The 265,854-nt window shown below is 42.9% G+C and overlaps 2 protein-coding genes and 2 long non-coding RNA genes across 5 annotated transcripts; 3 read left to right on the top strand and 1 right to left on the bottom strand.

The window, feature by feature from the left end:
- Window positions 1-8,476: 8,476 nt before the first annotated feature.
- On the top strand, window positions 8,477-11,697 carry LOC147642377 (uncharacterized). The gene is made up of 3 exons (XR_015262698.1): window positions 8,477-10,873; window positions 11,293-11,417; window positions 11,516-11,697. It is a non-coding gene; the product is annotated as an uncharacterized LOC147642377 (long non-coding RNA).
- Window positions 11,698-46,133: 34,436 nt separating this feature from the next.
- LOC147642376 (uncharacterized) lies at window positions 46,134-202,541 on the top strand. Of its 2 annotated transcripts, XM_086805707.1 has the most exons (8): window positions 46,134-46,522; window positions 101,203-101,254; window positions 101,377-101,585; window positions 110,026-110,113; window positions 156,081-156,142; window positions 157,095-157,263; window positions 190,167-190,307; window positions 202,391-202,541. In XM_086805707.1, the coding sequence occupies exons 1-7, from the start codon at window positions 46,272-46,274 to the stop codon at window positions 190,278-190,280; spliced, it is 945 nt and encodes a 314-aa protein (XP_086661833.1). In that variant the 5' UTR covers window positions 46,134-46,271; the 3' UTR covers window positions 190,281-190,307; window positions 202,391-202,541. The 2 variants fall into 2 exon arrangements, with proteins under 2 accessions (XP_086661833.1, XP_086661832.1); XM_086805706.1 differs by lacking the exon at window positions 202,391-202,541 and having other exon boundaries at window positions 190,167-190,524.
- An 11,019-nt stretch (window positions 202,542-213,560) lies between these two features.
- LOC147642375 (uncharacterized) lies at window positions 213,561-215,974 on the top strand. Its single transcript, XR_015262691.1, has 2 exons — window positions 213,561-213,774; window positions 215,856-215,974. It is a non-coding gene; the product is annotated as an uncharacterized LOC147642375 (long non-coding RNA).
- An 18,636-nt stretch (window positions 215,975-234,610) lies between these two features.
- LOC147642374 (brassinosteroid-responsive RING protein 1-like) lies at window positions 234,611-236,189 on the bottom strand. Its single transcript, XM_086778681.1, has one exon. The coding sequence runs from the start codon at window positions 235,241-235,243 to the stop codon at window positions 234,740-234,742; it is 504 nt and encodes a 167-aa protein (XP_086634807.1). The 5' UTR covers window positions 235,244-236,189; the 3' UTR covers window positions 234,611-234,739.
- Between the last annotated feature and the right edge of the window lie 29,665 nt (window positions 236,190-265,854).

Below are 265,854 nucleotides of genomic sequence, written 5' to 3'. Positions count from 1 at the left end.
GGTGGGGCTAAACTAAGATTGGTTACACACATCTATATACTACTCTCCTGCACGTGTCATAGCAGCATGGGCGTATGTTGCCATCCAGACTTGTGAAGTTATATTTCAACTAGTTTGTTGAGATATAAGCTTAACTAGTGTTACGGACATTGATGACTTGTTTGGGTGATAGTTTACGCCACTGGCATGATTGGCAAGATTATGGGTGATATGTCGTCAGTGGTTTACAAGTTGTGTGAGAGCCACTTTAGTGTACTAGAGTTGTGGCAAGTTATAGGGTCAGCTCATGTAGTCGATTGGTTCACACTATGGACTAACCATTGTATGTTCTCTTCTCTGCAACCACAACATAAAGAGAAAAGAGCACATACTATAAGGAAAAGTACTCTCCTACTAGAGAATAGAAGAAAATTCAACCATCCATCTCTCTTATATGCTTATCTACTCTTGTGTATGTGTGTTTGCTTGCAAGGAGCTCAAGCTCTCTCTCTTCCCCGCATTCTTCTCGCGGTATCAAAGCGTCGGTTTATGTGAAGAGCTCAAGAGGGAAGTAAAGGAAGTGGTATACGGGTAAGGGTAATTTCATCTCTCTCTCTCTCTCATTTTTGGAGCAACACCTTTGGATAGCTGTGAGAGCTACAAGCAGATTGGGAAGTCACTATCTCAGACTGAGGCATTATCTTATGTTAATTGAAATTTTACACGATTCGGGTGTGTTTCACATCTCATTTTAGCCTCGTAAGTTTTTAGCGAGCACTTTAAGAAAGTGTCGATTTTGATTGTGTATGTCTATTTTTTTATTTGGAGCAAAGTTACGCATAAATTTGGTTTTGCAGAATAGTTTATATAGAGAATGTGATATTTGCGGGTTGTTAGTGATTGTATGTTTGTGTGATTGTTCTATATACAGTTACAGTATAACAGGTGTACGATATCTCGCTTTGTTGGAGATTGCAAGTTTGTTATAAGTACAGGAGTATTTTCAAGCACTATTTAGTTAAGTTCTTACAGGTAATTATGTTTGATGGTTTGAGCGAGAAGTTTCACAAGAATAACTTTCAAGCATGAAAGTTAAGGATGACCAATTTCCTTATGGAAAAAGGAGCCAGAGATTGTTGAAGAAAAATCCAACCCACAGCAGTGCGAGCATTAAAGCATGCCATGAAAGAGCCAAAAAGGTATTGTACTGGTTATCTGTCAGTTTGACAGACTCTTATGATTGTACATATACAGGATGCGCAAACGTCTAAGGAGGTTTAGGATATCTTGGTGAATTGTACAGTACAAATACTCGAGCTCAAAAGATGTAACTAAAGCAAGAGCTGCATAATGTGACCAAAGGGGAGATGAATATAAATGATTACTCGTTGAAGGTTTATGTCCTTGCTTCTATTAGATCACCAGTAGATGATGATGATATGGTATCGGTGACGTTGCATGATCTTGACAAGGAATACAGTCAGTTTCACATCTCTATTGGAGTCCGTGAGAACTTTTCAAATTTTCAGGAATTGATTTCTCCTCATCCATGAGGAGATGAATATTATAGGAGATTCATCCTCTGAAAATTCACATGAGCAGTAGTAACAATACAAATCTAATATAGTAAGAGATGGGAGAGGCTACTTCAGAGGTAAATGAAGCCAGAAAGACCGAGATGGTTGGTAAAGAAATCAAATGTGAATAGAATGGAGTGTTATTACTTCGGCAAACCAAGGTACATTGCAAAGGATTGCTAAAAAAGTAGAATGATATCAAAAGTGGAAAGTTACATAGAGCAAGGCAACTATGTATCATCAAGTAAACAGAGTGATAATAGATGTAAGCAGTTGTTTGTGATGCAGCACATGCTCAGTTCAACAACATGAGATGCATAAGATTTGAGAGATATTTAGGATGTGGATTATAGCACCTCAAGCCACATGACTAGTTATGGTGAGTAGTTTAGATATATGTAGAGAATAAAAAAAATAGGATATGTGAAAACAAGTGATAATAATGTGCAAAGTGTCATTATCTATGCAGCATGGCAAAACGAAGTAGCTAGCAGATATACTTCATGTTCCTAATATTATAAAAAACATGGTTTTTATTGGACAAATGGTTACGCAAGGTCTACAAGTGAGGTTTGATCCTCAAGAATGTTTTGTGGAAGACTTCAAAAATCAGTGCTGCTAAGGGTAACAGAAATAGCAAGATATTTACTTTAGAAGTTAACATGCCTGAGGTAAAGATAGTCATGTTTGCACATGGGATGTGTGTATTTGCAGATATTAACATTTGGACAAGCGTATTGGTTATGTGAATATATAGTGGCTAAAGTCTGTACAAGTCCAAAATGTTGTAAGTTTTTCGAAGTTTAAGAATGATGCTATGCATGAAGTATGTGAAGCATGTCAACTTGGTAAGTAAGCTAAACATACTTTTCTATATGAAAAGCACGTCATTGTATATTATACATTACGATGTATGGGAACTGACTAAGACTGCAAGAATTGCAGGTTGTAGGTCGCAGGTACTATGTTACATTCATTGATGATCACATAAAAAAGTGTGGGTTTACTTCATGAAGGAGAAAAACGAGGTGTTTTCTTACTTTCAAAAATTTCAAGCTTTAGTTGAGAAGAAAAAAGGCCCAAGATCAAATGCTGGGAGAGAATATTTCTCCAATGGTCAATGATTTCTTAAGAAAGTTATGAATTAAGAGGCAATTCACATACATGTATACTCCACAACAGAATGGTGTTGCATAAAGGAAAAAAATGCACTTTGTAAAAGTTGTTCATACCTTGATGTCTGAAAATAATATGCCAGATTATTTTTGGGCAATAGGGCGACTATTGTTTACATTATGAACAAGACCCACACTGTAGCTGTTCATGATATAACACTTAAACATAAGTTAATAGACATAAAACCAGATGTGTTTCACTTGAAAGTATTTGGATATATTACATATGTGCATGTTCTTGATGAAGTGAAAACCAAGTTGTATCCAAAGGCAGAGAAATGCATCTTCATTGGTCAGCTATGGAACTGAAAGGTTGTAGATATTATAACCCCACTACTCGTAAGATACGAGTAAGCGGAGATGGTATTTTATGAAATAAGTAGTTGATATGTACTAGTGAAGACATTGAAGATTCAGATGCAAGAAGTAAGTACGAGTAAGCGGAGATGGTATTTTATGAAATAAGTAGTTGGTATGTACTAGTGAAGACAATTGAAGATTCAGATGCAAGAAGTAATGATGATGTCTCATATAAAGTAGCTATCAATGGAGGTAGAGAGTCCTCTAGCAGTGGATCCAGTGTTAGTTCATGGTCAAGCAGGTTGAGGACAAATACAACGAATATAGAAGTATCATCTTGAGGTACTACATGTATTGGTACACATGTATCACGTAAAGAAAAGAAAAATGTAGATCAATCTTTTATGCATGATCTGTCAACAGTTCACTCTTTTATGGATGGTGACACTTGTGGCCCTAAGAAAAGCCTTGATGGAGGAGCTTGGCATTCCGTCTGCACAGAAACAATGGCTATTTTGAGGACACCTGATAGTGATCCACATGTATGCAAATCTATGCGGGATAGATATCCTGTTAATAGGTTGGGATATGATGGATATAAATCCCATCATAATGCTTATATACAGAAGACAGAGCCTATTTGTTTTGAGCAAACACTTGGAAATCGAAAATGTAAAGATGCCATGGATGAGGAGCTGACAACATTGGATACAACTGCGCCGTGGAAATTAGTGTATTTTCTTAAAGGATAAGAAGGCAATTGTATGTAAGTGGGTGTACAAGGTCAAGTGTAACTCAAATGGAACTATGAATATGCTTAAGACAAGACTGGTTGCCAAGGATTATGTGCAGACATATGGCATTGACTATGAGGAAACATTTAAGACAAGACTGGTTGCCAAGGATTATGTGCAGACATATGGCATTGACTATGAGGAAACATTTAACCTAGTTGTGAGAATGGAAACCGTGAGAGTTGTCACTGCTATGGCTGCAACGAAGGGTTGGTCTTTACATCACATGGATGTAAAGAATGCGATCTTGCATGGTCATTTGCAAGAAGAAGTTTACATGATGGAGCCACCACCAAGTTATGAGAGCAATCCACATCTAGATTTTATGTGCAAGTTATGCAAAGCCTTGTATGGTTTGAAGTAGGCACCCATAGCATGGTCAAATAAGATTGGAGAGTACCTTATTACCATTGGATTTCAGATATTCATTACGGATTTTTTACTTTATGTGAAAAAGACAAATAGAGGGATCATGTTGTTAGTCATTTATGTAGATGACTTAATTTTCACTGGTGATAGTGATGCTGAAATACATGATGTCAGAATGCTTTTCAAGTAGAAGTTCAAGATGAAAGACGTAGGTGAGCCGTGGTATTTTCTTAGTATAGAGGTGGTGAGATCACCTAATGGCATTTTACTCTTACAGAGGAAATATGGCTTGGATATGTTATGTTTTTCTTTTGGAAGTGCTAGTGTGAGTTGGAGAAGCAAGAAACAACCAACAATTGCCTTGTTAAGTACAGAGCTAGAGTACAAGAGCGTTGCTATGGTAGCTTGGTTTCAGAAGCTACTTGGTGATATGGGTGAGCCCGTGTAGATAGGTCCGTTGTCATTTATTGTGTCAACATCAGTAGCATACAATTGGCCAATAATGTAGCATATCATGCTACAAGGCCAAGCACATTGAAGTGCATTATCACTTTATGAGGGAGAAGGTTCTAGCAAGTGATATAGATCTAGTATATATCAGCATAGAGGATCATATGCTTCATGAAGGCCCGTGGATAGGTTCGTTGTCATTTATTGTGACAACATCAGTAAGCATACAACTAGCCAATAACCCAAACCATTATACTAGGATGAAGAATATTAAGGTGTATTATCACTTTGTGAAGGAGATTCTAGCAAGTCTATCAGCATAACAAAGAGGATCAGGTGGCTGACATCTTCACAAAGGCACTGGGTACAGAGAAGTTCCACAAGTTTAGGAGCTTACTCTTTGAGTGCAGTGTGTGGAGTTGAGCTCGAAGAGAAGTGTAAGATATCGAGCTCAACTAGTATTATGGACATTGATGATCCGCTTGAATGATAGCTTCCACACTTACATCACTAGCATGGTTGTTTAGATTATGGGCACTATGCTACTAATGGTGTACAGGTTATGTGATAGCCACTTTGTTTATGGTTATGACATAACGATAACCAAAGTTATAGTTACGTACAGCTAAAGTTATGACATAGTTATAGCATTAACTCATGTAGCCGGGTTTACACTATAGAATGACCATTGTATATTATAGTAGGAGAGTACTTTCCCTTATAGTATATACTCTTATTTCTATTGTGGTTTTAGAGAAGAGGATAACGAAAGATAATTCATCCATACATCTCTCTTATGTGCTTGTCTACTCTTATGTGTGTGTTGGCTTTCAAGGAGCTCAAGCTCTCGCTCTCTCCCACATTCTTTTCATGGGCATCCTTAATACATAACAAAATTCTCTCATGAAAAAGTGGACACGGGCCCTCGTTGATTGGTTCTTGTTTAGTCTCCTTTGGCCGACGATGAAGCTTTTCCTATTTATGGACAATAGGCGGCATCCTTGCCATTAGGTGGGGATTTTGAAATTGAATATTTTGGTTGCTTGTTCAAAATGAAAAGTTGGGTAGACCTAACTATGTGCAACTACTCCGAGCAAAGGAACTCTAAACAAGGTATTTTTTCTTCCGACCTTATGTAGCATGACCTATTTTTACAAGTGCACAATTTTTTACATGCATGTGTGAAGGTCCTATAGAATCTTCAACACAATAATTATTAGTGGACGTCTAAGATGATGCAATGATTCTTCACTCATAGGTGTATAAAGCTTGGCCTCCCTAAGAGAGATCATGAGTCATTAGGGAGTGATATCTACAAGTCAATTCCAAATAAAGTTTCACTTGAATAATAAGAGATGGTTTCTCATCAACCTTTTTTACACGTATGTGTGTGTGCATAAGTCGAGCAAGTATAGTTTGCAACACACCATATGACATCATACTTTAAAAATATAAATCTACATATATCATACTTTAAAGATATAAATCTACATGTATATATATATATATATATATAATTAAGCTACCTTTTTTGGCCGTGTGTGCGGGTACATAAGTCAAGCAAGTATAATCTATAACATGTCATATGACATCATAGTTTAAAATATTATATATATATATATATATATATATATATATATATATATATATATATATATATATCAGGCTACCTCATACACGATTGTTGCAACACAATGTGTTTTGTAGTGTCGCTTAGAAGAGACACTAGTGTTTGCCATGGATTATCTGCATCGTTTCTTGTGCTAAACTTTACCTATGCAAGATCTCATAGTAATATTCACCTAAGGGTAGCACCTCGCTTGCATCCATCCCAATAGAAATTAATGATTAGGACTAACTAGTATGAGTTGTTGGGTTACCCAATTGTTATCCATGGCAAGGTGAATTATCAAAGTCTTCTACATGCTTTGAGTAAAATTTCATGGATATGTGGATTGTTGCAAGATTAGGGTGTCCAGTTTTGTCCATTATGCTGGACTGGGACAATATGCTTGGAGAGAAACTTTTGGGAGGCAAGGTACTTCAAATGAGATCAAGAAACTAATAGAAAATACACATGCATTAAAATTAGCCCAATATAATTTAAATTAATACAAAATAGTCTAATTAATCAAAATTAATCAAAAATATGATGAAAAGATTAAAAATGATATTTTCATACTTAGAGTGATCCAATTTTTTTATTCCATAGATGCACCATTACATGTATACTAGTCCCTATAGGTTGTAGATGATTTACATCATAAATGTAATTTTACTAATTAGATTATTAATATTTGCAGGCCTTCTAATAGCTTGGAAGAAATTTGGAAAAGAGATCATTAAAAATCCAACCATTGGATTTGCAATTTTGACTAACTACCACATTCTACTAATGTCTCACTATCACTCTTTTGATCTACAAGATTGAGCATTTTAAGTGGTAGCTATCACGGGTACAGAAAGTGGCGTATATTATAACACTTTAAAGACCTGGAAATATTTAAAGAAAATAGGCAAATAACGTAAAATTTTATCAAAAAATCAAGTTAAGCTCTATATTACGTGAAGATTTAAGGTACAAAGTAGGAATCATATATGAGTTTATATGTTAAAGATATTAACATTTTATGGAATACGTCCAAATTTGGGACGACAGGGTGTATACATTGACTTTATACCTAAGGAAATGAGGACTTTTGACTATCTAATACTTAATCAGATTATGCAACTATATTCCTAACTTTTCATGTGATGTTCCAACAAAAGAACTTGAAAGGAAATTCTTTCGTTAGCTAGGAGAGATTAGACACTAAAGATAAACAAATGCCTGTTTTTTTACTATTTACAGTGGACAAAACTGGGCACCCATCCTGCAACCACCCATGTGTTGATAGGTTGTCTCAAAGCCTGCCTAAAATAATTTGGCAACATAAAGCAAAGATGTGTTTGTGCATTATTAACTACTAGTACTCAACCCGCACATTAGGAATGGAAGCCGGAATACAAAGAGTCAATTGAAGGGACTTTTCTCTCTTATTTTTTAGAAATCCATGATTTCTCTTTTCTCTCCTCTCCTTGTGCCTTGGTTGTCCATAGTTAATATGTAATAGATTTTCTTGTCTAACGAGTGTAGTTTATGGCAAGTATCCATGTGCAATCTCATGCAAGAAGTGCTGTAAGCTTGAAAAAAGTTATACCATATCCATGAGTGTTTCCGAACTCGTGGCCAATGTTGCATCCATAGCACTTCCAGTGTGTACAAAATTATGCATGCTCTAAGAGTACTATATGAATGTTAAGCCATCAGAAACTATTTTCTGAAGGCGTCGCGACTAGTACCGGCCGTTGAGTAATGTTGCTGTCTTCACAGCACCGTGTGTGTCAGATACATAGATTGAACTTTGCAAATGCGGTGGGGATCGAGTTGAAAATTAGTGATCGTGTTTGCTATGGAAATAATTGTAGATAGAGTGGGACCATGGACAATATCTTTCACATTTATAAAATTAGCCCCACCGATGTAACTCAAAGTAATAAAAAATACGAAAGTCATTTGTATGGTCTCAATATACATATACTTGCCTAAGAAATATACTATATATGATTTTATGGTATGCAGGGCATCTCTATCTCTATATATCTTATAAGGCTAACACCCCCCTCCACTTGGTAACCTTTTTAGACCTATTTTCTTTTCTAGGTATTCCAGGTGACAAAGACAGTAAATAATACATGTCTTAGGCCGGGGTAGAGAGCCGTTAGCAAGGTTTGAATGCCGTCTTCTTCTTCCCGCACACCTCCCCACGTCTTCTTCTTCTCGCCACTTTCGAACCCTTGGCCCTCCCTATCATTCGGATGCCATAGCCATTAGCCATCGTGGTCTTCATAAATCTTTTTCTTTCCTACACACCTCCCCACCTTCGCACAGAGCTCCAATCCGTGGCCCTTCCTCTCATTCGAACGCCATAGCCATTAGCCATCGTGGTCTTCATAAATCTTTTTCTCCCCGCACACCTCCCCACCTTCCCACAGAGCTCAACAACGTTGCAACTCTTTCTGAAGTCCGATGGACAAAAGCTTTCCGTTGCTCTACTATAGTCTGCCCACAACCCTATGGCTCAGGCTAGCGAGCAGCAACAACAGTGGCCCCCGATGCAGCAGCAGTTCGCCCCCAACAACAGCAGTACGTGCCGCCCAACTAACTAATCGGCTGCCCAAACAAGGTGGGCTGTGGGAAGAAAATATGTTGTCATGATGGCTTCTAGAAGGTCATTCGGGTTGCCTATTCTTGGGCTGCCGGATGAAGCTCTTTTTTCGTTGCTCTAGTGGTATCATCATTGCATTCCGTTGCTCTACCGCAATCTGCCCGCAGCCCTATGGCTCAAGCTCGCGCGCGAGCTACAGTAGCAGGCGGGCCCCGATGCAATAGCTGTTCGCCCCCCAGCCATAGTAGCAGCATTACGTGCCACCCAACTATCTAATCAACTAGTACCCAAACGAAGTGGGCTGTCGGAAGAAACTCTGTTGTCATGATGGCTTCCGGAGGGTCATCTATCGTGATTCGGGTTGCCTGCTCCTGGGCTGCCGGACGAAGCTCTTTTTCCGCTGCTCCAGTGCTAGCATCATTGCATGTTTGAGAACTGGACGAAATCAGTGCCGGTGGTTCTTCCGATGGCAAAGCGTATGGGAACTCGGTTGAATTTTCGTTCGGATCTTGAGTCCACAACAGAGAGCCCATGATCAGTAGCACATTGTGGTGTTGGCGCGGCCTGATTGATGCCGCGTTAATCTCCTTGCTTCTCCACCTCCTTTCATGGCCTCTAATTCCACTTGCATTAGCTCTAATCTCACCGGCATTACTTTCTCAGACTTTTATTATCGTGCGGTTTCCACGAAAAAATGCTTTGCGGTTGTTACTTGGATGATTCAATTTAAGCTTGAATTTACTTCGATGATTCAAATTTGTTTGTTAAGTTTGTAGTTTTTTTATTTCAAATTTTGTTTGATGATTCACTGGGCATGCGGACCTCTCTCCAGTTATAATGTGCATGCGGACCTCTCTCCAGTGGATTCCAGCTCAGGGAAAGGTGCGAAACCACACTATGTGTACTCTGAAAGGTGGCAGAGTTTCGTGACTGCAAATTATCTTTCTCTCACGAGTCTTACGGTTCACTTCTTTGAGTTCGCACTTCAGTACATGCACGTTGATCTGAAGGCAATGTTGCAAATGACGTCAAAGGTATGAAAGTTGAGTGATTCTTGCATCTTTTTGCTTTTGCAACTCATTGACAAATGTTCAGATGTGATTTTGCTTAGAGCCTTAAAAAATAATTAGTTCTTTGTGTCTGCACCTTAGATTTGAATGGCTAATGAATCGTGCACATGGACACATATTGTGCTCTACAATGCTTTCACATGGATATGTATGCAGGTGCTATGCTCATGGATATGTATGTAGGTGAAGTGCTCTAATGTACAGTATGCCAAGTGCAATTCTCCTGAAATGTGCTCATGTATGTATAAAAGGGACTTTTGGGATATGTTAAGATGGATATGTATGCCAAATTTAATTCTCTTGCAATAGCTTGAGTTCCACTAATTGCAATATATGCCTAGCATGGCTACTGAAACACTCCAAACTTTCAATTCATATGTATGCCAAGTGTGGCGCACTTTGAAAAAGAATAACAAGAGCCTCGGGAACTCCCTTCTCAAGACGTCTCTAGGAGTGCATTTACTGTAGCTTATGCATAAGAGGACCAAGGTGGACATGTAGGCAAGGGTTGATGGGGGATGATATTGTGCTCTGCAATGATTTCACATGGATATGTATGCAAGTGCTAGATAGGGGTCGGTGCAAAATTGTAGTTATGGCTAACAAATCACCACAAAAAAAGCATGGAACTATTTTGAATTGATGCATTTTATTGGGCCTCTCTATGAATGCAATGACCTTCACTGGCATGTTGAAAATTTGTTGCAGCATAGGAGTAAGTAAATGACAAGGTGAAAATAGTTATGATGTGCATGTATGTATGATGTATTGCCTGCAAGCAGTGATACACGAGCAGCCGTGGCTTGCTTTCTGTTTGTGAGAGCAGCTGTGCGGAGGCGGGAAGTCACGACCGCCGGATCTTCGTGGGAGGGGACGAGCATCGGCGCTTCGACTACAACTACAGCACTTGGGCAGACAAAACTTAGCCCTTCTTCGTTGGTGATACACTTGGTAAAAGCCTACACCTTCCTTGAGTTATCATCCATCCCTCTTTGGTGGATGAAGCTGGCTGTGCCTGGCGATGTCCTACCGGACGAAACATTGGGAACTTGAAGGGGCTGCTGGTACGAACGCCCCGTAACCTCTCTGGCTGGAAGGCCAGTCAGTTGGACCCCCATATGTCCTCCATGCGCCCCATAGCATAACGGTGGTAGGTCACTTGGGTGCTCGCACACACTTTGCCTGGGCAAGGACATGGCCAGGCAGCTGGTCTCATCCAACGATTCACATTCTCCGTGCAAGAAGAAGGTTTCACACCCCACTATAGCCTCTCCTTCACCTTGAAAATGTAAAATGGGCTCCCTGTCCACGTTCACCCTCGCCACCCATCTTGCTTATGTGTTAACCCACGTCTTATTTTCATTGGGCAGAGCTTTAAGGAGCGCTCTCTTTAGTGTCAACAGAGGGGTTGCAGTGCTGTTTGCAGGCTCGAATTTTGAGGAGTTCAATATATTCCCTTCCAAATCTTATCTTCGAGGCAGCTCATTAAAGCCAGGTAATTCTGCATTAGTGACTACTTATCATAATCATTTAAAGAAGCTTGAAGAAGAGCAACAAGCCTCACTCTCTGTGGAGGACCTAATTTTTTTGCAGGTGGTGGTGGTTGTCTTGAAGCAGCGTGAACGGGCAAGAAGGGGAGGTGTCTTACGTTGCATAGCACAAAATAATGGAAGAAATGTTGTAAACAAGGAAAGAAGAGGCGGCATTGTGTGGCGAAGCTTAGAAAGTAGGAGGCGGAATCGTGGGCAACGAGTTTTGGTTTTTTATTTTTTATTTTTTATTTAACCTTAGTAATAAAGTAACTAATGTGTTTTTTTATGGGGAAGAGAGAGAGAGAGAGAGAATATTGTAAGGCGGTATTTTTTAATTTATTATTTTTTATGCTTTTGTTAGTAACTAATGTTTTTTTCTTTTGGAAACTGGAGGCTAGCTGCAAAAATGGGGAAGAGAGAGAGAGAGAGAGAGAGAGAGAGAGAGAGGGGTGGGAGAGAGAAGGAGAAGGAGAAGGAGGAGGAGTGGAGAGAGAGAACGGCAGGGAGGCAACGAATTTTTAATATATTATTATTTTTTAATGTTTTATTTAACCTTAGTAAAGTAACTAATGTCTTTTTTTGGAAGCTTTAGGGTTGCAAAAACAATGAAGAGAGAGGGAGAGTGAGAGGGTGGGAGAGAGAGAAAGAGAGAGAAAGAGGAGGGGGGAGAGAGAGAACGGCAAGGTGGTAATTTTTGTTTAACCTATTTAAGTGTCCTGACCAAACACATGGTACGAAATTGTGGCGAGGGCTAGACACGATCCTTCTAAATGTCTAATGTTTATTTCTTCTACTCAGTAGTAGACATGTTTTAGCCACTTTTAATTACATGCATTCAAATTTAGCTAAATTTTTGGAAAGTTTGTGGCATCATTTCAGTAGTTGACTAGGGAAAATAAGTGTGCTTAAAACTACATGTAATGTGTATGCATGCCAAGTGTGGCACTATTTACAGGTTGTTTAAATTAGTTCACTGAATTTAATAAATGCTAAGTAGTAGGACTAAATGTGTTTGTGTGTGAGAGAGAGATATACATATATTATATATATATATCGGTGATGCAAGTGTTTTTGTGTGTTTTGTGCATGCAAGAATGCCTCCTTGGGCTAACCTTTATAGTGGTGTGCCTTACTCTACTTGTCGGAGACGGGACACGCTACTAGGCAGCTCCTATAGCCTACCTGAGGGGTCAGACTATTGCCGTCATAGCCTGATTGTCATAGGAGGTGTCAGACTGTAGTAGTAGCAGGCGTCAGAGTGTTTCAAATTTTAAACTCTGTGCCAGCTCATTTTCTCAGAGAGAGCCATTATTACTTCGAGGCTTTTCACCACACAAACGGATGGGGGCTTTTGCTAGCTGCTTCTTGTGCTTACATGACCTAGAGCAAGCGTGGACTACCCGGAGCACCCTCACACACCTCACACTTCTCAATCTGCCTGTGGAGGGAGTAATTATGGTGGTATGGAGGGAGCCATTATGGTGGTATGGAGAGAGAGAGAGAGAGAGAGAGAGAGAGAGAGAGAGAGAGAGAGAGAGAGAGAGGGGGGGGGGGAGCTACCCTATTCTATAGTATCTACACCTCTACAGCATGCTCTTCTCAAACCTCAGCATGGGACACGGGAGGCCCGCAGTCGCTATTCCACAAAAAATTTAGGAGTCTGGAGCTCACATGCCCGGCTTTGAATTGGAGGTAGCTTCTGGTAACCCTGGTCTTCTTCCAGCTCCCTCTCTCAGAAACAACCCCATTTCCTCTCTTTGCCAGGCAAGCAAGTACCGTGAACCTTCTCAGCTGTTTTTGCATGGCATGAATGGTCTTTGGAGCACATAGCTGATTTACCTTCCTGTAGACGTCCATCATGTTGTGCTGATTGAGTGGGAAAAAGCCTCCACTCTCCTCACATCATACAGTGCCTTGGTGAAGATTACTCCCTTCAAAATGGATTGCTCTCCCTCAATGTCTTCTTGGAGTACATGGAGGGAGGCAGCATCGCTTTCTTATCATCGTTTGCAGTATAAGCATCAAATGTCACAGTAGTGTCAGGAGAGAGAAAAAGTAAGCAATGGTTGCCTCAAGTGTAGCAGAGAGAAAAAGCAAGCAATGGTTGCCTGAATCATAGTAGAGAGTAGCAACCACGAGGTTGCATAGAGCAGAAGTGGGAGACCAGAAGTGGGTTGGTCACCAACGTTCCTATACATGTATGCACATATAATCATATGTGAATACATGTGTGTGTGTGTGTGTGTGTGTGTGTGTTCGAATCTATGTATGCATCATATATTCCTATATATATGTAGACATGTGTAGATGTGGGTGTGCATGTGCATGTGTGTGTCATATAGGGGTACATCTATGTACATTGTTGTTATGTGTGCACTGGTGCATGTGAGTGCACACTCACACCTACATTTAACCATGTGTCATACACCCACCAACTAGTAACCTAGTTATGCACACACACACTAAAATACTTCTATCTATATACATAGATACGTAATATATATGCATGTATATAAGATAGAAAGTGTATGTGTGTGTGTGTGTGTGTGTGTGTGTGTGTTGGTATATATATAATAAACTCATAAATATTCATATATATACGTACATACACACACACATACACATATATAATAAACTCATAAATATAATAATGTATACATACATGTATGTGTGTGAACAATATCTATGGATATCATGGGTGCTCACATACATAAATTGTGTGTGTGTGTGTGTGCTACATGTCGTAGATGAGTAAGCCCACTTTATATTCAAAAGAGGAAAGGAAGGGTGACTATACACATATTTCTTGTGCCTGTAACTACATGCAAAGATGCTTCCTTGAAAAAGTTATCTTTTTTAATGGTGTGTCTAGCTCCTACCTGTCTCGGAGACGGGTCGCGACACTAGTACTATACAATTTATGATAGCATATATCTATTTGTTCCAAAGTAGCCCACATATAAGATCAAAAATATACCATGTAATATATATATTGAATAATAATTGATGAATATATTTATGTATCATGATAATTTATCGCATCTTGTTGGTGAATCCAAGAGGCATGAAGTTTATAAAAGGGACAAAACTCTACAATTGGGGAAACGGGGAGCACAAGGGCCCTCAATTTTGGGTGTGTCCCTTATGTCTGTGTATTTGCTAATATATGGAGGTATGTGGTGAACTATTTGTTTTAGGCCATCACCAGAGTAGTGTTTTCTAGCATTAAAAAAGTATATGCTATTTATGAAGACCAAGGAAGATGGCCTCAAGTCATAGTGGCATTTTGGAATTAGTAAGCTTGTTCACTTTACTTGTGCTATAACGTTAGAAATAGAGCTTCTACCACGGTGTTAGTTGAACAAGTATAATCTAGAACACGTTGTATGACATCATATTTTTTAAAAACAAATAAAACATTAATCAAGTTACCTCATACACAACACAACATGTTTTCTCTATGGGTTACCCACTCGTACAGTCGAGATAAATCATCAGAGGACTTACGCAAGATCTCAAAGCTTCCAAAAGATTTGAGCAATAGTCACGTTAAGGGTAGCACCTCATCTGCATCCATTCAGCATAAATTATTAGGACCATAATGAGTTGCTGGATATGCAAGCTTCTTAAGCGCAAGCCAGTTGTTATCCATGTCAAGGTGGATTATCAAAGTGTTTTACATGCTTTGAGTAGAAAAATCATGGACATATGTTAATAGGAACTTGCCCCATACAATTGTAAACATATGCAAAAAAAGTATAGCATAGATGTATTTGTACAGTATAATTCAAACTTTTGTTTAACTGAAAATGGGTGCCAAACATTTTTTCGGTATTAATTTGTTATGTAACAATAGAACCTTAGGTTAATTATTGGGTCCAAAAGATTTATAAGTGCAAAAGTACACGTTTTTTAAAACGTTATCTTTGAAGTCGATATGTGTTTGAGAGATTTTTTTTTTTGAATTATCTCGACTGTACGAGTGTTCAAGCACTGCGTCAAGATTCTCTAGAGACTTTTGATTAAGATGGTTGGTAAGGTTATATAAGGAGAGCGAGAAATAGCTTGTCTGGAGGCCTCTACCTCCATGAGAGAGAGAGAGAGAGAGAGAGAGAGAGAGAGAGAGAGAGAGAGAGAGAGAGAGAGAGAGAGCATAAGAGGCTTCCTCCTCTGATGATTTAGAAAGAAAAAATTGTACATTTTTAGTTTTTTGATAACGTTGATAAGAGAGAGAGAGACAAAGAGATGACGTGCTTTTTAAACTCCGAATTTATAATACGAAGAGAGAGATAAAGAAGCATATATGTTTTTTAAACTTCAATGGAGACATAGTGAGATAAAGAAGCAATGCAAACAAAAATTCGATGCTTATAATTAATTAGATCACTAAGGTTCAACCTTACATTTCTAACGTTGAACCTTAGACCATATTAATTAATTAGTACCCACTTGTGAGCACTAATTAATAAATGTAGGTCTAGCCTGAATATGTATTGAGAGTATGTATTCATGTGTAATCTTATACAAAAAGAAATGCAGGCTTGATTAACCATATCAAGGTCTTTAGGCTTATTTTCTCTTTGTGTAATTAGAATCATTTTTTGGTTTGTATTGGCGCTTAGATTTAAGCAATTGCAAAAAATTAGTAGAAAGGAAAATATTCTTAACTCATCTCTCAATGCTTACAACATAGCACTTAAGAACTTAAGAACGCTCACTTCCACTACTGAGTTGGGCCGAAAGTTTGCGTAAATGACACGTGCTTCATTCGCGGAAGACATCGGGCGGTGCAAGATACCCATCCTACACATCTTTAGGTATCCCTTAATACAAAATTATGTTATAAAATCAACCCGCAACACGTAGCCCCCAAACGCACGAGTATGTAAAATATTCGATTTAAAAAAAACTACGGTGCTTCGTATTTTGTAAGATAAAAATTGAAACTAAATTAACCAAAATAAAAATATATAGCGCTCATAAAAACATTGCAAAAGAAAAACACTTATTGTACTACGAGAGTAGGTTGTCATGTAACAATAGCTCAACTTTTTTTGCAAAGACTAGCACGCAACCACTTTGCATCCTACTTTTAAATTGTATGAAATGTATTCCCCTTGCAAATTTGACATTTGAATCTTAATTTGATATTTATTTTGTCAAACAATTATGTTCTACTAGTCTTGTTTTTAATAATGTGTGAACTTATTGTTATATTTGGTTTTTATATATATATATATATTTATTTATTTATTTATTTTGATATATAACAATCTTAATTTGATATTTATTTTGTCAAACAATTATGTTCTACTAGTCTTGTTTTTAATAATGTGTGAACTTATTGTTATATTTGGTTTATATATATATATATATATATATATATAATACTTTTCTCAAAATAGATAAATTTTTAGTATGGTCACTTATAATATCTAATTTTACTCACTGGCCTCTTCCTAGCTTCATAGCCCTCACACTTTCACGTCCTTCAAAGCCACACCATCCACTATGGACACATGTCACGCATTTGATGAGTTCATCGCTAGGACCAATTATGGGATGACATACCCAATGAACTATTCCAGATCTTTGGATTATGCTTAGGATTGACTAAGAGAAATAGGGATGTAGCTGGCCTAATTGAATTCATAGCCACACATGCTAGCCCACAAGTTGTTCATTTTAATGATTCTGGAAAGGGATGGGTTCCATTTGACTTCCTAATTCATCTTTATGGAATGATGTCACCTTTGAAAAGCGCTTAGGTATTTTATCAAAGCATTTTGACTTAGGTATTGTGCGATGGAGAGCCGGTTCTTAGAAGCCAAAGGGATTAAGGATGTGGGGGTTAAGTTTCTCTTGTGGGAAGCAAGCTTCATCCTATTTCTACAAAAGATAGAAGTTGAGTACCACATCGAAAGCACAACAACATCAAGTGCTAAAACCTTACCAATGCCTGCATCCAATCCAATGAATGTGTTTAAACCAGACGATGTAGAAGAGGCCTTGCTACCATTTGTTGGCATGGAGCCCCAGCCGCTAAAGGTCCAACAACCTTCAAAACACGAGGAAAGCAAATGATCAATCAACCACCTCCTTGAAACCCTTATCAAGGTAGATGATGAAAGATTGGTAATAAATTTAGGTCATACTTAATACTTGTTCATATGGTTATTCTAAATTTTCCTATCATATGTCATTTTGATTTATATGGTGTATATATATGCAAGGAGCGATTGAGATTGGTGAATTTAGAGGACGAGGAGGAGGAAGAAGGAATACATTTGAAAGAGATGCTTTCCTTGTGCACTAATAGGGCTTCTTTCTCCCTTGGTGATCACCATATTCCATGCAAAGATGATGCCAAATAGTACAAAGTTAGCTCTTGAAGTCCAAGGCTTTATCTCGCATCTTGGCGATGCTGCGGGTTAGAAACAGGGTTGCACATACACACAGAATGGAGAAGCTCATGGGAGCACACAATGAGATAATAGATAGATAATGAATATGTACTACACAAAGATGATAAATATATCCCAAGATGGGTGTATACTAGCATGGGGAAAAAACCTCTTAAAGCGGGAAAAAGTGCCCTGGCTGGTCCTAGTGTATTTACATACGTCACTACAAAATATAGCTACAAATCCCCCTTGGGAGTGATGATGTGAACAAGGGGTAAGATAGCACTAAAAGTACAGAGATGTGTCAGAAGGCCCTTTGGATTGTGAGAGGGAGCCCAGACTAATCCCCAAAGAGACTTAATTAAGTTCAAAGCTTTGCAAAAAGCTTCAAACTTCTCTCGTGAGAGAGCCTTCGTGAATAAATTTGCCATGTTGTCAAGTGTTGGCATATAAGCCAAGCTGATTATCCCTACGAAGCATCTCTCCCTAACATAATGATAATGCACCTCATTGTGCATTGTGCAAGCATGAAAAACTGGATTCCTAGCACAATGATAATGCACCTCAATGTGCTTTGTGCAAGCACGAAAAGTTGGATTTCTCACAACTTCCAAAGCGCTCTAACAATCAGTAAAGATGGTAGTGGCTAATGACTCAATAAGGCGTTTGATCCAAACACACTCAACTGTAGTAGCTATAAACATTGCCCTATACTCAACTTCATAGTTAGAAGTGGCCACAGTGGGTTGCTTCTTGATATACATGAATCACCAAGATGAAAGTAAAAACCACTTGTGAAGACTCATGTCTCATAATATCCAACCCAGACTGAGTCTATAAATGCATGCAACTATGATTTATCTCCCTTGGAATAAAACAACCCAAAGTGCTTGGTGCTCTTTAGGTAACAAAACACTCGTTTGATAGACTGTCAATGCTTTATGCTTGGGCTATGCATAAATTTGCTCAATACTAAGACCCCATACTGAATGTCAATTATAGTGTTACATAAGAAGATAAGGCATCCAACAGCTTCTTGATACAGGCCAGCATCAAAAGGGTCACTTGTATCTTCAAGACTAAGTCACAAACTAGGTTTCATAGGTGTAGCAACAGGTTTGCAGTCTCCAAGATTGAACCTCTTCAACAATGCCTCTATGTATTGTGTCTACAACATAATGATGCCATCATTATGTTGCCTAAACTCAATGCCCAAATAATAGTGCAACAGGCCAAGATCTGACATTTCAAAAGACCTCTCTAAATCAACTATAAAAGCTAAAATATGATCATCAAGGCCTATGAGTAGTATGTCATCAATGTATAGCATGATGACCAAAAATTCATCTTCAATTCTCTTAATGTAGAGGGTACTGTCAATAGGATTAATGCCAAAACCTTGTACAACCAAGTATGCATGTTATCTTCTCATACCATGCTCTAGGAGCTTGCTTAAGACCATAGACTACTTAATATCTTAGTCGTTTTTTTCTTAATTATGACCACTGCAAATACACTAGAATGCCATTTTTTTCGAGCATGTTATGTCAGTTTTGATATCCAATTAGCGTACATTCCAATCTTTATGTGCTGCAAATGTAATGATACTCTGCATGGTATTCAAACAACATGTGGGGTAAAAGGTCTCACCATAGTTAGTGCCTTTTTTCTGTGCGTAACCCTTTGTAACAAGCCTTTCCTTGAATCTCTTGACACTACCGTCAACTTTACGTTTAAGCTTGTAAACCCATTTCATGCCAATGGTCCTGCCACATGAGGTAAATCAGACAACTCCCAAGTACCGTTTTTTAGTAAAGCATTACATAGCACTCATCCATTATTCTGATTCCTTTGCTCTATCAAAGGAGACAAGTTCCTCTTTATTACATAAATTGGCAATAAGAGCATAATCTCTATCAATATGAGATGCATTTTGAGAACCTATACGTGTTCTGCTAGGCAAAGGAGTGGCCAATCTACTATCACGTAGTGTTTGCACCAACCATTTTGGCATAATTTTGGACTCCTCAACTTTCCTTCTTTCTTCATCAACTACATCATCCACATTTGCCTTATCAATAGATTGATCTGTGGGCTGAAAAACATGCTGATTTTGAGCCTGTGGATTAATTTTCAACATTTCTTTGAGTACTCAAATGCTCTGATACCAAATGTTCTACATCAACTGAACAATTGAAGGAAGGTGTCGAATATATCCTGTAAACATACATTTTGCTATATTTTACACGAAAGCAAGAGCTGAATTGTATCTTCCACAAATACAACATATCTATTTACAAGAATCTGCTTAGTAGTAGGATGATAGAGACAATAACCTTTACTTTCTGAGCTATACTCCACATTTAATAGCCTTATCATCAAGCTTGGCGAATTTTCTCTGACACAAGTACATAAGCAAGACAACCAAAAAATGTGTAAGTGAGCCACGGAGGGCTTTCTACCATTCCAAGCTTCAAAAGGTGTAATTATATGTAAAGTCTTTATAGGACACCTGTTCAAAACATATGTTGCATACACATGACTACTTCTAGTTAAAAACTATGAGGTAACTCCTGACTTTTGACCATATAACGTGCCATCTCCTTGAGAGACCTGTTTTCGCATTCAACTACACCATTTTGTTAAGGTATATAGGACATAGTACATTGGTGTTTTATCCCATGATCAGCCATGTATGCATGAAACCCCTTAGACATATACTTCCCCCCTCGATCAGTACGTAGGGAACCAATCTTACATGGAGAAACATTTTCAGCCGCCGTAGCAGCAAAATGCTTAAAGCACAAAAAAACCTCTGATTTCTGTTTCAATGGATATACCCAAGTATGTCTGGAATAATCATCAATAAATGTGACAAAAAAGAGGTATCCCCCAATAGATAGTGTCCTCATAGGACCACATACATCATTGTGTATAAGCTGTAATTTTTGGATAGCTCTAGTTGAACCATTTTCTGGATAGCTCTAGTTGAAGCATCTTTGGAAAATGATGCCCATTGCATTTTTCTAAGAATATAGCCCTCATAAATGTAGCAAACTGCCAAAGTTCAAATGACCAATGCGTGCATGCTACAACTTAGCATCACCCATTGCCTTTGTGGCAAAAACTGTACATACGGCAGGCATTTGTCTTTCATAACCATCTGATATGTAAAGGCCATGAGATAAAGTACTAGATACAATAATTTTATTGTCATCATCACTGTGATCATGAACAATACATCTGTCATTCACAAACTGAACCGCTAAGCCAGCCTCAATAATGGTAGAGACAGATAGCAAGTTCTTCTTGATCCCTGGTACATATAATATATCTTAGAGAATGATTGTTCCACCATTTGTAATAGTGAGAACAATTCTACAACCTCCTTTTACATGATATGAGGAGTTGTTTGCACATGCAACATTGTTTCCCTATGGAGAAAATTCAAGTGATGAGAAAAAATTATGATGTGAAGTAATGTGCTTAGATAACAAATTATGACGAGAAGTAATGTGCTTACTAGCACCATTGTCAAAATACCGAACATGTACATCTGTAAGCCATGCATACATCCTTATACAAAGGGTCAAAACTGCATTTCACAATGAAATCCCAATCATCATGTCTGTACTTTGTAGATTCTTTGTTTTTTTCATTAGATATTGACGCATCAACTACATCCATACCTGAGGCTTTCTTTTTCCTTTTCTGGCATCTTCCTGCACTCATTGATGTAGTTTCCTGCAATAGTTGCATTTTTCCTTTGTCTTTGGCTTGTCGAGTTCCTTGTCTGCAAGCTTACCGAAGGACTCTCATTTCGGCTTATAACTACCCTAAGGAAAGGATTTACCTTTGCCTCTTTTTTGATTGGTAGCAAAAGCTTGATCTCTTGTACACATGACAGATCTATTTTAGATTTCTCTTCTTATAAGAGCACAGAAAACCACTCCTCAAAGTTCACGGCATTTGGATTACTTTTTCATCATGAGTAGAAGAAAAACTTTGATACGAGTCCGGCAATGCATTCAAGACAATAGGCACCAATGAACTGTGCCATGATATACTTCATCAACACTGGCCAACTGCTCCTTAAAATCCTTGATTTTTGTAAAGAAACTATCCATGAAGTCTCTCCCTCATTCATATGCTCTGACTTTAATTGCTTGCGTAGATAAGCAACATGTGCTTCATTACGTATGGGGTACAATGACGCAAGTGCATGTTTAGCAGCCCTACTGACCGAATGTGAGCAATGATACTCCTATTGACTAACAAAGCAAGCAATGCATGTGCATGTAATACTTCTATTAACTAAACAAAGCAAGCAACGCATGTGCCTATGCATCTCTTTCATCCCACTTTGTTTGTTCTTATATAAGAGGTATGCTATCTTGTGGGAGTGCATCATGTGAAATTGAGTTCGTGTCTAGAGATGTACCTTTTACATCATGTTTCTCATCAAAGGAACCAGTATGTTTCTCAATACCAACCATGACATTCCATAGCCCTTTACTTACCAATACATGCCACATCATGTAGGACTATAATGAGTAGTTGGTCCCGTCAAGCTTATCCTCACTAGATAACATCTAAAATACATCACTGTCTACCATATCAGATAATACCCAAGCAAGTAATCATGCAACCTGGAAAGTGCCTTTGATGCAACAACAAAAGTGGTTTCTAATAAGGCCACTGACAATGGAGACTTGCAAGGTGTATGAAAAAAATGTAGAGTAAAGTGAGTAAAGATTTTACTCGTAACGTGTAGACATTGATATCATTGAAGTATAGCTCATAGACAAGATCCGCTGTGGTAAGTGTCTGATAATGCTTTCACGTGTATCTGCATACCCATCTATAATGGATCTAACAATACTAATCCCAGAAACTGATGAGGAACAATGCAAATCTGGTCCCTAAAGATGTGTGTAGAAAACCAAAAATCACGCGAACGGCTCTTAAAACGTACCCAGAATGAAAATCTGCCCGCAAAACACAAAGTATAGCCCAGGGGCTCTATGCCTATATATGCTCATAATCAGAGGTAGCCCAACAACTGGATGTTGGGCTCCGTTTGTATATGGGACATCAAGATTTGGCGTAGCACTGTGATTGGTCATGTCAGTATCCCCTCCCCCCCAAACACAAATATGCCCAAATATGAGAGAGAGGCGACCTTTCATGTCCTTTGGCTGGCCACATAGTAAAAAGGCCCAACTTCTTTCATAAAATACCCGTTCACTTTGTTTAAATCAACTTGTGAAAGCTTTAATCAACTTGCATACTGCAAAATCATAAATTAACTTGCATAAGAACAACGTAATCAACTAAAATACAACAGTAAGTTTAATAATATGCTTGGTCATGTATTATTATGTCAATTAGAGTCTTAACATCCTTGTGCCATTTTAAGGTGTGTAAGGAACAAATTAACGTCAACTACAACCTAGGTATTTTTACTAAAATTGCAACGATAAATTGTTATTGCAAAAAGTTATTTAAAAAAAACAAAGGTTACTATAAATCGAAGGACACAAATACATGAAACTATTATTTGAATGTATAACTCCCAATCAATCATTTGGGTATCTTACTTTTGATTTGGGTATAGCATAACATGCAAGGGTAGTGAAAGATACTTTTAAAAAACATTCTTAAACATTGGGTGGCCATTTGAGGTATGAACCATTGGAAGACACATTGGGGTTGTTTTGCTCCAATGGGTGGCCATTTGAGGTATGAACCATTGGAAGACGCATTGGGGTTGTTTTGCTCCAAGAATATGGAGTGACCGCTTTTGAGAGTCGAAGATGAGAAGGAAATGGTTATGCATGTCTATGATCAAGAGATGTTGGCAATACTTCATGCAATAAAGAAGTGGCATCATTACTGGTATGGGAGACATTTCTTTGTAAAGAGTGATCATATAGAGTACTTCAATACTTCTTGTCTCAACCTACACTCTCCTCCCAAGCAAAGAAGGTGGGTGGCTACATTGCAAAATTATGACTTTGAGATCTCTTACATGAAGGGAAAAAAGAATGTTGTGGTGGATGCATTGTCACACATTCGGACATGTATATCCATGGCGATTTCAGAGATACATAAAGATTGGATTTTGGATATCCAAGAAGAGTACCTATTGGATGAGGAAGTGGCACCATTGTGGCAGAAATTACAGCAAGAATCCCATAATGATTTGCTACATTTTGAACTTCGTAATGGACTCATCTACTACAAAGGCAAAGTCTATCTTGTGCCTACACCAAGCTATAAGAAGAGGGTCTACGAAAATATGCATTCTTCTCCATTGTCGGGCATATGGGACTGTTTAAGACCTTTGAGAAGGTGCGAAAGAGTTTTTATTGGAAGGGAATGTGGAAATATGTGTAAACTTTTGTGACAAGTTGCTTGCCTTGTTAACAAAACAAGGATCCCATGCATAAGTCCGATGGTTTTCTTCAGCCTTTGCCTATTCCCGATGGCAAATGAACACACATTTCCATGGATTTCATTACGAGGCTTCCTCATACAAGGAGAGGATGGGATAGTATATATGTGGTGGTAGACCGCTTGACACAAAAGTGGCATATTTTATTCCTTCCAAGATCAAATTTTCAGCATCTATGGTTGCAAAACATTTGATCATGTGTTCCAGCTGCACAGAGATCATGGGGACCTTATTCTATGGACTGCCTAAACAATGTAAGTAATTTTTTACATTCTTTGTAAGCTAATAGAAAAATCTTTGAAGTACTAAAACTTATCTACTTTTGTTTGTCATGCAAGGTGACAAGGTAAGTTTTGTGTGTCAGATTGTGAAAGGCAATGGGTTAGAACAAATGAGTATCACACTTATGAATGAGGCAATGGCATATGCAAAGAGTGAGATCAACATGACTGAGGAGACTGAGTTACCTTTGGAAGGTTCTAATGAAAACCGAGACAATCAGACGAGCAATAGGGAGAGGGTTTGCAAGTCAAGTTTTCCCTCTTTTAGTGTCCAATCTGAGAGAGAGATATGGTGGCTTGGGGAGTTTGAAGTACCAAAGGAGACACATGAAGTGCTGGCTTGGATGTTTGATAGGATACCATGGATTACAAATATTATTAAAGCACAGATTTAGGGGAAAAATTAGAAGTGGAGGGTAAGGGCACTTATACAATAGACTGGCATTTAGGAGGTGACTTGAAGACAATAAAGTGCCTTCTTGGGTGTCCACAAGGTGCTAACACCCCAAATCCTTGTCCATGGTGCATGAGAATGGTGAGAGAAAAGAAACAGAAGAAGGCAAGAAGGAAGAGGAAGCTAGAGAATCAAGATGATGAGAATGACAGTGTGGATGATAATGCTAACAATTGGGTTAGTGGTGTCTTGTCTGCTAACATGCTAGTTGAACCAAACAGGCATTTCAGAGACCCCGAGTGGAATCTTGTAATTCCATTCAAACTCAAGAATGTCCACTTTTGCACTTTGCATGCATTCCATGCGTGTGTTTGATCGTCTGCTCAAGTGTCACATTGATTATGCATTTATTATGCAAGGCAAGGAAAGATAACATGAAGCTCTTCAAAAAGCAGAGGAACTACTCAACTCAATTGGGTGCCATGGCGGCAATGTACAAATTACTGTTAATAAGAAGACCTCTGGCATAAATCATGAAGTGGCCCAGCAGAGGTGTCAATGAGTGAATATAAGGCAAGACATTTTCTAGAGAGGCCAGAAAAAGTAAAGAACTCAAAGTCCTGGGACTTGTGGAAGGATTTGTGTAAATGTACAACGTTTGACTACACCAATCTAAGCCTTGTAGTTCTACGTACGTAGGTTTGGTCAGACTTCAATAAGATGGTTAAATTAATAAAGCAAAAGCAGGAGGCCTGTAGAGGAGCACCAAAAATTTCAAGAAGAGCTTCAAAATTTTACAAAAGCCATGGTCGATACATGGGGTGATACCAACATTATGCATTACATGGTAAACATGAGTTTCTTTCTACTCATCAATTTGAAATGATTATGAAGTATAGCTTCTGAATTGGTCTTGTTTTCTTTTGCAGCACATTTTGTATGCACATGGTGCATACTTCATGAATGAATACGGTTCTCTTGATATGTGGAGCACCCAAGGAATGTAAAAATCTCACTACCGAGCTAGAGGAGTATATTTCAAAAACACCCGATATGGAGGAGGAAAGACTCGTATAAATTACCTCAAAGAAATGTTCAATTGGTTCTTTAGATATACTTTTGGCCGAAAACTATCAATGGAAAAGGTCCACATGAGTGATTTAGCAAAGGCAGCACGAAATCAAGCCAAAATGAGATCACTGAAGTGGAAAGCTGGCACAGGACCAACACGTCATGCGGCATGGAGATAATCAAGAAGACGAGAAGAAAGAATTTGGATTTAGTGTAACGAAATTTTGTATGCGAAATTTATAACATTTTGAAGTGTTGTAAACATTTTTGCTTAATATAGACTTGTAACTAAAACTTAATCGCATGATTTCATTACATAAAAGATATAACAAAATATTTACAATGACAAGATAATTAATTACTCTCGAGTCTCTTCTCTACTTGCTCTTCCTCTTCACTAGGCATTTTCCCTCTATAACGCAAAAACTTCTTGTAACTATAACCCTTGAGTGCATTTACATCTTCTAGCATAATAGAGGAAGTATCCGATTCTGGAAGGCCAAAATCTTGTACCGTATCCAAAGATACGGATAACAGCACACTTCTCTATCAGCATGACCTTATGTGTATTGTAAGGGATAAAAGAATAGCCCGTACATCTAGATAGTCTTGAGTGTGAGAAGTGGAATTTTAGCATCACTAGAATATTTGCTGTGGTAGACAATAAATATTTCTTTGTCAATAGATGGGATACATGTAGTGTGCAAGAGCAACATCTTGGCCAACTCTTGCACGGGCAGCACCTCCACGTCCAAGGAAACCATCGGCATCATCAAGCTCAATCTGCATTAAACAAAGAATTTGGCTTTCACATAAATTCAGTCAATACCATAAATCACATAAATTCACTCACTCAAGAACAGATAAATTACCTTCTGGTTCTCATCCTCTTCCAACTTGGATACATCCCAAAGGTTGATGGAGCCTTCTTCATTTCCTTGATCAAGGGCGGGCAAGGGCTATCTTCCGATTTAGAAAGAAGAGCAACCCAGGGATGATGAAGTTTGATTTCAAGTGTTCTCCATGCACAGATGATCCCTTCATCATCACCAATAACAGTGGATGCTTTAAACTCTACCACATCAAACCCTGTGCTTAGAAGGCACTCCTCATCACCAGAAACTAGGTCCATAACCTCATCACTCATCAAATTCAATCTCTATGACAAGTGAAGCTTGTGAAACCTTTTGACCCTTCTGAACTTTCAGTTTAGCCTTTGTGTAGTCCTCTTTTTCTGCATGAAGAAATAGATAAGCAATAAATCCAAAGTAGTACTCAAGAACTTTGCACCTTTTCTTGTGCATAGGACAATTGTCAAGACAAATGTTTATCCTCTTATCTTCTAAATAGGCATCCCACCTTCCTGACATGCTCTTTTTTTCAGATGAGGAAAGGACAAAGCTAACATGTGAACATATTGTGATGGTCCCTCATTTATAATTTCTGTACTAACCAAATTACTATATGCCTCCCATTCTTTCCCTAACATAGAGCTTGCCATGTCCTTAACAATTTGTTCTAAATTAAAGGGCACATTGAATATAGGCTCAACATCTGGAAGACATTCATCGTGCCGAGCTCTCCTTAACAATTGAATAGGTTTTCATTGGCACTAGGCTCATCTGTTACCTCTTCAAGTATCTCTACATATTCCAAAGGATCATAGCACTGAACCACATGCTCCATGCTCGAATTGCTGGCCACGACACGAGGACGAACAACTAACAAAAGCATTTTTGATTTCATGACCATAACCGTCCAAGCATCAGGAGTTGGCCATTCAACGAAAGAGAGGAGAGGAGATGTGATGATCTCTAGCTTACCAAACCCACCGTCATGCATTGATACTACATAGGAGTGCCGGTAAAAGAAGATCTTTTTCATAAGAAGGTTTGCACTGGTTTTACAAGAAAACAATGCCTCACTAATGTCTGCATGGAGTGCTTGAAATGTTCCGGTAAGGCTTCGTAATGGTTGCTCCTTTGCCAAATTGGAAGGAAAAATATTTGCAACCCAAAAATAGTATCACATGCCTCCTTCCTTCCCTATGATACTTACAATTGCATGGGAATCGAGTTTGTTCACGAAGATGTATGTCTCATGTTGTGTACACATGTACAATGGCCACCAGGTATCCATTGCTCGATTTTTTGAATCCCTCTAAATGACCCTTTCAATGAAGCTCGATCACATCTCATCGTCGAACTCGGTGTGGAACAATAGCAGTAGGTTGCAGGAAAACCCAAGCACCCTTGCAAAATGCCTCTATCACCCAAGCACCATCATCACCCCTCTTGTTGTACAGTGAGATCTCCTCAATCTCATCTTTTGGTCTTCTTCGTGGTGCAGCCATATCAATTGTGAAGCTATAGTAGTGAGATTAGGGTTGGGCAAATGAGATAGAGAAAGAAAACGCAAAGATATTATGCAGATTAGGGTTTCGGGCTTGATGGATATTGAAGAGATGGAAGAGGAAGGAAGAAAGGTTAACGAGAGTTTAATTTGGACGTTCAAGATGGAAAGCAGACTTGAAAATAAAATGTTTGACTACAATGAAATTTGAGATGGGTTTTTGGGGAGAAAAGTGACTTTTGGGAGAATCTCAAAAATTTCAAAATTTTTAGGATTTTTTGAGCCACGAAAATGGAAGGAAAATGGTGGGGACCATACCTATCCTAACCCTCCTACTTTTTGAAAGGGATAAGTGTAATTATTAGTATTGAAAACCTAGTCCCCCTCCTTATATTCAAAGGAGACCAAATGTGCACAATCCTCTATTCCTATTGGTCCGTTGCTAATTACTTTCATTAGCAAAAAGCCCAAAATATGTTCAAATTCTCCCTAATGGGTTCTCTTTGTCCACAAAGATATTATCCGATTAATCCACAAGAGATTTGGTTGCCTTAATGCATCGCCCATGATTTTCTTGCCTTTGTAAAATGCATTCCCACTATGTATAGATTTCTTCCCTTTATGTGCATCATCGCTAGGCATAGAAGTACCTAAATCCTTATTCCTTATTCACCTTCATGTGGGTATCATGCATTGATGAAGCATTAAGTCTTTCCCCAAGTGCGATGAATTCTCCTTTGAGTTCTTGAACCATCTCGCTTCATCTATTACATATTAACCATGGACAACCAAGGCATAAGGAGAGAAGAGAAAAGAGAAATCCTGGATTTCTAAAAAATAAGAGGAAAAAATCACTTTGATTGCTATTATCTATCAGCACGTGCTATTGCCATTTTTGACCCTTTGTATTCCGGCTTCCATTCTTGCATTTCGCTTCTTAATGTATTGTACATACTGCAACAACGCGCGGGTTGAGTACTAGTTCACTCTTAAGCTCTTGCACAAAGCCATCCATCATGGTTTGATCATCATCATTTGCATGTCATTGTTTAATTATGGACCATCATTGTTGGCATCATATGCATTCATCAACCATTTGCACCACACTAGCACTCCAATCTTGTAACCTTTGTTGCATTTGAAGCAAGTCCACCAAGGCTCTGATGTTGTCGGCTCCTAGAGTGCATATGAGCGAAAACACCAAAAGTTCCCTTGAGCAGCTTAATGAAGAAAATACGTCACCGTAATAGCCGATTATATTCTTAAAATTTCCAATCAATCCCCAACTGCACGGACTTTTATGTTTGCTGCTGCACTAACAGCATTGGCATAGTCTGTTGCCGTTACCACACACAGTCGCTCTCAACTAGAGCATGAGAAGAGCAACTACAACCACTACTGGGCGCTCTCATTTGAATCCAAGTGACTAGAGCTATGACGTAGAAACTGAACTCTCAAGAGACAAGCTAGTGTAAAATTATTGCATGAGTTTGCTAACTCATTTGCTACCAACAACGACAACAAGCTATAGAGCATCCTGGATATAACACGTGTGCCCCCTAGGGCCTTGGACCACGAGAGAGAGAGAGATATGGCCGCTTACTTGCTCACTCATTGCAGAGGAGTGTAGCCTCTGACGTTCGTGTAGCGGCCTTTTCACTTCGAAGTCCTCAGAGGAAGTACTGGGTTAATGGGATATTTCGATGCTTTTGCTATTGCGCCGCCAACCTTGGGAAAGGCAAGATTCACGAATCACGCCTGCATCCGCCCCGCCCAGTGTCCCACAATATGCATGCACCAACATGCCTACGTGAAGAGGAGGGACGGGCGATGTTGGGAGTGTAGTAGGCTTTTGCTCTCTCTGTTGCTTAGTACACGGGATAGTTGCGGCCGTGTTCTTGAATTCCAAGACAGGCTTGGAGGAAAAAAAAAAAGCTTGACGAGGGGCAGCTCCGTGTCCTCCCAGTTGCTTGATTAGTACAAGGGACAGTTGCCATGTTTTTAAATTTGAAGATCAACTGGGATGGTATTCTGTAAATAGGGCTTGGATTTTTTTAAAAAACTAGCGGCAGCTCCTTGGCAGTGTGACGATGACGGACAAATCTACAGAATGTGAGGCCTTTGGTTTGCTTTTTAGTAAGGTCTTGGGTGGTACTCCCCCACCATGCTTCCATTTCCTTTTTAATTAAATGAAATTCATTTATTTATTTTCTCCTTGCCATAAAGTTTTTGGCCAACAGTTTTTCTAAGGGCCTCATCTGACATAAAAATGTTTTTCCAAGGATAAACCACCTTAAATACTCATTTTCTCTTCATTGACAAGGTTTAAGCTTAAACCTCTTCATAATGATACTTTAAAATCTTCATCTAGCTCGGGCTTAAGCTATGATAATTGAATGCCTTGAATACTTACACAAGTTAAGAAACCTTTTAAAATGGATCCCTACACACACCCTCAATTTCCTAGCTCACTAAGTTTAGATAAACTGCCATCATGGGTCTAAAGAAGGATCCCAACCCCCATGGGGGTTCAATCTTCAACAAGATATCCTCTATTAATTAATCAAGTCCTTTCCATTATCAAGTGTTCATATTGCATTGAACTTACATATTTTATCTAAGGCTTCTACATTGCCATGTGTTGGATATTTCAGAGTTAGTCTGGAGTCTAGTCATGTGTCCTTAGTAGTGTGAACACACTAGGTGTTTTTACCCTCTTATTTAGGGTCAAAAGATAAAGGCCTTAGTGCCTATAAATACTTATACATGGTGTAAGTATTGTGTGCTTCATAATTCAATCATTGTGTTCTCGTGCAAATCTTACTCTCTTATACTCAAGTCTCTCTCTCTCTCCCCCCTTCTCCATATGCATTCACCCAACATGGCATCAGAGCAATTTTGTCCACCTTCATCCTTTAGAAGACCTTTAAGCCTCCATAGCCTTGCATTTTCCCCCTTTTTCATGTCAAGCTTTTGCGTCATCTCTTTGTTTTCTCAGTCTGCAACACTGTATATGAGATTGGCAGCACAATGGCACCCATCTTTTCTACTTCTTTAACAACTTGGGCATCTTTAATGAAGTTACTCACACGGGGTCTTGAGAAGTCTGCGCCTTGATGTATATTCCAAAGCATATGTGCTCTGCACAACAACTTCTTCATCGATGAGAAGTGCATCATTGATCATTACTTCTTTATCAAAGTCATATGATACCTAGGGAAACCATGCTTAGACATTAAGTCTCATTAGTATGGAAATGACGCCAAAAAAGGATCTTCATGTATCGAGGGGGAAATCTTCCTCAATCTCTAGTATTTTATGTTGAGTCTAGGGTTCTCTGCTCGAGTAATCTCCCAAAATTTGAGTGATATATTTTAGATCCTTTTGGATTTTGTAACGCCTTGTTTCTATAAAAGGCTCCTCTCCATCATTCCCTTTTTCCCCCTTCTTTAGGCGAGGGAAGGTTTTTTGGTATGTCGATGTAGGCTGTCTTTGTCTCCCCCCAGACAGGACGTGACCTCTATGTCTTTCACAAAGACCATGCTTGTTGAGCCTCTAAGCCATGTTTGTAACGTACAAGTGAGCAAATTGAGGTCTACGATTGCATGTTTCATCAGGGAGCAAGGATCCAACCTGATGATACACAGTGTCATGCACCTTAAAAGTATAAACACTACTATTGGCAACAAAAGATTGATCAATTTTTGCGCCCAAAGATGCAAAAACCAAAACATTGTTATAGGCACAAATGTTGGTACGGAATTTTTTACTAATGTTATCTTGTCCATTCAAAAGAGAACTCAAGGACTCATGAGGTAGAGGAAATGGAGGAAGAGAAATGCGTCCACGTCTACAGCAAAACTTCCCAATATCTTGTCTATTGGTTCTCTCTTTTCTTTCGTACTTCCAAATATAAGCACTGTAGAAGTCACACTCATGAGTTGTTGCACCCAAAAGATGTAAGGAAGCATTCGAATAGAGTAGAGACCACATTGAAGCATATATCCCTTGTCAAGGAGGAAGGTCATGGAGAATTGACAATATACCTCCCTTACTTTGATCAAAAACATACCGTGGAAGGTTTCTAACATCTACATTAGCATAGGCATCACATTGGAATACTGCATTTTGTCTACCATGATCTAGAAATGTGTAGCCACAATCAACAGCAACTCTTTGAGGATGCAAGCCACTTGCTTTAGCAATGACTTTATTCCTAGTAAGGAAACATTGGTATCTTCTATAGTGACTCTCAAACTTTTACCAAGGGACATTCCTGAATGGATACCATGGGCCATTTCCCTCACAAATGATTTCAACAAAGTCCTGTTTCTAGCACTCCTAGTATCTTCCAGGTCCCTAGAGAGTGATCTTTCAAAGTAATGAGAAACACAATCTACATTGGAGACCACCTTAGATCTCTTAGAGGTCCACCCTTGAAGTATCATACTTTCATCATTGCAAGAGTCATGAATTTCTCTATTATGTTGTAAACACATACCATTTTCTATTTGCATGGAGGTGCAACCATGTGAGTGGAACCTTGGTGTAGGTGGACGATAGTCAGGTAATATAGTACGAATGGTATGTTGTATTACACATACCATTTTCTATTTGCATGGAGGTGCAATCATTTGAATGGAACCTTGGTGTAGGTGGACGATAGTCAGGTAATACAGTACGAATGTGTGAGTCAAACACATACCTATCTCTTTTCAAAAGTGTTCTATTCCTAGCATTCTCACGGTGAATAGATTGTGTATTCTCTAAGAGTGATAACAATTGCTGAACTTGTCTCCAACCATTCTGAATAGTAAATCTTTTAGAAACAACTCAATCTCCAGGATTATCAACATGAATTTGTCAATTCTCTTTCATACACACATCACTTCTACCAAAGGTACCCCTTCCCACATTTCTGTCAGATCTTTCCCTTGAAACATTAAGGGATATGGCACGTAGTGGAGCCCTCAAACTATGGGTGTCATCCATATTCCTAGATAAGAGCCACGATTAATTAAAGAAGAGAAAGAAAATATATATATCTCCCTCAAAATTCTAAAGACACATCAAGAATTTAAAAAAATGTGAAGATTGTGCTTGTATGTAGGCAAGTATATGTCATAAACCTATTTGATCTTTACCAAGGTTCATCTCTTCTCAGCATAAAAATCCTTATGTTTTTATCAAACTATAACGAACTATTCATATTTAAAATTTATAAAGTCCAAAAATAAACATATAATTAAGAAGAAAAAATAAATAAAGCAAAGTTTTGGTACCTTACCTCAAAAGACCAAGGAAGACCCAAGCTATGCGACAAATCAACAATATGCCAACCCTATGAAAAGCTAAAGTACCTACATCGGTCCACAAAGTAGAACAAATGAGAGCTCTTTCCAACTTCATTTCATTTTTCCATTTGTCAAAATCTATGGTTCCTAATCCTTAAAACTTACATATATAAAAATAACACACAAAATCGATAATCCTAAAATATTACATATATACTTATAAAAAGATAATAACAGTGTCACACATATTACAAAAACATTATAAGTCAGCATCCAATGTTCTTTCAATATACATATATAACCAAACCAAGCTTAGAAATCTCTCTCTCTCTCTCTCTCTCTCTCTCTCTCCATGTACATATAAGAGACAAAAAACCATAAAAAGAGAAATTTCTATAAAAACCATTAAAAGAGAAATTCTCTCTATAATCTCCATATAAATACTAAGAGGTTATATCCACATATATAAATCTCTCTCTCTCTCTCTCTCTCTCTCTCTCTCTCTCTCTCTCAACATAGTATCTAAGAGACAAAGAGAACCATCATTATCATTCCAGTACTTAGAGCCTAAAGTTACAAAAAGATAATAGTGTTATAAGCATTACAAAAGGATCATAAGATCAACACCCAATCGACAAACCAAATGAATAATTACATTCCACGTGTTTGCAATCTACGACTCATTTTAGTAAGTAAAGCCCCAAACCTATTCAATGTTACTTTAAATCTTGATACTTCCATTCCAAGCCTATCAACATCATGGGCGCTTAACTTGTCTTGTTGCTCTTTTATAACATCACTTGTCATTCAATAGCCGACATCACAAAGGTGTGCTTCTCCAAAAGCACCACATGTATCGGAGGTAGGTAGCTTCGACAATATCCTTGATCTCATGATTGCCACTTACAATTGAAAAGATGCAGGGGAGAAGAGAGCTTGAGCTCTTGCAAGCACACACACACTAACACAAACCCTAGAAGAGAACACACAAGGTGAGAGGCTGAAAATTCTTCTTCTTCACACAACAAAAGAGGTCTACAAAGAAGATAAAGTGACTAACACACATAATAGAGTATATACAAGTATGGTCCATAATGTGAACACGCTAAGAGGAGTGGGTAGATGTGGACTAGTCGATGTAGTCCAGTTTTGTAGAATCTTTGGCAAAGGTATGTTGGTGCCAGCTTCCAAACCCGCTAGTGATATAAATATCGAACGGTCATGCAGGTGCCAAGTGAGTGTCAGCTCATGTTGAGCTTAACATCTCAACACTCCCCCTTAAGCTCAACTCAAGCTCATGAACTCCAAGTATATCTCGAAATCTGCGAAGCTTCTCAACTCCCAAGGCCTTCGTGAAGATGTCAGCAACCTGATCCTGTGTGCTAACACCAAGTCGATGTTGCCCGCCAAGACTCTCACCCTGATGAAATGGTAATGTACCTCAATGTGTTTCATCTGCGCATGGAAAACTGGGTTCCTAGCCGATTGTATACTACTAACATTGTCACAACATATAACAACCTTTCTCTCCACATGTAACCCCAAATTAGCAAGTAGCTTGCATAACCAAGTTACCTCACATACTACCATCGCAGCTCCTCTGTACTCAACAAGGCAACAGTGGGCTGCTTCTTACTGCTCCATGTCACAGCAGCACTCCCCAATGAGAACATAAATCCACTGGTAGATCTCTTGTCTGAGATACTACCTACCCAATCTACATCTGTGTACCCATATAGCTCCGATGGTACACCTACTACTACTGCTGCATAAAACAATGTATAATCAACAGTGACCCTCAAATACCAAAGTGTGCGCCACACACTGTCAAGATGTGGTTTGCACACGGAGCTTGCATAAACAGGCTCTCTAAGCCAACATTGTAGCTCAAATCTGGCGTGCTAATCGTGACATAGATCAAACTCCCCACAATCTTCTTGTCCATAGGTGGGATCCTCTAACACATAACCTGCATCCACAAACTAAGCTTGCCATTTTAATCTAATGGCACTAAGATTGGCTTACAATCAGCCATCCCATACTTGGACAACATGTCCAATGCATAGTGTCTCTGTGAGACAGCCAAATACCCTCAGGTGTGCGAATGACCTCAATTCCCAAAAAATAGCGCAGATCTCTCAAATCCTTAATCTCAAACTTCCTTTTGAGAAGACTTTTCACATGCTCAATCTCTTCCAAGTTGTCACCCCCAACAATAAGATCATCTACATAAATGGTGATGATCACAATATCCTTATCACTCCTTGCGCACATACAAAGAGTGATTTACATCTGCCATATGAAAACCAATAATGACAAGATACTTAGCAATCTTGTCATGCCATGCTCGTGGAGCTTGCTTTAGTTCATATAAGGCCTTACGAAGCTTACACACATACTCTGGGTGACCTATATCCTCAAAACCTGGTGGTTGATCCATATGCACCTCTTCTTGCAAGTCACCATGCAAGAATGCATTTTTGATATCCATCTGATGTAAAAACCAGCCTTTAGCTGCAGCCACTGCAATCACAACTCTCACAGTTGCCATCTTTGTAACTGGGGCAAATGTCTTCTCATAATCAATCCCATGTGTTTGCACATATTCTTTGCCTACCAATCTAGCCTTGTACCTACTTATGCTACCATCACTGTTATGTTTCACCTTATACACCAACTTACAGCCAAGAGCCGTCTTACCTTCAGGCAATGGCACCAAATCCTAAGTCTCATTTTCATACAATGCAACCATCTCCTTATCCATAGCTTTCTTCCAACACACATTTCCAATAGCCTTATCAAAACACGTGGGTTCTACAACCTACACAACTTTTGCCATATACGCATTGTGATGTGCTACATAACCATCATAAGTCAACCTCTACACGGGATTTTTGACTCTTCCAGATATTTGTAACTTTGTATTCATGGCTTCCATAGCCTTCTTCACCCCAGGTTACTGGAATCCCAAGCTCCTCCATCAAGGCTCATCTCTGAGCCACTAGAATCTTCATCAACAAGAGAATGCCCTATAGAAATATCAGGCATACCAAGGGGCTCAACCACTTTCTCTTTGCCTTTATGTGATGTATCAACTACATTTTCAGGGCTGGTATCATGACGCAGCCTGTCACTCCATGGTCTATCACTAGAACCACTGGATAAGGACTCTCCTGGTCCACTCGCGGTTGTTGTAGACACAGCCTCAGCTCAATAGCTATGTGGCATATTTTTCTCAGCCATCAATGCTCGTACTATCTCTGTAATGTGCCTATTTTTCTGCTCCACAACTCCATTTTACTGCGGAGTGTATCTACATGTAAATTGTCTCGTTGCCTTGTAGCTCTCCTCCCGCAGAAAGCTCCTCAATCGGATTTCGTTTTCCAGTGTCTCCTGTAGTAGCCAACACAAAGGGGGAAGAGTATATGAAGCTCTTCCTTCATACCGCTTCCTGTGCTTCTCTTGCTTGCCGCTCAGCCCTTAGCATGAACCAGGCTCTGATACCATGAAAAGATGCAAAGGAGAAGAGAGCTTGAGCTCTTGCAAGCACACACACACTCACACAAGTCCTAGAAAAGAACACACAAGGTGAGAGGCTGAAAATTCTTCTTCTTCTTCACACAACAAAAAAGGTCTACAAAGAAGGTAAAGTGACTAACACACAATAGAGTATATACAAGCGGTCCATAATGTGAACACGCTAAGAGGAGTAGGTAGATGTGGACTAGTCAGTGTAGTCCAGCTTGATCTCACATTCTTTAATGTCCTAAGTGGTAACCTAAGCAGTAGGCTCAAAAGTTCTACTAGGTCTATATCAAAAGGCTCAAAAGTTCTACTAGGTCTATATCAAAAGGCAAGCGAAATCACCATCGGCAAAGCTAATCATCTTAGCAGGCCCTCATCGACCCATTGATTCTTCTATCGATGTTAATAAAATCTCTCTCTCTCTCTCTCTCTCTCTCTCTCTCTCTCTCTCTCTCTTCCCACACACACAAAGAAATTCTTTTTAAATAAATATATATTAACATATATAATAACACATCAAGATATTATATAGTTTATTATATATAATCATCAATCATGAAATCTCCTAGGCTGTGGAGACGTCATCATGTTCATGCAGGCGCAGCTACTCTTGCTCAGCCCGACACCCATATGGCCAATTGTTGCCAAGAGAGAGGCACCCCCCCACCTCCATCTCCTCACCACCTCCTTTGTCAAGACCTTCACTAGGCCGGAGACATGGGCCGAAGAATTTTTCATCGTGGTTGCCATAGGAGAGCTCTACATAGGTTCCACAAGGGGTATGGGGCACATGTGACCAACAAAACGATAGAAGATGGCATGAGCACACGGGAGAGGTTGCTCTTCACCCAACTCAACACGACCAGCTTTCTACCATCTAGAGAGAGGCACTCCTCACTGCCATCTCCTCACCACCTCCTTTGCCCAAGACCCTCACTGGATGCCAGAGACGTCATCATGTTCATGCAGGATGTTGTAGGAGAGGGATATGGGGCACATCAACAAACAAGTGTCTGGCAAAAGTGTCGAAGTCGAGGAGAGTATACTCTTAAACGTGCGATTATGGAGGCTGCATATAAGGGTTGCTCCGTTGAAGGTTTGTAGAAGAGAACCCTACAAGGCCCATCGCCAATAGCTGATGCTCCCTGACAGAAAGACACTACGTTTCAAGGTGCGCACTACCATGCACTTGGCACTTGCCAACCACACTAATCTTATCTATTAAAAAAAGTAAGAAAAGTACCTGTACTGCTTCAGAGTTCGAACCGTACAGCGCACAACAGCGCAGAACATGAAAGTGAGAACGTGCATAATGAGCTAAGCGTGGAGAAGGTTACATCCAAAGATTATGACATAGATACAATTCTAGGAAAATAGAGTAAAAAGAAACTTGCAAGAAATTGATTAAATCAAACCAAATAACTCATCAAAAACCACAAGTTCAACATATTCAATATTTGAGTGAATACCAAATAATACTAAGCTCACAAATCACGACTCCAATATTGAGTGTAATCATCTCCCTCACGTGTGTGGCCTCTCCCCACACATGAGTATTTACATAATACTTTATTCCAAATTAGGCCATAGCCTCTCCAAAAATACAAAAAGGTGCTTTTCTTACACAACACTCTCTTATACTCAAAATAGAGTGTCCATAAATTGAGGCTAGGGTTTAAAGCATATCACACTTTACAAAATATTAAAGTTCAAGTCTATGCTTGATAAACTAAGGCTTTCCAAAATAAATCAAAATGTGCACAAGATAGCACATGTATATACAAATCTTATTTACAAAGATGTGTGCCAAGTAATAATTATGTGCGAATTCTCCTCAATCTTCAAAATCCTCTTCACCTATAAAATAACTAACAATAAATTGGTAAAAAATATTTCATAAGTATACATACAAACCATACCCACGCACATGTTTGCCAAGCATAAGTAACCTAGGAATTACCCTTCCATACAAACCAACTAAAAAAAAACATTGGAGGCCCCAACCATATGTCAATATACACCAAACGTATTAATATTTATAATGGCATCACCCATGATATTAACATGATTTGGCTTGACGCGCAAAGATAATCCAAGCATCCCCGAATTATCTAAGAGGGTAGAAAAATATTTTTAAGAGGGCTTAAAATATAGTCCCATAATATTCCCTCTTGCTTGAGTTTGCAGTTGTCCTCAAACTGCGGGTTTGTTGAAAAGAATGAAGGATCTCAAGAAAGGCACAAAAATATTTCTCAAGCACCCATCTTGCATCTTCGTGAGGATGATTTTGAAAAGTCACTAAATATTTGATATATTAATTTCTAGTATGAGTTGATATAATCTGATGATCAATGATATTATCTGGAAGTAAAACTTCTTTCTCGACTCCAATAAGAGGTGGTTCCTTATACACAGGATGAGTGGGAAGTGATCCCTTGAAAGGTTTTAACAAACTCACATGAAATGAGTTATGAATCTGTCAATGAGAAGGTAATTCAAGTTTATATGCAACATCATTAATTTTGTGAATCACCTTAAAGGTTCTATAAAATCTTGGGGCAATCTTAATAGTAGCTGGAAATTTTTCAACACTCTTAAGTCGACGCTTTTCAATTCTCAAAGTACATAATCTCCAATTTCAAAAGATATTACTTTACGTTTACGGTTTGCTTTCTTAACATATTATTCTTGGGCATGAGCAATAGAATGTTTTACATCATTCAAAATGCTATTAAAATCAATAGTGAATCGATCAACAGCTTCGATTTTGTGGGAAAGTCTAGTTGCCAAAATAGGCAAAGGTTTTCCTTACACAGTTTCGAAAGGTGCTCGACCATGGAAAAAACTACCTTAGTGCCTAAGTTGGAGAAAAGAGTGATCCAAAAGTTACTACAAAACCTTGAGTAATCAAAAGTTACTACAAAATCTTGAGTCTATGTCAGAAACAATGACTTTTGGCAATCCGTGTGATGTACAAAGATTTGTAAACATAATTGCGGTTTGCTGAGAAGTTAAAGTTTTCTTACAAGGTAAGAAATATGCTTGCTTACTTAAATGGTCAACTATAGTCAAAGTTTTATTACAAAAGGTAAGAAATATGCTTGCTTACTTAAACAGTCAACTATAGTCAAAGTTTATCATTTTGACTCAATGTAGTAGGTAAACCTGTAATGAAGTCCATAGATATTTGTTCCCAAGTATCATTAGGGATTGGTACATGAGTAAGAAGTCATTGGGTCTTACCTTTGTAGCTTTTAATTTTTTGACAAATAGAACATTCAGCCACAAATTTTGCTACATCTTGTTTAAGATAAGGCCAAAAGAATTCTCTAGAGAGACTAATTGTAGAGTAGCTGAAACACCCTGATGACTCATATATGGTGGTTGATGCATTTCCTCCAATATGAATTGTTTGAAAGGTTGTGTAATACACAATCTCTTCTGTTTGAAAGGTTGTGTAATACACAATCTCTTCCGGAAGAAAGGGTAACCATCATGACATGAATAATCACCAATAGGATTTCAATTATTGTCTCTAAGTTTAGTCCAAACGTCAATAAAATTTAGGTCCATCATAGGATTCTCTCATAGGACTCAATGGTTCACTTTGAATAATAGAAATCTTGTGAACACTAGGACGTCTGCTTAAAGTATCTGCCACGATATTTTCTTTGCCTGGTTGATATTGAATTATAGGTTGAAAACTTTGGATAAATGAAGCCCATTTGATATGTCGATCAGAGATCAATGGCTAGGTCAACAAATGATGAATGCTTTGCTGATCTGTCTTGATTAAGAATTCAGATCCCATTAAATAATGTTTCCAAAGTCTTAAAGCATGAATAACAACAGCTAATTCCTTGTCATATGTACTATAATTTTTTTTGTGTTGGTTTAAGCTTGCGACTTATAAAGCAATGGGATGTCTATCTTGGGTTGCAAAGGAACAACACCAAAGCCTTGTCCACTTGCATCAATAACTACAACAAAGAATCATCGTTGAAAATGTGGTAGTGTAAGAACTGATGCATGAGTCAATGCTTTCTTAAGTTCAAAGAAGAAATGATCGTGGCTACTAGCTTTCTTAAGAAGTTTGGTTAAAGGAAGTGCAATGTATGCAAAATTTCTAATGAACTTCATATAATAGTTACATAATCTAAGAAAAGATCAGAGTTTGTGCCCTAGATATTTAGTTTCCTCTTGAAAAAAATTTCTCTTTTCAGAATTGACATAAAGCTTATTCTATTGAAAAGTGAATACTTTTTTGTTGAAAGTGAATTCTATTGAAAAGTGAATACTTTTTTGTTGAAAGTAGCTGGAGCATTAGTTAAATCGAATGGCATAAGTAAAAACTCATAATGACCAATTTGGGTTCTAAAGGCAATCTTGAAGATATCCCCTTCGTCCATTCGAATTTGATGATAACCGGACTTCAGGTCAATCTTGCTAAAGACTTGGGCTCCATTAAGCTTATCTAGCAAGTCATTCACTTGAGGTATTGGATATCGATTCTTGATAGTAATCTTGTTTAGTGTACGATAATCGATACATAATCGATATATTCCATTCTTCTTTTTAATGAGAAGAACTGGAGCACCACATGGAGAACTGCTGGGTCTAATCAATTTTTTCTCTAATAGTTCTTCAACTTGCCTTTGAATCTCTTTTTGCTTAAGCATGTTGACTCGATAAGGAGCTTTACATGGTGGTGATTTGGAGTCATCTTATTCACTAAGTTGGTTGACAAGAATAAAAAATGTCTTCTCTTTTTTTCGTACAATTCTTTTTGCTTGGGTTTGAGTAAAAAATGGACCTAAGTCACCCTTGGTCTGACATTGGAGACAAATTTCTTTGAGACCTTTTATTAACCACATGGTATGAGTTTCATAGTCAACCTGGGGATTATGCTCATATCTCCATGGCATACCTAAGATAACATCCACTCCTTGCAAAGGAGCCACTAGGAATGTTCTCTCTTCTTTTAGTGAACCCATTTCCAATTTTAAATTCTTAACCTCTTTTGTGCAGTTGTACTTAGTATCTTGACATGTAGCTTTTACTTTGTAACTAGAGTACGATGCATCTACGTTAAGTGCTTTTAATGCTTTTTCAGAAATGAAATCCGCAATGCGAGCTACCGTTATCATATAATATAGAAATTGATTTTCCTTTTATTTTGCCTTGAATTTTCAATAAAGCATGAATTGAAAACTTACCTTCATCGAATAATCAGGAATCATCATCATCTTCTTCAATAAAGTTGAGTTGAGCCATAGATGCAAAATTCTTCTTCTTCTCAGGGCAATCTGGCGTAGGACACCTTGTGACATCTAAAATACTTGACGACTCGATTCTTCGACTGACCATTTGAGGGTTTGCTGTCATTCTTTCGAGCATCTACTTTAATCACATCTTTACCCTTTGCATCATGGATTTATCAAAAGTACTAGAAGGGAAAGAAGGTTTAGTAGACTTTGTAAAAGATTTATCCTGCATCCTGAAATCTCTAGAAATAGATGTTTTACGTTCAGAATTTAAAGCGAGATCCACAGTAAAACTAAGATCATGCGGATGAAACATATTAATGTCAGCCCTAATAGTAGGCTTAAGTCCAGCATTGAACTTCCTTTGTTGCTCTTTTTCCTTGACTTTTTCAATCACTTGAACCTGTAATAGAATGTCCCAATATTTGTCAATGTAGGCTTGGACATGCTCTTTCTCGACCTGGCACAAAGTGTCCCATCGTTGAACGTTTTAGCCTTGCACTGAGAAGGTAGAAAGTGCTTCTTTAAGAGTTTCTAGAACTCTTTTAATGTTGAAGGTCAATGTTTACCCTGCTTGATCACATTCCACCATAAAGCAACACTTTCAATCAAGTGATTTACAAGCACATATAATTTTATCATTTTTTGAGAACTTTTTGCCTAAAAAATAGTTATCCAATTAGGTAAGCCATGCAATAAGAACTCGTGCATCCTTCTTGCCATCATAGTTCTGGAAAGTGAATGCCTTTTGACTAATTCGTGAATCTTTCTGAGAACTATGAGCATGTAAGGTAGCTTTGACAGTGCACGTAATATGATTACTTTCCTCCTTGTCAGAGTCGGAAGAGTCATGCTTATGCTTGGAACACTTCACTTAACTCTCTAATTTGCATTGGAGTTCACGCTCACTAGCAATTTGCTCTTTTAGTGCTAAGATTTGCTCTTGCATAGTGGGTTGTGCAGGTAGAGTGGCCATTGCAATTAAATAGATAAAGAAAGTGTGATTTAATAATGTAGATAAATGAATAAAGACAAAAAACTTAGCTCTTGAGCTGTCTTGAATTCGGGTTAAAGTCGTCAAATAGTTGATCTTGACACCATCCTTTTACTCCAATTCCGAATAAAATCCAAGCATGGACAAGAAGCTTGAGTTTTGATCGATTTTGGTAAAATTTTTAAAGCCACTTGAAAGATTTTGATGCTTGATGCAGTGAAGAAATCAGAGCTAAAATAGCATCTCCAAGAATTGTCAATGTTTCTTTGATGACCTTTGATGCCAAAATCTTTATTGTAAGAGGCTTCCAATTTTTTAAAAAAGCGTTTCTAAAATTTTTCTGCACCTCTGAAAAATCTATTTTTTCTTCTTCTGAATTTTCCCTTTGTGGAGAGTCCCTTCTTCTTCTTTAAGTTCTCTTGAATGTAATGAAGATAGGCTTTTTAAAGCTTATATAAGCTTATAAAGCTTTAGCTTTAGGCTTAAACATTAAGCTTTCTTTTGCAAGGCTTACAAAGCTTTAAAAAAAAGAAAATGGCTCTTCTTCTCTTCTTCACAGCAGGTCGCCCCGGTCGTCGTCGCGCGAACAGAAGAAGAGAAGCGATTTTGCAATTTTTGCCTATTGTCGCACGATTGGAGAGAAGATAGAGATGGAAAATCACGCTGCCGCCCGTCGCCATGGAGAAGAAGAGAAAATTTGAAGCTTCTCTCTTTTTAAAAAAAAATGTCCAAAAAAAATTTCCCCTTCTAGGCTACATTTTCAACGATTTTCAAAAGAGTTAATTTGTAGAATCATAAGAACCCTTTAATATGGATTTTTCTTTGCAACAGTGGTTTAGCAATTCAATTATGAGACTCAAACCTCCTTCAAGAGCTGATTCAGTCCATATAGTTAGATCATAAAGAGGTTATGAATTTGGGAAAACCATTTTTCAAGAAGAAAGTGGTTTTGTTGTCCTTTGGATAATAGAGTGCAACTCTTCAAACCTTTGAATCATGCTTTCAAGCTTTCAATTCTTGCCTCCATCTTCATAGACCCAAGCTGTAATACCACTGAAACGGATCCAATTCTAGGAAAATAGAGTAAAAGAAACTTGCAAGAAATTAATCAAACCAAATAACTCATCAAAAACCACAAGTTCATCATATTCAATATTTAAGTGAATAGCAAATAATACTTAGCTCAAAAATCACAACTCCAATATTGGGTGTGGTCTCTTCCTACACATGAAGTATTTATGCAACATTTTATTCCAAATTAGGCCATAGACTCCAAAAATAAAAAAGGTGCTTTTCTTGCACAACACTCTCCTATGCTCAAAATAGAGTGTCCATAAATTGAGGCTAGGGTTTAAGCATATCACGCTTTACAAAATATTAAAGTTCAAGTCTCTGCTTGATAAACTAAGGCTTTCCAAAATAAATTAAAACGTGCACAAGCGAGCACATGCATATACAAAGCTTGTTTACAAAAATATGTGCCAAGTAATAATTATGTGCGAATTCTCCTCAATCTTCGGAATTCTCTTCACTTATAAAATAACCAACAATTAATTGGTAAACAAATATTTCATAAGTATACAAACCATACCCACACACATGTTTGCTAGGCGTAAGTAACCTAGGAATCACCCTTCCATACAAACCAACTAAAACAAACATTAGAGGCCCCAACCATACGTTAATATACACCAAACGTATTAATATTTATAATGGCATCACCTATGATATTAACATGATTTAGCTTGACACAAAGATAATCCAAGTGTCCCCAAATTATCTAAGAGGGTAGAATAATATTTTGAAGAGGGCTTAAAATATATTCCCATAACAGATTGCATCGAAACACGCGAGATTTTAAATTCAAAATTATATTGAAAAATGTGAGATGAGATGAGATGTGAGATTCAAATCCTCCTTTTCTCAAACTCCCCTTTCTCCTTTTCTCAAACTCTCCCTTTCCTTTAGCCACGTGGATCCCCTAGCATTTGTGCTTTATAGACAGAATACATATATGCGCGTGTGTGTGTATGTGTGTATGTCTGTGTGTGTAGTATATCCATCTATATATTTAAAAGTGAGCACACCTTACCATGCATCTCCACACATTAAAATTTAATCAAAATTATGTCTGTGTGTGTATTTATATTTTAAAATACACATATGTATGTATGTATATATGTCTATGTATCTAAAACATAATATTGTATATACTAATATTTACATGTGCATGTGTGTGTGAGAGAGAGAGAGAGAGAGAGAGAGAGAGAGAGAGAGAGAGCGAGCTTTTATGTGTGGGAAAGTGTGAGGGCGTGTGTCTGTGTGTGCATACGTGTGTAAGAGAGAGGGAGTGTGGGGTGTGTGTGTGAGAGAGAGAGAGAGAGGGAGTGTGGGGTGTGTGTGTGAGAGAGAGAGCAGGTGTGTACATGTGTGTGTGTGTGTGTGAGAGAGAGAGAGAGAGTTTCAACATTTGAGAGAGTGTACGAGAGAGAGAGAGAGAGAGAGAGAGAGAGAGAGAGAGAGAGAGGGGGTCATGTGCATGTGTCTTTTTTGTGGCCGTGGGCAATGTGCGGGTCCAACACACTAGTTCTTTATTATAAATCAACACACTAGTTCTTTATTAATTTATAGGGTCCCCCAAAAAAAGGAAGCTCGTTTAGGAAAGGTTTGCAAGGTAGCCGGGGACCTTGTTTCAAAGCTTTTGAACGTCCTAGGCTGCGCCACTGCAGGCTGGGGGGCCAGTTAGTCTTTAAAAGTAGCTTACCAGCTTGGTATGTTCCCATGGATTCCAGCATTTTCTCTTCTTTTGCCTTCAAAGCAACAAGCACCACGAGTATCTTCCCTAGTCCAAAAGTAGACGAAGAGAATGAAGGGAATCTTGTTGCACGCGTTTCCGATTCTACCGATAATGCAACTATGGCAGAGTTCGATATGGAGGACTTCAACAACTCACACTGTGAAACTTCTGTTGTTAAAGCAGACGAGAACAATGGGGCTCCTCCAAACTGGCAGATAATTATCGATGCAATAAGGTAAGGACTTGTCCAATTTTCCATGCATGTATGGGTATATTCATAGGCAAGTCATAGATTGTTATGTGTAAGTCATGCATGCATGAGTATATTCGTATGCATGTCTTAGATTGTTATGTGTAAGTCATGCATATGGATTTATGTAAGTCAGACATTGCAACGTGCATGTAAAGTACATTCCACATATGCATGTATGCTACATTCTTGTATCACAAATTTAAGCCATATATATTCTGTGTGTTTTTTAGGCACGTCTCTTGTTGCAACATGAAAAATTCTATTTTTCTTTTACAGATATGTTCAATTCGCATGTATTTCTGTAAGTTCTTGTACTTCATATTCGTGTCTGAATGAATGACTTTTGGCATTTGTTAACATTTGTTTTCATTACTCTAAACATAAATAAAAACTCATTTTGGAAATAAATTCCTTAGTGCCAAAAATTCAAATAAAATCCCTGTAAAGTCCTCGTCCACTTGCAGCATATTTTTAAGATAATATTTGCCATTCTTATAATTTTTGGAAGAACTTCATTCCTTTTTTGTAAAAGCTTTATATTTGTCATCCCTTGGTGTCCAAAGTAAAAAAAAACCCCATGTCAACTCCACAAAGACTATGGCATACATTCCAAATGATGTATTTTGATAACACGTGAACATCTTTGAACTCTAAAGCATGGTGGCTCAGAAAATGCTTGTCCAAGTGGAAGGAACCCATATTCCTATGCCATGCAGATCTAGTGTTGTTCTGTTTGACATAAATTTTTCTCTTTGCCAAGAGTCCAGTACTAAATGAAGTTTAAGTGTATTACCGTCATTTCGTCTCCTCCTTGTTTTCCTCTGTGTCCTTCTTATTTTCCTCTGTGTTATTATTTCATGTTTTTTTTTGGGTTTTTTCCTATGTTTAAGCGATGTCCATGTAGACCGTTGTGTAAGGTAAGTTCTATCACTTGTTTACAAAACCTAGACTACAAGTGAAACCGTACACCTCAATAGACCCGTATGTGCATCTGCCCCCCCTTCTTTTGCGCTGCCCTGCCTCCCGAGTCCCTCCCTCCTATGCGTTTCCGCCAACCGTCGTCCTCTCCCTTCCTCCCCCATCTTGTGCGCTGCCCCTTTTGGTCACCCTTCGTCGCCTGCCAGCGCCTCCTATGCGCCCTGTCTCCTGCCCTCCTGCCTACGCCCTTTGCGTGTTCTGCCTCTTGTGCACCTACTTTCACTCCACCTCTTGCTTCTTTTCCCTCCAGCTTCCCACCTTTGCCCGCCTCCCTCGCCCTCCGCCTCCCTTTCTTCCTTCGCGCCAGCTTGCCCTTTGCACCTCTTTTCACTCTTTCCCCTGCACCTCCTGCCGCTCCTTTATGCCTCTTCCCGGCTGTCCTCCTTTCCGCCTGCCGCTTCCACCTGCCTCGATTCTTCCCCTTTTGTTTTCGCCAACCCCGTTCTGCCCACCCTTGATTTCTTCGCCAGGCTACTCCTGTCGTCCCGATCCTCTTTGTCTCCTTGAGTCCTATCATCTTCACCCCTTCGTCAAGTATTTTTAGCTTTCGGGCAGGTTCTTTCTTCGACAAGTGTCGGTGTTTTTGGTCGTCTCACATCCAAGAGCACTCCATGGCAGCCGCTCCGTCATTCCCGACCGAGGCTGCCGTCCCTTGCCTTTCCTTTTCTGAAGCGGATCTCTAGCTCCTCGCTTCGACAGTTGCCTCCTTGGAGGTCTCCAACCTGGTCTGCAGATTGTGGGTAGCCACCCAGCGCACGGACAATTTAGGGATCTTTGTAGGCTAGCCTCATCAACGAGCTTAGTAAGATTTCTGACATTCATCCTTTGGGGCGTGGTTACTACCAAGTTGAGTTTGATTTGCAGGCAACATCGGATAGAGTCATGCAATTGAGCCCTCTCACATTGCGTATGACGCAAGCCTTCTTTGTGAGATGGCAGCACGGCTTCGACGCAGCATATGACCCTCTGGTTGGCATCTCAAGCTTTCCTGTAACAGTTTGCTTTCCTGGTCTCAAGAAGTAATATCTTCCCCTCCTCCCGGTGATAGGTGGTGTTATCGGGAGACCGGTGGAATCCCCCCCACTGCTGCCTTGGTTCTAGCTCGGACGGGGTTCCCTCTCTTTGCATGTGCATAGCCTCTCCTGAGACAAATTCACATGCCATATCGCTTCTGTGCCTCTGTGGGGCTCCTATTTTGCAGAGAGTTGAGTACTCTGGCCTCCTCGGGCAATGCTTCATTTGCTGTCAGATGGGATACCTTGCTAGAGCTTGTCCTTGCCGATTGTTACAGTCACAAGAAACATTTTGTCTATTTTATCGTTTTGTCTTTTAAGAAAATTGAGATGGAGAGGAGAAGAAAGTGATGGGGAAGAAGAAAAAAAGGAGAACAGAAAGCTTGATTTTTTAAAAGTCAAATTTGGAAAAAATCTTAAATTTGGGCGAAATGGTGTTTCGATTAGGAATGTTTTGTTTTGAAATGTTTTGTCTGTTTTGTGGTTTGTAGGGAAAGATGTGACTATGATTGAGGATGAAAGGTGTTAGATTGGACGATTTCTCGCAGGATTAAGCAGCTTTGTTCTTTTTTGGGGTTCACTGTCTTTCTTCGAAAGTTAGTACAATACTATTCTAAGCTAACCTTGCTACTAATGATCTCCTCAAAGGATGTGGACGAAAGTCCAATAGTCATATTGAATGGAATGGAAAGTTGGAAGAGGTTTTAGAAACCTTAAGCTAAAGGTGAAGGATTCACTTTGTTTAGTCCTACTGGACCTTGGCAAACTACTCGTGGTTGAGACCAATGCCAGTGATTATGCAATAGGGCAGCTTTGTTCCAAGAGAGTGGGCCTATCTCTTTTGAGAGCACGAAGCTCACTTACACGCATATGAGATACCCTACTTAGGATAAAGAGCTTTATGCTATGATTTATGCTTTGAAGATTCGAGACATTATTTGTATTTCTCGTGATTTGTAGTCGTGATTGACCATGAATATTTAAAGTATGTGTGTGACCAGAGTGAGTTGAGGGGAAGGAAGTCAAGGTGGGCTGAACTTATGCAAAATTTTGATTTTGAAATCAAGTACAAAAATTGCCGATGTCTTGAGTAGGATTGGTTGGGTGAATGAGTGGAGTTTCATTGAGATTGGGGCTGACTTATATAATTCTTTGAGGAGACTATGTAAGACCGACCGGTATTTGTTGAGATATTGAGCTCAACTAGTGTTGCGGACGTTGATGACCCGGTTGGGTGAGAGCTTCCGCACTTGTGTCACTGAGAGTTTATCAAGAGTGCTCACAAGCTAGGGCTTGATGCTGATAGGCAACATTCTACTGAAAGTTTTCTTTGAGGGAATGCTGGTGTATTTGAGAGTACCCAAGAGTTTTGAGGCTTTGAGGACATACAATTATTTGAGCCAAGCTTGTCGCTTTGTTGTGGAAACGACCTGGAGTGGTCGTTGTAGGTGTGAGCGCCCAAGTACGAGAGGCAGCCTACACAAGAACTCTTGCACAACCCTTAGGTGATGGGCAGCATGGGCATGATGGTGGGCAGCTTGGTGAGCTGAAACGCAGCAGCATGGTTGGCTCTGCAGTGCCCAAAGTCCAACGGGCAGCGATTAGGCAGCAAACAACCTTCAGCAAGTACACGGAGGGGTGGACATGGTGGGCAGCAGGTGCGCAGAGGGAGAGAGAGAGAGAGAGAAAGAAAGAAAGAAAGATACATTAAGCGTCTACTAAAGACCCAATGGGCATATGAGACCAAAGTGATACAATAATGTCCATGGCATATCTCATCATAGGAGAGAGAGAGAGAGAGAGAGAGAGAGAGAGAGATGTTAACGTGTGGAGAAAGAAAGAAACAAAGTTATATTAAATGTCTGCTAAAGACCCAATGGGTCTATAAGACCAATGATACAATGCTATCCATGGTATGTCTCATCACGGAAAAGAGAAAAAAAAAAGTACAAATAACATGGCTCTAGTAGAGGCTAATAGGATGATCATCATGGGGAAGTACATGGGGTGTAAGTGCTAGTACAAGAGACTCTCATCATGGAGTACATGAGAATATGAAGCATGTGGTGCACATCATCCTCCAGTAGAGGGTACACCTCTCTCAAGTATGTCGAGCACAGGGTTACTGAGTATGGCCGAGAGATTCCCTTCTCTCATGGTACGTGGGAAGGTGCACATCATCCTCCTGAAGAGGGTACACCTCTCTCAAGTATGTCGAGCACGGGGTTACTGAGTATGGCCGAGAGATTCCCTTCTGTCATGGTATGTGGGAAGGTGGTGTGATGGTGGTGGAGCATGTCTTGGATTTGGGGCTGATGGGACGTGGTTGGTGTCACATGGGCTGGGGACATCGGGTGCGTCAGAGCACGCAAGCCCATTCCAAAGTGACTCCTTGAGATGAGGTTGAGACGAGGTGGAGTTGAGGTATTGTGTGGTGGACCCGTGGGGTCCACTACGCCGATATCCTTGGCCTTGGTCGAAAGAAACTGGTGATGGTCGGCTGGTGAGGACAGAGGGGTGGTGGGTCATCCGTCACTCTCTTAGGAGTGTATCTCTGTGTTTGCAAAGCTTAAGTAGGAAGAGTCCTAGGTAGCACTGGTCCAGGAAGTCTATGATCCTGGATAATGGGCCAAAACCCTCACCGAAGAGAGTGTGGTACCTCATGCAGATCTCATAGCACACTGTGCAGTGACAGGTATAGTTCTCCTCTGTCTCGATCCCTGTGTTGCATAATCAACAGATCCTCTCCTCCCGAGGTCTCCGTATGAGCTCTCTGTCTTTGAAAATGCGCTTTGCCCGCCCTTTCTCCACTTGTAGGGGGTAGGAGGATACTTGCAGGTGGCCAATCACGAGGTCGAACCGGATAGTTTGGTTGACATTCTCATAGGGGGAGCTGGAGAAAAGGGGAGCCCAAGCTATACTGAAGAGGTGGGAGGCGGTCCATCTAGAGCCCGTGTCCTAACAACCAGGTGGAAACTCGGGCGTACCATGCTCCAGTGTCACTGTGGGGGCTTATCATGCTGATGCAATTGAGGTAGGTGAGTGTTTGAAAAAGTGCGTCCAACCACCATTGGGACTGCAACGAACTTTGCCTGAATGATCTCATGTGGGACCGATGGTTTGTTGCAAATCTTGCAATAGAATATCATGACTTGGGGCCTCTCCACATGTTACCAATCTTGCTTTGATAGATCTGGTCCCCAGAAAGCTTTTATACATCAAGGTTGGTGTGACAAGGGTGTCAAAGAGCCAACCCTTCATCATGGGCTCTTGGAAATGGGCCTGGAAGCACTGCCTCTCAAGTAGGACTAAAGCTGCATATCCCTATGTGTTGCTGTGGTCATGGTAAAGCGGGGGCCACTAAAAGTAGCTCCGAGGTACACATATGATGAGACAATCTCCACCGGGGCTCCCCTATACGTGAAGTGCATCTGGATGTGTATGGGCGGGAGGTGTCAAAAACCATGACCTTGGTTTTACCTGTTGGAAGAGCTGTCTCCTCTTGTTGCCACATGGACTGGGTATTATCCCACATGTATAAGGGTTGGAAATGTTAGCAGTCATCTCCTGTCTATATATTACACCAAGGCCTCTGTTGTGGGTGTGCCCGCCCGTTTTTGGTGGTTCTCCATTTTTCCTCACTTTCATGTATTTTTCCCATTTTTTTCTGAAGTGTGGAGGGCTGTTGGTTGTCTTCTTTTGCTAGCTGATTGAGGCTAACTTATATCTCTTTCGATAATGCGGCATGATCACGTTGATCATCCTTTATGTGGATGACCTCATTCTCACTGGCAGTCATGTGGAGCACATTGCAGTGACGAAGGCTGCCTTGTCAAAGGAGTTTGAGATGACCGATTTAGGCATACTCCACTTCTTCTTGGGATTGGAGATCTGGCAGACCCAGAGGGGGTTCTTTGTCTCTTAGCAGCGGTATGTCCATGAGTTGCTTGAGGTCTTTGGGATGGAGAACTGCAAGCCTATCATGTCACCGATACTCGAACATGAAGCTTACAGTGAATGATCCTTGTGAGCCGGTTGATGCCTTACTGTATCGGAAGCTGGTTGGTTCATTGATTTGGTTGCTGAACACCAGATTGGACTTGAGCTTTCTTGTGGGGCTATTGAGCTCGTTCATGCAGACGCCTTTGAAGTCTCATTGGGACGCAGGATTGCGGATCTTGCGGTATCTGCAGGTTACGAAGGATCTTGGACTCTTCTACGACACTGGAGGTGAAACGAAGGACCGAGTCTGACTCCAAGGCTGGAGTGACTCAGATTGGGGAGGAGATCCAGACACAAGGAGATCTACATCAGGCTACGGTTTCACTCGGCTCAGGAGCTGTTTCATGGAGGAGCAAGAGGCAGCCGATTATTGCCTTGTCATCTACAACGGTAGCGTATTGGGCTGCTTGTGGTGCTGCTTGTGAGGTTGTGTGGCTGCGGAGGTTGCTTGGCGAGATTGGATTTCCACAGAAGGAGCCCACGGTCATCCAGTGTGATAACTTGAGCTGTATCGCTATTGCTCGGAACCTGGTCTTCCATGCCCGGACCAAGCACATAGAGATACAATATCACTTTGTTCGTGAGAAGATCTTGGTTGGTGACATCTTGCTTCTTTATTGTTCGACGGAGGACAATGCGGCGGACCTCTTCACGAAGTCTCTACCTTAGGCTATGCTCGTGTCACGTGCATCCCGCACTTGTATGCCATGTAGACATATCTGAACAAGAAGGTGCAGGACCTAGAGTGGAAAATTGGTCCCATGTGAGCCCAGTCCGGGACGAGTCAGCCAGGGTTCTACTCCATGCGTCCGAGGTCAGGTGTGCATTGTCCTGCACATGCGTCCAAGGTCAGGTGTGCATTGTCCTGCACATGAAGCAGTGCCAGTCCGCGCTGTGAGTCTCCATCAGGAATGATGTCAATTGCTCTATGTGTTTGGTCTGCGACGACCAGATGTCAGACGACTATGTAGACGTGTAGGTTTGCATGTAGAATAGGGGCCAGCCCATAGGGCTACCCCAAAGCGAAGCTTGAGTGGGCATGGGGAGGTTTAGAACCACCCCAAAGGGGCCAGGAGGGCCCCATGATGTGCCACTTGCCCTAGCTTTGGGCTGGGCAGGCTGTTGGCCAGCCCAAGCGGCCTGGCCAGGCAGCCGACAGGGCCTATGGGCCAGCCCAGCCAGGCGGCCAGGCCAAAGGGCTGCCCAGCAGCCAGTCGGCCAGTGCCCAGGGGCTGCCCAGTAGCCTGCGCAGGCCTGGACAGCAGCCCACAGGGCAACCAGGCCAGATCAGAAGGGGCCGGCCAGGGTATAGTGTAGAACGTTGGGTTTTTAGGAAGGGGGTATATAAACCCAAGGCATAAATTTAGTCCAATGTATCTCATAATTCACAAGGTGCTGCAGCTACTCAAGGGCCAGGACAGCCAAGGGAGGAGCTAACGCAAGGGTGAAGGATTGAAAGCCAAGGGCAGAGATCTATCTCAGCCAAGAAGGTTCAGGTTCAGTCTTTTATTTCAGATTTCACATCATTCTAATAAAAGCAAATACACCATTCGTGGTGGGGGCCCTACAGAGGGTATTCGGGACCCAGTATTGTGTCCTCTTCTCCCTCTCTCTTTCTCTCTCTTTTTTCTGCACATCTATATTCAGTTTTGTGCATTATTCTTGTCGTGAAACGTGTGCGGATTTCTAAGCATTGAAGTTACCGATCTCCCCCGAAGCTTCCGCATGTTACAGTGGTATTAGAGCCTACTTCAAGTGTAATGATTCAGCAAGAAACCATAAATTTTTTCTCGCTCGTGTGGTTGGTTTTCAGACTCCGGTGGACCACCCCTTTCAGAGTGACTCCTGTCCCTCGAAGGACGGTTGGTTTCAGCCTCCGGAAGTCTCCCACACATAGTGGATGGTCAGATTGCTATGGCGAGCTATGACGGCGAGAGAGACCAAGAACCTTGGGACCGAAGTGCACCAGGCAGTCCAGCTAGAGCATCAGGCATGAGTGTACAAGAGATGTTCCAACAGGTGATGCGAGCAATCGCAGACTAGAGTACCAAGTTGGAAGAGCAAAAGGCGCAAATATTGGCTCTGGAAGAGCGCACCCGTTCTCCAGCTCCGCGTTTTCCGTCTCCTCCTCCCTTACCTTCTGTTTCCTAGATTCCGTCTCCAATGCACGCATCTGCAACTCAAGCATCGAACTCGGCGAATGCGAGCAATTCAGACCAGAGTACCAAGTTGGAAGAGCAGAAGGCGCAGATATTGGTTCTCGAAGAGCGCACCTGTTCTCCAGCTCCGCGTTTTCCGTCTCCTCCTCCCTCTTCTTCCATTTCCTAGATTCCAGATCCTCTACACAGGGACCCCTTCGAAGGGTCACAACCGCAGTCGAGTTCAATGCTTGAGTTGCAGATGCGTGCATTGGAGATTCGACAACGTGAAGATGACGCCATGCGACGCGTGGAACATGAGCGATACCTTGCAGCTTTGGACGCAAGACTGACACCAGCGGCTTCCTCAAATCGACATGGTAAACTCGACCCCACAACTCTTTATTCATGGTTGCATCAATTTGAAGCTTACTTTGCCGCAGTTCGAAAAAGTGATATTGACAGGGTGATCTTAGCTAGTTGGTACTTGGAAGGTGAGACCATTCCTTGGTGAACCCAGTGGGCTCATGCCCACACCAGATTAGGTATGGCAGCTTATGTTTGGGACGAGTTCGTCCGCGACCTTAAGTAGCGGTTTCTACCGCCCCATTACCTTCAGCGACTTGAAGACGAGTTTAGGGGAGCGCATCAGAACGTGCAACCAGTCCTTCAGCTTGCCAATAAAATTTAAAACTTACGTTTGCAATTGGGCTTATCTGATACGGACAAGAAAGGGCGATTCCTTTATGGCCTTGACATGCAAATCTAGTGGGAGGTGCGTATGTTTAGGCTAGTCATCTTCGAAGACGCACTCTTGCTTGCACAGAGTGTTGAAATGAAGTACAATGGCGGAAAGCCCAAGACTTCCCAGCCGGCTACTCCCAAGGCTAACATCTCGAGGGAAAAAGTCCAAAACCAGACGGGATCTTTCTTAGGACAAAGCATTGGAGTCTTTGGCTCCAAGAACTCGAGAAATGCGCACAAGCTTACTCCAGACTAGAAAGCGGAGGCAGGCAAGACTGGTGGCAAGTAGGTGTTTCTTTTGTCATACAAAAGGACATACTTCTCGGGAGTGTCCTAAGAAGACTACTGCTCCAAAGACCGCTGCGGCGCTGCCTCAGCCTCCACGGCTTCAGTGGTGAGCCCAGCTCCCACACAGACCCCAGTGGTTGTCCCTAGTTCTTCGGTTCCCAATGCTTCGGTTGGAAGCAATCATTAGTCGGGAGCTCGAAGATAAGCAAAAGGGTGCCCATGACCAGGAGTATGAGTGCAACGAATTGCCCAAGACCTTTGGCTACATAGGTGGCCAGAGAGTCGTCGTCTTGTTTGACTGCGGCAGCACGGAGGACGTGGTCACGGAACAGAGCGCTCGGTGTGCCTGTTTCGTCTTGACTTCGGTGGACAAGCAAGTTGAGGGTTTTAGCACAAGCATGATGACGAGCGTCAAGTACGAAGCTGTAGGTGCTAAATTAATTATTCAGGGCATAGAGTTTGTGCGTGATTTTATGGTTGCCCCTCTTGTAGGAGCAGACATGGGCATTCAGTGGTTTCACAAGTTCCTTCCTGATGTCAAGTGGGACAAGCACACTTTCCAGATTAGCCGGAATGTGTTCAATGCCCTAGTGACCATTAAATGTGAGCCAGGTATCCCAAACTTTCCACTCATCGGCCACTTGTAGGCTAAACGAGCAATCAGGAAAGGCGCACATTGTGCGATGATTTACATCCAGATTGCCCAGACGGTGGCCAGTGCTTCTGAGAAGTATTTGGCCCTCCATGAAAAGTTCCAGAAGATTTTTCTTCGGGACAATCTTCCTCCCGAGCTCTCCCCGTCCATACCGGAGGACCACAAGATCGACCTCCTTCCAGGCTCGAAACCCCCGAGCAAGTTTCCATATCGCCTTAGTTGGACTGCTAACTCCAAGAATTGTTGCAATCTGGCTTCATCTGTCCCAACGTGTCGCCATTTGCAGCACCGATCCGGTTTGTCAAGAAGAAAGATGGGTCTTCTCGATTGTGTGTCGATTAATCGTGCACTCAATAAGTTGACTATCAAAAGTAGATTCTTGATGCCTTGAATAGACTATATTCTCGAGAGGCTGAATGGGGCTAAGGTGTTCTTGAAACTCGATTTGAAGAGTGGGTACCACTAGGTGAGGATTGTTGAGGGGACATCCCTAAGACAGCCTTCCATACGGAACGTGTCCACTATGAATTTGTGGTCATGCCTTTTGGCTTGACGAACGCCCCAGCCACATTCAACCGCATGATGATGTGGGTGTTCTGGGAATTGATTGGAAAGTGTGTGTTGATATTTCTGGACGATATACTGGTATTTTCAGCTACGGTTGAGCAGCATGACATTGATGTGGAGAAAGTCTTGAAGTTGCTGGAAAGCAACGAGCTCTACGTCAATAAGTAGAAGTCGGAATTTTATTTGTTCGAGGTTCATTACCTTGGATATATAATTAGTGTGGAAGGCATTCGACTTGATCCGGCCAAGGTGGCCGAGATTGTTAATTGGGAATTACCACAGACTGCTTATGACATCAGATCCTTTATGGGTATATGCCAGGCATACTCTACCCACATAGACAAGTTTTCTGACCTCTCGGTGGATCTCACCAATCTGTCAAAAGGTGTCAAGACTAAAAGGCAATAGATTTGAATGACTCCACGAGCGCTGGAGACATTCAAGAACCTCAAGGTGGCTTTGTTAGAAGCGCCTTGTCTAGCGCTTGCCTCATGGGACTAGCCGTTCCAAGTGATCACCGATTCGAGTAACATCGCAATTGGAGGTGTATTACAACAGAATGGCCATTCAATAGCTTACATGTCTCGTAAGTTACTACCTACGGAAAAGAATTACTCAGTCTACGATCGGGAACTCCTCGCAGTGATTCATGCCTTGAAACATTGGAAACATTTTCTTAATGGCCGTGACTTCGAGGTTCCCACAGACCATCAGGCATTACGCTGGATTTAGACAATGCCAAGTGCACAGTGGAGTGACTAACAGCATTGCTGGAGCGAGATATTCCAGCAATTTGGTGGTATGATTGAGTATCTTCCAAGAAAGGCCAACTCAGTGGTTGATACTTTGAGCCGGAAGGGACAGGGGACTTTGATTCAGACCACTAGACTTGACCTTGTTGGTACGGGACTAGACGACATGAAGCACACATACGCGGATTCCGAGGAATTCGGTACACGGTGGGAATAGGCATTGGATGCCACAAGACTATGCCACTTTTTGATACGCGATGGTTGGCTTTTCTACAAAGACTGACTATGTGAAGTCGTTCAGGACAATTCTTCTCCATGACGCCCATGACGCCATTACTTGTGGTCATAAGGGCATGAATTCAACTTTGGAGAAGTTAGAATGGCAATATTATTGGCCAAAGATGAGGCGAGATGTGTTTGCATATGTGCAACAATGTGATATTTGTCAAAAGGTGAAAGCTCCTTGTGGGAAGAAGATAGGGTTGTTACAGCCCTTACCACTTTCTAAGGGACCTTTCCAAGATATATTGATGGATTTTGTCACGAATCTATCTCCCAGTCCGGGTAAGCGTAATACTCAGTGCTTGACTATAGTTGATGGATTTAGCAAATTTGTTATGCTTATTCCATGTAGGGCCAATGTGATCGTCGAAGATGTTGCCCATTTGTTCATTCGGCATTGGCACCCGATTGGCGGGATCCCTAGGACCATAGTGTCAGATCGAGATGCCAAATTTACCAGTCATTTTTGGAGGGCATTGTTTGATAACTTCGGTACTAAATTGATTTTTTCCAATGCATTTCTCTCACAGATGGACGGCCAGATAGAAATCTACAACTAGTTGGCCTTTGATGTGTTGAAGTGTTATGTCCACGATCAACAAGGTAAAGTGGGAATCATATTTGCCTTTAGTTCAAGCTATTTTGAATGATTCTTTTTCTTCAGCTATTGGCAGGACTCCATATGAAGCAGCGTTTGGAAGACCACTCCAGTCGCTGTTGACCAGAACCTTGTCTTTAGTACCTGAAGCGAACAAATCGACGGAGTCTTACTAGGAGATTTTGGAGTCGGCAAAAGACAGGTTGGCTAAGGCGCAGGAGGCCGACACTCGATAGGCCAACAAAGACCGAAGAATATGAAGTTTTTGGAAGGTGATTGGGTTTATCTTCGGATCATGAAGCAAAGGTTGAAACAGGTGGGCAAGTGATGCCCAAAGTTGTCATTCAAGAGCTTCGGACCTTTTACCATCCAGAGAAAGATTAACGAGGTTTCAATGAAGTTGAAGCTACCTCCGAGCTGGACTATGCACGATGTGCTCCATGTTAGTTGGTTAAAACCATATGCAGGTCCGATTCCTTTAGAAGTGAGACGAAGCGGAACCAGATATCATTGATGAAGTTAAAGTGATGGTTATAGAACAGATCCTTTTGCACCGCTTCAAGCATGGCTCAGGCCGAAGACAAAGACAGTTCCTCACAAAGTTTCAGAACCGAGGGACCCACGAAGCGGTATGGCTTGACAAAGACTTCTTCGACGACTATCCGGCTTTATTGACGGACTATTTGGAGGCTATGCAGCTTCCGTCAAGTTAAGCAGAAGGGGATGTCACATGCATCCTGCAGTTGGATGCCACGTAGACATATATGAACAAGAAGGTGTAGGACCTGGAGTGGAAAACTCGTCCCATGTGAGCCTAGTCCGGGAGGAGTCAGCCAGGGTTCTACTCCATGCGTCCGAGGTCAGGTGTGCATTGTCCTGCACATGCGTCCAAGGTCAGGTGTGCATTGTTCTGCACATGAAGCAGTGACAGTCCGTGCTGCGAGTCTCCCTCTGGAATGATGTTAGTTGCTCTGTGTGTTTGGTCTGTGACCAAATGTCAGATGACTGTGTAGACTCGTGGGTTTGCGTGTAGAATAGGGGCCAGCCCATAGGGCTGCCCCTCAGAGCCAAGCCTAAGTGGGCATGGGGAGGTTTAGAACCACCCCAAGGGGCCAGGAGGGCCCCATGATGTGCCACTTGCCCTAGCTTTGGGCTGGGCAGGCTGTTGGCCAGCCCAAGGGGCCTGGCCAGGCAGCGGACAGGGCCTATGGGCCAGCCCAGCCAGGCGGCCACCAGCCAGGCGGCCAGGCCAAAGGGCTGCCCAGCAACCAGTCGGCCAGTGCCCAGGGGCTGCCAAGTAGCCTGTGCAGGCCTGGACAGCAGCCCACAGGGCAGCCAGGCCAGATCAGAAGGGGCTGGCCAGGGTATAGTGTGAAACGTTGGGTTTTTTTTAGCATTAAATGCTAATTTTGCTGGTCGTGAGTGTCTTCAGCAAACCGACTCCAATGTGGCCAGCCGACTAGGTCTAGGAAGGGGGTATATAAACCCAAGGCATAAATCTAGTCCAATCTATCTCATAATTCACAAGGTGCTGCAGCTACTCAAGGGCCAGGACAGCCAAGGGAGGAGCTAACGCAAGGGTGAAGGATTGAAGGTCAAGGGCAGAGATCTGTCTCAGCCAAGAAGGTTCAGGTTCAGTCTTTTATTTCAGATTTTGCATCATTCTAATAAAAGCAAGTACACCATTCGTGGTGGGGGCCCTATAGAGGGTATTCGGGACCCAATACTATGTCCTCTTCTCCCTCTCTCTCTCTCTCTCTCTCTCTCCCCCTCTCGCTTTTTTCTGCACATCTATATTCAGTTTTGTGCGTTATTCTCGTCGTGAAATGTTTACTGATTTTTGAGCATTGAAGTTATCGATCCCCCCCGAAGCTTCCGTATGTTACAGCTCCGGCGGCACTCTAGCTCACTGGGGTTGGTTCCACATCCAGGAGCTGAGAGGGGGTGTTAGCAGTCATCTCCTGTTTGTATACTACACGAGGGCCTCTGTTGTGGGTGTGCCCGCCCGTTTTTGGTGTTTCCCCATTTTTTCTCACTTCCATGTATTTTTCCCATTTTTTTCTGAGGTGTGGAGGGCTGTCGGCTGTCTTCTTTTGCTGGTCGACTGAGAGTTGCTACCCGATTGGTCTTCAACAGATCTGGCCGACTGCAGGCACCTGGCCGACCAGGGCTTTTGCTGGTCGTGAGCATTCCAGGTGCTGGTCGTGATTGCATGCTGCTGTCGGCCTGTTTTAGACTGGCCGACCAGCAGCTTGGGGCCATATAAAGTGGCCCCTTGGCCCCCCCACTCTCCAGTTGTACTCCGGGATTTTCTTATGTGTATATAGCAGAGTTACATAGCTTCTCTCTCTCTTTCATCTACGTTTGCTCTCTACAGCAGGTGTCTTCATTTTCGCTATGCATTCTAACAAGGAAAACCCTTAGTATAAGGACCCTTAGGCCTCACTTATCCCTCCACAACCCTTTACGGGTGAGTGGGTTGAGGGATGGTGGGCCTTGTGGGAGGCTGGCCGGCTGGCCATTTCGTGCACACTCTCGCTCTCTCAACATGGTGTTAGAGCGGGTCCCTCTCCTCGCCTTGCTCTGCTCATCGCCTGCTCCTGCCTTGTGTGTACACGCTGCTGGGCTGAGCCAAGCGAAGCTCTTCCTAAAGCCTCTGTGCCCAAGCTCGCCATGGCCTTTGACCAAGTCGCCATGGCCTTTGACCAAGTTGCTGCCATGAGCCAAGCCATTGTCGCCTCTGAGTCTAAGCCGTTGCTGTGCCTCTGAGTCAAGCCATCGTACATTGTTGTGTAGCCTTTGTCGTGATTGCCGTGTAGCCGAGTTCGAGGCCAGGGGAGGTGTTGGAAGAGCCGTCTCCTCTTGCTGCCATGTGGACTGGGTATTATCCTGCATGTTGTATAAGGGTTGGAAAACCCTTAGTATAAGGGTCAAAAGACCCTTAGGCCTCCCACATCCCTCCACAACCCTTTACAGGTGAGTGGGTTCAGGGATGGATGGGCCCTGTGGGAAGCTGGCCAGCTGGACCATTTTGTGCGCACTCTCGCTCTCTCAACATTACCAAGGTTAACAGTGAGATCTCGCTGTGTACAGAAAACGTGTAGAGCATCTATGTGTTTCTAAAGCCCCTCGGCTGAATTTCATATGAGCTCAATGTCATCCGGTAGAGTAGGAGGGGAATGAGTGTGAGAGAAAGAAAGAAAGAAAAATATATTAAGCATCGACTAAAGACCCAATGGGCCTATGAGCCAAAGTGATACAATAATGTGCATGGCATATCTCATCATGGAACAAAAAATAAAATAGAACAAATCAAAACTATCTCACTAGAGTGATACGGAACTGTCCATGGAGATCTCATCATGGTATACCAGGTTTCATGAAACATGAAACATGAGAGGAGCATCAGCCCTGAATAGATGGTACACCACTCTCCAAAATATCAAGCATGGGGCTAATGAGTATGGCTGAGAGGTCTCCCTCAGCTATGTCACGTGGAAAGGTAGCTCGATGGTGATGGAGCATGTCCTGGGACCTGGATCTGGAGCTGATGATGATGAGGGTGTCAAAAAGCCAACCCTTCTTGGGCTCTTGGAAATGTGCTTGGAGGCTCGAAGCATTGCCTCTAAGCTCAAGGCTGCATATCCCTGTGTCACTCTGGCATAACCATGGTGAAGGGTGGGCCACTGAAAGTGACACCAAGGTAGACATAGGATGAGACAGTCTCCACATGATCCTCTTTGTATTGAAGCTCAATTTGGATGTGAAGGGGCTGGAGGTATTGAAGACCATTACCTTGGTTTTACCAAGGTTAATGGTGAGGTTCCGTTGAGTGCAAAGATCTTGCAAGGCATCCAAATGTCTCTGAAGCCCCTCGGCTGAATCTGAAAGCAGGACGATGTCATCTGCATAAAGTAGTAGGCGGACCAATATGCCTGCCATTGTGGGACCAGCCCCGCCTGATTTGGCAATGAAGTTCGAGATCTTATCAATGTAGATGCCAAAAAGAGTGGGTGATAGAGGGCAGCCTTGTTTCACCCCAATAGTGCTGGAAATCTCTTGTGATGTACCTCTTGGAGCTCTCACTCGTTTGGTGACTGACTCATAGAGGGCAATGATGCTTCAAACCATGTCAGATGGTATTCCTATCTGTGTATACACTGCAGGAGGAAGGCTCGGGGTACAGTATCAAAAGCTTTGCGGAAATCCACAAAGCAGCAGTAAACACTCTGATGTCGTGCTCTGCCTCTAGCACCGATCCATAGAGTTTGGCCAATGTGTGGCCAATCATGATTGTCCTGTGTTATTAGGATCAAGTGGATCTGTGGCTTTGACGGGGGCGATGGTGTTAGCAGACCAAGAGGGGAACATGTATGCTAGTAGGGGTGCTAGAGTATCATCGATAGTGAGTCCCTTGGGATCTTGGGCCCGCCGCCTATTACATAGTGTACGGATGGCCTTGAGGACCATGCCCTTTGTGATGAAGGTGGACGTGGTGGGGCGGGGATCTCGTGGCGGGGGTAGAGATAGCTGATGGGGGATATGATAAGAGGGAGTGTGCATAGAGGGGGGTGATGTTCTCGGAGTTTCATGATGTCACGTGTACGCCTGTGCCATGGCTAATCCTCATCATGAACGGCATTAATCCTTGATTTAAGTCAGCATTTAGGGGATCATTTGAAACTGGCCTTTAGAAATCTAACGGGTGGTGGAACAAACACTCGCACACAAAACCACTTTATCACCCATGGGAACCTGGAAAAGGAAAACAAACAGGGGAGCTAGAGTGCTCCTGCAAATAGTACAAGGACACCGATTGGCCCCAAAACGCAGTGGCGCCCCTTGCGGTATTTCTTTACTTGAACAAAATTTGAGTACAAAGTACAACTTGTAGAATCCTCCATCAATAGGATTCCTTATAGCTTTCACCCAGGACTTCCACATAAGAACTCTCGCTAATACGGCAAAGCATTCCATAGAGAAGGCACACCTGTATGGCACCTCCGTGCTTGAAAAGGTCTTCTCCATCTCTACCATGGATCCCACAACCCTTTCCCAAACAGCAGTAGGGCTGTACCAAACCACATGTCCTTTCTATAGTCACAGCTTGCATATAACCTCGAGAAAACTAGAACTTGTTCACATGAATCCAGAGACATGTTTTGCCATCTGAAACCAAAGACCTGTATCTGATAAACCATAGACCTGTATCCATAAACCATAGGCCTGTTTCCTCGATACCATAGTCATGTTTCCTCTCGAAAACCAATGTCCTGTTTCCATGACAGATAAACCATCCAAGCACGGTTGCCAAGACCTAGAGAGAGAAAGATAGAGGACGTGTCAAGCAATCCCTAAATACACATAAGTCCAAGATGAAGAGCAATAACACATCTCTTCCAAGAACATCATCCTGTGCATCTGTAGCCTGATCCTCTGTATCCCAATCTCGTGAACAAGGCCTGCAATCCATGATGAGAGAGAGAACAATATCCACGCACCAGGGCGTGTAATCCATATATATATATATATATATATATATATATATATATAGAGAGAGAGAGAGAGAGAGAGAGAGAGAGAGAGAGAGAGAGAGAGAGAGAGAGAGAGAGAGAGAGAGAGAGAGAGAGAGAGAGAGAAACTGATCTCTCTATATTTTCCCTCTAAAAATTAGAACCGATGGAAGAATTCGAACATCCGGAAGAGCGATGGCGTCTCCCCCTTCCTCCGACCTGAGGCTCGCCCTGGCGCTCGCTCTTGTCAAAGCTCGCTCCAAACAGTGCGCGTCTCTCAAACACTGGAAGAAGAAGAGAAGACAACACACCGCCTTTCGTTATCAGTGGAGCTGCTTGCAACAAGAGGTATTACTGTAAATACAGCAGGTACACTAGGGTTTCTAGCAAGTACTGCAGGTTCAGTAGGGTTTCCACCAGGTGCTGCAGTACAGTAGGGGTTCTTCGAGGTGCAATAGTTTCCGCAAGTACTGCAGGTACAGAAGAGTTTCCAGTTGCCGGTACTGTAGGTACAGTAGGGTTTCTAGCAGGTGACTTGCAGGTACAGTAGGGTTTCAGCAGGTGGTACAGAAGAGTTTCCAGCTAGTACTGCAAGTACAGTAGGGTTTCAGCAGGTACTGCAGGTACAGAAGAGTTTCCAGCGAGCACTGCAGCAGGTGCTGAATTTGGGTTTGAGAGAACGAGTTTTCTTTGCTTTTGTACATGGATTTGGATGACCCGGCTGCTGCTGTTGGCGACATGGCTGCCAATAGCCTTAACATGGATCTTATTGAGGAGATGATCGAGAAGGATGTGGGTTATGCTTCAGATGCCTCAGAGCAACAAAAACGTCAAAGGCTTGATGTTGATGTAAGCTATACTCCGGTGAATGTTGGAGCACCTTCTCCGGAGTTTGCACGTTTGCTGCAGATCACTGGTGAGCTTCTGCAAGAATATGTGAAGGCAAATAGCGTGCAAATGGCTGTAGTGGATAATAGTGGTGTGGCTGATGTATGCATGGAGACTCCTTTGTTGCTACAACAGCTAGCAGATTTTCATGATCGTGCTGCTATCTTTTTCTTTACTGGGCGTATTCCATTGCTGCCTCGTCTTAGAGCATGGCTGGGCCGCTTGGTGTCGCCTGAGGCACTTGAGGAGATTTACGATGGTCCGAGAGGCTTTTATGAAATACTTTTTCGCACTTCGGAAGCCCGTAGGGCAGTCTTGGAGCAGGTGCCACTTTTTTTGGATGGGCAGTTGGTTCATGTGGTTCCGTGGAAGCCTATGGCAGAGTACCAAGATATGTTGCGCCAGGCTTGCCCAGTTTGGGTTGAAGTGAAACAATTCCCACCAATGTTTTGGCGTGTTTTACCAAGTCTCATGCGAGGTATCGGTGATGTCTTGGTGGTGCCTCGAATGACATCTAGAAACCGAAATCGTCTATGCATGTTGTGGAATACTGGGAGACCTAGGCCGACACATTTGCGTGTCAATATGGCTGGGCTGCAACCTTTAATGTATGAATTGAGGTGGAATACATTTGCTGGCCACTGTTTCAAATGTGGTGAGATGGGCCACTTTGTCTCCGAATGTCCTAAGAAAGAACAAGTTGCTGCTACAAAGGATATCCTTGATGGGCAGTTGCCCGTGGAAGATGAGCATGATGCTCCTTCACATGATGCCCAACACATGGATGTACATGTGGATGTTCAGAATGAGGTTGAGCAGCCATGGGTGGAAGTACGTGGTAAAAAGACACGATTTGTTGCCCCGCGGGGGGATTTCTCAGATGCTGTTTGGCGGGGGCCTTTGCGTACTCATCAGGGGCCCTTACATACATATGCTCGTCGCCCTTTGGGTTCAAGTGCCCAGCAACAGACCAGGATTGAGAGGCCGGGAGGCCAACTTTCTCAGGGTACAGGGCCTCTTGGGGTGGATAGAGTAGAACGCTATCCTATTAGAAATCGCCTAACAAAAGAAGCACAACAACAATTGCCTCTTGTGTTTGGTTCGAAGGGTGAGGTCATCTCGCCATGGGATGGTCATTACCCTTTGACACGTGCTCGGGAACTCCAAGGGCAATCTGAGATCACAAATACCATGTCTAAAAATGCAATGCTTCAAAAGGTTCGTGATTTGGCAGATTGTCCTGGGCCTAGTACACGGCCTTGTTGATTCCTTTTTTGGGAAGGCTTATGAAAATTGTACAATGGAATGTAAAGGGTATTTCTTCGCGCCAAAAGCAGTTCAGGCTTTGGCGTACAACTTTTTGTCATGGTTGGGATGTTTTGTGTGCAGTTGAACATAAGCAGCATAAGTTGGCTGGCAAAGCCTATGTATATAAGGGATTTCATGTTTTCTACAGCGGACATCCTGCTTCGCAGTCAGGTGTTATGTTTGCTGTTCGTTCGCAGTTTCAGCCTTCTCTTGTGATTCAAGATGTTCATGGAAGATTTCTGGTGATACAGATTGTTTGGGATGATACGCCTTTATGGTTGTTAGGGGTGTATGCTCCAAATAATGCTCGTGCACGCCGTTTGCTGTGGAATGACTTGTGTGCTCTTTCAATCTCTCATCCTGGCTTTGTGATGGGGGACTTTAATATGTGTGTCTCCAGGGAGCAAGCCACGTCGTCTCATTCTGTAATGGATGGCCCGGAGAGAAAGGCGTGGGAAGCTTTTGCAGCAAGGTCGCTAAAACAAGACATGTGGTCTTGGTTGCATTCAGATGAAAGGGGTTACACTTATGCCTCACAACAGTTTCGGGGCACTTATGCTAGATTGGATAGGATGTATATTTTACATCAAGATCTCTTTTTGCCAGAGGTTCTTACTATGATGGTTGATCAGCAACAGGTTTTGTCAGATCATTGGCCGCTTTTGTTTGAAATGGTCTATCATCCTGTGGATGCATATAAAGGCCTGTTGGGACGCTTGCCTTTGCACTTAAATCACACTTTTTTGGAGCATGAAGTTTTTGATGTTTATATGCGTCAGTTGATACGACATTTCTCCACAAGAGTGTCCATGGCTGATTATCATGCTTGGCCAGTGTTCCTTACTAACACTCGGAAATTAGCACGGCATTATGGTCTTGCTAATGCCTCTATACAAAAACAGCATGTGGCCCTCCTTGAGTCGCTTTTAAAGGGCTTGCAGGCGTTCATGTTTACTGACTCTATGGATGCTGAAGTTACGGATGCCATAGAATGGCTGAAAAAGGAGCTATCTAGGGTGCAGGAAGCACAATATGTTCGCTTTAAACTACTTGCACGTCTTGATGCTTTGCGGGATGCTAACTGTCAATCTCATCGCTTCTATGATAAGTTGCATCAAAAACATATGCGTGAGAATATTGTTAGGCTGATGGATGCCAAAGGCAACCTTGTTACTCAACCTTCTGAGGTTATTCAGCATTGCATCAGGTTTTATGAAGATTTGCTTGCCCCTCGAGAGGATGTCTCACCGGCTGTCCTGGCTGCAAGGGAGTCATTGTTTGCTGAAGTACGATATCAAGTTGACCCTGATGTGGCGGTTCAGCTTGATGCTCCTGTTACTCAAGGGGAAGTGGAAGCTGTTCTCTCCAAACTTCCCATGGGAAAGAGCCCTGGTTGGGATGGTTTGACAAATGAGTTTTTCCGAAAACATGCTGATCAGCTTGCAGAGCCTTTGACGCTTATTTGTCAAAGGGTTTGGGATGAGGGATATATGCCTGCCGATTGGAAGTTGGGCATACTTCGTTTGTTGCCCAAAGTCCCTTCGCCTACTTCTTTGGCTCAATGGCGCCCGATCTCACTTATGGGTATTATGTATAAAATCTTTACAAAGATTTTTGCCAATCGCTTGCAGAAGGTGCTTCCTACTCTTGTTCATCCATATCAATATGGATTTGTGCATGGCAGGAATATTTTGCATAATATTCTTAATGTTCAAATTGGAGTGGATTATGCCAAGGCAAAGAAGCAAGAGATTGTGATGGTGCAGCTGGATCTTGAAAAAGCTTTTGATCATGTCAGCTGGTCTTTCCTTTCTCAGTTAATGACAGCCATGGGCTTTGGTCCCAAAATGGCTAATTTGGTGCATTTACTTGGCTCTGGCTCTATCACGCGGATTATGCTCAATGGAGGACTTTCGGACGGTATTTCTCTCACCCGTTCTCTCCGGCAGGGCTGTCCTCTTAGCCCTCTTTTCTTTGCCATTGCCACTCATCCTATGTTATCTCGCCTAGATGCTATGGCATCGCATGGTGAAGTTGTAGGCATATGCTCACTTATGGTAGTGCTATGTGTGAACAGGGCTTAACCAAGGGCACTTTTTCCCATGTGGTTTTTCCCCTTGGACATCAAGTGTGAAAGGACACATATAATATTTTGTAGTTCTATATTATATGGATGTGGCACACATGCAAGGGTTGACTTGCATTTTGTGGATACCACACTTTTGGCTCTCTCTCTCTCTCTCTCATTTCTGTGTGTGAGCTTCTCTACCCTGCACCTAACCCTAATGTGCAGGTTTGTGTGTGTGAGTGTGTGAGTCCAACTCCCAACATTTGGTATCAGAGCTGGGAGCTGGCCCTGGAGTGGTGGCTGTGCAGAAACTGCAGAAAAAACTGCAAAATTCCGTCGACGCTGTGTTTTTTCGTCGACTGCGAATTTCCGTCGCCGTCCGTCAGAGGTTTCCGTCCACGCTCCTCCCTCCAGCCGCCAGAGACGGGCGGCACTAGTGGGGAGCCCACCACCTCCGCCCAGCCTTGCGGCGGCGCTTCCTCTGCAGCCGGCTACCCAGCGCCGACGCCGCCCAGTTCCGTCAACGCCCAGGTGCGCCCCGCCGTTCCGTCCAGGCTCCCGCTCTCGCTCCGGCCTGTCGCCGTCCGTTCTGCTCCGTCACGGTCTGGCTCCGGCGCCACGTCCGTCCGTCTACGCAGTGTTCGCCGTATGCTCCATCCTCCACCCGCGCTAGCCCACGACTGACTCGTGGCCTTCGTTCCCCGACAGCGACGGCTCCCGCCTGTTCCGACACCAGCGACTCCGGCTCCGCTTGCCCGTCGCTAGTCCATGGCCACCGTCTGTGCGCCGTCAGCCGTCTATGCTCCGTCTCGACTGGCGTGACTCCAGGCGCCCGCACTGGTCCAAGGCCGCCGGCGCACCTTCCCAATGCCGCTTGTGTCTCCCGCTTCTGGCTCGCCCGTCCAACTCCAGCGACTAGCTCATTACCTGCTTGGTGCAGCTCGCCTTCGCCACTGCCATCAGCTCCGTACGCTTCAACCAAAGCTCCCCGTCGGCTGCCCACAGCCATCTGCCTTCTCCACCTGCAACGACTCCCTCCAAAGTCTGCATCTGCAATGACTCTCAACATTTGCAGCTTTGAGTTTTCCTCATCGTTGAAGTCTCCAGCTCTGCTGGCTCCCCCTACTCAACTGTCTGCTCCAAGCCTCCTCAACTTGCACAAAGGTTTACACTTGCTTTGATTTGCAGGCATACATTTGCTCAGGACATTTGGTTGCCTGGCAGTGCACATTGGTGCTTGGTTTGCTTGCAGATATATTTTGTTGACATGGCACAGAATGCTACAGATGTATTTGGTGTGCTCACCCAGGAGGACAAGCTGGATGGATCTAATTACTCCCTCTGGAGTTTTATGATCTGTAATTTGCTGGTAGCCAAAGGGCTTTGGGGCATCGTGTGTGGTGATGACACACGCCCACATACCATTCAGCCAGCCACGCCTCAAAGGGGAGGTGCTCAAAGAGCTCCTGATGTAGATCCTGCTCCCACACAAGAGCAGAAGAGATGGGACTCTAGTGAAAAGGACTATTATTCCGCACATTCGTTCATGCAAGACATCGAAGCTTGCATGGGACACATTGGAAGCAATGTATCAGGTACGCAAAAGGGCAAGAGTTGCCTACTTGAAGAGGCAATTGGATCTTCTTTCTATGGATGAGGGTGACTGTCATGGCCAAAATGGAGCAGGACAAGTGTGGGCATGGTGGTTGCAGAGTCAGAATATTTTATGATTCACATGGGGGGTGCCCGGACAGTGTTTAAGATGTGTGGACAACCCTAGGTGTGAAGGGGGGAACTAGAAACATTAATTTTTAATGTTTATTGGAGTTTGCCCCTAGGCCTTAGTGGCCCTAGGAACTTATTAAAGTTGGGGCCCTAGGGATTAAATTGGGGAGGAGTTTTCTCTCTCTTCTCTCTCTCTCTTCCCTTTTTGGGGAATCGTGTAGCAAAAGAGGAGCTTCTTTCATGCGCATGTTATCCTAGCGTGGAAAAGCACAGGAAGAAGGAGGCGGCTGTTTTGCTGTGTGCAGTTGCTGTTTTTCTGAGTAGAATCAGCCGTACAGCACTGTACGGCCAGAACTGGGCAAACACTCTCTCTCTCTTTCTCCTCTGTTGCTGGCTGCGCACAGAATCTGCTGCTGGAAATCCTGCGCACAGGCCAGTACAGGCTGTACCAGCAAGTACACAGGCCGTACAGCCCTGTACGATAGCCGTACAGTGTACGGACAGGGCTGACGCATGCTTTTCTGAATTCTGTAGCTTCAGGCGGCGCTTGTCAGGTGGCTGGACAGACCTGAATACACAGGTTCAGGTGGGCACAGGAGTGGACAGCAGGCTGTTTATGCAAGTACAACTCCTGGCACGTATCCCGAGGCGGTACAGACGGGTACTGTGCTGATTTTCAGATCTGTATTTTCAAGGACAGCATAGGAGTGAGCATCAGGAGGAGGATACAGGCAAGTGCAAGCACACGTGTGAAGCAGGGTTGTGGATACAAGTGCCTGCAAGTACAAATTGGTGCTGTTGCTTCCTCCAGTACTGTTTCACGAGCTGAATTTGGTAAGCTCCGTTTTTGTTCATCTATCACTCTTTCTACTGCTTGATGTCTGTTGCAGATATGAGTTATCTGGCCCCTTGTGAGAGGAGGGGTATGGCAGATTGACAAGGGTTGAGACAGAGTTTGGACAGCATATGTATGTTTGAGTTGAGATGATGTATCATGCACTTGAGTTATGCCAGATGTATGCCCATGGCTGGCCTGCTTTGTGATCTTGGCTGATCAGAGGGAGGCACAGTGTGTTGCTTGAGGACACAGATCTGTGTGCATAGATCCTCTGTGCTGAGAAGGATTTGTGGGCCGTCAGATTGGACTTACAGGTGTAAACTCTTGGCTGGTCTTTGTGTTGTACTCAGCCATACATATTATTTTTAATTGAATAAAGAAATACCGCAAGGGGCGCCAAGCTTTGGGGCCAACAGGTGTCGTTGTGTTTTCAGATTTGGGCACTCTAGCTCCAATCTGTGTTTTGTTTCTCATCTAGACTACAAGTGGACGGGTGATTGCTCCTACCGCACTCTGGTTTTCTATCACAGGCCGGTTTCAAGGTTCCGTTGCCGGGACCAATCATCAACTTTCTGAAGGGGGTGAGCTCGTGGTTGCTTTGAAGAAAGCCATCGCTGAAAATTCAGCAATCATGTCTGATACAGAGGATGAGTACTTCTATCATGAAGGAGAAGAGCAAGAGACTTCTCCTGAGAGAGATGTATCTGAGGATATTTTTTCAGGAGAACAGGCTGCAGATGTTGAGCCTTATGAGGATGTAACACAGTCAGAAGATGTGCATAGTAAAGAGGATGATGATGTTCGCTTCAAAGATCGCTTGGCTGGTGTTATGGATACTTTTATGCAGCTCACACAGAGCGAGAGATTTGCTGAATTTATGAGATCTCGCACAGAGCCCCAGAAAAAGAAGAAGGTTCGTTCGAAGAATCTTCCTCAGGGTCATAGTGGTGCCATCCCACAGGAACCATCTTTTGGCCAGTTTCCGAATATGCAGCATGCTTATGGTGCAAACTCTCAGAGTTCCTTCTATGGACAGCCACCTATTCCTCAGCAGAACATGCATCCAGGTTATTTTGGTGGTGGCTCGGTGTTCCAATCCATGACTGGGGGTTATCCTCAGGGAGGCATGGGTATGTATGGGCCTTTTGGAGCCAATTTTCAGCCTGGCATGCAAGGGAATATGTATGGTGGTATGCAGTCCGGTATGGCTGGAAATATGTTTGCAGGCATGCAACCTGGAATGCAAGGCAATATGTTTGGTGGCATGCAGCCAGGTATGCATAATGGAATGTATGGAAACATGGCTGGAATGTATGGTATGCCTGGCATGGGAACGGGAAATGTTGACCCAATGATGGGTATGAATGTTGGGGGCAGCAATCTCACGAAACCACTTCCATATGATAATCTAACGCCTATGGGAAAGGCGAAGGATTACAAGGAAGGGGGAGCTGCAGTGAAGTTTGACACTTTCAGTGGGGCCAAGGATAAATTGAAGGCACTTACCTTTTTACAGCAGTTTGATGCTGCTTTTTCTGGTGGGAATTACACAGAGTCCTCTAAGGTGAGGAAAGCTGCCACTTTTCTCAAGGGCAATGCTTTGCAGTGGTGGTCTACTCTTCTTTTGCAGGGCATAGCACCCACCACATGGGTCCAATTCAAACAAGTTTTCTCTTCCGTATGGCTCACATCTACATTTGAGGTGGATGTTATGACCGCATGGCACAAGCTGGATGCTTCAAAGTGTGATAGTTTGGAGGATTATAACAAGAAGTTTTGGGAAGCTCTACTCCCAGTGACTTCTTATCGTGCCGTGCCATTATCTGAGTAGGTTGAGAAGTATTGTTGTGGGCTGCCCAAGGAGGTACGAGATTACTGTATAAAGACAAGAGTAACGAACATGTCACAGATGATTGAAAATGCTATGACAGCTAATGCGTTACTCACAGGTGGTTCATCTGGATTTAAAGGCAGTAAGAAATTGGGCAAGAAAGCTGAAAAATTTGGGCATGCTTCTCGTGATGCTAAATGGTCTACAGAGACAAAGTATAAGAAGTTGCCAATGCCCAAAAGGACTTCTGAGGAAAGACAGGCTTTGAGAGATGCTCAAAAGTGTTTTTACTGTACTGAAGAGGCGCATATGTCATTCAATTGTCCCAAAAGAACGTCCAAAAAGGACCCTGACAATAAAGGAGAGCCCAAGCCAAAGAAACCAAAGCCTTCTGCAGGCTTAGTTCCTGATCTTGTGGGAGAGCAGCTAGGTGGTGAAGCTACAGAGTTGTGCAGGGCATGGGGCAAAGTGAGAGATCAGAATGCTTTGATCTTCTTTGACACAGGTGCTAGAGCCAACTTCATTTCACCAGATTTGGCTAGCCGATTGGGGATTCGCGCAGAGGAGATGGGGCCGTTACATGAGGCAAATATGGCTTGTCCAAGGTATGCAGAACCCGTTACTCCTATTATTGGGAAGCTTCGGCTTCATTTGCAGGGTTATGTGGACAGCAAAGAGTTCTTCATCATGCCTTTGGATGGCTGTGATGTTTTGTTGGGGATGCCATGGTGCCACAGGGTACATGCGGTGGTGGATACTTTCAATAGGAAAATTACTCTGACTCATAGAGGGAAAGAGCATGTATTGGATGTAAAACTCAAAGGGGAATCTGTTCCTATTGTATCCGCTTCGGCGATTTCATCAGTAATGAAAAGGCATCTTTCCGTGTATTTGATTTATGTAAAGGATGCACAGGATGATGAGTCTAAGTCTAATTTGTCAATGTTAGATAAGGACAGGGCTGATTTCTTAAGTGAGTTTCAAGACTGTTTTTCCGAGTCATTGCCAGGAGAATTACCTCCTGAGAGGCCAGAAGATCATGCCATAGATCTGATTCCTGGTAGTACTCCACCGAATAGACCGCCTTACCGTGTTAGTGCAGCCCAACAGGAAGAGATTATGAGTCAGGTGCAGGAGCTATTGAATAAGGGGTTGATTCAGCCTAGCTCATCACCCTTTTGCTCACCTGTGCTCTTAGTGCAGAAGAAGGATGGTTCTTGGCGCATGTGTATAGATTACAGGGCGCTGAATAAGAATACCATCAAGAATCGATTCCCCATACCGAGGATCGATGACATCTTGGACCGCTTACAGGGCTCCACAGTTTTTAGTCGTATTGACTTGAAAAGCGGGTATCATCAGATACGCATTAGACCCGAGGATGTGCATAAGACAGCATTCCGAACCACGTTTGGGTTGTATGAGTTCTTGGTTATGCCCTTTGGTTTGACGAATGCGCCTGCCACATTTAACAGAATGATGGACAGGATTTTCAGGTCTCATAGAGAGTTTGTGGGCACATTCTTTGATGATATGATTGTGCATTCACGAACTGAGGAAGAGCATAGAAGGCATTTGGCCATTGTGTTTGCAGAACTCAGAAACCATAGGTTGGTGGTTAATGGCAAGAAGAGTGAGTTTTTCTTGCAGGAGATACATTTCTTGGGGCATATTGTGTCTGGTCATGGAGTCCGTATGGATCCAGCAAAGGTGGAAGCAATACTTAATTGGCCAGCTTTGAGGACCGTGCATGATGTACGCAGTTTTCTAGGATTGTGTTCCTATTACAGGCGTTACATACGGCACTTTGCTGAAATTGCTTCGCCTCTTCACGCTTTGACGAAGAAAGCAACGCCGTTTAGATGGGCTGATCGGGAAATTACAGCATTCAAAAAGCTCAAAGAAAAGCTTACTTCGGACCCAGTATTGGTGTTACCGGACCTCCGAAAGGCTTTTGTTGTCCAGTGTGATGCATGTGGAAGTAGCATTGGTGCGGTTCTCATGCAAGAAGGACATGTGATAGCCTATGAGAGTAGAGTTTTGCAAGATGCTGAGAAGCATTTACAGGTGTATGAGAAAGAGATGTTGGCTGTAATTCACACTCTTTCTACATGGAAACACTACTTGCTTGGGGCTGATTTCACTGTGCAGACAGATCATCAGACCTTGCGATACTTTCTCACGCAGACTAAGCTTTCAGAGAAGCATATGCGTTGGGCAAACTTTTTGTCAATGTTTCACTTCCAGATTGTGCACGTGGAAGGCAAAAAGAATGTAGTGGCAGATGCTTTGTCACGCAAGCCACAGGTCTCTGCAGTTTCACTTGCTTATCATCATGAGCTTGATGAAATGAAAGAGCAATATGCCCATGATGAGGACTTTGAAAGGTTGTATGATCAGATGTCTGAGGGTCAGCGGCATGAGCATTATACTCTCAGAGATGGGTTTTTATTGATGCATGGCAGACTGTGTGTTGCCAGGCCATTGCGACTCAAGGTTATGATTGAAAGTCATGCTCCACCGTATGCAGGTCATAGAGGTATTGACGCCACGGTCAAAGCAGTGGAGACTTTCTTTTATTGGCCAACCTTGAGAAGAGATGTTGATGCCTTTGTGAGGCAATGCATCGTATGTCAGAAGGTAAAGTTTGACCGTCAGAAGACCCCAGGGTTATTACAGCCTTTACCTATTCCGGATAGACCTTGGGAGAGCATTGCCATGGATTTTGTATTTGATCTTCCACGGACACAAACGGGAAATGATGGCATCTGGACTATCATATGCAGGTTCAGTAAGCAGGCTCATTTCATTCCCGTGCGGAAGACAATTAAAGTGGATCATATGGTGAAGTTGTTCATGGCGAACATCTTCAAGTATCATGGCTTGCCTACGTCTATCATTAGTGACCGTGATCCACGAATGACGAGTTTGTTTTGGAGAGGGTTATTTGACAACATGGGTACAACTCTCAAGTTTTCATCGTCATTTCATCCACAGACAGATGGTCAGTCAGAAGAGGCTAACTCTACAGTGTTGGATCTTCTCAAGTGTTATGTGTCAGAGCACAAGCAACAATGGGAAAAGTATCTTCCTTTGGTGGAGTTTGCATATAACAACACTGTACATAGCTCGACAGGCAAGGCGCCTTTTGAGATTGTAGAAGGAGGGAAGAAGGTTCCGCCCATTTTGCATACAAAGGATAAGATCTTTGAGGCTGATCAGTATGTGGAGAGCTTGGATGAAGCTTATCGGAGAGTTAAGTTGGCCCTCCAGAAAACTCAGCAGAAGCAAAAGAAAGCCGCAGACCGTCACAGACGTGAATTACAGTTTGCATTGGGTGATTGGGTTCTTTTGCGCTTTGAATAGGCTAGACTCAAGAAGATGAAGGGTAAAGAGCGCTTATTCCCTAAGTTGAGCATGCGATATTATGGGCCTTTTCAGGTTTTGGAAAAGATTGGTGAGGTAACCTATCGATTGAAGTTACAGGATCACTGGAGGATTCACAATGCTTTTCACGTGAGTCTTCTTAGACCTTTCCGTGGGGATGTGCCTGAGGATGTATCAGATGAGGCTCAGCCGGAAGTTGAGGAACTTGATGAGGTTCTGATTCCAGAGCAGATAGTGGCACATAAAGAAAGGAAGGTACGAGGTAAAGTTTCCCGTCGTTATCTTGTGAAGTTTAAGAACTATTCACCGATGGATGCGAAGTGGATGGAGGAAGGTGACTTAACATATTCACCTCAGGTTTTGCAGCTTTATCTCGATGCCTTTGAGTTAGAGCCGACTCTTATTGTGGCTCATTCAGGTTCAGCAGAGCATGGGTCTGGAGCATTACCTGATGCTCAAGAGGGGGGTAGCACCTCCACTCCCTTGATACAGACAGGCTCAGATGACATCTAGAGGTCGCTTGGTGCAGATTTTATCTCATCCGAAGGTACTGAGGCTGACAGTACATCTGTTTATGGGACTTCTATGATATATGTGTACTAGTCACATGGAGATTGTTGTGGATATGTATGGTTCACAGTGGTATACAACTTGGACTATTACTATGCCATTGGTTTGCAGTGAATGTTGATACATGTGTATGGCTCAGAGAGATTGGGACGCTGATCTTGCCATATTGTATATTTCACTTTGGATATTTTGATGCATCACCAGAATGCAATCGAGGACGCTTGCCATCTTTCAAGAGGGGGGTATGTCATGGCCCTGTGAAAATGGAGCAGGACAAGTGTGGGCATGGTGGTTGCAGAGTCAGAATATTTTATGATTCACATGGGGGGTGCCCGGACAGTGTTTAAGATGTGTGGACAACCCTAGGTGTGAAGGGGGGAACTAGAAACATTAATTTTTAATGTTTATTGGAGTTTGCCCCTAGGCCTTAGTGGCCCTAGGAACTTATTAAAGTTGGGGCCCTAGGGATTAAATTGGGGAGGAGTTTTCTCTCTCTTCTCTCTCTCTCTTCCCTTTTTGGGGAATCGTGTAGCAAAAGAGGAGCTTCTTTCATGCGCATGTTATCCTAGTGTGGAAAAGCACAGGAAGAAGGAGGCGGCTGTTTTGCTGTGTGCAGTTGCTGTTTTTCTGAGTAGAATCAGCCGTACAGCACTGTACGGCCAGAACTGGGCAAACACTCTCTCTCTCTTTCTCCTCTGTTGCTGGCTGCGCACAGAATCTGCTGCTGGAAATCTTGCGCACAGGCCAGTACAGGCTGTACCAGCAAGTACACAGGCCGTACAGCCCTGTACGACAGCCGTACAGTGTACGGACATGGCTGACGCATGCTTTTCTGAATTCTGTAGCTTCAGGCGGCGCTTGTCAGGTGGCTGGACAGACCTGAATACACAGGTTCAGGTGGGCACAGGAGTGGACAGCAGGCTGTTTATGCAAGTACAACTCCTGGCACGTATCCCGAGGCGGTACAGACGGGTACTGTGCTGATTTTCAGATCTGTATTTTCAAGGACAGCATAGGAGTGAGCATCAGGAGGAGGATACAGGCAAGTGCAAGCACACGTGTGAAGCAGGGTTGTGGATACAAGTGCCTGCAAGTACAAATTGGTGCTGTTGCTTCCTCCAGTACTGTTTCACGAGCTGAATTTGGTAAGCTCCGTTTTTGTTCATCTATCACTCTTTCTACTGCTTGATGTCTGTTGCAGATATGAGTTATCTGGCCCCTTGTGAGAGGAGGGGTATGGCAGATTGACAAGGGTTGAGACAGAGTTTGGACAGCATATGTATGTTTGAGCTGAGATGATGTATCATGCACTTGAGTTATGCCAGATGTATGCCCATGGCTGGCCTGCTTTGTGATCTTGGCTGATCAGAGGGAGGCACAGTGTGTTGCTTGAGGACACAGATCTGTGTGCATAGATCCTCTGTGCTGAGAAGGATTTGTGGGCCGTCAGATTGGACTTACAGGTGTAAACTCTTGGCTGGTCTTTGTGTTGTACTCAGCCATACATATTATTTTTAATTGAATAAAGAAATACCGCAAGGGGCGCCAAGCTTTGGGGCCAACAGGTGTCGTTGTGTTTTCAGATTTGGGCACTCTAGCTCCAATCTGTGTTTTGTTTCTCATCTAGACTACAAGTGGACGGGTGATTGCTCCTACCGCACTCTGGTTTTCTATCAGAGGCCGGTTTCAGTGACTCGATGGCAGATCATCTCACCAAAGTGAAAGATTTGCAGGAACAATTGCTCAACATTGATGAGGTTATCCCAGACAGACAGATGGTCACCAACACTCTACATTCTTTACCGCCTTCCTACTTGGGTTTTCACACCTCTCTCAACCTCTCAATGAGAGGAGGTGGTGATCCCGTTACTTTTGAAGAGCTCGTGGGTTTACTCTTACAGGAAGAACAAACAAGAGCAAACATATCGAGCAACCGTGGTGGAGAAAAGGCATTTACAGCCAAGGATAAGGGTAAAGCAAAGAACTTTAAGCATGGGGGACAACAGTCTAGCAAGGCTGGTCATGGACAGCCCTCTTCTAGTGGTGAAAAGTCTGACAAAGGGGATGCAAACAAGCCCAAAAAGAAGGGAAAATGTCACTACTGCCATAAGCCTGGACACTACATTAGTGAATGTAGGAAAAGGATTGCAAAAGAGAAAAAGAAAGAAGCAGGCAATGCAGTAGCAGACTCTTCGGATGACAAAGCACAGCAATCAGCTAATGTAATCCAAGAAGAGTACACTTTTTTGGTCACATGCACTAGTGACACACCAGGTGCTTCAAACACTGATATGTCTTGCATTGCATCTGACAGACAGAATGCATCATGGTATTTTGATAGTGGTGCTTCGAGCCACATCACTTCATGCAAAGATGTATTTCAACACTTGGTTTATGCTTCAAATGGCCGCACTGTATCATGTGCAGATCATACCACATATCCAGTAAAGGGAATTGGTAATGTCATACTTATTGCAGCAAATGGTGCCAATATATGTATGAAAAATGTATTGTATGTTCCAGGGATAAAGAAAAATCTGCTCTCCGTCTCAGCCATAAACGACCAAGGTTTAAAGGTTGAATTTGAAGATGGGAAGTGTTTGGTAAAAGACCCATCAAAGGGTTATGAAATAGTCACTTCTGGAACACGATACAAAGGCTTGTATAAGCTGGACAGCTATGACAAGTGCACTTATAATGCAAATACAGTGGCTGCCCACACTCCTGCTATGCATGATGCAGAGCTATGGCATGCTCGTTTTGGGCATGTAAATTTTCAGAGTTTGATGCTTTTGCAGAAGCATCATATGGTTGATAATATGCCGCCTCTTGAGTCTCCGCCAAGACATGTATGTGAGGGGTGTATTTTGGGAAAGATGCATCGGAAACCATTCCCCAAAGATGGAGCTGTTAGAGCTGAAAGTAAATTACAGCTCATACATAGTGATGTATGTGGTCCAATGCGGACACCATCCATAGGGGGGCATCTTTACTTGGTCACATTCATTGATGACTACTCCAGGTTTGCTTGGGCTTACCCTTTGAAAGCGAAAGAAGATGTGTTTACATGCTTTCGACACTTTGTAGCAATGGCTGAAAATATGTGTGCATGTAAAGTCCAAACACTCCGCTCCGATAGAGGTGGAGAATACATGTCAAATGCATTCAAGGATTATATGCTTCAAAAGGGCATCAAACACCAATGTACTGTGCCTTATACACCGCAGCAGAATGGTGTAGCTGAAAGGAAAAATAGATCTCTCATGGAGATGGCAAGATGCATGGTGAAAGCACAAAAGTTGCCTCACAAATTTTGGATGGAAGCTATAATGTGTGCAACTCATGTGTTGAACAAGTGTCCAACAAAAGCTTTGAAAACCATAACACCATTTGAGGCTTGGTATAGCCGAAAGCCAACAGTGGATTATATGCGTACATTTGGGTGTTTGGCATATGCACATGTGCCAGAACAACTCCGAACAAAGCTTGATGACAAAGCAATTAAATGCATTTTTGTGGGCTACAGCAATGAAAGCAAAGGATACCGTCTTTATAATCCAACTACACGAAGGATTTTTGTGAGTAGAGATGTCGTATTTGCTGAAAATTCAGAACAGCCCATGGTCAGCTTGTATAAAAGCAATGATACAGGCATACAGGACATGTTTGATGGACTTTTACCCATTGCAATTAGGGGGGATTCAGATCAGCCAGCCCCTACACAAGAAAATCCACATGTAGAACATGTGGAACAGCCAGCCATTCAGCCCCCTTCTGTCGAAGAAGTGGAAGATCTTGTCAGGGAAGAGCAAACAGCCATAGACACAGCCAAGTCAGTGCCAAGATGGTTGCTGAAAACTTTGCAAGAAAGCAAACTTGCAGCTCCACTCACAGGTAGAACAAGGGCTAGTTCCAGCCATGCCTTGAATGTACATCGTGGGGAGTCTGCATTCGCAATGGGTGGTCTCTTTGATTCAGAAGAGCCTTCTTCTTATGAAGAAGCACATGAGAATGAGCATTGGTTGCAAGCTGAAATTTCTTCTATCATGAAGAATAATACATGGGATCTTGTGGAATTGCCTAAAGGCAAGCATGTAATTGGCACAAAGTGGGTGTACAAAGTCAAAAGAAAGTCTGATGGTACTATTGACAGGTACAAAGCAAGACTTGTGGCTAAAGGCTACTCCCAGAAAAAGGGAATAGATTATGAAGAAAGTCTGATGGTACTATTGACAGGTACAAAGCAAGACTTGTGGCTAAAGGCTACTCCCAGAAAAAGGGAATAGATTATGAAGAGACTTTTGCTCCTACTTCGAGAATGACCGCATTGGCTGCCCATAAAGGATGGAAAGTGCATCAGTTGGATATCAAAATTGCATTCTTGAATGGGGATTTACAGGAGGAAGTATATGTAAATCAGCCCATTGGTTTTGTAGTTCCTGGTGAGGAACATAAAGTATGCAGGTTGCACAAAGCATTGTATGGGTTAAAACAAGCTCCAAGAGCTTGGTATGATAAGATACATGCTCATCTAACCAGCCAAGGTTTTGAGAATAGTTCAGCTGAAAGCACATTGTATGTGAAGAAAACCGATGCCGATATTCTCATAGTCATCTTGTATGTAGATGACATGCTCATTACAGGTACAAGCAAAGCACAAATTTCAGATTTCAAAGCTGATTTGAAAGCTGAATTTGATATGTCAGATTTGGGGCCTTTACACTACTATCTCGGCATACAGTTTATGCATACAGATGATGGCATTGTTATGCAGCAAACTAAGTACATAAAAAGTTTGCTAAAAAGGTTTCACATGGATGAATGTAAGCCCATTTCTACTCCAGTAGAATCAGGTGTACGGCTTACTATGCATGATATTGGAGAGCCTTTTGAGGCCGGCCTTTATAGCCAGGCAGTGGGATGCCTCATTTACTTGTGTAACACGAGGCCAGACATATCTTTTGGGGTGTCTTTGTTGAGCAAATTCATGCACAGCCCAGGCACAAAGCATTGGCAAGCAGTCAAACGCATTTTTCGATATCTTAAGGGTACCCTGGATCTTGGTTTGTTCTATCCCAGGGGGGGCAGCTTGCAGCTTTATGCATACAGTGATTCAGATTGGGCTGGTGATTACGATACCAGGCAATCCACCAGTGGGAATTGTTTTTTTCTTGGCAGCTCATGCATATCTTGGTTGAGTAAAAAGCAACCCACTGTTGCTACATCTACTTGTGAGGCTGAATATAGGGCAGTCTTTACAGCTACAGTAGATTGTGTATGGTTGAGGAGACTATTGGCTGATCTTCGTGAGTGTCAGCAGACACCCACCACCATTCTCACTGATAGCCAGAGTGCTATGGCCGTGGCACGAAATCCAGTATTTCATGCACGTACCAAGCACATAGAGATTCATTATCACTATGTCAGAGAGAGGCTACATGCAGGGGAGATCAGTTTATCTTATTGCCCTACACAGGATAATGTTGCAGATCTATTCACAAAGGCTTTACCTCGAGAAAAGTTTGAAGCTTTCCGCAAAGCTTTGGGCTTACTCTCATACAGAGAGTGATCTGCTTCCTTGTACAGGTTCACACTTCCACTACAGGGGGGATTTGTAGGCATATGCTCACTTATGGTAGTGCTATGTGTGAACAGGGCTTAACCAAGGGCACTTTTTCCCATGTGGTTTTTCCCCTTGGACATCAAGTGTGAAAGGACACATATAATATTTTGTAGTTCTATATTATATGGATGTGGCACACATGCAAGGGTTGACTTGCATTTTGTGGATACCACACTTTTGGCTCTCTCTCTCTCTCTCTCATTTCTGTGTGTGAGCTTCTCTACCCTGCACCTAACCCTAATGTGCAGGTTTGTGTGTGTGAGTGTGTGAGTCCAACTCCCAACAGAAGTGGTTGGTTTGCATCTCCCTCATGGCAAGCAATTGGTTGCTCAAGCCCTTGCGGATGATACTTTTATGTTTCTCAGGGCCGAAAAAGCCAATATAGATCGAGCAATGGAAGCTTGGAATAATTTCGATTGGCTTCTGGGCTGAAAATAAATTCATCAAAATCAGCCCTCATTGTATGCACGGAATTTGATCTTGAGGCATTAGGGTGGCAAGGCCGTGTGGTGCATACAGGAGACATTGTTCGTCATCTTGGATATCCGGTGGGTGTGGATGTGGACCCCCAAGCGCTTCTAGCTTGGATTTCTGCTCGGATCTCATATAAATTTGTGTATTGGAAAGCTCAAGGGTGGCCTATGCATGTGAGGGTTAAGGTAGCTCAGGTTATTATGTTTGGCATGATTTCCTATTTTTTACCTTTGCTACCTTGGACGCACAAATCTCTCATCCGTTTGGTTGCTCCCATTCGGTTTATGCTGTGGAAGAGGCAAGGAAATATTATGGGTCAAACATGGATAGCTTGGAATCACATTATGACGCCCAAAAGAATGGGTGGGGCTGCTTTACTGGATGTCCGCTTGCATATGGTGGCGCGTAGGTGGGCGCTTTTTCAGGATATGTGTTTGCAAGAGCAGCCTTGGGTTTTCATGGCTCGTGACTTGATTGAGTTGGAGGGATTGTCACATGGGCGGACACGTGTGCAGGCTTCATGGTGGGACATTGTGAATGCGGCTCATCCTGTCCGTATTCGCTCATCACACATTTTATCGCATATTCTCCTTTCTTGGCATGAAGTTCTATTGTTGGCTCGGTGGGATCTTGGTCATGAAAGACTACTTTTGAACTCTTTGCAGTTCGAAACATTTGTGGAGTCGCGTGTCATTGTTTGGCCAGACAGAGATGCTTCACGCATACGACTCAACCGCATGGTCAGGCTAGGCTTGGTTAGAATCCGAGATGCTGTGATACCTGGTCGTGACAGGCCATATTCATTTCGTCGTATTCGGCAGCACTTTAGGGTTCCTCGGACATTTCAGCCACTATGGGTTGACATCATGCATGCAGTTGAGCCTTTTACTCCATTGCCTCGGCCATCTGCAGATCAGCCTTGGCTTGATTGGGCACTATGTAAATCTGGTGACTTGATATCACTCTCAGCTAACCAGGTCTATCATAAGCTTGTATCAGAGAAAGATTGGGTTTCAGCCAAGGCCAATAAGGTGTGGGGATTGCACAAGTCTAAATCATGGTGGCAGAAAACTCTTATGCGTGGTTGGCAGTCTAAACTCCCTTACCAAGGTAAGGTTTTCATTTGGAGGATGTTGGTGGGAGGGTTACCTACACGGGATCAGCTGAGCCGTCGTAAAATTACACTGGCCTCTTGCTTCTTCTGCACGACATGCACTGAAACAGTTATGCATCTGTTCATGAGTTGTCCAGTGGCCCGTCAGATTTGGTCTTTTGTCTCTCGCGTTTGGGAGGCAGTAGAGAGGTCTACTGTTTCGGCTCATCAGTGGATATTTGGGATTTGTCCTCAAGTCATTACTTCAGACAGCCACCTTGTGATATTCCATTTCCTTAGATGGACAGGACTTTGGCATATTTGGACTACACGGAATGGGTTCATTTTTGATTCCTTGTCTGGAATACATGGGCACATTCTATGTATCCGCGGTTTGCTGCTTTGGCAGTTTTCTTCTCTTCTCTCAGCTCAGCTACTGGATGCAGATGTTATTTCCTTATGGTCTACGGCGGCTCGGCTGGCTCATCTTTGATGCTTCTATCTGGGATGCTTATTTGGCTAGGAGGCTTTCTTATTAGTGTACAGGTTTGCATGGTCATGATCCTTTAGAGGATCTTTTGTGGGGGTTTTGTTTGGGGCCATAGGTTCTGTGTGAGCCATGTGGCTGATGTACATTTTACATATAATATAAAACACCATTTCACGAAAAAAAAAAAAAAAGAGAAACTGATCTCTAGTCTCCACCCCTGCTTCCGTCTTCGGCCGTGCACTCCTCTACTCGCGAAGAGAAGATGAGAGAGAGGACTGTTCTCTGAATTTTGGTCCATGCTGTAGAACACTGCCCGCCTGGCTACTTCCACATGTGCAACCACCTGGCGTAGAGAGCCTCCCACCTGACACCCGCCTGGCTGCAGAGAATCTCCTGCCTGACGCCTGTCCGTTGCTGCCCGTTGCTGGCTGCCCGACTGGCTGCCCCCGTTGCTGCCCGTCTGTAGCCCCTTTGCTGGCTGCAGCCTGCCTTTACAACCCTTGCGTCGTGCAGCATCGCCCACCAGTACCACATACGCGCAGCCTGTACCACACTTATGCACAGCCTGTACCACACGTACAGCAGCCCGGTAGCCATATGCACAGCAGCACCCGCAGCCTGTACCTTCTCACGCACGGCTGCCGGTACCATACGTATGCGCAGCTGTGGCAACTCCACATGGCGACCTTAATTCAAGGTGATGTGCCTGAATATTCCACGTGCCAGCGCGATTGCTCAAGGAATATCATACGCCATGTGCCACCCTTAACCTTACAAAGATACGATTCGCTTTTTCTCAAAAACGCCAAAAGCAGATGGCAAAAACGCATACCTCAAAAATAATAATGCTTTTAAATCATCAAAGGTTTAAAAACCTTATAAATTTTAAAGTCCTTTTTGTCCCCTTTCACACTTGGGCTGGCCACCATCAACGAGTTTCCTTTTCATATCCAACTGAGGCCTGTTCACACTGTCCGTGCTCGTGCTCGTGCCCGTGCCCACCTGCTTGTTGTCCAGAGGGAAAAACACAGGGTTGTAACATACCCCCCTCTTGAAAAACAGTAAGCGTCCTCGATTGCACTCAATAACACAGTAAGCATCCAATGAAGAAGGATTCCCCATATGACCAAAGCAATGCCCCTCCAGTGCATCTGGGTGATGAAACAATCATCCTGTACAATAAGGCCATACCGTCACATCGAAGTGACAAACAACTCTTGCTTGTTCCTTCAGAACCTGCAGCAAAAGTCTAAAACCAAGTGGAAACACGTAACCTGTGTTAGCCAAAAACAAAACCATGCATCATTCTACATATAACAAACATATGCATAACACATATATGCATTCGCAAACAATATGCTCTTACTACTCCAAAATAACAGTCTAAGGGTTGCTCGCAAGCCTTACACCCATGGATATCCTGCAGGAACCACGACTGATGGTACAACATGAGCATATGAAAGCACTCAATGCATCCAAATAGTACATCCACTAAGTACTTCCCACATACGTCTCATGGCTATCCTGCAGGAATCACACCCAATGATGAACATAATAAAGTACTTGATGTATCATATCAACATACATGCATCTCATCTTGACACATCCAGAGTATTACCCCATGTATTCCCAAGGGTACGAGGATCCAATGGCACTAGAATACCATAATATCTCGGAAAGTGTATAAATACATGCATAGATAGAGTTCGATCCATATATCCAGGAACCAAACCAACTCTAGGACTGCTCGCAAGACTTATGCCCTTCATAGAGTCTCGAATGTGTTAGCTCATGTTGCTTTCTGCAGACTTTAAGCTAAACCAAACCATGCCATTCCAAAGGAAACCAACTCCAGAAATAGCATTATCTCATGTGACTAGTACACAATATCATAGAAGTCCCATAAGCAGATGTACTGTCAGCCTCAGTACCTTTGGGTGAATTCAAAGATATCACCAAGCGACTTCTAGATGAAAAACTGAGCCTGTCTATAACTAGGGAGTGGAGGTGCTACCCCCCTCTTGAGCATTAGGCGATGCTCCAGACCCATGCTCTGCTGAACCTGAATGAGCCGTCGCAACAGTCGGCTCCAACTCAAAGGCATCAAGATAAAGTTGCAATACCTAAGGTGAATTTGCTAAGTCACCCTCCTCCATCCTCTTCGCATCCATTAGTGAATAGTTCTTTAAACTTCACAAGATAGCGACGGGAAACTTTACCTTGTACCTTTCTTTCCTTATGTGCCAGTATCTGCTCGGGAATAAGAACCTCATTAAGTCCCTCTACTTCCATCTAAGCCTCATCTGATACATCCATAGGCACCCAAAAACCTGTTTACACTCCACCCAAGTGGTAAGCACAAGTTCCAATGAAGCATAGTAGATCACCACTGCTAAACATAGAAAGAAGCTGCCTTCCGAACCCATGAAGCTTTCGTGAAGATTCCACTGGTGTCAAACTGTTGAAAGCCATAGCCTTCAACCCATCTTTTGCACCATAACTCTTCAACTGCTTCTTGTTCCTGGCTGACTACTTCCTGTCCTTGGTGTCTTTTCTCCTGAGCCTCATCTTAAACTTTTGCTCTTCACCTCATATAGGCAAAGACACACAATCCTGCACTGCCTCTCGCACTTCCTTTTCACTTTCCTCATGTAGAAGCTTTTGATGTGACAACCACGGGCTCGCCTTCTTGAGAAAGTCGACGATATCCCGGCGATGGAACCATGAAACCGGCCTTTAGAAATCTGACGGGCGGTGGAACAAACACTCGCACACAAAACCACTTCATCACCCATGGGAACTTGGAAAAGGAAAACAAACTGGGGAGCTAGAGTGCTCTTGCAAATAGTACAAGGACACCGATTGGTCCCAAAACGCAGTGGCGCCCCTTGCGGTATTTCTTTACTTGAACAAAATTTGAGTACAAAGTACAACTTGTAGAATCCTCCATCAATAGGATCCCTTATAGCTTTCACCCAAGACTTCCACATAAGAACTCTCGCTAATACAGCAAAGCATTCCATAGAGAAGGCACACCTGTATGGCACCTCCCTGCTTGAAAAGGTCTTCTCCATATCTACCATGGATCCCACAACCCTTTCCCAAACAGCAGTAGGGCTGTACCAAACCACATGTCCTTCCTATAGTCACAGCTTGCATATAACCTCGAGAAAACTAGAACCTGTTCACATGAATCCAGAGACATGTTTTCCATCTGAAACCAAAGACCTGTATCTGATAAACCATAGACCTGTATCCATAAACCATAGGCCTGTTTCCTCGATAACATAGTCATGTTTCCTCTCGAAAACCAATGTCCTGTTTCCATGACAGATAAACCATCCAAGCATGGTTGCCAAGACCTAGAGAGAGAAAGATAGAGGACGTGTCAAGCAATCCCTGAATACACATAAGTCCAAGACGAAGAGCAACAACACATCTCTTCCAAGAACATCATCTTGCGCATCTGTAGCTTGATCCTCTGTATCCCAATCTCGTGAACAAGGCCTGCAATCCATGATGAGAGAGAGAACAATATCCACGCACCAGGGCTTGTAATCGAGAGAGAGAGAGAGAGAGAGAGAGAGAGAGAGAGAGAGAGAGAGAGAAAGAAATTGATCTCTAGTCTCCACCCCTGCTTCCATCTTCCGCCGTACACTCCTCTACTCGCGAAGAGAAGATGAGAGAGGATTGTTCTCTGAATTTTGGTCCATGCTGCAGAACATTGCCCGCGTGGCTATTTCCACACGTGCAGCCACCTGGCGTAGAGAGCCTCCCACCTGACACCCACCTGGCTGCAGAGAATCTCCTGCCTGACGCCTGTCCGTTGCTGGCTGCCCGACTGGTGGCCCCCGTTGCTGCCCGTCTGTAGCCCCTTTGCTGGCTGGAGCCTGCCTGTAACCCTTGCGTGTAGTATCGCCCACCAGTACCACACTTATGCGCAGCCTGTACCACACTTATGCGCAGCCTGTACCACACGTACAGCAGCATGGTAGCCATATGCACAGCAGCACCCGCTGCCTGTACTTCCTCACGCACGGCCGCCGGTACCATACGTACGCGCAGCTGCGGCAACTCCACATGGCGACCTGAATCCAAGGTGATGCGCCTGAATATTCCACGTGCCAATGCGATTGCTCAAGGAATATCATATGCCATGCGCCACCCTTCACCTTATAAAGATACAATTCGCTTTTTCTCAAAAACGCCAAAAGCAGATGGCAAAAACGCATGCCTCAAAAATAATAATGCTTTTAAATCATCAAAGGTTTAAAAACCTTATAAATTTTAAAGTCCTTTTTGTCCCCTTTCACACTTGGGCTGGCCACCATCTATGAGTTTCCTTTTCATATCCAACTCAGGCCTGTTCACACTGTCCGAGCCCGTGCCCACCTGCTTGCTGTCCAGAGGGAAAAACATAGGGTCGTAACATCATTAGCAGTAGGAGAATCACCATCAGCATGAGAATCAGCAATACCCTCACCATCAGCATCATTACCATCATGAGCATCAGTGTCATCAGCCTGAGCATCAACATCATCATGATCAACAGCATCGCCATTATTTACAGCATTGGAGGGTGTAGGGTACAGTGTACTAGGTGGCAGCCATACAGGCCTTTGGGTAGTAGTCGGCAGCCAGCCCTGGGCTACTAGGTGAATATTTGTCCACAGCAACTGGCCGACAGCACTTCTGCTTGCCGACCTCCTGTATCTGAGCATACTATATAAGCATCAAGTCATAATTCAACAATTAAGTCAGTCATTCACTCATTCATTTAGCATAGAAGTCAATAGACATCATGTAGGGGCTAGAGGTCAACCCCTTTGAGGCCGACCAAGGGCCTAATCATGCACATACATTCAGTAATCATGTACATGCATTCAGCAACCTTTTTGTACCATATGAAATACAGAAAACCCTGACACCAATCTCTCTCTTCTTCTCTCTCTCCTCTGTCTTAATCATGTTTAATCAACATCTTGTTCTTAATTAGGCTTAGGGCTGTGGATGAGTATAGCAAAGGCTTCCGCGCATGCAACATTGGTATCAGAGCTTCAGGCTTAGCCCACTAAGCATAGCAGATGGAGTGGTCTGCAAACAACAGGTGAAGCCAGAGGAAGCATTCCCTGAGGGTATGTAGAAGTCTATCATTCACTCATTCATTTAGCATATAGAAGTCTGTCATTCACTCATTCATTTAGCATAGAAGTCAATAGACATCATGTAGGGGCCAGAGGTCAACCCCTTTGGGGCTGACCAAGGGCCTAATCACGCACAAACATTCAGCAATCATGTACATACATTCAGTAACCTTTTTGTACCATATGAAATATAGAAAACCCTGACACCAATCTCTCTTCTTTTCTCTCTTGTCTTAATCATGTTTAGTCAGCATCTTGTTCTTAATCAAGCTTAGGGCTGTGGATCAATACAGCAAAGGCTTCCGCAATGCAACATCCAAGCCTCTTTGCAATTCAGCCCTAAGAAGAGTTAGTATAACTCATCCTCTTTTAAGCCCAATGGAGCGTACAGTGACAGGTGCAACCACGTGTACGAGAGATAAAGATAGAGAAAGAGAAGGGGGACAGAGATGGGAATAGGGGTTTCACATAGTACACCACGCTGAGCGGGGAACATGCCCCGCCCAGTGCTGATGTCGAGGTCGGGCCGAGTTTATGTCGAGGCACAAGATAACTAATGCCGAGCTCACCACGAGGATGACCCATAGGAGACTTACACCAGGCTAGTACCGAAATCCAATGAATCAAAACTGATGTCCCCAAATATCCACAAGGCTCTTTGTACTCAATCTGGACGAAGGCAATCTCGAGATACGCCCACACCGAGGAGATGATAAGATGTAAACGGAGTTTTGAAGGTGACAGCACAGTAGAGATCAGGGCGGTGCTTCTGACGTAAAATTGTGTTCTCATGGACAACAGTAGGAGGTGGCGCTGCACTGTAGCAGAAGGTGGCACATAGGGTGGCGAAGTTGCTGCAGGGCAGAGGCAACACACAGATGACGGCGCTGCTACCACACAGAGGAGGCGACGTGTAGGAGGCGCTGCTAGGCAGAGCGCTATTTGCAAGCAGCGGTGCTCTTGGCAGAGGCGGTGATGGTGCTGGCGACAACAAGGCAGCGCATCAGAGGAAGGCGGCGTTGCTACCACAGAGGTTGCGGATTGTTGCACAGAGGAGGTAGATGGAGGCGTAGGCAGCACAGCTCACGGAGAGGGCGCAATTAAACCGAGGTGGCGCAACTTGGATGTGCAGAAGCGACGGCAGGAGGCAGAGTTGCCAGAAAAATGGGCGTTGCAGATATGCTGCCGGCGGGGTGGAAGAGTTGGGTGGCGTGAGGAAGAGGGAGAAGTTGATGATGATGAAACTTCACAAAATCTTCTTCAAAAATCCCCACGAGTACTTTTCTATGCCTCTCCAAGAGGATACTGGCTTCCTGATATACTTGATGGGGGACCATGCTTTTGCCACACTTTGCTTTTGCTTTATCTTCTTGCTTTTGCTTTTCTTTTAAATATTATTTTAATAATAGCCAAAGTTCTCGATTTGCTTTTGCTTTTTGCTGTAGGGAAGCTTTTTGAAAAAGCGGCTTTCAGCTTTTTGACCCAGTTCGATGTCCTCTTTCCAACGGTGCTCTAAGCTTTTTGGTCAACAAAGTTTGATTTTTGCTTTTTCCTACTTTTTGACCAAGACTGATGCTTTTTTTCCAATTCTAGCTTTTAGGAACCTTGTTCCCATGTGTCCATTATCCTGTCCATGTGTCCAGGCATGAGTTCTATCATGTGAAAAGAGCTTGGAGGACCAAATAGTTACATTCCCTCCCTCTTACATCACAGTTGTCCTCAATTGTGGCATGCATATGATCTTGATACTAGCCCCATTTGGTGCTCTTGTGCATTTGGTCTTTCCCCATATAAGTGGTGCCTTTTGCTCCTCTAGCAACATCTTTATGCCTTTCTTTGACGGATGTCCTTGTTCTTGATGGTACATGTTCTTCATAGCCTGTAACATGGGTTAGATATAATAAATGCATACTCACCTTCTGCAAAAACTAGACACAAGCTAGTCAAAAAACAAGTATGCATCATTCGCATCTACTGGGTATTCCAGGTACTGGCCAAGTAGTCTAGAGCCCAGTGGACTATCACATGCCATAAATCCAAGCATTGTCCATGCATCAAAAATAGCACACAAAGTCAAAGAAATTCAAACATACATCAGTATGGAATGCACAAGTAATGATCCTCCTGTTCATGGATTGTCCTGTCTGGTTTCATCGAAACCGTGCGGAGCCTTCTGGTCACTAGGACGGCTCAGTCTACCCTCAAGGCCATCTTGTCACTATGACCGCCCGAGAGGTCATCAATAGTCATTTGGGCCATCTGGTCGCAATGATCGCCTGACTGCAAAGTCCAATATAGTCATCTGGGCCATCTGGTCTCAATGACCGCTTGACTGCAAAGTCCAATATATTTGGCATCGTTGCCGTCCAATGGGTCTTCGGGTATCGTTGCCTCCCATTTATCAATCGTGCTCCTTGGGCTTTCGGACATCGTTGCCACCCAAACTAGAGCATATCCAATCAAGACCATTACATAAGCAAGATAATGATCAATTCCATTTCAGTATAAATATATACAATGAAGAGGGCTAGAGGTACAATCCCTCTCTCTTAAATCAGTCTTGATCACAAGACGTTTCAAGCTTCCTCAAATACTTCTGGACCAACTGCTTCCTTCCTCATAAGCTTGAAGAATATCTGGGTAGTCCTTGAAGTACTCTTCTGGTATCCATTTCGCATCCATAGGCGAATAGTTCTTAAACTTCAAGAGGAATTTCGTGACCAGTGTCCTTCCTCTTTTTCTCACAGAATGGAATACAATCTGTTCCAGCTGTAAGATTTCTTCTTGTTCTTCCACTTTTGGTGGATCCTCCAATACAGGCTCCTCTGGGGGCAGTCATATATATGGCTTCAATAAGCTGACATGGAAGGCATTATGTATCCTCCAATGGTCTGGAAGGTCCAAACGATAACATACATCCTTGATCTTCTTGGTAACTTGGAAAGATCCATAATATCTGGGGGCAAACTTGGGTTTCTTGAGCTCCTTAGCTTTTACTTTCTAAGTCTTGCTTTTTCAAATTGCAATAACACCCAATCCCCTTCTTCAAAAGTGACCTTCCTTCTGTGCTTATCTGCAACTTTCTTTTGCTTGGCTTGAGATGTCTCAATAGCCTTCCGAACCTGTGCAAAGGCCGTATCCAAACTCGTCTGCATGGAAGATCTCTTCCTTGGTCTTCAAAATAGGCAACAACAATGGTTTGCCATACATAAATAATCTCAAAAGGAGCTTTGTCTGTCGAAGAGTGAACAATGTTGTTATAGGCAAACTCAACCAATGACAAGTACTTCTCCCATTGATCCTTTGCTTCAAGAGCATAACACTTTAGCACATCCAAAATAGTGAGGTTGGCAATCTCACTTTGCCCATTTGTTGAGGATGATAAGCCGAAGAAAAATTCAGCTTTGTCTCCATGTTGTCAAAAAGTGCTCTCCAAAAGAAACTAGTAGTCCAAGGATCTCTATCCCCTACAATGGATTTGGGTAATCCATGATGCTTGAAAATCTGCTGAATAAACAACCTTGCCATATGATTTGCGCGGATGTTCTTCTTCACTGGAATGAAGTGGGCTTCCTTACTGAACCTGTCAATAATAGTCCATATTCCATGATTCCTAAATCTTGACTTTGGCCATCCAAAGATGAAGTCCATAGCAATACTTTCCCATGGAATATTGGGAATTGGCAAAGGTTGTAAAAATCTTACGGGTTTTTGTCGATCAAACTTGACCTCCTGACAAACCAAACATTCTCGAATATATTGCTTAATATCCCTTCTCATGCTAGGCCAAAAGAAATAACTCTCCAAAGCTTGAGTTGTTGTCATGATACTCCTATGTCCCATATAAGGGGGGGCATGGCATTCTTCCATTACTTTTGGTCTCAAATCCTTGGTCACACATAAACGGGTTTGCATCATAAGAAACCCTAAGTGTCCATTTTGCAACTGGGTCCTGTCCCAAATGTCCTTGAAATCTTCATGTGTAGCATAAAGATCTTTCATCATAGTGAAGTCCAAATGATATCCCATAGAAACTGCATGGGTCATGGGTCTTCGAGATAGGGCATCTGCTACTTTGTTGTCTTTCCCATGGGTATGCATAATCTGAAGATGAAATTGGGCGAAATAGCTAGCCCATCTTCTATGCTTTCCTGATATCTTAGGTTGAGACATAAAATATCTAAGACTTTGATGATCTGTCTTGATAACAAATTCAACACCTATAAGGTAGTGCTTCCAAATCTTTAAAGCGTGAATGATAGCCATCAATTCTTTCTCGTATGTGGGTGCGGTCTTTTCGGCTCCTTGAAGTCTCTGACTCTCATAGGCCACGGCATGGCTCTCTTGGTTCAAGATTGCTCCAATGCAATCTCCTAAAGCATCACACTCTACTATATGAATGGCTTTGACAAATACAACAAATCATCCATGTGACATTGGGAATTAGGGGATATGGTTCATATGGTCACTTAACCTTATAACTTTTTGGTAGACTATGGTTTATGACACACATTAGAATATATGGAGCATATTCTAAGCGCCTAGAGCAAGTGGGAGGAGATCTCCTTTGCACTCCAATCTAGGTTTTTGGGTGCTCTCTTCTAGATATAATTAGGGTTTTGTTTAGGGGCTAATCACTCCCTAATCCTTTGTACTCCAGCCTATATAAAGAGCCTCCAATCTAATGCAAATATATGACTCTACTTTATCCCAACTCTTGCCTCATTATGATGTCCATTTAGTTAATGAGATGATTAATGTTAATCATCATACTATCTCTTTGCCTTGTAGCATTATCATGTTTTAATCATGCCTTCTCTCCATCCATCCTGATTTAAAACAATCAAGTAGATCCATGTATGCTGATCAGTTGAAGTGCTGCCCTCTCCTTAGATCAAATATCTCCGCCATGGGACTGTCTAGAATGGAGAGGTCGTAGAAGCAAGGTAGGTGCCTCTGATGCCAAGCAATAATGGCTCTGATTTGGCGATGGTGAGGAGCAAGGTAGGTGCCTCTGATGCCAAGCAATAATGGCTCTGATTTGGCGATGGTAAGGATGCCATGGTCGGGATCCTGGTGGGCGTGACCGACGAGCACGACATAAGATGACTGCTCTATCAATGGTGACTCTCTAGGAGCGTGGTTGGTGTCCTGATGGTCCGATGGAGGAGGTATCAGGAGGTGTGTGGGTTGGGCTGCTGGTTTTGGTGCTGGTGTTGAAGAAATTTGTCAGGATCCTCTATCTAGGTACATCATGGCCATCATGAGGTACTAGAGAAAGAAAGAAAGAAAGATATATTAAGCGTCTACTAAAGACCCAATGGGCCTATGAGACCAAAGTGATACAATAATGTCCATGGCGTATCTTATCATGGAATGGAAAATAAGAGAGAGAGAGAGAGAGAGAGAGAGAGAGAGAGAGAGAGAGAGAGAGAGAGAGAGAGAGAGAGAGAGAGAGAGAGAGAGAGAGAGAGAGAGAGAGAGATTAAGCGTCTACTAAAGACCCAATGGGCCTATGAGACTAAAGTCATACAATAATGTCCAAGGTATATCTCATCATGGAATGGAAAATAAAACAGAAACAAAACATAAACATGACTATCTGAGAGAGAGAGAGAAAGAAATGTTATATTAACGTCTTCAAAAGGCCATAATGACCTATGAGACCAAAAAGTTACATCATGGTGGATCTGATAGAATGTATGGATAAAAAACCAGAAAATGAAAAAATAAAGATGATACTACTGGCACCTAGAAAATGAAACTGGAACTGATGGAGGTGAGTGGAGTACAGTGAGAGAGAGAGAGAGAGAGAGAGAAATGAAATGATATATTAACGTCTCTAAGAGGCCATAGTGGCCTATGAGACCAAAACTGAGAGTACATCTGAAGTTGGTGTCTCATCAAAGAGAACAACTAAATGAGACTAAAAAGTACAATAAACTAATTGTCCTACTGCTATAAGAACAGAACTGTAAGACTCCGAGATGATATTGAGTAGAAAATACTAAAAAATGTATAGCAGGTAGATCCTGTATGCTGATCAGTTGAAGTGTTTCCCTCTCCTTAGATCAAGTATCTCCGCCATGGAGCTGTCTAGAATGGAGAGGTCGTAGAAGCGAGCTAGGCGCCTCCGATGCCCAGCAATAATGGCTCTGATCTGGCGATGGTGAGGATGCCATGGTCGGGATCCTGGTGGGCGTGGCCGACGAGCACGACATAAGATAACTGCTCTATCAGTGGTGACTCCCTGGGAGCATGGTCGGTGCCCTGATGGCCCAATGGAGGAGGTATCAGGAGGTGTGTGGGCTGGGTTGTTGGCGCTGGTGCCGAAGAAATCTGTCAGGGTCCTCTGTCTAGGTACATCATGGCTCGGCCTCTTGTCTGCCAAGAGGGTCTCTCTGTGTCTCCTGACCTCAAGTAGAAACAATCCAAGGCATCTCTGATGCTCAAACTCCATGATCCTGCGTAACGGCCCAAAACCCTCTCGGAAGAGGCAGTGATATCTCCCTCGGATCTCATAAGACTGTACATCGGCAAATGTAGTGTTCCTCTGTCTCTACCTCCTGGTAGCATAGCTGAAAAATGCGGCCATCCACGATCTGATGCACATATCGCCCTGTCTCAATCCGCAGCTGGTGTGATGAGGTCCGGATCTGTCCAATTGCACAACGTATCCCATGTGATAGGTGTACATCCATGTACGCCGGGCGGGTGATAAAATCATTCGTTGAGAGGTGTAGAAAATGGCTCTTGTAATGAGCCATTTTCGTGCCCAAGGGCTCAAGGGGGCTAGTCCATGTCCTCTCTGTGTCCACTCTGATGATATCCATCCTGATCACGCGGTTTTGCTCTGAGCGGGTGAGATCCAAAAATGGACAATCCAGACTGTACTGAAAGGGTGGTAGTGCCTCTATCCGCAAACCATGTAGGTCAAACCATGATCTCATCTGAGCGTACCAACAATGAGTATCTCCATCCTCTGGCAACTGTATGGATGAGGTCAATGCCAATCGGGAGTACCTCTGCTGAGGGAGCTCCCATAGCCGCTGTAAAAAGGTAACTGCCTGGAATAGGGCCTCGGTTACTATTGGTGGGGCACCTAGCTCAGCCCGAACAATCTCGTGTGGTACTGATGATTTGCTCCGAATCATGCGGGCAATCATCATAATCAGTGGTCTCTCCATTTGCCTCCATCCCTCATCTGTCCCTCTCTGAGATCTGTGATGTATACTGGGCCCCCAAATTGGAGCTCCGTACAGGAGGGTCGGTGTGACAAGCGTATCAAATAGCCACAATTTCGTGCGTGGCTCCTCAAACTGTATGTGTGCCCACTGCCTCTCAAGTGCCCCCAAGGCTGCATGCCCTCGAGCTAATCTAGCTGCTGCTGCCTCCTTCAGGGAGAAACGCGGTCCTGTGAAAGTAACTCCCAAGTAGACATATGACCTGACGTACTCTATCGGCTCCCCTCGGAAAGTGAACTAAGGCTCTGATCTCGTCACCCATGCTTGTGTGGTGTTAAACACCATAACCTTGGTTTTCCCAAGGTTCACTATCAGATCTCTATCCACAGAGAAAGCCTGTAATGCATCCAGGTGTCTCTGTAATCCTTCCGGAGAGTCTGAGATTAGAACAATATCATCAGCATATAACGAGATGGGTATCAACACCCCTGCCAGGCATGCCCCTGGGCCTCCCAATCTGTCTACATAATCAGCGACCGCATCAATGTACAGTCCAAAGAGGGTGGGCGATAGCGGGCATCCGTGCTTCACCCCTATCGTGCTGGTCACCCTATCAGATAGTCCGCCTCGAGCTCGGACTTTGCCTGTCACAGACTCACACAAAGCATATATATCCTTCTCTTCTGTGCCCTGCCCTCTTCAATAAGTGCCGGAAGTGTTAGTATGTGATGTAAGGTAGTAAATCCTCTCCTGAAGCCAGCCTATCCATGTGCTCGATGACCATGTCTCTTTGCCCATCGGCTCAGCTCCGACTCCAATATAGAGCCATATAATTTGGCCAAGTAATGACCAATCATGATCGTCCTGTAGTTGCCTGGTACCATGGGGTCCCCACTCTTAAAGAGTGGTACAATGATATGCTCTGTCCAGCTTGTCGGGAAACCCTCACAAATGGCACGATTAAACACATGTACGATGAGCGGAGCCAAAGTGTCTCGTTCATATGAGAAGTGCTCTCCAACTAGCCCATCATGATCGTGTGCCTTTCCATTCTTGAGGATCTACCTACTAGTGTGAAACTTAGGTATGCATGATCGGCTGCTATGCCAATGGGCCTAGTGGAAATCGTGAAACCCCGCACATCAGGTATCAATGAAGGAGATCCCATCAAGTAGTCCACTGTGCTCGCTCCCCCTCTAGAGTTCCAGTGTGTGAGAGCATATGATCCTTGCCATCTCGATAAGCCATTGTATATGACCAACCCATGTGCACTCCCGAGTGTGAGAAAATGCCTACCATAATCTGTAATCTCGCCCTCATCATGTGTTGATCTCTGCAACCCTACATCCTCTGCCGTGATCTCCTGGTACATAGCCTCTTGAGTGTCATACAACTTTGTCTGCTCTGTGCCTGTACATGCATTAAAGTCTCCCAATAGTAATATGTCTCCCATGCTGGCAAACCTCATGATATCATCATATAGTGGTATATAGGGCGACTCTCCTAATGGTGCAAACCTAGCGTGGGCTGGGGGAAAGTAGCATACCGCCACATATAGCTCGCGGAGCCCCCCTCTGCATATTCGGACCCACATGTACCTTGCATCTGCATCTTTATGTACCACATGTATTTTGTCACGAAGCTCCTCTCTGTAAAGTATTGCCACTCCTCCAGATCCTCTGGTACCTCCCACTGTGCGTGGCTGAGGGCGGAAAACTGATTCCCATCTATAACCCCGGACGTGAGAGAGAGAGAACTAGAACCTAATTGGGATGAAGAGCCAGCAACACAACTGAAGCTAGCAAAATCAGTGATTCACTCAATCATGCTCCACATCTCCCTTGACACAACACTTGCCTACATCCATGATAAAGTAAAGATGCCCAAAGTGTCAAAGAAAAGCCACATGCCCAAGGTTGGAAATTGCTGAGAAATCCAAAATTTCATCTAAAGTCATCAAATCTCTGTAATTCTTTCATTCTTCCCACCGCCAACCTCACCACGCTTCAAGAAAGTAGGCCAAAGAGCCACCAGCACTTCAAAAAGAGACTCAAAAACCACCCAGATCCATTTAGCCATGTCTGGCAAGCCACCCATTGTTCACCAGTTGACCATTATCCCTACTATCCTCTTCCATTGCATAGGGGAGTGGATGATTGTCGAGAGACTCACCTTGTCTACTGCTAGTGAAAGTGTCTTTGCGATGCTGGAAGATCTCCCTGATCTGGAGGTGAGAGTCATGCTTGGTTTTATATACACAAAGAAAGGTAGATTGAACTGCTTTTATGGGCTTTCTTGCGTTGCTTTTCTCCATGGCATTTTTACTTAACGGCTTTTCTCATTGTGTTTCTCTTTGACATGCTTTTCTTGCTTATTTTTTCAATAGTTTCTACCTTAGTGTTTTTGTAGTTAAGGTGAAGACATGAAATAAAGTAATGGTTTCACACCTTTTTTTGCACATACAAAGAAAAACACCCAATTTATAAATGTGACTAATCAAGCAAGCATTCACATGGCTATAGTTGGATGTCAAGGCGTCCTCGCAACGTTGGGTTTTTCGGGTGTCCCCGAAGCCCATGGTCACACATATGAGCAATGTCCTTGTGTGTAACATGTGAAACTTCATTCATGAAAAAATAATTTATCAAAGAATTTCCATGGAGCCTCTCACAGGAGAAAGTAAACCGGTGGTTGTTGTTTCACTCTCCCTTTAGTAGATCGGTGAGATATGCCGACGAGAGGTCAGAAAACTTGTCTATGTGGGTGGAGTATACCTGGCATATACTCACAAAGGATCTGATGTCATAGGTTGTCTGAGGTATTTCCCAATTGACAATCTCGGCCACTTTAGCCTGACTCCACGAGCGTTGGAGTCATTCAAGAACCTCAAGGTGGCTTTATCTGAAGCGCCTTGTTTAGCACTTGCCTCGTGGGACGAGCCATTTCAGGTGATCATCGATGCGAGTAACATCACAATTGGCGGTGTGTTACAACAGAATGGTCATCTAGTAGCTTACATGTCTCGTAAGTTACTGCCCGTAGAGAAAAATTATTGTTTACAATCGTGAACTCCTAGTAGTTATATAGGCCTTGAAACATTGGAAACATTTTCTTTATGGCCGTGACTTTGAGGTTTGCACTGACCATCATGCATTACGCTGGATTCAGACAATGCAAAGTGCACAGTGGAGTGATCGACAACACCGCTGGAGTCAGATATTCCAGCAATTCGGTGGTATGATTGAGTACCTTCCAGGAAAGGCCAATCTAGTGGCCGTACAGCTACTTATTTTGCATCTTGCAAGGTGTTGCGGCTTAAATGAATTCTAGAGGACATGGGAGCAGAGTAGTGGCCAACTATGATGCATTGCGACCCAACCAGAGTTGCGTGGTTATTGCAAAGAACCAAGTTTTTGCGCAATGGAAGAGAAATGTAATGATATGTTTATCAAGGCTCTTAGGGAGGATCGGTTGGAGTGGCATCTTTATCTGCACAGTATTGAGCCACATTGACAACGATCACAGTCAAGTGGCAATCGAGGGGGGTGCCAGAAATCAATGCTCCACCCTCTTATCATTTGTTGTAATGAGGTCCCTGATGCACTCTAGTTTGTAGGGTCCCCCTTATAAAGAGCAGCCATATTTGAGCAATCACGCTTGACATTTCGGTTTGGACACCGGATGGGGTTAATGTGATTGGTATAGTAGTGACGGCTTTTGTATAAATAAGGGTAGCCGCCATATAGGTACCATAGATTGTTGGACCGGTGTTCACACCGGGGACATGTTAAGGACTAGAGGGATGCAACCCTGGACACTTTATCCGTGGGGGCCCTAATGGTTGGTGATTGGGTCATAAGGCCCACCGCAGCTGTGATACAGTGGCCAAAGCTAGTTGTATGAGTCTACTCCACCATTTGGAGGTCTAAGTGGACCACCCATGGATTTATATAAAGGCATAGGCATGCATGAAGAAGGTTAGTGACTGGCACTAGTCCTATGGGCTTACTCCTCCATCTGGAGGAGGGCGGATATTCTGACTGGACCAACTGGGGTTCTATATAAAGTTCCCATTTTCCCTCATTCATTCATTCATTATGTCATTCAATAATCTCCTCTTTCTTGACGCAGTATCCAGCGTTCCTCATGTTCTTCTTTACAGGATTAAAATTCCAGTCTAAGGATTGCATCTCTGAAGGAAGGGGCCATCTTTTTTAATCAGTTACATCAGGCCATCTTTTGTAATCAGTTACCCCAACACAGAAAGATTTGTTCTTCTCATCTCTCGTGTAAGCTGTGCATTGATGTGCTTTTGATCCTCATTGCGTAAGCGAATTATGCACTCATCGTGTTTTGTTACAAATTGTTCAATAGTTTCTGTTCTTGTGGGATTCATTGTTAAATGTCATACTTTATAGACGTACGCTCACTGGCATTTGAAAAAAATGCATGTGATTTCTGTTTAGCAAACCCATGAAACTAATGTCTTTTGTTCACAATATTTCACAGATCCATGAGAGCTAATCAAGATGCTCCTGTTGACCAAATGGGAACGCATCAGGTATCTTATGAGTGTAAGCTCAATGGTGGTTGGTTACAAAGATAGTTTGTTGCCTCTTTGGTTTGGTTGTATATGCTGTTAGTTGTGTGGAGGTGACACAGTTTAACTGGTTTGAGTTGCAGTTGGCTGATGAAACTGCAGATAAGCAAACTCAACAATTTCATATACTTGTAGCAGCTATGATAAGCTCTCAAACAAGAGACTCAGTAACTGCAGCTGCAATGATGCGGCTACGTGCCTTGCCTGGTGGTCTTAATATCCATAGCCTTTGTAAACAGGAACTCTCAATCAACCAGCTCGCGGAAACCTTGAAGCCAGTCGGTTTCTACAGGTTTATTCCTTGGCCTTTCTCTTAGTTGAAGCATTACTGTTTATAGAATGTTCTCTAATAGGGAACCTCAAGCCAGCTCTTATAAAGTTTGGTTCTCCTTCTCTTGTAGCCACCGAAGTGATATATATGAATTAGATAGTCTCTTTCCTAATGGGTCAATATTTGAGATTTTATTGACTAACTTAGCAAGAGCTCATCAAACAAGCTCAGTTACATGCCATTTAAGTAGGGCACAGCGTGGTATATTTTGGCAGGTAATTCATTCTCCTACCTCTATCAACAGCACTCCAATGCTATGGCTGTACCATGGGAGACCTTTCTTACTCTTAGAGTGGGGTCCATGATAATGGGATTAAAGAGAAAAAGGGATACTCTTGCTCCCTCTTGTTTAACATATAGTGGAGAAACTTCCTTGTGCATAAAGTACCCAGCATGGCAGACCATTGGTCTCATGTGCTATTTTAGCTGATAGAGCGATGTTTATGTTACCACTTTTTGAGAAAGCACCGGACAGAATCATCACCTTAATGTTGAATTTGCAGATGTTAAATGCCATGTTCGTGAGAGAGAACATGATAAACAGATTGTACTTACTGGATCTTTAACCAGGGATGGAAGCAAACACCGGCAGCGAAGGTGACGACAGCAGTACGATGACATTTGTTCCGCACGAATCTGAAAAGATTCTTGGATTTCGTGAAAGAAGATTGCGTAATACGCTTATCACGGAATACAAGATCAAGTGGAAGGATCGTGTTGAGGAGGACGCTACATGGGAGACATTGACTACTCTTCAGAGAGATTACCCTGGCTTTTTAGTGAGCTCTTGAGTCCTGACTTATAAATAACTGATACAAATCCCTCTCTAACTGAGCAAGATAAGCCCTCTTCTTCCGTCGCACTAGGTGCCAGAAGGTAATCCGTGACTGTCTGTGAGTGGTAACACCCATGAGCACCTCTCTCTGTAATCTTATCCTCATCTCTCCGCACTCCTCATCATACCAACTGTTCTAGGGCATGTTCCCAGATCGTCTCCGTGTAGGCTGACTATGGGAATATGCCTCTGATGCTGCAGCATGAAGCGTCTCTATCAATATCTGAGTGAGCTCATCTTATGGCCGTCCCGGCTCCTCGGCACATAAGCGTCTGTATATCTCATCCGTGTACACGGTGTCAGTCTCCCTCGTAAAGGTATAACGAGTGTGTGTGGAGACCTGTCCCAATGGAGCGGTGCTGAACTGAAATGTGAGAGTGAAGGACAAGATAGCATGATCCACTGCTATTCCAACCGGCCTAGTGCCTCCTAAAAAATCCTGAAAAGAGGGAATGAGACTGGGCTGAGCCATAACATAGTCCACTGTACTAGCACCATGCCGATGTGGAAAGCTAGTGAAACCGCCCGATGTCGGGAATCTTTGTAGGCCATTCAGGATGGCCAATCCATGTGCAGTCCCCATGTCTATCAAATACCCCCCATACACTGTATGTTCCTCATCCTGTGAGAGTCTAGATAGGCCCATATCCCTAACATCAAACTCAACATCTCCTCTGAGGTATCATAAAATACTGTCTGGTTATGGGCGGTCCTGGCATTGAAGTCTCCCAAGAGAATGATGTCACCATCCCTAGAGAACTCCCAAATGTCATCATCCAAAATAGAAAAGGGAGACTCCCCGCTAGGTGATGCATACACTGATGTACTAGGAGCAAAATAGCATATAGCAATGTAGAGATATCTGCCCGTCTTTGCCCTCTGTCTAACCCACATGTACCTAGCCTGCTCATCTCTGCGGACTATATGTATCAATGGCTGTAGCTCCTCTCTAAACAATACTGCCACTCCTCTTGAGCTTCGTCCTCTATGCTCTGAACGAGTCTCCTGTCTACAAGCTCTCCCCCATCGGTATCCACTAACATGTGGCATGGACTGTCCAGGAGCCTGATGCGTCTCACAGTAGAAGATGATGTCCCTCCTAGTGAAACTATCCTCAATAGCCCCTACATCAAGGCGCAGAGATCCATTACAATTCCAAGTAGCAACTTTGAGTGTAGTCCCATAGGTCTCGCGCCGTCATGAAGAGCGCCTCTCCATAATCACCACTCTACCATCTCTATAGAAGGCCACTTTCCCTTTCTCTCGGGCTGCCCTTATCTCGGGCATAACTTCTTTCATGTGGGCAAGTTGCGAGAGTGTGAGGTCATCTCCAAGAAATATTCCCGTCTTCTTGAGTGTAGGACGTCTCTTCAAGAAGTCCTTCTTCGCTTCCATGGAGGGGAAACGAATGATAAGTGCTCTCTCCTTAGAAGATTCGCCACTACCTTCTCTCTTCTTTCCCACTCTCCATGCCTTTGTGTGCGTGGCTTCAATGCCCATCATAGAGAAGAGCTCCTTGGTTTCCCCTTCCGCATCATTACAGTCTTTTAGACCGGACACTCGTACATGTAAGGCCCAGGTCTTCCTCCTTTGCTCCTCTTCAAGGGTCATGTTGTTGATGGTGGGAGTGGGGATGGGTGGCGATTCTTTACCTTTCCCTTTCTTGGCGACCTCGATCCATTTCTCCGCCTCGTCCATCTTCTTTTGTGTCTTTGTGATCACCTCCACCCATGAAGATGCCTTCTCTTTATGTTGCTCCCCCTCCTCTTGAATGATCCTCATTTGTTCCTTGATGGTATTCAGCTCTTCAATAAAGGAGGGCTGAAATTTTCCATCCTCAAGCTTGCTTTTTGAAGTGGCTTCCAACTCCTTTTTGAGGGCTGAGATTTCAGCCGCTTGACTTTTAGCATGCAATTTGGCCTCCACTAAGGCTGAAATCTCAGCCTCTTGCTTGGATGTTCTCAATTCGAGCTCTTGGATTTTGTCAAATCCCTTCTCGAGTTTGGAGAGGCGGTTTATGATTGCGGTAACGGAAGAGTCGACCATCTTCTTGTTTTCTTTGATAATTGTGCCGAGCTTGTCCTCCACCTTCACGAGCTCCTCTTTAAACCCGGTCTTGGCCATGACTTTTTGCAGAACTTCCCACAGCCAATGGATTGGAAATTAATCCATGACACCAGCACGAAACAGCTGCACAGCAGGGAGAGAGGGGGGGGGTCAAGCCATGTAGGGGAAAGAGAGAAGAGAGAAGAGATTCAGCACAGAGAGAGTTATGTTGCTGCCTTGGGGGCCTGAGGAGGGAAAAGAGAGAGAGAGAGAGAGAGAGAGAGAGAGAGAGGGGGGGGGCGAGAGTAGACGGCGAGTAGGTTCGAAGAGAGAGAGAGAGAGGGAGGCGACAGCAGACGGCGAGCAGGGGAGAGCGGGGTGAGCGAACGGGCGGGCGGCGAGCAGCGGCGAGCGAAGGAGAGAGAGAGAGAGAGAGAGAGAGAGATGATATTAATTAATGTCTACTAAAGACCCGAAGGGTCTGAGATCAAAAAGATGCGACATATGATCCATGTGTAGAGTGGATGTGAGAACACCCAAAAAAAGACAGGGTCTACGTACTACGCAGGTCCTTGTGTGTACAAAGTAATATTAGACATGAAGAGCTCCAATGTCTATGGCAGAGTAGATATCCAGTGCCTCCCTATGGCAGGATGTCTCGAATCTGGAGCTGACGGGTTGAAGGTCTAAATCTTTGATGGCAAGGGCATCTGGCTGTCCAGAGAGAAGCTGCTTGATCTTTGATGATTCCGTGGGTGTGTGTGAATAGACAAGGCTTCCTGGTGCAATTGATCACAGAGACTGGTCTGTTGAGAGAGAGAGATGCTATTAATGCCTACAAAAGACTTGAAGGGTCTATGAGGCCAAAAGAAATGCTATATGTTTGTTATTCATGAGTAAATTGGATGTCGAAAAAACAGGGCCAACATACTAAGATTCGGAATGTACATTATAGTAGGCAGCAAAAGAACTCCATGTGGCCGGACTCTTAATGTGTCATAATTGTCATGGACTGAGCACATAACCTCAATATCCACTACCTGTGGTGGGGCCTCTTTGTGTCGCTAAAGTAAGTTCCGGATCTAGAGCTGGGGGTAGAAGGTACGGGTTTGGACAGTGGGGTGGGGAGTTGAAAAGGGGAAGAAGGGGTCCTGGTATAGGGCAAAGGGGAGGAGGGGGTTCAGGGTGACAGGATTAGGTTGCGTTGAAGTTTCCTGCTTGATTGCAGCTATCCCCCTTGTTAAAGTTTCCTACTTGACCAAGATAACATCAAACTCTTCTCTGCTTTGCCTTATTCAAAAACAACAATGAAACTCTAGGTTTGCAAGACAGATTTGAACAAGAACCAAATACCCTAAAATCATGGGGAAGTGGTATTTATCCCCAATTCCCTTCATTGTAATCCTAGATGCATGATAGATAAACCTTGTTGTCATGTTCACCCTGCATTTGGGTGCCATATGGACAGACAAACAAATTTTATGTGCAGGTTTTGGGTTAGTGATATGCACTATGCCCCATGGGGGTCCTAGTCCAGGAACATATTGTCAATGGCCATCAGGGTAGGCTTGGGTTAAGTCGTTCTCCGTGCGTGAATCCCACATAGTTTTGTAATATCAATTGAGGTGGAGGTGTGTACATATGTCTGGCAGTTTGCTAGGCCAAGTGCCGGGTATCTAGATCATGCAGGAGGCGGCGGGATGCCCATGTTATGATGTTAGGCAGTGGGGCAGCCTGTCAGGACAGCGGAGGACCATTTTTAACAGTCTGGGCAGCTGGTACGGCAGGCCGGACAGCAATTGGGTAGCATGGAAAGGGGTTGTGGGCTGGTCGTAAGCAGGTTGAGTCGGCAGAGCCATAAAAGGGGGCACAAATTGCCTTATAAAAGGGGGCCTCCCTCTCCCCACTTTCTAATTTGCTTCCTAGGGACAGGCCAGAAGAGCATTGAAGGGGCTTCCAAGATGGCATCGTGTCAAAAACATTGGCACTCTACTTTAGCTGAGGAGCAAGGCAAGTGTTCTGCCATAGAGAAATGCTTCAAAGTTCATCTAAGCAAGGAAGGAGATATCTTCAAGTCAAGGATTCAGATATGTAATGTACTCATTTCAACTTCATAATAAAGCAAGCACACCGCAAGGTGGGTAAACTTTATTACTGGGTCCCAATCAGGTGTCTCGTGCATCTCTCTCTCTCTCTCCTCTCTCTTCTCTGAGTTTGCATCACAGTAATTGCACAACTTAATATTTTATGCTTAAGGATTTTGCATGTGACACCTCGTGGGACTTGACTAGACCTTAGGGATTTGTGATGAGGGGATGATCACCAGCAGCCTTAAAGCCCGCAAATATAGCATGAGCGGTTTAGAGAGATGATGTAGAGAAGGTTCATCCAACCCGCAAGCGGAGTTTTCTTTTTTGAAGAAAATAAATTTCTATCAACCATGATCAAATCACAGAAAACCCTGTATCAATTCTTGTAAATGCCTCATACATAAATATTGTATGAGGCTGTTGTACCGGAGAGTGGAAATGCCATGAAAGCCTGTGGCTGTTTACGTGAAGAAAAGACCATGGTTCCACTCTCTCATGAAGGTAGCTCTCTTGGCCACCACTATGCAAGCAGCCCTGACTCCTGCCCCACTAGCCATGAGGGTTTGTACAATATCCTTCCAGATTACTGAGAGTGACTGAGAGGCATAGGTCAGAGTCCCATGCAAAGCCTCTGCACCTCCAAATCTGCTATGCAATAAGACTGTTAATTATCTCCCAAATAGTTCACAGAAGGAGAATGAGGTCTATAAATCGATACCAGTACTGCAACTAGGGTGATAGGTTGAGGGACTCCTATGTGGATCGAAATGGCCGTGTCCAAATTTCTCTCTTGTATAGAACCTGAGGACCTAACTGTGTGAGCTAGGCCATAGATCCCCAAGTGACGTAGCAAGTCACTCTCCCCATCCTGCCAATTATGTGTGCAATGCCTTGCTAGATCCTTTGGGCCTCTCTACAGCCTTATCTATAATGCTGAATGGACTTCAGAGCTGTGAAGCATTGCTGGCATTTGGGGTTTGCACTAAAGGTATGTCACTAAGTGTTGCTCAGGAGCCCACCACGCTAGAAGAGTGGGCTCGTCTAGTGTTCTTGACTATGTAGTCAAAGAGGGGAAATGTCCTGTGGGGAGAGACTGCATCAATATATCACGATTCACCACTCTTGGATCCATGGTTGTTGGAGAGAATAACTCCCATAAAGCCAAAGATGCCACGGATTACCCATGACAAGAGGGGGGGTGATATGTACCAATGGGCAGCACTAGAGCCAACCACTTTTATCGTATGAAGGATAGCATCCTTATCCGCTCTTGCTGTGTCAGTGTGACTAGTCTTTATCATTTGCCACCTTGAAGGACTACCTCTACACATGCCAAATAATACAAATCACCTATGAGGGAAATGTGTAGTCCTTCACAAATGAATACAAAACAAACAAATATGCCGATGTAGGATATCCAAGTCGATGTCGATGTCGATGTCGACGCACAAGATCTCTGATGCCGAGCACATCACGGGGATGACCCACAAGTATCTCTCATCGCGCTAGTACCAGATCCAATATCCAAATCCAATGGATCCCAAGTCCAATTAATCCAAATTCAAGTCCAAATCCGAGTCATAAAATCCAAGCTCCATGTCTAAGCTCTGTGTTCCATGTTCATGTCCAAGCTTCATGCCCAAGCTCTATGTCCAAGTTCTTCATGTCTATGCTCAAGTTCAAACTTCCATGTCCAAGCTTCATATTCCATGTCCAAGCTCTATGCCCAAGTTCCATGTCCAAGCTCTAAATCCACTCCCTCATCCCATAAATAATCTCCACAATTCCTATAGCCTTGTCGATGATGAAAACCCTAGAGAAGCTCTTTCTGGCAAGAAAATTGATATAAAACCAGTTTTAATGGTTTCTGGGCGATAAAAAACCTCCAAAAAGCGGCTTTTAGCTTTTTGGTTCGGCTCAATCTCCTCTTTCAGTTGTTTTAAGTGCTTGTGTTTGGTGAAGTTTTTGTCTACCTGACATCTATGTCTAGACATGCATACCTCTTCAGCCTTTGTGTTAGGGTGGCTCTGATACCAACTGTAAAGTCCTCCACAAGATGCATATTTGAAATCAAGGTACAAAACCTAATTCTTAGGTAGCAGGCTAGGTTACCTCCCAAGCATGATTGGCATCCATTGATCTCGCTTGAGCCAAGGCCGAGAGTTGTTATAAACTTGAATTCTGTGAGTGCCCCTCCTTTCTAGAAAAAATTGTTCTATTTCTCAAAGAAAAGAATATCCACTCATGAGTAGAGTACATCCCTACAAGGAGTAGTTCACAATTTTATTTATTTATTTATATTTTTTTTTGGGGGGGGGGGGGGGGGACAATGGGAGCCTTTAATGCCATGTGACGCTGCTATTTCCTTGAGTGAGGAATGGTCATAGGCTCCAAGTATAGAGGAAGTCTACACGGTGCTGCTTCATGCTCTCTAAGTCACCCGTCAAGCACCTCGGATAGAGCAGATCTGAAACTAGCCTTCAATAAAACTGAGAGCAGGCGGCCACACACAAGCACTTAAAACTACTGAAACTTGAAGAGAGAGAAAATAGAGAGAAAATATAGACAAGGGGAGCTAGATTGCTCCTACACAAGAGAAGTGGTGGCCCCAAACCGCTCTGGCGCCCCCATAGGTTTTCTTTACTCTTCACGAAGTGGGGATACAACTTCACCGGTCTCATTCCAAGTATCCTCGGCTAGGAGCGCTCCCGCACACGTACAAGGGCCCGAGACCCGCTAGTGAAGGCTTCTTTGGCCTCCTCCTCTCAAACCCATGCTGTGGTTATGAGTAGAGCCCTCCCCCATGCCTAACTTATATATAGCCAGCTTAGGCTTGCTTCTTTAAACGGCAAGGGGCATCAGAGCTGTTTGGGGCCACCACTTCTCATGTGTAAGAGAAATCTAGCTCCCTCTCTCTCTTCAAGTTTCGGTTGTTTTAAGTGCTTGTGTGTGGTGAAGTTTTTGTCTACCGCTCGTTAGTTTTATTGAAGGCCGGTTTCAAGTTCCCTCGAGTAGAATTTGTCAGTCTCATTGACACGCTTTGCAACTGTTTGGGGAACACCTTCAAGGCAACTCTACTGCCATGCAGGAATGGAGAGGAGTTTTCTTAAGCATCTGGAGTGTGGGTCAAGAACCCCTCCTGTCTAGAGGTCCAGTGGGGATCAAGTTGTGCTACAGTCCTGAGTCTCTTTTCCCACCATCCCCTTATATGTCATCTACCTCCCAAAGCAGCCAGGCATGGAGGAACCCTTCTTTCAGGCCACTATTTAGGTTTATATCAGTTTTTTTGATTACTAGTAGAAGTTTTTAGATTGTGTGGAAAAGATTTTTAAAAAGTGTGCAGCCTACATTTTTTGTTTGTTTACAGCACTCTTTTTTTGGCAGTGGAATATTTATGCTTGGCTTCTAACTTGGCTGATTACTTTCGTAGGCAAAAGGCGAAACATTTGAAGGCCATTGCAGAAAAGCTAACAGCTGCCCCATATGATGGTTGTGTTCCTTGCACTATGGATGAACTTGTATGCTTTCGAACACATTATATGATACCATTGTTTTAATCTTTGAGTCTTACAATAGAGGGAATTTTCAGTTCAGCAAATGATGTAACCTTCATAACCATCAAATGCAGACAAAATTGAGACAGTTCTACAGTTCTGCCCGACTAGTATATTTGATAGACTTTGCAAAAGATAACTAGTGTGCTACCCATATTTGACCATCTTCTGACTAATGTCGGGTCTATTTTTGGCTGAAAACCACAATCTTCAAATAGTTGGGGGCAGAAGAATCATAAGCAATTTATCTTGGGTTATTTCAAAAAGGAAAGAGAATTTAAGATGACGTTTTCCTTGAAAAAAGTACGAGATCCTCTTCATGGAACAAGTTTTATATTTGCTTCACTGATCGATTTGACTATTAATCTATATGGTGGTGATGCTGCAGATTCTTTACCTGGTATGTTTGATGCAAAAGATACTTAAAGAGGGGGAAGGGTGTTGGTGGGTCAGCAGCCCGGTTTTGATTGCTGGACTCTCTTAAGAATGCAAATGCCTTAACGCCACATGCTATGCCCTAGGAAATGAATAGCAGTGCCTATCTTACATGATTGTGTGTGGATGCATAAAGATCCTGAGGTACCTGGAGGATCATCAGAAGCTTTCTGGGTTTGCCATGGCATAGAGAAAGCATTTCATGTGCTAGCATCACACACACGTGCTTCATGCATGAGAATTTGGGTTTTCAACTTTTTTCAAAAACAAACTCAAGTTGAAAAAGTTTTAGACCTTGTCCTTTTACTTGGACTTTGATTTTGAAAATCCCCCCAGACGGGGTTTAGCACAATCTTGTCACACACTTAAAACTTTTAATACACTTAATCAATATTAAATGCGACAACACAAACAAAGTAGTAATGCTTAAATTGATTGACACAAGACACTAGGAATGAAAAGAGCTGACCCCCCTTGTAATATATTGTATTAGCAAGGATTTTCCAAGATACAAGCTTCATAGGCATTGAATGCGTGTTTTCCAATGACACTTTAGACAATAAACAAATTTCAAACATGATTTTGTCGATGTAAAATGTCGAAATCCAAAGCTTTAAGCATCCAATTTCTAACACCCCTGCTGTAGTGGCATCCATACGTAGGTATGCCAGTGCTAGGCCGAGACATAGGAGACCTTAATGACCAAGCATGTGGATGTAGAGCAAAAAAAGAACCAATAGGAGCTCTTACCTACAAACACGATCGAGTTTGTAGGCTTGGATCAGCAAATACCCAAGATGTCGACGTCAGAGTGCACAGAAGCACTGAAGTAGGCACTGCAGGGGTTGATATGAACAAGCATGTAGTGGGTATGATCATTTGGGTATCGTACAATAGCACGGTAGCAAAGCAATGACAGTTTCCAGCAGCCGTCCATGTGTACGGAATGCTTGCGCAAAAGTACGGGATAGAGGCACAAGAGGTTGGGGCTGATTTGCAAATGTATGGGTTGGTTGGTGTAGGCGTTTATTAACACCACACATATGCGAATGGGAGCCACCGACTTCTCGAACATACAAGCTCCTTCAATCAGAAGGCATCAGAAAAAGCTGTAGTCAACTAGCTGCCCCAGCACCATGGGGGGGCTGCCTGTTGACTCTGGAGGGAGAGGTCATCTCTACCGGCTCCGTAAAACGATGGATCAAACGGCAGACCGAGCTGGCCAGCTACCTACGCTCTGAGTCAGGCGCGGCCAGAGTGTGGTGGGAATGCTCTGGAGAGGCGGTACAGCCAAAGTAGAGGGAGCTGTAGGGATGAGAGTCAGAGTAACTTTGGGGGGGGGGTGGGCTTTCGATGATGGGCCCGCCCATGGCTTTGGAGGGTTAGGACTCAGAAAGCCTCTCGGGAAACTAAAAGCGTGGAGGGGGATCTCGATGAGGTAATGGTCTTTGGATGGGGGGTTGAGGGCAAGTTCCTTGAAGGTACTGGGGGGCCCCATCACCGTCGTCCGGGGCTATTGAGATAAATGCTCGTAACGGTTCTTTGACACAACCGTATCCTCTTGTATCGTGCTAGCTTGGCGTGCCTAGGGGTGCCACTCTGCTGTGGAAGTCGGCCGGCGGTTCCGCCTCTTGCCAGTGGTTTGCCACTCTCCTCCTACGCCGGTCTTGACTGAGCTCGGGTGTTGGTACTCTAGTACGTAGGGGCTTGCGTCCCTCCTAGCCCCTTGGGGAGGATTTGAGCTGGGCCCGGGGGGGGGGGGGGGGGGGGGGGTTGTTTTGGGGGGACCACTAGAGGCGGCCTTTTTGACTGCCGGTGAGAAAAAGCTCCAATGAGGTGTCCCATCTGTCAACAAATGAAACATTGGCCTAGGAGGCTCAACTCTTTGCAAAATAGGGTCCCCGTGAAGGCTAGGGAGTGATATGTCATGAGGCACTAACTCTAAAGAGGCAATGCAGATACGAAGGGATGGAATCCCAGGCATTTGCGCAAGAACCGAAGTGGCGGTGGGAGGGGATTCCGTCACTCTCCTGATAGCACCATCTATCACCGGGAGGAGAGGAAGGTATTCCTTCCTAAGACCTGGAAAGTAGACTATCTCAGGAAAGCCTGAGACGCGAGCTAAAGGGTCGGACGCCGGGTCGAAGTCGTGTTGCCACTCGCAAAGACGGCCTGGGCCATACGCAGTGCGACGGGGTTCAGCTGCATGACTTTGTTCTAAGTTGCAAGTGAATTGAACTCAACATAATAGTAGCTGCATCCCAAGGGATGAATGTCAGTTATCTTTCCAGGTGTGCCAAGAAGGCTTGCCTGTAAACAGATCCTTGAATTGGCTGTGCGTCGGGCAACTACCCACAATCTTGCATATCAAGGTGAAGGCCTCTAAAGAAGCAATTGTCAAAGCGAGGAGCTGGAGATCCTCTTCTAAAAGGAGAGGCAAGGGACAACGGTCTCGGTTGGGGATGATGGAGTGGCTGTCATCACCATGGAGTCCTCCTTGGGGATTCAAGACTAGACGTTGCTGAAAGTTGGCACAGTGAAAAAAAACCCAAAAGCTTAAAGCACGTGTCCAGGAAGAAGGGGGAGAGGGTAAGGAGGGGAGGGGAGGGGAGGGGGGGGGGGTGAGAGTGGGCGGAAGCACGGAAGGAGGAGGGGAGGAACAAAACTGAGGCGAGGGGGGGCAAGGGCAAGGGAGGGACATGAACGAAGCGGGAGCGGGAGGTAGAAGCAAAGGCCGAGGGGGCACAGGCGGCTAGGGAGGGCGTTGGCGGGAGGCAATGGAGGGGGGCGCAGGTGGAGAGGAGGGGAGTCGAGAGGGGGCACTGGCGGGAGGTGATGGAGAGGGGGTTGTGCACAGGCGCAGGGGGAAGCACTGGAGTGAGGCGAGGGGGGGGGGCAGGGGGCGCTTTGCACAGGCGAAGGGGGATGATGGTGGGCAGGTGCAGTCGCGCAGGGAGGGAGCTCCAGCTACACAGTAATCGAGGTTTGCATTGCCTTCAATATTTCTTCGCGATGGAAGCTTTATTAGAAATGTATGTCAGCACCATGTAGAACCATGTTTCAATACTAGGACTCTCCCAAATCCTCGCTCTAATACCTATTTCTCTATCCAAGAAACCATCTTGAGCGCCTAGACCAAGCTTCAGGTGCTAGATCTTTTGTATTGGATAATCCCCCATTCCCAAAGTTGTACTTTCCAAATATTTAGACGGCCTGGAGTCCGCCAAACCCCTTTCATATTGGGAAATGTCTGGGTTGATGTCAAAGAGCCCCAATGCCACCTCCCCCCTCAGCGAGACACATCCCTAGCACCCAACCCCCGAGGAGGGTGGAGGTAGGTGGTAGATGATCAGGCAGAGACAGCATCGATGCCTTGCTAGAGCAACACCCTGCTGCTGGGTGAGACAGTCCGACGGGACCTAGGTGGAAATGGTCGTGTCAGAGAACCGTTTTTTGAGCATTTATCTTAGGATCACCCGTCTAGAGTGGAGGCATCCCCCTCCCCTAAAACCCCCCTACCGTCTCGAGAGCAGTAACGTCGATTGCTAATAGCCCATGACTCTGGGAGGAGCCGCCATTCGAGTTCCGTTAGCAAATTGATGCATTAGTTCTTGGAGCTTGTCGCGATGATGGTTGCTACTTCCTGCCCTGGAAGTCTCTAGGTGGTCCACCCCCTAATCACGGGGCAGCCAATGGACTATAGTTTCTTCAGATTCCTACCAGTGGATGCGGGCGACCATAGTTAAAAAAAGAAGAAGAAAAAAAACCTTCTATTAGTTACCGATAAAACAACAAGAATGGCTAAGTACAAATCCGTTTCCAAAGGTAAACGTGATTCAAGATGAACAAAGGGAAGGATCCCTCTCTATGTCGAGCGTTCCCTAGCAGCCTTCCTCTCTGATGGATGCCTCTTAGCAGCATCCCTCTCCATCCTCTCCAACTTCCCGCTCCCCCTCGGCTCCTCCCACCCTCGCCCACCCTCGCCTCCGTCTCTACCCACAATCGCTCCTTCTGCCCCTTCCTCTTCTTTTGTGCCTACCATCTCCTCCCTTCCCCCCCCCTTCCCTTTCCGCCTCTCCAGAGCATTCCCGTCGAGCCCCCACAGTCCCTGATCTGGAGAGGAGAGAGCCGGCGAGTTTCGTTCATTGCTGGATTCATCGTTTCTCAGAGCCGGTGGAGATTGACCATTGCGGCCTCACCAGTGATGGCTCTCCCACCTAAGTCTCCAGGCGGGCCCCCCAAGATCTTGGGGTAGCCTTTGGATTATAGTTTCTTCCGGTGTCTTCCGACGGAAGGGATAGATAGGCTTGAGGAGACTGTAGCCCCTATTCGGCTATGTGTGGTCTTCCACCACTCTAGACCCTCTACGCCAGAGAATGGCGCGATAATCTTCTCTTTCCCCTTGAGCAGAGCCCCGGGGAGAGTGGGATCCAGAGTTGGTGGCCGCTACCGTTCAGGGCCATGCAGTTGAGCTATCAGAGCATCTTCAGGATATCCGCATCACCAACGTTCTTACTCATCTATGGCCCTTGGCCAGGATGGAGAGCTCGGTCGATCAGCCCACAGAGACCAAGGAGGGGAGATGGTGACCTCCAGCGTAGAGGTGCTGCTTTTTGTGTTCATGCATACCTCTATCGCAGTACCTCTCCCACCTCCTTACAAATATCTTCATTGTGATCGATGGAGCACGGAGTATGCATACTCTCGCGCTCGGGCAGAGTGCCAGAACATGGAGAGGAGGATCCACATCCACTTAGTGCGACTTCGCACCAGCACAAATTGTAACTATTCCCCGTCTAAACCCGCACCCAACACTCTGCAAATGGAGGGCAGTTCCAGTAGTTCCTCCTCACACACAGATTGATATGAGGATTATCTCATGGAACATTCAGGGTTTAGGGGGGCCTCAGTGCTTTCAGGGACGAGGCGTCCTTAGAGGAGAGCTTTAGCGAGCTATGGTGGGGGGACCTATTGACATTCTTTTCCTCCAGGATCATCACCTTACTGAGGGGTGCACTTGTCGCTGCGGGAAGATTCTACCAGGCAACAATCATACTTTTTGGTCTCCATCCTTCAGCCCTTCAGGGACATAGGGAGGAGTGTCTCCGTGTCAACGAGTAGCTTCTGCCGTCTGTGATGACAGGATAAAGAGTCTTAGGGGACAAGACCCTTGGCATCTTCCAGAGTTTGGCCATAACCCTGGGAGTCTTAGCTTCTCTAGATTGGATAGGCGAAGCACTGGCCCCAACCTCTCTTGGTTGGACAGGTTTTATGTCAATGAGTGGGCTTGCAGTCGTGGAGGCATGGTTGGTATTGTAGCAGGCACTACATTTTCAGATCACACCCCAGTTATTATGTCCCTAGAGGACCCATGGAGGCATGACAGGCATGCGAGCTCCAGGATTCGAGATAGACTCATCCAGGACCCCGAGATCTGCAGCTGGATCGAGCACATATGGGCGGGACTAGACTTTTCCTCAGGCTCGACAGCGTGCACTTTGGATGATGGCCTGGGAGAGATCAATGTTTTTCTCCAGGAGCATCACCTTACTGAGGGGCGCACCTGCCGTTGCGGGAAGATTCTACCAGGCAGTAGTCATACTTTTTGGTCTCCATCCTTCGGCCCTTCAGGGACGCAGGGAGGAGTGTCTCCCTGTCAATCAGTAGCTTTTGCCGTCTGTGACATGATAAAGAGTCTTATGGGACAGGACCCTTGGCATCTTCCAGAGTTTGGCCATAACCCTGGGAATCTTAGCTTCTCTCGATCAGATAGGCGGAGCACTGGTCCCAACCTCTCTTGGTTGGACAGGTTTTATGTCGATGAGTGGGCTTGCAGTCGTGGAGGCATGGTTGGTATTCTAGCAGGCACTACAATTTTAGATCACACCCCAGTTATTATGTCCCTAGAGGACCCATGGAGGCATGACAGGCATGCGAGCTCCAGGATTCCAGATAGACTCATCCAGGACCCCGAGATCTGCAGCCGGATCGAACAGATATGGGCGGGACTAGACTTTTCCTCAGGCTTGACAACGTGCACTTTGGATGATGGCCTGGGAGAGATCAATGTTTTCTTACAGGATGCAGCCCAGAGTAGATTGGAGGGATTTCGAGAGCAAGAGAGGAGTCTGAGGGGTTGGCCTCTTTACAGCGCATTGAGGAGAGTTCCCCAGACAGCCCGTGGATTGAGAGTCGGATTGCTACCGCCCGCACGGAGATTCAGTCCATTGAGGAGAGAAGGGTGGAGTATAGATACCATGCGAGGGCGTCATTCCAAACTCAAGCCGGTGATTGACAGAGTTACCGGAGATTTCTTTGAGATAGTTGGCCCGCACAAGAGGAGAGACGGTATTCGTAGGCTGCGTGGCCAGGATGGAGCTATTGTTTTTGATCCGCCACATGTGAGAGCCATCGCCACAGATTTCTTCCGATCTCTTCTCAGCGGTGCCCCATTATCCCCCCAGGTGATGGATGCACGCGAGAGAGTTTTGAGGCACACAAGAGAGGTGGTTCCCCCCTCTCTTCGGTCTTTCTTATTGACCCCTTTCACTTCAGAGGCAAAGGCGGAGGCGGCGATGGGCTTCCTGTCTCTGTCTTTCTTCCCGATTGGGACCTCATGGAAGGTGGCCTTTGCGCAACCTTCAATGAGATTATACTCATAGGTGCTGTGCCAGAGAGGCTCACAGTGGGCTTGATACATTTGATTCCCAAGGAGGGTGGTGATAGCTTGGAGATCCGGCAGTGGAGATCCATCACCCTTCTAGGGACGGCCTATAAGATTTTGGCCAAGGCCATCAGCAGGCGACTTCAGCTTTCTCTCCCAGACTTGATCCACGACACTCAATCTGGTTTTGTTTAGGATCGGAGCATCCTGCACAACATATTTACCTTTTGGGAGGCAACAGCGTCGGCCAGGATGCGGCAGTAGGACCTCATTGTGCTACTCCTAGACTTTGAGAAAGCTTATGAGAGGGTGGATTGGAGCTTTCTGGAGGGCACAATGAGCCAGATGGATTTCCCCATGGAGTGGATTCGTGGAGTCTCAGGACTTTATTCAGCATCACACAGCCAAGTTCTCATTCAGGGAGCCCGAGGCGTCAAATTCCCCCTTTCCCGCTCAATTTCACAGGGCTGTCTTCTCGCGCCGTACCTTTTCCTATTTGTTGCTGAGGCCATGAGTAGTTTTCTCTCCGCCCAGGAGACCGGACTTTATGGATTGCACCTTCCCCTCTGCACACATGAGGAGCTGCTGGACTTAGAGTTTGCAGATAACACATCAGCCTACCTTGCTGGAAATGTTGGGAATCTCCAGAGATTCACAAAGGCGATTGAGATTTTCTACCGAGCATCAAGAGCATAGATCAACTGGCACAAATCTGTGCTTTTTGGGTAGGCTCAGCACCCGCCCCAACTTGGAGACCAGTTGAGGCTTCCCAGTCGATGCCAAGGGGCACTCCAGTCCGCTACCTCGGTTGCCAGGTTGGCATTGATATCTCCTGAGTAGCAGCTTGCTCTACTTTTTTCTGAGTATTCGGAAGAAGCTTTTATACTGGAGCTCGGCGAGGCTATCCCTAGTAGGCAGAGTGGTGGTGGTGAACCAGGTACTGCTTGCCACCATGTGGTACATCACTTTGTGCTGGGCCTTTTCTCAGGCATGTATTGGCCAGGTACAACGTTTGATCCGGAACTTCTTGTGGGCTGGAAGTGATGGGAGGCCAGCCAGGGCCAAGGTGGCATGGAGAGTGATCATTCAGCCACGTAGCAGAGGGGGCCTTGGCCTCATCGATCCCGCTCTACAAAGCCGTGCCCTGCTGGGCAAGTTGATTGTCAGAGGACTCCTACCCGGTGGTGAGGCTTAAAGGGATTTCCTCTTGGCCTAGATTTCAGCCTGCACTCCAAGCCTTGGAGGCCCATGGCCGCAGAGTACTAGATGGATCTTCACAAAGATGCAAGCCCACAGTTTTAGCACTGCCTTTGAGGACAAATTTGCAGCCAGTCTACTTTGTGCTTGGAATCATCTCAGGCCAGCCCTCAGACAGTGTGTTCCAGTGGCCTCAGAGGAGCAACTTTGGCAGCCATTGGTCTGAAACCCCCTGATCCGTTTACCTAGTGGCCACATGCTAGGGGCCGGACCGTATATATCCTAGGGTGCCTTGAACATGGGACCAGCCAGGTCTCTCGGAGATTGGATTGCACATAGGTAGCTACCTTAAGAGGAGCAGGAGAGGCTTGACAGGGATCCGAGGTAGAGACAGGCTCAACATCGACATCGACTCAGCCATTCCTCAAGAGTGGTTGACTCCTATTCTAGTCCCGACCCCCCCGATGTGGGTAGGCGTGATTACCAAACACAATATCCTCGTGGCGGTCCATGAAGCAAATGAGGACAGTGGTCTGCTTAACTTTTCTAGTGGATCCCATGGCAAACTAGAGAGAGCAGAGCAACCTTTGGAGGATTTCACAGGCTGCACCTTACAAACAGTGAGGGTGAGTGGTTTTCGGGCACGGGAATGGCACATAGATCCAGCACCGGCCAAGGTGGCCAAGGAGAGACTATGGTAGCTATGGATTTGGGAGACACGCGGCTGCAGTGGGACCCTGGAGAGTGGACTTGGCATGATCCCGCAGATCGGGAGGAGACTCTGGATCCCCTCCATAGCGCTTCCTTTTAGATTTTTGGAAGAGGCTTTGGGACAGCTTTCGGCCGAGGAAGATCACTCTCTTTCTTTGGTTGATGGCACACAGGAGTCTTTCGGTCGGTACTTGGCTGGCAGTCGGAGGTCGGTCAGCAGCTTGCCCGAGGTGCAGTGTCACCATTTGGCCACCCAAATGGTTCACTCTTGCTTTCACACTATGTACATATTGGATTGGTGTCCATGGCTTATGGAATATGCCTATGCAGGTGATTGACACGTGTCATGCTGTATAGTTGGATATGATATTCCGCTGGGACTTGATGTTATCATGCCCGGAATATCTGGAGGACTTGGCTTTCCGCTGGGACTTGTGCCTTTGTGTACATGCCCGGAAACGCCTGGAGGACTTGGCTTTCCGCTGGGATTTGTGCCTTTGTGTACATGCCCAGAAACGCCTGGAGGATTGGCTTTCCACTGGGTCTGGTATCGCATATACTTGCCTGGAAACGCCTGGTCTTATATGGTTTCATGAACGGAAATTGCTCATGCCAATGCTGCATTGCATAGCATCTTTATGTGCTTGCCTGCAAATGAAATTGCATGCTGTTTTCATGCCTGCATGACCTATGTGTAGTTCCGGGCTAGGGGACGCCCGCCCATGAACCGTGCGTGTGAAACTGTCTGCTGACATGGTTGTGTGGCATGTGAACAGGTGGTAAGTATTACCCAATCTAGGCTCAAATAGCCCTTAGGACTTAGCCAATATTTATAAGTGAGTGCGTTCCCACTTCATTAAAGTTTGGGCGCCCAAAAGTCACTTATAAATTATGACCGCTTCCAAGTTCACACTCACTGAAGTCCCGAGGCGGACAAGACTCAATGTCCAGGACCTGATCCTCTCTTTTTACTCATAAATGGGCATCTCCCCATGTCCCTTCACCTGATTGGACCCCAATTCACTTACTTATTAAGAGAAATTCGTGTTTTCTCTTCATGAGGATTTTTGGAGGCTGAAAACTCTGTTTTTCCACCATTTCTCTCCATTTCCAAGCTCTCCATAGCCATACCCAACTTGCTAGGGTGTTTTCCAAGCCTCCAAGAGGTTTCCAAGTGCTAATCACTCTCCTACTCACTCCCAATGACTGAAATTCAGCAAAACAGCTCTCATTTTTGCTGTAATTTCTGGTCTTTTTGCTGAAAACCCTAATTTCAGCCTTCCTTTCTCAAGTTGAACCATAGGGGAAGCTTTCCCAAGGTTCCCTTCATCCTCTTGAAGACTTTTGTCGCGAAGGATTGCGGCAAATCGAAGATATCCACACTTCTAAAGCTTTCAACGCGAAGGCTTCCGCTTGCAACAACTTCTATGAAGACTGGTAAGGTAATTGGACAATGTATTGTCATTACTTACTCAGTAGAAGGGCAGGACTCCTTGTTTAGCCGCCCTGCGTGGTATTTCTCTTGTCCTATGTGCTCTTGAAGATGTTGCTACCTTGCTTGGTAGAACATAGAGCCAATGGTAGAGAATATGGGCACTGAAGTCGGGCCGGGGCATCAAGGCAGCTCCTTGGTAATCTACATCGACATACCATTGTTTTCTAAATGCTGAATTTCATATGCATTGGCATGGAGGATTTGGCAATGGATGCCCGTGAAGCTATGTATTGAATTTCTCCAATAGTAATACAATTTACTCAAGGGAGGGGTCGGCCGTTCCGGCTCATTGTGTGTCTCTTGTCAATTCAGCAATTTACTTCTTGTATTTGAGCAAGTGTCCTTCAAATCTTAGTGTATTTAAGTGTATTGATTAGCATTGTGTTCAACCAAGTTACATTGGTATCAGAGCATACGGTTCTCTTTCACTTCTATCGTGAGAGACGATCACCGTGAACACTAGCTATCTCTACACTTAGAACATTATGGACAGCCATACAATGAATGTTGGAGATGCTAATACAAGAGGCAGGGACAATGAAATGCATGCCTCCAATGCTTTACAGGATGAGCAAACTCATGTGGTGCACAATAGGGAACATGAATATGTGGGACAGCCGTCTCGTGGCAAAGAGAAGATGCAAGAAGAAGAGTCGATAGTCTTGAGGGCTGAACTTACTCGTATGCAGGCTCTTCTCCAAGCACAACAAGAAGAATTGAATCTCTATCGCCGCGAGGATCCATTGGTACATGACAATTTGAAGACCAAGAAAGCTGAATCTTATATGGATCATGCAATGGCAATGATTGCTCAAGAGTTGCACATGCAACCGAGGGATGCAGCACGTGCATACTTGGCTCGTACCGAGGATGCCTATGCAGAAAAGGCAACCATCCCACATGTCTTGGAATCCCCACAAGTGCCCGAACAAGAAGTTATGTCTAAGAGGATGAATCTCCATGCTATGGGAGAGGAACAATCAGTGACTTCACGCCATGCAGGAATATCTCATGTAGCCCGTGAAGGATACAATGTTTATGGCAGTGGTCAAAATGTATGTCAAATGCCATTGCCGGCTGAAAATGTACATGCACAACACATGCAATATGGGCTGCAATTTTCTGTTGGTGCAGGTATTCCGCGTATCTCTCATGCCTTCGAGTGTGCTCGTGAGGGAGAAGCTATGGCTGAAAATGTATCAATGCATGTTGAGGGGCCAGCCATGCCTCATGCTTATAGGGCACATGTATCTATGCCTTATGCATCACCTTTTGGTCCAAAAATGATGCCAGTCACACAGGAGCTGTCCCAATGGACAAACATGGGGGAAAACATGTTGAGATGCACACACATGCATCAAAGTCTCGTGACTTCAAAGCCGGAGACAAATCTGTGAAGTTTGACACATATCATGGAGAATATGTGCATCAAAGGCACTTGCTATTATTGCCCAGTTTGATATTGCTTTCAGTGATGAGGATTTCACTCAGAAATCCATGATCCGGCATGTAAACATGTTCATGAAAGGCACTGCTGCCCATTGGTGGCTCACGGAGAAGCTCTCACCAAATCCTGTTAGATCATGGAAAGAGTTCAAGGAGAGGTTCTATGCTCAATTCTTGCCTCCCAATGCATTGAATGAGATAACAATGAAGTGGGATTGGGTAAAGCAAAATGAGGGAGAATCGGTAAATGCATATGTACAAAAGTTTTGGAAAGTGCTTTTGGAGGTGTCTCCATTTATGCATGTCACCGAGGCGGAAAGGAAGAGAAGGTTTCAATCGGGATTGCAACCCGTGTACAAAGCGGGATTACAAATGTATCTTGGTCATACCTTACACCAATTAATCGCAGCTGCCACCGCCACCGAGCAATTGGAACTCAAATTGAGTCGATCCAATAAGGCTAAACCCTCATTTCAAGGCAAAGAGAGGGCTGTCCAAAACCTGCAAAATGATGGACAACCACCTAAAAGGGACCAAAACCAAGCCAAATCAGGTCCAAAAGCTGAAAATAAGTTTGCTAAAAAGCGCCCTTATAAGCCGGCAAACTTTGGTCTTAGTGCTGAGAAGAAGGAGCAATATATGCGTGAAGGCAAATGCTTTACTTGTGGCAGCACTGAGCACATGGCAAGAGCATGCCCAAATAAGAAGAACAAAGCTGAAAATGCTAATGTACCGAAGCCTAATGTGCATATGGTTCCGGATGTGCAGGGCAACACTTCACATGATAGCAAAGATAGGGTTGTATGTAAAGCTTGGGGACAGCTCAAAGATCAACCCGCTTTGTTCATGTTTGATGATTGTGCATCGGAGAATTTCATATCCACTCAGATGGCAGCTGCTTTGGGTATTGAAGTGGAGGACATGGGTCCTCAAATTGAAGTAGGGGCTGCCTTTGTTGGTAGAGAAGTGCAGGTCATGCCTATTTTTGGCAAGTTGCGCATACACATTCAAGGCTATGTGGATCATGAGGATTTTCTTGTGGCGCCTTTGAATGGCTGTGATGTATTGCTTGGAAAGCCTTGGCATACACGTATTGATCCGTGCAAGGCTTACAAGACTAACAGGATCACCTTCATGCATAAAGGCCGGGAACATGTAATTGATGCTGGTGAAGAGGGTGATACCATTCCCCTTGTATCTCATGTACAAATTAAGAAAGTAATGAAAAAGAGTGTTTTTGCGTACTTGATTTTTGTACGAGATCATGTTGAGAAAAATAATGTACATGTAAACACTCTTAGTAATGATAGGCTGAAATTTTTGCAAGAGCACAATGATTGTTTTGCTGATGAGTTACCAAATGAGTTACCACCTGTACGACCGGAAGATCATCGCATTGATCTTGTGCCGGGTAGCTCACCGCCTAATAGGCCAGCCTATCGTGTAAGTGCATCCCAAAAAGAGGAGATCATGAAGCAAGTAAATGAGCTTCTTGAGAAGGGTTTGGTTCAGCCAAGCTCTTCCCCATATTGTTCACCCGTCCTCTTAGTTCAAAAGAAGGATGGATCCTTTCGTATGTGTGTGGATTATAGAGCTTTGAATAAGCTTACCATCAAGAATAGGTTTCCGATTCCACGCATAGACGACATCCTTGACAAGTTGGATGGATCGGCATGCTTTAGCCGAATTGATCTCAAGAGTGGATATCATCAAGTGCGTGTAGTGCCTGGGGATGTACACAAAACTGCTTTCAGGACAGCATTTGGGCTTTATGAGTATCTTGTTATGCCTTTTGGTCTTACAAATGCCCCGGCTACATTCAATAGAATGATGGATCGCATATTCCGTGGGTAGTTCTTTGATGACATACTAGTCTTCTCGAAGACCGAAGAAGAGCATAAAGCTCATTTGGCTATTGTTTTTGAAGAGCTCCATAAGCATAAACTCTTCATAAATGCAAAGAAGAGTGAGTTCTTCTTGTCAGAGATACATTATCTTGGGCATATTGTGTCCAAAGATGGAGTGCGGATGGATCCTGCAAAGATTGATGCAATTCGGAATTGGCCCGAATTGAGTTTAGTGCATGAGATCCGTAGTTTTCTTGGATTATGCTCTTACTACCGCAGTTTCATTCGGCACTTTGCATGGATTGCTTCTCCTTTGCATGATTTGACAAAGAAGAAGGCCGTGTTCAAATGGACTAATGTAGAGAGAGATGCATTCCTCAAATTGAAAGATGCAACTACTCATGGTCTAGTGTTGATCGTTCCGGATTTGCAAAAGCCTTTTTGTGTGGAATGTGATGCATCTGGAAATTGCATAGGGGCTGTCCTTAATCAAGAGGGACATGCCGTGGCTTATGAGAGTCGTAGATTGCATGATGCAGAGCTATCTCTTGGCATTTATGAGAAAGAGCTCTTGGCTGTAATTCATGCACTTACTATATGGAAACATTACCTTCTTGGGTCTGATTTCACTGTGAAGACAGATCACCAGAGTTTGAGATATTTTCTTACTCAAACTAAATTGTCAGAGAAGCATACGAGGATGGCCAATTTCCTCTCTATGTTTCATTTTCAGATCTTGCATACCCCGGGAAAGAAGAATGTAGTGGCCGATGCATTATCACGAAAGCCGTATGTAGCAGCTATCTCGGTTGCCTCTCATGGGGACTTGTCTACCATGCGTGATTTGTATCATACGGATGCTGATTTTGCCACTATTTGGGCTGATTTGATGGCTGGTCATGCACATGCCTCATATGTGATCAAAGAGGGTTATCTCATGAAAGATAATTGCCTATGTGTGGTGTCTGACATGAGGCAAAAGGTTTTGGATGAGTGCCATGCTCCTCCATATGCTGGTCATAGAGGCATAATGCCTACTACGCACATGATTGAGCGGTATTTCTTTTGGCCAGGTATGCGGAAGGACATAGAGGCACATGTACGTGCATGTATCACCTGTCAAAAGGTCAAATTTGATAGGCAAAAGGCACCAGGTTTGCTTCAGCCATTGCCTATTCCCACGCAGCCATGGGAAAGTATTACAATGGATTTCATTATGGACTTGCCACGTACCCAACAGGGTAATGATGCAATTTGGACAATTGTGGACAGGTTTAGCAAGCAAGCTCATTTCTTGCCGGTCAAAAAGACCATCAAAGCTGAGCATATGGTTAAAATATATCTTGCACAAGTGTTCAAACATCATGGAATGCCGAAGTCCATTGTGGGGGATAGAGATCCCAGGACTACAAGTCTCTTTTGGCGGGCCTTATTTGATAATATGGGCACCAAATTGGACTTCTCATCAGCTTATCACCCTCAAACGGATGGGCAAAGTGAGGCTGCAAATTCAGCCGTGTTGGATCTCTTGAAATGTTATGTGGCGGATCAGAAGTCTTCTTGGGAGAAGTACTTACCGCTTGTGGAATTTGCATACAACAACACGGTGCATGCATCTACGGGAAAGGCCCCGTTTGAGATTGTTTATGGTAAGGTGGTTTTGCCACCCATCCTTCGCACAAAGGATGAGATATTTGTAGCTGATGAGTATGTAAGAGACTTGGATACTGCTTTTGCTCAGGTGCAGACAGCCATTGCAAGGTCACAAGACAAGCATAAAAAGGCTGCCGACAAGCATAGAAGGCAATTGGATGTTAAAGAGAATGATTGGGTATTGCTGAAATTTGAGAAAGCAAGACTTGCAAAGAGGCCTGGCAAAGAGGGTGCATATCCTAAGCTTGCAACCAGGTACTATGGACCTTTTCGAGTGATCGAGAAGATCAATGAAGTGGCTTTCAGATTGGCATTACCTAGTCATTGGCACATACACAATGCTTTTCATGTGAGTCTCCTTCGCAAGTATGTAGGGCCGGAGCCCAGTGAAATGGTCATTGAGGATCCACCAGAAGTGGATGAGCTTGAGGAGATCTTGCAGCCAGAGCAGATTGTGTATCACAAGGAATGCAAGCTTGCTCTGCAGGCAAAGTTGTGAGGCGTTACCTTGTGAAGTTTAAGAACTATCTTCCCATTGATGCTAAATGGGTAGATGAAGAGTTCTTCAAAGATTGCCCGCATGTGCTTCAGACATATTTGGATGCATTTCAGTTGCGGACAACTGTTTAGAAGCGGGGGGGAATGTCACCATTTGGCCACCCAAATGGTTCACTCTTGCTTTCACACTATGTACATATTGGATTGGTGTCCATGGCTTATGGAATATGCCTATGCAGGTGATTGACACGTGTCATGCTGTATAGTTGGATATGATATTCCGCTGGGACTTGATGTTATCATGCCCGGAATATCTGGAGGACTTGGCTTTCCGCTGGGACTTGTGCCTTTGTGTACATGCCCGGAAACGCCTGGAGGACTTGGCTTTCCGCTGGGACTTGTGCCTTTGTGTACATGCCCAGAAACGCCTGGAGGATTGGCTTTCCACTGGGTCTGGTATCGCATATACTTGCCTGGAAACGCCTGGTCTTATATGGTTTCATGAACGGAAATTGCTCATGCCAATGCTGCATTGCATAGCATCTTTATGTGCTTGCCTGCAAATGAAATTGCATGCTGTTTTCATGCCTGCATGACCTATGTGTAGTTCTGGGCTAGGGGACGCCCGCCCGTGAACCGTGCGTGTGAAACTGTCTGCTGACATGGTTGTGTGGCATGTGAACAGGTGGTAAGTATTACCCAATCTAGGCTCAAATAGCCCTTAGGACTTAGCCAATATTTATAAGTGAGTGCGTTCCCACTTCATTAAAGTTTGGGCGCCCAAAAGTCACTTATAAATTATGACCGCTTCCAAGTTCACACTCACTGAAGTCCCGAGGCGGACAAGACTCAATGTCCAGGACCTGATCCTCCCTTTTTACTCATAAATGGGCATCTCCCCATGTCCCTTCACCTGATTGGACCCCAATTCACTTACTTATTAAGAGAAATTCGTGTTTTCTCTTCATGAGGATTTTTGGAGGCTGAAAACTCTGTTTTTCCACCATTTCTCTCCATTTCCAAGCTCTCCATAGCCATACCCAACTTGCTAGGGTGTTTTCCAAGCCTCCAAGAGGGTTCCAAGTGCTAATCACTCTCCTACTCACTCCCAATGACTGAAATTCAGCAAAACAGCTCTCATTTTTGCTGTAATTTCTGGTCTTTTTGCTGAAAACCCTAATTTCAGCCTTCCTTTCTCAAGTTGAACCATAGGGGAAGCTTTCCCAAGGTTCCCTTCATCCTCTTGAAGACGTTTGTCGCGAAGGATTGCGGCAAATCGAAGATATCCACACTTCTAAAGCTTCCAACGCGAAGGCTTCCGCTTGCAACAACTTCTATGAAGACTGGTAAGGTAATTGGACAATGTATTGTCATTACTTACTCAGTAGAAGGGCAGGACTCCTTGTTTAGCCGCCCTGTGTAGTATTTCTCTTGTCCTATGTGCTCTTGAAGATGTTGCTACCTTGCTTGGTAGAACATAGAGCCAATGGTAGAGAATATGGGCACTGAAGTCGGGCCGGGCATCAAGGCAGCTCCTTGGTGATCTACATCGACATACCATTGTTTTCTAAATGCTGAATTTCATATGCATTGGCATGGAGGATTTGGCAATGGATGCCCGTGAAGCTATGTATTGAATTTCTCCAATAGTAATACAATTTACTCAAGGGAGGGGTCGGCCGTTCCGGCTCATTGTGTGTCTCTTGTCAATTCAACAATTTACTTCTTGTATTTGAGCAAGTGTTATTTAAGTGTATTGATTAGCATTGTGTTCAACCAAGTTACATGCAGCCACCCCCAGGAGTCTCGATGACATTGCCTTTGGGATTGCTCGAAGGCTTAGCAGCTTTGGCAGCGGATTCTCCGCATCTTCGCTATCGGCTGGGCATCGATCCGGATCATCACTTGGGGTACTGTGGCTTGGGCCACCGAGGCTAGAGTGGTCAAGACTTATGAGGAGGATGGGGGAGGACTACCCTTCAGGTCTCCCACCATCGTATTGCAGCAGTACAAGTCACAGCCCCACCGACAGGTGCCTGGCGACCAGGCTCATGCCAGAAATGGGAGATTTGCAGTAGCATAGTAGCATGGCACATCTGGCGTGCTAGATGCAGTGAGGCCATCAAGGGTACCCACACTCCGCCATGTGAGACCATCAGGAGCATATGGCTCGATATCATTCACACCCTCCGCAGTCATTGGGGGATGCTGCAGGGAGGGTCTGATCGCATGCGGAAGCGACGGGAAGCCTTCTTGAGACTTTGGAGGCCTGGCTCTTTCCTCACAGATAGAGGCGGTGACCCTATTTGGCATTACATACCACCTGTATGGTTGTTCCCCCCCCCCCCCTTCTCCCCCCTGAATGAGATAGCCTTCTCCTCACAAAGCGGCCAGTCGGAGGAGAAGCATCTCTTCCCCCTTTGATCATTAGTTTCTCACCCTTCTATGAGGCGAGTTTGTATCTAGCACATCGTGGTTGTACTTAGCCCTTTGCGATTGTTTTTTCTTTAACTAATTGAAGAATCTTTTTCCGGGAAAAAAAAAACATGCGTCGCGAAAGCGTGTTCTTGAGAAATGTTAGCAAAGAAGATTATACGCTAATCCTATGTTTAGCAAAGACACAAAAGAGAAGGAGAGATAGACCTAATCTATTGTATATTGCCCAAACATGCTATACATAGAATGATCTTGTTGATTCACAGCTTCATGCAAATGATCTTGCTGATTCACAACTTCAAGATGCATACCAATGATCCCTCCAACCCTCTACTTGCAATCGGACAAGAGAAGCTCCTGTCCATCCACAAGTGTCCTTGCTGCCTTGCAAACTCTAACAAATGGATCCTCTTGATCTTTGAATCATGATCCTAATAAATGCTTAATGATCCTATTTATAGGGAAAAGGTATGAATTCGTAATCAAGTCGGTTTTGCCTATTTTTCCCACAAAACATTGTCTAAAAAGTCATATTTTGTGTCCAAACTATGCCCAAAAAGTGTCCCAACCATTGGGCTATGTCTTGGGCACTTCCGGGACTACAAAATCTGCTCTAAATCTGCCCCTAAATCGGAATTAACGGATGCACATGACATCCCCTCTTGCTAAGCTTGAAGCACTATGGTAATCCATACACCTTTGCTCCGATTCTGTTCCGGTCCAATTGAAGAATCCACTTCATATCCACTGGCTCGATCCCCAAGCTGTCTAACTTGATCTTTAAGTTCTCTGGCTCGGTCGGTAGATCTTCTGAATCACATGTAGTCTCTTCCTCCTCCTCATAGGATTCGGGTAGATTTTGTAGAAGCTCCTTTGAAACTATCAGGCCAACCTCATCCTCCTCCAAATAGGGTTTGGAGAGATCTACCTCCTTGGAAACTATCGGGTTGACCTCATCCTCCTCCAAATAGGATTTGGAAACTACCAGGTTGACCTCATCCTCCTCCAGATAGGATTTGGAAAGATCCACCTACTCGATCTGCGGTTCTGGTTGTGGTTTGGTTTTTGACTCTAGCTTTGGCTTTGGTTCTAGTTGCTACTCTAGCACATGCATCCTGAGTAATGGCACCTCCTCAGAAACACCTTTTTGTGTGATCATGTCTCGCAAGAACTCTTGTCTTAGAAGCTCTCTTTTTGTTGCACCAACACTCTCGGTCTTGGGCTACTTCACAAAACTAGGCGATTCCTCCTTGGCCTTTGTTGATGTTGCCATGAACTGTGCCCATTTTTTCTTCAGTTGTGCCAAACTTTGCATGTTAAAAAGCTGGGCTTGACGCGCCTCTTTGTGAAGATTTACTTGATGTGCTTCTTTCTCACGTTGCCAACATTCCTCTTCTAGGAGTCGTTGCATATACTCGGCCATGATTTGTTCGTACCAAGCTTGGCATTCTTGTTCCTTTTTGAATTTTCTTGTTCCCTTTTGTATCGTTCTTCATCTTCCCTCTCTAACAACTTTGCATAGTCTCACACTCACATCGTAAATGTTGTAACTCTTCTTTCCAAGAATCATTCCTCTCCATCGAGGTGAGGTTTTGGTGGAGGGAGAAATAGGAGGAAGTTCTTCCTACCTAGGTTAGACCTAGGCTAAGTCGTTTGCAAATTCTATCCTACATGCAACCCATGCTACATGCAAAAATGGGCCGAAACCCTAAAAACGAAAACCCTAATTTGGTTTTTCTACTTTTCACATTGAATCAAGTGCTGAAAAGATTGTTGCTAGGGCTAAACTCATGCAAAATACCAAAACCCTAATTTTTCCCTACAAATCCTAAAACCCAAACCCTAATTTCAAAAACCCTAATTCAACTGCCAACGTGCACAAAACGTAAGCGAAGGGCTGTTGTAGGACAGCCTAAGCTTTGATACCAATGTAACATGCGTCGCGAAAGCGTGTTCTTGATTAACGCTAAGCAAAGAAGATTAATGCTAATCCTATGTTTAGCAAAGACACAGAAGAGAAGGAGAGAGAGACCTAATCTATTGTATATTGCCAAAACATGCTCTATATACAATGATCTTGTTGATTCACAGCTTCATGATGTATACCAAAGATCCATGTAGCCCTCTACTTGCAATCGGACCACCATTGTGTCCTTGCTGCCTTGCAGACTGACAAACGGATCCTCTTGATCTTTGAACGATGCTCTTAATGAATAAATAATGATCCTATTTATAAGGAAAAGGTATGAATTCGCAATCAAATCGGTTTTGCCTATTTTTCCCTCAAAACATTGTCCAAAAAGTCATATTTTGTGTCCAAACTATGCCCAAAAGGTGTCCCAGCCATTGGGCTATGTCATGGGAACTTTCGGGAATTTGCAGAGCTACAAAATCCACTCTTAAGTCTGCCCATATATTTGCTAATGAGAATATACATGTCTATGAGCATTGGGATTAACGGATGCACATGGCATAGGAGGGATGGAGTCAGCGATGTCAAGGGTGAGTCTGCATGGCCTCAAATCTCTGCTAGGTTTCTCTCTTGAGCCTCTCGCGGGAGCCATCTGAAGGTGACCCACTCTCCGAGAGAGTGGGCCAGTCACTCGCTCATGCGCTCCATGAGACGTGAGGATGGGAGCCAAGCATGTGGCCACTAGGAAGCATAATCAAGGGGTTCCAAACCAACGGCTTTCGTAGTCTCCTTTTTTAGGAATAGGAGAGACTGGTGATGAAGAGTAGAACAAATGTGGTCAATCGGTCCTCAAAGGCAAGGCTAAGCATGTGTCCCCTCATCTCTGTGAAGATCCATCGTGAGCTCCGTGACCACGGACCGCCAAGAACTGCAGTAGGGGCAAGATGTGGGCCAAGAGAAAGTCCTTCCACGGCTCGCCACCTAGGAGTCGTCTTCTCATGATCAACTTGGGCTCTTCTCTGCATAGAAGGCTCAATAATGCCATGGCCACCTTTGTGGCGAGGCTGAATGATGGCTCTCCACGCCATCTTGGCTCATGCCTCCTGTCCAACACTGCGTGATGTGATAAATCATAACCGCTATACCTGAAAAATGCACGCCTTGGAGAAGACATCACACGAGGTGATGTACCACTTGGTGGCGAGAAGGACCTAGTTTGCCATCACTACTCGACCAACGAGTGAGAGCCTGGTTGCGCTCCAATAAAGAAGCTACTTCTGAATGCTCAAAAGAAGGGGGGCAAGATGATGCTCTGGGGTGATGCCAATCCCAACCTAGCAACCAAGATAGCAAACTAGGGTAGCAATTGGAATCATGTGGAGGGACTCAGTTGGTTGCTAAGCCGGGGTAGGGGATGAGCTAACCCAAAATCCACACGACTTGTGTCACTTGATCGGTGTGCGGCTTGAGGCCAACTAGTTATAAATTTATGTTTGGCCATCTGTCGGATGGAATGCACTAGACAACTGTGACTTAGTTCCGAAGTTTTCAAATAATGCCCTCCAAAAATGCAAGGTAAACTTGGAATCTCTATCTGATGTTATGGTGCTAGGCAAACCACAAACTGGATACCAATGCTTGAGAAACAGACGGGCTACGTCCTCGACTGTGTGGCGGTATGCTTGCATGGGATGAGCATGCAGAATTTACTAAAGCGATCCACAATGGTAAAACACTGAGTGTTACGGGATCCGGTGGATGCTGGTAGAGGCCCTACAAAGTCCTTAGATATGTCGATGAAAGGTTCGTCGGGGATAGGCAAAGGTTGAAGTAAACCTGCCTTCTTTGTATGGGGAACCTTGACTTTTTGACAAGTCTTACAGGCTTGTACATGTGCATAGACATCACGACTCATCTTTGGCCAATAAAAGGACCGTTCTAATTTCTCGAGGGTACTGTTGATACCCCTATGTCCTCCAACTAAGGAGTCATGGGCATCGTGGAGAAGAGCGGAATGCTTTTCCAGAGTAACACAGAGACGGTTCTTGTAGAACAACCAACCGTTCTGTACTGAATAGTGGCCAGGCTCAGAATTGAGGGCCAAACTGTACTGAGTACCAAACTCAGGGGAGTGGACATATTGGTCTTTCATACTATCTAAGTCCTTCCCCGTGATTTCGAGAATGGTAGATTCTTGGACTGCCTGGATGCTGGACTTTCGACTAAGAGCATCTGCTACTGAGTTATGCTTACTAGGGATGTATTCAATCATACTTCCAAACTGTTGGAAGATTTGACTCCACCTGGCTTGTCGATCACTGCACTGGGCACTTGGCATAGTCTGAAGCCACTTAAGTGCTTGGTGGTCTGTTTTCACTGTGAAAGCCTATCCATAAAGAAAAGGCTTCCAATGCTTGAGCACTGTGATCACACCCAAAAGCTCTGTCATATACCGAATAATTCTTTTTGGCGACATCCAACTTTCTACTGTAATATGCCACGGGTCTTTTGTCTTGCTGGAGGACTGCACCTATGGCTACATTGCTGGCATCGGTGATGATCTCGAAAGGTTCGTCCCATGATGCTAACTTTAATACAAGTGCTTCTGAGGCAGCTTTCTGGAGTGCATGGAATGCATCAGGCGCCTTGCCTGTAACTGAGACTTTTTGCTTGCGAGTCTTCACCCCCTTGAGCAAGTCGGTAAGAGGTGCTGCAAGGTTGGAAAACTGATGGGACATGGGTACTATAGGCCTGACAAAGACCTACGAATGAGCAGATTTCTTGGGCGGTCTTAGGAATGTCCCAATCTAAGATCTCTTGAACCTTTGATGGATCCAGTCTAATCCCATCGGAACCGATGATGTAGCCCAAATACTGAACTTCCTTAACAGCAAAAATAGACTTTTTGGCGTTTATGTAGAGCTGATTATCTCGCAAAAGTTGCAAGACTTTCTCCACATCTTTCTCATGCTGCTCCGCAATGGCTGAGAAGACTAGTATGTCATCAAGGAATATGAAAATACACTTCCCAATGTGGACTGCGAAAATCCTAGACATCATTTTATTGAAGGTTGCGGGTGCATTTGTAAGCCCAAAAGGCATGACTACGAACTCGTAGTGACCACGCTCTGTCCGAAAAGCTGTTTTTGGAATATCAGCTTAAAAAATGTGGACCTGATGGTAACCACTCTTGAGGTCGATCTTAGTGAGAAACTTAGCACCATCTAAACGCTCCAAAATGTACTCTATCCTTGGCATAGGAAACTTATTCTTAATAGTGAGTTTGTTTAAAGCCCTGTAGTCTACACAAACCAGACTTGTCCTTCTGTTGGACAAATAGGATAGGTGCAGCAAATGGGGAGGAAGAAGGCCGAATGAATCCGGCTCGGAGAGGCTCAGATAATTGCTTTTCTAACTCACCCTCTAAAGTCTTGGAAAGACGATAGGGAAACCTGCTTGGAGGATCTGATCCAGGGACCAAATCAATGTGATGGTCCTTAGGGCGAGAGGGTGGGAGACTGGGCGGGAGATCATCCCTAAGCATAATGTCTTGATGTCTGGATAGGAGGTCTGCTAACTGAGGGACTGAAGATGTAACGGATGCTACTAATGAGGAACATAAAGGAGTGCTCCTTCTGCTCCCTTATGGATAGCTCGTCTGGCGTGGAGATGCGAAATCAATGGGATGCCAAGAATGCTTCTATCGCCACGAATCATGACAAGCTCAGGAAAACCTTTACAAATAGTAAAAGTGTCTTGCCCCCAAACTGGAATAGGCTCATACTAACAGAACCACTGAATTCCTAAGATCATGTCACACCCCAACAGAGCTGAGACGATGAAATCTCGTTGAAATGAGGCCTTCTGAACTTCAAAGGCAAATTGCTGTGCCTTCTGGGAAATGTGGGTGCGAAGACCAGGTGTAAACCCGTCCACATCCCGATGATATGGGACATGTGCAATTCAATTTATTAGCCAACTAGGGAGAGATGGCGTCTTCAGAACTACCCATATCGAAAAGGACTACAAACTGTCGGCCCTAGGCAGAGCCATAAGCTCGGATGAGGCTCTTCTGAGCAGCATCGTTCTCACCCTCTTGCTTAGCATCAAATACCACGGATGGCATAGGATGCATAGAAGGTAAAAGTTGAACTGCATTTGAGGTATTAGGCAGGGCTAAAGGAGATGGGGAGGCTGTGGCAACTGTGGCAGAAGGAGCTCTGGCGGCTTGTGCCGCTTGCCATTTGTGGCAATCCTTCTTACCATGCCCTATAATTTGACTGAAAAAACATCTATTTTCTGACTGGTACTTCCTTTGCTCCTCTGGAGGAAGATAACCTCCAGTAATGCTTGCTGTCACCAGCCTGGACATTTCCCAGTCTGAAAGGGGTCTGGTGGACTCCAGGATGTTTAAATATTTGGAAAGTACTAGCTTTGGGAATGGGGGATTATCCTAGAATACAAAAGACCACACTCCTAAAATTTAGGAGAGTTGCTATTTTTGGCCCGACTCCGATGGAAATTCTGTTCGCGTCATTACATCTGGAATTGAGCAGATACCAAGAGTTGGCAAAGTGCCTATGACAGAATGTCTACTAGTTGGAATATTTTTAGAGATGAAGTTTATGGAAGGACCCATCTCTTAGATTGGGACATGTGGCAAGAAAGTGAACCAAAGTTGTTAGAAAGTGGATCAAAGTGAGACAAGTGGCCTCACACTTGTCACTTCAGCTATTGTGTGGCTCTCCACTTGTCATTGTAGCCTTCTCTTGCCGTTTGAGCTCATGGGAGGCCCAAATCTATAAATTGGAGCCCTCTCTCTTCATTAAAGGAGGCTCTCTTGCTGCACACTAGCCTCTACCACCGTTGAAGGCTTCCCTAATGATGGCTACTCTCTTTCTCTCTCTCTTGAAGGCTGCCCATGAAGAATACCGGCTGTTGGGGACTGTTTTGGAGGCTTCCATCGCGAAGAAATACTGAAGGCAAGGGTATTCAATCATTTATTATGATTTCTAGCCATTGTACTTGTTGTACCAGCATTTGTACTTGCTGTACCAGCCATCGTACCGGCTGTACCAACCATTGTACTTGTTGTACCAGCATTTGTACTTGCTGCACCAGCCACTGTACCAATTGTACCAACCACTGTACCTGCTGTACCAGCATTTGCACTTGCCGTACCGGCTGTACCAGCCATTGTACTTGCTGTACTTGCCACTGTACCTACTGTACCAGCATTTGTACTTGCTGTACCTGCTGTACCAGCCACCGTACCGGCTGTACCAGCTGAATGGAGAGTTGTACTTGCTGTACCAACTCTATTGCATGAAGACCCGTGGTTTTTGGGGAAGAATCAGTACCCACACGGAGGTATCTGGATTATATTATTGGCTCGGCATTTCTACAGCCTATGTTCCGGCTTGGTTGCCTGGTGTTGGGTTGTGTTATGGCATTTGTATAGGGATAATCCGGCTGTTGGGGACTGTTTTGGAGGCTTCCATCGTGAAGAAATACTGAAGGCAAGGGTATTTAATCATTTATTATGATTTCTAGCCATTGTACTTGTTGTACCAGCCTTTGAACCTGCTGTACCAGCCATTGTACTAGCTGTACTAGTCCTTGTACTTGTTATGCTATACCACCGGCTGTACCAGCTTCTGTACTTGCTGTACCAGCCACTATACTTGCTGTACTAATCACTGTACATGCTGTACCAACATTTGTACTTGATGTACCTACTGTACCAGCCACCGTACCGGCTGTACCGGCTGTACCAGCCATTGTACCTACTGTACCGGCAAAATGGAGAGTTCTACTTGCTTTACTAGCTCTATTGCATGAAGAACCGTGGTTTTTGGGGAAGAATCAGTACCCACACGGAGGTATATGGATTATATTATTGGCTCGGCATTTCTACGGCCTATGTTCTGGCTTGGTTGCCTCGTGTTGGGCTGTGTTATGGCATTTGTATATGGGTAATCCGGCATCTCCCATGGGGAGAGTAAGGCCCTCAAAGCTTGTACATGATATTATTCTCCTTGGGTAATAAAATACTCCAGGGGGGGGGGGGGGGGGGGTCGGCCCATTCCGGCCTCTATGCGGTGTCACACGTGCAAGCTCCATTTTCAGCATTTGTGGATGTTTGGTCCAGCTTTATGTTTTATGCAAAGTGATGATGGATATGTATTAAGGTTGTGGCCATGTTTAAATGTTTTAATATGCATTGATGGTATCAACAAGTGTGTCAAAGGCCCTAGTCCCCCAGGCACCCGCCGCGAGTTTCACCTGCTGTAAGCGGGTCGTGGCAGTCGCCTCCCAGAAGGTTCAGATGTTATCCAGGATTCTCCTATCTTGGATAAAACGTGTCTGCATGCTGAAACCGATCCCGTCAAGTGGGAAAGACTCAGTTGGACACCTACACGTTTAATAGCACAACTTTTAAAACCACAAATATGAAATGGACAACTTAAAACAACTTGAAATTTAAATGAACAGAAATGGAAAGATGGACACCAGCACTGGGGCCGGAACGGGCCGACCCCCCCCTCAATATATGATATATTTATTGGGAGTATTTAAAGAATACAATGCTCCATGGGTTCTGAGAACCAGATGATGTCCATGTACATATGAAAACAGTATTAAACAAATAACTCGAATTTCGATGTAGAAAAACTCGGAGCAGAACGACCACTAGTGTGGTCCAATCACTACGGTCCTGTGCTTTCACTGGACTCCGCGGAGAGCACCACACTGGTGTTCCGAGACCACGCACAGACAGGCGCTCTCGTACTAACGCCTGGCTCTCCCGATCTCAGCACCTTTGGACCGAGGTTCGCCCATATAGCTTGGACAACCCGGCACCGAACGGGTGTAGGCCGAGCGGGACGAATCTTTTACCAGATTTAAACATTAAATGCTTTACTCAAATCTGAAAATCACTTACTTGTAGATGGTTGATAGAAGACCAAAACTTGTAGTGTTTGTGTAGTCTTTGAAACCACCTTTGTTGGAGAAAGAGTAGCCACGTGGTGAACCTCCAAACAAGTTCCACCACAAAGGGCACAGCTGCCTGCTGTGGTTAAGTACAACTTGAGCCGCCAGAGGTTGTACGTTGTAAGCAGGTACACAGCAGCCGCCTTGAAGGGTGTATGCGCAGCAGTGGTAAAAGGAAGAGATGGCAGCCTCTTGTATGGATGGTGAAGCAGCCGCCAGGTGTATAGTACAGCCAGTCACCTGGAAGAGTGCAACGTGGAGTAAACAGCTGCCTGTAGAGTAGTTTCAGCCAACAGCAGAGGGTCGCCTGTAGAGAGTCAGGCGCAGCCGGCAGTTAACACCAGCGCACAGTTGAAGTGGCTGCAGCCAGCCTGTAGGGAAGGCGGGCACAGTAGTTAATTCAGCCGCCTTGGGGAGTCAGGCGCAGCCAGCCTGTAGAGGGTGGTTCGCAGCAGCCAGCCGACTGGAGAGAGGGAGAGACTGTCGCCAGTAGCAGCCAGTCTGCAGGGAAGGCAGCCGCCTATATGGAGGAGCAGCCGTACAGCAGCAACAAGGTGAACTTCAGCCGTGTAGAGGAGAAGCGATGGATGATAGCCGCCTGGTTCTTCACGTAAGAGAGAAGCGATCCATGCCACGCTTGAAGAGGGCCCTCTCTTTTAATAAAATTAATGTGGAGATAACCTTAGCTTGCATGTGGGGAATTAGTGGGGGTAGGTGACCATGCCCACCCCCACACTCACTTAAAAGTGAGGCTCCCCACCTTGGCCCCAAAGTGGGTGCCCAAAGGGGGTGCCCACTTTTAAATAAGTGTGAACCCCTAACCTTATAAATGAAAGGGTTAGAATTTAAAACATTAAAACAACGTGTACCATGTACTTACCACCTGTTCACATGCACTGAAACTTGTCAGAATACAGGGCACACTTCACGACTCACTGGCAGGCGTCCCCGCTCAGTAAGTAACACGTCAAGCAGGCAAACACACGAATACATGTCATGCGAAAACAGTTTCAAGCATGCAAAATATGTGTGCATGTGCAAAAGTAACATGGACATATCTCCCGTTCATGGAACATGTACAAAATATCTGTCGGCACAAAACTGGCACGACATAAAAAATATAAAATCCTGGTCTTCCTATGGAGTGACAGTCCCATAGGTAAGACACAGTTCCAGGCACGAGTTTCCCTAGGTGTGACAGTCCCATAGGTAAAACACGGCACGAATACTGGCTCTTCCATGGCGTGACAGTCCCATGGATCGAACACAGTCCAGGTCATACACGGGTGGCACTGATCTGGCTCCCGTCCATACGACACCATCCTGCTAACACACGGGTGGCACCAGTCTGGCTCCCGTCCATGTCAGCAAAATACTGGCCTCTTCACATGAGACACCGGCCTGGCCTCAAGTGAACGAGACGCAAAAAGTAGGAATGGACCAAATGGTCGGCCAATTGGTGACATCCCCCCGGGCTTCTAAAGAGTTGACCTCAACTTAAAAGCCTCAAGATATGCCTGCAACAATTGCGGATAATCTGCAAAATAATCCTCATTTACCCATTTGGCATCAATAGGCAAATAATTCTTAAACTTCACAAGGTATCTCCTGGAAAGCTTTCCTGCAGGTAGCTTTCTCTCCTTGTGAAAAACAATCTGTTCTGGCTGGAGGATCTCCTCAAGCGCTTCAATTTCTGGCGGATCTTCTGTGACAGGCTCATCAGGATCTGGCCCCACATATTTCCGAAATAGACTCACATGAAAAGCATTGTGAATCTTCCAATGACTAGGTAGAGCAAGCCTGTAGGACACTTCATTGATCTTGTGAATCACCTTGAAGGGTCCATAATAGCGAGGAGAAAGCTTAGGATATGATCCTTCTCGTCCTGGCCTCTTCCGAAGCCTAGCCTTCTCAAATTTCAGCAATACCCAATCACCTTCTTTGACTTCCATGTCCCTTCTATGCTTGTCAGCAGCCATTTTATGCTTATCCTGAGATCTTGCAATGGCTGTTCGCACCTGACCAAAGGCAACATCCAAGTCTCGAACATATTCATCAGCAGCAAAAATCTCATCCTTGGTACGAAGGATGGGTGGCAAGACCACTCTGCCATAAACAACCTCAAATGGAGCCTTTCCTGTGGAAGCATGGATTGTATTGTTGTAGGCAAACTCAACAAGTGGAAGATACTTCTCCCATGCACTCTTTTGATCTGCCACATAACACTTCAATAAATCCAACACAGCTGAATTCGCAGCTTCACTTTGGCCATCCGTTTGGGGATGATAAGCTGATGAAAACTCAAGCTTAGTACCCATATTATCAAACAAAGCCCTCCAAAATAGGCTTGTAGTCCTGGGATCTCTATCCCGAACAATGGATTTAGGCATACCATGATGCTTGAAAATATTAGCAAGAAAAAGCTTTACCATATGATCAGCTTTAATGGTTTTCTTGACGGGCAAGAAGTGAGCTTGCTTGCTAAACCTGTCCACAATAGTCCAAATAGCATCATTCCCATGCTGGGATCTAGGCAAATCCATAATAAAATCCATCGTAATACTTTCCCAAGGTTGCGAGGGAATAGGCAATTGCTGAAGCAAACCTGGAGGCTTTTGCCTGTCGAATTTCACCTTTTGACAAGTGATACATTCACGCACATAAGCCTCAATGTCTTTACGCATGCTTGGCCAAAAGAAATATCTCTGAATCATGCGAGTAGTAGGCATAATACCTCTATGACCAGCATAAGGTGGAGCATGACATTCGTCCATAACCTTTGGACGCAAATCCTTCACCACACATAGGCAATTATCCTTCATGAGATAACCCTCATTGATAACATAAGAGGCATGTGAATGACCAGCCATCAAATCAGTCCATATATGGCAAAAATCAGCATCCAAATGATACAAATCTCTCATAGCAGATAGGTCTCCATGAGAGGCCACTGAGACTGCAGCAATATAAGGCCTCCTAGATAGTGCATCGGCCACCACATTTTTCTTTCCTGGAGTATGCACAATCTGAAAATGAAACATGGAAAGAAAATTCGCCATTCTCATTTGCTTCTCTGAAAGCTTGGTTTGAGATAGAAAGTATCTCAAGCTTTGATGATCTGTCTTGACCACAAATTCAGCCCCAAGAAGGTAGTGTTTCCAAATCTTTAAGGCGTGAATTACAGCCAAGAGCTCTTTCTCATAGATATCCATATGAAGCTCAGCATCATGCAAATGACGACTCTCGTATGCAACTGCATGCCCTTCCTGATTTAGGACAGCTCCTATGCAATCACCACAAGCATCACATTCAACCACGAATGACTTGTGCAAGTCAGGAACAATCAATACTGGACCACATATGATCGCATGCTTGAGCTGCAAGAAAGCATCTTGTTCCTTTGAAGTCCATTTGAAAACAGTTTTCTTCTTCGTGAGATCATGTAGAGGAGTGGCAATCATAGCAAAATGCCTTATGAAACGCCTGTAGTACGAACATAATCCCAGAAAACTACGTACTTGATGTACGTTTTGCAATTCGGGCCAATTCCGAATAGTCTCTATCTTTGCAGGATCCATTGTAACTCCATCCTTGGATACAATATGTCCTAGATAATGAATCTCTGAAAGGAAAAACTCACTTTTCTTGGCATTGACGAAAAGTTTGTGCTTTCGCAACTCTTCGAACACTGTGACCAAATGAGTTCTGTGTTCCTGCTCATTCTTGGAGAAAACCAAGATATCATCAAAGAAGACTCCTGTAAACTTGCGATGGGATCGGAATATCCTATCCATCATTCGATTAAAAGTAGCAGGAGCATTGGTGAGACCAAAAGGCATTACCAAGAATTCATATAATCCGAAGGCTGTCCTGAATGCAGTCTTATGGACATCTTGTGGCACCATGCGTATCTGGTGATAACCACTCTTCAAATCAAGTCTGCTAAAGCAAGCTGAACCATCAAGCTTATCCAAGATATCATCAATACGTGGAATAGGAAATCTGTTCTTGATGGTAAGCTTGTTCAAAGCTCTATAATCTACACACATACGGAATGATCCGTCCTTCTTTTGAACAAGAAGCACAGGAGAGCAGTAAGGTGAGGAACTGGGCTGAACCAAACCTTTCTCCAAAAGCTCATTAACCTGCTTCATAATTTCTTCTTGTTGTGCAGCACTCACTCGGTATGCGGGTTTGTTAGGTGGAGAACTACTTGGCACAAGATCTATGCAATGATCTTCGGGCCTTTGGGGAGGTAGTTCACCTGGCAATGAGTCAGCAAAACAGTCTTTGAATGCATTAAGAAAATTCAGCCTATCATTAGACATAGCATCCATATTTTGTTGATTTGGCACCAGACTATCACGCACAAAAATCAAGTACGCTGAAAGACTCTTTTTCATTGCTTTATTAATTTGGATGTGTGATACAACTGGGATAGAATCCCCTTCTTTGCCAGCATCAATAAAGTGCATGCGGCCTTTATGCATAAAAGAAATCATATTGGACTTGTAGTCTTTGCGGGGCTCAAGCCTATGATGCCACGGCTTGCCCAACAATACATCACATCCATTCAGAGGAGCAACTAAGAAATGCTCATTGTCAAGGTAGCCCTGTATATGAATACGCAACTTCCCAATCAAAGGGGTAACCTGCACCTCTTTACCAATGAATGCAGCTTCGGCTTCAATCTGAGGTCCCATGTTTTCAACCTCAATACCCAATGCAGCTGCCATTTGCATAGAGATGAAATTGTCAGTTGCACAGTCATCAAACATGAAAAGTGCGGGCTGATCCTTAACTTGCCCCCATGCCTTGCAAACCATTCTCTCTTTAGCATCATGACCTGTATTACCTTGCACATCAGGAACTGCATGAACATTTGCTTTGGTATGCTTGTCCTCGTGCTTTGGTTTGCGATCTGGGCATTGCCGGAACATGTGGTCTTTGCTACCACAAGAAAAGCATTTTCCATCCTTAGCATATTGTTCTCTTTGCTCCGGGGTTAATCCAAATTTGTTCTTTCTTGGGCCCTGTTCTTTATTTTCAGCTTTACCACCCTTGTAAGGCTCCCGGAAGTTCTTTTTAGGTGGCTGTCCACCCTTTTGCTGATTTGGGGCAGCCTTGTCCTTTGCCTTGGAACCTCCTTGATCTTGCTTGATCTTGAGCACCAATTGCTCTGTAGCAAGGGCAGAAGCTGTGAGTTGCTGCAACGTATGTTTTGGGTGCAATTCAATACCCGATCTATAAGCAGGTTGCAATCCAGAACGAAACTTCCCCTTTCTTTCCTCCTCAGAGATTAGCATGAAGGGAGTCACTTCCAGCAACACTTTCCAGAATTTGTTCACATACTGTTGCACACTCTCATTATCTTTTTGTTCCAGCCTGTCCCACTTTTGAGTGAGAGTTTGCTCTGCATTGGGTGGCAAAAACTGAGCATAAAATCTGTCTTTGAATTCCTTCCAAGTAGAGATGGGATCCTTGGTGATCTTTTCGGTGATCCACCAATGGGCAGCAGTGCCTTTCAGAAACATGCTAGCATGGCGCACCTTCGACTTTTCTGTGAAATCCTCATCACTAAAGGCAATGTCGAACTGTGCCACAAACGCTAACACCTTAGAAGCATCATGTTCACCATGAAAGACATCAAATTTGACAGATTTATCACCTGCTTTGAACTCCTTGAGCTTCCTGGCATGAGGCTCATGGTCCTCTCTTTTTCTTTTCCCCTTATCCAACGGGGTAGCCCTGTCTGCATGGGCTCCATGGGCCGTCATAGAAGCTTCATGGGGCACGGTGGCATGTGCTCCACGAACTCGAAGCTCAGATGCATGTGACTTACCTGCATATGGCATGGTCTCTCCATGAGACAACTCAGAAGGCAAAATTTTTCTGGAAGCAGACCTGTCACCATGAGATACATATCTTGCATGCATGTGACTTTCGTGCCCTCCATGAGCACTGGCATACATATTTCTGTCAGGCTTAGTGCCTTGGGGAGAGGATGCATGACGAGAGGTGACAGTCACCTCTTCCTTTTGCATAAAAGATTTCAGCCTCTGGGATGCAGGATCTCCATGCTTTAAACGAGGTGGATTTCTGAATTTTAACTCTCCGTCATCCCCCTCTTTGATATCACCTTTGCGGAGGAGATAGGCAAGTGCCAACTCCCTTGGTTTCTTGCCCACTTCACGAGCCATAGATTCAAAGGTTACATCAACCATAGCATCTGCCTTCCTGGCTTCAATAGCACTTTGCAGATGAGGATCTTCATGCAAAAACTTCAATTCTTGCTCTTGAGCCTGCAAAAGTTTTCTCATATGTTCCATTTCAGCCCTCATAGCATCAGGGTCTTGTTCAAGCATAACTGTCTTTCCTGGAGACAGTTGACCTTTGGATTCACTATCCATAACCCTTTCAAGAGGCTTGTGTCTACCTCGCAGGGCATCAGACCCACGAGAAGCACTAGAGAGACCCCTCGAATTTGGTACTTCCAAAGGGTTGCCTTGGCTGTCCATTGTGTTCAAAGTTTGCTAAAAGCGGGATGTCCAATACACAGGTTCGTTTCCCCACTAGGAAGAGGGAAACAACCGCGCTCTGATACCAATGAAACCGATCCCGTCAAGTGGGAAAGACTCAGTTGGACACCTACACGTTTAATAGCACAACTTTTAAAACCACAAATATGAAATGGACAACTTAAAACAACTTGAAATTTAAATGAACAGAAATGGAAAGATGGACACCAGCACTGGGGCCGGAACGGGCCGACCCCCCCCTCAATATATGATATATTTATTGGGAGTATTTAAAGAATACAATGCTCCATGGGTTCTGAGAACCAGATGATGTCCATGTACATATGAAAACAGTATTAAACAAATAACTCGAATTTCGATGTAGAAAAACTCGGAGCAGAACGACCACTAGTGTGGTCCAATCACTACGGTCCTGTGCTTTCACTGGACTCCGCGGAGAGCACCACACTGGTGTTCCGAGACCACGCACAGACAGGCGCTCTCGTACTAACGCCTGGCTCTCCCGATCTCAGCACCTTTGGACCGAGGTTCGCCCATATAGCTTGGACAACCCGGCACCGAACGGGTGTAGGCCGAGCGGGACGAATCTTTTACCAGATTTAAACATTAAATGCTTTACTCAAATCTGAAAATCACTTACTTGTAGATGGTTGATAGAAGACCAAAACTTGTAGTGTTTGTGTAGTCTTTGAAACCACCTTTGTTGGAGAAAGAGTAGCCACGTGGTGAACCTCCAAACAAGTTCCACCACAAAGGGCACAGCTGCCTGCTGTGGTTAAGTACAACTTGAGCCGCCAGAGGTTGTACGTTGTAAGCAGGTACACAGCAGCCGCCTTGAAGGGTGTATGCGCAGCAGTGGTAAAAGGAAGAGATGGCAGCCTCTTGTATGGATGGTGAAGCAGCCGCCAGGTGTATAGTACAGCCAGTCACCTGGAAGAGTGCAACGTGGAGTAAACAGCTGCCTGTAGAGTAGTTTCAGCCAACAGCAGAGGGTCGCCTGTAGAGAGTCAGGCGCAGCCGGCAGTTAACACCAGCGCACAGTTGAAGTGGCTGCAGCCAGCCTGTAGGGAAGGCGGGCACAGTAGTTAATTCAGCCGCCTTGGGGAGTCAGGCGCAGCCAGCCTGTAGAGGGTGGTTCGCAGCAGCCAGCCGACTGGAGAGAGGGAGAGACTGTCGCCAGTAGCAGCCAGTCTGCAGGGAAGGCAGCCGCCTATATGGAGCAGCAGCCGTACAGCAGCAACAAGGTGAACTTCAGCCGTGTAGAGGAGAAGCGATGGATGATAGCCGCCTGGTTCTTCACGTAAGAGAGAAGCGATCCATGCCACGCTTGAAGAGGGCCCTCTCTTTTAATAAAATTAATGTGGAGATAACCTTAGCTTGCATGTGGGGAATTAGTGGGGGTAGGTGACCATGCCCACCCCCACACTCACTTAAAAGTGAGGCTCCCCACCTTGGCCCCAAAGTGGGTGCCCAAAGGGGGTGCCCACTTTTAAATAAGTGTGAACCCCTAACCTTATAAATGAAAGGGTTAGAATTTAAAACATTAAAACAACGTGTACCATGTACTTACCACCTGTTCACATGCACTGAAACTTGTCAGAATACAGGGCACACTTCACGACTCACTGGCAGGCGTCCCCGCTCAGTAAGTAACACGTCAAGCAGGCAAACACACGAATACATGTCATGCGAAAACAGTTTCAAGCATGCAAAATATGTGTGCATGTGCAAAAGTAACATGGACATATCTCCCGTTCATGGAACATGTACAAAATATCTGTCGGCACAAAACTGGCACGACATAAAAAATATAAAATCCTGGTCTTCCTATGGAGTGACAGTCCCATAGGTAAGACACAGTTCCAGGCACGAGTTTCCCTAGGTGTGACAGTCCCATAGGTAAAACACGGCACGAATACTGGCTCTTCCATGGCGTGACAGTCCCATGGATCGAACACAGTCCAGGTCATACACGGGTGGCACTGATCTGGCTCCCGTCCATACGACACCATCCTGCTAACACACGGGTGGCACCAGTCTGGCTCCCGTCCATGTCAGCAAAATACTGGCCTCTTCACATGAGACACCGGCCTGGCCTCAAGTGAACGAGACGCAAAAAGTAGGAATGGACCAAATGGTCGGCCAATTGGTGACACATGCCATGGATCGGATATGGGAGTTGGCGCTGCAGTCAACGGCTGATTGTTTTGGCTAGGATTTTGTAGGCCGTCTCCAAGAGGGTGATAGATCTCCACTGGCGAATCTCCAACTTGTAGCCTCTTTCCTTGGGTATCGAGTGAATCAAGCCCTCCGCCAGTCTCTCTCGCATAGATCCTGAAATCATGGTCTTATTGAAGGCCGCTTGGAAGCCACCCTTCATGAGCTCCCAAAGACGAAGAAACAGGGGAACCAGAAGCCCATCCTCACCTAGAACTTGCTCCTAAGGAGCGCCTGCAAAGCCTCTACAATCTCCGTGGAAGAGACGGGTGTCATTAAGAAACTCTGGAGAGCCCGTGGGACCACATCACAAGTACGCTGCCAAACTCTCTCTCTCTCTCTCTCTCTCTCTCTCTCTCTCTCGCAGTGTATCAGACGGTGTATCAGATGTCACATGGTTGTAACTTTGGTCTCATAGGTCACTTTGGCCTTTTGAAGACATTAATATAACATTTCATTTCTGGCATCCTATACCTACGAGGAGTAAGCCTCTACAATGAGAAGGGAACTAAAGAAACAAGTGGCTATGGCTCGAACTTGGGGCGGGTCAAAAACAATGGTACCGTCCAATCCTCTAAGCCTCCGATACCATCTCTCGAGTGGTGAGGCCCTGTCGTCTTGAAGAAATCCCCTATGCCTCTGTCATCAACCTAAGTCCAGAAAGATGCACGAACATGGAATCTGTACTGTACTCCCCCCTCTTCAATGGAACTAATCTCAGTGCCGGCCGATCCTCAATCCAAGGGTTGCTTGGAGTGCTTTCTTGCATGCGGAAGGAAGGCTAGGCTTTGGTGGAGACTCCCCTCCTAATCTCTAAACTCTTCTACTGGGTCTGCACTGCCTCCTGGAGATTTGTGTTGATCTCGTTTAGCCCAGTATATTGAGTCACCACCGTTGTGCCCTCATGAAATACCAAGCTCTCCCATAGCTCCTCAATCTTACTGTAGATCTCAAGGTCCTAGATCAAGCTTTCAGGTATGCCGAGCCTCTACTGACTGTCATGTCACCATGGGTCCTCTAGAAAGAGGATGACAGGCGAGAATGGTTTAAAAAGAAATTGCCGACTAAAATACCCACCAAACCGCCTCGTCCACAAGCCCACTCATCAACATAGAAATGATCCAAACGAGGCCTGTCATTCTCCTATCAGATATCGATAATCTCAAACTCCCCGCCACACCCGAACTTTTGGAGATGCCAAGTCCTGTCCCCTCATGTTAAGACAAGCTCCTCCTAGGTTGCAAGCTCTGCACCAGAAACAGTGTCCTGGCTACCACATAGTGTATGCTCCTTGGTATCCACCATATTAAAGTCACTCCCTACACCAAAAATCAGCCGAAAGGAGGCCCTACCAAATCATGCTCCAGAAGTCTGCTCCACCTGCCATGAAGTTGGCTGTAAATGTTGAGGAAGCCCGCCCGATCCTCCCCAAGGCTGATAATCACCCACTATGCTCTCCCGAGGACGTTGGTGCCTAGAGTCCACCACCTCCGGAAGAAGACGCTTGCTAATTGAGATAAAAAATCCACCTTGGCTCCCAGACGAGACAAAAGCGGGTGACCTAAAAGTGTGGCTCATGCCCTGCAGAATCTTCTCGAATTTGTGGGTATGCCCAGCTGACAAGTGATACTCCTAAAGAAAGAGAATGTCGATAGAGCCTCCCACTAAGGCTCTCTACAGCTCCTTGAGAAGGACTCCCCGCCTAAAACGGCACAGTGGACTACCCAATGCATGAATGTTCCAAGAGACCATCCATATCAGAGGGGCCTAGTGGGGTGAGATCTGTCTGAGCTGGCGTTCACCAGGTAAGACTTGGGTGAGGGTTTGGATGGAGAGTAGTCACAGTCTGTCCTGGCGTGCAACCATCGGAAATGTTCATGGATCCTGTGCTTCATGTGGGCCCACTCCGCTCTGGCCTGACTGTATGCGTATATTGGGATCCAACTTTCACAGTAAAGGTATCTGTAGGAGGGTGGGAGGGGGACCGCCAATGACACATGAAGGTAGATGAAGAGGATCACTTCCAAAATGGAGCTCTCGAGCTTGCCATCCAAGTCCACGTTGCTTCATCCTCCAAGCTTCATGCGGGCCAAGGACCAAAAGTGAGTGCAATGTCAGTGAGGCGCAGGTCCTCCAGCAGATAAGAGAGCTCTATCACATGCCCATGAATAGTGGAGGAGACAAACTCCAGACTCCACTCTTACTCTAGTGCTACGCTAAGTGGAAAGGAGAAGATCACCGGACCACTCTTAGGAGTGGCCGGGGTCTAAATCAGTGAAAGATGGCACAGACTCAAAAAGGGGCCGAAGTCTCTGCAAATTCACCCACATAGTTCCTATGATACGTTTCATACTACCATACGTCAGGGAGAATGATAAGTATGATAAAGTATGATTCATCATTCAGCTCCTCGTGGAGTTTCATACGTGGCCTTAAATTTGGGGCTATATATGCATGTGGGAGTCGGGACTTAAAAATATTGACAATTTGAAAGTTGAAAGTTGAAGGCTGAAAACTTGAATGTACATAGTACATACTAAATACTATGTATTATATGTACTAATAAGTATGTGCAGTACATTGGTATAGTGTAGGGATTTTTCATAGTATAGTGCCCACTGCCCAACCTAGAACCTACAAGGTGCAGACCAGCCACGGTGTCACTTTTAGTAAAAAAAAAGTCTTTGATTTTTTATTTAAAAAAAGAGCAAGAATGATAGGCCAATTTCATACGCCATTTTATCATACGTTAGCAAACATCAAACAAGAGTCCTAAACTACTGCTTTCTATTATGTACAAGAAAGAAGTAATGCTTTGTATTATGTACCTCAAAAACTTGTTGATGTTGGGGACTTGTCCTTTGTTCCACATGAGCCAGAGCTTATTGTTGACTTTAGGGAGAGGAAGCTTAGGAATAAGTTGATTCTTGAATATAAAACTAAGCAGAAAGATAGGGCTGAGGGGAGTCGACTTGGGAGTCCGTAGCTAGTTTGAAACAAAGATTCCACACATTCATTTACGAGAATGTAAATATCTGCAAGGGGGAAGTGTGTTAAGTCCTTGATGCTAACCTTCGACTAGTGGACCTAATTTGGGGGGAAAACCCCTTGGGATTAGGGATGCACGCTGATTCTACATGTTAAGGCTCGTAAATGATAACCACATAAAATATGGCTTTTAACAGATCCTTCCATTACTTACCAAAAATGCAACCAAATCGGCTAAGTACAAGATCCACTCTCAATCATCGGAGAAAGAAAACAATAGGCTCTTCCTCGCTAGCTGGCCGCTCTTGGAGGTAGGCTATCTCATACAATGGGGCGGAGGGGAGAACAGCCAAACGGGTCGCATGTAATGCCACGTAACCTCGCGGTCATAGTAACAAAAAAACCTATTTCTAGCTTTTGAAACCTCGAAACTTCAAATGTTTTTAAAAAACCTCAAAACCTCTCCAGTACGACAGTTTCGCCCAAATTCCAAGTTTCCTTTTTTTTTTCCCTAGACTTTTTTGGGATTTTTTTATTTTATTTTTCTTCCATATCCTCCTCATCACCTTCCTTCCCTCTTCTTCTCCTGCCTCCCTCCTTCCCTTTTCCATCTTCTACTACTTCTTTCTTTCACCTCTACTCCTTCCTTCATTCTCTTCTTCTCTCCTCTTCTTCTCCGTTGCTCTTCTTCTCCTTTTCTCTTCTTTCCCCTTTTTCCTCGTACACCATCCTTCAATGTCTTAAATCTTTCCCAATTTGTACCTTCTCTTCTTCAATTTTTAAGAGTCCTTGATTGAGCCACTTGTGGCATCCAATCGAGCAAAATTGCCATAATGCCTCACCAAAATAAGGATGGTTTCCCGAAATGCGTGAGAAGACATCATTTCTTCATCTTTACACTATGTTTTTAGATGGCTACTATAAGTTCTTTAAGTATTTATACTTTATGAAATTATTGATTTTTCAAAACCTTGTAGTTTCTTAGCTGAGAGACGAAACCTTTCGAAACAAAACTCGAAAACCTCGAAACGTTTCTTGTGACTATGCTCGAAGTCTCTACCCTGAGGAAAGGATCTTGCCACTTTGGCTAAAGGCCAAATCACTCTCACCCTTTGTAAAGTGCAACTGCCAAGGTCCTTTATCAAGCGTTGGATCATATCAATCTGCCCTGTCGCCTTACAAAGAAAGTCATGAGGGTGTCTTCATTTGCACCATGGACTCCCATCGAGATACCATGACTGGTAAAAACCCCTACCCACTTAGGGGGAAGGCTGAAGCGGATCAAGGATCAGTGCGAGCCACTCAAGATGTAACATGCATCGCGGAACCAAAAAACACAAAATCTTTACCAGTTGAGGAGCTAGCGAGCTACGCTCCCCGCCCTCCAGCTCTATGTCATTCTCGGCTCCCCCCCCCCCTCTGCCGCCTGCGCCCCCCCTTCGCCAGCCCTCGCTCTATTCATGTGCTGCCTCCTACTCGCACCTGTGCCCCTTTCCCCCTGCACACTCCTTGCTCCTGCCCACCTTCAATCTTTGCTCCCGTCGTCGCCCCCTACTCCTGCTGGTGCCCCTACCCCCCCCCTCCCCCTTCTTCCGTCGTCATCAACAATGCCCTCAACTAGTGGGTTGTTCCTTATTTTCAGCAAGTTTCGGCCTCTTCTCGTCTTCGCTCCTAGGAGGGATCCATGGCAGACACTCCGTCTCCCCCGATCGAGGCCGCCGTTACCTGCCTTTCATTTTCCAAAGCAGACTTGCAGCTTCTCGCTACGACTGTCGCATCCATAGAGGCCTCCACTCTGGTTTGCAAGATTGTCACTAGCCGCCCCGCGTGTGGCCAACTTAGAGATCTCCTTTAGGCTAGCCTTCTAGGTGCGCCTGCAAAGCTTGCAAATATACATCCATTCGGGCGTGGCTACTACCAGGTTGAGTTTCACTCACCAACCAGCATCTGATCTTATCATGCAACTGAGCCCTGTTGCATTGCGTACGGCCCATGCCTTCTTTGCAGGGTAGCAGCATGGCTTCGACCCGGCATCTAACCCGAGTTTCACGCTTTCCCGTGACAGTGGACTTTGCATGCCTCAGGAAGGAATACCTTTCTCTTCTCCCGGTGATTGGTGGTGCCATCGAGAGAGTGATGGAATCCCCCCCCCCCCCAACCCCTGCCTCGGCCCTCGCACGAGCAGCCGTGATTCCATCTCTCCACATATATGTTGCCTCACCGGATTCCATGCCTCTCATGATATCTATTCCCAGCCTTTGGGGCGACCCCATTATGCAGAGAGTGGATGGAGTATTCCGGCCTTCCAGACCAATGTTTCATTTGCAGGAAGATGGGTCATCTGGTCAAAGCTAGCCCTCGGTGTCAATCTAGGAGACCGCCCCCGGTGATTCCCCCTCATACTTCCCGCTCAGATACGCACCAGGGCCCAGGCCGAGGAGCACCACGTATCGACCATGGGAGTGGCGAACGGTTGGCCCCCACCAAGGTCAACAGCCAAGCACCAAAGCTGAGCGTCGCCACCGTATGCACCAGGCTGGCAGCATGCAGGAGGATTCAGTTCTATTATCAGAGAACCGCTATGAGCATTTATCACAGCACCTGCCTGCAGACGGCGGGCCCCCTCCAATCACGAAGAGCCCCCCCCCACACCCCCCCCCCAACCCACCCCCCGCGCGCCCGATGTGGCGGACGGTTGGCCCCCACCAAGGTCACCAGCCAAGCACCAAAGCTGAGCGTCGCCACCGTGTGCACCAAGCTGGCAGCATGTAGGAGGATTCAGTTCTATCAGAGAACCGCTACGAGCACTTATCAGAGCACCTGCCCGCAGAAGGCAGGCCCCCTCCAATCACGAAGAGCCCCCCCCACCCCCCGCGCACACGCGCGACCGATGTGGCGGCCAATTCCTTGTCACGATTCCTCTTCTGGCCCTCAGTGCACAGTGGGGCCAGTTGACCCCACGCACTTCTCCTCCAACTGGCGGCTCTAGGAGGAGAAGGCTATCTCATACAATGTGTGTGTGTGTGTGGGGGGGGGGGGGGGGGGGAGGGGATATAACTACACTAGTGGTCTGTAATGCCAAGTGGGTCGCCACTAGTATCTGTAAGAAAGGGTCCGTGCCACGAGATCCTGAGGAAGGCCTCCCAACGCTTCCTCATGCGATCTGAGGCACCCTGAAGTTGCCCCCACTGATCTCTGAGGGTATGAATAATATTGAGCCAGATGCTCCAGATAGACTCTACTGGGGCAGGGTGACGGTGCCTTTGATGGCTTCGTTGCAACGAGCTCTCCATATATGCCATGCGGCTATACTACTACAAATCTCCCATCTTTGGCTAGAACCAAGGGACCAACGACCAGTAGACGGAGCTGGTACTGGCACAGTGGAAGTACAAAGGTGAGAGACTTGAAGGGCTAGTCCCTCACCTTCCTCATATGGCATGATGATTGCGGCCTCAATGGCCCAAGCAACAGTGCCCCACGTAACAATACGCGGGAGCCCAATCCATAGAGAAAATGTATAGGAACCTCTGCCAGATCTGTTCGGCCTTTGGGCAATCCCAAAGACAGTGACACTGAGATCCCTGGGGATAGCCACACCTTTGCCATAATGCTGGTCTGTCCCCAATGGCCAACCAGTGCCAATGGCTAAGCTCTTCTGCGCTAGCTGGCATAAGACAAGGGTGATCTTCCGTCGTCGAAAGCTGTCCCACATCCGCTTCCAGAAATCGGGAGGCCCTGGGATTGCCAATGCTCTGCTGCTCCTGGAGTGCCATCCACCTCTTGACATCTAAATCCTGCGGCCCAGCCATGTAGTGTAGGCAAAGAAGGGGGTATTAGGCGACTCCTCTCTATTCTCAGGCGTTTACTCGCCTCATTCTATCTCAATACACTTCAGGCGATCTTTTCTTTATTGGGTGATGATAGTTCCTATCTAACTCATATGATTGGTGAAGCAAATGTGTTCTATGTGTGATTCATCGGCACTCTTCTTTCTATCTTTGGAAAACCCTGGCACATAAGCACAAGTGTTGTACACCTCTAATACCTAAAACCACTCGACAATGATGAGATTTGGAAGTGCCAGATGCTATGAGTGTATGTCCTCTCCTATCAAGAAACATAGAAGCAGTCTAAGCATGCATAGATGTAATCTGCATCCTTTCTCCGCTTAGACCAAGAAAAGAGCAAAGGAATAAACCTCTCTTGGGAGGCACACTCAAGTGGGTGCGCCATACGCACTTATCAATGAGGGCCATTCTCTCCCGTGTATGATTAGGTGCATACATGTTTAGAATAGCAATGTGTCTTCCATCCTCCATAATTATTATCCACTACGCTCTAGCGGCAAAAAGACACCATGGCCAATGATGCAAGGCAAGATAGGGTCTAACATGAAAATACATACACCACCCTTGGTCCCTGAGCTCCCGACCACAAGGTGTGACTATAATATAACTTGGCTTGCATTGAGTTTATGCTCTTGCAAGAGTAACCTTCCATGACTGCAGAGTGAAGGTGGTTTTGGATAAGGTGTTTTTGATGATGCTGAAAAACATTACGAAGTCCATGTATGGAACTCCAACCTGAAGAAATCCTTGATGTTCGGGAGAAGGCTCTCTAGGAACAGAGTCCTTAGAGAGTTTTTGGTCAAGTGGAAGTTCTACCCTTTAGAGGAAGCCACTTGGGAAAAAGAAGATCAACTAGTAAAGGATTACCCCCACTTTGCGAGATGAGGACATCTCGCGTCTTTCAAGTGGGAGAGGATGTAAGGTTCCTCCTCAGCCCCTAAAGATGTATAAGTTCTCCTCTCAGTCTCCTATAATCATCCCCTATTTCAGAATGCAAGAAAACATTGTTTTCCTTTGTTTTTGGTCTAGAGAGAGAAAATATTCTAGAGAGAGGTAATACAGTTTTGAGATATTGTAGTTGATGTAGGAGGACCCCCCTCTGAGGCGGGACATGTCTCACATTAGGGAGGGGAAATGCTCCAAGAAGAGTTCCACCTCTCCTTCCCATTCGCCCATTGCTGTGTAGTATGCTGAGGTGCATGAGTGGCTGCAGGGGGAGACATTTGAGGAGCATGTTCAGGCCGCCTCCTACTGCGGCCTTCGGATTTGGAGCAAGTTGACCCTGGTGGTCGCAAAAACGGTACTGATTTGCTTTGCGAGCAATCTCCATCCTCTAACGAAAATGTGAGCCATCCGGTCTCTGTAACAAGATGTAACCATCAGTGATGGATGGGTCAGGAACAAGAATAAAAACTTAGGGTATTCCATTAGAAGTGGCGGTAACTGTTGTGGAAGTAAACAATAGGTACTTCTAGGTCCTATGGAAGCGAACAACTTCCAAAAACCCCGTGGAAGAGTGGGAAATGTGAGAGAAATTGGAGTAAGGCGTTAATCCTCTACCTCTGGATCAAAGTCCATCCGGTACTCGAAGAAGGATAATTTCCACAGGTCAAGGGAAACAGGCTGCTGGCAAGTGCCTGAGATGTGGCTTCCGGGAAGTTGAAGTCAACGTGGAAGAACCCTTGTGCAAGTAAACGTTAATCAAGAAAGTGCACAACCAGTTGAGAGCTGTCTTCATTTCATTGTCAATGTCACTTTGGAGGATGAGAAGCTCGTCTTGTGAAAAATTGATAGTTCTCTTGGCCTGTGGAAGTGGAGAAGGATTTGCTTGGGCAGAAGCCATAATGCCAATCAAGGAGCAGGTGGGCAACTTGAACACAAGAATAATTTCCGTAAGCTGATGCAGGCAAAAAGGGGGAGAAGCTTATCTATGCGGGAGAGGGGAGAAAATGGCAAGGGCAGATAAGAACAGATTGGCGGGCAGGAGGAGGTGAATGGCGGGCATGGTGAAGTTGAAGGCAGGCAGGAGGAGGGCTGCACAGTGAGGAGGATGCAAGGAGAATGGCTGGCAGGATATGAAGCGCATAGATGTGCAGCAGGGGGGAGAGGTGAATGGCAGGCAGTAGGAAGGGCTGCGCAGAGAGGATGAGAGCAAAACGATTGGTGGGCAGAATGTGTGGGCACAACGGTGTGCAGCAGGGGAAGACGCACCAGCAGTATGGGGAGCTCTCAAAGTCGATGCTACCAGCCAGCAAAGCACTCAGTACTGGTGCTATTTACTATGGCGATCAAACAAATTGCAAGATTTTGGTCACTCACCGTATCCGTTCCTTATCTTTTTGTTAGATTTGTAGTACATGATAGGAGGAAGAATTTTGCTGAATCATTTATGTGTGCTGCTGAGTCATGATACCCTTAAAAAAACTTGACCAAGCCAATGAGGTGATATAGCCCAAGTGGTGGTGGTGTTTGCCAACTTTGCCTAGGACCAGGAGGTCTTGGGTTCAAAACCCCACAAGCTGCTTCCTTGGTGGCATCGCCTATGGGCAGATAAAAAGCACTTACGTGCGGTGAAAAACAGTAACTACGGGAGGATCTTGGGCCTAAGGCTAGTTGTGAAAAAATAAAAAATAAAAAATTGCCCAATGCTTGTCAATGTATGTGCTGTAGTGCCTTATCGGCCACTAATTAAACTATTATTAGGAACACGTGGATAAGATTGGTTTGCGATTTTTTCCCCCGAAGAGTTTCAAGCATGAAAACCTAATCAATCATTGGGATATGGGTTCTGGCAAGCCCTGAACAGACCTCCTTAAGGTAGTATTAAGTAGATTTGAGTTATGACAGTTACTATCTTAAAAGAAGGCTCTCAATCCTTTTTGTTTCATTCCTGTTCAGACAATATGTCTCATTGTTTGTGGAAAGGATTGTTATGCTTACAAGTAATCTTATGTAAGTGCTGTGGAAATGAGGAGTTATTAACAAGGAAAATTTGCATCATTATTGACACATATCCTCGTGGTGGTTGTACTTCCTTTTCATGCAGCTGAAACTTCCTGGGGTTGGACCTAAGGTTGCACTTTTAGTCCTTTGGGTTGCTTTTGGAAAGTAAGTTATTTTGATGAGTTATGAGTTCATTATTTCTCTAAGTGAGGTTATTATTTTTGGTTCTATGTTGGGTTTTTTCTTGTCTAACCATGTTATTCATCTACAATTTTTTTTCTCATTGAAATCAAGGTTAAGTGATTGTGGATAAACATGATGAGGTTATCTTAGTGATTGCTATTGTGCTTTATAGTCAGGATTGAGGCCACAATCTTTCATTGGGAAGTGTAAAAGAAGTATGGATTGTGCTTGTTGTTTTCATATTTTCCATAGCATTCCTTAAAATGTAAAACACCATAATGTTGTATTAGGAAGTGAAGGTTTCCCAACAAAGGAATATCCACTTGAAAAAATTCCCTTTTTTTTTGTAACAGGGAGCATGGATCTAGGAATTATCAACTTAATTAAATACTTAATGTCAACAAAGAAAAACCAAGACCAGCAATCCACACTAGGGGTCAAAAATTGGCCTGTCAGGCCCCTTAGGTGCTTTATAACCAAGGGGAGTATTTGTAGTACGAGCTTGTGGTTGGTCACCGGATCACCAAATTTCCAATTTAAATTTAATGGTCAAACAAAATATTGTTGAAACGGGTTGTGCTCTGCACAGTGTGCGGGCCTGCCTTCCACCATTGCCTGCCTGCTTTCTGCCCTCTGCACAGCCTTTCTGCCTGTGTGCCCGCCTGGGCCTGCCCGTCCGCCTTTTGCTGAGCCCCAGCCCGCCGCCCCATTCTGCCACTCAGCCTGGGCTTTCCGAAACATGTTTCTTTTTGAATGTGTCCTCCTTTTTCAAGTTCATATTTTGAGCATCATGACCTGACATTAGCAACTAGCTTTTCTAGATTTGAGCATTAAGCTAAATGTGAAGTTTTCTTTTTGATACAATAGCAATTAATATACATGTCAATATACTTTCTTTGCTGCTCACACAGTTGCGAGTTTTCTTGTTTTCTAGAGGGCAGGAAGGCTTCATTGTTGATACCAATGTCAGAAGAGTATGTTGCAGATTGGAGTGGGCTCCGGAAGGTTCCAATCCAGGACAAGTGAGAGCATCACTTGAGACCTGGCTTCCTAAGAGCTTGTGGCCAGATATAAGCTTCTTATTTGTTGGCTTTGGTCAGCAGGTAGTGCTCATCCATTTTCACTATATCTTTCATGTTAGAATGCTTTGGACTATGATATGATGGGCTTGTATAACACAATGGTACTTGATGCTTAATGAAGAGTAACATGGCTTGTAGGAGTTGAAATGTGGCGAGGGCCTATTTATAACTTGTAGTCTTGTCTGAGTGATTAACTGGTGTAGAAACAATGGTAGAAAGGGGAATGCTACTTTGACAAGGATCTATCTAAGAACTAGTTTATTACTCACAGGCCAAATCATAGACAGCTAAGGGGTGGCAAAGTCGCACGCCCATAGGTGAATGATTTCGTGTGTGAAGATTTTCATAAGTAGAAACACCCTCAGATAACAAAGGTTTAGTTACATGTAGAATATGAGTGGCAGAGTTGTGTGTCCAAATGGCCACTATCTATGAAACGGATCTAGACCAAATATCAAAGAAATCAACACATAAAGTCCAAATCTAGCATCCATTTGATAAGTATCAAACGCATGAGAAATCGATGTGATTATGATGAAAAGAGAAGAAATCCACATTCACATGTAGCAAAGAAGGTATGTGTATAAGGCCTAAGTGATTTAACCTCTCACCATAAGGATGGCTATCAAGCTTGCCATGAATCCTAGACCATGAAAGGCCATCTCCATGAAAGGAGTCATGAGTACCTGTAAGTGTCCAAGATAAGAATGATCAAAAGATCCCTACAATGAACCCAAGGCCCTATTTATAGTAGCCTTGCCCATGGCCCATTATTTACATATTTTGGACCTTAGTTTTGCTACATTACAAACCATCCCTTCCCAAAGATTTTGTTCTCAAAATCATACAAGATATCCACAATTCATCATAGCCTCAAATGAAATCAATGGGAAGTGGTGAAGGCCCAAATATGCTCTCCAAATGTAAGGAAGTCCATAAGTCTTCATCTCCTATGCATATGTGTGGGACTGTTATGGCAGCTCTTGTTGTAGATAAAATCCCTTGAAAGATTCTTCATGAAAACTCTATGGAATAGGCTGCAAATCATGCATACAGTTAGCCAATCATGTCTGGCATCATATTCTTCCATTGTGTTGACCAATGAAGCTTGTTAGAGTAGAGCATCGACCCCAACAGATCTTATCAAAATTATCCAAAAATTACAGCATGTATATAATCCCAAGTATTGTCCATTTTCTCCATACAAATCATGCCACTTGGTCAAGCAACATCTTCCTCAAGTAAACCATGTTGTTGCACATACTCCAAAGATTGCCAAGTAGCCTCATCCATGGGCAATTGCTTCCACTTTACAAGGAATTCTTCAATGTTCCTATTCCTCGACTCTCGTATCCTCTTGTCCACAATTCTTTCCGGCTAATATATGATCTCCCTTTTTTCGTCCATGGGTGGTAGCTCTTCAATCTCTTGTGGAAGAGTGTCCATAAACCTCTTAAGATTGGACACATGAAAAACATCATGAATTCTTGTAGAAGAAGACAAATCAAGCTCGTAAGCCAAGTTACCGGCCTTCTTGACTACCATGTATGGACCATAATATCTATGAGTCAAAGTTGGATTGAAAGATCTCTTGAGAATATTATGACGGCTCTTAGGAAGCTTTAATAGCACATAGTCACTTTCTTTAAACTCCATCTTACGCCTATGCTCATCCACATTTCCCTTCATGACATCTTGAGCCTTCTTCATATTGTCCTTGCAAAGTTGAAGAAGCTGTTTTATCGTTTTCACTTCCTTGGCCAAAAGATTAACCATTTTGTCCTCATAAAAGGCAATAGATGGCACATGTACTTGATACCCATAGAGAGCCTTGAAAGGTGACATCTCGATACTCAAGTGCTTGCTTGAATTATGACAAAATTCAGCAAGATAGAGCCACTCATCCCAAGATGTTTGCATATCGTGACAATAATGTCTCAAATACACTTCAAGCCATTTGTTTTTACACTCCGTTTGTCCATCTGTTTGAGGGTGATAGGCTTTAGATGGAGTGATTTGGGTTTCCAAGCTCTCATATAATGTCCTCCAGAAAGTACCCATGAACTTGGTATCCCTATCACAAACTATGTTGAGTGGCAAACCATGTATCTTGAATACATGTTTCATGAATTGCTTGGCAATGTGAAAGGCCCCATAAGTAATCTTTGAAGCAATGAAATGGGTTGATTTTGTGAGTCTATCCACCACCACAAATATTTGATCCCATCCATGCTTTGTCGTTGGTAGACCCGTAATGAGGTCCATAGAAATGTGAGTCCATTTCCCATCCGAAAATGGCAAAGGATGAAGTAATCCACTTGGAAGTTGATCGCTATCCTTATTCTTTTGGCAAGACATACCTTCCAACACAAACTTCTTGACATCTCTCCACTGGTGGGTGTTGGACTCACACACTCACACACACAAACCTGCACATTAGGGTTAGGTGCAAGGTAGAGAAGCTCACACACAGAAATGAGAGAGAGAGAGAGAGAGCCAAAAGTGTGCTATCCACAAAATGCAAGTCAACCCTTGCATGTGTGCCACATCCATATAATATAGAAGTACAAAATATTATATGTTAGAGTGTCCTTTCACACTTGATGTCCAAGGGAAAAAACCACATGGGAAAAAGTGCCCTTGGTTAAGCCCTGTTCACACATAGCACTACCATAAGTGAGCATATGCCTACAAATCCCCCCTGTAGTGGAAGTGTGAACCTGTACAAGGTAGCAGATCACTCTCTGTATGAGAGTAAGCCCAAAGCTTTGCGGAAAGCTTCAAACTTTTCTCGAGGTAAAGCCTTTGTGAATAGATCTGCAACATTATCCTGTGTAGGGCAATAAGATAAACTGATCTCCCCTGCATGTAGCCTCTCTTGACATAGTGATAATGAATCTCTATGTGCTTGGTACGTGCATGAAATACTGGATTTCGTGCCACGGCCATAGCACTCTGGCTATCAGTGAGAATGGTGGTGGGTGTCTGCTGACACTCACAAAGATCAGCCAATAGTCTCCTCAACCATACACAATCTACTGTAGCTGTAAAGACTGCCCTGTACTCAGCCTCACAAGTAGATGTAGCAACAGTGGGTTGCTTTTTACTCAACCAAGATATGCATGAACTGCCAAGAAAAAAATAATTCCCACTAGTGAATTGCCTGGTATCATAATCACCAGCCCAATTTGAATCACTGTATGCATAAAGCTGCAAGCTGCCCCCCCTGGGATAGAACAAACCAAGATCCAGGGTACCCTTGAGATAGCAAAAAATGCGTTTGATTGCTTGCCAATGCTTTGTGCCTGGGCTGTGCATGAATTTGCTCAACAAAGACACTCCAAAAGATATGTCTGGCCTCGTGTTACACAAGTAAATGAGGCATCCCACTGCCTGGCTGTAAATGCCGGCCTCAAAAGGCTCTCCAATATCATGCATAGTAAGCCGTACACCTGGTTCTACCGGAGTAGAAATGGACTTACATTCATCCATGTGAAACCTTTTTAGCAAACTTTTTATGTACTTAGTTTGCTGCATAACAATGCCATCATCTGTATGCATAAACTGTATGCCGAGATAGTAGTGTAAAGGCCCCAAATGTGACATATCAAATTCAGCTTTCAAATCAGCTTTGAAATCTGAAATTTGTGCTTTGCTTGTACCTGTAATGAGCATGTCATCTACATACAAGATGACTATGAGAATATCGGCATCGGTTTTCTTCACATACAATGTGCTTTCAGCTGGACTATTCTCATAACCTTGGCTGGCTAGATGAGCATGTATCTTATCATACCAAGCTCTTGGAGCTTGCTTTAATCCATACAATGCTTTGTGCAACCTGCATACTTTATGTTCCTCACCAGGAACTACAAAACCAATGGGCTGATTTACATATACTTCCTCCTGTAAATCCCCATTTAAGAATGCAGTTTTGATATCCAATTGATGCACTTTCCATCCTTTATGGGCAGCCAATGCAATCACTGATCTTATTGTGGTCATTCTCGAAGTAGGAGCAAAAGTCTCTTCATAATCTATTCCCTTTTTCTGGGAGTAGCCTTTAGCCACAAGTCTTGCTTTGTACCTGTCAATAGTACCATCAGACTTTCTTTTGACTTTGTACACCCACTTTGTTCCAATTACATACTTGCCTTTAGGCAATTCCACAAGATCCCATGTATTGTTCTTCATGATAGAAGAAATTTCAGCTTGCATAGCTTGCAACCAATGCTCATTCTCATGTGCTTCTTCATAAGAAGAAGGCTCTTCTGAATCAAAGAGACCACTCATTGCGAATGCAGACTCCCCACGATGTACATTCAAAGCATGGCTGGAACTAGCCCTTGTTCTACCTGTGAGTGGAGCTGCAAGTTTGCTTTCTTGCAAAGTTTTCAGCAACCATCTTGGCACTGACTTAGCTGTGTCTATGGCTGTTTGCTCTTCCCTGACAAGATCTTCCACTTCTTCCATAGAAGGGGGCTGAATGGCTGGCTGGTCCACATGTTCTACATGTGGATTTTCTTGTGTAGGGGCTGGCTGATCTGAATCCCCCCTAATTGCAATGGGTAAAAGTCCATTAAACATGTTCTGTAAGCCTGTATCATTGCTTTTATACAAGCTGTACATGGGCTGTTCTGAATTTTCAGCAAATACCACATCTCTACTTACAAAAATCCTTCGTGTAGTTGGATTATAAAGACGGTATCCTTTGCTTTCATTGCTGTAGCCCACAAAAATGCATTTAATTGCTTTGTCATCAAGCTTTGTTCGGAGTTGTTCTGGCACATGTGCATATGCCAAACACCCAAATGTACGCATATAATCCACTGTTGGCTTTCGGCTATACCAAGCCTCAAATGGTGTTATGGTTTTCAAAGCTTTTGTTGGACACCTGTTCAACACATGAGTTGCACACATTATAGCTTCCATCCAAAATTTGTGAGGCAACTTTTGTGCTTTCACCATGCATCTTGCCATCTCCATGAGAGATCTATTTTTCCTTTCAGCTACACCATTCTGCTGCGGTGTATAAGGCACACTACATTGGTGTTTGATGCCCTTTTGAAGCATATAATCCTTGAATGCATTTGACATGTATTCTCCACCTCTATCGGAGCGGAGTGTTTGGACTTTACATGCACACATATTTTCAGCCATTGCTACAAAGTGTCGAAAGCATGTAAACACATCTTCTTTCGCTTTCAAATGGTAAGCCCAAGCAAACCTGGAGTAGTCATCAATGAATGTGACGAAGTAAAGATGCCCCCCTATGGATGGTGTCCGCATTGGACCACATACATCACTATGTATGAGCTGTAATTTACTTTCAGCTCTAACAGCTCCATCTTTGGGGAATGGTTTCCGATGCATCTTTCCCAAAATACACCCCTCACATACATGTCTTGGCGGAGACTCAAGAGGCGGCATATTATCAACCATATGATGCTTCTGCAAAAGCATCAAACTCTGAAAATTTACATGCCCAAAACGAGCATGCCATAGCTCTGCATCATGCATAGCAGGAGTGTGGGCAGCCACTGTATTTGCATTATAAGTGCACTTGTCATAGCCGTCCAGCTTATACAAGCCTTTGTATCGTGTTCCAGAAGTGACTATTTCATAACCCTTTGATGGGTCTTTTACCAAACACTTCCCGTCTTCAAATTCAACCTTTAAACCTTGGTCGTTTATGGCTGAGACGGAGAGCAAATTTTTCTTTATCCCTGGAACATACAATACATTTTTCATACATATATTGGCACCATTGGCTGCGTGAAAGAGGCTCAATTTGCTGATTTTGACCTCAATTTTGAAAACCCCTAAATTGCAGTCAAAGCAACATGCCCAATTTTATCAATTTGTCCTGAAATTGAGAAATCCTCCAAATTGCACCTGCAATTTTCATGTGAATTTGACTTGCACAGAAGTGCCTGCAAAATCTGCATATGACCTGCAATGGAATGGCTGCAAATTTTGTATTTGTGTTTGACCAAAAATTTGTACAGAGAATACCTTTGGCAGCACGTGTGAGGATGCAGGTGCTAGGCGGGAGCACACAGTCGAGAGGCCTGCAGCTGTTGTCGAGTAGCACAGAGCACAGAGCACCATACGGGGCTTAGGCACCACTTGGAGCTGCAGGCGAGTGTATTCACGTGGCAGGTGGCGGAGGCGTGCAGGTGTCGTGAGATCTGCAGAGCTGCTGACGTGTCGGGCCCAGCCAGAGGCGAGAGAACAGCAGACGGGCGCTGGAGTCGAGTAGGCGAGCATGCGTGCTAGAGTCGCTAGCGACGTGGGAGGCGGAGGCGGCAGCTGTGGGCCAGCACGAATGGCCTGTAGCGGGCGAGCCAGGGGGCGGGCGAGCGCCAGCACGAATGGCCAGGGGCGGGCGAGCGCTGGGCGCTGGAGCCGGAGTCGCTGGTGTCGGAACGAGCGGGAGCCGTCACCTGGCACGAGTCGCTGGCATGAGCGAACGGACTTCCAGAATGGAACGTGGTCGGTCGGAACGGCGAGCGAGCAAGTTGGCGTTGGGCGACGGTGGCTGGACGGAGTAGGAGCGCGCCGGACGGCAGGTGCGAGGGACCTGGTCGGAGCAGCGGACGGACGGACGGCGCGTGGACGGAATGGCAGGACGGATGGCTACCTGCAGGTTGCTGGTGGTCGACGGCTCTGGGCAGCTGGAGGGGGGACGCTGTCGGAAAAACGCCGGCTATAAACGGCGGTGGTGGGCTCCCCACTAGTGCCGCCTGTTTTCGGCGGCCGAACGGTGGAGCACGACAGAAACCACGGACGGACGGCGAGGGAAAAAACACAGCGTCGACGGGAAAACACAGGCAACGGACGGAACGCCTGTTTTCAACGGATTTTTGCAGGGTTTCTTCTAGCTGCAGTTTTCCAAGGCCAGCTCCCAGCTCCCAGCTCTGATACCAAATGTTGGGTGTTGGACTCACACACTCGCACACACAAACCTGCACATTAGGGTTAGGTGCAAGGTAGAGAAGCTCACACACAGAAATGAGAGAGAGAGAGAGAGAGAGCCAAAAGTGTGGTATCCACAAAATGCAAGTCAACCCTTGCATGTGTGCCACATCCATATAATATAGAAGTACAAAATATTATATGTTAGAGTGTCCTTTCACACTTGATGTCCAAGGGGAAAAACCACATGGGAAAAAGTGCCCTTGGTTAAGCCCTGTTCACACAGCACTCCCATAAGTGAGCATATGCCTACATCCACATGGCTTTCCAATAGAAGCTCTTGCTCACTTTGTCATGCTCACTTTGTCAAAAGTTTTAAGCACACTAAGATGGCGTGAAAGTAGTGAAGAATGCATCTCATAAATCACCTTGGGAATGTAGGATGAGGTAGGAACCAAGTATGCCTTATCCTTGTGCCATAAGAGACCATTACGAAGCTTGTAATGAGGGAATTCTCCATCATCTCCTTGCTGTAATTTCCTGTAAAAATGGGTAGCACCTTCATTGATAAGATATTCCTCTTGAATCCCTTTGATCCATTCACTATATACTTTCATAATTGAAGTCATAGTACAAGCCCACATTCTTGACAATGCATCCGCAACCACGTTGTCCTTCCCGGGTGTGAAGGATATCTCAAAATCATATCCTTGAAGAGTAGCCAACCATCACTTTTGTTTGGGAGAAAGATTAGGTTGGGAGGAAAAATTTCAGCATCCTATGATCACTTCTCACCTTGAAATGTGCACCATAAAGATAGTGATGCCATTTTTTGTACATAAACATGCAACCCCATCTCCTTCTTAGAAAGCTTTCTATTGTCAAATGCAATGACACCATGCTCTTGATATAGAACTGTCCCAAGCCCACTGCCACTTGTATCCTCTCTCACGTAAAATGTCTGAGAAATCGGAGCAAACAAGAATAGGAGTTGATGTGAGCAAGGTTTTGAGCTCATTAAAACTCTTGTCAGCAATAGCATCCCAAAAGAAAGCTTTTCTCTTGAGTAGATCGGTTAGAGGTGCTGCAATAGTTGCATAATGCTCCATAAATCTTCTATAACAAGAAGACAATCCCATAAATCCTCTCAATTGCGTTGTATTGCTAGGGATTAGCCATTCTTTGACGCATCCTCTCTCACATAAAATGTCTTTGAGAAATCGAGGCAAACAAGAATAGGAGTCGATGTGAGCAAGGTTTTGAGCTCATTAAAACTCTTGTCAGCAATAGCATCGCAAAAGAAAGCTTTCCTCCTGAGTAGATTGGTTAGAAGTGCCGCAATAGTTGCATAATGCTCCATAAATCTTCTATAAAAAGATGACAATCCCAAAAATCCTCTCAATTGCGTTGTATTGCTAGGGGTTGGCCATTCTTTGACGCATGCTACTTTCTTTGGATGAGCCCTAATGCCCTTCTCTCCCACCAAGTGCCCAAGATATTCCACTTCATTAACTATAAATACACATTTTCTCTCCTTCGCATAAAGCTTGTGTTTTCTCATCATCTTAAACACTTGTTTCACATGAGATAAGTGCTCTTCCTTGCTCTTGCTATAAATCAAGATATCGTCAAAGAAACTAACTCAAACTTGAATAGGAAGGGGACCAATATCCTATTCATCAAAGCTTGGAAAGTGGCTGGGGCATTTGTAAGGCCAAAGGGCATAACCATAAAGTGAAACAATCTCCTTTCGGTCCGAAATGTCATCTTCTCCTCATCACCCTCTTTCATTCGTATTTGATGGTAACGCGATCTTAAATCAATCTTAGTGAAGAACTTTGCATCGTTGAGCTCATCAAGAAGATCATGAATGTGGAAAATTGGGTACCTATTCTTGATAGTGACTTTGTTCAAGTCACGGTAATCAATGCACATACGAAAGAACCCATTCTTCTTCTTCATTCGTATTTGATGGTAACGTGATCTTAAATCAATCTTAGTGAAGAACTTTGCATCGTTGAGCTCATCAAGAAGATCATGAATGTGGAAAATTGGGTACCTATTCTTGATAGTGACTTTGTTCAAGTCACGGTAATCAATGCACATACGAAAGAACCCATTCTTCTTCTTCACTAATAGAACGGGTGAGGCAAATGGAGATTGTGAGGGTTGGATAAGACCCATGGTAAGCAATTCTTGTACTTGAATTACCACTTCCTCTCTTTCCACCTTGGACAAACGGTAAGGAGGCTTGTTCACAACCTTTGCATTTGGTTCAAGCATAATAGCATGGTCAATCTCCCTCTTGGGTGGCAAACTCTATGGTAGTTGAAAAATGTTCTCATACTCTTTGAGAAGAGTCACCATATCTTTGTCTATGTGCTTTCCATCAATACTATCCATCCCCTCTTGAAAAATATGAAACACATAGATAGTGCCAAGAGTCTTGAGATCCTTCTTCAGTCGCTTTGGAGTGATCAAAGAGGGCCTTTTTGATGCATTTCCAGCCAATACCACTTACTGTCCACCATGTGAAAAGCTCATAACACCTTGTTGAAGGTTCATTTGGAAATCACTAAGAGAAGCTAATCGATCACATCCCATAATCACATCAGTGGGACCAATGTCCAAGACCACCAAATCACCTTTCCAAGTGTATGAAGAAGACAATGTCACTTGTGTAGAATGGCAAACCAATGTAGCTTTCTCATTTTCCCCATTTGCCACTTGCACTTGGAAGATTATGGATAGCTCTGTTAGAGATAACTTGAGAAAGTTGATGGATTTAGAGTTAATGAAGCTATGTGTACTCCCGGAATCCACCAAAATGTGTGTAACTCTCCCATTAATGGTTCCCACTAATCTCAAAGTATTTGGACTCTTGCATCCCGCCAAAAGCTCTTGAGAAATAGAGCATACGCAAGCTGCGTTTTTTGCACTTTTGGATGTATCATCACTCAAAATACTCGCATGACTTTCCCCTCCGGGGTCAAATGGAAACTCATCCTCTTCTTGGATGAAAGAGTGATTCTCCAAAGTATTATTATGTGCCTCTTTCATGCAATCTTCATATTCCTCCATCTCATGAGATTTCTTTGAATCATTCTCTTCATCCATAAGAATCATAGTGGCCATCATCTTCTTTGACTTGTAAACATGCCTGGGTGACCACTTTTCTTTGCATTTGAAGCACAAACCCTTGCTCCTCAACTCTTCAATCTTAGGATCATTCATCCTCTATGTCCTCTTGAAGGATTGAAAAGTCTTCTTGACAAAATCATTGCCTTTCTTAGCATCGTTCTGAACTCCACTTTTGGGCTGTCCATCTCCGAATGATAATGAAAACCTACATGTAAAAGTGGGTGTTATGGAAGGAAAACTTTTTCCAACATTTGAAGAAGTATTGGTTTTTGAGAGGGTATAATGGGCTAAGATTTTCTGTACTTTGGCTCATAGAGCTCCGCCAACCTGATAGCCTCTTTGATGGTGCTAGGTCTTTGTGCCGATACATCCGCCTTGATGTAGGAATCTAGACCATGCACGAACTTCATCTTCATATCCTCATTGAGTTCATCCACAAACATAGAGAGCTTCATGAATCTTTTGATGTACTCTCTAACCAATGTGTCCTTTTGTGAGAGTTCATACCATTCTTCATGGTATAAGTCAAGAACCAAAGGCGAAACAAATGTCATATTCATCTCTCTTGAAGTCCTCCCAAGTATGTGGTGTAGTCTCTTCTTTGACCAAATGTCTCCACCATTGATGGACATAATCCTCCAAGTGTAAGAATGCAAACCGCACTTTATTCCTTTCATTCTTTGGATATAACTGAAAATATGTCTCCATTTTGTTCATCCATTCCTTCAATTCATGTAGGGTTGATCCTTCACCCTTACCTTTGCATTTTCACGTATGATCCCAAGAATTGTGCAAAATCCTTGTACTCCCTCTTGAGAAAGTTAGGCATTTCCATCCATGCATCATGAGCTTCCCTTTGCCTTTCGGTGAATGACATATGTTCCCAATCATGCTGAACCACATCACCATCAACATACAACTCCTCTTCAAGCATAGAAGATTGATTTCCCTTGGGAAGTGAAGATACTAAAACCACTAGGATCATGGGAAGACACACCGTCCATCCAAATACCAACTGGTTTATCACTTCAATCAATTACCATAACCGAAAAATTAATAAATATCATAAAAGCATAACATAGCATAAAAACACAAGAGAGGATTATTGGGTGCAATCTATCCCCCCTCAAGAAGTGTCGGCTTCCTTCCACTTCTTGAGTATTTATACTTTATTAATAAAAATAGCCCATAAGCCAAAAGTAGATGCACGCTTATGCATGGGCTTGCCCTTTACAAAAATGGCAGTTGCTTTTAACACAAGCTTAGGTAAAGTGATCCTATCTATTCACTAAAGGATAATTACAAAAAGAACCCCAAGGGCTAATTCACTTGCAAATAAATAAGTCCACGCCCAATATAACAAAAGTGGGCGGCTCAATAGGTCCACGTCTGAATACATTAAAATGGGGCGGCCAATAACAATACAAAATCTCGTAGTAGATACTACGGCAAAAATATCAAAATGAGAACCATCTCGGTAATAGCTTGCACCATATCGCCGTCATCACGTCCCAACCAATCCGGCTTACGAGCACAAGGTCCGTCAATCTCACCAACCTACATGGTTGTTTATTCAAACACACTACGAGTTAGCAACACATGCTACAAGTCCACAACAGGACACAAGTAATAAATCCAACACTTAGTTCCAGCTATCCTTAATTTCATATGTCCTACACGGAATATTCGGAATCACTCAAGTGCCACGCTTCAAACATAGTGGTGATTAGGCGCCCCCAATTAACCACAGAAGGATGGACGGACAAATCATGCCATCCCTCCTGCTCCAGACAGCAACTGTCCTCAGTTGCATCATATCAACTGCCCCGTGTTTGAAAGTAAGATTGGATGATGTCGGGATAGGCGCGGAAAAACCACTTAGGCATTATATACAGTACTTGTGCGAGTAGTAGTGGTCTCATGGTCAATAATAGCCTCAAGTTGAAGTTCTTCTACTTGGTCAACAAGACTAGGTGCTCTCTCATATACAGGATATGTACCCCTATAAGGTCTCAAAAGACTAATATGAAAAGAATTATGAATTCTCCAATGAGAAGGAAGTGAAAGCCTATATGCTAGGTCATTAATCTTATGAGTAATTTTAAAAGGACCATAAAAACGAGGAACTAACTTAACAACATGTTAGTCTCAACACTTCTCGAAAAACCACGTGCTTTCTTTTCTTATTAGCTTGTTTAGTGTATTTCTCTTGTGCATTAGAAATAGTTTTACGAATATGATCATGAATGGAAGTGAAATCAATGGTGAATTTATCTACAGCTTCAATAGTGTGTGACAAACGAGTGATAGTAGGTAAAACTTTTCCATACACCATTGCAAAAGGTGCTTTTCCACTGGATGAATGTGGTGTGTTGTTATATGCAAATTGCAAAATATGGATATACTTATCCCATTGTTTAGGTTGTGATGAAACATATGCACGAAGTAAATCCAATATTGTGCTATTTGGCACTTTTGTTTAATCATTAGATTTAGGATGAAATGCAGTGGAAAAATCCAATTTAGTGCCTAGATTATCAAACAATATAGTCCAGAAATTGCTGCAAAACTTAGAATCTCTATCAGAAATAATCACTTGTGGTAAACCATGATGTGTGAAAATGTGTTTAACAAACAAATATGCAGCTTGATGTGCAGTAAGAGTCTTTTTACAAGGAAGGAAATATGCTTGTTTGCTAAATCTATCAACAATGGTCCAAATTATATCATTATAGTTCTAGTCAATGGAAAACCAGTGATAAAATCCATAGAAATCTATTCCCAAGGAGCGTTAGGAATAGGAAGTGACATGAGTAAACCAAGTTTCTTATCCTTATAACTTTTCACTTTTTGTCAAACATCATATTACAGACACAAATTTAGCTACATCATTTTTCATTTTAGGCCAATAAAAGTCATTAGAAATAGTCTCGAATGTAGATGAAATACCTCGATGCCCCACATAAGGTGGCTAATGTAATTCCTCTAAAATAGAATGTCTAAAAGGTCGAGTAATGCATAATCCTTTTTGGAAGAAAAGATATCCATCATCGTAGGAATACTCAACAAAAGGAGTCCAATGATTTTCTCTCAATCTAGACCAAATATCACTAAAGTTGGGGTCTTGGTCATAAGTCTCACGCATAGAGTCAAAAGATGTATTCTCAATCAGAGAAATATTTTGGATGGAAGATCTTCTACTCAAAGCGTCAACAAGTTCATTTTCTTTACCAGGTTGGTATTGAATAATAGACTGAAAACATTGAATAAAAGCTACCCATTTAATATATCTATCCGAAATAAGTGGTTGAGAGATCAAGTGTTTGATACTCTGCTGATCAGTCTTTATAAGAAATTTTGAGCCATCAAATAATGTTTCCAAATTTTCAATGCATGGACTACAGCAAACAACTCCTTGTCATAGGTGCTACTCTTACTTTCAGCAGGACGAAATTTCCTACTCTCGAAAGCAATAGGATAACCATCTTGCATTAATACAGCACCAATGCCCTTACTACTAGCATCGGTTACAACCACAAAGAAAGGACGTGAAAAATTAGGTAATTGTAACATAGGTGCTTGAGTAAGTGCATATTTTAATGCAAGAAAAGATTTTTCTTGAAGTTCGGTCCATTCACAAGATTTGGTTTTCTTGAGAAGTTAAGTGAGATAGTGAGCCTTATATACAAAATTACGTATAAATTTGCGATAATAGCTACATAACCCTAGAAAAGATCGTAATTCATGAAGGTGCTTGGGACGCAGCCATGTCGCAATAGTTTTTATCTTCTTGGGATCAACATGGATGCCTTTAGCAGAAACTATATGTCCTAAATACCCAATCTCACTCTCGAAGAAACTACTCTTTTCGGGATTAATGTAAAGTTCATTTTTCTTGAGCAAATTAAATATAATTTCCAAGTGTTTTTCGTGCTCTTCTTTAGATTTACTAAAAACTAAGATATCATCGAAAAAGACAACCACAAAGTTTTGATGTTCAAGAAAGATCCTATTCATCATACGACTAAAAGTCGTAAGAGCATTAGTAAGACCGAATGACATTACTAAAAACTCAAAGTGACCAGTCTGAGTTCTAAAAGCAGTTTTATAGATATCTTGCTCGGACATTCTTACTTAATATCTAGATTTTAGGTCAATTTTGCTAAAGACGTTGGCTCCCTTTAATTTATCAAGTAGATCATCAACTCTAGGAATTGGAAATCTATTCTTGATAGCGTTCTTGTTGAGAGCCCTGTAATCTACACACATACGATAAGTACCATTTTTCCTTTTACAAGGAGGACTGGTGCTCCATATGGTAAACTACTTGGTCTGATAAGTCCCGAGAAAGCAATTCCTCGATTTGAGTCTGAATTTTTCTTTGCTCAAGAGGGTTAACTCTATAAGGTGCTCTACAAGGCGGTATACTACCAGGAGTAATGTCTATGTGATGATCCTCAGGACGTGATCTAGGGAGTCCAGGGGGTAACTCATTGAGAAAGCAGTCAGAGAATTTGGAAGTGAAAGAGTCATGGGATGTATCCCTAAGAGGTGGTTCTTGAGCACTAAGCTGGTTAATCAAAATTAAAAAAGTTTTCTCCCTCTTTCTCAAAGCCCTTTTGGCCTGAGTATGGCTCAAAAGTGGTTGATCCTTACCTTCTGAAATTCCTTGTAAATAAACATTCTTACCATGATGTATAAAAGACATTGTGTGCTTTGCATAATCAATATGTGGTGTGTACTCATGTCGAAAAGGCATTCCCAAAATCATGTCAACATCATGCAAAGGTGTTACTAAGACAGTATGTTGATCCGAAAATTGTGCAGTAGAAAAAGCAAGATTCTTCACTTTCTTAGTGTAATTATACTTTTGGTTTTGAAAAGCAACCCTTGTTTTAAAACGAGAAGGAATCATGTCAAGATGAAGAGCATGCGCAAGATGTTCAGAAATAAAATCGTGTACTACCATCATCATGCAAGATTTTGATTTTTGTATCTTGAATTTTTTCCTTCATTTTAAGTAAAGTATGTGGTGAAAAAGAATGAGAATCAAGGTTAGAAGTACCTTCTTGATCAGATTTACCATTGATCTCGTTACCATCAGACTCTGACTCATAGTCGTCATCGTAAGCATCATCATCATTTCCATTGCCAGTGTCTTCATCTCCATCTACCATGTTAAGTCGTGCAATTGGCTTCTTCTTCTTCTTCTTCTTCTTGTTATTTGGACACTTACTAGCATAGTATCCTCTTTGATGGCAAGTGTAACATCGGACATTGTTTGCTTTTTCATCTCAAGTTGATGAATTTAGAATATCTGTCTTCTTTGGTTCTCCACTTGCTCCATTACTATCTGTCTTCTTTGGTTCTCCACTTGCTCCATTACTATTGTTGCCAATCTTTGCTTTGTTGTTGTTGTTGAATTACTGGCTTCTTTGATCTTGACTCTTGTTAAAAGGTCGTTTGAATGCAGAACGCCTGTCAAAACTACTAGAAGATGTCGAATCTTTGGAGAATTTAGAAGCACAATTCTCTTGTTGGAACTTGGGCACACCGTTTTTCTTTTCACAATTTAGAGAAAGAGATTTAGCAGCGGCAAGAGCGCGAGGACGAAACACCGTTTTTCTTTTCTCTTGTTGGAACCTCCGCTCTAATCTTTGGATCCAACCCTAAGAGAAACTTCCTTTTAAGATGCTTTTCATGTACTTTTTCTATAGATTGCATTTGAATGAGAGCATTCCAAAATTTCAGTAGTATCAGAGAAAAGGGGGGAGAGAAGGTGAAAAATATTGAGAAAAATCAAAGGGAGGAAGACTTTGCAAAAGAAAGACAGAAGGTACGTGCAATTTTTCGGTTTCTGTGAAAGAAGAAAACAAGGGTTGGAGGCTTGGTTGAAGGTCTCTTTTTCAAGGTCACATCAAGCACATATCCAAGGGGTGAAGACTTTACCCAAAGCCTTAAACAAGGCATAATACTAAGCTTAAGACAAAGCTTAAGCAAAGCATAAAACAAAGCTTAAGCTTAGCTCTATACGGCTATGAATTCTCGCTCGTCAGGCCAACGAACGGCACCATCTTCTTCTCTTGGAAATTTGGCTCTCAATTCTGCAACCGATTCAAAGATCTGCTCCGTTGGATGCGTCTGGCGTGTTCTCTTGCATAAATCTTATACCTTGTTTGAGGGGTTTTGTTGAAGATCCAGGGATTTGAATTTGCAACGGTGGAGGAAGTTCTGTAGAAATCAATGGTGGAGAAAAATTACATCTTTGCTTTACTCAAATAGGTCTAAAAAGATAAGAGGAGATTCATACGCAAAGCTTTTTCAAGCCAAAACTTCATCAAAATCAGTCTGAATTTGGCCCGGCTTCGAATTAGAAATATTTTTAGTTTCTTATTCTGTTTCAGCTCAGAAAATTACAGTAATTCAAAGTTGCGAGATTTTGAAATTTGGTTGTTTTATGCCTTCTCGAAGTTTAAATTCATTCTCGATTCTCAATATTTTTTCTACCGGATGACCTTTCGACGCTTCGAGGCTACTTCAAGCACTTTGGTGATTGCGTTGGATGGCCACACCGCTCCGCTCTTCTAATTGCCACGGGATTCAAGATCTTCAAAATTATTACCACGAGCAAAAAGTCATATAAGAATTTCTAACTTTTTCCTATCTTTTAGTATTCATGGCTGATTTACTTGCACTTCCGTCTATTCAAGAGCAACTCACTGTTTTACAAGCACAATTGGTCAATGAACGCACTCATAGAATTGCATTAGAAGACCAATTGAAATCACGTAAAGGCATAAGCATGACATTGAAGGCGATAGTGATGAGGATTCTATTCTTCGAACCGTGAAAGCAACTTCAGATGCTCAAACGGCTCGGAAAGAATCTCGCATAAGTCGCAAGGCTTTTTCTTTTCAAAATTTTGATGGAAAGAAGGACACACGTACTCTTTTAGCTTGGCTTAGCCAGTTTGATGACTATTTTTCGAGAGAGAAATTTTCCGAGAAAGACAAGGTCAAGTGTGCTGCGAATCATTTGATTCAGAATGCTGCTTTATGATGGAATGCTACCAAGAATGGGCGGGCGTTCTTCATTCAAACGATCTTTTAACAAGGGTCAGGATCAAAGAAGCCAGCAATTCAATAACAACAACAAAGCAAAGATTAGCAACAATAGTAATGCAGCGAGTGGTGAACCAAAGAAGACAGATGTTCTAGATTCATTGACTTGAGATGAAAAAGCAAGCAATGTTCGATGTTACACTTGCCATCAAAGGGGACACTATACCAATAAGTATCTAAATGACAACAACAACAAGCCAATTGCACGACTTAACATGGTGGATTGAGATGAAGACACTGGCAATGGAGATGATAATGATGCTTATGACAACGACTACGAGCCAGAGTCTGATAGTAACAAGTTCAATGGTAAATTTGATCAAGAAGGTACTTCTAACCTTGGTTCTCATTCTTTTTCACCACATAATTTACTTAAAATGAAGGAAAAAATTCAAGATAAAGAAATCACCATCTTGCATAATGATGGTAGTACACACGATTTTATTTCTGAACGTCTTGCACATGCTCTTCATCTTGACATGATTCCTTCTCGTTTTAAAGTAAAGGTTGCTTTTCAAAACCAAAAGTATAATTGCACTAAGAAAGTGAAGAATCTTGCTTTTTCTATTGTACAATTTTCGGATCAACATACTGGCTTAGTAGCACCTTTGCATGGTATTGACATGATTTTGGGAATGCCTTTTCGATATGAGTACACACCACATAATGTCTTTTATACATCATGGTAAGAATGTTTGTTTACAAGGAATTTCGGAAGGTAAGGATCAACCACTTTTGAGCCATACTCAGGCCAAAAAGGCTTTGAGGAAGAGGGAGAAAACGTTTTTAATTTTGGTTAACCAGCTTAGTGCTCAAGAATCACCTCCTAGGGATACATCCCATGACTCTTTCATTTTCAAATTCTCTGATTGCTCTCTCAATGAGTTACCTCCTGGACACCCTAGATCACGTCATGAAGATCATTCCATAGACATTATTTTTGGTAGTGCACCACCTTGTAGAGCACCTTATAGAGTTAACCCTCTTGAGCAAAGAGAAATTCAGACTCAAATCGAGGAATTGCTTTCTCGAGGACTTACCAGATTAAGTAGTTCATCATATGGAGTTCCAGTCCTTCTTGTAAAAAAAGAAAAATGGTACTTATCGTATGTGTGTAGACTACAGGGCTCTTAACAAGAATTCTATTAAGAATAGATTTTCAATTCCTAGAGTTGATGATTTACTTGATAAATTAAAGGGAGCCAGCGTCTTTAGCAAAATTGACCTAAAATCTAGATATCATCAAGTAAGAATGGCCGAGCAAGATATTTGTAAAATTACTTTCAGAAATCAGACTGGTCACTTTGAGTTTTTAGTGATGCCATTCGGTTTTACTAATGCTTCTACGACTTTTAGTCGTATGATGAATAGGATCTTTCTTGAACATCAAAACTTTGTGGTTGTCTTTTTCGAGATGATATCTTAGTTTTTAGTAAATCTAAAGAAGAGCACGAAAAACACTTGGAAATTGTATTAAATTTGCTCAAGGAAAATGAACTTTACATTAATCCCGAAAAGAGTAGTTTCTTCTAGAGTGAGATTGAGTATTTGGGACATATAGTTTCTGCTAAAGGCATCCATGTTGATCCCAAGAAAATAGAAATTATTGCGACGTGGCCGCGTTCCAAGAACTTTCATGAATTACGATCTTTTCTAGGGTTGTGTAGCTATTATTGCAAATTTGTACGTAAATTTGCATATAAGGCTCACTATCTCACTGAACTTCTCAAGAAAACCAAATCCTATGAATGGACTGAACTTCAAGAGAAATCTTTTCTTGCATTAAAATATGTACTTACTCATGCACCTGTGTTACAATTACCTGATTTTTCACATTCTTTTTGTGGCTGTAACCGATGCTAGTGGTAAGAGCATTGGTGCTGTATTAATGTAAGATGGTCATTCTATTGCTATCGAGAGTAGGAAATTTCGTCCCGCTGAAAGTAAGTATAGCATCTATGACAAGGAGTTGTCTGTTGTAGTCCATGCATTGAAAATTTGGAAATATTATTTGATGGGCTCAGAATTTCTTCTAAAAACTAATCAACAGAGTATCAAACACTTACTTTCTCAACCACTTATTTCGGATAGACATATTAAATGGACAGCTTTTATTCAAAGTTTTTAGCCTATTATTCAATACTAATCCCGACATCATTCAATCTTACTTTCAAACACGGGACAGTTGATATGATGCAACTGAGGACAGTTGCTATCCCGGGCAAGAGGGATGTCACGATTTGTCCGTCCATCCTTCTATGGTTAATTGGGGACGCCTAATTACCACTATGTTTGAAGCGTGGCACTTGGGTGATTCCGAATATTCCGTGTGTAGGACATATGAAATTAGGAATAGCTGGAACTAAGTGTTGGATTTATTACTTATGTCCTGTTGTGGACTTGTAGCATGTGTTACTAACTCGTAGTGTATTTGAATGAACAACCTTGTAGGTTGGTGAGATTGACGGGCCTTGTGCTCGTAAGCCGGATTGGTTGGGATGTGATGGCGGCGATATGGTGCAAGCTATTACCGGGATGGTTCTCATTTTGATATTTTTGTCGTAGTGTTTACTACGAGATTTTGTATTGTTATTGGTCGCCCCATTTTAATGTATTCGGGCGTGGTCCTATTGAGCTGCCCACTTTTGTTATATTGGGCGTGGACTTATTTGTTTGCACGTGAATTAGCCCTTGGGGTTTTTTTTGTAATTATTCTTTAGTGGTTAAATAGAAACACTTTACCTAAGCTTGTGTTAAAAGCAACCTCCATTTTTGTTAAGGACAAGTCCATTGATTACCAAGTGCATTGCCAAGTGTCCTTGTAACCATTGCCACTTGATTGGATTGAGGAAAATCGGTGTGGAGGTTTTTATGTAAGTTAGTGTAGAGCTTTTGCTTGCCGATCTCCTGGCCAAGCCTTCGCACCCTCTTACCAAAGTTTAAAATCCAATGGTAAGAGTTGAGGCCATGTCTTCACTCGATATACCTGATCCTCTGATGTATCACTTTTCCAAGGCATTCATGACACACCGCATTCAAGAGATTTTTTCCTTGATCTCTGCACCAATTGCGAAGGTACCCTCACCACATAACTAGCTTTCTAATAGTACAAGAATCAATGGAAAGCATAGAAATGGATGAGAGGGTAGGAGACATACAATTGGCATTTATAGAACATGTCAATCGTTACAACTCATATATCCAATAGCCTTTTGTTTGTCCCAAATGATTCCGGTCCAAAGCCCTTCACCATGGGACTCAATCGTACAAAGAAAGGCATCCACATTGAGCATAAGCATGAATCAAATCCATCACAATGCATCCATTACTCCCTTTTTCAATATGCACTCAATCTAGCCAATTCCAATGACCATAATGTGGCTTCAATGACTTTCTTGACAAGTTGATTAGCATGTAATCAAAGCTTAATCCATGAGATTAAGGTTGCTTCAAAGAAATCCCTAATTCTTGATAATGGATTCAAGCACTTAAGAAATTCACCAATTAATGCAAGAAAATGTGTAGCAATTGAACAATGATTACCAAGAAGCCTCCAACTTGTGTGTTGATAAAGAAAAACCTCTTCCTTGTGTAGATTTATGAAGCATATTCTCTGTTTTGGCCCTCTTCAAGAAAGCTCCAAGAACTTCAAAATCTCCATGAAAATCATCAAGAATGTCTTCTTAGAGGTCCCAATAGTAATGCTAAGCTATGGAAGCCTTCAAACCATGCACCAAGTGTTGATTGGGAACAAAAAAGACCCTTTCTTATGCAGAAATCGCCGCGAGCTTAAATGGAGCGTGGAAGACGCAAATCACACAAACTATAGTCAATACAAGGCTCTAATGCTAGCATATGGTGAGTATGATGGATCTAGAGTCCAATGAAAGCTTGAGGATACCATTTCTAGGGTTTCTTGGCTCATGGGAAGAGGGAGAAAAATAAAAAATTTCCAACTTCAAAAAAACCTCAAAATGCTGCTGCTCTATGTGTTTCCAAAGATGTGCCCGATCAAAGTCCCAAGGTTGTGTGTGGAAACGGCTATTGTGTGATGAACCCTAGCCATGGAAAGCTTGAAGAAAAGTGGAAGAGAAAGTAAAGACGTGATTATCAAAAAATTACCACTAATTACTTCCACTTAGTTCAAATTTGGTCCACAACCTTTTAAAATTTGATCCTGTGCTCAGATTTGGTCCAAAAGATTGATCCAGTGCCTAATTTTTACCCAAAAATCTTAGAAAAATTTCTAGATGAAGCAAAATTCATCTAATCTCATCATTTTCCATCTTCTTGATCAAGAAAATCAAGGAAACTCAAAAATTTTCAAAAAAATCCAAGAAAGTGGATCAAAATTAAAGCTCTGATACCAATTGAAATGGATCTAGACCAAATATCAAAGAAATCAATACATAAAGTCCAAATTAAAGCTCTGATACCAATTGAAATGGATCTAGACCAAATATCAAAGAAATCAATACATAAAGTCTAAATCTAGCTTCCATTTGATAAGCATCAAACACATATGAAAAATCCATGTGCACATGTAGCAAAGAAGGTACGTTCAATAAGGCCTAAGTGATTTAACCTCTCGCCATGAGGATGGCTATCAAGCTTGCCATGAGCCCTAGACCATGAAAGGCCATCTTCATAAAAGGAGCCATGAGTACATGTAAGTGTCCAAGATAAGAATAATCAAAAGATCCCTACAATGAACCCAAGGTCCTATTTATAGTAGCCTTGCCCATGGCCCATTATTTACATATTTTGGACCTTAGTTTTGCTACATTACAATCTAGTACACTGGTGGTATTGTATGTTCATGATTTGAATATGGACAAGAAAGAAGAGATCGACATTTAAGTAGGTGACACCTTGCTTCATTATCCACCATCAATGTGCCTAGGCTCATTGATTATGAGGGAGCAGATGGGTGCACACCTAGTCTGTGCTAATGAACTCCCAAGGACTCATACATTTCAAGAGATGTCGCAACCAACACATGAGCATCCACCTATTTGTCTACCTGTTAACAAAGGGTCCACTTATATTACACAATAAGCCTCTTGCTCCCCTAAAAATAGCACACATGTTAATTCACTCAATGAAGCACTAATCTAAAGATAACTTGCAACAATGCTGTTTGAAAAATCTTTGGCTCCGAATACTCAAAGTAAAACAAAACATTTTAGAGTCCATTTACTTGGTGCTAAACTATGTTTTCCTTTAGAAATGATTTCTCTATTCAATCCTTTAGCACATCAGTCTAGAAACCAAAATTTGAGTTTTTTTGTGTGGCAATCTACTCTTGTAGCTTTTTTTTTTTTTCAGAAAAGAGACTTCTTAGTATGAAAAATTTTACAAGAGGAAAATTTCAAAACAAACAAGGTGGAAATCTCAACCGGTCCAGTACCTTATGGTGCCAACAAAGTCCCATATGAGTGGGAGTGAAAAAAACACCATAATCCCACTCTCTCAAATTGGCCGCACTTTCTCTCCTCTCCCTCTATTTTGGCCCAAGTGGCCATGAGGGTGTGAGGGCCTGACTGTGTGAGCCAAAAGATAGCATCAAATGAGATGTAAGAAGCCTTCTTCATCTGTCCAAGGAGATGTGCTATCGCAGTGCAAATCCTCTGTGCTTCCCTGCAATCCCACAAGCAATGGTAAACCGTCTCTGAAGCTCTTGGAGATCTCGGGCATGCTGAGCTAATACCGACAACCAATTTGCACTAGTTGTTGGTGGCAAGGCCACCAAGAAGAGAAAGCCAAATAAAGGAGGATATGTGTCCTGTAATTTTGACACCTCCTCCTCCAAAAAGTCCTTTGAATGTCTGGTGTGATACCATAAGCTTCCCAATGAGGTCTAAGAGTAGAATGTGTCCTAGAATAAGATGCTTAGTGTTCCGCATAGTATAACTGAAGAGTATAACTGAAGAAAGGCATGCTTTTCATCAGGTTGGTAGCATCCCTCCACACCCACTCACCAGGGTCCCAATGCAAGTACCTAAGAGGGCAACTGCTGTACAACAAAAAGCTCCAAGCATCTGTTATTAAACCTGGGGGGGGCGGGATCAATATAATTTATTTATTTTACTGTGCCCACAACTCTTGCAAGACACACCACCGGACCCTCGATGATATCCTACACATCACATCTCTCCAAATACCATCCATCCTGTACAGAGAAAAGACTGGTGCATCATCCTCCCCCAGAACTCCAAACGATGAGTGATGAAGCCCTTCCAAGAACGTCCCTGTAATCCAATGGTAGGGTATGGCAACATCAATCTGCACAATCCTCTAACTAGTGCCTCTCAAATGTTGTGTAAGCACCTCTCTGTGATCCTCCATGAGGCTTTTAAGCTCTTCCAATCCAACACTGTGGGGAAGAGAGTCTCCCAGCCAGCCCACTGAATATGCGTAGCTGCCCCAAGAGGTCTACCATACTCATCCAAGATCAAGTCATTCCACATAATGGGTTATCTGTTAGCCTTCTGAGTTGACCGTGGAGGTATGTGAACCAAGAACCTCCTCATGTGATCCCAAGCCCAAAGAAGGGATCTAACCAAGGGGGAGGATGGGGGCCGATGCTTTGCCTCCGTGAACATAAAACGTGGACCGTATATCTAGTCACCTCCCCAAACTGGAGTACACCTGGTAACCTGTTGCATGAGAAATTCTTTCCATGGCTCAGTCCCAAGAAGAAATCCTCTAACAATCATCTTACAAAGCAACGCATCAAACTACACCTCTAGGTCTATGATGTTTAATCCCACCCTCTATGGTGTTGTCTATTAGCCTCCTCAGCTGACCGAGAACCTCCTCATGGAATCCTAAGCCCAAAGAAGGGATCTAACCAAGGGGGAGGATGGGGGCCAATGCTTTGCCTCTGAGAACATAAAACGTGGACTGTCAGTCACCTCCCCTAACCGGTATTGCATGAGAAATTCTTTCCATGGCTCAGTGCGAGGAAGAAATCCTCTAACAACCATCTTACAAAGCAAAACGTTACACTACACCTCTGGGTCTATGATGTTCAATCCCCCCTCTTGCTTGGGTAGAATAATGGTGTCCCAAGCAACTTTGGCCCTGGTGTGTATTGTGCTATCTAATCCTGACCAAAGAAGATTCCAAATGAGGCAACGTAATTGGCCAGTGCATCCCCTATGAAGAACCCAACAAGAAGTGAAAAACCAAGCAGTGGCTGGCAGCATTTGGCTAACTTTCATGGCTCCAGATGCCAAATCAAGATTCTTGCTACTTCCAAGGAAGGAGTATATTTGATAACATCTTCTCATTTTGGGAAGCTATGAAGTGCGCTAAATCTAGCCAGCAACCCCTTGCCATCCTCCAGGTCAGGACTTTGAAAAAGCACATGACAAAGTGGATTGGGACTTCTTGGAAGGCACGATGGCACGTATGGGATTTTCCCAGGATTGGATCAGAGGGGTTTCATGCCTGTATAGGGAGGCCCATATCACAGTTTTGGCATGCGGGGGGACGTGGTGAGCATTATCAGATTTGGCAGGGGTGCTCCCTAGCTCCCTTGATATACCTCATAGTAACAGAGGCTATGAGCAGGTTCATCCCAAGCATCTCGAGCCTCAGTTTGCCTCTACGTACATAGGAAGAGTTATTGGACTCGGAGCTAGTAGATGATACCGCGATGTTTTGGAGGCCTCACACACATGCCTTTGTGACTTCCAAACAGCCTTGGAGGTTTTTTGTTTGGCACGAGCCACCATTAATTGGCACAAGTTAGTGGGATTTTGGATGTGGGGTTAGCTTGGATTGAGAGAGGACACATTGCCAGATACCTCGACTGCTAGGTTGGCATTTACATCTCCCTAGCACAGCAGTTTGCACCTCTGCTCGTTAGCATTAAAAGCAACTTCAACTTGTGTGTCATGAATAACCCTTTGAAGAATATGTTGTAACCTCATACTCAAAGGTTTAGCTATAAGATTTTATATGCAAATCCAAGTAAACTGATGAACCTCCATTGCTTGATGTTGATCTTATCCCCACTTTTTGGGATAAGGCGGATAAGACCAGACACATCATCTGTATAAGTCTAGGCATGCACTCCCAAACTTTCTGCTCTGCAATCTCTCTGTAGAGAGGTGCCCAGAAAGCAAAACCCGCCAATAAAAATCTGATGCAATACTCCTCACCTTATTTGGCTCAGTTTGAATCTCACCCTGTGAGTATCTCACACATTTCCTACTATGGGTAGGCCCATGTGCTGAGGCCTCCCATATGTGTCCAAAAGGCCTCGTTAGTATGAAACGAAAACTCAGCCCTCCATGGCCATCTGCAGCTCTGTTGTGACAATAGACAATAGGTCTGGGATCCAAGGAGACTGTGGATGCTTTTCGTGTTCCTTTTGAAGCACAACAATCTTGCACTTGATAGCACTCTCCTTGTCCAAGCCTTCATGTTTCTTGGCCAAAGAAACACTATGATAATACTGGCTGGTCCTCTCCAAGGCCAAAGCAACTCCATGTCGAGGGTGAGGATCATCACATGACCTCCAAATCTCTCTGATCTAGTGTGAAATCTTTGCATCCAAATAGAGAGAATCACGAATACAAACACGGGGGGATGCCATGTGAGTCCCGAGCTCCCTAAGACACAAAACAGCCAGGCAATGATGTGACTTGGTGATGTCAGGCATGATAGCAATGGTGCCTCCCCTATCCAACAATCATCCACATAAAACCTATCCAATCATACCAAGGTACATCCATCCCCGCTTTTACGGTTATGCCAAGGGTAAGATAAAGATTTAGGCCTCCTTTGGAAGTCGTCCTCTGTCCAACAATCCCTGCCATAAAAAGAAAGGGTGAATCATTCCCATGAGGCTCTCTCAAAGGGGTGTGTTCTACCCTCACGGTCACCCTTTTTGCCAAAGGTCTACTCAACCATGTTGAAATCCCCTCCAACTATATGTCTGGGGGAGGAAGGTTTATGATGGTGTCCCAAAAAAGGCCACCCTCTCACCTCTCACATTAGGTGCATAAATATTCAAGATGCCTAATTTCGGACCCATTGCACCCTTGCAGGTAAGATAACACCATGACCAATAACATCAGGCAGGTAAGATAACACCATGACCAATAACATCAGGCATAAGTGACACTACAACAAACATGCGATTTTGATGGTTGTAAGGATGCGTTTTAATCCAATGTCAGTCACTTAATGTGTGTAAAGGTTTTAGGAGCCATGGGGGCAAAGGGATCAACCCACCATTGCCTCTGGATCTCGCTCTTAGCATGTTGAGGACTCAGGCAGTTGAGTTTTCTCACCATGTGAGCGACCTGGAGGTGACAGACGTGATAGGCCGACTCTGGGAGTTGGCTCATTTTTTCTTTGATACCGGGAGTGTGGATGGCTCCGGGATTCGACATTTGGTAATCCGCATAGTGGCAGACCTAGCACGCGACCCTGGTTATGTATGCATACACGAGGTTGCTCTCTCTGAGCGGGAGGTAGTCGCCATGGGACATAGCCACTGGCGCCTGATCCGAGATTCTTGCAGCACACCGGGTGGGCAGATTCGTAGCCGCTCGGATGGGGACTATTCTCCATCCAAGCCGCTTGCGAAGGCCCGCCGTACGGCTGAGACAGCCTCCACCTCAGCAGGTCATCCATGAGGATCACCTCATGGAATGTACAGGGCCTTGGCGGCGCACACTATGTACGTTATCGTGGCTGCTTGAGGCAGGAGCTTCAGAGATGCCTGGTTGGGGGCAGTATTGATATACTGATGATGCAGGAGCACCATTTGAGTGAGAGCAGGATCCGGAGATACGGTTCGGTGATGCGTGGTAGATAGGACACATTTTGGTCTGTAGGGTTTGGCCCCTTGGGTGGGCAGGGAGGAGTATGTATGGTCATTGCGGATGTATGGCGGCAGGCCATTGTGGATCGCGGGGTCATTGTGCTTGGTAGAGCACAGTATGTCATTCTGAGGATGCATGATGAGCTCTTTGGCGTCCTCAATGTCTATGCGCCCAACCATGCTAGTGCCAAAGCAGAGTTCTGGACCCTTGTTACGGAGGCATTGCCAGAGGCCGCACATTGGTGTGTCGGGGGAGACTTCAACATGCTTGAGGACCCGGCCGATAGGGTGGGAGGCAGTCATGTTACAGTGCACGGCACGGAGCTTGCAGCTTGGGAGCGATTTTGCATGACACTGCGGATCACTGATGCATGGCAGCATGAGGCTTTCTCCCGCTCTCAGGACAGTCTTAGTTTTTCTCGGTCAGATCACCGGCAGGGAGGGACTAATTTATCATGGATTGATCGCTTCTATGTGGGCGACAGGTTCAGGGAGCGTGGGGGCTCTGTTGGCATTCTCGCTGGCACCTCTTTTTCAGACCATGCGCCAGTTATTTTGACACTTGAGGAGAGGACCTGGGAGACCAGCTTGCAGTTGAGGATCCCAGAGAGGGTGCTTACAGATCCTAGTCTTTCTGAGGACATTGAGAGGATATGGCATGATAGCCAGAGCTCTGACCAGGATGCAACAGGCCAGTGTGCCCACAGACTCATCGAGCTCAGCTCTTTTTTGCACGCTGTAGCCTTGACACGGCTGGGAGAGACACGAGAGCGGGAGCGTCGTTTGAGACGTAGCCTTGCTTCGCTCCAGCGCCTTCAGGAGCAGTAGCCTATATGTGAGTGGGTGGCGTTTCAGTTGAGCTAGGCACGCCAGGAGGTTAGAGAGGCAGAGGAGCAGAGACATGAGTTCTACTATCATCGCCAGGCCTCTCAGTGGACGCAGCTTGGCGATAGAGTGACTGGGGAGTTCTTTGAGATTACTGGACCCCGTCATGCTCGAGCAGGAGTACGCCAGCTCAGGAGGCAGGACGGATCGGTAGCCACTGAGCCCGGGGAGATCAGAGTCATTGCCACTGAGTTCTATAGAGACCTGCTTTCAGCGGAGTCAGCCACGGAGGCACGGGATGCTTGACAGACTGTGTGGGACCATGTGCAGAGGAGGGTCACAGATCGTATGCGCACGGTTCTGGGTGAGCCTCTTTCAGAGGTTGAGCTTGTTGAGGCTTTGAGGGTCCTTCCGCGCCATAGTTGCCCTGGGGAGGACGGATTGACGCCTGTCTTTTTTATGCGCTATTGGGACCTTTTGGGGCCAGGTCTCCGCAGGGGCTTTCAGTATGTTTTGGACACTGGGGTGATGCCACCGAACTTTTCAGAGGGCTTGATCTTTCTTATCCCCAAGGGGGAGGGAGTGTCAGATGATATTCGGCATTGGAGACCTATTACGATCCTCAAGACTGTCTACAAGGTCTTAGTAAAGGCCTTGAGTTTGAGGATCCAGCCCTTCCTTGGGTAGTTGATTCATGCTACCCAGACAGGATTCGTCAAGGAGCGCAGTATCCTTGACATTTTCACCTTCTGGGAGGCGACGGCCCGAGCTAGATTTCTCGGTGAGGACCTGGTCGTGATGCTTCTCGATTTTGAGAAAGCATAAGATAGAGTCGATTGGGGTTTCTTAGAGGGCACTATGCTTCGCCTGGGCTTTGAGCCAGTTTGGATTCGAGGAGTGGTGGCTCTATATTCCACAGCTCGTAGCCAGGTGGTGATGGCAGGAGGGCGGGGGCCGAGTTTTGAGTTGATCAGATCAGTCCGTCATCAGGGGTGTCCTCTCGCCCCGTTTCTTTTTCTCTTCTTTGCTGAGGCTATGAGCATGTATCTGACGGCAGAGGAGGTTGATTTGAGAGGACTTCACCTCCCAGTCCGGGGTGAGGACCTGCTCGATGCTGAGTTTGCTGATGATACGGGATTGTTTTTGCATGGCCAGGAGGCCAATCTTCGAAGGGCAGAGCAGTCGCTACAGGTTTTTAGTGCAGCTTCGGGAGCATTGATCAATTGGCGCAAGACAGTGGCCTTTTGGATCAGTAGCGCTCCCACTCCGGCATGGGTTTTAGATGGATTCCTCCTGGCACAGCAGTGCGGTATTTGGGATGCCAGATTGGACTAGATTTGTCACCTGAGCAGCAGATTGCCCCGCTTCTTCTGAGCATTCGGAAGAAGCTTTTGTATTGGAGTACAGCTCGGCTATCCTTGGCTGGGAGGGTGGTGGTGACAAATCAGGTGCTCTTAGCGACCATGTGGTACATCACGTCTTGCTGGATCTTCTCGAGCTCTTGCATCAGCCAGGTACAGAGGCTGATTAGGAACTTTCTTTGGTCTGGGCGGGATGGTCAGTCAGCCCGGGCTAAGGTTGCTTGGGCAGTTATTACTCTTCCGCTGGCCCAGGGGGGCTTGGGCATTATAGATCCAGTTGATCAGAGTAGAGCCTTATTGGGGAAGCTTATTGTTCGGGTGCTGCTTCCAGGCGCTGAGCCTTGGAAGGAGCTTCTTTTTGAGCGACTGCAAGCTAGGGCTCCCCCAGCAGGGGGCACTTGGGCACCAAAGATACGATGGATCTTCATAGAGATGAGGAGGACAGGCCTCAGTAGAGGATGGGAGGACAGATTTGCCTTGAGTATCCTGCGAGCTTGGGAGTTGCTGAGACCGGGGCTTTCTCAGAGACCTCCTACTTGTGATGAGGAGCGGGCCAGACAGCCGCTCATCTGGAGCCCAGCGGTACGCACAGAGCAGGGTCATATGCTGGGTTCTCGGCCTCGTCTAGCCTGGGGACCATTGGCGGCAGGCCCAGCACATAGTTTTGGAGACTGGCAAGCCTTCTGCAATCTCCCAGAGGAGATCCAGGTGGAGAGGTTGAGTCACTTCAGAGGGGGGCTGATTATGAGGGATGACATTCAGGAGGCACTCACAGAGGAGTGGTTCACGCCTCTCGAGCCAGCGGCCCCACGGTGGATGGAAGCCTTTACACAGTTGGAGATCCTGATGTCAGAGCTTGCACTGAGGATGGTAGATGCCTCTACTATGAGATCCAAGATGAGGGCAGACTTCAGAGAGTGGAGGCGGAGTCGCCTTTGGTTGCAGAGTGCATCTTTAAGAGGATACGGGTAGTGGCCGCCGCTTCCCGGAAGTGGCATATTGATCCAGACCCTGCAGACGTGGACTCTGATTGGCGCATATGGGCATATGCTGCGCGTCCCTTGGCCCGGCTCCAGTGGGACCCTGGCGAGTACGAGTGGCATGATCCTTATGCATCCCCCGAGGCCACAGAGATCACCTTTTTTCAGTACACTGTTCGGTTGGGGAGACACATTTTGACTGCGAGGAGGATGGTCTCTCCAGCTGCATCGGAGCATTGGCGGCTACAGGGACTCTCACAGGAGCTCCTGGAGGATTTTTGGACCAGGCTCTGGGCTAGTCGACAGGCACACAGGATCTCGACTTTCCAGTGGCTAGTCGCCCACAGGGGCTCTGCAGTTGGCACCTGGCTTGTCTACAGTGGTCTTCCGGCGGCCTGCGTCCGATGCGGCCACCCTTTGGAGACACAGAGACATTGCCTATGGGACTGTCCACAGGCGCACAACAGATTTGGCTGTGGATGCTGCGCATTCTGGCCCCCCTCTCTCCAGAGGGCATGTATACGTGGGGTGCCGCTGCTTGGTCGACTTCGTCAGGGCCTGCTCTGGGACATGAGACAGAGCAGGACAGCCAGGCCATTAGATTCATTAGGGGCCAGCCTCGCCTTGTTCCTTCACCGGATTTCTCGTCCGCCGACTGGACACAGGAGAGGGATCTACGATGGGAGCTCCTCAGCAGCCTCACCATCTGGTTCACCTGGAGAGCCCGGTGTTTCAGGGCCTTTGAGGGGAGAGTGGAGCCACCAGCAGAGACTGTTCGGGGGATTTGGCAGGAGTTGATCCACACCCTGCGAGGACAGTATGACCGCATCCAGGGCGACTCGGATGAGGTGAGCTTTCGGCGCCAGGCCTTTCACACCACTTGGCGCAGCGGCCCCTTCTATACCCTTCACGCGGGTACCCCCCGCTGGCACTACAGGCCACCTGTTTGGCTCTTCCCCCCTCCTATTGTATGATATAGCCTCTTAGTTCTTTGTACTGATATTTGTACTTTTTTGCTCCTAGGGAGAGTCTCCCTAGCTGCCTTGGTTGGATCTCTGCTCTGCTTTCTTATGAGCAGGAGAGGGTTTTTTGTAGCCCAACGGGCGTTTTTTTATATAACTAATGAAAGGATCTTTTCTCGGGGAAAAAAAAAAGATGTATTGGTGGTATACATGTGTGTGCAAGTTATGCTTTTGTTTGCATGGCAATTCACTGGGACTGTGAATTGTTTTGGCCTGGGGTATCTGTAGAAGGGTCAAAAGTCTGTTATGGATGTGGCTGCAATTTGAATTATTCAAAATGAAAGCTGGAGGTGTGTGTGGATTATCCCATTAACAAAGGGATTGTAACGTGCTTTGGGCATTTTCATAAAAAGGGTGTTCTGCACTCTTGTAAGTATGATACAATCTCCCATTCATTGTCTAACTCTTCATTGGACATTCTAGCCATCTTAACCGCGAAGTGATTTGGTATGAAGAAAAAACAAGGAATGTGCTGCAGCTGTGGCATGAACAAGTAAGTGCATGGGTACCATAGAGAGCATAGTCTGTTGCGGCACCCTCATAAAACCTTTGAGATCATAAGTCAATGACCCATGTGAGTTCGTAAGTGATACGTTATGGCTCTCTTGATGTGAGACATAAGTATGATTCTTGGTTCTGCTATCTTAGCCCCTATGCGTTTGACATACAATGCCCTCTGATTGTGACCGTGCCATGCATCTGGGACAATTGGAGGGTGAACTTGTAATTTATCTCCATTTTTTAATGATCAATCCACCATGTGCTATCGGCCAAAAGAAAGTGTGGCCTCTTGACTCCTAGGAGAGCTCCATAGTCCCTTCTAGAACAAACCTGAATGGCTTTAGTAAGTTCATAGTATGTCATCAAAGACTCTCCAGAAACTCTAAGAAAATGATTTGAAAGGGTCTTTAGGTGCCGCTCGATTTGACAAAACACTCATCTAGATATTATTGTAAAGCTAGTTCTGATTTTTATAAGATGATAAATAAATGAGTTAGTGCTCTGCCCTGCATATATGCAGCAAAAAAGTGAAGATTTTCCTTCGCTCCAGTCTCTCTCCCTCATGCGTCTTAATTCCGTCCCCTGCTCCAAAAGATTGATCCATTTCCTCTATAGCAACTGCTGATTTCTAGATTATCTATGGTTGCTCGGCATGCTTCTTGCGTGCAGAGTAGCCATTTTACTGCAGCAAATGCCTATAGAGATGATAGAGTTCTGTCTCTTGCTGATCAAGGAGTATGAGAATGGTCAATGGTCTAGAGGAAATCATTTGGAGACAAGTGCAAGGCATGGACACAGCCTTGGGTCATATGGGTGAATGTTTGGCAGTAATGTACTGATGTCCACTTGGGTGGCAAACCAGGCACGGCCTTAATGGACCTGCGACCTCCATGTTGTGACGGTAATGAGGTTTTTAATCATGAAAACGTGACGTAAGCCGTCGTAATTGGTAAGGGTCCCCTTTGATAGGGCTAGGATAAGGTGGGAAGGGCAGCAGGTTGAGTGGAGGGGCAAGGACAGGTAGCAAGGTGAAAACAAGGGGTATGATTTGTAGAAAATGATAGCTTGAGAACAACATTGTTATCATATACATCTGTGTTTTTTTCCCAAATACAATTGATTACGTCAAGCCTTCACAAATGATTATCTAGGTAAATGTATTTGTAGAATTTCATTCTTACTTCTGTTGTTGATCTATTTGCACTGTGCAGGTGTGCAAACCTACAAATCCACAATGTGGAAGATGTAAAGTGAAGAGTATGTGCCCAAGTGCTTTGAATGATATCCAAAATCAAACATTAAAGAAGAAAAATAGAACGCAATGACCAAACAAGTGATCCTTTTATGAGCAGGTAAGAATGCATCTTCTTTGACTTTTGTAGTGGTTAGAAGTCAGCATGATGGGCTTTCCAAGAAATTGGGAAATTTGAATGTATGTGTGAGTGATGGACCAACTCACTGTTTACATAGCGGATGCCAGTCGTAGTGCTTGTTGGAGGCTTGAGGAAACCTCCAGAAGTATAAAAAAGGAGTTTACCAGTCACCTCAATTAAACCACATTTTCTGGCATTGTGATGTGTTGGTGTGAAAATGCATCAATTCTCTTAATGCAATGGTTATGCTAGTATAGTAACAGGCTTAGCCATGAATCAATCCTTAAATGACTACTCAAATAAGCAAACGCGTAAGACCAAAAAACTGGTGAAACTAAGCAACGAGGCAATTGAACATAGCAAAAAGAAGCCACGAGAAGGTGAGGAGATGTAAATGCACCACGGGGACCAAAGCCGTGTCAGTCAGTATATTGGTTTGAAGCATATATCAAATTCACGTGCCTGTGATGTGTAGCTGAAAGGAATGTAATGCATGGTTGATTAGCAGAGGTTTACATGCCTGTTGCCATTAATTTTGAAGACACGAGTTGCCCTTCACGATGTTATGAAGAACAAATGCCACTATACTACAAACCTCACTATTTTATTTTCTTACATTGTCCGGCGCTTTTAAATATTGAAAATAAACTATTAAAAAATTTGATAACAAAACTGTAAAGCTCATGTAAAAAGAAACTCGAAATGAGAACTTTGAACATGAAAAACACTTCGGAACATCATCAGAAAATCAAACTTAGGTTTTTCACACCATACGTTTTTTCATGCTCGCAATGATTATTGTTTAACCTATGAAAAACTTAAAAATTACGCCATGATTTTAGAAATTGCGTTATTACATTTAAAAACACTTATATGAGAGAATATTATCCTTATCTTGAAAGAATCTGAGATTTTCATGTCCATGAAAACTCAAAGACTAGTTTTTTCTCCAACTTATGATTAAGGAAAGATTTGAGAACATAATCATCAGTGGACATCAAAGGAACATTAATGTGTATAATTTACAAACATCCAAATTAAAAACTCAAAAATTTGTAGTTTTTTCAGGTCGTGAAAGTCTTTTTCACATCCACGAAAAATTAGACAATTTGCACATCATAAAAAACTCAAGTTTATGACCATATTTGGATTGTGGGAGTATAGTGCATACTTCTTACCCTACGAAAACACAAGTTGCATGCCTAATTAAAGCCCTACACCTCCATATGTGCCTGGCACACAAGAAGGGGTAAAGGATGAGAAAGAGGAGTGATTAATACCTGGTTGAAGATCCAACACAGTTGGTTTTCCAAGACCAACCCCGCCAATGGCCATAGCTACCCCAATAGATCCACTAAGAAAGGATGTTGAAATAGGAAGGCGGGTGACTAGGGAACTAAGCACAACTCATTCACAAAGGCCTACCCAAATGAAATCCACATCGTATAACAAAGCTTGTACAAAGATTTACGATGATAGGGACTCAATTCAGTATATAAATCAACCTATGAGACCTGTGGGCTAATAGATAATCTAACGAAGATTCATTCATTTTTCCTAATGTTAGATGGAAAGGCCCACCAATGAAGGCTTAGGATAAAGTTAACTTCATGCGGCTTAAAAATCTATTCATGCCAAGTTTTGCACGAAAAAAAGTGGTAATAAATGGAGCCAATGGCACAACTCCATAATACAAAGCGACAAGAGCATGAGTTAATCAAGGATTATTTCTCTTGACTAAAACATATGAACTCTCGATGTAAACTTCAAGAGAAGTTGAACAATGAGACCCAGCCACATTCCAAAGACTTATGAATACTGCTTTTAAGGACTTCTTAAGAAAGTTTTTTGAAGTTTTCTTGAATGGTTTATGCATTCATTTGTCTTGGAAAGAGCACCTACGTGCCTAAAAAGGATGTTTAAAAAGTGCCAATTTTATTGCATATCCTTAAATCCTTACAAATGCCGATTTTGGGTGAAACAAGGAGTTATTCTTGGGGAAGTAGTGTCCCAAAAAGGGATTTCCATAGATGAGAGTAAAATCAAGATCATCCTAGAATTATCCCCACCAACCAACTACATGGGAGTCCAGAGATTCATGGTCAATGTCAACTACTACCATCGGTTTTTTCTTTTCTATGTGGAAATAGCTCGTCCTTTGTACACGCTATTGATTGTATATAAATGGACTGAAGAGTGCTAACGAGCCTATGACACGTTGAAGCAAGCTTTAGCGAGTGCTCCAATCTTGCGAACACCTAACTGGGATCTCATCTTTCATGTACACATTGATGCCTCTAATTTCGCAATTGGATGTGTCCTAGCACATAGCCAAGGGAACACAAATTGGACTATCCTTTTACTTTTGTAAGTCGGCACTAGATGAAGCTGAAAATCAATTACATCAACACTAAGTGTGAAGGGTTAGCAATGGTTTATGCTATGAAGAAATTTCGACATTACCTTCTTACTAACAAATTTTTTTTCTACGTTAATCATCAAGCCTTGTTGTATCTGGTAAACAAACCATGTTCCACGAGAAGGATCACAAGGTGGTTGTTGATTCTTCTTGAGTTTGATTTTATTGTGGTTGTGAGGCTTGGCAAGAAACATGTCATGGGAAGGATCATCTATCCCGCATACCTAATGGCAAAGCACCAATCGGGGTTGATGACGAGTTACTTGATGTTACACTATTCAAGATTGAGACTATTCCAGAATGAAATGAGAGAATCGTTAACTTTTTAGCTAATGGTTTCCAGAAGGAATGGAATTGAGGAAAGATTTAGCAAGAAAATTGCTAAAAGAGAATGCACCTTACCAACTTATTGTCGAAACTCTTTATAGACGATGTAAGGATGACATATTAAGATGCTGCCCTAAGGAGAATGAATACTTATACATCATCGAACAAGCACACCAACAAGGGATAGTTGGTGAACACTTTGCAGGCGACGTTACAGCAAGAAAAATATTCTAATCGAGGTATTGGTAGCCCACGCTCTTCAAAGATTATGCACTATTTGTCAAGGGAGGATGTGACAAGTGCCAAAATTGTGCAAAGCTACAGAAGAAGGACATGATGCCCACTGCATTGTGTCAAAGTCAACCAACCTTTTGAAAAGTGGGGCTTAGATTTCATTGGCCCTATTAGTCCTACTGCACGTGGCACACAAGCATACTTCATCATTGTTGCCATAGATTATGTAACCAAATGGGCTTAAGCAAGAGCTTCATGAAAAGTGGATGCCACAGTGACTGTTAAGTTTCTCTATGAGAACATTATTACCTGCTTTGGATGTCCATTTGAGCTAGTGAGTGATCAAGGTAAGCATTTCATCAATGATATAATCAAAAATCTCACTTAACACATTTATGATCGCTCACTGTAAGTCAATGCCATATTACCCACCACAGGCAAATGGCCAAGCAAAGTGCACCAACAAGGTTCTTATTTCAATATTGACAAAGATTATTGAGGCTCAACGTATTGACTGGGAGTCTAAGCTCACAACAGCTTTACGGGCCTATCGCACATCATACAAAGTTGCAAGTGGTTCACGCCATTTAAGATGGTGTATGGACTTGAGACAGTAATACTTTAGGAGTTCATGATCCCTAGTTTAAGGGTAGCTGTAAGTGAAGCTTGATGGTAATTAATTGGCTGACCGGTTATTTATTTTAGAACAACTTACAAAGGAAAGGCAAATTGCAGTGCAAAACATGCTGGCAGAAAAGGACTAAAGAAAGAAGTGGACAAGGAGATCGAGGTAGGAGATGTTGTACTTATGTACGGGGTCCGTAGTGAAAAGAAAAAGCTTAAATATACTGTAAAGGGGCCAATTAGGGTTTGTGAAGTTACTGCACATGGTACCATACATGTTGAAACTCTTGACAGAGTTGAAACTGTCGGTTTCCTTAATGGTAGCAAGTTTAAAAAATAGTGTGGACCTCTTACCGAAGAATCCTTACGTGCTTCTCATGACAAGAAAGCCACCAAGGAAAGGGCCAATCAAAAGGAGACCCAAGCCCAAGAGGAGGCAACAGAAAGACGAGCCAAACTTCAACAACGTCGATAAGAAAATCATAGACCTACTGCACAAGCTTATGTTAGGCAACAGAAAGACGAGCCAAACTTCAACAACGTCGATAAGAAAATCTTAGACCTACTGCACAAGCTTATGTTTGAGAGATAATCGACAACATGGAGGATCACATCCTAGCTCTTAGAACACCCATTGAGTTGCCTAGTCCCTATGGTAAAGTGTTCTATAATGCTATGCTTGACACAGGTGCTAGTCATAATCTACTCTCCTTTGCTACACGGAATCAGTTGGGTAAACCTCAACTTGAAAAGTCAAACAAGCGAATAGAGAATATAAGTGCCAAAAATACCAAAGTACTTGGTTTTCTTAGAACTATCATATCTATGGTGATAATGGGCACTTAGTTGTTAGGTTTTTAGTCATGGCCACAAGAACTTTAAAAGAACATGTCATTCTTGGACGGACCTGGATGACAGTGGCTCAATGCGGAATCAACTGGGTCACAAGGAGTGTCACAATGGCAAAAAATTCTAATGCTACACTTTTACACTCTACGAACATTGCCTCCACATCAAATACGTTGGACCAGAAAACAAGCATTTGAATGATGTAATAACAAAGCCTCAACATCGACACGATCCCATGTTGTTCCCTCCCCATCGACATCCACTTCACCACCACAAGGTTCTTTATCTTCAAGCTTCACATCTGCATCTACGTCCATACCAAACCAACTACCACTAGGGCATCAACATAGAAAGCCACAACCTACCCTTAAGTGGGTCCCTAAAGCCTCTCCACTAGTTCTCAATCACCAACCTACTAGTAAAAAATCTCAGAGGCCCCGTCTCACAACAAAAATCAATCTAAACCACATGTTACCTCTCAATGGATTCCAACCCGTCGTCTTAAAGCTCAAGGCTACTACAAGGGTAACACATGGATTTGGGTGCCGAATACACGTCTATAGCCTCAATAGTCACACAGACGCATCAGTTGGCCAATCAACAATATCTGCCAACCCTAATGCCAGAGCAAACAAGGGAAAACAAATTGATATACCTCCATTGCCAACATCCCACAAGATTTGGATCCCAAAAGTTGTTCAAAAGATGGCATGCCCCTTAAGAAAAGGAGACTCTAATAAAGCCTCCAGTTCCCATGAGGCCTCTACAAGTTCTTCAATGCCTGCTCAGCCTCCCTTTTCAAAAGTACTTCAAGAGATCCCAATACTTAAGTAAAGGCCTACTACTCAACAAGTTCTTGAATCAATGTCAACACCTCTCCAAGAACCCATAAAAGAATGCAGTATGACTCTGCTGTGACTACAGGGTGTATGGAATTTTCGTGGATTGATACGAGTGACTCTATCCTCCTCGACCCGGATTATTTGGAACGGTAGTATCGAGGGCAGATATGTATTCCTCCTTTCTAATCCCACTCATGTTGTTTTTATGCATCACTAGGGGAGCGATGTTGTGGAGCCACCCTTATGAACGTGTTTTACCTATAGTTCCATCCCCTTGCACTATGCTTTACTTGTGAGCATCGCATGTGTTACGCAATGTTCTACTTATGTTGATACTATAGAACTTATTTTAGGTGTTATGTGACAAGACTATTACATTCCATGGTAGGAGAGACACCACAACGACACACTCACGTGAGTGTACATTACCCAATGGAAGAACCCTATCAAGATAGAACTGCATAGGAATAGGTTGTAGAGCAGGGGAGAAGGGCAAGAACTTATGGACTTACACCGTCATTTATTGAAGTAATGTTACCATGGTGGGTGATTTCCTTGGTAGCTTAACTCGCAGTAGCTACTTAGCTCACTTACCTATAGTACCCATATCATTTCTGTTGGAATTAGGGTTGCAGGAATGCACACACAACTTCAAGAAGATGAGGAAGCTTGAGCACAACACAGTAGTGTATTATGAGTGCCAAAAATGAAAGATAACAAGCCCTAGAAGATAATGGGCGTATATACAATGCACGGGGGAAAAAACCTCCTAGTGAGGGAAAAAGTGCCCCGGCGGTCCTAAGTGTGTTCACACACATCACTACTATAATATGGTAACAAATCCCCCCTGGAGTGATGCGGTGAACAAGAGCTAGCACTCATGTATAGGGAAGTGTCTAGCTATGTGGACGAATCCACAAAAGGGAGTAAGCCCAAAGCTTTGCGAAAAGCTTCGAACTTCTCACGAGGCAGAGCCTTTGTGAAAAGGTCTGCAAGGTTATCCTGTGTTGGCACATAAGCCAAACTGATCTCTCCTGCAGAGAGTCTCTCCCTGACATAATGGTAGTGCACCTCAATGTGCTTCATACGAGCATGGAACACTGGGTTCCGCGCAACTGCCAATGCGCTCTGACTGTCAGTGAAGATGGTGGTGGCAGATGGCTGCCCAACACCCAAATCAGCCATAAGGCGTCTGAGCCACACACACTCAACCGTAGCTGTGAAAGCTGCCCTGTACTCAGCTTCACAACTAGAAGTGGCCATAGTAGGCTGCTTCTTGCTCAACCATGATATGCATGAGCTTCCAAGCATGAAGCAAAAACCACTTGTGGACACGCGTGTGTCATAACAACCAGCCCAGTCAGAATCTGAAAAAACATGTAAATCTGGCGGCAATGATCCCCCCTTGGGATAAAACAACCCAAGATGCCGAGTACCACTCAAATAGCGAAAGAGGCCTCGTAATGCATACATAAATGAGGCAACCAACAGCTGTCTGATAGAGTGTGACATCAAAGTGATCTCCAGCATCATGAAGACTCAACTTCAAACCTGTCTCCATTGGAGTAGCAATAGGCTTGCAGTCTTCAAGGCCAAATCTTCGCAACAATGTTTCAATATACTTTGTCTGACACAAAGCAATACCTCCATCACACTGCTTAAATTGTATCCCCAAATAATGATGCAAATGCCCCAAATCTGACATCTCAAAAGAGGCATTCAAATCAGCCTTAAAATCAGCAATATGACTCTCATTTGGTCCTGTGAGCAGCATGTCATCGACATAGAGAGCAATGATTAGATGTACACCATCCACACGTTTAACATACAAAGTGCTTTCTGTTGGACTATTCTGAAACCCATGTGCAGTCAAATATGCATGTATTTTTTCATACCAAGCTCGTGGAGCTTGCTTTAAACCATATAAAGCCTTTTTTAACCTGCACACTTTGTTTTCCTGCTCTCTTTGAACAAAACCACGAGGCTGCGATACATACACCTCCTCATGCAAATCTCCATTTAAGAACGCAGTCTTTATGTCCAGCTGATGTACATTCCAACCATTATGAGCTGCTAATGCACAGATGCTACGAACAGTGGTCATACGACATGTGGGAGCAAAAGTCTCATCAAAATCAATGCCCTTCTCTTGAGCATAACCTTTTGCAACAAGCCTAGCCTTATGGCGATCCACTGTGCCATCAGGCTTACGCTTCAATTTGTATACCCACTTAGTGCCAATGGCCTTCTTGCCAGGGGGCAAGTCACATAAAGACCATGTACCATTCTTCATAATAGCATCGTATTCTGCTTGCATAGCAGCCATCCAATTTTCTGAACTTTGTGCCTCATCAAATGAAACAGGCTCACTTTCATCGCACATACTAGAAACAGCCAATGCATAACAATGTGACGCATAAGAGGCACCATGAGAGCCAGAACGAGTGCGACTAGACAAAGGGGCATCCAACTTGCTGTCACGCAAAGTCTGCACCAGCCATCTAGGCATATTCCTAGAGCCCTCAATCTCTTGTCTCTCATCCTCAAGTGCATCATGCACATCTGCATCAGATATAGGCTGATCTGTGCCATCATTTAAAACCTGCATAGGCTGAAAAACTGCCTCATGAGGTATTGCACTTGACTGTGCACCACTGAAAAGAGGCAACAATGTATCATAGACATCACGTGAGCTGATATCTGTCTCTTTAGTACATGAAACCAAGGGCTGAACTGCATCTTCCACAAATACAACATCACGGCTAACCAAAATGCGCTTTGTCTGTGGATGATACAAACGATAGCCTTTGCTCTCAGCACTATATCCAACAAAAATACATTTGACAACTTTGTCATCCAATTTTCTGCGATGTTGCACAGGCACTAATGCATATGCCAGGCAACCAAAAACACGTAAATGGCCAACAGATGGCTTGCGGCTATGCCAAGCCTCATATGGAGTGACAACCTGTAATGCTTTGGTGGGACACCTGTTTAGTACATAAGTGGCACACATGACAGCCTCAAGCCAAAAACCATGTGGTAGACTTTGACTCTTAACCATACATCTTGCCATTTCCATGAGAGACCTGTTTTTTCTCTCAGCCACACCATTTTGCTGTGGTGTATACGGCACTGTACATTGGTGTTTTATCCCACGCTCAGCCAGAAATGCATTAAATTCTGAAGACATATACTCCCCCCCTCGATCTGAACGGAGGGTGCCCATCTTACTTTCTGACACATTTTCAGCCATAACCAAAAACTGTTTGAAGCACAAAAACACTTCGGACTTTGCCTTCAAAGGATATACCCATGCATGCCTGGTAAAATCATCAATGAAAGTCACGAAGTAAAGGTAGTTTCCAAATGATGGAGTTTGCATGGGACCACAAACATCACTGTGAACAAGCTGCAATCTGCGTTCAGCTCTCACTGATCCATCTTTGGGAAAGGAAGCACGCTGCATTTTACCCAATATGCAGCCCTCACAAACATGCTTGACAGGTGCCTCAAGCTTAGGCAAAGAAGACACCATTTCAGATTTCTGCAGGCGCAGCAAACTTGCAAAATTCAGATGACCAAAACGTGCATGCCACAGTTTTGCATTTGAAATAGCCTGCGTATCCATAATAGCACATGCTGAATCCTCTACACATTTGCCATCCATATTGAGCTTATACAGCCCTCGACATAGTGAACCAGATGCTACAATGATGTCACCACAAGAGAGATCATGAACAGTACATCTGTCATCCACAAATTTTACAACCAAACCTGTTTTGGCAAATGCGGAGACTGACAGCAGATTCTTTTTGATCCCTGGCACATACAATGCATCAAAAAGTGTAAAGGTGTTGCAATTTGCAACATTCAGCACAATCTGTCCAACTCCTTTAACGGGATAAGAGGAGTTATTGGCACAAGTGACAGTATTCCCTGTGGGAGCAGACTCAAGGAAAGTGAATAAACTGCGCTGCGAGGTGATATGCTTAGTGGCACCACTGTCAAAGTACCATACATCTGAATCTATTGCAGACATACATGTGTCATGCAAAGATGGGTCATAACTGCACTGCGCATTGAATGCCCATTCTGTATCGTGCACAACATTAGCAGATTCATTGTTAGAAGGAGAGGCATCTGCAACAGCCATACCAGCCTCTTTCTTCTTAGCCTCTTTCGCAGCCAGCTTAGGACACGCTTTGATGACATGATCATTTCCCTTACAGTACTTGCAAAATGTCTTCTGTTTGTCACCCTTCTTCTCATCTTTGTCTTCCTTCTTTGGTTGCGCAGCATTTGCAGATTTCTGCTTACTAGAAGAAAAGCCAGCTTTACCTTTCCCGCTTCTCTGACTAGCAACGAAAGCTTGATCTGCGACACGCATAATATTCCTGTTTTGCCTTGACTGGTCTTCTTGCAGCAAAACAGAAACTAACTCCTCAAATGATAAAGCATTGGGATTGCCTTTCATCATCAAGCGAAGAGTGGAAGCAAAACCCTGATAAGAATCTGGTAGACCATTCAAAACAGTCTGCACAAGTGAACTATCTGACAGGATTTCATCTGCAGAAATGAGCTGCTCTTTGAAATCCTTGATCTTTGTCAAAAAGCTATCCATAGATTCACCTTCGTTCATATGCTCACTCTCCAACTGTTTTCGGAGGTAAGCAACACGAGCCTCATTTCTTGCCTGATACAATGTGGCAAGTACATCCCAAGCATCCTTAGAAGTCCTGCAGGAGCGAATATGTGGGATAATGGTACGTTTGACAGACAGCGCAATCAAGGCATGAGCCTGCGCATCTCTACCATCCCAACGAATCTGCTCTGCTGAAAGTGGTGGTTCTCGAACAGCTGCTACAGCACTTGTGCCTGCACCATCATCAACAGTACCTGTTTCTGATGTGTTTGCAGCATTCCCAGCCACAATAGGACGTGCATCACTACCCTGCACAATGTTCCATAACCCCTTTGCTACCAATACATGTCGCATCATATATGCCCACAATGGATAGTTGGTGCCATCCAACTTATCCTCAGCAGCCAACATGCGGAATACATCATTGTTGTCAGCCATGGCCAATGACTGTACTACTAGATGTAAATGCTGTCTGTAAGAGGTAAACCTGTATAAAATCGACCTGTGCTATGTAGCACAGCCCAAAACAGACGAATGGGCACCTGTCTTGCAGATTTTAATCTTGACAGAATCTGCACAGTAGGACGATTTTGCCTGCGCAGTACTTGGAATGCAAAAACGGAGGGCGAAACGACTTCAGATCAAAATTCTGAAACGAACAGGCTCTATTGGCTCTCCCACGGCATATACTAACCTGCAGACGCTCGTGAAACCTCGTCGCAATCGGAGGAGATGAAGCGGCAGGTGCCGGTGATGCTGCCCGGGAGGAGGAAGCCTGCTCTGATACCAATTGTTGGAATTAGGGTTGCAGGAATGCACACACAACTTCAAGAAGATGAGGAAGCTTGAGCACAACACAGTAGTGTATTATGAGTGCCAAAAATGAAAGATAACAAGCCCTAGAAGATAATGGGCGTATATACAATGCACGGGGGAAAAAACCTCCTAGTGAGGGAAAAAGTGCCCCGGCGGTCCTAAGTGTGTTCACACACATCACTACTATAATATGGTAACAATTTCACAGTGAGGATGCACTCAAACCGTTGCCTAGTATACCAGACAAGACATATATACATGAAGCAAGTCCAAGTGAGGAAGAAAATCAATCTAGGGATGTCAAATCGAAGCATGCTTATGAGCTATGGTTATCTGATGATGAGCTTGGTAGATGAGTATGATTTACAGGTTATTGAGGTACAATGCCAAATCCAGATTTACAACTTACAGTGTACGTGCAACCTCGATATGGACTGGATTTTTCTCATTGTCCAAGTGTATTCTAAACCCATACTCATCTTTTGCTATTGTTGTTTTAATCTTTTTTATGATTCTCCATTTAGTGTTTGTTTGAGTGCTTGCTTGCATCGTTATGTGACTCATCTATAAATTTTCTACTTATTACTTGGATAACCATTTAGGATTTGGTCCTAGTGTAATCCTACCTGAGATCGACCTTAGTGTATGACAAAGGAGTATGCCAAGTACTCCATCTTCCTTAGCGTGCCCTCTTTAGTTAGAATAGAGCCTTCTAGGTGAATTGTGAAAGTGAAACTAGTTTTTTTAAAATAAAAAATAAAAACAAAGAAAAAATACTCTAAAAAATCCATGTGTGATCTAGGTAGAACTTTTGGCTCTTAGTCATGGAGCCTTGGGACCGTAGCCTTGACCTCCATGGGATGGAACCTTTTGTGGCTAAAAACCTATCAATAAAGGGCTTTAAAAAAAAAACCATCATTGTAGAGGTACTTAGCGGTTCTTAGATATTGTTGTATGAGGTCTCTAGGCCGTTACTTAGGTCTCTGCAGAGTGGTATTCTACTTTTATATTTTTAGAATCAAAATAAACGCTTATAATAATCGCTTAGCAATTTCATTTATGAGGTGAGAAAATAGTTAGATATTGTTTCACCAAAGTGATAGTGTGTAGAAACTAAGGTCATAATCTAAACCATGCTTTTTGCTCCATCTTGGTTAAGATCGAATTTGGACCAACCTTAATATTACCCTTGTCTTAACTAGAAAATTTGACCAGTCGCAAAAATCTTTCCTCACTGCTTGATTAGGTGTTTGCATTATGCTTACATTTAATTACACCTTACTTGTTATACAATGTTGCCTTGCAGACCTTCGACATTTCCAACGCCAACATGTATCTTACAAACAACCTTGATGAATCTTTATCGACATGTTCCTAGGATGAAATCTACATCAGGAAGGGAGACATGTTAACCCTCATCATTGGACACCTCTCCAACGTCGATGCCATCCATTGTGACAACTATCACTTCATTTTGTCACATTGACATTAAAAATACTAACATTTTATATTCTATGAAAGACATGCCACATGATTAATTTTGGAGATTAGATTAAGTGTTTGCACAAGCCTAAGGCGGTCCTAGATAGCCACGGACCTATATTTTAAGTATGTCCGACCAAGGTGTGAATACTGGGGGCCAAGATAAGGGTCAATTTGTATTCTCACCATTCATTCTCTTATGCAACTAATAGAGTGCTCTCCTTCTCTACTCTCTTTCTCTCTTGTGTGTCTTACTTGCAACTAATAGAGTGCTCTTCTTCTCTACTCTCTTGCTCTCTTATGTGTCTTACTTACCTAATTCAATTAGAGCTATTATATACTCATTGTGTGTGTGTGTGTGTGTGTGTGTGTGTGTGTGTGTGAGAGAGAGAGAGAGAGAGATTGAGAAAGAGGAGAGCCGAGTTTCCTTTGAGTGTGGCAGCAACGAAGTGGAGCTTTGGAACGTGGTTGCATGGTAACATCGTCTCTTACAAGAATCCGAGCACAAGTATTCACGAGGTGAGTGACACACCTTGCCTATGCAATTGTAAGCTAGGTTATGGAAGATTAGTTTCTCGATTGAGGTATTTTATGCTCCCAAGTGCGGTTGGGCAAAACCCCATGACCTTGGTTTGTTCCTACACTCTTTCTATGGTGCAAGGGCATCCCACTTTCCTTGTTAGTCATTTGAACAGATTTTGGGCATTTTATTTTATTGATTATTGTGAATTCAGTACAATGTAATGTGGGGGGTTGAATGTGTTGGATGTCTATCTATCACGTTATAGTGATTTTAATCCAAAAAAAATTCTTGGTTAGTCATTTGAGTCATACATCCAATTTTGTTATAGATGGCGTAGCCAAAACGGACCATGAGGGCCTCCTCATCGAAAGATCCTAAGATAGGTCAATGAGGACTTGGAGGTACGAGCCGCATAAGATAGGTCAAGAACGCTATATCGAGAAAAAATATATCCAATCTTTGGGCAATGAGGACTTGGAGGTACGAGCAGCATAAGTCCATTCTACGTGAATTGCAAAAGGCGTCGAGAGTAATTCCGAAGCTTCCATTCAAGCGCCTTGTCAGATCCATTTGTAAAAGAAACCACATTGGTATGCATTGGCAGGGCTCAGTGCTGGGTTGCTTACACGAGGCTACCATGGATTGGCTTATTGAGTATTTTCAGGACAGCTACATTTTAGTTGCCTATGCACATAGTGATAGTGATGTCGAAGGACATGTACTCGCTACTATAGCTTCTTATGTTCAGGTGTATGACAAGCCTCTAGAGCTAGTTAACTTCACTGACACAAAGATGAAAGGTATCCTGGAGATCCCTCTCCTGAGAGAAAGAGTTACTATCACTGAAGAGACAAAGGTCAATCATTCGTGTGACACATAGCTCAACGCACAAAGGACCAATAACAAAGCCAAAAGTAGAGAGACTAATAGGGAGAGTATTTAAAGGGAAAGGAAAGAAGTTGTTGTCCAGAATTGCATAATTCTAATGTTGAAGCTTGAGGTATTTGGTACCCTCATTAGACTTCCAGTGCAAAACACTCCTCAATACTTTCCTTTCGACGTGGAGGAGATTGATGTCTTATCCAGAATGCAAAAGGAGGTCAAGAACAGAGTTATGGATACTACTTTAAGGTTTTCTATATCCATGCTCTAAACTTTAATTTAAAGTGTTATGCTCTCTCAAAGTAATATGATGTAAATCATCTGTGCAGCTTGGTTTTATCAAATCTCCCATAGGAAGCTCAATGCAGGGTATATATTTTGGACTCTCTTATATCCTCGCTTCTGGTTTCAAAGAAGATTCCTTATGTGGATGTATGTCCATGGTTTCAGCATATAGGTATGGACCAAGCCAAGATCTTTGCAATGGCCTACCATGAAAAGTAAGTGTTATGTGGATGTATGTCCATGGTTTCAGCATATAGGTATGGACCAAGCCAAGATCTTTGCAATGGCCTACCATGAAAAGTAAGTGTTATGTAACCTAAATTGTACTTTTCGTATTTTGACATAGATACTAGATTTACTATCTTATACTATTTATTGACTTTTGTAGTGCACACTCGAGTTTGATTGTTATAGATACTAAGTTGAAGCGATGTTATCTTGCCAATTCAACTCTAAGATTTCATGATAACGTGAGGCAGTAAGTCCACACGATCGTTTTAATATTAGAGAGAGAGAGAGAGAGAGAGAGAGAGAGTATTGAGAATTGAAAAATGGTGTGTAGATCTATTAGAAAGTTAATAACTAGTATCGAGGCTCTTACCCAGGAGGAGATTTTAGAGGCAACATAGATCATTAGATGTAAAGTCTCGCAACAACAGGATGGCTAAGTGTGCTACAACGCCATGTTGCTACTGCACTCAATGTTGGGACTGCCCTTAGAAAATGTTTCTTCTTTTAATAATATTTCAATTTCCTTGTACATTCACTGATACACATGTAATTTTTCTACATGTAGAATCCACAATTAGTGAAATATAGGGATTTGGATATAAGACTATTCAAGGCCACAATAATTGAAACTCTAATCAACAATATTGGGCAACGAGAGTCTAATGTGCCATATGCATTTGTGCCCCCTCCACAACGGCCAAGATCAATGCCACTGTGGTAGTATCCGCAAATGCCAACCGATATGGAGTGGATTCACCGTGGAGATTCATCATCCTTGATGGGAGCAAGCACAGCAAGAGCATGCTCGTGACTCTCCCCAACAGCAAGAGCCAGCTTACTCTCCCCCACAGTAAGAGCAAGCTTCCCCTGCCCAACGATATATAGAATTTGCATCAGCCTAGTTAACTAGAATTCGCATATTAAGAACACATCTCTAATGCAATGTGTAAATTTAATATAATTGACAATGTAAGAAGGCATTGATCTTTGTATTAACTGCTCTCGGCATGTACAAAAAAATTTCATACCGGATGTTAACAAGGCATTTTGTATCTCTACTTTGTATCTCTACTTTGTAATGATGATCTCTATGATATAGTCGATAGCACCAAGAAAACTTGCTTCGTGGTAATGTATTTACATGAAATGGTCCTTTCGTTCTCCATGGTACCTATATATAGAATTGAGAGCAATGTATGTAAGTAATAGCCTGTTATAACTTAATGTTGAAATCTAGACATTTTCAAGATAGAGAAGCAGGGATGGGATGTTTAGGACGTGTGGTTGCCATTAATGCAAATAGAAAGAAAAAGATGCAAAAAGAAGAAAGAAGTAACATTTACACAACATATAGACCAAAGATAACTCTTAAATTTTTATTATAGATGGATAGGTTACAATCTCAAGGTGATTCCACAAGTTCTAGGATATGTGGTTCGATACAAACAGAGCAGGTTTTGAAAGCTTCACTCGTGTTTTCAATTTTCTTACCATCTAACTTAAAATAGAAATATCTCGGTGTATCACTACACATCAATTGGATCTCTTATCTAAGAAAATCCAATGGCTAATAGCTTTCTAAATTGACCGATTAACAGGTCTCAACCTTGTGATTGGATTACAAAATCTATGATAGAAGAGTGAGTTCTATCACGCATGTCTTGATCCAAGCTTTATTAGACGCCTCTCCACATTTGCCATCTTCTGTAATAAAATCACATGCATAATGTTTGCCTCCCAATGAAATATGTGGTCATAGAAATAATCAATGCTAAAAATTAACAGCTGTCACTCTAACAAAATTTGCTACAAACACAAACAAACTTTATGTTCTTATTTCACGTCAATGTAACATCTGGCATTATTACTTTGCATTTAATGGCAAGTGGTCCTCTTTACATCTCATCTCTCCCCTAAAAACTGGTTCATCCCCAATGATTATCAAGGGAATGATATGTTAACTTTATTTTCTTGGCACTCTCACATAATGCAAACATCTGTGCAAAGGCGTTAAATGGTATAAACCACCTCAAATGAATGTCCTTAGAGCCTGTTTATTTATGGTTTCATTACTACACGTATATCTCTTCTTATCTTATTCTTGTATGCTACAATGATGTATATGTAAGAACAAACCCATTCTTGGGTAGATAATGGTGGTAGTGGGATAGACTCCAATCTACCAATATTATCATTTACATTAGCCAAAACATACATGGAATTATAAAAAAAGATTCCTTGTGCTGCTAAATGGCTAGGTGGGTTGTCATATAGCAATGTTCCTATCTCCTTTATATGGAAGACATTGATTCTTTCACTAATGCACTCTGCATTCTGCCGGATATAAAGCTACAAGAAAATTTTAATGCTTAGCTATAGAGCACAAAACAATTAGGTATAGAAGATTAAAAAAAAAAGACTACTTATTGAATCTTACTATTTGTCTTAGATCTTGTACTTTCATCATGGTGATGTAGCATTATGTCTATGTGCATATAAGTATATTGCACAAGAATCTCTATTGCACCATTTGGTCGTGTGCAAAACTCTAGGGTTCTATCTTTCCAATGCTTGTTAGGATCACCAATGTCTTTTTATTTTAACTTAAATGCTCCTCGAGTGCTGGGTCTCATTGTGATCTAGTCTGACTTCTTGAACCGCTAAGGAATCCAGTGCCATCAACATTCTTCCTGTTGAAAAGCTTCACACTTTTAATGCTACATATGTTTTTTCTCCTAAAGCTTATCTACAAAGAGAGAACATAAAATTATTACCATTTCGATGGGCTCAACAATCTAAATTAAAAAAATAAAACTTTAAAAAATGTTGTGAACCTTGAACTCCGTTTTTCCTGAGTTAGCAAATAATCCTGTAAGTTTTCACAAATAACATCATGGTCCATAAGATTAATGAACACAACAAAAAAAAAATCACAAAGAAATCATGATTAACAAAAATAGCTTAACAAAGTTTACCAGACTATTAAGATGGAAGAAAAAAGAGACTGAGAGAACAAGAAGAAGAGATGAAGCAGATATTGCGAAAATAAGTGACGTTATAAGAGAGATGGGAGATGAAGAGAACAAAGTTCAAATTGTGGAGAAAGTTTTCAATCAGCCCGGCCTCTTTTCCTAATATTCCTTCTGACATACGTTTTATTTAGTAGGTGGTATTCTGGCCTGACATTCTTCTATTTTTTGAGTTTTATGCCAATATATTGTATTCCTCTTTTTTGAGCTTGAAATTGTGGGGACCATTCTGACAAAAAGGATCCATGTTCCATGGATCTAAATTCCAAGCTCTCCCATTGGCTCCCAAAAAGGGTCCATTTGGAGCCCAAATTTCCCTAATGCAAACTCAGAGGCTAGTAAGCATGGCTCAAAGGCCAGTGAGCATGGCTCAAAAGGCTAAGAGGCTCTGACATCGAGCACGAGTTGCAAAATCGTTTAGGCATAATAACTGCCTTGGATTCTGGGATACTTGAATCACTTCAGCACATGATGCATGCTTGGAATCCCTTTACACAAGCTTTATAATGTGTAAGTTAAATGTTTAATGAGAACCCGGGTGTGGAATAAAAAATGATAATATGTGAGACTAAGATAATGTCAAGGTAGTACTCAACTCCAACAGCAAATGGAGGTTGCAGGAATTATGTTTGGCCAAGGTGATGATCATAATGTTGATCATTGTGATATTTTTCTCTGTGTACTGAACAAGGGAGTCTTCAAAGGATATCAAATTTACATAGATCGTATATGCCTCTATTGTATGTTCTCTTATTTCCCACTGGGTATGATGGATGACATTTAAGAGTTCCTTATGTTGATGTGCTAGAGAATATTCTTGAAAGATCATTGACAAATAGCCAATGTATTACTCAGAGAGAATATTATTCCTATGTATTACTCAGAGAGAATATTATTCCTATGTATTACAAGTTCGCCCCATGACACAAATGCTGGCTTGCTGCATGGTGGACGACTACTTCAACAGTATATTGTTGATGCATATTGCAGTGTGGAAGAATCTCAATTACAATAGCTTCAAAAAAATCAAAAGAATCTTTGTAGCGAATTCTACTCTGGCTTGGCTGACATGGTGTATGGTGATGTAGTAAATGATAATATTGCAAGCAGAATTGTGGGTAGTAGAACAATGTTACCTTCAAGTTTCATTGGAGGTCCACAAAAAATGTACTAGCTTTATCAGGATGTTATGGCCATTGTTCATTCAAAAGGTAAGCTAAATCTATTTATTACCTTCACATGCAATCCGAACTGGCAAGAGGTAATTGATTCTTTACTCCCTGGACAAACTACAAATGAATGTCCTGATTTGACATGTAGAGTATTTTATCATAAGCATAGGGATATGATTAAACAAATCAATCAAGGTCAGCTTTTTGGTAAAGTGATTGGTTATGTCTTAGTTATTGAGTTTCAAAAGAGAGGCTTGCCTCATTCTCACATGTTGCTTATATATGTTGCTTATATTGGATGGCCCTCACAAATCGCAAATAGTCCTTCAATATGATAGTTTGTGCTGAATTGCCCTATAAGGAAGTGTTTCCAGCTTTGCATCATGTCATCTCTCAATGCAATATCCATGGGCCATGTGGACCATTCAACCCAAGGGCTATTTGTATGCAATAAGGACGGTGTATAAGGAAGTATCCGCGTGGGTTTACACAAGAGACTATTGTGGATAGTAGTGGTTACCGTGTGTACATGCGACAAGATGATGGTAATGCTGTGATTGTTGTGAAGAAAAATAAAGTTGATAATAGATGGGTTGTGCCTTATATTCCATATTTGTCAGTTACTTACAATGCTCACATTAATGTGGAAATATGTTCTACCATATCAGTAGCTGTCAAGTATATTTACAAGTACATATACAAAGGGCATGATAGAGTAACAATAATGGTGTTGATGCAGCCAACCAAGTTATTTTGATGAAATTGAAACTTACTTGGATGCACGCTATATCTCCGCCTTTGGAGACTATATGAATTTGATTTGCATGATGAGAAGCCAAATGTACAAAGATTACAGGCACATGTGGATGGTGGTCAAACCATTATATTTAGAGACAATGACAATAGTTGCTGATATTGTGAACATAGAGAACTCAAGGAAGATAACTTTGACAGAGTGGTTTACATGCAGTACACAACATCCAAAAGCTAATGATACATTATATTGTTGCAATGGATATGGAACCAAAGAAAGATGTGGGCCAAGAGGAAACAAGGGAACATGATTGGCGGAATGTATTTTGTAGCCCCCTCTGCTAGTGAACAGTTTTATTTACGGCTACTACTAGCAGTTGGTAAAGGGTACAAGTCCTTTCAAGATTTGCGCACATTCAATGGTATTGTTTATCCTACATTTAAAGTTGCTTGCATTGGTAGGGGTATATTGGAAGATGATTTATTTAAAGCTGCTTGCATTGGTAGGGGTATATCCTACATTTAAAGCTGCTTGCATTGGTAGGGGTATATCCTACATTTAAAGCTGCTTGCATTGGTAGGGGTATATTGGAAGATGATTTAGAATGGATTTCATGCTTAGAGGATGATTCTTTCATTGGTAGGGGTATATCCTACATTTAAAGCTGCTTGCATTGGTAGGGGTATATCCTACATTTAAAGCTGCTTGCATTGGTAGGGGTATATTGGAAGATGATTTAGAATGGATTTCATGCTTAGAGGATGATTCTTTCATGCAAAATTCCCTGTAGTTGAGATTTTGTTTATTCTCTGAGTAGAACTATGGGTGAATCATATGCCAGCATTAAAGTCATGGCTGAGACTCAGGCTCTTCTACACTTGGAGGGATTGCTTCGTGAATAAGGGTAAATGTTTAACTCATTTTGAAGGAATGTCTCGGCTTAATGAAAGAGATCTTCGGGCTTTGTGTAGTAATAAAATCCTTTTGGAGGAGAATGTTTTTGATTCAATTGAATAGACCATGATTTCACACTCCATGGAGTCTTCTTTGACAGTTAGTCAATGATCTGCCTATGACATTGTGGTACAAGCCGTTATGGGTTATGAATGTGGGATTTTCTTTTTGGATGGGGTCAGGAAAAAGATATTTTCTTTTTGGATGGGGTCAGGAAAAAGATATTTATATAATTTCTTTCTTGCTCGTATACGAGCTCAAGGATTTGTTGCCCTTGCCACAACATCCTTAAGAATAGCTTCCCTTTTGCTAGCAAATGGAAGTAATGCACCCAAATAGATTTAAGATACCCCTAGATCTAAACAACACTTCAAAATTCCTATCCATGGTGATCTTGCTAAACTTTTGAGAGAGTGTGATGAATATGATGGATTCCCTGTGTTTGAGAGAGGAGGCATGTGATTTACGTAATAGTTTGTTTCTCTCCAGAGAGAAGCGTAGAGTTTAAAGATTGAGCATTACCAAGTTAGAAGATTAATTAGAGCTTTGCTCATTTTTGTATGGATGTTTTGTGAGAGAGTTGGGCAGAGGAAGGGATCTGACTTATTATAATATATAACATCCATCAGTTATCTATTTCTTTTATGCATATTCTTGGTTAATGAATGGTACAAAGTTTAATTGTTATTATTTAAGTAAATTTTTGTATTATTTAAATATGTTCTGCTCTTATATCTTTCCCTCTCTTTCATTGTCTCTCACACATAATTGTGCACACACATGGTTGATGTGTTATTGTTGCATATTTATAGACATAAGAGTAATGTCAAAAGAAACTTTCAATATGGGGATGTCATGGATGCAAATTAGGGAAATTCTAGGTAAATAACATTTTTCTTATTGTTTTTTTACATTATTATTTATCCCACATGACATACCTTCGTTTTGTACAGCACCACCATTTTGGTTTGCACCTAGTGGGCCTTACTTTTATGTGTATGAGGCAATAAATGCCTATTAGGATGGGTAAGCAGTTTGTACTTTCCTCACTGTCTATTTTTTTACTAAAATAGAAGTTTGAGAATTGTGTTTTGATTTACTTTTGAATTTATTGAATTTAGAGATTTACCACTAAGGGATATCTTCATATTACAAATACATGAGGATTCTTTAGAGATGTATGGCTTCTCTGTCCCTGAGATGCCACAAGGTGTTTATCCCTTTCGAAATGATGATAGTTCTTTGAATATTCTCCTAATTGAAAAGTGTCGTTTCTAGGATATCATGTTCCAAAAGGATGGATACAGTACTGTAAGAGGACAAATTCCTACTATAATGTTTTTTTCATGCCGTCCCCTGAGACACCAACTGAACGTTCTTATTGTTATGGTGGTGAGTTACTATCTTTACGTGTTAATGTACTCTTTTTTATAATTTTAATTTCTCCTAATTGAATATACCTTTTTTATAGGTCTTATGCCATAGGCGATTGGGGATATTGGATTTCGACCTGCTCAGTATGAATTAGGAGATGTCCCTTGCAAAAAATGTTGGCACTTAGATTTTTGATTAGGAAATTCACACTTCCAATTATGAACACTTACTATTCTCAAATTCCTAAAAGCTATGGTTGCACTTTTTTTAAAATGTAAAAGTGATGAACTGCCAACTATGCACGATGATTCTTAAAATCATTAGCATCCTATTTGTCTTTGTCTCTCTCACTCACACTCGCACTCTTGAATGCACATACCATTGCAGTTACTTTATGTGTGTATAAACACATAAATTGAACGCGATATATATGCCATTCCAAACAATGCCACAGCATCGCATGGATCCTGTACTAGTATATGTGTATACATGTACATATATATGTATATACATACATGTATATATGTATGTATAAATGTAAATAAAAACACACACACATGTATATATGTATGTATAAATGTAAATAAAAACACACACACATGTATACACACATATACATATATATTTTTAATTTAATTTAATTTATATTAAAAGCTAATTTTTATTCTCTTTCTCTTGCTCTCTTTCTCTCTATTTTCACCCTCTCCCTCTTTAGACCTCTCTTTCTCTCTTTCTCTCTCCAGGCCTACCCCATTTCACTCTCTCTCAAGCACACACACATAGATGTAGATGTATGCACATGCATGCATACTCTCTCTCTCTCTCTCTCTCTCTCACACACACACACACACACACACACACACATGTACACACCCGCACCTGCACTAATGCAAACACACACTCTCTCCTCCCACACAAATATCTCACACATAGAAATTGTATGTCTGTCATCTCTCTGTCTCTCTCTTTCTCACTCATGCACAAACACACTCCCTCTCTCTTCACATACACACTCCCTCTCACACATAGAAACTCTCTCTCTCTCTCTCTCTCTTTCTCTCTCTCTCTCTCTCTCTCTCTCTCTCTCACACACACACACACACCCACACACACACATAATTTTAACTAATTAAATTTTAATGGTGGGGATGAGTGGTGAGGTGTGCTCGCTCTCAAATAAATACATCTTACATGTAACGTCTCTCTCTCTCTCTCTCTCTCTCTCTCTCTCACACACACACACACACACACACAAATTGCTTGCATTCTTATGTTTATAGACACATTCCCACACGTATGTTGATTTACACATGCACTCATTCACATATGCACAAATTTGCATTTCAAGATAATTAATTTGGCTATACTTACTTAGTTTTACAAAATTTTTAAATATGGTTAGTTGCTTGATCATACATAAAGACACATTCCCACACACATGGGTACATTTACACATGCACTTTTACACACATGTATGAATTTTCTTTTCAAGATAATTAATATGTCCTTACTTACTTAGGCTTACAATTGATTCCAAAATTGTACTTACATTTTATCTTTTTTATTAAAGCAACGTGTTATTACACACACACACACACACACACACACAATTATCTTTCACAGAACATAATGTTTTTTATACACACACACACTTAACTACATCATTGTAAGTTACACATGATGAAAAAATACCCAATTTTCGAGAGTCTATGGTCATAGTGTGAACAAGCCTTTGTAGTGAAGAATTTTTAAGGCTAAGCCTTGTGTCACACATTATTGGATACCTTTTCTACTTCATTTAATGAGAGTACTGGGTTAGCCATGCGACAACCCTATTCCATGGATATTATCTGCTTCTTGTAACTTCCTCTACAACTTTTTTGTTTCGGGTGGTTGCTTGATGCTCGTCTGTAGCGGTGGAGGAGATGGGGCACATCAGGTTCATATGGCAATTTCACACTCCAAACTCAGAGAGGTTTTCCTGTTTAAAGGCGGAAGTTTGAGGTGAGGGTAACATCTCACTTAGCCCAAATTATTATTGCTTGGTGCTTATGGCTCTATTACTTGCTTCTTTTGGGGTGCCTTCTACACAGGTGCACTTGGTTTCTATTTTTCAAAGCTTCCATACGATTGTTTATGCCTGCATGTGATAGATTTGTGACTAAAATAATTGATCAATCACATCCCATGAATACTTGACTGTTGTGTCTTTAACTGTACATAAATTCCTTTAAAGGCAAGGCTTCCATGTTGCCTTCTGTTATTGTTTATTGTACCTACGTTTTCCCACCACATCTCTTTGGTACACTAAGTATCCTTTGTGTAAGCTTCTAGACTTGGGTATGCTGCACTACTTTAGGGCTTTTGCATGCTATGGTGCATGGCTCACATGACACTATCTAATTGCCTGTCAGGACTCTGCTCTGACATACTGGTGATATACATGAATGTCAAAAATAATGGTAATCTGGTGCTAGAAGTTGATTTCCTGGTTTATTAGTAGGGTTGGGATTGATTATCAAGGTATGCTTGGCTGTACCTTGCACTGCTCTTAATGGCAGTGCTCTTGTTTATGATAGCACTACTCTTGATGCTTTAATAAACTATTTTCTTTTTGCAGTAGAATCTACCCTAAAATATGATTATGGCTGAGGTCTGTATGTGACTGGACTTTGACACTGAAGTTTTCTCTACATGGTTTGGACTCTCGTGTACAGGTTATATGATGGCTTAAGATGTCTTGGCTTGATTATGGTCAGGGTAGACTCTTTAGAGATGTGCTTTGGGAAGTGACTATTCTGACCATATAGATTTGGTCATTTATATCCTTTGGAATGCTAGTAGAAAGCATAACATCTGAGTATGTTTCTATATGGTTTGCATAGGGATTGCCTGAGGACTTCTAAGATTAAGTTTTTTTTCTTTTAATATATGTTTCTTGTCTCTCTTTGTTGATCTAATATGCTGGTTTTTTTATTGTTTCCCTTCACAACTTGTTACATAACCAGTTTCTAAAATACCCTATCTCATATACAACTTTGTGGTAATTTTTTGAGGCATATACCTTGCAGTTATCACATAGATTGGCATGGTTTTCTATACCTCTATTTGATATTAAAGGACTTAAATATGCTGCCTGGGCCTGGAGTATGAAGGCATAACATATTTTTTCCTTATGTTTGACTTGCATTATATGATGGTGTTTTAGCTCATATTGTATACCTCAGTTGTGGCAGTTGAAAATAAGGTTTTTTCTCTGGATTTGCTAAAGGGCTGGCTTCTCATTAGCTTTGCACATTTTTGGTTTTCAGCTGTTTACACAACTCTGTAGGCATTAGCTTGGGTCTGAACCCTGCAGCAAACTGAGCATTTTTCTATATGGCTATTCTCTTAGCCCCCTGATTTTATATCTCAAGTTTGGGAGACATAAATATATGTCTTTCTATTGCTCTATAGGGCTGCCTCCTGTTCAGCTCTTTGTATAGATGGTTACGCAACATTGATATAGATTATTGTGACTCCTTCCCTACCTATGATAGCCCTGATTCTGAATTATGTAGCTTTTTTCTAGGGTGTAGGTAGAGCTTGCAGGCCATTTGAATATGGAGCATGGGTTTTTAACTTCTACTCTTGTTACTGAATCTGAAGCAAACAAAAGTTTTCTGATTAGTTTTCTAGTTGTCTAGGATCTTGCTTACATATCTTTTGTATGTTTCAGCCTGGCATCCTAAGCCTTGGAGATGTATGGAATTAAGTCTGCGTATTTTCTTCCAATAGCCTAGATAAATTCATTCTATGTTCTATATAAGTTGTTTATCTTATATAAACTATGGTTGTATAACCATAGAACACAATGTACTTATGTATATAGAAGAAGATCTTTAAGGGCTGGTTGGCTAACTCAATACTTGGAGTATAACTACATACTTGCAGAGATAATTTTTGGATTGATTGATTCTTTTTTAACGTCTCAAAGATGATAGACATTATTTTTGGGTGACATCTATAGCATGTGGTAGGGTCCTTTGACACCTTCAATACGCATTTAGACTAATTTCTCTGTTTGTCTGTTTGTATGGATGCAGGTAACAGGAATGTTGTTAGGTTCTTTTTACTTTTATAAAACCATTGTATTATAGTTTGAGATATTATCTCGACATTTCCAACAAGATCTAATACAATGTAATATATCTTGTTGTCACTACCTGATCGCGTATGGTTGGAGTTATGACTATTGTTAATGTTTGACTGTAGATAGTTATTATAATTATTTCAAAAAACACACTTTTTTTTTTGGTAATGTCTAGTGCAGTATATTTATATGTTCACAAATTTACAAAGATGGGAGATCTCCATAAAGGAGAGGAACCCAAATGTCAGAAACATAAACAGAAGAGCTCTATGCAAGAAGCATCCATATCACCCTCATGGCAGGCATCATATAAGGATTGCCGCAATGAGGCTCTGAAGAATTCATATGACTGTTGATTCAGCCTACCCAAGTATGCCATGTTGTGCTCACTCCAAATTGTCCAAAGAGCCCAATATCTCACCCAGAAAAGAAATAGTGAGTATTGGGACAAAGACTGCAATAATCTGCCAAAGAGCCAAAAATGTTTCCCAAATCTGTGACTCGGGAATCGGAGCCGAAGATAGCCTGAAATTCTGGTGAGGAGGGTCCTGGAACAAGGACATTGCCACAGCAGATGAAGAAAGGTTTCTAAGGGAGCTGAACATCTTAGACATGTGGATGGTGCAATGTGACGTTTGGCAAGTGTGACCCCAACTAATAATGTGCCTGTCAAACATCTCCAAAGAAAGAGTCTTTGCTTCAGTGGCATTTTACACTTCCATAACATGCGGAGATTCTTCCGCCACCAAGAGAGAGGCTTTCTCATATGCCACAAAGAATTGGCATGTTGCTGAATCCATGGGGGAGGCTGAAGAAGCCTGTAAGCTTTGATGGAGGTCAAGGTTGGAAGGGGAACAGGATGAGTGCTTGTAGTAGATGAGCACAATTGCCAATCCATGAGCCTGTCTGTGTCAGCCATAGTTGGAACAGGTAAAAAAGGAAGCAATATTTCAGCAATTTTCTTCCATATTGGCCTATGATGCATTCCCAATGCATAGGTAGCAGTGGCCCGAGGAAAGGATAAGACATATCCTCGATCATCCACCACATCATGTATGTACCTAATTCCCAGTTTCATAAGATTGTATGCCCGAACAGGTTCCTGCAAGGCAAGTGGAGTGTCAAAAATGGCACTCCAATGAATACTTTCCTTCCTCATGGAGTTCATCCCCAAGCAATTACGAGGAGCCCATTTGACCTTAGAGAGAAATTGTTTCCAGTCAAGTATTAAGGCAGTGGAAAAAGGACAGCCAGGTATCCTGCCTTGAAATCTCCCAATAACAACCTCCCAATGATCCGTAATCCAATGACCATAAGCTAAAGTCCTCATGTTGACACACATGGACGCTAACATACAAGTCCATGGCTGTTGTTGGCAGAAGAAAGTGTGCAACATAGTAGCCTTCCTTGCAAGTACATGATATCTTATATTGAGAATATTGAGTCCACCATGCATCTTTGGGGAACACACCATTTCCATCTTCATCAGTCTCAAAGCTTTAACAGCAGATTTTGTCTTCCATAATATCTCCATAGCTTGAGACATAAAGGCTGAAATATCCCTGGAGGACCAATGCAATAAAGGCAAATAGAACTGAACATAAGACATCACTATGGATTGCACAATTCTGAGCCTGACATGAAGAGGCCAAGTAGATATCTTCCAGTATTCCAGCTTACGATGGAGTTTTTGGAAAATCCATTTTAGATGCTGCTTTCTTGAGATATGCCATCCAATGGGATATCCCATATGTCTGACCACTTCTCTGGAATGCACCACCTGCCCCGGCCAAAGAATAGAATGCCAATCACATTCTTTCAGGGGTATCAATTTAGATTTATCAAAATTAATATGCAATCCAGCTGCCTGTCCATATAATGAGAGAGTGGCCATAAGCTTGCAAAGTTCCGTAGGAGAATTCTGTGGCATAAAGAAGGAATCATCTGCATATGCTTGTGCCAAGAAAGGTTTAGCCCCTGGGATTTTAAGACCAGTCATCTGTCCTGAGTCTGTTAGATGATCAAGATACATCAACAGAGGATGAGTGGCAATTGCATAGAAGAGAGCACTAAGAGGACAGCCCTGTCTAACCGATCGACCCAATATCCATGATCGAGACAAATGGCCCCCAAGAATGCATTGAGCAGTAGCGTCAGAGTATAGCCAATAAACAGCATTTGCCATCTTGGGACCAAAGCCCAGCTTTGTCATAATCTGAGAAATGAAATCCCATTGAACATTGTCAAAAGCCTTAGCAATATCCACCTGCAATATCAGCACATCCTGACGAGAATACTTAGCATATTCAATTGCAGTCAAGGCATTGGATATATTGTCATGGATTTGTCTTCGCGGCAGAAACCCATACTGATGAGGGTGAAGACCTGCATGGAGTATACCATGAAGCCTATGCACTAACATTTTGGCAATAAGTTTGTAAATTACCGGCATCAATGTAATAGGCCTCCAATCAAATATGTGATCACACAAATGGTTTTTGGGCACAAGCTTGACTATGCCATGTTTCCAAGAATGCAGCAACTGATTTTCTTGCCGTGCCACATTGATCATTCTCAAGAGGACCTCTTTCAAATCATCCCAAAAAGAAATGTAGAATTCCACCGTAAGGCCATCCCAGCCAGGGGACTTATATTTACTGAGGTGGAACAATGCATTATCCAGTTCTGTGTGAGTAAAAGGCCTCTCCAAAGCAAGAGCATTATCCGGCTCAACTATTGCAGAAACATATTGGAGTAACTCAGTCCTTACATCAATCACTTGATTAGATGGGAAAGGAGGAGCAGAGAATAATTTCTGAAAATAGTTGTGGCATTCATCTTGGAGATCCAAAAAAGAATGAGTCCAAGAACCATCCAACTTCCTAACCCTCAAGCATGAGTTTTTCTTTCGAGTAGCATGCAACCCCTGAAAGAAAGCTTTTGATGAGCAGCCCTTGTCCATGAGGGGCTTCATTCTCGCCCTTATCTGCCATTTGTGCAATTTCCTCTTATCATTAGCAGAAAGTTTTGATTGAGCACGTGATAGGTAATCCTTTTCTGAATCCGTAAGTGGCCTAGATTGGGAAAAATCAGTCAATTGTTGCACTGTCTCTTTTGCCCCCCTAATCTCATTCCTCCATTTAGTCATATGCCACTTGCCATACTCCCTAATGACATTTTGCATACGAGAGACAAAGCTGTCCCAAGCAAAATTCATGTCCTCCTGAGCATGCAATAGCAAAGGATGAATAGCAAATTTAATCATTTGCCGGAAATATATGTGCTGAAAATATGCGCTGTTAACATGCAACAATCTACTCGGGAAAAGTGGCAAATCATCCAGAGGCATGCCAAGCTGTAGATTCATCCACAATGGAGCATGGTCTGACAATCCCAATGAGAAATCTATCAGTAGATGAGGGCTGAAATCTGCAAATTGTTGTGGATAAAACAGATACCATCTGTCCAGCCTTGCCCAATATGTGGTAAGTGCATTATGGTGAAAGGTATATCCAGGGACCGACCCTTGAAGAAGTAGCCATAAATCTTCAGCCTGCACAGAGAGAAGCATGTCATCCCATTTTTGCCTTTCCAAAGATAGCATATGAGACCGTTTTGTGGTGTTATCCCTAGGCAGAGGGGAATTATTAAAATCCCCACAGATGAATGCATTGGATCTCCATGGATATCTACATATAGAGTCCCACAATGTGGCCCTCATGGCCGAGGTCTGGGAGGCATACACTGATGCAAACTCAAAAATATCACCATTGACATTACATTGTATGACAATCCATCTGCCACTGCTGTCATTGAAGGCCAACTGAGGCTCCAACTCATGTCTCACCAGTATGCATACACCTGAATAGGTAGCGGTACCAGCATAATATATATCATAACCATGCAAAAAGCCATGATGTCCAGCCATGGAGTGCTGATTGTGCTCTTGCAAACAAACAATATCTGGCTGCATTTTATGTACATAATTCCATAGAAGCCTCCACTTTGAAACATTGCAGAGGCTCTGTACATTATATGTAAAGCACTTAAGTGTTTGAAGCATAAAAGGGGTATGTACAAAAAAGTGAGGATGAAAGGAGAACTTCAAAGAGGCTAAGCCTCTGCCTGCATAGGCTGCATGCCTTCACTACTCATGTAGGACATAGCATTTTCCCCCTCCTCTGAATCACATACGGGGATGCCTTTCTTCAAAACCCCCACCCAATTTTGAAGGACAGGGGCGGAGGCTGAAGTAGAAGTCATTCAAAACACACACACACACACACACACACACACACACACACACAAACCTCAAAATTATGATTAGGTTATTCACACATATTCTCTCACACACACACACACACTAAATTGCAGACTAAGTAAATAAGTCTACCTATATCAAGCATGTTCTCATTCAGTCGTACCTTATTGCTTGCCTCACTTTTTTCATTTATAATACCTAGTCTCACATAAACCTATTAACAATAATGTTTGTACTCTCCTTTGGTTTTTTTAATAAGAAATTAAATAATGATATACATTAGAATCAATTCTGAAGCATTTTCGGTGAACCTTCATGGTTTCTAGTGCTTCTAACATCTATGAGACCTTCACGGCAAAAGCATTCATGGCACTTAGATAATAATGCATTTAATTAGCATTGTCTCAAGTTAATGAAACTTGCAAATCATCTCATGATATACTATTTAAATGGACTATGTGCGTGTCATTTTCATTCTTGCATTGGCCACCACCGATTATGTATTTGTGTGATTACTGCAATATATAAGCTAGTTTTTCTTAATAATCTAATGGAAGGAGCCCTGATCGTATTACGTATGCCTCAGATTGTGTGTTGGAATTTATGATTTGTATTGCGTGATTGGATGATGACCTTTGGGGAATCCTACTCGTGATGAACATCCGATTTTGGATAATAGACATGCTGGTTTTTTGGAAATGGTTTCTCAATTTTTATGCCACAGTCGAGTCTGAGTTATTTTTTAAGAAAAATTTCTCAGTCTTTATGCTAGAATCAAGTATAAATATTTGAATTTAATTGAGGATACAAGGCTGTGCATATCTTTTCCTACGAATATTAGTTAAGCATTCTAGTTTTTTTCAAGAATTTTAACTAGGGATGAGCACAGCTCATATATACGGATTCAATATCATTTATGATATATTTCTGTTTGTGTGTGTGTGTGTGTGTGTGTGTGTGTGTGTGTGTGTGTGTGATGATCTTGTAAATCTTTTATGATTAATACCAACTGTTTATGTAGTAGATGCACGGATTGATCTAGGCATATGGAGGTATATCCTTAAGCTAATTTGGCCCCAAATCTCATGCACGTGGATTGATAGAATACCACAAATATGGATGCGCATTACTTTTTCCTTAATCTATGGTGTCCAACATATTGTTAATAGGCTTATGTCCGATCATGCATGGCTGATGGTACTTAATGCTGATTCAATAAACTGATACATTAGCACTATGCGGACTCTGAAAATTTTATTAGGCCTCAATATAGGCCAAAGAATTTGTCAATATAACTCATAATTTGAGAACTTAACCCTCTGTTTAGTTAGATAAGGGGAGGTCATGTGCACATGAGAATGTATACAGCTTCTCTTGTCAAAACAGGATCGCTCAAAAGCCGCCATTAGAACGTATTTCATAATACTACTAATATGTAGTGACAATGATGATTTTTTACATATAGGTGGCTTTATGAATTCATGCAAAAAGATCTCCTAAGACAAGCTTAATGTGAGATCCCTCTGCCCCCTCCGCGCATCGGCGGATTCCCGGTTAGCTGACAGCGGAAGCAGCCCCCTCATGCGCGGGGTAGGGTTTCTCACTTGGGGCCTCGCCCACGAATGTCCGGGCACGAGACTAGGCTGGTGGTCACTCTGAAAAGTACAACATTGATTCTCGTGGGTGGCAATAAAAGAAAGGAGGATAACGAGGGGTACCCAGCTCCAAGCAACTGGAAAGGGCTATGCTTTTCATGCTTTGAAACATGTTCATTCATTTCATTGGCCATTTCACGGCATGCTACTTCACAGATCTTAGAAGTTATCGATGTCAAGAACAAGCTGGAGAAGGTCGGACCTGGCAGAATGGCAGAGGTCCTTCCCTGCACCATCAACCCTAACTTATGTGCGAAATTTTTGAAGTGATAGAAATACCAAGAGGTACAGTCACTAAGTCAGATGGCTCCACTGAACAGGTCCTCATACAAAGGAAATGATATGAGAAGCTCTGCAATTGCCCCCCCATATAGGCAAATGTCCATACAATCAATTAGATGCTCATGGAGGACATGCTAAAGAGGGTTTCCTTTAACTCAAATGGGGTGGAGTATGATAATATAAAGGATGAAGCATATGAGAAAGCTTACAAAGCAATGTCAATGCTCATGCAAGTAAAGCCAGTGCACAAATATAATAGGGTCCATCTCAATTGCATAGCAAAGGTCCATGAGGAGAAACATGAGGACTGGGCTTGATATATTCACCGAGAAATGAAGAATTACCACAAGTCACACCAATCCAAGGTGTGTAATCCTTATCTCCTAACCAAAGAGTAATCAACATATAGCTAATCTTCCCATTCCCCAAGGCACTTAGGAGGTAGAGGCACCTTAGGCTAAGGGATCAATGGAGCCGTCTACCCTCATTCCAGAAGAGCTGCAGTAGGGGCAAGCGGTCCTAAAGGAGACTAAGGAGCTCAAGAGCTGAAGGGTGGTAAAAAGATAAAGAAAAGTAAAAAGATGTGCGGTAGCCTCCAATAGGTTGAATCAGAGATGCAAAGTTTGGAAGAAGAGAGCCCAGGACATCACATCCTTCCAACAGGTTCTGGAGCAACATGAAGATGTGTGGTAGCCTCCAATAGGTTGAATCAGAGATGCAAAGTTTGGAAGAAGAGGTAGCCCAGGACATCACATCCTTCCAACAGGTTCTAGAGAAACATGAAGCAAAAGAAAGGGAACATATAAGCTTGATAGATCGAGTGTCATTCTAGACTCTCAGCACTACATACACCACCTTCAAGCCCTACCTAGTTAGTCTTCTCAGAAACCTCTCCCCACTCTGCAATTCAGTAATTTTAGATTAGCCCAGCGGAGATTGGTGCAACACAGGCTCAAGCGGCATAACAGTTGCCACAAACACATGTGGGTGAGAGAAATGAAGAGGTCACCTCAGCACAACTAGAGGAAACTCAAGAAGCTCAAGAAGCATAGAAAAGAAAGAGAGCTAGTGAGACTTCTAGTCCCAGTAAGTGAAGGTGAACGAACGTTAAGGACACAAAAGGAGAAGGATCCTTCTTGCATAATCTCGGCACTGGGGGGGATCGCTTCCTAGAAGAGACCATGGAAGGCCTTGACATGCTGCTGATGCACCAAACAAAAGGCTCAACCTTCACAAGTGTAGATATTTGGTCCCAAGTGCAAAGGGTCTGGAGATGTCATTTGCTTACTACTCACATGCTATATGACAGGAATGCCAAAATATGGAAATAGGTCCAGGATTCCATTGATCAAGTAAAGGTGCTTAAGGAGCAAATAGCCGTGGAGCGGATGCCACACATAGAGAAATGATCCTAAAGAGTTTAAAGGAATCTGAAGAACAGGAGACAAGGCTCCAAATCTTGGAGGGCAATAACATGCAAATCAGTAGAGCAAGACTATAGTTCGCACCACCAAAGAAAATGAGGAGCTCAAGGCCAGATTAGAGAAAGCCAAGGCACAACTTCAAAAGGAAGTGGCACATACCAAGGAGAAAGAAGAGTAACATACACATCAGCTAAAGGAAACCCATGCCACATTCCAAGCTAAGGAAGAAGGATATACATGGCCTCTATCTTCTTCAATGAAAAAGTAACTTAACTAAGACCTCAATTTAGGAGACCTTACCCTAATTCAACAAAACACGGAAAGGGGTGCAAACCCAACCATAATAATGGGAATCCTATGGGGGGATATAATTTTAACTAAACCCAGCTGATATTTTCTTTTTCCCCTTACATCCCATAGTGTTAAACCTTTGTAGTTCGTGTTGGGTGTGCTGCAATAATAAGACATCATGGATGAGAGTGTCGATAAACTTGACACTATTTCTACCAGATGATATCCCAATGACACCGGCCAACTACGAGGTTGTTGCACGAAGCTACCAATGGGTTATTAGCCATGGCTAGATTGAAGTTTATAATACCCATCAGCATCTAAACCTCTCAGAATCCACATTATATGGTATTATAAAACTTTTTTTGAAATATCCCCATAAGCATTTGGATGCTATGCTCACTAACATGGTTTATAATTTTGATAAGGAGCATATAGAATATCCTAATATAACCACAACATATATACTTGACCTCCAAGAATTTATGAACACTAACAAGCCCAGCCTACCATCCCCAACAAGTTTCGGAGAGGGTCAAGAAGAAACACCGGGAACCTCCACTTCTTTTACTTATCCAGTGTTCTCTTCCATCCAATAAATTATTAAATCCCTTACCTAGTGTATCTCCTGCTAGCAAAACTGAGGCCGATTGTATCTTCTCTTGCTTCTCTTCTATCCCTGTTGATTTTCCCACTAACACTCTCAAGATGATGCTGGCACCAACTCTACCTCCACCAAGGCCCATCAATGAGGTACATGACCACCATCACCCTCAAGATGATATCCAAGCTTTTATTGATGTAAATGTTCTTGAGTCTTTGTCATCTTGTAGAGTACGAGGTCTTCATCTGCGCAGGCAACCCACTCTTGAAACCTAAACTCATGTTCAAGGTGCTGATGGAAATCACACCATTTGAGCCTACCAGATGTATACTGTAACATGGAGTCACGAAGGATCCTGTCAGATGTATACTCTAACATGGAGTCACAAAGGCAGCCTTATGTACCATACCCTCTTCGAGTCTCAATGCTAAAATTAGAAGATCTGTTACTAATGGGAGGAGAGGGGACCTTGTGGGAGAATTCGACTCGTCACACCAAGCTGGCCAGTCCACACTTGGCCAATCTGCCTAGAGATCTGAATCGTCACATTCATGATCAGCTATTGTTTCTACAGATGGCAAAAACAACACCCAATACATACAAGGGGAGGCTATATGACAATTCAAATAGATAATACCAACCCCTGCCTAGCGGATTTTGGCATACAGCCGGATTGGCGCAAGGAGTATTTGACAGTCCTAGAATACATTTTTCAGTACCAGTGCTCCCACCGATACAATGAGTGGATCCATTATTCATGCCAATCAAAAGACGACTCACTCCACTCTAATTCCATGAAGCAAAGCAACGGGACTCTCATGTCTGTTATAACTTTCCTCACTTCTTGCCATCCACATTCCAGGATATAACAAGTCAATGATAGCAATTGCTCACATGGATATGAGCATGGCATAGAATTCTAGATCCAGATATAGTAGCTGGCGTAAGATTCATGAAGTTGATCGTAGTTCTCATTGATCAACCAAAGAAAAGGCATGATGGATTTCAGGCAGAGTAGCTTTGCTTTGACATGAATAGAGGCCCACATGAAAGAGGCATGATGCTTTATTATCATCGCCCAAGGTGTCTTCTGGGTTACATGCATGCCATGTTCAAAGACATGGTCAACATTGGGTTTTGGATGTCGTCCACCAACTCAGCATTCTGAAGAACCCTTAAAAAGCTTCAATCCTGCCAAAACTTCTACAGACACGAGTTCAGCAACCAGGTCTTTCGACCTAGGTAAAGGTTCTGAGAGGACAGGACTTACATCAGGTAGGGGGGATGTTAATCCCATTTTGGATTAACAAAGATGCTCCTCCAATTGAGGACATTAATAAGTGTTATGTAAAGGCACTATAAAAGTTGTACATTTTGAGATACCGGACACCCAAGGCCTTAGTTAGTAAGTTTTGGGCACCCAAGTGTGAATAAGGTAGATGTATAGAAGGCAATTTCTCACAATGAAGGAACACAATCCCCCTTTGTGCTATGAGAGCTCTTGCTTTGTCTTGTGTGTGTGTGTGTGTGTGTGTGTGTGTGTGTGTGAGAGAGAGAGAGAGAGAGAGAGAGAGAGAGTACTCTAGTGTATGTTCCTCTTCTATGTATACGTGTGGGAGAGTGAGAGAGGTAGATTGCCTTGCATTGTGGTGAGAGCAACTCTGTGGTGACAGCGTGGAGGTGGAGATTGGAGGAGTGGAGCTTCCAAAAGCGAGCTTGGGGAGCCTCAAGGGACGTGAGCTCGAAGAATTGGTGGTAAGTACCCAATAATAGCTGTTGTCTATTTCTTCTTCCGATTATGAATGGGTAGAGTTCTTTCTTGGGAGCTGCGATAGCCCATAACACTCACATGTGTCTGTGATCGTGTAATGTCGACTTCATGCTTGATGCATCGTGCAAGTGTTTGATCATGCGCATGTGCTAGTGTGTGTATGTGCACGTGTCTGTGTCTGTGGTGTGAGTGTGTGTATGTTTGTGTTTATGCATTTCCATGTGTGAGTGTGTGTGCATGTATGTGTGTGCGAGCATGTGAATGTGTCTGTGTGTGCATCTTTGTGTCCATGTGTGTGCATGTGCACGCACATATGTGTGTGCATATACACGTGCAAATGTGTATGCGTGTGCATCTATGTATACATGTGTGCATGTGTGGGTGTGCACATCCATGTGTACACGTGTACTTATATACATGAGTGTGTGTATGTGTGTATATGTATGTGCTTATGTGCGTACATATGCATGTATGTGTGTGTGCAAGCTTGGGTGTGTGTGCGTGCATGTATACATGTACATTCATGTGTGTGCATGTATGTGTGTATGTGTGTGCATGTATGCATATTTATGTGTGTGTGTCTCTCTCTTTCTTAGCGACACAATCTCCCACACACGCACATATACATCCTCTCTCTTCTCACATGCATGCACATACATGTGCAATATACCCTCTCTCTCTCTCTCTCTCTCTCTCTCTCTCTCACACACACACACACACACACACACACACACACCTCTTATGTATACACATGCACATGCACTTTCTCTTCTCACACCCCATCACACACGCCTAGAAACACACACACACACTCTCTCTCTCTCTCTCTCTCTCTCTCTCACACACACACACACACACACACTTGCACGCATGTGTGTGATTATGTGTGCACATACATACGTGTGTGATTGTGTAATGCCAACTTCATGCATGGCTGAAAGCATGATTAGGTGGTACCAAAAAGGAGTGTCTTGGACACTCCTTTTAGCCACCCCTTTGGGAGGAGAAAGAGGCTTAAATTTGAAATAGAGGCGGGCTTGAAAATGCAACTGAGCATTCATTAAGGGAATGGTGTGCCTATTAAACGCTTCTAAATATTCTCTCTCCTCCACCAGTCTGCACTCGTCCTGCAATCACTCTCTCTCTCTCACTCTCTCTCACTCTCCGCCTCTCTCTCTCTCTCTGCCATAGCATAGCCTCTGCTTCCCGCCTACACAAAAGGGCCTCTCTTCCCGCCTGAGCGCAAGCTGTATTCAACTGTACTGTTTCCCTCTCTCTCTCTCTCCATGAAGAGTACAGTTGTGCTTTAATGGTCTTCTTTGCAATAACCTCAGCCTCCTAGCTCCCTCATAACTAGCTCCACATGGAGTCTCATAGTGTACAGAATGGCAATACAGGCTCTGTATATCTTCCCCCATTGTCTATCACACAACACATCCCGAGAGAGCTTCTGCCAAGTCTTCGAAACTACTGGGTTGCAAAGAAGAGGGAACAAAGAAGTATTGAGAAGAGGATGGCACGTACGCGCGAGGATGGTGACATTGATGTGCGAGAGGCAAAGAAAATCTGCATAGCAGTTTCTCAGTGCTGGCGCAAACAAACAAACGGGCTTTCCGAGGGCCTTCAAACAAAGATTTTACACTAGCTCCTCTGTCATCCAACGTTCTCAGTGTTGCAGCACACGTCAGAGACGGTTGAGAGACTCATTTTCTCTAACATTTGTCATACATTATTTGAGGTGAAGACACCCCATTCAAATAACGAGTTGTTTTTAAAGCGGGCTACTGTCGTGGCATGCCTCAATGGCGCATCTGGTGTTGACAATCAAATGAGTGGTAGAGAAGTTGCCAAGGCTTTAGGAGTTCATCGAAGGAATGTCATTGCAGCCAATTTTTGGCTGTAACATGAAGCAGAGGAAGGGTCACTTCCCTTGGATTCTTGTCACCGTCAATTGCATAGGGCAAGCACCATCACCAGTGAAATCAGAGAAATCGTGTTTCAGTTTTGGTCGGTGGAAACTCGCATCTCCCCAAACAAGAAAGATGTTGTTCGAAAGAGGATAGGCAAGAGTGCGCATGTACTACATCCAGTGCATCTACTCGATTTGCCTCAGGTATATCACTGTGTTGAGAGTGTGTTTTAAGAGCTACACAGTTGCTCGCATATGATTAATAGTGTATCTGGATATGCTCTTCTATACGATACTGATTTCTAAATGTCAGTGGTTTAGAGTGCTTGACAGTACTTAAATTTTGTATGATAGGGCATTAGAGTGCTTTACCATGCTTCCAAATGTTTGCAAGTGCCCCACAGTGCATTACAATGCTTAACCATGCACTATAGTGCTTTACAAAGATTTACAATTGATTTCAGATGCTTCTGAGTGCTTCATGGTGATTCCAAGAAATTCCAAGTCATGAGTGCATCTTAGTGCTTCTGAGCATTTTCAGACCACTTCTGAGTGCCCAACAGTGCACTATATTGCTTAACCATGCTTTATAGTGCTTGACATACTTCTTCAAGTGATCACAAGTGCTTCTAAATAAGTGGTTCATAGTGGTTCCAAGTAATTTTATGTCATTCCAAGTGCATCTAAATGTTTCTGTGTGCTTCTAAGTGCCTTTTGTTGCTTCTGAGTGCTTAATAGTGCTTCAAAAAGCTGCCAGGTGCCTAAGAGTTTTTCCAAATGCTTCTAAGTGCTTATGCTCGTAATGGCTTAACAGAGCTTCAGAAGTGATAACAGGAGCGTCTAACTGCTTCCAAGTGTTTGTAAGTACTTGTAAGTGCTTCCAAGTGCATCTAAATGTTTCTGTGTGCTTCTAAGTGCCTTTTGTTGCTTCTTCTGAGTGCTTAATAGTGCTTCAAAAAGTTGCCAGGTGCCTGAGAGTTCTTCCAAATGCTTCCAAGTGCTTAAGCTCGTAATGGCTTAACAGAGCTTAAGAAGTGATAACAATAGCTTCTAACTACTTCAAAGTGCTTGTAAGTGCTTATAAGTGCTTCCAAGTGCATCTAAATGTTTCTGTGTGCTTCTAAGTGCCTTTTGTTGCTTTTCTGAGTGCTTAATAGTGCTTCAAAAAGCTGCCAGTGGTGCCAGAGAGTTCTTCCAAATGCTTCCAAGTGCTTATGCTTGTAATGGCTTAACAGAGCTTCAGAAGTAATAACAAGAGCTTCTAACTGCTTCCAAGTGCTTGTAAGTGCTTGTAAGTGCTTGCTAGTGCTTGCTAGGGCTTCTAAATGCTTGCTAGTGCTTCTAAGTTCTTGAAAGTGCTTCCATGTGCTTCTAAGTGCTTCCAAGTGCTTCTAGTGCTTGCTAGTGCTTCCATGTGCTTCTAAGTGCTTCTAAGTGCTTCTAAGTACTTGCTAGTGGTTCCAAGTGTTTGCTAGTGGTTCTAAGTGCTTCCAAGTGCTTGCTAGTGATTCCATGTGCCTCTAAGTGCTTGCTAGTGGTTCTAAGTGCTTCCAAGTGCTTCTAAGTGCTTGCTAGTGATTCCATGTGCCTCTAAGTGCTTGCTAGTGCTTCCAAGTGCTTCCAAGTGCTTTACTTGCTTCTAAGTGTTTGCTAGTGTTTCCAATTGCTTCTAAGTGTTTCCTAGTGCTTCCAAGAAATTTCATGTTATTCCAAGTTCATCTAAATGGATCCTCAGGTTTCTAAGTGCTTGCAGGTGCCTGAGAGTGCTTTATAGTGCTTGGTACCATTTACTAGTGCTGCCAAGTGCAGAAAGTGCTACTAAGTGCGTCTAAGAGCTTCACCTAATGAGTGTCATAGCTTTACACTGATTGAAAGTGCATCATAATGCTTACCAATGCTATAGGTTAATTCAGAATGATTTATAATGCTTGATAGTGTGTCTAAATTTGTCTTCTTTGTCACAGAGGGACTTCTATATGCGGTTCCAAGTGGCTCATCCTAACATAAGGATCTCCCTAAGATGTTTTGAGGGTCTAAAGCCATACTTCGTACGCAAGTTGAAGGACCGCAACACTTGCTGTTTGTGAATACCATGTGCAGCTTGTCTACTTCAAGGAAGCTCTTAATCAGATGTGCCAGGGAAGATATGGGCTACATGGCCGGCCATGCAGTTGTTGCAGGTGCCTTGTTTGCAGTTCTCATGATGGAACAGCGTCGTGCGCGGCCTCCAATGCCACATTTTCAAGCTTAACAGACCTGTGGAGGTCTATATTATGCCCAAAATCCATTGACTGTGCTTATCACCGTAGACAATGTCTTTTGGGTACATGCAAACATTGTGGCATTAAACAGATCTCCTTGTGTCCACATGAAAAAAGCGATGACATCTCTATGATGATTGTCAAGCTTTTTGATGACGTTCCATAGGAAGTGGATGAGAACGGTTAAGCAAAAACTCAGAAAGATCTTGTTGTTCGCCAAGTCAGCCCGAGGACTTTCACTTCCTTGCTTCAAAGCAAATTGGGAAACTTCATCAAACACAATTATAAGTACAGATGGCAAGCTGGACAATTCAAAGAGTGTTTGGATAAATTTCCAGATGATGTAGTGGTGTCAGTAGTGGATTTTGCAGAGAATTACTCCTTCAAGGTGCAGAATGAAATTCAGTCAATACATTGGTATTCAACTCAGGTGACAATCTTGGTCCACATTTCGTACCTGCGTGATGTGCTTGGTACCATTCGGAAGACAACCCACTTCTACATCTCTAATGACAAAATCCATGACACTTTGTTTATGCAGCACTGCTTTATTTTGCCTTGATGGTTGGCCAGAACTTTGCAGTGAATGCAGAAGAGCCAGGTGCAGACTTCTACATCTTGAAGTGCACTAAAACCAAGCGCTTGACCATCAAATCTGAAAGGGATGAATGGCATAACCATATTCAAAAGAACTCATTTGTCGTTGATCTACGACAAGGTAAATGGCCAAGATGACACCTACGTTCTTTTGGATGACAAGCCCCCTGCTTTTATCTACTCCCACCTACTGCGATGCATCAGGTTTCCGATGTGCTCGGTAGAAGGTGAGCCTAATGTATATGAATTGTCAAATGATGTATTTGAACAAATCTATAATAGCATGCCCCCAGAGAAGAACTTGTAAGTCCTAACTTTCAAGCTACACAAGCACTTCAAGGATCTACACAAGCACTTTCAGATGACTAGAAAAGCACTTTAAGTACCTAAACAAGCACTTTAAGTAACTAGACAAGCACTTTAGGACCACTTGACAAGCACTTCCCAAACAATTGCACTTGACAAGCACTTGGAGGCCACATGGTAAGCACCTGTCAGGTACTTTTAGTACCTAGACAAGCATTCCAGGAACCACTTGACAAGCACTTTAAGCACCTTGATAAATTCTTTTCAAGCACTTTCTAGTACCTAGACAAGCACATGTTTAGTACTTTCAGATCACTTGATAAATTCTTGTCAAGCACTTCAGTACTTGGACAAGCACTTTTAGTATCTAGACAAGCACAAGCACTTCAATACCTAGACATGCACTTTCAAACCACTTGACCAGCACTTTCAAACCACTTGACCACCAGCACTTTTAAACCACTTGACAAGCACTTCAGTACCTAGACAAGCACTTTCAAACCATCACTTTCTTAAGCTCAAGAGAAAACAAAGAAAAGAACCAATTTGTCCCATGACCTAGGGAAACTCAATAGGGATTAGGGGATGAGGACAAAAGCTTTGAAGGTGATGGCCTCCAAACTCTTGGATAGTAACCAAAGAGTACAACACTCGAGACAGGCCCTATACACATACCATACACCATTACCACCCCCAAAAGCTATCTAAGTGATAATGGACAGGCACCTAGAGACATAGCTGGACTCTCCGCCTTCATTTCCTCCCAAGTGCAAATTTCTGTTGGCTCCTTACTCCAAGGAAGTCCAAGCCTATAGAAGGACTTAAAAGATTGGATGGATGGAAAGTTAAAAGCGAGAATGGAAGAACAATCGATTCAAGACTCCTCAGATGAGTTAGAAAATGATGAACTCACTAAGGGGTAGTTCACCAAGCCTTTCCAAAGGTATTGGTGAACAAACTAGGCCACTACTTTAAAAGTGATAACATGAATGCTCTCCTTACTATGAAATAAAGGACAACCAAGTCATGACCATCATAGATGGAGGAGTTGTGGTCAACATTATGGGAAAAATGGGGTTAACCACCACCACTTGACACTACTAGCCTGATAGTCAAGCTCACTGATGGAGCCATAACAAAACCCGTGGGGTTATTCTGAAATTTGAGAATTCAAACTTTTGGCCTAAGTTTTTCCTACACTTTTGTGGTGATGAACTTTTCTCAGCAACCAAATTCCTATGACTGCATCCTTGGTCTACCATTCATGAGAGAGACCCGAATGGTCTGTGATTGAGACACGGACCACATCCATATTTTGAAAATGACTGAAACCCTTAAAGTGAACTTATGAACATAGAAAACTCATCCAATGAGTGGTGGACCTTTTGCCGAAGACTCCATAATGGTCAACCAACCAAATCTATGCCCGAGTTCAAAAAACAACTCTAACACCTTGTTCCATTTTCTGCCTCGAGACATTCTTATTAGTGAGTAATCACTAACCCACACTTAACACTTCTCTCTCCCTCCCTCCCTCCCTCCCCCCCCCCCTCTCTCTCTCTCTCTCTCTCTCTCTCTCTCTCTCTCTCTCTCCGCACGTGCGCACACACACACACATGCAGTCCTCATCATAACCTTGAGATAGTTACCTACATCTAGAAACCCAAGGAATTTTTTAATGACATGTTAGGATTCAAGAAGTTGCATCCACTAGAGGAGGATTGATTTGCATGGTCAACTTTGATATGTTGGTTGACGACGTTGATTCAACTTAGTAGGATGAGGATGCCATTATTGAAGTGGAGTTGGCCTGCATTACTATTTCAATTAGTCATCCTAGTTAAATAAAGTGTCCCAATGAGAACTCACAACCCGAAGGAGCACGGAGCGAAGCATACAACACCATAAGAGGAGTAGATCCATACACCACCATATGTTGATCGGCAAATTAGAATAGGATACCTTGTATAATTCTCATGTCAACCAATATCAAAACCACTTGATCATTTAATGTGTATCATTCGTATGATTAGTGCCATTTAAACGTAATGACAGGATGCAACAGATTGCATAGAGCTCAAAATGAAAATTTATCTATATGCATGCTTCTTTTGTGGAAAGTTTTTTATTATATCCATGGATATGTATCTAGCTATATCAACTAATGGATTGCTGTCGAACGAGGCTCCTCGATCATGCTTTCACTAAGTATTTGGGTATAAGGGAGAAGCAATATTGATTTAATTACTTACACATTTATTGAATGAATTACAATTAGTATTGACACTTAAAGACATGTTATAATCCATTCGGCAAAGAAAAACTTAAGACTTGTGAACACAGCATATCACATTTTAGGAGCACAAACCTTTACGAAAGGTTGTGTTTCAAGGAAAGACACTCATATATATAGCCGATTACCACAGAGAGCATCACCGTTCCAAGCCCACAAGTGGCTAGTTGGAACGAACACCCTCTACAGTTGTTAGGAGAAGCAGCATGCGAAGAACTTAAACTTCACTCTCACTAATCGTGCGAGAACACACGGGACATTTTTAGGGACTACTTATTAGCACGCATGCCGGAATGAAAACCTACCGATGGGAGTAGTTTTTAACATTACCACAATTTGTCTAATCTATAAGGTTGCTAATTCTTGTGTAAATAGAAAGAAATAGAAAATGTGGCACATGAAAGATTTAATAGTGCGACATAATTTCTATTTAAATTCTGCCCGATCACTTCACCACTTTTTTTTTTCAGAATCTTTCGCTGATGATTGCATTGTGTTAATTTGTCGTTTTTAGATATATGGCTATGCAATGAAAGCACATTAGTAGATGAATTGAAGGAGCTAAGAAAGTTTACATATAAGCGCCCTGCAGGACGTAATTCACTTACCGGAGGCTTTAAAAACTTTCTGTGCATCTCATTAAGTGGTTGTGTGAATGAGTTTGATCTGACGTACATCTCAAGTGGTTGTGTGCTTGATGCTTGATTGATAATCTCCATGTGTGCATATACAACACAAACATAACTTGATGGAACCATGTCGAGCATCAGCAATAGCGTGGGAGTTTACAAACACGCTTTTGTTGGGCGGCGGGGCTTTAGTTGGTAGGACAAACGCTGGACCGCGTGGTGGCCATGGTCGGTCATTTGACCTGCCCATTGTGAGCTGTGGATGCACCTCGATCGCGCGCGGCAAGCTGAGGAATGGTGGTGGAGCTGATCGAGGGATCGACAGCCCTCCTCCGTGACGTACTGTGCTCCGGATCGACTGTGAATATATTGAGTCGATACTTTGCATCACATGAACATTGTATAATAATGTGGACTTGCTGAACAGATCAAGCACGTGGCTTCATTAGTTCTCATCATGAATAATTGCGTGCTGAGCCCGGCATATTAGCAGCAAGCAGCACCATTGTTGTGAAGCCCATCAAAACGGTAAGATGTGAGAAGGGCCTGCATCATCATAGTTTGCAGGGGGCAGCTGCAGTACTTGTAGAGACGAGGGACGTTCTGCAGAGAGGGCAAGTCTTCTGATCCTGGTCCAGCCATGTGTGGATGCACTCGCTGTGGAAGACGTGGCAGCAGTTGGGTGTAATCTGGACCTCTTGGCCTCTTTCGAACTCACACAGGCACACAGCGCACTCCATGGAACCGCCTTCTTCCATCACCCGCCCGCACCGAGCCAGCACCGCAGTGCCGCACTCCTGCGCGCCCTCGAATATCAATGGTGCAAGAGAAGCCCTTATATGAGTCGCATTGCTCCATGAATTGTTATAATTCATGGTCATGTAAGGGTATTGAAAATTATCCAAGGTCTGATCAGCCTCCAGCTGTTGTGTATAGAAACTGGCTTCCCTGCAAAAGCCAAGCAACTCCATCACGTAGTTGCAAAACTCTCGTAAAGCAACGATGAGGAGGCCTGCGATGATGATAAGCTTAGGTGCATAAGCGACTACGAACCCCATGTTAATGATCAGTTATAAACTAGGAGGATTAGGAAGGATCTACCAGGTGAATATCAAGCTCAAATCTAGTAAGCTTGCATTTCTAGGGGATCCACTCGAGACTGCTGGTGATCTAATTTGCGTATGTGTGTGTGGGTGTGTTTGTGCAGGCTCGCTCTTAGCGATTGTTTAGAGAATGCACAGCTAACTTGAGCTGTTGAAGAGGTGCAGATGTATTTGTATATATATACTGGACAAGATACCGACCTGGTGGATTAATTAAGGAGGATTGGTTGCGCAGAAAAGCTTCATTGCATTTTCCCGGCTGTTTCTAGGCATATGCAAACAACTGGATTTCTTTCTCAAAGTAAATGTAGCGCACATGGGGTGTTGATGCGAGAGGAGACACACACCCTCGAAGCCGCAGCTAGGAGAGATTCGCACACATATATATATGCACGCGTAGGCTAAGTTTGAGCCTTCATTCATCAAACATTATTAAAGATTTCATAGCTCGTAGTTCTAAGCTTCACCCGACAAATTTGATCTGGATATCAACTAGCAAACTGCACCCCACACTCCTTCTCCCAAACATCAAGTTGTCCATCTGTAGTATAGGAGGGGAAACAAAATGCTGTGGCAACTTCGTTTTCGTGGGCGCCCACTTGGACGTACAGTGGGTGGACAAAGACACAGAGTACGACAGGCCTGTCGATGCAAATTTATATGTACGTATATATATACACGATTAGTAGTAGTGGAGACGCCACTAGTGCTAAGGTGCATCATGATTATGATGATATCATATGCCATTATATACCAAGATTTTGACGGCGTCGGTGAGTGTGGGTTGCTAGTCACATGATGATGGCCGCGTTCGTCTCTTCATCAGGGGACAGCACCAGATAATAGCGTGTGGCCGTATGCGACGAGAAGACGTTTACCATGCCGTATAAACTTTTTTTTGCATACGATATTATATACGGCAACCATCCATCATCATACATGATTCCGTTGCGTGTGGTTTATGAGAAGCCCATCCAAGAGTCGTGTGAGATTCAAATACTTGGTAAATATTGCTTCACATGATTTGGAGCACTCCCTTCCCCTTATGGTTTTTGGCTCGCTGCACCTGGCTTGTGTGGTCATCAACCCTCACTTTGAAGGAGTCACATGGGGTAAATATCCCTAGGAGAGGGTCACATGGTTTGTAGCATTCTCTTTCTCCTATGATTTGTGGCATACTCCATGCAAGTGCCTTTGTGGTCATCATCCCTCACTTTGAGAGTTGTCGCCCCATGTAGCATCACTCGAACCATCCAAGACATGGTCCACTGCATCATCATATGTATAAGCATGATCCATACCATGTAACATGTCCTCATGTGCAAGATCATCTACATGTGTATGATAATCAATAGCATAAGCATGATCGGCTAGACATCATCACTTAATGTTGACAAGGTACCTACACATGAGAAATAAGAAGTATCATCCATCAAGTAACTGAGCATGTCACCCTCATAGTCTTTGAAGTCATCATCATAGGCATGGTATGTCTCCATCAATGGTGCCCATATATGACCCATATCCCCTAATAGGTCAACATCCATAATCACTGGATCTAAGAATATACTTAAATCAAATACAAAGCACTCAAGATCCATGTGCATAATGTTGAGATAACGCTACCTCTCCTACGAGGCCTCACCTCAGTAAAGTCATCACTAACCTCATATATAATGCATGGCTTCTCAAACACATGAACTATATCCATACGAACGCTGTCATAAAAGCTATGGAACTAGGACGAATGACGAATGTCTTCACATGTGAACATCCTAGAAGAGTAGCCTAACACATCTAACATAAGAAATTTAGGTCTATGCTCCTCATGGTGTCCAACATATACTCATAGGTATCCCATGAAACCACATGTGAAGTATCATCAAACCCATGTGTGTAACAATGGACGCATCACTAATCACATACTCATGGGCATCCACCATCAATCGAATGCTAACGGTCCTTTAATACATCCCCATGATCATCTACTACATCCAAATGATCCCTAGGAAGCTAGATAGGCATAGGCATATCATTACTCACAATGGACGGTGCCATCCCTACCCTCAAGACCATCTCCACATGATTTAACTTACATATATCAATACCACACACATCATCATCATGTGCATATGTGTCAATAACATGACCATGTGCACGTATATCAATATCATCATGTGCATGTGTGTGTGTGATACATCATCATCATCATCTACATCATACTACATGAGTGGATCTATCTAGGTAAATCAATGAGATGATGGCTAGAAGATGTTGTGGATGAGTCATAGAAACTATGAGGCCCATGTGAATACCAGTGTGATCGCGATGCATATGTAAGCATGTACATCACATGTCCTCAAAGGACCCTATGGTATCACACCATGACTGATAGACTACCCCCCACCATGAATGAAAATTGTGTGCCATGCAGCCACAGACTCAATATCATCATCCAACCATCCTGAAACTCTTGATTAGTCATGCCCATGGTGAATACATGTGGCAACATCGCCCACATCCTAAGACACCTTCATGATGTAAAAAAATCCTTGATCTCGGCCAAATATCCCATCATGAATCCCTGATGACGCAAATCGATGGATGTAAAAAAAACAAATTCCACAAAAGAGCTCAGTGTCCCCACAAAACTCAAGCCATGTGAATACACCTCAAGCTAAAGTATGGGTGTTAGGATCTTAATAACACTTGGAGTTATGTACAAAGGTTTGAGGCCTTAGCCTTACAAAAATATTAATGCCAAAATATGTAACCATAATAAGTATTCACATGTCTTCCAAAATATCTCATTGTGGTCCAACAAATATTCCACATGTGATTTGACAAATAATCCACCACTCAATCATCGCCTACATCAAAAATAATATTAGTTAGCACATAAAACCGATTAAACACATTAATCTTAAAAAATGATATAAATATAAGGCACATCTAAAATAAAATACCCTCGTAAATAATGGGCACCCCCATAGAGGTTATGACTAATAATGGGTGTGTAAAATGTAGGATGGAAAATGGTCATAAGTGAAATGGAAAATGGGAAATGGCCACAAGTGAAATGGAAAATGGGAAATGGCTATAAGTGAAATGAAAAATGGAGTGTGGTTGGACAAGGCCAATGTGAATGGACCCATTGGATTAGGGGTTATGAGAGTGTGAAAAAAGGAGTTGGAACCCAAGGTTTAAAGATATAAGGGCCTTTGGTGAAGTGTTAGAAACCTTCTTCTTCCTCTCATGTTTATTTTTCCTCTTCAACTTATTCCACTCACTTGACTGTACTTTTTTTAGCAAATGTAGCCTAGAGCTTCATGCTCAATGCTCGCTTAATGATGGCCAAAGTTGTTAAAGTTCTCAAATTTTTCTTTGTCATGTGCTTTTGGCTCTATCCATTTTGTTGATAGGAATCTTTTCTTTTTCATTTAAGTTGAGCGTTGAGCTTCTATCTCTGTGAGTAGCGATGATGCACACCTCTAACGTCGTTCATGTTGCACTTTGCTTCTGATGTGCTCTTGTGATAATGTTCAAGCTGCACTTTGCTTCTGTTAGGCTCCTCTAATAACATTTCTACACTGACTGCTAAATTTTGGGAAGTCTTCCCTCGCCCACTGCAGCTCTAGCAAAAGCATTTAATGAAACCAGATCAAGCTTGTTTGTAGTGGAATTAGATCATGTGCTTGTTTTGTGTGTTTCTATTGTTGCACACATGCTGATTGCTCTAGGAAGGCTATGCGCTTCTATAAGCATGTTTTTGGAGCTATGCGCATAGTCCTACTATTGGTACAATCCTCGAAGATGCTTGCACTCCTACTTCATACACTAAGCTTGTGCCTACAAGCATCTTCGAGGACCGTACCAATAGTCCTCGAAGGTGCTTGCACTCCTACTTCATACACTGAGCTTGTGCCTACAAGCAACGATGGTATCTTTTTCAAATCATCTTCGGCTGGAATCGTGCAAAATGATTGAATCGTCTTCGGCTAAGATCATACAAAAGGGTTAAATCATCTTCGGATAGGATCGCACAAGCCATCGTCTAGACTTTGGCTGGGATTGTACAGAATGTCGAATCCTCTTAGGCGAGGATCACAAAGAATGGTCAGATCATTTAGGATATGTCTTTTTTGCGACCTAAGAACCCCCAATAGGATACTGAAATCATGTAGGACGTTGGGACGTAGGATGCTAGGATCATCGGATCATTGAAAAGCGAAATCATTAAATTGTCGAAAAGTTGAATCGTCCATGACTTGAAAGTCCAAGTTGTCATAAATCTAGATCATCCCCTATCTAAGAGCCAGAATCTTTTAGGAAGCTGGATCGCCCATGATATGAGAACTCAAATTGTGATAGATGGATCGTCCATAATCTAAGAGCTCAAATTATCTCAAATAGCTGGATTCTCCATAATCTAAGAGCTCAAATTATCCATAATCTTGTAGCCATATTTGGTAGTGATATGTGTGAACATACTAGGACCATCCGGTGCACTTTTTCCTCTTTAGGAGGTTTTTTCCCTCGTGCTAGTATACACCCATCTTGGGGTATAGTTATCTTCTTTGTATAGCACACATTCATTATCTATCTATCATCTCATTCTGTGCTCCCTTGAGCTTCTCCATTGTGTGTGTGTGTGTGTGTGTGTGTGTGTGTGTGTGTGTGTGTGTGTGTGTGTACGCACGCGTGCGCATTCTTGTAACCCTATTTCCAACATTTGGTATCAGAGCATATGCTCCTCGCTTTTGTGCTGCTATCTACCCTTCACCCTGAGTCGTCTGTCTTCTTAAATTGGATCAAGGAGCCCTTTCGGTAGAAGAAAGAGGACCATGAAGTGTGCAATACTTTGTACTAGAGTTTTGCGGTTAATTTTTTGTGTCGGGTGCGTTTTGGGGACTGTTCGCGCAATTTTTGGTTTTTTGCAGACATCTTCAAGAACTGGATTTGCAATGTTCTTCATCAAATTCTAGAGTAGTTTTGTCACATCTACTATAGACAGGTATACAAATACATATGAGAAAGCATCTACGAGCTTCACTTTAGTGACATCGATCTCTGCATCTTACGAGTAAAATTTCTACTCCTTATACTCTGCATTTCTTTCATACACCTTGTAGGTCTCCATTGTCAATGACCTTATTAGTAGCCAGCTTGGTTGCATCAAAGGGAACTTAGCACTTTGCAAGTTGCGTGATTACTTGCTTGGGTATTATCAGAAATGGCAGACAATGATGTATTTTGGATGTTATCCCACTGAGGATAAGTTTGACAAGACCAACTACCCGCTATGGTCCTATATGATGCAACATGTATTAGTAGCCAAAGGGATATGGAATGTAATATGTATTGAGAAACATCCTAGTTCCTCCTATAAACATGATGTAAAAGGAACATCTATAGACACGGACTCGGTTTCACATCGTGCATTACCACAGCATAGCATAGGTCTCCTACGTAGGAACAAACAAAGTGGGATGGAAAAGATGTGCAAGCACTTGCGTTGCTTACTTTGTTAGTATAAAGAGGAGTATCATTTCTCACATTCGGTCATGCAGGATTACCAAACATGCTTTGGATGCACTTGCATCATTGTACTAGGTACATAATGAAGCACGTGTTGCTTATATACACAAGCAATTAGAGTCAGAGCATACATGGATAAGGGAGACTTCATGGACAGTTTCCTTATTTTTAAGTGTCATTTGAGTTCAGTCGAGTGGGTTCTTTAGTTTGGCACTTTATACTTGCTTTTTGGTTCTTTCGATAGTGATTACTTAAAAAAAATTAAACTTATTCATTCAAAAATAAAAATTTTAGTGTTTGTACATGAAAACTTTGTACATGCTCTAGGATGCCTCAATTGTTTCTTCACGTTTTTAATGTTTGTACACAAAAGCTTTATACATACAAGGACAAATCTATTATTATTATTATTATTATTTGCATTTTTCACATTGCTAATATAAGGAGTACTAAGTGCTACTATGTAAGTGCTATTGTGTGCAGTGCTTATAGTAGCATTTAAATCATCACATCCCTAGCACCGTTAATATAAACACTTAGGACTCAATGCTTTTCCCTTATTTCTTTATTAAAGCACTATTATAAAAGCAGTGAAAATGGGCTTCACTATTCACTATTGTAATGCGTAAACAATGTCAATGTACCTAATTAAAAAATAGTCTCATGTGTAGTCTTAATATATCATACTTGTCGAGAACGTTAAGTGCTCCTTTGCTTGCACATGTAGTTCAAATTAGCACTACAAGTTCACAAGGAGATAACAAATGTTGCTACATGTCATCATTTTTGGTTTAGCACTATCATTCTCACCCTACAAGGCTCTTATTGGCTATCGATTGAACTCTCATCACTTATCTAGCCAAAAGTGGTCCTCCAAAGTCAAGCATATGTTGCACTCTACATGGTTGTCAAGGCAGTACATATTTTGTATAATGTAGACTCACATGTCCCACTTATTTAACATTTCCCAATGGACAATAGTTTGTGTAAGCATGAAGAAGGGATAATAAAATTGACCTAGAGATCTTGATTATAATTTAAACTTACCTTGTTGACAAGCTGCTTAAATTCTTTCGTAAAACAAAAATCATGTGGTTTAAAATATGATTAACCCTATTAAGAATTACAAATAGCGTATCAAGGCGTAAATAATTTATTTTAACAATCCTCGAGGCGATCATTTTACACATATGTGACATAACATCTAAGTGCATGGAGGGGTCTTGGTGGGGGGACTCACATGCCGTTTATATGAAAGAGGGAATCAAACAAATAATTTTTTATTTGTAATTTATTTTTATAGATTTTTAAAAGAGGATTTTTTAACTCAAATCTAATTATGGACAATTTGAATACATACTTGCACACATGTGTTATATGGGTTTTTACTACAGAGTAATTTTTACCCTCCCTCCCTTAGGAAAATTTACACCTTCAAACTTTCTAGGTTTTTTTTAAAAAACTTTACAATTGTTGGTATCACAATATACAATATCAGTCAAATACATTAAATTTGATAATGTTTTAGAATGGAGAAAATAAAATTTCATGTGAATGTGTTGCATGCCCAACATATTATATTGGCATCCTAATGGTGCCATTTCCATAGCACATACACATGTGATATTGTGTATAGGATTCATAGACACAAAATCTCTAGCAAGAGATTACCTAACTGACAACGTATGTCCGGCGTTGTCAATTGTCTGGAGAGGGTGGTTTTTGATTAGTAGAGAATTTCAATTAGTAGTGATTAGAGCGTCATTAGAGCATATAGTTATTGCTTTCAAAAGAGCCCTACACCGGCTCTTTTGTGTGTGCATAGCACAGATTCCCACTCAGTCACACAGCACGCAGCCACGTCCTAAAGGCTAAAGATGGGAGAACAACTCAACTTTATCCGCGCACAATACACCACATCAACAATCAACAATAATAATTATTGAAAAAGATCACATTTCAACTTGGGAGTTGGGTGCGTTGGTTTGATCACATTTATTTTTTATTTTTTAAAGCTCCAATGTACGCCCAACATGGTGCAGCAAAGAAGGCCAACAAATCTCTCGGCCTTTTTTGGGACGCCCAACATCATGCCTTCCGTTGAAGATGCTGCTACACAATCACCGACCTCACTCACCTACCCGACCTCACCTCGACTGGCCAGCGATTCGAAGACATAAATCCAAGGCCACAATATGTAAGAAATTTGACACACCTTTAAATAATTTTGTGAAGGTGTTCTAAGGTGCTTTGTGTATTTGATTCCAAAGAGCGTCCTAGAGGAACCCAACTCACTCTCTATCCTCACTTTCCATCTTCATGATTATTTCTTTCCCCACAAAAAAAAACCTATACTATGCTTCTTTGTCTCTTTGTATCTCGATTCTCTACCAAGATGTCTTTCTCAACTCAAATAAGCAATCTTTTTCTCAAAGGTATGTGAAATGACCAACATAAGTTCAAATAAGAAAATTCCAAAGTTGCTATATATAAATTGTAAATCTTCCATTTTTTTAATGATCAAGAAGTACGCTTTTGATTTTTAAGCAGGGTTATACACTGATGGAACATGGATATAATGTAGAGATTATTTTCATTGGGTTTGAATTTATGATAAATGGATAGATTGTCTTGTGGTGCACACCCTAAAACATTCACATATTTAGACATTTGAGACCCCTTCAAAGTATACCTTTGTATATGGGGTGCCATGCAGCTAATTCTAGAATGGCATAGTAGGCACACATGATACATAAGTGTTCAAGTCAAGAGCTCACCTTAGCCTTGTCGAAGCATGTACCATTGGGTCTTGCCGTGGAGCCGTAAATGCAGCTTCCCAACAATCATGTACTCGGTTGTCTGTCGCATCCTCACTCCATTGTCATACTAGAATGCTCCTTTCCCAGTGGGGTGAAGGTAGAGCTCTCAATGCCTAGATGAAGGCAAGAAAAGATGGTCCTCCATGATGGTTTTCTCTGGGAAGAAGGAGCTATTTGTAAGAAGAAAACCTGCAATCATACTGATCTAGCATGCATTCATCAAGCGAGCAAGATTTAATAGCATACCAGAAAGCAAGAAGAGGGAAGAGGAGAGCTCACAAACAAGTAAACTATTGCAAGGGAATAATTTTTTACATGATTATTGTCAAAAATGACTTACATACAAGTGACTAGTTTTCATGCAACCATGTTAACCAATGGAGTGGTTAACATGCCCCCTTTCCAATGATGATCATGTTCTTGCATCACCCAAGTTGGTAGTGAAGCTGATGCTAGGGTGGAAGGTGTGGATCGTCCAAGATATGCATGAAGTTAGTAGTAAATGTTAAGTGGCATAGTTCGGGACCAATCCACAAACGGATGTAAGGAAAAGTGGTGGGAAGCTTTGGGTGGCCGTGATGGCATGCATCTTGTCGAAGTGGCATTGGAAAATGATAGGTGATGTAGAGGTTCTTCATGTAAGGCCTCTATTGGCATGCCTCTTGTGTGTCGAGGTGGCATGGAAAATGATAGGTGATGTAGAGGTTCTTCATGTAAGGCCATGCCTCTTGTCGAGGTGGCATGGAAAATGGTAGGTGATGTAGAGGTGCTTCATGTAAGGCCTCTATTGGCATGCCTCTTGTGTCAAGGTGGCATGGAAAAGGATAAGTGATGTAGAGGTTCTTCATGTAAGGTCTCTATTGGTTGTGGAAGTAGTTGGACCCTTCAACATGAGATGGTTGGTAGAACTGATCCATATCTTGTGATTGGCATAGCACCAGGACCACTATGAAATGATTTGCATAGGTAGAATGCAGTCTGGATCTTCATGGATGATATGAGAGTATGGCCCAATGGCACATCATGATGTTTAGAGATGAGGCTTCTTCGTAGGCAGTCCTATGAATGGAAAAGTGCCTATTAAAAGCTCTCGGTCTAGAGGCAAGGTTGTTTGGCTAGATCCAGCGGTGCACCTCCATGATATTTTAGGCCTCACAGGAGATAAAAAAGGGTTGGCTTTTGACGTTGCCAGCTCTTCTAGCACCTTCGAGAATGTTGTGGGATGGGCTAGCATGGTCCGGACTAATGCTTAGACCTGTGGCTCTACTGCCTACCGACTTGCTGGGGGTATGAGGATTGTCTCAATAAATTCGGTAAAGGGTTCACCATCTCTTAGTAAAGGTGACTGTGTCCCTCTTTGTGTTCTGCTAGTTAGTAGTAAGTAGCCCCAAAACTCTACACACACCTTAGTGTTCACATTGCACTCAATTGCTTCAGCATGTCTCCCTAGCCCTTGTTGGATCAACTTCTCCTTCATCTCAACATCATTGAACAATTTCATGCAGCGTGGAGAATGATACTGAAAATAAGCCTTCTTGTTATCCACTATCTTTGTGTGAGACTGAGGATGATCCCGTGGCATTTATCCATCAGTGCCCTGAGATAGATAGATAGCCTTTTGGTGGATTGGCTTGGTGGTCTTGCCCTTTGGTTATCTTCTTTGGAGTTATGTCTTCTCCTCTCTAGAGGACAGAGGACAGAGGTTCTATCTTCTTCTTTGGGATTCTATCTTCTCCTCTCGAGGATAGAGGTGACCTTTGATCTTCATATAAGCGGTCAGGATTCACTTCTTTGCTTGCTATGATACTGAAAAAAAGAAACGTATTAGTCAAGAACTTACAGGAGCATCTTCTTCCCTGTTAGTGGTTTTTTCCTTTTTTTTTCTTTTTCTTTTTAAATTATTAATGTAGATATCAGTACAAGGGTGGTTGAGGGCATTGGAGGGTGTTTTGTAGCTCCTCTGGAATATAAAAATCATGACCGTGACTCTACAGACTGCTGCAAAATCATGGCTTGAAACACCCTATGGATTTCACTTCTATGTGCAGTAGAACACTAGACAAGAATCAAGGATTAAAAATTTGATATATTCATGATGGATCATCAAAGTGCTGTGATTATGCAGTCACGATGATGTGCAATGGTGTGATTGTGCAAAGATGATGTGGCACTGTGATTGATGACATGTCAATCAATCATTACAAGCTGTAGAATCGTGCTGAGAGTTTTGTGAAGATTTATCTTGAGAAAGACTCCTAGCCACTTCTTGATACTTGGAGTAGTTAATTGATGTTTTGATAAGGGTCTTTACCTATGTGATTCTTTCTCATGTGGCATTTTCAGGTGTGATTTCACAGGCTGCATAATCACAGTTTGACACACAGTTTGATGGTTCAATTTTCGTGTACCAGAGATGTGGGAAGATGGTGTGGTCCATGATTTTAATGGTTTTGTGGGGGACAAAGAGCCATGATTTGATAGTCATGCCATAGGTCGGCATCATTTTCTAGACGTGATTGATGACATGTCAATCATGGCAGGATCTAGAGCCGGGATTGGTGATGTGTCACCGTGATTGATGACATGGTAATCACAAGCATGATTGCATAGACTACATAATCACATAGTGAGAGTTTGGATGAATTGTGTCACAAACATGGCCATTGGCACCTCGAATGGCAATTTAACAAGATCAATTTTTGTGATTGTGTTTTCTTGGTTATCTGTAACTCTGCAGCCAGCAAGGTGAAGGGCCACCATGATTATGGAAACTATAGAATCATGGTTTACCAAGGTCAAATTTTCTTGCTTTTGAGGGTTGAAGAGGGTTGGCCTAGGCTTGTGCTTACGCATTGGGTGATTATGCAGGAGCATGTATGAGATGGGAAGAGGCTAGAGGAGATTTGCGCTTTTTCTTCTAAAAAACCAAGCTTACCTTGTGCACCATCACACATATGTTGATTTGATAAACAGTAACAGTAATGAAGAAGGAATAGGATGCCCCTAATTAGAGAGATTTATGTGTGTGGTGATGTTGATGGGTGGTGATGAAGCAGGTGCAGTTGTTGGTAGAAAAGCATGGAAGCTTAGAAACTTAAAAATGAGAGAAATGATGAAAAGAGGAGGACAAAACACCTATTTATAGTTGGAGGGATCATGGTGGCTGGGCGTTAATGCAAAGTGACACGTGGTACAATCCTATAAACTTGGGTATGTATGCCGTGATCAGGCCTACCATTGCTATGATCACATCAACTATGACCCCATAATCACGTCAGTGAATCACAGTGATAATCACGTTAGGTGAAATGCAACAAGCCAATGAAATTTAAGCACAGGCAATCACAACACAACTTGGGGGCTTAAGATTTTACATTTTTGGTTCTTTTTTCTTGGCATGATTGTGCAAAGTTTAGAATCACGACTATGATTCATACAGAATCACGAAAATAGAAATTGATATTTATGGGCTTGTGAGGTCCCAGAGGAGCTGATGATAGATTTGGTCAAATGTGGTGTGACGTGATTCTGAGGGTTAATAATCATGAGCGTGATTCTACAGAATCACGATGATGAATTTGTCCTAGTTATGAGTGGAGAGGCTTCCAGAGGGGTTGTTAGTTGTGTTAGAACTCAGTTAGTAAGTTAGTTCTCCAGAGTTGCTTTTGTAGGTTCTTCATGCCATCTTTATTGGCCTGATCCTCAATCACTTAAACCCAAGCATATTTGGATGAATATCGTGATGATGCAGAAGGGGTCTATTAATATAGCACTTGTAGCACTTGTAGTTCATCCTTGTTGGAACACAACAACTCCTGCTCCATCCATTGAATTAGCCATTCCATAGAATCTATAAATAGGTTCTTGTGTATACATGTCCTGCTTTTGGAGATGTGTTCTTTTGTGTCTGCTATGACATCTTTGTCCAAGGAATCATGTGATTCTCCTATTTTACCCCAGTTTTATTGGCATTTGATGTGACGTTAGATTAGGAAGGCTCTTGTGTCTTTTGTTTAGATGCTTGTGGCTTCCCAATCACATCTTCAATAGACATCAGTTAACATCACCATTTTTACTTAACCTTGAACTCCCAGCCAGGATTAGTGAGATTTGGTTTTTGACTTGGTTGCTTTTTGGGTATCCACACTTTTTTTTGTTATTTGGCTTTGAGGAGCTGATTACTTGACAGGGACCCATTGTTTCTTTTGTTGTTTTGTCCTATTTTTTAAGTTGGCTTTGTAGTAGTGCTAGGTTTCGATGTGGTCACAATGGTGAGGTCCTTACATAGATTACTTGCCTTCATGGCCCCATTGTTTAGGTTCCCAAATATTTTTGTTTTCTTCATGATATCCATATGCCTTCAATAGTTGTTTAGGGATCCAACATTTATAAGACAAGAGGCTTCTGGCTTTTAAAGGTTTGCTGTGGAGTGGGAGTCTTGTCATTGTTTTGACACATTGGCTCCCTTGCTTTGGGGAACTTGTGGTGTTTGTGGAGCAAGGAGACATAATAACTTCCTTGGTTGGTTTGGTTGTTCAGTCTTCAGATTATTGATGCTTGAGTCTAATGAACTCCATAATGGTAACATATATTTTGATCCTTTAGATGATAGTGATGTACTTTGCTCCCAATCTACTTCATAGCCCATTACTAAAATCTAACTCTATCCTAGCAGCATCTCTTCTTCCAAGGCACCTACTATGTAAGAATTACAAAAACCTTACATGGCTAAGGGTTATTTTTGGTGGATATATTAACTTTTAAACTTCCCAAGGCCCTTATTATTCTTGCATGCACAACCCGTAAAAGTGGCTACAATTGATTCTAGTTCTTTTTTATTTAGTTTAGTTCTAGTTTGTTTAGTTTCACCCATGTTTCATACAAGAGTAAGTTGTGACTTGCTCTTGAGTCAATTATAGCAAGGAGATTTGTGGTTATTCCCTTAAAAGGGAGCCAACTTTGAGACGAGCAAGCTCTTTCTCAAGGTCATCTTCTTCGATCAAGGTTAGAGTAGCCATGTTTACTCTTAAAGTGAAGCCACCATTTTGTTTTGCCTTGGCTTTGGTAGCTCTTTCCTTAGCCTCGTCTTATGTCTCTTTACAAAGTCTCTCTTGTTTCAGCTTTTCTTATTTCTTTTTGTGTGACTGTTCCAACATATCTTGGGTTAAGGGTCCATAATATTTTTTTTAAGTTTGTTACCATTTACGTAGCCTTGCATCTCTACTCTATCAATGGTTTTGATACGAGTCACACCTTGTGAGGTGAGCTCTATAACCCTAAATGACCCTAGCCCCAATATTATATATTTTTTCTTTTAGACGAACCGACTCCATATATAAGTACCAAGTAGATCTTTTGTTTTTTAGGTTTTTATCAACCCATCTTTTGTGTCTAAGCTTTTCTAAAAATCATCCCATGGGAGAAGCACAACTCTAGTATCATTAAGCTTTTCCAACTCAATTAACCTCTTGGCTAGAGCATTCTCCCTAAGATGTTCTTTCACTATTATCCTCAAGCTTGGCACTAGATATTCCATAAACATCATTTCCTCAATCCCGTAGAGTAGGTGAGCCGAGAAGGAGTTTGTCCTATGGCTACCTCATAGGAAGTCCTATAGGCCCACATTGCTACTGTTAACTTGTACTCCCATCATTTAATAATCTTCTACACTATTGGTTAGGCTACCATAAAGGACTTTATTAATACTTTCTACCTATCCATTGGCTTGGAGATAGTATGATGATGATTTTCAATGCACCACCAAAATTCCAATCAATAGATGTTCAATGGCCTCATTGATGAAATGGGAGCCCTTATCACTAACCAGCTTTAGGGGACACCCAAATCTTGATATGATATGCTCATATATTTGTAAGAGCATCCACCTTCCGTGTGGCTTTTGCTTCAACCCACTTAGTGAAATAGTGAGTGGTAACAATTATATATCGAGCTTACATTTGATGTGCAACAAGGCTAATGGGTCCAACAAAGTTTATTCCCCATTTTTCATCGGAACCAAAGGCATCCTATCTTTTCCATGAGGAATGTTAAAACACTGGCATTCATCACAATGTTTGATAAATTCCATGGTGTCACCAAACATAGTTGGCCACCATAATCTGGCTTGCAAGATCTTACAATTAGTTACTTCGCCTGCAAAATGTCCACCACTAGTAATCCCACTATGAGCGTCTTCAAAAATTGCTAGGAACTCATCCTCTCTGACACACCATCTTAGCACATGATCTTTACCTAGCCTATACAATTGACCTACTATCAATTGGTAAGGTGCTGCCAACTTAGTAAGTCATTGCATCTTATCCTTATTCAATAGCCTGTCCTGTGGGAATCCCAAGGCAAGATATTCAGAGATTACTCCACTCCAAAATCCCAAGGCAAGATATTCAGAGATTCCTCCACTCCATTTTGGTACTAGATCTAACTTGAACAGCACAACATCTAGCAGTTCATCATCAACATCAATGGTAGGTTTTCCATTAGGTATTCTTGACATGTGATCTGCCAATACAGGTTGTGAACCTTTTCTTACTATGATAGTAAAGTCTAACTCCATTAGTAGAGTAACAACTAGTGATGGTGGCGGGTAATTCATCCAGTCATACAAGGTTTTTTACCAAGATACAACAATGCTTTTAATGATCCACAAAGAATACAAACTTATTAGCTGGTACATAGTGTCTATACTTCTTAAATACATATACCATGTCTAATCCTTCCATGTCCATTGTGGTGTAGTTTATCTCAGCTTCATTGAGCTATCAACTTGCAAAGCATATTGGATAGTCTAGTTTATGCTCTTTTGGTTGTGCCAAAACACACCCAATTGTAAAATTTGAGGCATCAATGTGCACGTGGAACATGATGTCCTAATTCAGTGGTCTCAAGATAGGTGCACTGGCTAATGCCCTCTTCGAGCTTATTGTTGACATTTCTCGGTCCATTTGAAGACAATCAAAAGTTTGCACAATGGCCTAGCTATATTAGCATATAACATAATGAATCTCTAGCAGTAATAGCCTATGTGACTCATAAACCATTGCGCCCCTTTGTGATTGGTAGGTGGTGGGAACTCCAATTTGAGTTTTACCTTGTTATCAATAATAAGTAGAAATCTCATTCTTGGACACTATATGCCCAATATAGCTCCATGCTTTGGCATTTCATAGGGTTCAAAGATCTACGATATAATTGACACCTTTCAAACACTTTTCTCAGGTAAGCTAAATGCTCTGTCTACCATTACAAATATACACAGAGATCATCAATGTGAATGCTTCCAACCACTTTTACAAGTAGTCTTTAAAAGTTGTTCTCATCAACCTCTGGAATGTTGTAGAAGCGTTGGTCAATCCAAAAGGCATGACCTTGTATGCAAAGATTTCCTATGTGGTGGTGAAATTTGTTTTGTGTTGGTCCTCCAAGATAATGGATACATGATTTTATCCCCATGATCCATCTAGGAAATTGTAAGTCCAATATGTATGGAAATTGTAAGTCCAAAACATGCTCTATGTATGGAAATGGGGATAATGATCCCTGTGTGGATGGACACATTCACTTTTTTCAAATCTATGCACACACAAAGCTTTCCATTTTCTTGGGTATAATTATAATTTGGTAAGAATGTTGCTTGACTGGCCTTGAGCCTTCCATGATAGGGATGGTGTGATAAACCACTTTTGATGGCATGCTCTTTATGCCCTTATAGTTCCAAAAGAAGAAGTTCTTAAACTCTTTCAAAAGAGTAATCAATTCCTCTTCCTCCTGTAGGGTTAGGTTTGTGGCAATAAAGATTGGTTTGGCATCTTCACCAGGCTTTGTAATATCTACCTCTTTCACCTTTGCAAGTCGATTTGAATATGAAACTCTTGTTTATTCACACCCTTTGAGCATTGCACCCTTAGGTGAACTACTTTCCTTTCATTTACATCAAAGGTTTATAATGATTGGGAGCCTTTCCTATAAGTCCGGCTCCTCCTCATTCTCCTCCTTTTTTGCTAATGCCTTTTTTGTTTCCCATTCGGATTCACTCAATGCTTTGTTTCTTTTCCTTCTTTCTAATCTTGTGAGTTGGGTATTTCATGGCGCTCACTTATGGTTCTTGAGGTGCTTGTAGCATTATCCAGCTTAACTCTTCTCCCCAATTCTTAGAGAACTCCTCACTATATCTATTGTGGTTGCAAGAATGCGCGCACGCACACACACACACACACACACACAGTGGAAAATCTCAAGAGAGCACACAATGAGATGATAGATAGATAATGAGTGTGTGCTTTACAAAGAAAAGTATAGCCCAAGTGGGTGTATACTAGCACGGGGGAAAAAACCTCCTAAAGAGGGAAAAAGCTCCCCGGCTGGTCCTAGTGTGTTCACACACATCACTACCAAATATGGCTTCATTTAAGATATGTTATAAAGTGTGAAAGAGGAAAACCTAACCTTTAATATTAAAGGTATCAATACAAGCACAAGATGTGATTGCATTAATAAGGTTGCCCACAAGAGGTTCCATTTATAGCTTTCCCGAAGACATTATCCCACCATGTGAGTGATCGAGAGGAATTTTTCAAAAAATAATAAAACCTTACGTGTTATTATGTTTACGTTGGGTACGAATTCTCATGTTTTCACATCAATGTCATGTAGATGGAGACAACCCTTTATTGCTCAAGATTTGTGAGACCATCCTTGATGACAATGCTCCCTTATTATTATTGGTACAATGTATCAAGTGACAACCATGATAGGTAAGGCTGAGCAGTATGGTTTCGTATTGTATCAAGTGACAACCATGATAGGTAAGGCTGAGAGCAATATGGCTTTGTATTGTATCAACAAGTGACAACCATGATAGGTAAGGCTGAGTAATATGGCTTCGTATTAGACACCCTTTTGAATGTGCAGTGTACAATGAAGATTGGAAAAGCGTTTGGACAAGAGTTGAGTAACATTAAACATTGAGGTGCTTATGATTCTCATAAAAGGTTTCCATTGAACAACAGTTTATATTACAATAAATCTTTGATACTCTTGTGCAAACACATACTCTCGCTACCTTCATGATAATAGTTGGAACAGGCCATGCATAACCATTTTCACCTGATTATATCATTGATCCTTACACTAATATACATTGGGGAAGATGTTCAGATGGGACTACATGGCAAGGTAAGGCATAAACATATGTGTACTCCAAATTATGGGTGTTTCATATTGTGTGAAATTTAGAGAAATGTTTTCTTTGCAGGTGGATGTCAACATAGATATGAGTTTTGGGATAGCCTCTTGAAGAATCATGCAAAAGAAGGGCAAGTGATTGTAGAGCTTTATGTAGGATGTGGAGATTATGCTATGGTAGTGTGCAAATTAAGCATGAACATAGCTTGTATTCATCCTGAAGAGGACATTGTGAAGGGTGTCTTGATGAAGATGTCATTGTTATATTTCAATGAACATAATTGTTTACGAATATTCAAGTGATTAGGTTTACAATTGTTTATGATTATGTATTTTACATAGGAATAGAGAGACACAGGCAGAGAGAGATACATGTTGGGGTTTGAAATAAAATAAGATTGAGAGTTTCAATGTTTGTGCTCAACATGTCAAATAAACTAATAAAGTATTGACATTGTGTGTATTGTGCAGATGAATAAGGTAGTGTTAAGTTTACAGACTCAAAGTGTTAGATACCTGTAACGCCGCTACCGGCGCTACCACAAGAGGGGACGGCGGCCCCTGGCTCACCACCCAGCCATAGAGGAAGAATGAGGATTGCCCCTCATCCCCCAAGCTATATAGTGTGTCGCCTGCCGTCCACACTAGCCTGGCAGCCCACGACTCTGCATGGGCATCCTCTCCCACTGAACCCCGGCGGATGGCCACGTCCTTGGCCATCCGGTCCGCCGCCGCCGTCGGTCACACAGGCGTTACAGCCTACGTGACATTACCCCCCCTTAAGAAGAGTTTTCGTCCTCGAAAACAAACTAGGGAAACCTCTTGGAAATTGCACTACGGCGTTCCCAGGTAGCTACCTCCTCATCCCTATCTGTCCATTTAACAAGTACCTCCTGGTACACTTTATGTCAGGTTTGTCTGTCACAATACTCTAGAATCTTTTCAGGTTCATGTGGTATCTTTGGTGGCTCTATCAAGTCCACCAAAATCTCTGGAGAAACTGCGTTCTCTAACCGTGAACTCATTTCTCCCTTTACTGACATGGAAGACAGGATGGACTTGAGAACTCTTCGGTAACTCAAGTTTATATGCTAGGTCCCCAATCTTCTTAAGGATTTTAAAAGGACCACAATATCTCGGAGAAAGTTTATCACACTTTTCCATTTTCATGGTTTCTGACTGCACAGGAATACCAAGTCACCTTCTGCAAAGGTCACCTTTCTACGTCCTTTATCCGCATAAGTTTTAGCGCGATCCTGAGCGCTATGAATGCTCTCACGTGCGGCTCTGAGCATATCATTCATATCTTCAAGGAAATCCTTGACAGATTGAATCTTCTCCTTTTCTAGGCCTACAGAGCCATCGGAGATCTCGGCTGGAATCCATACATTAACATGAATGGTGTAAATGGTGTAAATCCATAGTCGTCGCTGAGTGTTTGGAGCTGTTATAGGCAAACTCCAATAAGGGCAAGTACTCTTCCCAATTAGATTGCTTCTTACTAATTTAAGAACGCAACATATCATCTAGAATTTGGTTAACTCTTTCAGTTTGACCATCAGACTCTGGATGATCTGCCGTACTCATACTCAGAGTAGTATCCAACTTTTTGAAGACTTCCCTCCAAAAATGACTGTTGAACTTTCTATCTCTATCCGACACTATATCTGGGGACAGGCCATATAGCTTGTAGAGATGTTCAATAAAGAGTTTTGCCAACTCTGGCATTTTAACAGTTTTCTTCGTGGCGATAAACTTTGCCATTTTAGTTAACCTGTCCCCACTACCACCCACACCGAGTCATTCCCTGGGTAAACCGGTAATGAAATCCATGGAAATGCTTTCCCATTTACCTTAAGGAATCTCCAGCGGATGGAGTAGTCCTCCAACCTTAAGACGTTCATGTTTATTGACCTGGCACTTACTGCATTTCAGCACATAAGTGTTATGACCCATGTTATTTGAATGATAATCATGGTCATTTAATATTTGATTTATATATTTTTTATGATGCCTATTTCTCATCATGAACACGTTAGGATTGATTGATGTGATGTCAATTGATTGTTACTATTGACGTGGTTTATGTTTATGAGTTTAGGTGATGAGGTGTGCAAGGGTACCGATTTAGGTGTTGCACAGTGCGAGGGTACCGATTTAGGTGTCGCACGGATGGTGGATTGAGTCATGGCGTGTGGACCGATCTCACAATATTTTGTGGCTGTATTATGGCATTTGAAATTATTTTGACATCAGTGTGATGTGTGTGTGTGCACGTGTCAATTTATTGTATAGTGTGCGTATGAGCATTAGTTGATTTATTTTGTAATGTGCATATGTGCACAAGTTAGATTATTGAATTAGAAAAATAGTGCAAACCTTAGAAGGTTTGAGGACAAAGGTTAATTGAGGACAAAGGCTAATTAAATGGCAAAGTCCAAATATGGATGTATACTTTATTTTTGGCTTAAAGCCTGCTTTTTGGAATATATAAAAATACCCACGCGAGAAGAAGCCACTCACGTTGGGGGGGGAAGATTGCACCCAGTCTTGTGTTGCCTTGTGTTGATGGTGATGTATTTCTTTCTCTTATCTTATGTTTTGTCATATGCCTTAATTTTTAATTTAATTCAAGTAGTTGTTTTGATATTTGATATAATTTTTATGAGTCTTTTGATTATTCTCTTCAAGAAAATTAAAGGTCCCGTTGTGCAGTGGTATCAGAGCCAAGTTAGCTCAATACACAAAATGCATATTTTTTTTTTCAAGAAATAATCCATGTACTTTTAAAATTAAAGCTTTATTAATTAAAGCTCAAAGAGTTTCTTAATTAAGCTTATTAATAGAAGCTTTACTTAACATGATTTTCTACTAATTTAAATCTAACGCATAATTAAACCCAAACTTAATAAAGGCCTAAATGAAATGATTAGGTGAATTCAATCATCTTGGAATTCATAAAGTTTAGCGTAAATTTGTTTAAAAAAACTTTGGAGAAAATTATAATTAGTGCATAATGATTTCAATATTTGCAACTTATATATATATAAAGCTTTTACTATAAAACTTGTAACCTGGCATGCTAAACGCTGGAGCGTAAAAAGGAAACAGTCCACTAAAGAATTCACAGCATCTAATATAGAAATAAAAATTAAACATTTGAAGCTTATAAAGCTTTTAAATATAAGCTTTGTAATAATTAAAGCTTTAAGCATCATTTATCTGAAAATTCCTCAATTCTCAGCGCTGGCCGCCCGGTTATGAAGGAGGGAGAGAAAAAAAATTACAGTAAAAAATATATATATTATGCTTTATAAATTTAAGCTATCAAACCTCTCCTCGACACTACCCGCGCCGCGCGCAAGGAGAAGAATAATATAAAAAAAAATTCAGCGCACGCCTCCTGCGCAGCCTGAAAATTTTCTGCCCTCCCTGAATTCGTCGTCGTCGCCAGCCGGATGGAGAAAGAGAAGCCGCTGCCCCTGCCGCCCTGGTACGAAGGAGGGAGAGAGAGATTGGGAATTATATATATATATATATATATATATATATATATATATATATATATATATATATATAACTTTAAGCTTACGCCCACCCAGCGCAGCGCAGAGGAGAGGAGGAGGAATTATAAAAAAAAAACAAAGTAATTTTGAAAAGACTCTTGAATATTTCTCAACCGTCTATTATAGATTGCTTCCTCCCTCAATGGTTTAGCAATTGGAAAGCTAAGCAGGATTGGCTATCAATTTTGAAACCCATCCATACACAGACAGATCACAAAGAGGTTAAGAATTTAGCAAAACCGCTTTTCAATTTTGAGAGAGGTTTCGTGGTTTCTCAGATGGTTTACCACCTTTATTTTATCCTTTGGGCAATAGCTTGATGGAGATTTATTACCCAATGGTTAAAAACAACCTTTATTTCATCCATAAAGAAAAATCCCTAAACGTGTTCTTCTTCAATTAAAATTCAAGAAATTTTACCAAAATCTACCAAAATTCACCTCTGTTTTTGTCTCTTTCACCTCTTTTGACCGCCTTCAAGAAAATTAAATTTCACCAAAGCTCTGATACCACTGCAAACAACGGGACCTTTAATTTTCTTGAAGAGAATAATCAAAAGACTCATAAAAATTATATCAAATATCAAAACAACTACTTGAATTAAATTAAAAATTAAGGCATATGACAAAGCATAAGACAAGAGAAAGAAATACATCACCATCATCAACACAAGGCAACACAAGACTGGGTGCAATCTTCCCCCCCCAACGTGAGTGGCTTCTTCTCGCGTGGGTATTTTTATATATTCCAAAAAGCAGGCTTTAAGCCAAAAATAAAGTATACATCCATATTTGGACTTTACCATTTAATTAGCCTTTGTCCTCAATTAACCTTTGTCCTCAATTAACCTTTGTCCTCAAACCTTCTAAGGTTTGCACTATTTTTCTAATTCAATAATCTAACTTGTGCACATATGCACATTACAAAATAAATCAACTAATGCTTATACGCACACTATACAATAAATTGACACGTGCACACACACACATCACACTGATGTCAAAATAATTTCAAATGCCATAATACAGCCACAAAATATTGTGAGATCGGTCCACACGCCATGACTCAATCCACCATCCGTGCGACACCTAAATCAGTACCCTCGCACTGTGCAACACCTAAATCGGTACCCTTGCACACCTCATCACCTAAACTCATAAACATAAACCACGTCAGTAGTAACAATCAATTGACATCACATCAATCAATCCTAACGTGTTCATGATGAGAAATAGGCATCATAAAAAATATATAAATCAAATATTAAATGACCATGATTATCATTCAAATAACATGGGTCATAACAGTGGTGGCTTCGCCCGGGTTCGAATCGGAGATCTTCAGTGTGTCAGACTGATGTGATAACCAACTACATCTAGCTCGACATTCCATATGAGATAAGAAACCCTATCTTCTCTCTTGTTTTTAATTTTTTTTCTATTCTTATTAATTGTCAAGAAATGGGTGAATATCCGCACCATCGTAAGTTATTCATCGTACTATTCAGGAACAGCTTGACACCGACGAAGTTGACGGATTCGACACAGTAACCAAAGGTGGAGGTATGTGTTAAAAATTATTTATACAATTTCTTGTTTGCTTTTGTATCTGTTTTCTGAATATTCTTTGTTTCTAGACCTAGTTAGAAAACTTTAGTTCATGAAAAGAATTTTAGATACAGTGACCTAATTAGAAAGATCGAGACAAGATTAGCAAAAGTTATCTTCAAGATCTTGTTGCCAAATTCAAGTAAAAATGATTGCTAGACATTTCATAGAAGATTAAGACCAATTTGTAGATTCAAGATCCAAGCAAGTTTCTCCAGTCTTTGATTCAAGTTATCAATTGCTTCACCATCAAATTTAGTGATGATGAGAAAAGTAAAGAAATAGCTCTTAAGTGACTAGAAACCAAGCTTAAGTTGTATACCAATCACAATTACGAAGTTTATAACAATTCAAGTAAAGTTTTATCTAAATTTTCAAGTGTTCTAGTTTAAGATCTATCTGAGTACAAGATTCTTTCAAGTAAAGTTTTGTTTAAAATTTTCAAGTGTTCTAGTTTAAGATCTATCCAAGTACAAGATTCTTTCTAGACCAAGAATTGCTAAGTCAAAGATATATTCAACCACAAGATTTAAACCCCTTAAGAACAAGATTTATTCAAGAATTATAATTATGATTAATTAAAGACTAATCTCTCAATTTTTATCAATTCAAGTATTTTTAATCTAAGCCAAGATTAATTACTAGTATATCAAGTTCTTGCTATCAACTCAGGCACAAGATGTCTATCATTATTCAAGTTCTGATTTCAAGTTTAAGATTAAGCTTAAGATCTCCTTTAGATTTCATTGTTTACAAGTAAAGATTCACAAATTCAAGAATTATAGACCTATTCAAAGATTATAATTTTTGAAATTTAGTTAGACAATTACAAGATTAAGATTAAGATCGAAAACAAATCTCGAGAATTCATCAAGATTAAGATCAAGATCAAAAACAAATCTCGAGAATTCATCAAGATTAAGATCAAGAACAAATCCCCAGAATTCATCAAGTTATTGACAGTAAGGTAAGTGATTATTTTTCAATCTTAAGTTGATAAGAATTTCCATTTCGACCTAATTCATTTTTGCAATAAGACTTGTAGTTTAATTTTGAGGATAGAGAAAAGTTATGTCGGAATGAAAGTTTAAGAGGGAATTAGCTACTCCGTCTCAAACTTCTATTCTTAAGGTAGTGTCGTGTGGAATTAATCTATGGTATGGGACATTAGATTGGTTTTACATACCTACCCCAGACGTATCTATGTCTTCTATCTTTCACCAGAGCGAGTGTTTGTATGTGGAAGGTACCTATGTGATATGGGACACTTAGATCCCTTTTACATGCGTTCACTTGTTTGGTTTTATTTTCAGAAATTGTTTGATGTGATGATCTTATCCTCCACTTGTACCATGAAGCCATCCACTCATTGATTATGCAACTGAGGACAGTTGATTCCCAACAGGGAGGACTGTTATGACCCATGTTATTTGAATGATAATCATGGTCATTTAATATTTGATTTATATATTTTTTATGATGCCTATTTCTCATCATGAACACGTTAGGATTGATTGATGTGATGTCAATTGATTGTTACTACTGACATGGTTTATGTTTATGAGTTTAGGTGATGAGGTGTGCAAGGGTACCGATTTAGGTGTTGCACAGTGCGAGGGTACCGATTTAGGTGTCGCACGGATGGTGGATTGAGTCATGGCGTGTGGACCGATCTCACAATATTTTGTGGCTGTATTATGGCATTTGAAATTATTTTGACATCAGTGTGATGTGTGTGTGTGCACGTGTCAATTTATTGTATAGTGTGCGTATGAGCATTAGTTGATTTATTTTGTAATGTGTATATGTGCACAAGTTAGATTATTGAATTAGAAAAATAGTGCAAACCTTAGAAGGTTTGAGGACAAAGGTTAATTGAGGACAAAGGCTAATTAAATGGCAAAGGTTAATTGAGGACAAAGGTTAATTGAGGACAAAGGTTAATTGAGGACAAAGGCTAATTAAATGGCAAAGTCCAAATATGGATGTATACTTTATTTTTGGCTTAAAGCCTGCTTTTTGGAATATATAAAAATACCCATGCGAGAAGAAGCCACTCACGTTGGGGGGGGAAGATTGCACCCAGTCTTGTGTTGCCTTGTGTTGATGGTGATGTATTTCTATCTCTTGTCTTATGTTTTGTCATATGCCTTAATTTTTAATTTAATTCAAGTAGTTGCTTTGATATTTGATATAATTTTTATGAGTCTTTTGATTATTCTCTTCAAGAAAATTAAAGGTCCCGTTGCAATAAGTCTGGACGTCCTTAAACAAACTAGGCCAATAAAACTATCTTTTTACTAGTGCATAGGTCTTCTGAATCCCAGGATGACCCGCACTTGGACTATCATGACTTTCTTTAAGAATTTGGGCCCGAAAGTCACCAATAGTTGGTACACATACTCTACCCTTGTAGAGTAAGTACCCGTCGTCAATATAGAGTAATTAGTATATTTCTCCCCCCGACGAAGTTTATCACTCCCCTTTGAAGCCGTGGCAGTCAAAGGTGATGAAGGGTCTACGTCAGAGCTCTCCGGCTCCAAACTATACCCAGAAGACACGGCTAGTCTCTCCGGACTAACTCTCGCTTCCCTTCCACCTTCGGCCAGTCTCTCCGGACTAGCAACGAGGGAGGTGGTCGCGTCTATGAAGAAGTGCGTACGCGTACAGCGCGCCAGACCTCTGTAAAAGATGGATCATGCTCACATAATCCACGTAGTGACTCCAAGAAATCATTCTTGAAGACTGTGAAACTAAGTTCATTAATCTGTGGCATGCGACTAAGTGCATCTGCCACCATGTTATACTTACCTTTCTGGTAACGTATCTGAAGGTTAAACTCTTGTAGAATTTCCACCCACCGAGCTTTTCTACCCTTCAGTTCATTTTGACTTGAAAGCCATTTCAGACTTTCATGGTCCGTCCGGACCTCAAAAGTAGCACCATATAAATAGTGTCTCCACTTTTTCAGTGCATGAACTATCGCTAGTAACTCTCGCTCGTAAGCCGAGTAGTTACGCTGTGCACGATCTAACTTTTTACTCTCAAATGCAATTGGGCGTCCCCTTTGCATAAGTACGGCCCCAATGGCCTCATTCCTAGCGTCTGTTTCCAAGACAAACGGCTCATTTGGATCGACAATAGTCAAAACAGGTGCAACTGCTACGGTCACCTTGAGCTTATCAAAGCTCTTCTGTTGGGCTTCCCCCCAACTAATGTTTTTAGTTTTTGACCGTAGCTGGTCACAGTCAACGAGATTGCGATCTTCGCGTAGTCCTTTACATACTATCGGTAGAGCCCCGACATGCCAAGAAAAATCTGCAGTTCCTCGAGATTCTTCGGCAGCGCTGGCCATTTAAGAATAGCCTCTACTTTTTCTGGCTCCATCCGCGTACCATCGGCGAATATAATATGGCCAAGGTAGTGAATTTCTGTTTCAAAAAATTCACATTTGCTCTTCTTTGCAAATAGTTTGTGCTCTCGCAACAACTTGAACAGTAGACGCAAATGCTCTATGTGTTCTTTCTATGTCTTACTGTACACAAGAATATCATCTAGGAAAACTACTACGAATTTTCCAAGATATGGACGTAAAATGCTGTCCATCAGTGTCATAAACATCACTGGAGCATTGGTTAGCCCAAATGGCATAACCAAAAACTCAGAATGTCCGAAACGGGTTCTAAATACTGCCTTCGCAACATCTTCTTGTTTAATTCTAACCTGATGATACCCAGATCTCAGGTCTATTTTTGTAAAGTATCTCAATCCATAGAGTTGATCAAACAACTCATCCATGCGTGGCATTGGATACTTATTCTTAATCGTTATCTGATTAAGAGCCCTATAGTCTATGCACATCCACATAGATCCGTCTTTCTTCTTTACCAGAAGAATAGGCGATGCCCCCACGATCTTGAACTAGGCCGAATAAAGCCTTTGTTCAAATATTCCGTTAATTGTTTTTCCACCTCCTGTGCCTCGGAGTGGCTTAACCTATAAGCAGGTTTGCTTATAGGTTTTGATCCTGGCATAACTTCGATGCCATGGTCTACTTCTCTAGATGGTGGTAAACCATCTGGTAGATCATCAGGAAAAATATCCTGAAATTCCTCTAATAAATTCATTAAAGTATCTACGTACTTTTTCTTTAATGTCTCTTTCACCTTGGATTTTTTCTTGTTTGAATCGCATGCATGCCAAACAGGGTTTTCAAACAGTGGGTCTCGTCCAAGGCTATTTTGTTTTTCTTGTTTGTCTACGTAAACATCATTTACAGTTTCATCTACAGAAACATAATTTAAAAGAGGGTAACAAGCATATACCTCTGCTATGTGGTCTCTACGGACCGCTGCACACAGCTCCATGGAGGAAATAAGTGGTGTGGCGGGGACAGTACGGTCTCCCTGCAGGGTAATGACTCTACCTCCATGCTCAAAACATAGCGTATTATGTAAGTAATTCCGAGCTAGACTAGGGCCCAAGCCATACAGCCACTCCCTGCCTAGATATACGCCTACTCTGGCTAAGTGCATGACCTGAAAGTCAAGCGGAGCCTCGTAGTCCTGCATAGATAATGGGACCCCCAATACTACGGTATTCCATACCGTTTTGTCATATCCATTGGGCCAACAGTATTATACTCATGATCACTCCGGGTCTCAGTCAACCCCAACTTCTTGACTAACGAGTAGTTCAAGAAGTTGTGGCTAGCTCCATCATCAATAAAAACTGTGACTCTACGGCCACCTATGGTGCCATACATACGCACCATGTCATGCGGACCTACAGTAGGCTGCCACATCGCTGGTGTCACTGAACAAGCGTGATGCTCATCACAATGACACACTGTCACCTCTCTGAACTCTGCGGAACTGAGAGGGAGTCTCTGCACTGTATGCAACTGCCTAGAAGATTTACCATCTTTTTTGGGCTCGTTGCCACTCGTGCTGGCTTTAGGCTTTGGACACTCAGCCTTCATGTGCCCTACATCATTGCAATTAAAGCAGCGATTTTCCTTTCGCACTTTAATATACTGCTCTTTCTTTTGGATTTCGCTGTCTCTTTTCTTTTTCGATGGTAGCGGTTTTTTAGACCAATGACCACCCTGTCCTTCCTGGTCCGTCCTATCACCTTGTTTATCACTGCGGAACCCTTTTCTTTTAAGACCTGACCTCCTCTTTTCACTACCTTCGGCCCTGCTAGAACCACCACGCGCACTACGGTGCTTGATGTCATCAAATATCTGCGCATACTTAATTGCCTCTGCTAAGTCTTTAGGCTGTAAGGGCTCTACGTACTCAAGGTAATCATCTTTGAGGCCTCTCTTAAAGCCTCGCAATGTCTGGAATGCATCGATTCCCTTTAGCTTGAGTACTATCTCCCTATAGTCTGAGATGTACCGAGTTAGGGATTTGTTCTCCATCGAGCACTTGTCCCATAACTCCCAGCTTCTCTCTGCCTCATTAAGAGGCAAAAATTCTTTTCGAAACATCGTTTCAAACTCTGTCCAAGTGGCAGGACGGGTTGTCAAACTCATCCACCACTTGTGCGCTTTACCGGTTAATGAGAGGCTAGCCTCTACGGGCTGTATACGGCTAGGCTGTTGTCGCAGCGCGTGCAAATCTGACCACTTCGCTAAAAACATATTGACCGAGCCCTTGTTTCTCTCCTTCTCCTCGCCACCAAAACTAGGCGGCTTTAAGTCTTTTAATAACGACGAAGCTGTCGCTACGGACGGCCGTGCAGGCGCACCGGCCTGTACTCCTGCAACCACTGGCGAGGCTACACTCACCCGTGTCGCAGGAGTTCGGCTACCATGAGGAGTCGGAGTACTAGCTGAGGCGGCTGTCAGTGCATCTAACCGTGTGGAGATGCTCTGTAGCATCGTGACTAAATCAGCCTGGACTTTACCCATATTGTTCAATTTGGCATTAAGATATTTAAAGTCCACTAGAGAGCTCCGTCTCTGTCAAGACGTCGGCAGGGTCCAATAGGTCATAATCATCGTCGTCGTACTCCAAGAGGTCCTCCTCGGTCCCCTCGGCGACGTCGGTGTTCATGTCCTCTGGCTCATCTGCCAGAAAGGGGTCATCTGCTAATGCGGCCGCTGTGCGGGCTCGCTAGGTCCTAAGGCGGGGTCAATAGACGAGGAGGGCGCTGGCGGATCACGCGTGATCGACGAGCGCACTCCGGACCGAACAGGGCATGTACGGCCTGACAATTCGGTCGGGGTCAAACCCGCGATCGAGGATAAGAGACCTGAAAAACCTAGAGAAGTAGAAGGCGGTGGAACACACTACGCCTACCTAGCAGACATCTTTAATTCTTGCAAAAAACAATGCAAGAACTCAGAAATTACAAAAAAAAACGCTAATAAAATGAGCAGTGGTGGTGGAGAGAGAATAGTCACCCCCCTTACGGTCGCCTGTCGATTTGTGTTGCGCTGCGAGCCTCTACAAGCGTCGCTACTTTGGGATGCTCCGATCCGAGAGAAAAAAAAATACCTGCAACAACTGATAACAAAAATTAATCTCCGAAAACACTTATCCCTTGCCGGGATTATCCCTCCACAGCTGGGAGAGAGGGTCCGTTTGATTAACAAAAAAAACAAAAATAAAATTATTTATTTATTTATTTATTTTTGTCGGGGCTGGCCACCCGCATGCGTTGGTTGGCTGGCCGTCGCCTGGCCTGGCTGGCCGCCGGCCGCCGCCTAGTTGGCCGCGATGGCTGCGCTGGCCGCCGCCCGGTTGGCCATCGCGCGCCTGGCTGGCCGCGCTGGCCGGGCTATGGCCTGGCCACCGCAGGTGGTCTTCGCCCCCCCTCAAACGACGCACGCAATGCTCCAGCAGGCAAATTACAGGTGGTCTTCACCCCCCTCTGCAAAACAGCCGTCTGCGCCGCCTGGTTGGCTTCGCATCCACGCACACCTCTGTAAAAGACGTCTCAACTCTTCACGGCCGACCGTTTTGACAAGCTCAGCCGCCTCTCCTCTATAGCCATTCTCTCGCTACTGTGCTGCATAACGTAGGCCAGTGCCTACAGTAGCATTTCGCCCCCCCCTTGCACAACGTAGGCTCCAGCGGCACTTACGTTACATTCTCTACACCATTTTTCGCAGACAAGCTTCAAAGCAGAAAAAAAAATGAAATGCTTACCTGCAATTCGCTTTGTTGTGTGCGATGGAGAGAGAGAGAGAGAGAGAGAGAGAGAGAGAGAGAGAATTCTTCCCTTCAATTCTGGCCGCCTCCCTCCACACACTCCATTGGAGATAAGGATGAGATTTTGGATGGCTGAAAACCATTGAGTGGGCTCCGGTCCCCCGGTCACGCGCGGATCCTGACGACCCAATCGAACCGACGCTCTGATACCAATGTTAGATACCTGTAATGCCGCTACTCTACGGGTGCTACCACAGGAGGGGACGGCCCCTGGCTCACCACCCCAGCCATAGAGGAAGAATGAGGATTGCCCCTCATCCCCCATGCTATATAGTGTGTGGCCTGCCGTCCACACTAGCCTGGCCACCCATGACTCCGCATGGGCGTCCTCTCCCACTGAGCCATCCGGTCTGCCCGTCGGTCTCACAGGCATTACAACCTATGTGACACAAAGGATCTATAGGGGTAAAATGAAGTTATGTGTACTGTGTTAATAAATGAATGATGAGTTTATAGCCTCAAATGATCAAAAGGATAAGAGAGAGAGAACATGAAAAGCAAGAGAGATGCAAGAGGTGACAACATGGACAAGAAATAGAGAACATGAAGAGAGAGAGAGGATGATATCTCCCTTATAATGTCATAGGAAAAATCCAAAGACAACGAGATTGA

Source organism: Cibotium barometz, chromosome 1 (assembly GCF_041138505.1).
Source record: "Cibotium barometz isolate CiBa-2024 chromosome 1, ASM4113850v1, whole genome shotgun sequence".
NCBI classification, from domain to species: domain Eukaryota; kingdom Viridiplantae; phylum Streptophyta; class Polypodiopsida; order Cyatheales; family Cibotiaceae; genus Cibotium; species Cibotium barometz.
Note: the sequence above shows the minus strand (reverse complement) of the source record. Positions and strands in the feature narration are given on the sequence as shown.

Bases quoted from the DNA above. Each gene is read 5' to 3' on its own strand.
- LOC147642374 (XM_086778681.1), bottom strand. From the start codon at position 235,243: ATGGGGTTCGTAGTCGCTTATGCACCTAAGCTTATCATCATCGCAGGC.
- LOC147642376 (XM_086805707.1), top strand. From the start codon at position 46,272: ATGGATTCCAGCATTTTCTCTTCTTTTGCCTTCAAAGCAACAAGCACC. The intron at 46,523-101,202 runs GTAAGGACTTGT...AATATTTCACAG, and splicing joins ATAATTATCGATGCAATAAG to ATCCATGAGAGCTAATCAAG. The intron at 156,143-157,094 runs GTAAGTTATTTT...CTTGTTTTCTAG, and splicing joins CTTTGGGTTGCTTTTGGAAA to AGGGCAGGAAGGCTTCATTG.